The following is a 224,973-nucleotide window of genomic DNA, read 5'->3' as shown; positions in this document are numbered from 1 at the left end:
TGATCATCCTGGAACAAACTGTCCCCTGGGAAGACCATATTGAAGAGGCCCACGAGCGCAAGAGGGCTAAGTATGCAGAGCTCAGGTCGGAGTGCCGTAACAACGGCTGGAAAGCTCGCTGCGAGCCAGTCGAGGTCGGGTGCCGGGGTTTCGCTGGCCGCTCACTGCTGCGAACCCTCAAACTCCTTGGAGTGAAAGGACTACAGTTGAAGAAAGCCACCACAAACATCTTAGAGGCCGCAGAGAGGGCTTCTCGGTGGCTGTGGATCCGTAGGGGGGACACGTGGAGCAACATGCCACTTGGACACAAGCCGGGGACTGATCACCCCCGGCTGGGTCGCCCGGGTGAGGGTGTATGAAGATTAAAGACCCAAAACAACCTATGACCCCGGGTTCTTCACTGATGACGTGTCCAAGTAGCACCAGAAGGTGTATTCAAACTCTAAAAGAAATCAAGTTGACAAAAAGATCAAATCCTATATTTGGTGATAATAGCATAATCTTAAGGCTTGATAGGTGGAGAAAATTTATAACATATTTAACTTAACTTGTCATTTTATTTATACAATTATTTGCAAGTGAAATTAATTTTTAGAAATGTAGCATTTGTTTTCTGTTTCGCTGTTGTCTTTATTTATGACCATAAAAATATTATTTCATGCCATGGATGTCAATAGTTCATTATAGCGACTAAGAATACCAATAATAATAATAATAAGAAGAAAGGGCCCCTTTTTTGAAAAAATATTTATGATACAGTGAGATAATTCTGCCTCTCAGTTTTTAAAACTTTGAAATAGCTTCTTGAAAGAGTCTGGGCAGGAAACCATGCATCACATCAATGACAATGATTAATGATCATCATATTCACTGACCTTGAGTCAGGATCAATCAGCTTCTTCAGAACAATGTTGAAGAATTAAGAATTATGAGTTTTGTTTAATTATGCTTTCAGTTTATTTGAGCAAATGTATATAGACTAAAGAACAAAAGAAAATGTACTTTATTATACTTTATGATTTCCATTACACGAGAGTAGATGTTAAACCTCATGCTGATTTGTTCTTGGCTTTCGCCAAGATAAGCACAAACTAAGACGTAGTTTTACAGTAACCTACGCTTCTCTCTCTCCATCTCTCCATCCATTTACACTTCTTTCCATATGGTGATGTGAATCTCCTTCTGTCCGGCGTTAACAGATGCAGTGTACTTGGCGTGTCAGTACACACAACGGCTGTAACTACAGTGTGGTCTCCCCAGTGGCCCAGCACGACAACCGTCTGGATTGAGCCGAGTAGGGGACATCTCTAGGGTCTTCAAGTGGGCACCTTCCGTCTTCAGTGTTTCGTCGACTAGCCCACGACACCTCAAGAGGGCTCGACAGTGACTCTGGCGTCCCAGAGTCACCCCCCTCCGTCCCCCATTCAACTCAGCCCAGCTTACTGACCTTTACATCCCTCCTGCTGCTGAGATTGCTCCTTCCTCGTAGTTCACATGTAACCTCACAATCTCTCCGCAACCCAACCATACGCGCCAACCCGTTTGACTAAGGCTGTCGAGCCCCACTGTCTTCTTTAAAGTAGTTTCAGTGGCAACGGTTCCGTATGGCATTCTACCTACCGCAAAACACAATATCTGCCAAACAACAACCCTCATTCACACAATATACACAGGAACGTAATAACTGTAATTACTATGCAAACTATACACTCACCGGCCACTTTATTAGGTACACCTGTCCAACTGCTCGTTAACACTTAATTTCTAAGCAGCCAATCACATGGCGGCAACTCAGTGCATTTAGGCATGTAGACATGGTCAAGACAATCTCCTGCAGTTCAAACCAAGCATCAGTATGGGGAAGAAAGTTGATTTGAGTGACTTTGAACGTGGCATGATTGTTGGTGCCAGAAGGGCTGGTCTGAGTATTTCAGAAACTGCTAATCTACTGGGATTTTCACGCACAACCATCTCTAGGGTTTACAGAGAATGGTCCGAAAAAGAAAAAACATCCAGTGAGCGGCAGTTCTGTGGGCGGAAATGCCTTGTTGAAGCCAGAGGTCAGAGGAGAATGGCCAGACTGGTTCGAGCTGATAGAAGGGCAACAGTGACTGAAATAACCACTCGTTACAACCGAGGTATGCAGCAAAGCATTTGTGAAGCCACAACACGCACAACCTTGAGGCGGATGGGCTACAACAGCAGAAGACTCCACCGGGTACCACTCATCTCCACTACAAATAGGAAAAAGAGGCTACAATTTGCAAGAGCTCACCAAAATTGAACAGTTGAAGACTGGAAAAATGTTGCCTGGTCTGATGAGTCTCGATTTCTGTTGAGACATTCAGATGTTAGAGTCAGAATTTGGCGTAAACAGAATGAGAACATGGAACCATCATGCCTTGTTACCACTGTGCAGGCTGGTGGTGGTGGTGTAATGGTGTGGGGGATGTTTTCCTGGCACACTTTAGGCCCCTTAGTGCCAATTGGGCATCGTTTAAATGCCACGGCCTACCTGAGCATTGTTTCTGACCATGTCCATCCCTTTATGGCCACCATGTACCCATCCTCTGATGGCTACTTCCACCATGTCACAAAGCTCTAATCATTTCAAATTGGTTTCTTGAACATGACAATGAGTTCACTGTACTAAAATGGCCTCCACAGTCACCAGATCTCAACCCAATAGAGCATCTTTGGGATGTGGTGGAACGGGAGATTCGCATCATGGATGTGCAGCCGACAAATCTGCGGCAACTGTGTGATGCCATCATGTCAATATGGAACAAACTCCCTGAGGAATGCTTCCAGCACCTTGTTGAATCTATGCCACGAAGAATTGAGGCAGTTCTGAAGGCAAAAGGGGGTCCAACCCGTTACTAGCATGGGGTACCTAATAAAGTGGCCGGTGAGTGTACAAATAAACCAACAAACTCTTCGAGTTTTTCAAGAATTCTTCTAAACCGTAGCGTGGCGGCCTGTCACAGCCAGCCAGAATCTTTCCGTCTCAACCACAGCCAGTTGCTGCTCCTCTCTGCTGCTTCAGATAAGTTCTTTACTGTGCGACGCAACTCTTGGCCACTGAACCCGACGTCTCTGAGGAACCGGGTTGTAGAGTGTGCCACAAATCCTCGACAACCCACTTCCACTGGATAAACCTGGACTCTCCATCCTCGCTGTTCTGCTTCAGTGGCCAGATGAGCATACCGCAGTTTCTTCCTCTCATATGCATTATCTACAGCATCCTCCCATGGCACTGTTAACTCTATCAATGTTCCGATCCAATCTGACTTGTAATGCTGCCCGAATCATGCACTGTTCCTTCGTTGGCCAGAGGAGAACTGGCCCCCCGACTGAGTCTGGTTTCTCCCAAGGTTTTTTTCTCCATTCTGTCACCTGATGGAGTTTTGGTTCCTTGCCACTGTTGCCTTGGCTTTTGGCTTGCTTAGTTGGGGACATTTAACATTTAATATTCAATAATATTATTGATCTGCCTTACTTAAGGTGGACGTTGACGCAATTTCTTTTAGAAACAAACTTTGTTATATTGTTATATTGTTTTTGTTATATTGTTTTCATGTTATCACTGTGAAGCGCTTTGATACAATCTGTATTGTAAAAAGCGCTATATAAATAAAGGTGACTTGACTTGACTTGACTATCAGTTGAACAATGCCTGCTGATCCAGACCACAAAACAATATCTGGTCGGAGGTTAGTGGTGGCAATCTCAGGTGGAAAAATAAGCCGTTGATCAAGATCAGCCAGCATCTTCCAGTCCCTAGCAGCTTCCAGTTGTCCTGGGCGACAATTGGTTTTAACACCTTTTCTTCGTGGTTGCTCGCCTGGGCGGAGGAATATTGTCTTCTGTGTGTAATGTTCTGCTAGAACAGGTCGCAACTTATTGGTCATGTTGCGCTTGCCTTCCAATGCTAAAGCCAAACATCGCAGTACTTGGTCATGGCGCCAAGTAAACCGACCTTGGCTAAGAGCCACCTTACATCCTGTCAAAATGTGCCTTAATGTGGCAGGTGATGAACACAAAGGACAAGAGGGATCCTCTCCTACCCAGAGGTTTAGGTTCTGTGGTGATGGGAGAACTGTCATGATTCTGCCATCATGTTATTGATTATTCCTAGTCTTGTGGCAGGATCATGACAGAACCTATGTTTTGTGTACAAGGGCATGGCCAATTGTTTGGCCATGTGCTTGTGTTGTCTCGTCTTGTAACCCCGCCCCCTTGTTATCCGTGTTTAGTCATGATTGCCTTGTTAGCGTCACCTGTTCCCCTCGTTAGTTTCTTGGTATTTAATCCCCTTGTGTTTGCTGTCTTGTGTCGGTTCATTGCCTAACGTATGCTGAATGTTGTCGAATCTGTCTATGTTGCTATACCTTGCCTTTCCTTACTCGTGAGTACTTAGTGTAGAGTCTTGTCTTTGTGAACGTTTATTTGAAGTATTGTCAGTTTATTGGTCATTGTCTAGTCTAGTCAGCCTTCCATTCCTTGTCCTAGTTGTGTTTTGCCCCCTCGTGGGTTTTGTTTTCCTGTTTTGTTCCAATAAACCCCCTGTTCGTTGCACTCTGTCTGTTTTGGGTTCATCTCCTTTCGTCCACGTAACAGAATGAACCGACCAAAACTGAACCCAGCAGACAGTGTGTCCTCCCTGCTCAAGCGACAGTCGGAGTTCCGAAGACAATGCTGGTTGTCGGCTCCCACCAACAGTGAGAGGGGCGAGCTTCCTTTGCCTCCCCAGGGTGAGTGGATCCTGAGGAACTACGCCCAACTCTGGGATCGTTTTTCTCGGGAAGAGGTGCAGGCTCCTTCCACGAGACCTACTTCTACCGCGCTGCCAGTGATCCCGGAGGGTCGCATATTAGCGGTGGTCACGAAGGAGAACCAGGCTCACCTCGTTTCGACTCCAGAGGCGTCTTCCACACACGCTGACCTCCGTGGTAAACGAGGGAGACGGGTTTCTTGGGATTCCCCCTCGGAGTCATCGTCATCTGAGCTCACCCAACCAGAAGTGGTCTTCCCTGTTCCCGTTTCGTCTTCCGTTGAGCCCGGCCAGCCGGTCGCGAGCCTTGCTGTGACCATTGTCCCGCGGCCAAAGAAGAAGAGGAGAAAGAAGGGAGCTTCCTGTTCCCCATCGCCGTCTTCTCCTGAGTCTGCTGCCGCGAGTGTTTTTAATGAAGCTGCAACAGTAGGTGCTGTTCCTGTATCTGCAGCCGCCACCGCTGTTCCGGAAGCTGCAGCTCTAGGCACTGTTCCGAAGTCTGCAGCTGTGACCACTGTTTCTGAGGCGGCATCTGTGAGCGCTTGTCCTGTGTCTGCTGCTGGAAGCGTGATTCCTGAGCCCGCGGTTGAGAGGGCGAGGTCTGCTCCAGTGAAGCCAGCGTCTGAACAGCCCAAGCCTCCAGTGAAGCCTGCCGGCGAACAGCCTAAGCCTCCAGTGAAGACTGCGTCCGAACCGCCCAAGCCTCCAGTGAAGCCTGCCGTGAGAGCCGCGGCCGATCGAGCGGCTGATGCAGTTTTACAGTCTGTTTCGTCTTAACATGAGATGCCTGTCATCATAGCTGCCAGGACCCTGTCTGAGTATTTGTCGTGTCTAGCCAAGATCCTCGAAGTCCCTGTCCGTCCTGTCTCGCCCTCAGTTCCCGAGCCTGCCGCCGAGAGCGCTGCACCCGAGCCTGCCGCCGAGAGCGCTGCACCCGAGCCTGCCGCCGAGAGCGCTGCACCCGAGCCTGCCGCCGAGAGCGGTGCACCCGAGCCTGCCGCCGAGAGCGCTGCACCCGAGCCTGCCGCCGAGAGCGCTGCACCCGAGCCTGCCGCCGAGAGCGCTGCACCCGAGCCTGCCGCCGAGAGCGCTGCACCCGAGCCTGCCGCCGAGAGCGCTGCACCCGAGCCTGCCGCCGAGAGCGCTGCACCCGAGCCTGCCGCCGAGAGCGCTGCACCCGAGCCTGCCGCCGAGAGCGCTGCACCCGAGCCTGCCGCCGAGAGCGCTGCACCCGAGCCTGCCGCCGAGAGCGCTGCACCCGAGCCTGCCGCCGAGAGCGCTGCACCCGAGCCTGCCGCCGAGAGCGCTGCACCCGAGCCTGCCGCCGAGAGCGCTGCACCCGAGCCTGCCGCCGAGAGCGCTGCACCCGAGCCTGCCGCCGAGAGCGCTGCACCCGAGCCTGCCGCCGAGAGCGCTGCACCCGAGCCTGCCGCTGAGGGTACAGTTTCAGTGCCTATGGCGGTCACCGAATCGGAGTTCTGAAGCGTTGATTCTGGGTCTACCTCTGGGAGCTCTGTTCCTGTTCCCACCCCCCTACCGCCTGATAATCCCCTTGTCTCCGTTCCACTACCTGCTGCAGTCCCCGCTGTCTCCGGTCATCCGTTTGTTTCCCCTGTCTCCTCTGTCACGTCTCTTCCCCGGACTGTTTCCCCGTTCGTCCCTGTCGCCATTTGTCCCCGTACTGTTCCCCCTGTCGCCACTGGTCCCCGGACTGTTCCCCTTGTCACCACAAAACCCCGGACTGTTTCGCCCAAGTCCCATCCTCGTGTGTCTTCCTCCAAGCCTGCCCGGATTCCTCGTTCCTTGCCATTACCCCATGGACCTAAGAACCCCAGCACACCCGTCCTCCCTGGACCACCCCCCATGAACTCTGTTATTCCTCCACCTCCCCTGCCATGCTTGATGTTTTTATTGTTCCATCCCAACCCTGTTATTGTTTATTCATGTATGCCGTTATTAGTGTTTTCCATGTTTTGTTGGTTTTTGTCTATGTCTCGTTCCGTCTTGTCTTGTGCTTAGTGTCTCTTTGAGGAGCGTCTGGAAGCCGCTCCTTAAAGTGGGGGTTCTGTCATGATTCTGCCAACATGTTATTGATTATTCCTAGTCTTGTGGCAGGATCATGACAGAACCAATGTTTTGTGTACAAGCGCATGGCCAATTGTTTGGCCATGTGCTTATGTTGTCTCGTCTTGTAACCCCGCCCCCTTGTTATCCGTGTTTAGTCATGATTGCCTTGTTAGCGTCACCTGTTCCCCTCGTTAGTTTCTTGGTATTTAATCCCCTTGTGTTTGCTGTCTTGTGTCGGTTCATTGTCTAACGTATGCTGAATGTTGTCGAATCTGTCTATGTTGCTATACCTTGCCTTTCCTTACTCGTGAGTACTTAGTGTAGAGTCTTGTCTTTGTGAACGTTTATTTGAAGTATTGTCAGTTTATTGTTCAGTCATTGTCTAGTCTAATCAGCCTTCCATTCCTTGTCCTAGTTGTGTTTTGCCCCCTCGTGGGTTTTGTTTTCCTGTTTTGTTCCAATAAACCCCCTGTTCGTTGCACTCTGTCTGTTTTGGGTTCATCTCCTTTCGTCCACGTAACAAGAACATCATATGTTGACCTGATAAGGAAACTGATCCTACTCTCTTCCATTGACCAAAGGTCTTGCCAGCCCATCTTGCATTGTTCCACACTCTCCCATCTCATCCACTCTCCCTGCTTGGCCTGGGAAATGGCCTTTATACACCTCATCCTCTCCTCCTGCTTTCGCACCTCGTTGACTACCAGCTTCCTCCTTTGAGCTGGACCTGCCTTGTGCCATTTAGGAGGAGCTAAACTGAGCCCAAAACCCCCTCTTCCATGCTGTACCTGTCCCACAATATCACCAATTTGAAGGGCAGCCTTTGCCTCTACCACAGATTTCTTTGCTGACCACTTCCTACCAGTTTTTAACACAGGGGCTGCCTCCCTTACACATTTGTCGCGTGACTCTACAAATTTCATTTCCAGTCTGACCTTGGCGCACTTAAACTCCTCGGTTAAAGCAGAGACTGGTAGCTGCAATATTCCTTTACTATAAAGTCCCACTCTGCTGAGGCAGCATGGAACTCCCAACCATTTCCTAATGTATGAACTTATTAACGCTTCCAGCTTATCCATACAGTCAGTGGCCACAGCAACCTCGGCAGTAGACCAAACTGAAAGCACCAGAGTTTTAGTTTGCCTGGTAGAGTACAGCTGTTTATGCTCTTCAACCCTTCCACTGCTTGTCTAACTTCTCCCACTCGAACTGTGTCCTTTAGATCCCCATCGTACCCTCTCCCAAGACTCTTCACTGGCTTCTCAGAAACTGTTGGTATTGCCTCACCATTAATGAAGAATGTTTTATCTACTACCTTTCCTTTAACTGTCGAGATGCTCCTTGATTTAGAGGGCTTAAATTGCATTCATGCCCATTCAATATTATCGGTTAACTTACCCAATAACCGATTAGTGCAGTAATTCTACCAGAAAGACTCGGGAGAATAAATACTGTAACAATAAATACATTTATTGATAGCCCAGCAAGCAATAAAGTTCTTTGGCGTAGGCCCCGTCCATAGCTCGCAATCCGAGGGTCCAGACTCTGCATTTCCTGCCTGAAGACGAAGGCAGGGGCGCAGCCGACCCCCTGTGAGGTATAGGAAGGGACCATCCTGGTGGTGGTGGGGAGGATGGAGGGGACCATCCTGGTGGTGGTGGGGAGGATGGAGGTGAATGAAAGCGTCAGCATCTGCGAACTCAAACATGTGTAAGTACTGGTCTTTTATACCGCAAGTATTAGACACGATTGGATAGATGAGAAGGTAATAAGTGACGTAGCAATTGAGTCTTCCTGGCAGAACTTAACACTAAAGCTTCCATTCATGGTTGTCATGTCATCCATGTATGCTCTGATTGGTGGTAGTCGCATCCCAGAAGCCAAGTGCTCTCCTCCTACCACCCATCTTGATGCCCTAATGATTACTTCCATTGCCATGGTAAAAGCCAGTGGAGAAATGGTGCGTCCTGCCATTATTCCAACCTCTAAGCATTGCCATTTAGTGCTGAATTCTGGAGTTGAGAAACTAAATTGCAAATCTCCAAAATAGGCTTTCACTAAATTTGTTATTGACATTGGTACTCTGAAAAAATCAAATGCTGCCCAAAGAAGCTCATGCGGCACTGAACCATATGCATTAGCCAAATCCAGTAATGTCACATGGAGCTCCTTCCTCTCCTTATTATTATTAAATTACATTTAAATTAAATTGTTAATATACTTTCTTTTTTTTTAAACAGGGAATTATGTATTTATTCACAGAAACTCACTCAAATTCTTTTAATTTGGTGTATCATTTTCCTTAATACATCTGATTGAATGATGAAAGTTCAACACAGTAGTCAACACCATCCGTGAGACATTGGATCTTTGGTGAATTGTTTTCTCTTCATGCTTCATGTCTGGGTGCTGAATGCACTTCCACTGCTCCTAAAAGATGGGTAGATCACAAAAGGTCAGTTTGAAGTTCCCCTTACATATTTTGGTGGTAAACATAAAAAAATTATACATAAATACTCACAAAGGTAATGTGTACATTAGTAAAAATATTTTAGTGTAATATTTCATCAAAGATTTGCTAGACAATGCAATGATAATATATGCAATCTTTGGCCATCACTAATTTATACATCCAACGCTAAATAGTTGGGGTCTATTCTTTTGAGAGCAATGTGTCACTCACAGCACTGGTAGAGCCTGTTGATTCTGATGATGTCATTCTGGCTCATCTCAGTAGATGTGCCCAGCGCAACATTATTGTTGGGAATGGGAATCATAGTGGGAAGGCCATTCTTGGAGAAAACATATCTGATAGAGCAAGTGGCATAGATGCCGTTAGATTATAATCTAGAACACTGAGAGAAACGTCATCTCCTCTTGAGCTCACTCACCTCACGTACTGCATCACAGAGCTGTAGTCGTAGGGAGTTCCTTGGTTCAGGGTGTTGATTTTGTCGAAGTTGTACTTCATGTCTGATGAGCAAACACAACTTTTACACATGGACTTAGAAATCTATTGTATTAAATAAACTAACCTAACAACACTATATACATGTATTCTTCTTTCAACAAAAACAATACCATCACTGATGTTCTCCCAGACGACTTGGATGTGATTGTCACGGTCACTGCGGGTCTGTTCATGGTTGAAGCCAAGAGCGTGGAGCAGCTCATGTTGCACAGTGCTGTGGTAAAGGCAGCCATTACGGGCCAGAGACACAGTCTGGGCATAACCCTGACGACCAACGTACGAGTAGCATCTGTGAGACAGAGATCCATAAATTGTAAGATTTTTGAGCATCTTAGATATTATCTTCATCTCTTCATCATCTTCATTTACTTTTCATCACAAATTACATGTTGATGGTAATTCATTCAGAGTTTTGTGTAGTCTTCGCCTTGTCTCTGCCTTATCTTGAAACTATTTCTGTGTTGGTTTTTCTGATTGTGGTTTTAGTTGTGTTATGTACCCACTGCGAGACTCAATGCTAATATAGTCTCTCTCATTGCTGCGGGGGAAGAAGCGGATACAAGTGCTGTAGGAGAAAGAGTCCAGACCACGCTGGATGATCTCCAGCTCACGGGAAGCTGAAAGGGCAAAGAGGTCAGAGTTTGCTACTGTGGAGAGTTACATCCTTTCATTAAATCTCAGCAGCATGCAAAGGGTACTTTTATGAATTTGGCCTACAAAAACATAAATCATAATATTAGTGACTTACAGTAGTGGTTGGCGATGACGTAAGGTACATAAATCTTGCCGTCGCTGTATTTGGACCAGAAGCAGCCGTAGGAGGTGCAGGGATCAGCATTTTTCTCATTCACAGCAATGTCATCCATTAGCTTGGGCTCATCAGGTTCAGGAACTAACACATAAACAGTTAATTTGGGACTTTTTAATGAAGGACAACTGCAACATATTAATGTCTATTGGTGAGTAAGTGGTGAGTGCGTATATACCAATGCCTCTGTTGGCTCTGTGCAGCAGTTCAGACACAGACAGCTCAGCAGACTTGTCCTCGACTATTATAAAAACACATCAACACATTCACTAACAAACCATTACTTAAATTAGTTCATCATGTAGAAACTTTCAATATTTGCAGAATTGCCTCTTTACAATCTCATATTTACAGTCAGAGCTTCTGGAGTATTTGACTTACCGGTCTGAATGTGAGTTATGCTAGAACATCACACACATGGAAAAGAACAAAACTCATAATTTTATATTCTTCATTATTACAATAATTAGTATCGGTGAGAGAGATGCAGGCATAATGCCTAATGCAATACGAGTGTGTGTGTGTCTTACCCTCTCCTCAGCTCTAACAGAGAAGACGAGAAGCAGGGCCAACAGGCCAAAAGTCACCTTGGCCACAAACATTGTGTCGAAAGACCTGTGGAAAGAACCAGGGCACAGCTGTTTAGGCAGAATGCACTTGAATGAACTGACCTTCATTTGAAGGTCAGTTCAGTTCTTATAATAATATTTATCAACATATTATAATTTCTATCCATTTTGTATACCCGTTTATCCTATATAGGGTCACTGGGCAAAGGCAGATTAACACCCTGGACAGGTGGCTAGTCCATCACAGGGCTCATACCATTATAGGCCTATGTCAGAGCAAAGGATTTACTTTGGCTTTTAAACAGGACATTATTACAACACTGTTTGTTAAAAAAAAAAGTAACAGCATAACACTGATATTCAACATAACGTACTCGGTTACTAACGTAACCTCTGTTCTCTCTGGAGAGGGAATGAGTACTGCGTAATATCTTACGCTATGGGGAAAACCTCTTTTCCTCGAGAAATTAAAGCCAAAAATTATCCTTAATTTTTAATCAATGTAAAACGCTTTGCGGCAGCATGCAGACATAGGCGAGGCGGCTCGCGCGCCTATTGGCTGCCCTGCGGCAAAAGCAGCAGCCTATCGAGAGCGGCTCTGCGTGACATCTTGACCAATGGGGGCACTTCGCGCCCATTTCGTCACGTCCCGCCAGAAAGGGCGTGGTCTCGCCCTATATAAGCAGGTCGATAGCTGATACAAACTGGTTTTCATCGCCGAAGCGAACCAGATCGTATTGTAAGCACGGCAAGGTACGCAAGACTCGTTCCCTCTCTAGAGAGAACAGAGGTTATGTTAGTAACCAAGTACGTTCTCTTACGAGAGTATCTCTCGTACTGCGTAATATCTTACGCTATGGGGAACACAGTGTAACACGTGTGTAACAGGGATCCAACACCAAAGTCCCAAGGGCAGAGGCCCGGGGCGCATGTAGTGCATAATCCCCATAGACTCACAGAGAGTGAAGGAAGAGGGGCTAGAAGCGTCATTCCTTATAAAATAGCATCCAGAGGAGCTAATCATATAGATAGTATACCACGCAGCCAGGGTGAAAACACTTTCAGCCTAAACTGGGTGGCCATACATGTGTCAACACTCGTGGAGCGGCTGTATCAGTCAGTGAGCGATATGCAGGCCAAACTCAGCATCTGGGCCGACACAGCGGGGCAGATCGCACTGAATTCTAGACCGCCAAAAGCTTAGCTTGTAAGGCGGGGACCTCCAGGTTATAGTATTTTATAAATGTAGACGGCGAGGCCCAGCCCGCGGCCGTACAAATATCTTGCAGGGTAATCCCGCTAGACCATGCCCACGAAGAGGCCACGCCTCTCGTGGAGTGCGCTCTGACACCCAAGGGACACTGCAGGCCCTTAGAGGTGTAAGCCAGCGCTATGGCATCGACTATCCATCTGGATAGGCTCTGTTTTGATGCGGCAAGTCCCTTAGAACGTCCGCCAAACAAAACGAAAAGCTGCTCAGTCTGTCTAAAACCAGACGAGCGGGACACATAAGCTCTTAGTACCCTGACAGGGCAAAGGAGACTCGCGTCCTTCTCCTCATTGAGAACCGGAAGGGCGGACAGGGAAATCACCTGGGCCCTGAACGATGTGTTGAGGGATTTCGGCACGTACACGAAATCCGGTTTGAGTATGACCTTTGAGTCATTAGGCCCAAACTCCATACATGACGCGCTTACCGAAAGCGCTTGTAAGTCCCCTACGCGCTTCACTGAAGCGAGAGCCATGAGAAACACCGTTTTGAAAGACAGATGTTTCATGTCTGACAAATGGATTGGCTCGAATGGGGCACCTTTCATGGCTTTCAACACCGTGGAAAGGTCCCACATCGGGACTGAAGGGGGCCTGGGAGGGTTCAATCTCCGAGCTCCCCTGAGGAAACGCACGACTAAGTCGTTCTTCCCCAGTGGCTGGCCAGACGCCGGTTTTGCAAACGTTGCTATGGCCGCCACGTATACTTTGAGCGTGGATGGGGTTCTGCCCTTATCCAGCAGCTCTTGAAGGAAGGAAAGCACTTTCGTAACCCCGCAGTCTACGGGTGAAAAGCCCTGAGCTTGACACCAAGCAGAGAACACAGACCATTTCGAGGAATAGAGCCGTCGAGTAGACGGAGCTCTAGCCTGCGTGATCGTGTTTAACACTCCCTCCGGGAGGTTAGCGGGTACCCGTTGATGGCCCATGCGTGCAGGGACCACAGATCCGGGCGAGGATGCCAAATCGAGCCCCCTGCCTGAGAGAGGAGGTCTCTCCTCAGTGGTACAGGCCACGGGGCAGTGCTGGCCAGCTGCATCAGGACTGGGAACCAGGTCTGGTTTGTCCAGAGCGGGGCCACGAGCAGCACTGGGCATCCGTTTTCCCTGATTCGTTCCAACACTTGAGGCAGGAGCGAGACAGGGGGAAAAGCACGTGGGCCAGCGCATCCCTGCTCTTCGAGAAGAAGTTCGGACACTGAGCGTTTTCGTGGGACGCGAACAGGTCCACCTGCGCTCTGCCGAACATTTCCCACAGCAGTTGGATCGTCTGCGGGTGCAGCGACCATTCCCCTGCTGGGACATTGTTTCTGGACACTCTGTCTGGTCCCACATTCAGGTGACCAGGCACATGCGCATGCGAGAGCAGGTTGTGCTGAGCCCAGACCAGAAGGCGTTCCGTCAACCTGTAAAGGTTTCGTGACCTGACGCCGCCCTGGCGATTTATGTGTGCCACCACTGACATGTTGTCCGACCGGACCAGGACGTGGTGACCTTTTATATGGGGACAGAAGCACCGTAGCGCTTTGTCGACTGCTATCATTTCCAAGCAGTTTATGTGAAGGAGCTTTTCCCGTTCTGACCACAGGCCAGCGAACGGTCTGCCCTCGAGCAGCGCTCCCCATCCCGAGGTGGAGGCGTCCGTAGACACCACCTTCACACTCGAGGAGGTCCCCAGACTCACACCTGACTGATACCAGTCGGTTACTTTCCAAGGTTCCAGAGCTGAAACGCACTTTAGATCGACCCTGAGGCGAAACAGACCAGTGGTCCATTCCCGGGGCGGAACTCGCGCTTTCAGCCACATCTGCAGTGGGTGTATGCGAAGCAGGCCCAGCTGGAGTACAGAGGCTGCTGAGGTCATTAGGCCCAGCATTTTCTGAAACCTTTTAAACGGGACTATAGAGCCGTAGCGGAAGGATTTCGCGACACGCTGAATGTCTAGTCCGCGCTCCGGTGACAGGCGTGCTGTCATGGATAGCGAGTCCAGCACTGTTCCCAGAAAAGAAATTTTCTGACTGGGAGACAGCGAGCTTTTTGCCCAATTGACTGTGAGGCCCAGATTCTCGAGGTGTTCGAGTAATGTGGCCCTGTGTTCTATGAGCTCTGAGTGTGATCGAGCTAGAATCAGCCAATCGTCCAAGTAGTTCAAAACTCGCATGCCCCGAAGTCTCAGGGGTGCGAGAGCCACGTCTATGCACTTTGTGAATGTACGGGGTGCTGGGGACAGGCCGAACGGCAGGACTGTGTATTGATATGCCTGGTCCTCGAAGGCGAATATCAAGAATCGCCTGTGATGGGACGCTATTTGTATTCGGAAATAGGCGTCTTTCAGATCTATTGACATAAACCAGTCCTCTTGGCGAACTTGCGTGAGGATTTTCCTGGTTGTAAGCATTTTGAACTGGCGCTTCACAAGTGCTCTGTTCAGCTGTCGCAGATCTAAAATCTTTTTTCGGTACCAGAAAATATCTGCTGTATAGGCCCCCTTCGCTCTGAGCCTGAGATAAAGGTTCTATAGCACCTTTGCTCAGTAGTTTCGCTATCTCGGTTCGATGTAAATGTGCTACTTCTGTTTTCACCATGGATTTGACGGGCGCCGTGTAACGGCGTCGAGCGAACTGTAGCAGATAGCCTCTTTTTATAGTGTTCAGCACCCATTCTGATACCCCAGGAAGCTGTGCCCACACTTTCGCGTGAATAGCTAGAAGTAGAATGAGATCTGGGCTCCGGCCCGTGACATAGTGATGGCAAGGGAGCTCCTGCGTGCTGTAACGCAGACACTGTGTTTATAGTGTTCAGCACCCATTCTGATACCCCAGGAAGCTGTGCCCACACTTTCGCGTGAATAGCTAGAAGTAGAATGAGATCTGGGCTCCGGCCCGTGACATAGTGATGGCAAGGGAGCTCCTGCGTGCTGTAACGCAGACACTGTGTTTATAGTGTTCAGCACCCATTCTGATACCCCGGGAAGCTGTGCCCACGCTTTCGCGTGAATAGCTAGGGGTAGAATGAGATCTGGGCTCTGGCCGTGACATAGTGACGGCAAGGGAGCTCCGGCGTGCTGTAACGCAGACACTGTGTTTACAGTTTGTGAGGCGGGGGGCGCGCCGATCGTGGCAGGCAGCCTGGCCGCGCTCAAATCCCTTATAGCAGTTTGCTGAGGGAGAGAGAGCGGGGCGAGCGCCGTGGGGCTTAACATGTCTGTGAGTGAATGTGGGCGCGGGACAGCGGGCACATTTACTGCACTGAAAACACCGTCGGCCTGAGCTGACTGAATGTGTGTTGGTTTCGTTTTTACAGAACCCGTGGGACATGTGGTGTGTAGTGTTTGTGGGCACTGAGACCTGGGCACATTCACTACGTTTAGTGCACAATCGACATGAGGCGATTTTGTCTGTGCGAGCCCTGCATTTTTGCGGGCTGTGTTTGTGTGTAGAAATGAGCACTGGGTTGTGGGCATTTTTATTACACTCATAACACCATCGGCTGTGGCCGGAACACCAGAAAATACACTGCTTATGTGATTTATCTGGGTCGCCGTGGAAACAACATTTGTGTGCAGGCAAGCGGGCCGTGGTACTGGATTGCTTACAGCAAAATACACTGGAACAGTCGCATCTTCTGGAACTGAACGAGCGAAAAATTTCGGTGGAAGTCTGGCCGCGGCAAGACTGAAACACCGTCGATTTCCTAGGAGGCTAGGAAGACCTGTGTTGGTTTCGTTTTACAGAAACCGTGGTAGTGTTTGTGGGCACTGGGTTGTGGGCACATCCACTACATTTAATGCACAATTGACATGCGTCGATTTCATTTGTGCGAGCCCTGTACCGTGGCGGGCTGTGTTTGTGTGTTCAAATGAACACTGGGCTGTGGGCATTTTATTACACTCATAACACCATCGGCTGTGGCCGGAAAACCAGAAAATACAATGCTTATATGATTTTTCTGGGTCGCCGTGGAAACGGCATTTATGTGCAGGCAAGCGGGCCGTGGTACCGGCTTATTTACTGCAAAATACACTGGAACAGTCGCATTTTCTGGAACTGAACGAGCGAAAAGTTTCGGTGGAAGTCTGGCCTCGGCGAGACTAAATTTTTATCTGCTGCGAGAGCCGGGATCAAACACGAGTCTCTCGCACGAAGGCTTTGTGTTCCGCTACTGAGCCACAGGGGAGAACTACATTAGCGCAAGCAGATAAGAGAGTCTCATCACAGTTTTGTGTGTGTCGGCGTTTGTTTGCAGGTGTGCGTGTTATACAACAGGCTCATTGCTGCAATATTGACATTTTCAGCCGCTCAAACTAAGAGGAGCTGAGAAATGATTGAGAAATGGAGATTAGTCCGGCCTCGGCGCACACTCTTTCCTCATTTTGCCGGTGACGCAGGCCCATGGGGGGCGGGGTAGATTTCTTATAACATAAAGAAAGCTAGCCGCGGTTTTAGGGCTCGCGGTCTTGATGCTGGCCCGTTTCCCTGACGACTCACGGACAGAAGGGGGAGGTCCACAGAGCTCGCCCAGTCCTCACTGTCCGACGCCAGGATAGAGCAGCAGGTCTCCTCTACAGACGCAGCTATCTCGTCGTCATTAATGGCGGAAGCGGCGGCCGTTATCCGTCAATGAGCGACTCGAGTGAAGCTGGTGAAGCTGGCGGGCGAACCGGCGAGCTTTCACGGGCTGGAGAAGGCTCGGGGACCCACTGAGTACGGCGCTTTGCGGCGCGGCACTGTAGCGGGTGGAAGTGCAGTCTCGCTGAAGGATGCCAGGCGAGTCCTCAGAGTCACCGTAGGCAATAGCTCGCAGTGAGGGCGAGCACGAGAGCTGCATGATCCTCTCACAGGCAGGAAACGCATCACATGGCGGTCCCCGTCGCTGAGTGTGGCTCGGCACGAGCCACAGGAGGATGGCATCTTTAAAAAGACATGGTTCTTTTAGACGATAGACGTGTGAGTCGCGGGGCGAGCACACACACACACATACACACAGAGCAGAGTAAAGGATATATAGTACGCCGGAAAGCGCAGCAGGTACGGCGGCTGAAGGCGGCGAGGTGAAGGCCAGCGACTTCAGGCTCAAGGGCTCGTCCCGCTGAAGGCTTGCGTCGACGGCACGGCTTCTCACTCTGGATCCAGCGGTGCGTGAGCTTCGCTGAAGAGATGAAAATCAGTTTGTATCAGCTATCGACCTGCTTATATAGGGCGAGACCACGCCCTTTCTGGCGGGACGTGACGAAATGGGCGCGAAGTGACCCCATTGGTCAAGACGTCACGCAGAGCCGCTCTCGATAGGCTGCTGCTTTTGCCGCAGGGCAGCCAATAGGCGCACGAGCCGCCTCGCCTATGTCTGCATGCTGCCGCAAAGCGTTTTACATTGATTAAAAATTAAGGATAATTTTTGGCTTCAATTTCTCGAGGAAAAGAGGTTTTCCCCATAGCGTAAGATATTACGCAGTACGAGAGATACTCTCGTAAGAGAACTTCTGATTACTTATGTAGTACTGTAATACTTTAGACCCACAAGGAAGATGCAACGAGAATATCTGATAAAATGGGTCACCAAACATTTTCATCTTAATTTTAATTATATACTGTATGATCATTATAAACCTGTGCTTTTTGTGCTCAAATAATGTGATAATTTGCTAAAATATAAATGACTTTGAATAGACATGGGAAATGTTCCAGTTCTCTTACCTTAGATTTCCAAAGCCAGTGCAACACTATGGCCATAAGTGGGGTTTAAACCTAGACGGTATCTATAAATCTTTATAGATATGCCAATGGTACAGTGAACATGCTGACACGTTGTTTGAAAGAAAACAGGTGTGAAATTCCCTCATTTGTTGCTTCATAAGAACACACGTCAGACACAAACCTGATGATCTATCAGAGCTGATGGTTTACCTTTCTTATTAAATCTTATATTTATTACAGTAATCAAGAAATAATGGATGTTTTTTAACCCCTATTTTGTGTTTGGGTCATTCTGATCTGGAGAGGATTTTCTTTTTCATGAAAATGTTAGTTAATGTTATCGTATTGGACTAAAACTTACAGACTTCGTTTTTGATTCTTTTTGAATCAAGAATCCCCCCCTAACACACACACACACCCCACTTGTTAGACTTGTGGTGTTCCTGATCAAAAATGACTAGCCTACAAAAAATAGCCTATAAATCTCTCGTTGTGCTTTATTATCACAAAATCTTGAATTCAATCTTTTGACAACTTGTTTTCTTTCAATTAGTACAGGTTTTGTGTTTATTTTTTAAACTGACTGATTGTAGGCATCATTGATCTGAGCCTCAATTAAGCATTTGCACAGAATGCGTTCGGCTCTGGATGGAGCTTAATGCTTTCTTTGTGATGCATTCATTTTCCGATCCAAAATGAAGAACTTCCACTCTCTCATTTGTCATCTTCCCCAAACTGTCATATTGGGTAGTGAAGCATGGCTACTTGAAGGTCAGAGTGGGGGTTTGCAGAATGGTTTGTATCCCGTTTAGCGTCCCATTCTCTCCGGCTCATTTAGTCTGGATATTCTTGCAAGCTGAAGAATTCTTCCTCCCTTTGGTATGCTGCTCCCTTAGGCTTGTGTTCAGGTCTGGTTGGGTTATATTTGGAGTTGCCTTGAAGCTATTGCCATGTTTGGCTGCTAGATGTAGTGCTATGAACTTAGCTGAGGCTATGTCTACTGTATCTCCCCTGCAGGTAGCTCTGCTCTAAGGGGCTCTGGGCAGTCCTGTAGCGGTGGCTCGGACCAGAGTCCCCGTTTCAGAAACGGGTGAGCATGGTAGCTTCTAGGCTTTTTTCCTATCGCCTGAGGTGGACAGTAACAAAGGACATTTACTTGAGTACTGTACTTAAGTACACTTTTTGAGTATCTGCACTTTACTTGAGTATTTTTTTTTTTTACTTTTTCCTTTAACTTCACTACATTTGAAAGACAAATGTCGTACTTTTTTCTCCACTACAGTTCTGTCAAGGTCCTTGAGTAGAAAGTAGTGACGTCAGTCAGGGGATGAATTTGGTTGCAGGGGTTGCATTTTGGTTGAAAATGAAAGTTGGGTTGACGTCAGAACCTGACTGATGTTGGTTTCTGACGTCAACCCGATTTTCATTTTCAACCACAATACAACGTCTGTCCAACGTTGGAGATTACAGTAATGTCAATCTGGCGTTGGATTCTGACATCAACCTTTTCAATTTACATCCCTCATGATAAACTGATAAATGAATAAATACTGTACTGTACAAATACTTTTTAAACATCATAAGACAAAATACCATGACTGTGATAGATTTCTGACTGTAGCCAACAAACATTTTTAGTCAAATCTGTAGTTCTCAACTCAAATCTAATTTGGGGGAAAAAATATAAAAGAAGAAATTCTCAAAATTGTCACCCCCAGTGATATTTATGAGGCCAGAATCCATATCTCTGGTCACAACCACTTTTAATGTTTTTTAAAGTGGTTGTAAAAGTGGGTGGGAATAATTTATTCAATAAATTATTTATTGTTTATTGATGTAAAATTGTATACTGTTGTATAAAAACAAAACACACTCTCAATTATGCTTTTGATATGAATATGACAAGCTAGTTAATAAGTGCAACAGCATTGAAGTTTATTTATTTTGACAATGGGTGATTCCGCAGACAGTAACAAGGGATGGAAAGGTGTTTACAGACATAAGCATGACATTTTCAGCCAAATTTGACCCATCAGCTTCAAAAATCCATGTAATACTTTAAATTTAGGAATATGGTAGGCCTACTGAACTTTTGGAAACTGTAAAATGTTCCCACGTCAATTAAATAAAATATAACTATTAAAATTGTTGTTTTCTTTACATTGTCATTTTTAAAATAGCAAACTATAGAAGACATCAGAAAATGAAATATTAACACTGTTTGATAATTATTAAATCAGTGTGAATTGTCCCTTTTGTCACACAGTCAGTCAGGCCATGCAGAGTCTTAAAAAATCAACTGGCTTTGATGTTCTCTTTGATTGAAAATTTATTGGTGATTCAAGTAATCAACACAATCCATGAAACTTGAGTGAAGTATTGTTGTTGTAGTTTGGGCTGCAGATCTGGGTGCTGAAGGCAAGTTCTGTTGCTCCTATGAATGAGAAAAATCTATTTAATTACAAATTTCATTTAATTAAGCTTTACATTTAAATATGTTAATAAAAAACGGAACATTTTAATGTGAATTAACGACATTTTGGTCATGTTTTAAAACGTCCAAACTTCCACCAAATGTAATGTGTAATTTTTTTGTTCTTTTGCAAGCATGAGTTCCAAAATGAGAAGGAGAGTAAATAATTGTTTGTGTCGTTACACTCACAGCACTGGTAGAGCCTGTTGATTCTGATGATGTCATTCTGGCTCATCTCAGTAGATGTGCCCAGTGCAACATTATTGTTGGGAATGGGAATCATGGTGGGAAGGCCATTCTTGGAGAAAGCATATCTGATAGAGCAAGTGGCATAGATGCCGTTAGATTATAATCTGGAACACTGAAAGAAACGTCATCTCCTCTTGAGCTCACTCACCTCTCGTACTGCATCACAGAGCTGTAGTCGTAGGGAGTTCCTTGGTTCAGGGTGTTGATTTTGTCGAAGTTGTACTTCATGTCTGATGAGCAAACACAACTTTTACACATGGACCTCTATTGTATTAAATAAACTAACCTAACAACACTATATACATGTATTCTTCTTTCAACAAAAACAATACCATCACTGATGTTCTCCCAGACGACTTGGATGTGATTGTCACGGTCACTGCGGGTCTGTTCATGGTTGAAGCCAAGAGCGTGGAGCAGCTCATGTTGCACAGTGCTGTGGTAAAGACAGCCATTACGGGCCAGAGACACAGTCTGGGCATAACCCTGACGACCAACGTACGAGTAGCATCTGTGAGACAGAGATCCATAAATTGTAAGACTTTTGAGCATCTTAGATATTATCTTCATCTCTTCATCATCTTCATTTACTTTTCATCACAAATTACATGTTGATGGTAATTCATTCAGAGTTTTGTGTAGTCTTCGCCTTGTCTCTGCCTTATCTTGAAACTATTTCTGTGTTGGTTTTTCTGATTGTGGTTTTAGTTGTGTTATGTACCCACTGCGAGACTCAATGCTAATATAGTCTCTCTCATTGCTGCGGGGGAAGAAGCGGATACAAGTGCTGTAGGAGAAAGAGTCCAGACCACGCTGGATGATCTCCAGCTCACGGGAAGCTGAAAGGGCAAAGAGGTCAGAGTTTGCTACTGTGGAGAGTTACATCCTTTCATTAAATCTCAGCAGCATGCAAAGGGTACTTTTATGAATTTGGCCTACAAAAACATAAATCATAATATTAGTGACTTACAGTAGTGGTTGGCGATGACGTAAGGTACATAAATCTTGCCGTCGCTGTATTTGGACCAGAGGCAGCCGTAGGAGGTGCAGGGATCAGCATTTTTCTCATTCACAGCAATGTCATCCATTAGCTTGGGCTCATCAGGTTCAGGAACTAACACATAAACAGTTAATTTGGGACTTTTTAATGAAGGACAATTGCAACATATTAATGTCTATTGGTGAGTAAGTGGTGAGTGCGTATATACCAATGCCTCTGTTGGCTCTGTGCAGCAGTTCAGACACAGACAGCTCAGCAGACTTGTCCTCGACTATTATAAAAACACATAAACACATTCACCATTACTTCAGTTATTCATCATGTAGAAACGGTGTCTTTGCTGAATTATTTAATGTTTCAGCTCAAAGTTTTTTTACAATCTCATATTTACAATATTTGACTTACCAGGCTGAATGTGAGTTAAGCCAGAACACCACACACAACACGGACATGGAAAATAAATATTAAACATTAAGGGAAGTCAAAGCATATTACATTCTTCAATATTACATGAATTAGTATATGAAGAAATTGCATGCATCATTTTCAGAGTACTATATACATATGTGCATGTATAATTATGTCTTTTACCTTCCCCTCGGCGGAGAAGACCAGCAGGGCCAAGAGGCCAAAAGTAACCCTAGTCACAAACATGGCAGCCAAAGACCTATAATGAGAGAGATAAAAGACCTGCAGAAAGAACCAGGGCACAGCAGTTTGGTGAGACAGAATTTACATATACACCATTGGTCATGTGAAACCTGAAATCTCAAATAAAAGACAAAGCCATGATATAATTTTTAAATTAAATAAAAAGTTCCGGTGGACACCATAACCTTATCAAATGGTACAAAACCTATTTAAGTTTTCAATAAATATATATTGCCTTCCTCATTTCCTATTCTGCTCAAAAAATCCATCAACTTCATAAATGGGAATATGTTTGAACAGACACCTCAAACATACCACAATTCTCACCTCAGTCCCTCAAGCTTCATAGAGCAACACGTTTTATACCCTGGTTCGAGTCCATATCAAAATGATCTTGACAAATACGGGCAAAAGAGTTCAGGTTTGTTTAACCTTGTTTGAAAAAGAACAGGTGTGAAATTCCCTTCATAGGAGCATGTGTCATAAACAACTCTTATGCATGCATCACAACGTATGGGTTCTCTTCTTAAAACACTTTATTTTCATAAATATTTTTTATATTGTATTTTAAAAGCTAATCACCTTAAATAAATATTTTTATATATCACCTTATATAATGCCTAATATAACCTTGATCTCGAGCATTTAAAGCGGCAGATGACAGAACAGCAGCGTGCACTTATAATAAACAATATTATTGTGCATTGGAGTCTTTAATACCTTTTCTGGGCTGGCAAGTTTCAATCCCTTAGAAGCCTATGGAGGAGTGATCCAGCTCTCAGATTTAATCAAAAATATCTTAATTTGTGTTCCGAAGATGAACGAAAGTCTTACAGGGTTGGAACAACATGAGGGAGAGTAATTACTGACAGAATTTTCATTTTTCGGTGAACTAACCCTTTAACCAATACAGGTAACTACTTTTTATACATTTTGGCTGTTGCCAACTAACATAATATAGTTAAATCTATAGTTATCAGCTCAAATCTGAGTCATATTTTATGCAAATTTAATAATATAAAAGCATTTTAAATTTCTTGAAATTGTGACCGCAGCAATTTATGAGTCCTAAATTCATATCTCCAGTCACATGTTCAGACGTGGGAAATGCTCAAAACAGTACATGCTGGTATGAATAGAAACATTATCTTTGAAATGTTCAAAGAAAACATGATAAACATGCAAGTATTTTTTTTTTTCATTACTCAGTGAGTTCAGTCTTGTGTAACCTTCAATCTTCACTGAAGAACAGGTGTGGATTTCCCTGTCACAGTATGGTGCCATCTCATGCTGACAAACCAGAAACAGTCAGAGTCTTTACTTCATTTAGTATCCAGTCATCCTTGTGTTAAGTTTCCTATTAATTGTCTTTCTTGAATGTAATCATCCATTAGTTTAGAGTTCAGTTATCAAGAGAATCCTATTGTGTACCTTGCTACATTTAAACCCCTGTGTATCTATGTTACTACAGAGCCAAATTATTGATATTTTCGTATTTCGTATTTGAATTCACGGGCAATGAATTCACTTTACTGTTCCTCTTCATTGCTCATTTCTAAAATGTCCTTTAATTACTTGAGTATAATGTTATGTTACATGTTATGTTGAATTATTATAAAATGTTTGAATGCAGCAGAAAGTATATACACATTTTATTTGTATATAATCATTTTAATAATAATTAGTAGTTACCTGCAGTTGGTTAAGGCCTGTTCACACCAAGAACGATAATAATAATGATTTGCATAGTAAAGCGATCATCACCTACAATCATTTTGGGCAGGAATTAATATAAACACAAATATCGGATGGTCATGTCTAAAGTAAATGTAAACAGGCGGGCCAAAAAATCAGATATGGTCAAAAGATCGGATTTGTGCATAAAGATTTATTTTTCTTCGTGAGCTTTATCCCAATACAACATGTGACATAACTAAAACAGTTGCCAAAATCATGGGTTTGATTCCCAGGGAATGTGTGAGCTGATCCAATGTATCCCTTGTAAGTCGCTTTGGATGAATGGTGTCTGCATGCATAAATGTAATGTTGATCATGTTGGAGAGTGTTGCATGTTAATTGGTTTTGTGGGTAATTGAAAAACATGACAATGTATAAATACTGTAATACATATTTATATCGCACATTTTATAATACTGAATGTTTCAAAGCAGCTTTATATGATAAGACTCATCATAGTCAAATGTGACGTTGCCTTTTATCCTGATGTCGATAGCCTGTGTTCCACTCAACTGTGTTCCTTCTCCCCATTTGCATCTGTTACTTGTTACATTCAAAGCATATGTTTTAAAAACATACATTCAAAAACATGTGTTTTAAAGAGGCATGCAGAGGTTTTACTTTACAAATCACAAACTCAAAATTTACTCATATTTGACGACTAGAGTGAGGTGGTCACATCTGTTTCCAAAGGGATATGTCATTTTTAGTCACTCTTGTTAAAACTATTTGTGCTTGTAGCCAATTCACTATCATTTCATTTCTCAACATTGTTCTGTCATTTATACACCTATATCTGTCATCCTCAAAATCCTTTTCCTCTCATTGCATATGTGCTCTGCAATGCTTCCAACCAGTCAAATGTATACAATGTTGAGAGGAAGGGCCATCAATGAGTTATTTTATGTGACGTGACCAGCTGCAGAAGGTTTGGAAATGACTAAACATGACATCTTGTGGTTAATTGTAACTGTAATGTAAGATTGAGAACATTGCCGTTATCATACTGTATTATCAGTAATTTAACTAATACCGGTCAAAAGTTTGGAATAATCACATTTTATTGTTTTTGACAGTCTCTTAAGTCTCTTATGCTCACCAAGGCAGCACATTATTTATTGATAAAAAAAATACAGTAAAAAACGGAATGTGAAATATTATTACTATTTAAAATAATGATCTTTCTCTTTTAAAGTGTTTTAAAATGTAATTTATTTATGTGATGGCAAAGCTAAATTTTCAGCAGCCATTACTCCAGTCTTCTGTCACATGATCCTTCAGAAATCATTCTTTTGATATTAATATCAAGACAACAACACTTGCATTCACCAGCTTTACTACTGAAAACGGAGCACCTCATTCCAGTACACGAGATCCAGAGGGCGGAGTTGGATCCAGATCTAAGGGGTGGAGATGGGTAGGATTAGGGGTGGGGTTAGGGATCAGGGGGTGGAGATGGGTAGGTTTAGGTATATGTAAGGTGGGAGGAGTTGGATCTGGATTCAATTCCTCCCTCTGATTTTTTTTTGTTCTGCAGTGAGGACCATCTCGAAAAAAGACCCAGAAGCCATCAATCATAGGGGTGTTGATTTTGATTTTTTATTTACTTGTTTTAAAGAACATTTTAAGTTCACATTATTTGCTCCTTTTGTTGATTTGTCACAAGCATCTGATACTGGAACATTATTATCTTTTATTATCATTCATTATTCTCATTATCTTATCTTAAGTACTGAGAGATTTCTGATTTTAGGATGTTAATGAAATAAGTTAAATCATTTGACACTATGATGTGCAAAAAGGAAAGCTTAAAAAAGAATGCTAGGAAACAAAAAATGGATGAACTTTTCCTTCAGACACGTTCTTCATACAGCCCGGCAGCAGTTTCTCAACCTGAGAAAAAAAAAGCAATGAATATGGAATGAAAGACACGATTTTGTTGTGATTAAGAGTTAAAAATAAATCCCACTATAAAGACCACCAGCCTGCTAGGCATGCTTAGCATAGTGGTCTAAGGTGGAGTTTTCAGCACGGAATATCAAATTATGTTTTTTATTCAAATGACAGGAAAGCTGAACGTACTGCAGTAGAGTCTGTTAATGCGTAGGATGTCATTGGGGCTCATTTGTTTAGCTTCACCAATCACAACTTTCGCATTCGGAACGGGAATCATGGTTGGCTCATTATTCCTAGAGAAAGCGTACCTAAAACCACACACATAAAGAAACAACAGTGAAAACGGTTTACTACGTTTTTAGCATGTCCAAATAATAATAATAATAATAATTCCCCAAAATTTCACTGAACTACAAGAACGCTTACCTTGAATAGTGCATCACAGAGTTGTAGTCATAGGGGGTAGCCAGATTGTTGGTGTCTACTTTACGGAAATTGTGCTGCTGTTCTGTTACACAGGCACAGGAAAGTATTAACGACTGAAAATGTAAACCTGGTAAAAACACAGTGAAGTTTAATCGAGTCTAGACTATGTAATAATTGTGACTAAATGTAATATGCAATGTTTTGTAATATTGCATTTAGTTTTCTTATTTTTTTGTTCCATTTTATCTTTTTTTTTATCTTTATCTCTAAGTCTTAATCACTTCTTAATATTAATTTACTTACTTTCCATTCTATATACAGTACTATTATATATACAATATATTATTTATATATTATATATTTTAAATACATATTATGTGTGGAATTCTCATTTTTAAAACTCATGCTCTGTAAAGGTTTGCCAGCAGAATGCCGCATAATTTCAAACATTTCTCCAAAGAATTTTTAAACAAAAATACCAGGAATGATGTTCTGATAAAGGATTTGGATGTGTTTGTCACGGTCACTGCGGTTCTGTTCATGATGGAACCCGAGAGCATGAAGGAGTTCGTGCTGCACAATTTGGTGATAGACACACCCAAAACGCTGGAGAGAAACAACCTGCCCTCCCCTTTGGCGCCCCAAATATGAATAGCATCTGTGGACCACATAACACATCAGGTTGTATATTTATCTGAAGGGAAAGCACATTTACTATAAAAACTGAAATTGAATAGAAAGGAGCCCTGAATCCAGAGATTTACCCAGAATTAGACTGTATGTGAAGAAAGTTCCTCTGTCCTTGATGAGGTACGAATCGAATGCAGGAAACCTCTGCAAAGGACTGCATACCTCTTTTAATCACACTTATGTCCTGTGGAGCTGTGGAAGAAATAGACTGTTGAACATAACATGTGGTACCGATGAGATGATATCTAATTTAGTTAACATTGCCACTTACAGTACTGGTTGGAGATGACGTAGGGCACATAGACTAATCCATCTCTGCTTCTGTCCCATTTGCACCCACGAGCGGTACATGGATCTGCATTCTGGAGCCCGCTTGGTACGGCGATGTCTCCAAACATGATCAAAGGCTTATCCAGTCCCAGTCCTGCGTGGTATAGAATAATGCACAATAATTCAGTATGTTGATTCTGGTGATATAATGTTTTAAAGGATGAGGTGAGCCAAGGAATCTGCCACGAACCGCTACACAAAAGATGTGCCTATATAGCCTTCAAACTCATACCTGCATGTTTGTTGGTTTCAATTATAGTTGACACTGGTATATCATCTTTCTCTGTGATGTTACCTGAGATGTGAATCAGTAAATTATTAATAAAACACTACAAAATTACAAGTTAGTTTTTTTTCTTTCTGGGCATCTTACCAGTCTTCCCAGGGATCTTTTCAATTAAATCCTGTTTTAGAATTTCAAACAAATGTGTATTAGAAACCAGTGGTTAGAAATGAAAAGCCGCTCCCATTGGGACGACGCTGATGTTATCATTTTACATTTCAGATATTGATGACATATTGTTGTCGGTTCTCACCTGAATAGTACGACTCTGAGCAGGAGCAGAGCTCAGGAGTAGAGAGATGACCACCACCAAGTACATGATGAGAGCTTTCTGAGAAAATGGTCTGAGTCAAACAGGGCTGACAGTTATATACTCCTCTGAGAGCCTTAACTTCCTTTTCTGTGCAATAACCCAGCCTTCATGAATCAAGTGCTAAAATACCATGGTTTAAAAGCAGAAATGTGCTTATACAAACGCTTAAATGAGTCATTGAGTTTAGAATTAATGATTTTTATTTGTGCTGTAATGTTGTAAATAAATTGTAGGGTTGATGTCTGCCAATCCACAAGAGGAGGTACCCTTTCCTATTATGGCTCCTAAAATTTTTAATATCTTTCATGACATTTTGCATTTCATCAAAGAATTTGGTCCATGTTGATATGAAAGCATCACGAAGTTCCTGCAGATTTGTCAGCTGCAGATCTATGATGCAAATCTACCATTCCACCACATCCCAAATGGGCTCTATTGGATTGAGATTTGGTGACTTTGGAGGCCATTTGAGTATAACGAACTCATTATGTTCAAGATATCAATTTGAGATGATTTGAGTTTTGTGACGTGGCACATTATCCTGCTGGAAGTAATCATCAGAAGATGGGTCATGGTGGTCATAAAGGGATGGACAGCAACACTACTCTTCATCAATACTCATGCTGTCTTGTTGCTGGCTCTGATGTTAAACAATGCTCAATTGGTGCTATGGGCTCAAAGTGTGGCAATAAAATATCCCTCACACCATTTCATCACCACCATCAACTTGAACCATTGATACAAGGCAGGATGGATCCATGCTTTCATGTTGTTTAAGCCAAATTCTGACCCTAGCATATGAATGTCGCAGCAGAAATAGAGACTCGTCAGACCAGGCAATGTTTTTCCAATTGCAACCTCAGTTTCCTGTTCTTAGCTGACAGAAGTGCCCCCCAGTGTGGTCTTCTGCTGCTGTAGTCCATCTGTTTCAAGCTTGAGCGTGTTGTGCATTCAGATATGTTCTTCTGCAGACATTGGTTGTAACGAGTGGTTATTTGAGTTATTGTTGCCTTTCTATCAGCTTGAACCAGTCTGACCATTCTCCTCAGGCATCAACAAGGCATTTTCACCCAGAGAACTGCCGTTCTTTATATATTTTCTCTTTTTTGGACCATTCTCTGTAAACCCTAGAGGTGGTTGTGCATGAAAATCTCAGTAGATCAGCAGTTTCTAAAATACTCTGACCTGCCCGCCTGGCACCAACAATCAGGCCACATTCAAAGTCACTAAAATCACCTTTCTTTCCCATTCTGATGCACAGTTTGAACTTCAGATGATCATCTTAAAGTGTACAGAGTGTATTAATGAACATTATTATATAATTTATTATTAATATAATACATAATTTTGCACATTTTATTTAAAAAATGTATCAACTTAAAATAAAATAAATATACACATTCCTTGTCTGTTAGAAATTATACACAGTGGTGTTTGTAATTGAGTGAAATAATATTTGATTATTTATTTATATATTTTTAAATAAAGATCCACTCTTGGGAAAACACTCAGCTCCATTTACAAACTAATTATTTCTATAGGTAAATGTCTGTAGACTGTTATTGAGACAGAAAAACAATCAACTATTTTTCTTCATATCTTTACGTTGTAAGCTGTTGGAAAACATTTTCAAACTGCAATCCCTCCCCACAGAAGACCACAAACCTGGTTTACAAAGAGGAAGCTTTTTTTTCTCTGGTCTACTGTTAACCAGATGTTGAGTCAAGTGATTGACCTTTTCTTCGTAAAGAGGATGTGGAAATATTTCAAAAGATGCCTTGCACAAACTATATGGTTCTATATTAATCTGAAACATTTGCTCCATCACATTTCACCATTTAACAGACCCTCATTTCAAAAGAAGAGGACCTTGCACAACCTTTCAATGTAGGAGACACTATATATGGCTTACAAACAGAAGGCTCGTCACCAGCTCACACACAAACCATAAGATAGACAAATATTTATTTATTTTATTCAGCTGTCAATCTCATCTACATGCCAAACTACCTAAAAGTTGCAACCCTCAAATGATTTAAAAACTGAATTAAAAACAGCACCAACTCTATGGTTTGTAAAATGACGCTAATCACAAACTCCTAAACTGAATCTGTAAAATATTTTGTCCTCCATGAGGAGTGAAATGTCATTTTTCAAAGTTTTCCAAATAATAACCCAGATAAAGTTTTGTCCTATTCTGAAAAATTAAACATGTATGCATACAAAATATAAATGCATTTCCTAATCAATGTAATTCAAAGAAGACAGCATTTTCACCCTATGCTGACAAAGCTTTCAGAATTGCTTTTAAATGAATTAATAAGAGAAGGAATGTCTTAAGACATACTGCAGTATAGTGTGTTAATACGCAGAATATCATTTGAACTCATTTTCTCAGCTTGGCCAATAGACACGTTATTGTCAGGAATAGGGATGATGGTTGGCTCTCTGTTCTTGGAGAAGGCAAACCTGAAACCACACAAACACTTCAGTATCAAACACAATCCAGACGCACACTTGTTTAGTAGTTACAACCCTAGCAGACGTTTTGGAGAAGATTATATATATATATTAGGGATGCACCGAATCCAGATTTGTGGGGTTCGGCCGAATCCACTGGTTAAGATTCTGCCGAATCCGAAACCGAATACCGAATCCTACTCTCATCCTCAGTCCATTAACAAAGTAAACACATTAATGAAGTAAACAACGTGGATTTTTAATTGTAAAAAAAGAAAGAAAAAAAAAGAATAAGCAACATTATGCATTTTAACAGCAGCGATGATTTGTATTGTTTAGAGTCCTTGCCACCATGAGACAAATTGGCATTGCAATTTGAACATGTAGCTCGACTTGTCTTGAATTGCCTTCTTTTGACTGAAAGTACTGCTAAACAACACTTTTTCTGCTCAAAAGTTCCATTTTCACTTTTTTCACAGCCTACTGCATTCGAACGGTCCACCTACTGTAACGAGTGGAAATAAGATGTGTCCCCTTTAAGCCTTTAAGAGCTGCGCGCTCCCTATTGAACTGTCTGCAGTCTGTATTGTATGTGCCGTGCGCCTCGAACACCCCAAGTATGCGAGTTATTTCTGTTTGATGCTCATTTTTATCTTATTTTGTTAAGTAACGCTGTGGACGGTAGAACGTGTGGCAGACAGTTACACGAGTTTGATTGCCAAAGTGCGAGTTGTGAGATGCCAGTCGCCTCCGTGAGTCCTCTTGACACAACGCGTACTACTACAGGCTTGTTTGACTTGAACTGGCGCTGTACAGACCGATCGGTTTATGACATCAAAGTACCGCGAGAGCATTTCAAAAGCATAAGGAGCCGTCTGCTCTCTATTCGCTCTGATGTCATACTGATGATACTCTGATGTCATTCACCAATCGGTCTGTGCAGCGCCGGTTCAAGTTGAACAAGCCTAAGGTAAACACCTTCCCGTAATCAACGGCAGGGTGACATCGACGTAGCGCGCGTAGTGCAAGCCTAGGGTTCGGTAGAAAAAAATTCTAAGGTTCGGCAGAAACCGAACCCTGTTAAAAAGCCCAATATTCGGCCGAATCCGAAACCGAATCCTGGATTCGGTGCATCCCTAATATATATATATACACTCACCTAAAGGATTATTAGGAACACCAATCTAATACTGTGTTTGCAACGCATTCTCATGCCAAGGCGTCACTAAAATGACAATTTTGACCATGCTTCAATATTCGACGCTTTAGGCACCCTTTAGCGTCAGTTACATGACGCGATCCTAGGGCGTCATCTCACTGACGCTTTACCTTTAGCTTCAGTTAGATGACGCGGGTAGGTTTAGGTCTGGGGTAGGGTTAGGATTAGATAGCGTCATCTAACTGACGTTAAAGGTAAAGCGTCAGTGAGATGACGCCCTAGGATCACGTCATGTAACTGACGCTAAAGGGTGCCTAAAGCGTCGAATATTGAAGCATGGTCAAAATGATTCCCAAGGCGTCAGTTTCATGACGCCTAGGGATGAGAATGGGCTGCCCCTTTCGCCTTCAGAACTGCCTTAATTCTACGTGGCATTGATTCAACAAGGTGCTGAAAGCATTCTTTAGAAATGTTGGCCCATATTGATAGGATAGCAACTTGCAGTTGATGGAGATTTGTGAGATGCACATCAAGGGCACGAAGCTCCCATTCCACCACATCCCAAAGATGCTCTATTGGGTTGAGATCTGGTGACTGTGGGGGCCATTTTAGTACAGTGAACTCATTGTCATGTTCAAGAAACCAATTTGAAATGATTCGAGCTTTGTGACATGATGCATTATCCTGCTGGAAGTATCCATCAGAGGATGGGTACATGGTGGCCATAAAGGGATGGACATGGTCAGAAACAATGCTCAGGTAGGCCGTGGCATTTAAACGATGCCCAATTGGCACTAAGGGAACTAAAGTGTGCCAAGAAAACATCCCCCACACCATTACACCACCACCACCAGCCTGCACAGTGGTAACAAGGCATGATGGATCCATGTTCTCATTCTGTTTACGCCAAAGTCTGACTCTACCATTTTAATGTCTCAACAGAAATCGAGACTCATCAGACCAGGCAACATTTTTCCAGTCTTCAACTGTCCAATTTTGGTGAGCTCTTGCAAATTGTAGCCTCTTTTTCCTATTTGTAGTGGAGACGAGTGGTACCCGGTGGGGTCTTCTGCTGTTGTAGCCCATCCGCCTCAAGGTTGTGCGTGTTGTGGCTTCACAAATGCTTTGCTGCATACCTCGGTTGTAACGAGTGGTTATTTCAGACAAAGTTGCTCTTCTATCAGCTTGAATCAGTCGGCCCATTCTCCTCTGACCTCTAGCATCAACAAGGCATTTTCGTCCACAGGACTGCCGCATACTGGATGTTTTTCCCTTTTCACACCATTCTTTGTAAACCCTAGAAATGGTTGTGCGTGAAAATCCCAGTAACTGAGCAGATTGTGAAATACTCAGACCGGCCCGTCTGGCACCAACAACCATGCCACGCTCAAAATTGCTTAAATCACCTTTCTTTCCCATTCTGACATTCAGTTTGGAGTTCAGGAGATTGTCTTGACCAGGACCACACCCCTAAATGCATTGACGCAACTGCCATGTGATTGGTTGATTAGATAATTGCATTAATGAGAAATTGAGCAGGTGTTCCTAATAATCCTTTAGGTGAGTGTATATATGTATATATATATATATATATATATATAGTGGGGAGAACTAGTATTTGATACACTGGCGATTTTGCAGGTTTTCCCACTTAAAATGCATGTAGAAGTCTGTAATTTTTATCATAGGTACTCTTCAACTGAGTGACGGAATCTAAAACAAAAATCCAGAAAATCACATTGTATGATTTTTAAGTAATTCATTTGCATTTTATTGCATACATCAGAAAAGCAGACCTTAATATTTGGTACAGAAACCTTTGTTTGCAATTACAGAGATCATACGTTTCCTGTAGTTCTTGACCAGGTTTGCACACACTGCAGAAGGGATTTTGGCCCACTCCTCCATTACAGACCTTCTCCAGATCCTTCAGGTTTCGGGGCTGTCGCTGGGCAATATGGACTTTCAGCTCCCTCCAAAGATTTTCTATTGGGTTCAGGTCTGTAGACTGGCTAGGCCACTCCAGGACCTTGAGATGCTTCTTACGGAGCCACTCCTTAGTTGCCCTGGCTGTGTGTTTCGGGTCGTTGTCATGCTGGAAGACCCAGCCACGACCCATCTTCAATGCTCTTACTGAGGGAAGGAGGTTGTTGGCCAAGATCTCGCGATACATGGCCCCATCCATCCTCCCCTCAATACGGTGCAGTCGTCCTGTCCACTTTGCAGAAAAGCATCCCCAAAGAATGATGTTTCCACCTCCATGCTTCACGGTTGGGATGGTGTTCTTGGGGTTGTACTCATCCTTCTTCCTCCAAACACGGCGAGTGGAGTTTAGACCAAAAAGCTCTATTTTTGTCTCATCAGACCACATGACCTTCTCCCATTCCTCCTCTGGATCATCCAGATGGTCATTGGCAAACTTCAGATGGGCCTGGACATGCGCTGGCTTGAGCAGGGGGACCTTGCGTGCGCTGCAAGATTTTAATCCTTGACGGCGTAGTGTGTTACTAATGGTTTTCTTTGAGACTGTGGTCCCAGCTCTCTTCAGGTCATTGACCAGGTCCTGCCGTGTAGTTCTGGGCTGATCCCTCACCTTCCTCATGATCATTGATGCCCCACGAGGTGAGATCTTGCATGGAGCCCCAGACCAAGGGAGATTGACCGTCATCTTGAACTTCTTCCATTTTCTAATGATTGCGCCAACTGTTGTTGCCTTCTCACCAAGCTGCTTGCCTATTGTCCTGTAGCCCATCCCAGCCTTGTGCAGGTCTACAATTTTATCCCTGGTGTCCTTACACAGCTCTCTGGTCTTGGCAATTGTGGAGAGGTTGGAGTCTGTTTGATTGAGTGTGTGGACAGGTGTCTTTTTTACAGGTAACGGGTTCAAACAGGTGCAGTTAATACAGGTAATGGGTCTCATTCATGAAACACGAGCAGAATTCATTTTTGTGTAAATCGTGTGTAAAGTGGTTCTGGCGTAAATTTTCGGATTCATTTAAATGTTCGTATTTTCCAAATGTTAGTTGGTACGAAAGAAATCTACACCTGCTCCCAGCCACGCGTAAATAGTGAGTTTAACATCTGAACGTTTTGCTCATTAATAACTAAGGCTGCATTTTAATTCACCTTAATTGGGTACATATTTACACAGCATTTTGAAAAAAAGATTATATATAGTAATTACATACGGTTTTTCTTTTTACTTCTGTGACTGTTTGATTAACAGATGAAACTCCATTAACTGCATCTGTAATATGCTGCCAAGCTTCCTTTTTCTAGGACCTGATACGCCACTATGTAGCCTACACTTGAAAATAAAATGTGGTGTTTTGAATGAACTTCTGATAATAAAACTTCGATTTCTGCATTTGAAATTTTTTTCCTTTTCATTCGCTTTTGAGAAGACATGTTGAAATCCTTTGTTTGGTGTCATAATATGATGCCCATATATAGTTGTCAGTCGGATTTAATGGGTGGGATTTATGTTAATTGAGAATGAGCGTGCACGCGCGTCCCATTTACGACTGATTGGAATTCATTAACACACACACACATTTCACTATCACATCTGACGTTTACGAGGTATTTGTGAATCAGGAGATGAGTTTTCGGGAAGGTCTCTTTACGTGCAAATCACTCTCATATTTATTTACTCGTATATTTACGAATGTTTCATGAATGAGACCCAATGAGTGGAGAACGGGAGGGCTTCTTAAAGAGAAACTAACAGGTCTGTGACTGTGAGAGCCGGAATTCTTACTGGTTGGTAGGTGATCAAATACTTATGTCATGTAATAAAATGCAAATGAATTACTTAAATATCATACAATGTGATTTTCTGGATTTTTGTTTTAGATTCCGTCACTCACAGTTGAAGAGTACCTATGATAAAAATGACAGACTTCTACATGCTTTGTAAGTGGGAAAACCTGCAAAATCGGCAGTGTATCAAATACTAGTTCTCCCCACTGTATATAAAAATATAGTTTTTGTGTGACTAAACTACAGCAAAACTTGCCTTCCATAGGGCATCACAGAGCTGTAGTCATAGGCAGTCTCTGGGTTCTTAGTCTTGATTTTGTCAAAGTTGTCCTCCTGCCCTATTACAGTGAATAGCAATCAAAGGAGAACAATATTCAGTCATATTAAAAATCAATAAATTCTCTAATCTCCTATTTCTGCTTAAAAACTCAAACTTTAGAGACTTTTCGCTGCATTTAACAGCAAAATCTTCTCTACCCTAATTGAGAAAATTTGCAACTACAATAGAACAAAACCTGCTGAAGAAATGTGTACCAATCAGATATACCAGGAATAATGTTTTTAAAAAAGGATTTGGACGTGATTGTCGTGGTCACTGCGGTTGTGTTCGTGGTGAAAGCCCAGCGTGTGAAGCAGCTCATGCTGCACTATATTCAGGGAGATGCATCCACCACGGTCCAGAGACACAGTCTGACCTCCAATGCGACAGCCCACAAAAGAGAAGCACCTATAGATCAGATCAAGCATAATGGAAGGATTCAAACAACACATGTAGAATTCAGTACACACACACTACAATTACAGTTCTCCTGGACGAACCTGCATTTACAGTATGTGGCTTCCTCATGCCAGTATCAACCAGCAGGAAACAAGCCTAGAGCGTCACCCACTTCCCCATGCAGGCATAACATTTACAGTACTGACATAAAATCATACTATGTAAAGCCTTTATTCGACTAAATGTAGTTGAGTTTAACTAATTTAATACAAAACGAAATGTAAATTTAAACAGATTCAATCTGAAGTGTACTAAGCATGTGGCCATTGTTCCTGTTGATAGACAGTTGTAGGCTAGCATAATAATTTGATTTCATGGAACATTTGCATTTTACTAAACAATATTGGGTTGAGTCTGCAGTAAATAAATCTGTAAATCTTAAAAATCACAATTTATACAGTAAATTTTTAAGCACAAATATAGAGCAACAGCAATTGTTTTATAAATAAAAAACTTATTTTTACCCTGAATTAGACTCTATGTTGATATAGTCCCTCTGATTTGTGCGAGGCATGAAGCGAATGCAGGTCGATTCCTCAAAAGATCTCAAGCCTTGAAAAATTACATCCTTCTCCTGGGAGGCTGTTGGAGAATTCAGATATGAAAAATGGCCTGAACAGTTATGTTGTAGTACAAGGTTGAGTGAGCTAAGAGCTGTCACTCACAGTATTCATCAGAGATGACATAGGACACAAGGACTTTTCCACTTTTGCTTCTCTGCCATTTGCACCCACGAGCTGTGCATGGATCTGCTATTTCTAAGCCTGTTGCTACAGCGATGTCTCCAAACATGACCGAGGGCTGATTCAGTCCCTCTCCTGTATGGTATAAAGCACAGAAATTCACTCACTCTGCTTGTACAGAGAAGGAACAGCCCTGGAGTGCTGACAAAATTACAAAAGTACTAAGATACAAAATAAGATGTTACGTTCCTCATCAAGGATAGTTAATAATATTATTTCCTTTCATCTCTTTATTAATGATCAATGTCCTCTCTTTATTGAGCGGCTGACATAAAAACACATTCAACAAATAGCATGTCCGCTTACCTGCATGTTTGTTGGCCCTTTCGATTATAGCTGACACAGATTTAACATCTTGTTCAGTGCTGTTATCTGAGAACCATTGTTAGTTTATTAAAGCGTTAATAAAACAGTAAAATATAAAGATTTTAATTATACTGCTCATGGCCAAAGTCATATTATTGAAAATAATTTCTTACCAATCTCCTCAGAGCTCTTTCCAAAGATATCCTGTAAAAAAAAAAAATTGAAAGCGTTCACAGTGGGAGGCTGCTACTGATATTGCTTTCCATTTCACCTATTACCTATGTCTGTTCTTACCTCAATAGCACGACTCTGAGCTTGAAAAGAGCCCAGCAGAAGACAGATGACCACCATCAACAGGAACATCATGAAAGCTGTTCTGGATCCTTTACAGATACATGTGGGGCAAGGAAATTTGTTATTTATAATGGAAAAGTAAATGGGTATATCAGACTTAGATTTTGGTGTTTGCTTTCATTCTTTCTTTTTTTTGGTAAGTGGAGATTTGCCCCGGAAAAAAAGCTGGATTCTCCTTTTCACATAGGCCTATATGTGGCCTATATGTGCATTATGATTGTTTAAATTATCTGTCAGTTAGATCTTGATAAATCACATTTGCATTCTGAAATGTAAACTGAAACATCCTCTGATCACCCATATTATAAATATTTCTGTATATATCACACCTGTTGAATAAGAGATCAACAGAAAAGACACTCACCTCACATTGGTGTAAATGTTCAGAATGACTCCAGCTCCCTGCTTAGTCTCTTAAATGCTCTCCATTCAAATTTAATTCCACCTCCTGTCAAATTAGAATGTACAGACAATCTCAGACGATTTATGAAACCACTTAATTATCCAGAGATGTACAGATAAACAGTTCTGTCTGATGAAAGAGTAGCTTGAGCACCAGGCTTATAACACATAAGCATTAACCCATTCAGTCCAATACTGCATCAAAATTATAAACACATTTTAACTTTATAATGAGAAATCAGCTAAGATTTCACTGGTCTTTTATCCTTTTAACAAAACAAGGCATTGTGATACAGTTGTTCAGAGTGCATCAAACAAAGAATAACAACAACAACTAAAATATAGAATGAACATGTATGTAAAAATTTAAAAATAAAACTAATAATAAATACAAATAAATAAAAAATACTGGGATAAAAAAAATGCAATATAATATTAGGGCAGTTACATGAATTTGAAAAGCTTTTAAAAATTATTGTTTTTATAAGCTTTTTGTTATGTGATCTCATGTTTGAAAAAGTTTAGAAGTATAGTGTGAGATTGGTGTTATAAAAGGTAATATATATATATATATATATATATATATATATATAGTTAGTTTTGTCGTATAAAACTTTGCGAAAATAATTAAAAGATTAATAATATAAAAACAATTTTCAGAAAAATATGGGTTTTGAAAACGAAGTAAAATGTCACGAGGTTCCAAACTAAGAGTTCTGTTTAATTTTTTTGTCATGTCTATTTTAAAGTGAGTCAAAAAAAAAATTTAAGAAGGGGAAACACAAAAATAAATGTTCCAGATCTTCAAATGATGTTACAAAAAGTAAATTTATCACAAACAGTATGAATATATATCTACCAATGGCTGCATTTACAGGATAACATCTATGAATAATTGTATACATTATTTTTTACTTTATTAGAAACAACATATTGATAGTAATGTCCAAATGCTGTGCAATCACAAATGCTGTGATTTACATGGAGGATTGGATCCGACATTAAAGGAATTTCTTATAAAATTGTTATTAAAACCTTTACTAAAAAAGGAGAGACCATTTACAAAAAGTTAAGGATTGTAAGGTTGTATTATTAATATATACATCTGAGAATCTAGTTAAGATTATTATGCCATTGGGGATGGCCTTTAATACTTTGTTAAATTCTTTTTCATTTACTTCGCTGGTGTCTTTGTTTTCATAAATTATGTAAAGAATGTTTTAAGCCTAAATACAAAAGTATTATAAAACAGAAACGTGAAATTTAAATATTTAAAATTAAAATATAGACCTACAGCATGTATGTCATGAAAATTGCAAAGTTTAAAGCTACTCTGAGCTGAGTGGCGTAGTAAGTCAGTCACGGGCCAATATGCAAAATAAATTGAACGGGCCCCTCTAACCCCGCTCTCCAAGTAGGCCTACTTCGAAGAGACATTTATAGACGTTCACTGTAGCACATCAAAAATACCACACAAACACACACACTACCCAAGAACATTTCATAACCAGAACGGAACAAAAAAAAAAATCTAAAATAACCTAGGCTCAGCCAATGTCAATAATAGATTAGGCCAAGGCGACTGCATATGCAAACACAACTGATCTTGACACAGCAGCCAAAAATGTAAAAGCACAAAACTTTAGTTGCATTCTCTAAGCCTTTTCGGCAAATTCATCCACGATGTCCTTCCTTCATTGGTGTTTAATTCATGGCTTCGTGCATTCTCAATGAAAAAGATTGTCTGTTCTGCGACATGGTACGCCTCAATTTTGTAGTTTTTTTTTATTAGCTTCAGTTTTGAAAATGAGCTCTCTGCTGAAGCAACAGTAGCCTAACCTCTCACACCGTCTATTTTTAATTTCGCGCGGCGATACAGCGCTATTAAAAAAAAAATGACAAATAGCTACACACAAGAAATTACTGCACATGACACATGCATACAAAAAAAATATTTATTGAGGCCGGCCCACGAATTAAAAATGAATTCCCTCGATGCTCGATCTATTGGGCGGTGGGCCCCCAATCGGTCCGGGCCCATTTGCACGTGCCCTACATGCCCAGGCGCTGCCACTGCACTGGCTGTCTGGGCCATATTTTAGTGCAGCATTGATAAAACATTGCCTGTTTACGCAAACTTTGAAGCAGGCACAGAACTACATAAGGCAGTCCAGCTCTGGGGCAGCCTTTACCTCGACTATGTAAATGAAAAGAACTCTCATTGCGTTGTTCGATCTGTTCATAAAATACTTCCATTTTACTTCAATGAGCATTGCGCAACGCAGCAGGTACCCAGACAACTCACATAGGGCTAATTTCTCTAGCATACAGCTAGCTGTGCCTGTAATGTGATGTAAGAGTGCGCCACCTGCCGGCCCGGATAACGAAGAAAAAGCTTCCAGTCAGGTGATCAATGTAAACGAGGAACGTCATCGCTTGTTGCCATGTCCGCTTTTTTATAAGCGACTTTGTTCTTGTTTTTTAATAAGTCACTTAAAAATATAGGACATTTGATGCGGTTTTTTGCATTATTTTTTATTATTATTATTCTTTCCCGAAAAGGGTATTACTTGGGTACAGCACGAAAGTATGACCGACCACTGTCGTCACCTGCGGTTCTAGGAGATTTCTACATAATATCATGATTAATCCCCTGAATTTGTTTTAGCTTTCTCCGGCCCCTCACTCACTTACCCCCATTATATGTCTACAGGTTTGTTGGCACGGGCGAGAGAAAAACATTAATTTCATTAGATGGTTGTAGGCTGAATGCGAAACATTTGTTATTTTTGGTAAAGTATTAAAGGAAATCTGGCAGTCATCGTCTGTGCAAAAACTGAGACTGTTTAGGCCTATTGTTCGTGAGGAAAATTGCTTATTTTAGGCTTAGATTGTAATACTTTTTTTTTTCTTTTTTTTTTGAGATCTGGCAACATTGTTTTGTGCGTATTACCAACGCTCAAGGCCCAACCTCTGTCAAGGAGGGGGACGTTTCGGATTGTCTTGGTAATGGCGGACACATGTGGCCAAGTCCTCCTTGGGTCTGGACTGACAGTCCTTTCCCACCCTCTTATGTACATCAAGGTTTTAGTTCAGGTAAGATTTACATATTACACGCAAAAATGACAGCAGCAGCAAGTTCTCGACTGCACATGCGCTGCTGTCGAGCAGTTTCGATAGCATGTTGATAAATGTTAGCCAGTTGGTTTGTTAACAGTTAGCTACCTGTTTATATGGTAATATTTCCTTCTCAGACACGAGCATTTTTGTGTGCAGTACTGTGTGCACAGGGATAAAGGTGTTAATGCTCATTATTAACTGTTTTATCAGCGTTACTGACCGCTGTCTATCTAATGTGTGAGTTAATGCTCTGAAAGGTCAACCTTAAGGTCTGTCAGGAATAATTTTTATAGCAATTTTAGCACATATACCAACAACTCATACTTTTGTAATGTATAACTTATGCCCCCTGGAAACAACGCGAACTGCATATTCACATCAGTGTCTGGTGTCATTCAGGGTTGTGGTAAAGCAAGCACGTCTGTCTTTCTGGGCATTGATTAAGGTTGCTGCAGGTTATTGTAATACCAGTAAGGCGGTGTGCTTTACATTTACACTGTATTGCAGTCTGATAACAAATGTATCTATGGTGTAGTAGGCAAACACAGATGTCACCCCATTTGTTTTGTGTAAAAGTGGAAGAAAATTGATTCTGCTAAATAACATAATAAGCCTTTTCTTATTTTTAAAATCTAAATGAGGTTTATATACCCAATTTCACATTGTTTACTTCTGATATATTGTGACATGTTTTCACAGTATTTTAATATTATAAAAGACTGTCTTTCTTCCAAGTCAGATATTGTAACAATACTACTGCCTCGTGTCTACATGTTTACTTTCAGGGACATTGAAATATACTGTGTATCAATTTCACACCTGTCTTTAATGGCACACTAACTTATTTGTATCTTTGCAAATATAGGTTGGACATGAACCTCTTCCTCCTACTCTAGGCAGGAATATGTTTGGTCGACAAGTGTACCAGCTTCCAGGGCTCTTTGCATATGGTAAGATTAAGCGAATGGTTGCTTCTACAGTGTGTATACATTGCCATTCATCTATAAGGTCTCCAATATAATTAAAAAAAAATCTGAAAAATGCATGCATTTCTTATGCTTTCATTTATGTCTTTCAGCCAAACACATCATCAAAATCGATGGGAAATCAGGCCTGTTTAAGGGTCTCGCTCCAAGGCTTTGTGCTGGGACCATTGGCACCATTGTCCACAGTAAAGTCTTGCAGGTATGAAATGCACACCAGGTTCTTCAGAGGTTTATTTCTTGTAGACCTCTTTGATAAGAAAGTGTCTGCTAAGAACAGAAATGGAAAGGAATTTTATCATACAGAATATGCTAAAAATGTATTGATTGTAGGAAAGATACCAGAGAACTTTTAGGATTGTTGCATGTAAATTAAGGCTGGAATACACTACTTTTCCCCAGATTTCCCCCCTCATTTGCCGTCTGAATGTGTAGCGGGTAGTTGATGAAAGTCATAGCCATTCACCAGATTTTGGGAAGTAGGAATTGATTGATTTAGCAGAAAATTATGTAGTGTATGATGAACACAAACTGTATATTATTATCATTATTATTATTATTATTATTATTTAATTGTTTTTGAAGCTTCTGACTATGATTCCATTCATTTGGAGGTCTTCAAACATGTTTGATATTTTTAGCTGATTTTAGAACTCATTGTTTTCATATCCTATAGCAACGAGGCACATGTTTGAGTTTGTTGTGTTTTTCGAATGGCTTGAAAGTCTGGAAGTTCAAGGATTACACATCCTGTCGTTTAGTGTATGATGCCCAGTTTTCTCTGTAACATTAAGTCAGCAAGTGTATGATGCCTTTTGTAAAAGTAATGTTGCGTATTCCAGCCTTTAGTTAGGTTTCTGTAACTTTGATCTGTGCAGTGTTACTGGCTGTGCTGTTCAGACTGTTGCAATGTGACTTTTGTAATTTTCTGGCTGGGCACAGTTGAGCAGAGGTTATTTATACTTTTTATCTGGCTCTAACCTTTTGTTATAACCCACAGAAGTGCCAGGAGGAAAAAATTGAGGTAGGAACACAAACACATGCATGTTTGCAGAAGTATTATTTTAGTGCTTCAGTCCAGCACATGCTCTCTCTTTCTTTCTTTCTTTCTTTCTTTCTTTCTTTCTTTCTTTCTTTCTTTCTTTCTTTCTTTCTTTCTTTCTTTCTTTCTTTCTTTCTTTCTTTCTTTCTTTCTTTCTTTCTTTCTTTCTTTCTTTCTTTCTTTTAAACTTTGGCAGTGATATAATAGCATGCATCTCATTTCTTCGCCCTCTCAGATGGTGAAAAGCAGCCAGAAAGCAGAGGATGGTTCTCTGCAACATGTAGTAAATGAGGTGAGACGCATAAAGCAGAATTTCAGACTGGGTCTTATGCTGCCTTGTATGTAAGCGGAGGCCTGTTCACATGGTCACAAGTCTGATGTGACTGAATGACACGTGTAGAAAATATTTCAAAACAAGCTGTCATGTTTGCACATTGTTGTCTGAAATCTGAAATGTTTTGTGTGTATTTTTGATGTTTTTTTCTACTTTCCTTTCATTTAATTTATTCTCTCAGACCACTAAAGAGATGATTGCACGCTCATGTGCTACAATTGTCACGCACCCTTTACATGGTAAATACAGTTAATACAATAAGTAACATGTTTTGTGATTTGAATCTCACTTTTCTCTCAATCTGTGAATGTCACTGTTGTCTTTTTTCTATGCAGTGATCACTCTCAGATGCATGGTCCAATTTATTGGTAGAGAAGCCAAATACAGGTCAGTCATTTTCTTTCTACTGGGATTTCACGATTTCTTCTCTGCATCACAAATTTCATCTTTTTTTTTTTGTTTGTTTCTTCCAGTGGCGTCTTTGACTCCATAGTTACCATCTACAGGGAAGAGGGAATGCTGGGTTTTTTTGCGTAAGTGCAATCAGTTTCAAAATCAGTCAAACCTCACAAATGTACTAGTCATTTTAAGTGCTAAATAAATAAAATATTGAATGGGTTTGACATGAAACATTTTCCTGAGTGTTGTCAGGCAATTTTACAACTGATCCAAACTATCTTTAACTTCACTGTTTATGTGTTTGTCAACCCACAGTGGCCTCATTCCTCGTTTACTGGGTGATGCTCTTTCCCTGTGGATCTGCAACATGCTTGCTCACTTCATAAACACATACACTATAGATGACTCGGTATGTAAACACACACACAAACTCATGTATGAACAATAAAGCATCTGGAACCTAGATTTGTACAAATATTCAGTTTTATAAGTATGTGAGATACTTTTCATTTTTCTGTATTTGTTTCATCATTGCATAGTGTTCTGCTAGAACAACAGTTGTACATATGTAGCGATCATAGTTGCATTGTGTATGTAAGTCGATTATCCTGTTGTGCCTATCTCAGACGAGTCATACAGGAGAGATCAAGAACTGCTCTCAAGCTGTGACCGGGGTAAGTCATCTGACACGAGCTATTCACATGATCACTGGGAAGCGCAAAGTATCGTTTGATTCTGTTTTGATACCACCCTCTACAAAGCATGTGAATCATTCGCATATTCTACCAAATTTTGAGCTAAGAGACTAAATAATGTCTGTCAATCAATAGCTCACCAGTAATTTTACTCACAGCACTGATATATTTTGTGTACTGTCCAGTAAGCGCTTAGAGCACCTACTCATTAGAAGACTTGGACTGATGGAAAATAATGCCAAGCTCATTTATCAAGGCGTGGAATAAATGGAAGTGTTTTTCCTAAATTAAAATATAGAAGTAGAAAACATAAGACAATTATTGGTTTTTGAAAACCAGATGACAGCTGAAAGAGTTAATTGGAGAAAGATGTTTTGCTTTATATATGTGGGTCTGTGTTTGTCTGGCGAGTAAAAAAAAAAAAAAGTACTAGCCAATGGTGATTCTATTTTTAATGTGTTGGTAGAGGGTTGTTTTGATTGTCTGAATAGGTTTTGCTATTGCTCTCATTCTAACATTTTTTTTTTTTTTTTTTGTGACATTTTCTCAGTTTTTTGCAAGTATGCTGACGTATCCATTTGTATTGGTGTCCAACCTGATGGCAGTAAATAACTGTGGGTAAGGGATTTTGTGTGACTTGTGGAAGCATTTGTGAATGGCATTAAAGGAGATTTGCATGCCTAGTGAGTCAATAGTCAGAGATCTGGTTTCTTAGCTTCATGAGAAGCTTTTAATCTTAAACTTGTTAAACGCTTTCACCTCATGATCAGGTTCTGTAACTATAGTTATCAATTACTTATCACACTACTTCTACTGGCATGTAGGCTACCTGTATTTTCTGAACTAATCCTTACCATATTTAAGATTAATGCAGGTATACAGATAATAATTTGTAAGTAATGTTTCTCCTGATCTGACCCAGGCTGGCTGGAGGTCTGCCACCTTATGCTGCCATTTATCCCAACTGGCTCCACTGCTGGGGTCACCTGAGCCGAGAGGTGAGCAGTTTTTTTTTAAATGGGGATTCGAGTTTTGTTAACTGTTCTTGAATGTCTCCGTTCTTCTGCTAATGACCATCTAATGTTAATTGGAATCTGACTAGGCTAATCGAGTTAAATGTCTAATAGAATTAAAGCACCATACTACTGTAGTAATGAGTTTAACTACGTGACTGCATAAAACAACCAAAAAGAGTTTTATTCTAGTCAGCTGGATCTGTTTCTCCTGTTGCTGAAGTTGTTTCTCTTGTCATCCAAATAAGTTCATCTGTTGACTGGATGAGTGGCAGAACATCTTTAGCAACAGAGAAGAATATTTTGTTGACCACTATGTCTAGAAGTGACCTACTACCTACCTAAAACACTTCACAGATTTATTAGAAATTGTTACCATTTGAAGAAACTGTCAGATAATCTAATTCTGATTCCCCCCTCTCTCCTTGTGTGTCTCAGGGCAACATGAGCAGAGGCAACAGTCTGTTCTTCAGGAAGTTGCCTGCCGGGAAGATGTATGCCATTGAGCAGAAGAGATTTTTTTGAATGAGAAGCTATCAGCATAGTCTATAATTATGATAATATAATTGAGATGACCCACAAAGTTGGACTCCAAATCCTTCGTATGCACTTGTTTAAGACGACAAACTTTTTTTGATAATCAGTCTGCATCAGCCTCCAGGATTATTACTGTTAATTTTATCAGTACCTTTTCACTACATTGTGATTTGCATTGATTTGAAAACATGAAGAGCTTTATTTTAATACCCAGGGATTTGTATACATAACCAAGTAAAATAAATCGCAGTATAATTTCAGCGACGCACTTGAGGGCGCTCTTGATTATCTGTGCCCCTTAGAACTGTTTTATTTTTTTGCTCGACCATAATGCTCGTCAGTAATTATAGATCTGTGTTTGTCTCTACTGGTTCATGCACTGACTGACTGACAGACAAGAAATTATCTGTCCTGTTAATAACAGACTTACTTGTGTTTATGTGAGAGGAAGTTTATGCAACACTTTGAGCCACTGTATTGTCTACCTGATGTGTTTAGCATAACTTTGCTGAGCTTGACCGTCACCTTGGTAATTTTGACACATAAGCCTCTGTGGCTTCATATCAGTGAGTGAGTTTTGGACAGTGTTTGGTGTGGATGTCGACTTCCACCCACATCTCCATCAGAGCTTCATTCCAGTCAGAAACAGTTGAAATTTTTATTTCTAACGACATTCAAATGGACCCAAATAAATGTGAGAATGCTTTTTTTGGTCTTTGTGTCTTAACTGTCCATCATCTGCACAACAGACTAGTGCTAAACATACAACAACTATCTGTAACATTGTATTTCTTTCATCTTTAATTTTATTGTCATTGTGCAGAAAACAAATACAGGGCAAATGAAATGCAGTCTAACAAGAACTGCAAATAGCATATTATTTACCTATGATGCGAGCAAGAATATGCAGGCGGGGGATGATTTATTAAATAGTTATGTATTAGCAATTATGGATTTAACAATGGGTCTTCAACAGGGGGTCTTGCCAATTGGTTGATAATGTAAAATGTTTGCGGGGTGAAAAATGCATTAAATAAAATTATTAGTATCAACCAAAGCTAAGCTGAAGTAGTTAAGCTACATTTTTAATTGTCATGTCTACATTGAGTATTATGTAAAACGTAAATGAAAGGTACATTTATATGGCTTTGTACATCAATATGCTTTTTTTGGCTACATTTACTGCACTCAGATTTTTTTTTTTTTTTTTTTTGGTCAAATTGGATCAGTTGGACATTTGATCTGAACTCTCTTAAAAAGTACGATTCTTTTTTATTTGTAAAACTTACTGAGTGCTGCTTATTCTGTCTCTCTATCCATCAGTACTGGCCTGAAAAGGGTTTTAGGGTGTACTCACACTAGCCAGTTTGAACCGTGCCCGAGTGCGTTTGACCACCAAAGCGCGGTTCGTTTGACTAGTGTGAGTGCTCCGAACCGTGCCCGGGCGCGGCTCGATTAGCCGGCCCTGGCCCGCTTGGAAGAGGTGGGCCAGAGCACGGTTCAGTTGGACTCGGGCGCGGTTCGCATGCAGTGTGAGCGCTAACCGTGCCGGAGCACGGAACAGGACGCGTGGCGGCATGGTTTTGCGACGCTCCAAAACCAACACAGTCCGTAATCAAAGCTGCAAAGTCCTTGCTGCACTTCAGCTGGTACCTTGCAAACCTCCTCATACGAGCAGCACGATTACGTGAAAATGTTCGCGCCACTAAGGCGACGCATCTGTTTAACAACAGGCTGTGGACCACCGTGGACCAAACGACACAAAATTATCCACAAAGAAAACAGAGCGATGGACTTCATTGTGTTCAGAGAGCGCCGCTCTTCTTGTTTGTTTATCCCGAAACCGTCGCACGCACCATAATGACGTAAGCGTGCTCCGGCACGAATGCTGAAACCCTATGTGAGTGCAGGCCAGAGGGGGAGTGGGGAGTGGGGACAATCGTACTCGGGCCCGGTTCATGGCAACCGTGCCTAGTGTGAGTACACCCTTAATATCTCTGATCTACGCAAGGGGGTAATCCACCAGCCGGAAACTGAAGTCTCCCCGGGCGCCGCCATTGGCTAGCAAGCCTTCACCTGCTGTTAGCATTCCATTGACTCCCATTCATTTTGGCGTCACTTTGACAGCGAATAACTTTACATCTGAGGCGTTCAAAGACTCCATTTGTCCATTGTTTATTTCTAAAGAAACACGACAATGTATAAAAGGCTCCATTACCTTGTATCTTACGTTATGGCCCCGTAGAAGCAGTTTTTGTACAAATAGGCTAACGATTGCGTCATAACACGCGACTCTCTGTCGCACAGTAGAGAAATTACCGTACAGACAGGAGTAGAAGTTTGCTGGCAATCGGTGGGACGTGGAGGCATAAAGTCGAGGGAGAAGCCCATAGAGAGTCATAAAGTTGATCCTACTGCTAACTCATGGATAGCTAATACTCACTATCTCCGTCTCTGTGAGATTCGGAAGGGAATGATTCAGATTCCTCTTGGCACAACTACTAGAAGACTTACAACTGTGAGACAGGAGGCTTGTTTGAGATGCGCCTTGCCTCGCCTGAAATGTAGTCGAGAGTAGGCGGCTGCAGAGAGAGGAGGAGTGAAAAAAGCGCAGGCAAGCCGGACAGATCGCTCTTCTCGCAGTGGATCTGACACCTGTGAGATCAAAGGCGGATATCGCGGGATTCACACTCGTGCACGGTGTTGCTAATAAACTGGATGTATTTTAAGTTTTGTTGCTTGAATATGAAAATAAATATAATGAACAAGACACTCAAAGTACTTATTTAATTCCATTTTAAATAGGCCTATATGTTTATGAATCATTTTTTTTCTTTACAGATATGTGTTTTTATTTTTAATAAAAAAAAAAGAATTACATCAAATAGATCGCACTGTCTGAGAGTTTGGGGATATCCACACATAATCTATACACATAAAACATGATATCAGAGTTTTAAAATCAAACATTTTAAAAGAGAACAATACATCACGGTTGTTTAAACCAATGAGCATTAAGCTGTGCCGTCAGCAAGTCGTTTCCCATCATGCTTTTGATCAGCGCAGTCGGTGGAGAGCAACTGCGCGCGACTGCAGAATCCGACACGTGCGCCTTGCGGTCGCGAGACTTTTTTGACTCACGTCAGCATGACATCAGAGCAAGGCGGACCGCACTCGGACACATTTCTAACCGGCATGCATCTCGCGCTGATCACCGGTGATCGGTTCTGCGCAGATTTTGCTCATCTCAAACAAGCCTAGGTTGTGCTCACGTCACATCTACGTCATCAAGCTCAGTGTGAGCCTGCGAGTGAGTGCTTCTAATTGACTTCACTTTTCTCCGTTGAAGTCTATGGGGTCGCTGTGTCCATTTCTTTTACTGTCTATGGATCTACGTACAAATTCGTTCTTCTCCTGTTTCATAAACCAGACCCTAATCAGAGGGAGCGTTCGGTACGGATGACTCCCAAGCAGTTTTCATCCGCGCCAGGTGGGGGCAGTGACGCTCACTGACGTGATCCACAAAACACAAACACGTTCCTGAGAAGAAGAAGCATTTCAAGATGTCGTCGCTGAATGACAGATCAGTTTGGGATGAGGTGGAGGTCTGTTTTATGTTTTTTTAAGGTTCAATTCTATTTTCCCAAACTAGTTAATGTTGTATATATGTAGAGAAACATGCTGTATGTTGAAAGACACGCGTTTAAATGATGTTTGAGCACGGGCATTGTGTCTGATGGAAGAGCATAGCATGACACAGTGAATTTCATTTCGCTTAATTCCTTTTTATAAGCGTGTGCGTTCATCCCTTCGGTCATTCAGCGTGATAAATAATGACAGATCGACTCTGATTATAATTCGTTCCAAAATTACAGGAAGATCACAATACATCTTTAGTAAAAGTGTGGTGATAACTTGCTAGGATAGCAGAGAGAAGCTAACGGTGATCATGGGAATCGATGTTTTCTTCTGCTCGTTAAGTTTGATCAGATATTCTCCGAGTATTCCTATTCACGAATGATTAGATATCTTACGTTTATGAGGTTAGGGTCGGGAAGACTTAAAAACAGGCAGGCAGACGTGCTAATAAATAAATAATATTGTTTTTCACACATGACCTGGTTGTATTTTACAGGATGGCATCGGCGAGGAAGTTCTTAAGATGTCCACTGAAGAGATTGTTCAGAGGACTCGTCTTTTGGACAGTGAGATTAAGGTAGCCTTCATACTGTAAATCATATTAATTGTGCAGATGATTGTTTTCAGTGTCTGCATGCAGTTCTGCATGTCATTATAATGTGTATGATTTCAGATCATGAAGAGTGAGGTTCTGCGTGTCACTCATGAGCTGCAGGCCATGAAAGACAAGATCAAGGAAAACACAGAGAAAATCAAAGTGAACAAGACTCTGCCCTACCTCGTCTCTAACGTCATAGAGGTAAAAATATGTGCCAGAATGGGGCAGTAAGGAGCTTTTTAAATGCCTTTCTGTGTGTGTACGAGATTTAAAGTTTGTATGCGTATGTTTGAATGGAAGCTGCTGGATGTAGATCCTAATGACCAGGAAGAGGATGGGGCTAACATTGATCTGGACTCGCAGAGGAAGGGCAAGTGTGCCGTCATCAAAACCTCCACACGGCAGGTGAGTCAAATAGATTTTATGAACAGCTGCTGCAGTCTTGTTTTTCTGTGGCTGACCATCATGCTTTTTTCTCCTTTACAAACATTTTCCAGTACTTTTGTGTAGGTTTTAGGTTTTAATATCTTTGTCTTAAAGGTCATATTGCAGGTTAGAGGACCCAATGATAAGGCAATGTATAGAAAAATAATGCACTACTAAATTATTGCCCTTGTTGTTTTAAAACATTTAAAAAATGTTTTACCTGCAATATGCCCTTTAAGGGTTTTAAAATGTATGACATAAATAGTACAGTGATTCAATGAAATTTCAAAACCAAAAATATTCATCTGTAATAGAAAATTGTGTCACACTTTAGTTTAGTTTTTTTTCCAATTCTCACTATTAATGAACTATTAACTACTACGTTTGCTCAAGAAACTCGTAATTACTGCTTATTAATAGTTACTTTGTAAGATAGTTGTTAAGTTTAGGTATTGGGTAGGATTAAGGGATGTAGAATATAGTCATGCAGAATAAGGCATTAATATGTGCTTTAAGTACTAATAAACGGCCAATATGCTAATAATATACGTGCTAATGAGCAACTAGGCCTAGTTCATATTGAGAATTGGACCCTAAGCGTGTGGTCTGTTCTCAGAGGTGACATTGTCCAAGTTCTGTATTTCAAATATACATTTACATTTAGTAGGGATGTCCCGATCAGGTTTTTTTGCCCTCGAGTCCGAGTCATTTGATTTTGAGTATCTACCGATACCGAGTCCCGATCCGATACTTATATAGTACATAAAAAAAGAATAAAAAAGAGAGAAAAAACAGATCCAGGATGTTCCTTATTTTTTATTTAATTCACCTTATTTTAACATTCAACAACTGTTAACAAACAGAGCACTTCTGTGAGGTAGCTTGAACAATCAAGTAATAAAAAAACTTTTGGACTTTAGTGCAACAGTAAATATAGAAAAAGTCTAATATAAAAACAAATAGCACCTCAACTTAAAATACCCGGCAGGCATGTAAACAAAAAATAAAAATGTTTTAAAAGTGTATAAAAAAATAATGAGAATATACATTAGGGGTGTAAAAGTTCACAAAATTTGCGGTTCGATACGATACAGCAAAAAGAAAGAAATGCCAGAGAAATTTCCTATTTATTAAAAAAAAAACTATTTTTAAATAAGTTTGAGTTTTCCTACATCTTGAAACGTTCAGGTTTATAAATGGGGGTAATCTTTAAAGGATGAACAAATAATGTTTTGGTAATCACATTAAAAATAACATTTTTAAATATGTATTTATATAATATTTGAGTTTCGAAGTGCAACATTAAATCCATGTTCATTCACGGCACAATATTTCTCCTGGTGTCCACGTCAGCGCTGTTTGATCTAAAAGAGATCTACGGTTAATAACGGAGAAATGTGAATGCTTCTCACTAGATCTCGCAGCGATGTTATTACTTCAGTGGCGAATTCAAATGTTTTCTTCACTGGATCTCTTAGCACAGTGTTGCTTGATCTCGCGCTGCACAGATGTTGCTGGTCCGAACTGATAAACGGTCCGTGAAGCACAATATAATGAGTAGCGCAGTTTTGTTCCGCTTTCATTACGTTTGCCATTTGATGTTGCGCAATGTTGTGGTGATCGCGCCAGCGCGGATTTTGTCGGCAGGAAAAATGGTCCTAGGAATCGTTCGGTTTGTATGCGTACCGAACCGGAAGCCTCGTACCGAAACGGTTCAATAATTACGAATACATGTACCGTTACACCCTATATATCCGAGTCCTGATCGGGAGGTAACGTCCGATTCCGATCGAGTCTGAAACCACGTGATCGGGCCCGATTTCCGATCGCGTCATCCCTATCATTTAGCAGACGCTTTTATCCAAAGCGACTTACAACTGAGGACTAAACCAAGTGAGTCATCGTGAAGAGGCAAAAACAACGCAAGAAGTGCTCAAAATACAAAGTTCAGACATTGCTCGGAGTGGCATATGCCAGACAAGCAAGGATTTAAAGGAAAAGGAAAGAATAAAAAAATAAAAAAAGGTTTGTTAAGTGCTCACTGAAGTGATAATTTTTCAGTTGTCTTTTGAATGCTGTCAGGGATTCTGCATTCCGGATGAGGGTGGGGAGATCATTCCACCAGCATGGTACCGTGAATGAGAATGATCTGGAGAGTGATTTTGAGGCTCTCTGTGATGGTACCACTAGCCGTCGCTCATTGACTGATCGTAGGCTTCTGGTAGGGATGTAGACTTGTAGTAGTGAGTGGAAGTAGGAGGGAGCTGATCCTGTGGTCAATCTGTAAGCAAGTGTCAACACCTTGAACTTGATGCGAGCAGCGAGTGGTAGCCAGTGCAGAGAGATGAACAGAGGAGTGACGTGGGCCCTTTTGGGCTCATTGAAGACAAGACGAGCTGCAGCATTCTGGATCATTTGTAGAGGTTTAGTTGCACATGATGGAAGTCCAGCCAGAAGAGCATTGCAGTAATCAAGCCTAGAAATTACCAGGGCCTGGAAGAGAAGTTGTTGCATGCTCAGTTAGGAAAGGCCTGATCTTTCTGATGTTGTGCATAGCAAACCTGCATGATCGAGCTGTCTTTGTGATGTGGTCTGTGAAGGTCAGCTGATCATCAAAGATTACACCAAGATTTCTGACCGACCTTGAGGAAGAATCTAGCTGGATAGTGAAGTCGTGCTGTAGAGACGGATTGGCAGGGAGGATGAGAAGCTCAGTCTTTGCCAGGTTGAGCGGCAGGTGTTCATCCATTCTGAGATATCCGCCAGACAGCTTGAGATCTGTGCAGCTACTGTGGGATCATCTGGTTGAAATGAGAGGTAGAGCTGGGTGTCATCAGCATAGCAATGGTAAGAGATAATATAATTTAGGGCAGAAACAATAAGCCCATTGAGGTAAAGAATACATGTTGTTAACAAATGTTTTGGATATATAGAATTTTTTTTGTAAAATTTGATCGGCTGAGATATTGAGAGGCAGCTTGTTGCCAAACTTTACAATTATTGGTTTAATATGTCACCCGATTACACAACGCCCTGAACATCATACCAAGTTCTGTTACCCAAATTTAATTACCAAAACGTTATTTTTGGTTTTGTCGTTTCTGTAAAAATTCATTTCTGTTCATCACTAATATTTAGTGCTGTAATTGCAGACCTATTTCCTGCCTGTGATTGGTTTGGTGGATGCTGAGAAACTGAAACCTGGTGATCTTGTGGTAAGTGAAAATGAATTTCACTTGACAGATTTGTTCAGGATACTCATTCTTAAATTGTTGTTTAAAAAGTCTGTTTTGCTTAGAAATGTGTTGAATGTGCTTCTGGACCTGTTTGCAGGGTGTGAATAAGGACTCCTATCTGATTTTGGAGACTCTACCCACTGAGTATGACTCTAGAGTTAAGGCCATGGAAGTGGATGAGAGGCCTACAGAGCAGTACAGTGACATTGGTGGCCTTGACAAACAGATCCAAGAGGTACTGGCTGACAAATTGCCTCATTCCAGTCACCAGAAGTTGCTCACAATGACAGTTTGGCCGTTGCTGAGCTCACTGCTTTTCTCTTTGCAGCTGGTGGAGGCGATTGTTCTGCCCATGAACCACAAAGAGAAGTTTGAGAATCTGGGCATCCAACCGCCAAAGGGAGTGCTGATGTATGGACCACCAGGCACAGGAAAGACCTTGCTGGCCAGAGCCTGTGCAGCCCAAACTAAGGTGCAGTGTCTCTGAGCGAGAGAGAACCATCAGTGCTGTGCTGCTTTTATAATGGATAACAAATATCTATAATGTGGCTTATTAACATTCACTACAGTTTTTGTGTTGGCGTCTCACATTTTACCTCACTTTTGTCCTTTCTCAGGCAACATTTTTGAAGTTGGCTGGCCCTCAGCTGGTGCAGATGTTTATTGGTGATGGTGCCAAACTGGTGCGTGACGCATTTGCTCTCGCCAAGGAGAAAGCTCCCTCCATCATCTTCATCGATGAGTTAGACGCTATTGGCACCAAGCGCTTTGACAGTGAGAAGGCTGGAGACAGAGAGGTGCAGAGGACCATGCTGGAGCTGCTCAATCAGTTAGACGGCTTTCAGCCCAACATGCAAGTGAAGGTACACACTTGTGCCCATATGCTACTCTGTCACAAACATGGGCCTGTCAGCCTTATATTGCAACTTATTTTTTCTTGTTTTCTCCTAGGTGATTGCTGCCACTAACAGGGTGGATATCCTTGACCCGGCTCTGCTGCGTTCAGGTCGTCTGGATCGTAAGATCGAGTTCCCCATGCCCAACGAGGAGGCTCGTGCTCGCATTATGCAGATCCACTCGCGCAAGATGAACGTCTGGTATGGAACATTTATTCTTTTGCATCTCAGTGTGGTCTTAGGTGTTGTGATGAGAAAATATAGATATAATTTATTTATTAATAGTTTGATCTTTTGCTTTTATGCATTTGCTTATAAATGGTCACCCACTGATGAGACACTTGTGTAGTGGTAGAGCACACAGTACAGCTGCACGATTCTGGATACATTTAGAATCATGATTTTTTTTGTTTCAAACAGAGATTACGATTCTGAACAGAGAACTAAATAAAATAACATGTAAATTACTAGAGGTTCTGACAAAATATTACCGGTAATTGCTGCATTCTATTTAATTAAATTAAATGTTCAATTGGAATGAAATGAATATTTAAAAAAAAAACTTAACTTGTTTCATTACTGGATGAATCGGGTATTTTTGAACAAATCTCTTAAGTGAAGTATTAATGAGGGAATCATTATATCATTCATTGGTTTCATTGCTGAATGAATCAGTGTTTTTGAACAAATCTCTTTCAATGACAAATACAATTTTTAACAGTCACTTGTCTGTTGCGTACCTGCACTTCTAAATGTAATCGATACAATAGTTTTTGAAGCAACCATGTTACTTTCAAAAGGTGATTTGCTCTATTTTGCATCGCTACCTTAGACACCAGTTTTTATATCCAAACTATATATATCCTAACTTTTATCCCAGTTCTTCTGTGATAATTTAAATAATTATAATAATATAATAATTATAGAGAAATAATGATACTGTGCGTGTGCGGTTGAAAAGACTGTTTGTGAAGCTGTTTCATACTTCTACATATGGCTCTCTCTGGGTCAGCGGCAGCGCCAACACAGATTTGAATGTTCCTGTGTGATTTTTGTCAAAGGTTTAATAAACACAGGTGAATCGTTATCATTTAGGATAAAGATCGCGTGGGTGTTTGAATCGAGATATTTTAACGATTAATCGTGCGGCTCTAGCACGCAGTTATTTTGGGCAAGACATGAATTTGAACCTGCAAAACAAGCTTGAATGAGCTTCCAGAGCTTATTTAACCCTCTGGGGTCCTTCGGCCCAAATGGACCCGAAGCATTTAATTTTTTTTTTTTTTTTAAATCATTGCTTTATCGGAATGGTCCGAAATTTGGTGACTTTGTTGGTACTTGGCATATGAACACCCCAAAAAATTGGGGACAGGATTTGAATAGTCTAAGTGGTTGTAAAAAAAATAGTCACACTCAGGACCTTCGGGTCCAAATGGACCCGCATAGGAAATGAATGGCAATTGGCAAAAATGTGAAAATACAGAGTTATTTTGTGCGTACAAACTACAAATCAGCCACGATCCAGAAAAAAAGCACACAACAGTGAAGGGGTGAATCTATAAAACATCAAGAGTGCAAAACAGACACATCCACACACACACACACACACACAAACACACTTTTATACACATACACACTAATAAATTCAGATTACATATGGGTTTTGAATTTTTAAAATGCTCAGTTTGTCCACCAGATGGCATCCATCTAATTTCAAAAATTGCTTTCATGAGGCCTAGGCTTGACTCTAAAATGAAATACAGCTTTAAAAAAAAAAAAAAAAAAAAAAAAAATTGTTTTAAATTTCTATTATATTCAATGGGGAAAAAATGGGTCATAATTATTGCATTAATATTAATTATAAATCATTTTTATTTTTGAAATTATCTCAAAACACCAAAAAAGAAAAGAAAAAATATTATAAAAAACAAGTAAAAAAAAAAAGATTTTTTTTTTTAAAAATAAATATTAATCCCACCCTTCCGGCCCATTTGGACCCGAAGGTCCTGAGTGTGACTCTGAAATGAAGGACCCCAGAGGGTTAATGTTTTATTGTTTTTGGGGGTTTGCATGATAGTCAAATTGTCCATCTGTTAAACTAAAGTGCAACTGTTATGGAAATTTAAATTAGAATTCTAAAAAATGCAAAAAAAAATTCTCTCCCACTATTTATCGCATTATCCCTTACTTTTTTTGTGTGCTGTAGTCCTGATGTGAACTATGAAGAATTGGCACGCTGTACTGATGACTTCAATGGAGCTCAATGTAAAGCTGTGTGTGTTGAGGCTGTAAGTATGATCATTGCAACCTTTAATTAATTTACCTTTACTGTTTATATCTTTTTTTGTGTGCTGGTGGTGTAAGCATTGTGGTTAAGGCCCTGAACTCGGATGTCATTTGTGTGATAAGTTGAGATTTCAAAAAGGGCAGACACATGTGTACTAAAAAGTACTCTGGCCTTTCACATGCTTTAATGCAAGATACAACCCATCTGACTATCACTTGTTTTAATGCACAAATAAACCTAAACATTTTTTTGCTTGCAAAACAGAATCTGAATCAAACAATTTAATGCTCTACTTAACTTTTTTTATGTGCATAGTCATTGCTCCTGATTGTTATTACATGATGTTAAATACACATGTATTGTTCAATTTTGTGTGTTAGGGCATGATTGCTTTGCGGCGTGGGGCCACTGAACTTAACCATGAGGACTACATGGAGGGCATTCTGGAGGTGCAGGCGAAGAAGAAGGCCAATCTGCAGTACTATGCTTAATGCAGTGGATGGCTCTGTGTGTGTGTCTGTGTATACCGGCATATGTGTGTGCAAGTGTGTGTGTATGTGAGCGTGTAAGTGGTCCAACAGCAGGATCAGGCACAGCTGTGAACCTGTGCTGCTAAGATCCAGTGATGTTCTGAGTAATTACCTGGTTCTGATAGAGACAGATCAGCCAAATTTAGAGTGTACTGCCTCACAGTGATGACTTGTGGAATCATTTTCAGTTAACCTTATGTTTGTCTCTCAATTCAGTAAAACACAAAACTTTTTTCCATTATTTGTTTGTGCCTTCTTTCTATGAAATGTTATGTTTCTGCATATCTCCACTGTTATTATTAGAGATTAGGAAAATCAGTAGTGATTGATCCTAATTTTGTTATCAAGCTCTCCCATTTTTCACAGCTTAAGTGTAATTTGTCATTTTCAAACACTCCCAATCTGCCTTTTGTCATACAAACAATTAGTCCCATCCAAAACTCATGCCATTGGTTTCACCAATGCTGCTGCATTGTGCCAAGCCTGCTTGAGACCCTCAGACAGAGGAAAGATTACAACCTAGAACCTACATTGCTAGGATTGTAGAAATGGTAAGAGATGAAGAATTTATTTTTTTAACAAACTTACATTTATACATACAAAAATAAATGCCTTCTGATCCTAGAAGTCAATGATATGACTAAATAGACTCTCAATTTTGTTTTTCATGTAAAAATGATTGCATATAAGGGCAAATAACATACTGTAGCTGTTCATAATTCATCAGCATGCCCACACTGCACAAACAGTTTGAGTTGCATCGTTATGATGGGAAGTACAGGTGTATTTTATCTTAAACTTGTTAGCTCCTCGTCACTCTGGCATCATGGGAAATCGTTGACTGGATCCTGCCTTATTATCAGTTCCCACATTCTGTTGGCAATTTGTTTTCTTGAGGGGGTGAAGTTCATGCTAAATCTCACAGATGAATGGGGGAAAAAAATCGATTTTTCCACAGAAATGGCCCAGAGTCTGTTTGCTAAATCAATCTGTTTGCCTCTCTTCATTGCTCATCTCTACTAACTGTCACTTCATGTGTCCCAGATGGTATTGGTGAACTCTTGCGTTGCTCCTTCTCTCCTCCCTTCTGACCTCTGCATTTGACCCATAAGCACACGAGCAGACCGCTGCAGTGCTTCCGGAGTGCTGGGTCACAGCAAGCGTACAGCAGAGGGTTCAAACAGCTGTTTATGTAGCCTAGACAGATGGAGTATGGATGGGCCGCCACCAACCACTGGTCGAAACTGCAGGAAAAGGGAAGGATGCCCAGTTCCACCATAGCGGAGAGTGTCTTGTTTGTGTGGAAGGGTAGCCAGCAAAGGAAGAAGGCCAGCACAAGGGTGATGATGATGCGGAGGAGCCTGCGTTGGCGCGTATGATCGGGGCGCAGGCCTAGGCCGAAGTGTCGAGAAAGGAGACGCCCCAGCCAGCCGTAGCAGAGCAGAAGCACTACCAGGGGTAACAGAAAGCCAAGAAGAGTTGATTTTAACCCCAAAGCTGCTGACCACATCAGCTCCGCTTGCTCTGAAGCTGCAGGGTCTAGTTCCCTTGAGATCAAACTGGAATAGTCCATGTCACACAAGCAGGAGAACGCATGTTCATCCTGCCTGTCGCCATCAGCCCCCACTTCCAAATCCACCTCCCTAACAGTCCGTAGAAGTAGAGCAGGCAGTGCCAGGATTCCAGCCGTCAGCCACACGGTGCCCACAATCCACTTGGCACGTGTGGCTGACCGTCCCTGCTTTGGTCCATTTCCACGCTGTCGTATGATGACGCAGTAACGCTCCACGCTAAGCCCAGTCAGAGAAAACACACTCGCATACATGTTCAGTGCCACGATGTAACTGCTCACCTGACACAGAACTTGGCCAAAGGGCCAGTGGTAGCCCAGCGCTGTGTATGTCGCCCACAAAGGCAAGGTCATGACGAAGGCCAGGTCAGCCAATGCTAGACTGGCTATTAAGGACTCGGTCACTGAACGAGAAGATGTGGAGCGGCAAGGAGGATCAGAGGATTGGGAAGATTTGGAGCAGCTGCCAATCCTCCCGCGGCCTCTCACTCGGCGGTCCAGGTACACCCATAGCACTAATCCGTTACCCAGGGAGCCCACGACAAACACCAAGAGGTACACACTCGGAATCAGCACCCAAGTTGGAGACCATTCACTGTAGTCACATGAGGGAAAGGGAAAGGGAGAGGGAGAGGGTGATGGAAAGGGCAGAGACCCAGACATCTGAGAGCCACACACTTGCACCTACTGCAGAAAGAAAGTAAATGACATGAGCAGGAAAGACAGAACTGAGAGTTTCTTAAGGGATCTAGAGGGGTAGAATGTTTTGCAGTGATAGTTTTCCAGAAACGCTTCTTTCTGAACTGATGATTGGATGACCTTTATCCTCGTTTTTCTCCCCGGATTCTTATTTAATCTATATTTGGAAGTTTCCCACGAATGAGCTGAAAGAGTCAGTGACACTTCCTTCCTCCTCAATCTTCTTCGATTTCGGTGGGCTATCACTTATAGACAAAAGAAGAAGAAAAAAGATAATTGGAAACTGCATTAAAAATAGATGAGAAAGAACTTCTCATATTATTTCTGGTTTTGTCACTTACATTGTCAAATCGTAAATAACCGTATCACAATGGCTTATATACACTGCACAGGCAAAAAAAGTCACAAACTCTAATATGTTGCTGGACTGACTTTAGCTTTGATTGTGCTGTGCATTCGTTGTGGAATTGTTTAGACACTTATGTAACACACAACATTTATTTTCATTAAGAGTTGCATTAATTTCTGGCTGAGATTTTATATTGACAATGGAAGAGTCAAACCACTCTGTAAAGTCTACTCCAACACATCCCAAACACTTTCAATGGGGTTAAAGTCAAGACTCTCTGGTGGCCAATTCATGTGTGAAAATGATTCCTCATGCTCCGCGAATCACTCTTTCCAGTGGTTTGACTCTTCAATTGTCAAACTGAGTCTTTAGCCATTTTCAAGAAACAGCTGAAGACGCATCTTTTTATGTGAACACTTGACCCATTAATATTAACACTTGCTATTCCATAACTAATTAAAAAAACAACCTTGCTACTGTGTACTGTGCTAGACAGCTGGGATTAGTCACAGCACTTGCATATTGTTGCCATATTTTTGGCTTGATTGCTTAATTTGCTCTCTTCGTTTGTAAGTCACTTTGGCTAAAAGCATCAGCTCAATGATTAAAGGTAATTTATTGCTATCCTTAAATATGGCCATGGGATACATCTTCCAATATAGCTGTTAAGTGTTTAAAAAAATTAAAAGCATACTGCATCAGTCAGGGTTAAAATAATTGTTGCCAAACATATAACATGCCAGAAACATATTAATCACTGCAATAATTATTAATAATTAATCGTATAGACTCTTAAGGATTTAAATACAAACAGCGACATTTTTCTGACCATGCAGTGTTACACTTTTTGCATTTAACTTTATCTTGTGTACTAATCTAGTTTATGCTTGAAACGATGTGGCTCATGATAAACTGCTAGTAATGTCACTTTAGATAAAAGTGTCTGCTAAATGAATAAACATAAATAAAACAGAATATTTATTAAACTGATCACTAAATGGCAAACCTTCTCTTTTGTCTAATATAGAACCTGAAGAATAAATTCCAGATGATGTACATTACTATATGGACCATATGGTGCTATGGACCATTTTATATGTATGTCCTGAATAAAGAATGATGATGACTATAGGAAAAGCTGCAATAAAATCTATTTCACAAAAGCAATGCTCAGGTGAAAATCCAACATGAACCAAAGAATTTCATACCTGCTTTTCTCTGATTTATCAGATTTATCTCTGCTTCTCTTATTAAATGTGCCCAGTTCCTTGTTGCGATTAGTCTCTCTCTGTTTTCAGATTGTCTTTTTGAAGGAAGAACAAGTCACTCTGTATCCGTGATTTTCTCTTGATCTCTCTCTCTCAACTTTTTCCTCTCCCAGAATTGAATGCTTCCTTCTGTTTCTCACATACAGGGGAAGTGCTCTTTAAAGACCTTCTCCTCTTTGTGTCCATTCCCGTTTCTGTTATGTCCTCCTCCTCTCTCACAGGACCACCCCGCAGCAGTTTTGTGAGATATCCAAACAGTCCTCCTGCTCTTAAACAGACTAAGCAAACTCAGAACACCTAAGGCTTGAAAGAAGCTTTATACACAAGGTTGTATTGGCAAATATAATATGCATTCTTACAAACAATGGGTTACCTAAAACATTGGGAGATCAATAAATCAAAGACATTATGTGTGGCCCATTGTTGTACAGACTATGTTCATTTAATCAAACTGGAGGGTGATTTTATATCAAGACAAGTGAGAGTTAGACCTTTATTTGCATACATTTGCATTTCAGCACTGTCCTTAAGAGTTTGAAACATGTTAATGGCGTAAAAAAAAACATTTTACGTTTATCAACATATGTACTTTCCTAAAGCTCTAAAGTAACAATTTCTCAACAATTCTATCCTGTTAATTTCAGAAATCACACGAACTTGCTGTATTTTCTAATTGTTTGGCACAGAGAGTGGTCGACAGGTAAATGTAAGAAATTTTCCAAGTTACAAAGGAATTTGATTTGGTGGATTTCAGAAAATAAACAATAAAGATGCCATAATTAATGTGAAATAAACACAGCAAATGAATGTGAAATACAATGTTAAAATGTATGGAAACAAATCTCATTATCAATCAGTCTCACATAACCTGATATACATTCATGTGAACTGTTCACCTGCCTCTGTTTAACCAATACATTTATTGTGTTGGTTCTATGTGAGCTCAGCTGCATGTCTGAGGGCCTGTTTGAACAGTTTGAACAGTCTGAGTGTTGTTTAGACACTTCCGAAACTCAGGGATTCCCTACTGTGGGATTTGTGTGTTTTTGCATGTTGAGAGTCTCAATAAGAATGAAAAAAAGTCTTTTGTCTTGAAGAAAATCTTGTCAGGTCAATAGGACAGCGATTTATGAGGCAACACAATGACACACTGCAAATATTTAAAAATGCAATGGTGTTTTCTCAAACTAACTGTAAATACAAACTAAATGTAGAAATTCCCTGTCTTCTCTCTTGCCCCTGATTGATCTCAGCTGTACAAACAGTAAGGGTCTAAAAAGAAGGCATGAGGTCTATGTATGACATGAGTTAAACACACTCTGATCCAAAAGCAGTGGGTCAAACTATAAATTGGCATACCCCTCCAAAAACAACGATTAATGTTTCGTGGATGGAAGTAGGCTGACCGGCTAATGTTATTGATGTGGGACTGAAAAGATAATGTGCTGTCAAGGATGACACGCAGACTCCTAACCTGGGGAGGGTAAAACGGAGGAGTTATCAATAGTGAGAGAAAAACTGTCGGTTTTGGATAAAGTGGATTTAGTGCCAATGAGGAGAACCTCAGTTTTATCACTGTTTAATTTGAGAAAATTTCGGGTAAACCAGATTTTTATTTCCGAGATACAGTCAATAAGGGAGGTGGGCGGGAGAGAGGACGAGGGTTTAGTTGAGAGGTAGAGCTGGGTGTCAACAGCATACCAGTGGAATTGAATGTTAAATTTGCGGAATATGTTGCCCAGGGGAAGGAGATAAATGATGAGAAGTAGGGGCCCCAGGACAGAGCCCTGGGGCACACCTGAAGTGACAATGGAGGGACTGGATTCGAAAGACTTATATTGGATGAACAGCGCAGCCAGAGAGGTAAGATGTGAACCAGTCTAACGTAGTATGGGTGATGCCGATGGAAGATAACCTGTTGAGGAGGGTGGTTTGACAGGTATCAAAGGCTGCACTCAAGGATGAGGATGGTGAGTCCAGCTGCCATAAGGAGGTCGTTGATGATTTTGATAAGTGCTGTTTCAGTGCTATGAAGTGGACGGAAACCGGACTGAAACTGTTCATACACACTCTAAAAAATGCTGGGTTGTTTTTTAACCCAGAATGCTGGGTTGAGTCTGTTGGGTAATTGTGTTGGGTTATTTTACCATATTTTAAACACCTTTGGGTAGTTTTAATTTTCCAGTGGTTGGGTTAAATCTGCTGGGTCGTAACGCTGGGTTGTTTCACGAGTTTCGCGCCTTGGAGATGTTCAAATTCGCTCCCAGCTGTCATTTTGAGAGGACAAAGGGGCAAAGGCAAAGCAGCTGGGTGAAACTGTTTTGAGGTAAGTTTATATAATGTTTTTTTTCTAATTAATTATTATTTTAAATATACAGTTCATGATTATATTGTGGGATAGATGAAAATGGAGTTGAGAGGCAACTGTTTTTTCAAGGATTTTGGAAATGAATGGTAAATTGGATATAGGACGAAAGTTGTTGAAGTTGGAGGGATCAGCACCAATTTTTTTTTTAAATTGGGGTAATGGCAGCAGTTTTGAATGATGCAGGGACAGTTCCAGTGGTGAGAGAGGAGTGGATGATAGAAATTAGGGGAACCAGGGAGGCAGGCTTTAATAAGTTGTGTGGGAAAGGGGTCAAGTTGACAAGTGGAAGGCTTGGATTTCCAGATGAGTTCTGTGATTTCTGAAATAGCGGGGAGCTGGAAGGAAGAGAATGAATGTGTGGATGGGTGAAAGTCGGCTGAGATGCTGCGGTGAGGGATAGATCCAAGGTGCTGGTGGATGTTTTTGATTTTGTCAGTGAAAAATGACACAATGGAGTTGCAGAAGGAGGTGGTAGCAGCAAAATTAACAGCAAAAACCAATTCATGTCTATTTTGAAACACATTTATGACAAGAATTTTATTATTATTATAATGGCAGTGCAATCTTTTTCAATGTGCAGTGCAATGATCATGTGTGAATCAGGTGTTTAATTTAACCCTCTGCCATTTCATTTAAAATACAAAAATATAATGTTCAGCCAAAAAGTAAAGAAATAATTATATCATATGACATCCCCTTTCACCAATGAAATTCAAATCTATTTTGTGCTTGACATTTTTGGCAACAAGAAAGTGGAGACATTAGCACACGTCACATGCTGTCAAAGCTCCATAGTGAGTTAATTTTAGACTAGAAAATATACAGTAGCCTATATAAATAAATAAAAATGTTGTACATCCAAATGTTTTTCTCTATGGCTTTTGGTCATTTAATGCACATTTTAAAAACAATAACTCAAAGACCAAAAAAATCTGTGCGTCATGCATGGCAAAGTCCTTATAGGGGATGCCTATTTTCTGTGTAGCTCCATTGTTCAGAACTGGTATGTTTTAAGTTGATGTTTGTAAGTTTAATAAAGGACAGAGGGGAAAAGCTGTACCTTTTCCAGAAAGTATTGATGCTAGTAACAGCAGTGCATCAAACAATGAGTTTATAAGATAATAAATCATAGATTGTTGTGGAAGTCAGGCATTTGGGTACATTATCCTATGCCAGTTTGGAACATGGGATCCACATTACAACCAGATGGCAGGAAAGGGTCACTACACTAACAAGCATAGACTCTCAAAAAATGATGACAAAACAGGTCAAAATCGAGTTACATGTGAAAAGTGTGGGCTACACTTGTTGTCTTGTTGATTTTCTCTTGTAGTAGAATCATCGATTTGGAATTTCGAGAAAGAAGATATGCTAAAGATTATATGATGTATATATTTATTGGAAAAAAAAGTTTGCACAATATTAGCAGTCTGGGACTTTCCACGAATCAGGAACACTGTAGATAAAGTGTGTGTGTGTGTGTGTGTGCGTGTGTGTGCGTGTGTGTGTGTGTGCGTGCATGCTTTATAGCACTGCAGACAAATTAGAAATAACGAGATACACGTGGAATCATAAATATTTAACAGAATTCTCAAACTCTAAATTAGCATAAAACCACGTTCCTTTTATTGGTCGCATAAAGGTTCAGTAAGTTTTGCTGGCTACAGTGGTAACAAGAAGCTAATCAGTACACTGAAAAGACTGCATGTCTACATCACACAATGTTTTTCAAGAGATTTTAAGTTTTAAAACATTCATAAAGAGGAAAAGCAGGTAGTATAAAGGGCATTTATGCAAATGACAGTGATATGACACATTAACCCTTTGAAAATCTCAGCATCAGAATCCTCACAACCCACTCAGTTGTACCACTTTTCTGGATAAAAGGATTAGCCATGAAAGAGTACACGCACACAATGAGAGCAATATTTTAACACAATAAATTATAATCAGACAGTTTCCCTTTCACTGTTAAGTGCAAAATGAAAAAAAATTACAAGCTTTAGCTTACAAGCTTTAGCATTGAGCACACACAGTTTTAACATACAGCTGAGATTTAAGCTGTGAATGCTTCTTTGACCACTTAACTCAAGATATAGATCTCTGCATTCTCACTGCATGATACCACTACCAGCTTTTCAAGGAGCAATGCAGAAGCCCTAGTGTTTGTGATGTTTTAGAGGACACCCCACCAGAAGAGAGCTAGTGAGAGCAGTATTCCCACCACAGAGCGGCTGGACACTGACACAGGAGCTGTGTTACACAGGTCAGAGGTACAGCAGGAGTACTTGAAGCTGGAAAGTTTGGGAAATTTCTCACCGATGATGCTGTGATCACAATCAGAGTACTTTATACACTGCCTGTATGTGTCGCCACCTTAAGAAAAACATGAAAAGTTATAGGGTCATGGGAATGGTTGTGCCATTTTGACATTTTGTTAAGATTACAGAAAGACTTTTTTTTTTAAAGTATTAGTAAGCTGACACCTCTTTCGTAGACGGACACGCAGGCATCATCATAGTAGCAGTCTCGTATTTTAGAGCATGAGCCCGAGTAGTCCTTACAATGGTAACATTTAATTGCAGAGCCTAAAGAGACACATGGACAGAGAGAACTTTATTTTTTGCAAGAATAAGACTCCAAAATAGGACAAAAAGACACTGTGAAAAAAGGAGCAATGGCAATACATACCAGACCCCAGCAGAGCCAGAACGAACACCACACACACTCCAACAGAAGCTTTCATAATGCCTTCAGTTTACCAGTCTAATCGTTGAAGAGAGAGAGAGAGAGAGAGAGAGAGAGAGAGAGAGAGAGAGAGAGAGAGAGAGAGAGAGAGAGAGAGAGAGAGAGAGAGAGAGAGAGAGATTGTCTAAATGTTACTGATGCCATTGAATGCTCATCATAAATTTGGATTAAAAAAAAATTCATCCTAAATTTTATTTATAAACTTGCCAACATGTCTCAAGCCCTCACATTCAGAAAGACCTTAAAGGGAATGAAGCTGCTCAAATAGTGTTTAGACTTGTTACAGGTTCATGTGATAAACACCTTGCCTGCAGTTGCTTCAGTAATGTGCTCAAATATGCTTAATGGTATATTTGAACCAAGAATGTCATTTACTCCCCAATTTTGTTCCAAACCATGACTTTCTTTCGTGTAACATAAATTAAGATATTTTGAGAAATGGTGTTGTTTTTGTCCATACAATCGAAGTCAATTTAGTCACTAAAACTGTTTTGATATCAACATTCTTCAAAATAGCATATTTTGTGGTACACAGAAGAAAGTTATACAAGTTTGGAACAACATTATGCTGAGTAGATGATGACAGAGTTTTCATTTTTTCAGACAACTAACATAATCCTGGTAAGAGAAAGAATTGTGGGTCATCTAAGGAATATATGTTTGAGGTAAATCCAGTTTTCGCCAATGATCTGGCCTATATTATAACTACTATTATTACTGCAACTACACCTATTATTGTTGTTGTTATTTTATATTTTAGCTTTATACATTATTATAATATTCTGGTGTATTATTTGTCTTTTGAAATTTATTCAGCCTTGTATGAACATCCTAATATAATAATTAACAATGCATATAACAATGAACATAAATGTAACATATTTATGGCATTATACACTTAGTACGATCAACATTTATGAAAAAATACAAACTTTCAGTTAAAATTGACCTTCACAAATACTTGATCCAGCTCCTAATGTGTTTTATTTTTCAATTGTTTAACTAAAAATTTAATTTAAATTTGGATAGGATTCACACCAAAATCTCAATTTAAAAAATACAAAATTTTCACTGACCCAATGACCGACCGCTTGTCTCACTTTTATTAAATTTCGAATTAATTGATTTTCTTTACAGAGTTTAGTAAATGTATTAACATATCTCTTACACATTTAATATAGTTGTATGAAACATAAACCAATAGGCTATTTTAAATAAATAAAATGTCACACATTTTATCATAACTGTCTACCATACCTTAAAAAAAACTTCTATGGAAAAACTAAATGCGTAATTGCGATCTAAATCAACCTGGGTCACAAGCAAAGAATGTCCTTAAGTAGTATGCTGTTATCTTGACCAGTTACTCTTCTGTAGTCTTACCTCAGTGTGAAGAAGGAATCCAACCACAGAGGCATCCAAACCAGTCTGAAATCTGCAGAGCTTGAGCCCGATCACTCTTCTTTAAACACGCCCACAATGCTCTTCAAAGAGTCTTGTGCCCTTTTTATTACATACTGTCCTCAAATACTTAAACTGAAGATATTATGGTATGGGTTTAAAAAGAAATAACATCGCTATAAGAATTAATAAATAATTGGTTAATCACAAAGTAATGTACTATACATTAGCAGCAGTGACAGTCACCCTGAAACATAATATTGATAGTACAACATTGTGATTTCTTTAACTGTTCAATTCCTGTAGTCAAAAGCTGAATGTTAATCTTTTTCACTCTTGTACAATGAAATTATCCATCCCTTAGTTTAATCGTTTAAGGAGCCAAAATCTTGCCGTTCAACATACTTGCACAATGTTTATATTCTTACTTGCATAAACAAGACACAAAGAATGTCTTTCTCATTGGTTCACTTTTTTTGTTTATTCTTCCTAAACATTACTTTCCTTTCTTATAAAATGCTGAATCAGCATAAAATGTTCTTATGTATAAGCAATCTTTTATAATATAATTATGCAATATATAAACTAATTCTTCCACAACCCCTTGACCACACGTCTAGGTCATGCTTCAGAAGACTGAATGGGTCATTACTGGACATGGGGTCACATAAGGTTTCGTTCTGCTGTGGCACAAGAATCGATGAAAAATGTGAGGCTGTCAAAATAGACATTTTGCATTTTCTTTCAGTTGTAAGGTCTTAAAGGGATACTCCACCAGTTTTTCTTATTAAACTATGTTATTCCCTTAACTAAGACGAGTTGATACATACCTCTCTCGTCTCAGTGCGTGCACTATATCGCTCTGTATTGCCGCAAAACTATGTTAGCACTTAGCTTAGCCCATGCATTAAATATGGGCCAAGCAGAGAAGCGACCAAACACTTCCACGTTTTCCCTATGTAAACACAGTTACTCGAGTAGTGTAACTTGACCTGGGCTGGTGACACAAAATAAACCGTTGCGCTTTTCTAAGCGTTTAAAATTGATGACTATATTGTATGGCGGAATACCATAACAAGTGCTTTTGAGCACTTCGACTTGGCGCAATAATATCTTCACTCGTGAAAAGTCCTCTTACCGGCTCCCGCTTCCTCTCCCCCTCCCTCTGACATTTCCGTCAATACAACCAACGTGACATGCGCCGGTAGTAGTAGTTCGAGCGGAGTTGACGAAGTAACAGGTTGTTGGAAGCTAGTTAGCTTAGTTAGCATTCTAAACAGCACAGGCTCTCAATTTCGGTCGGCATCTGTTCGCAACAGTCACACTTGCACCACCAATTGCTGTTTGCCCGTGGTCTTTCGCCAGCTCCGGTCTGTTCTGGATCATTATCTTTCTTGCCTCTCACGGTCGATAAGAGCTAATTCCTCCTCCGTGTACTCGGGTTCAAACAGATATGGCTCTGGGTCTTCTACAAAGAAGTCATAATCATCTACAAAGTCCGCCATTGCAAATGATCTGCAGTTTGCTAATAGCACAGGTAGTAAAAGTCACGTTGGTTGTATTGACGGAAATGTCAGAGGGAGGGGGAGAGGAAGCGGGAGCCGGTAAGAGGACTTTTCACGAGTGAAGATATTATTGCGCCAAGTCGAAGTGCTCAAAAGCACTTGTTATGGTATTCCGCCATACAATATAGTCATCAATTTTAAACGCTTAGAAAAGCGCAACGGTTTATTTTGTGTCACCAGCCCAGGTCAAGTTACACTACTCGAGTAACTGTGTTTACATAGGGAAAACGTGGAAGTGTTTGGTCGCTTCTCTGCTTGGCCCATATTTAATGCATGGGCTAAGCTAAGTGCTAACATAGTTTTGCGGCAATACAGAGCGATATAGTGCACGCACTGAGACGAGAGAGGTATGTATCAACTCGTCTTAGTTAAGGGAATAACATAGTTTAATAAGAAATACTGGTGGAGTATCCCTTTAAAGGGATAGTTCACAAATGAAAATTCTGTCATCATTTACTCACCCTCAAGTTGTTGCAAACCTGTATGAGTTTCTTTCTTCTGCTGAACACAAAGGAAGATATTTTGAAGAACGATTGGAACTTTGGCACCATTGACTTCCATAGTAGAAAAAAAAAATACTATGGAAGTCAATGGTGCCAAAGTTCCAATCGTACTTCAAAATATCTTCCTTTGTGTTCAGCAGAAGAAAGAAACTCATACAGGTTTGGAACAACTTGAGGGTGAGTAAATGATGACAGAATTTTCATTTTTGGGTGGAGTATCCCTTTAAGCAAAACTATTGTTTGTGAAAGTACTTGAGATAAGTTACAGAAATGTCACAATTTCTTCCTTTCAGAATAGTTCAGAATGAATGAGTGGGAGATATGGGCCAAAAAAAGGCTTAACAAAGAAACATCAGTCTGAATACAACAAGGGCTCTTCAACATGTTGCCATGACAACTGACACTAACAGGGAGGGTTTGGGTTAGGGTCAGAGTGAGAGAAATGACTCTACGTTTTGTGTTGTGAGAACAATAAGTGTTTTCAAACAGAGGTTTTCCAGAGCATGAGACAATAGTACTGTGGCTGGCTTGAGATGAATATTCTGATCAACGGCGTATTTGTATTTAGATAGTAGAAAGTATCCTGATCACAAGGCGAATGTTAACAAATAATGTGATAATGAAACGCGCTATTGATACACCATTACTTTTTTTATTTACACCAAATAAAAAAAACCTCATACAAAATAAAAAAAACAAGTTATTTACCAATCTGAGAGGTTCGATAGGGCTAACCAGAGAACATAATGGCAAACTGTTGAAAAATCCCACTGCACAGCATTATTTTACAAAGATGATAACGTAAAATTGCAGTCATAAAAAATGAAAATCAAAATCATACATATCTTTAGGCAAGATTAACTTACATTGCCATTATCAGGAAGGGAGAAAAAAGCTGAGAAATTCTTTAGTCTGCCAATATTTCAGTCTGAAAAACTGAGCTGTGAATTACAACAAAGACATTTTTCTGATAATTTACCTCTTACACAGGATTTTAAGGGAAAAGGTTCATAATAATGCCATAAACTTATAAAATTCTCTTATCTTAAGAGAAGTCTGTGTAACCTCCAGCCCTTAAGATGATCTAAAACAAGTCTCCTTTACACCAATGTGCTCTAACTGACCTTCTGTTTACATGCAGCCGTACGTTTCTGAGAACAGGACATCAGCACCTCAGAACAGCTAACCAACACAGAGCACTAGAGAAAGTAATGACTGCGCAGGTTAGCTGATGTTTGCGTGAACTGGCTGGTTTGGGTCTATGTGCTTTTTACTCATCTTTGAATAAATCAGTTTCACTTTACAACTCAGTCTGCCCCCAAAACCCTCTGTACAGACGACACAAGCAGAAACATATATACACAAGCACATACACGCTACACAATACCTGAGGCCTTGTGAAGGAAATTAATGGGATTGATTCCATTTTGCCTTTCTGTGAAGAATGCAATATATATTCCCAATTCAGTGTGTGTGTGTACTTTTATGCTAACAGTAGTGTCATACTTTCTACTCATGCTCTTAATGCAATTGTAAGGTCTTAAAAGGGATTGCTCAAAAATAATGAAAATTCTGTCATTATTTACACAACCTCATGTCCTTCCAAACCTGTATACCTAACTTACTTTTGTGGAAAATGAAAGAAAATATTTTGAAGAACTGTTTTTATCCATACAATAAAAGCCAGTGGGGTTCAAAACAACACAGGACCCCATTGACTTTCATTGCATGGACAAAATATATATATATATATTCTTTTGTTTGACAGGAGACAGAAAGACATACAGGTTTGGGACGACATAAGGGTGAGTAAATTTTTTTTTTTACTTAACTATCCCTTAATGTAAGTGGAAGGTCACTGTGAATCCTAGGCAAGAAGAACCAATCTCACAGAATCTCACACAAATTCAATAAACTCCCTCACTCCCACTCAATCACAAAACACACTTGCAGACTCAAACACGCATACAATGATCTCACACGTCCACAGGCGCGCACAGACACAACCACGCCACAACCAGACAGATGCCCTCACAAACTGGAAAAAGAGGTGACAGGCACAAAGGCGATCACAATAAACAATGGATGCCTAAAGGCTCCGTTTGTCCTGCTCTCCTGTTTGTGCGAGAGTGTCTGTGCATCAGTATCTGTGGGCGGGTGTTGGCCGGGGGCTTGAAAAAGTGTATCAGATGTGGCGACGGCAGCGCCCTCCTGGGTCAGCCATGTTCATGCCACGCATTTCTCCCTCCTCATAGTCATCTGTGTCTGATGAGTTGTCATCATCATAAGGAGCAGAAACCTCACTGACTGAGCTCTAAATGAGAGAGAAAAATGGCAAAGATCGAGATCTAAAATGGCAAATGTACAGACATTATGTACAGATATAAATTTTTCTTGGATAAAACAGAAAGACATAAATAGCGTCTTACCGACCGCACCATTGACTCACGGAATGGTGGGCACACCATGTGGAATCGTGGGATTGATACGTCAAACACTTGCTCTTTGTTCTTGAGCCGGTGGAATGTGTAGTGGCCTTCCATGTACTCGGAAGTGGTGGAAAACGTGGTACAGCTGGCGTACTCGTGAACTTTACCGGGTGTCATCACTGGAAACTCGCCTGCACGTAAATCACACGCAAAAAACAAGAGATGCAGGACATTCTTTAAAAAGTAGCGCAAATATCACACTATGAATTATATGGTCAGAAAGATACTGTCAGAATGTCTCACTGTGATAATTCAACATCTGTTACCAGTGCGAACTGTTCTAGTTTACTAGTTACAGGGATGGACTCTCTTACCCACGACGCCAGGGCCTCGGACCTCCTCCACATTTCCGTTTGCATTCGTGATCTTCCAGTACCGACTGTCTAGCTGGCATGCATTCTCTGGCAGGGCCGACTTTGCCATCTCAATCCTGTTGCATGGCACAGCTCAGAGGTCATAGGTTCAGCTCATTGTATCATCCTATGTCAAGTCTTAGTACAGCTGCGTTGCATTACAGCAAGTTACAGCAGAAAGCAGCTTGATAATTTCAGCAACTTGATCTTTATTTACAAATTCCACACTGACATCTCTACTTTTTGGTTAGACAACAGCACTGGGAGAAGAAATAGATGAGGCGTAGCAGTAGGGGTGTGCAATATGAATCGTGTATGATAATATCATAATTAGCGTTTTAACAAAACGAAAGTTGCCATATGTCACATGCTTTGCAAAATCCAAACGAAAACATGCCTTGAAACTGAAAGTGATCTCATTACATGATATTTAAAGCGAGTAGAATGCTGCCTAAATGTAAGATATACAGGGCCATTTCCCTGCAAGGGTTTTTGTCTTAAAAGACCAACTTAATTGTATTTTGTAAAACAATTTTTTTTAAATGGCTGTGAACACTCCAAAAAATTGGGACAGACATGTTTACCACTGTGTCACATAACCTTTCTTTTTAATTGCACTTTTTATTAATTTGGGAATTGAGGGAACCAATGTGTTTTGCAGTTTTGAAAGTGGATTTTTCCCCCAATCTCACCTGCTCAACAGTTCATGGTCATTGTTGTCTGATTCTCCTTTTCATGATGGGCCATACATTTTCAGTAGGAGACAGATCTGGACTGCAGACAGGTCAGTCAAGCACATCCACTCTACGGTGTAGAGTGTTCACAAAACCACTCTGTTGCAGCACATACAGAATGAGGCCTGGCATTGTCTTGCTTCCCAGGAAAGTCATCTTGATGCCATTAAATGTCTCAATTAAATGTACAATCCCAATCTACGCCTCCACGTCACTGGTACCTTCACACAAATGCAAGTCACTCATGCTATTCGCACTGATGCACCCCCATACCATGACATGTTTGCCTTTGCACCTGTCGCTGATGAAAGTCTGGATGGTCCCTTTCGTCGTTGGGACTGAGAACTCAAGGTCCGTTTTTCCAAAAAACAAGCTGAAATGTGGACTCTGATATGAGCTTGGGCCCAAAGAAATTGGTGGCATCTCTGCATAGAACTGATGTATAGCTTTCTCCTTGTGTACCAGAGATTCAAGTGGCATTCCTTGATGCAGCAGCAGACAATGGTTTTCTAAAGTACTCCTGAGCACATGTGGCTGTATTTAACACAGTAGCAAGATGGTTTCTCATGCAGTGCCATCTGAGGGCTCGAAGGTCATGCACATTCAACAGAGGTTTCCTGCCTTGCCCAACATGTACAAAGATTTCTCTGGATTCCCTGAATCTTTTCACAATATTATGTGTGGCTGTTTCAAAAGAGTTTAACTTTTTCTATAATCTTTTCACTTTTATTTTGGCTCTGTCACAACTTTTTGTAGGGTGTTGCAGCCATCAAAATCAGAATGTGTTTTTATTTACAAAAAATACAATTAAGTTGTTCAGTGAACACATTGGAAATCTTTTCTTTGTACTTTGTTCAGTTAAATAAAGTTGAAAGAAAATGAACAAAATCACAGATTCTTGATTTTATTGCATTTTACAAAATGTCCCAACTTTTCTTGATTTGGGGTTGTACACCAAATGTACTTATATTTATCTTATATTTATTCCTGAATATCATCATGATTGCAAATGTCATATTGACTTAAAAAACAGTTAAATAAACCCTAAGTTAATATTGTGAGTTACATTTTAGTAATTTTACTGTCAATGCCGACAATATGGTCCTTTTTTTATTTATATCATCAACAAAAAATTTCAAATGAACTGTTTTGAGTCTCAGAGCAAAAACATCGAATGGCTTCACTGCATTTTGAACTAATTAGTTTAATGAGTTACTTACGCCATTTGAACAAATCTGACACCTGTCTACATCGGACACGAATGTTAAGTCACATCAAAAGCAAATAGAATCCATCATAATCACTGATGCTGTCTACACTGGATACAGTATACAGATGCACTGTTTATTTCCTGGTGCGCTCAAGTCTGCTGACATCAAGACAAATGAACATTCACTTTGAAGCATCCTGTTTAAACAGCTTGTTTGCGTCTCTGTACAGACTTCAGAGGAACGACCACATTTATTTTTAATGGCAGGCAGGATCACGTCAGAGGATTATATGTTTTTTCAGAGCATTTGACCTAAATTGTTTTGTTTGTTTGTTTGTTTGTTTTTAACGCCATGCCAGCTTCTGGGGCTATTTTCATGGTGAGATAAATTGATGGTAAAACTATATCAGGTGTTTACAATTTATTCAAAAGAAGTTCTCTAATAAATTCTAAAAAAGTTCTCTCACAGGGTTAAAACCAGCACAATCTAATAAAACATGCTTCAATGATAACAAGTTTTAACATGTTGGTAGATCTTCTCCTAGTATTAAAAACTCATCCTGGAATTGCCTATTCTGCAACGGGTATAAACAATCTGGTCCCATCGGACTGAGATTTGATAGAAATTTCTTCCAACAGTGGGGCTGAATTCATGAAGTTTGTTCATAGTATATAAATCACATTCTGTTTGCCATTTGTTATTAATATAGAAATGAATTATTGATTTTAGATCCATAGGAGATACTGTGCAAATTTTGACAGAGTCTGCTTCCTAATTTCCTTTGATTCCACAGTGTCCAGGTACCCAACAAAACCAGATATTAAATTGATGACCCTCTAGTTCAAGCAGTTTATAAAAAAACATTACAAGAGCAGGGTGATCATTTTTAAGGGATGAAATTGCTTGGGGACATGACTTCAAATCTGTAATTATGAGAATATTTCTCTGTTTCATTGTCTTTATGTAGTCCAGTGGCAAAATGATAGCATTTGCTTTTGCTGTAAAAATGTAACTATATTTAGAGATAGATTAATTGTTTTGTAAAAGAGTCACAGTTTATTGATGAAATTCTGAAAAGATTCTGAAAATAGTCATTTTTCTGCATTTATTTGTATAGTTTTTGTACGATTTTTTTAATCAACATAAATACAAATAGCCTGATTTAGATTACCAAAGCCAAATTAACATGTGTGTGCATTTATGTAATACCTGATTCTATAGGTGAAGAAAAAGTGTGGCGGATGGACTGAACTGAGCTCTGGCAGGAAGGAGGTAGAGACTGATACGGTGATGTCACCAGTGGTTGCCACACAGCGTTTGTCATGAACATATCTGAACAAACATAAAGGGGGTAAAATTTAAAGAGGTATTATAATAGGCTTTTGTGATTTCTTTACTAAGTGTAAGATAACAAAAGGTGGACCACCTGAAGATCTGGTCTCGAATGATGGGGTATTCTCCTGTTACAACATTGTCAACATAGGAGGTAAACCACTCAGTAAAGTCAGAACCTGATAAAAAGAACAGAGGAGAGAGAAGAGTTAATATAATCTGAATCGGTCCATAAAACGGAAATGCATTATTGCAGCCTTTTGTTCTTGGTTACCTGTAATGAACATGTCAATCGCAGAGGGATCTTGTGCCAATTGATCCTGTGAAGAAAAAGCATAAAACAGAATGAGCAAGAAGGGCTGCATTAGACAAGACGACAAGAGCACCCCTCACTGGTCAAAGTGCAACGATGCAAGAAAAATTCTTCTCTTATCTAGCGGAGACCTCCACATGCACAAGCAGAATCGTATCTGAAGTGGTGAACTGCTTCAGCTCCTATCAGTCACGAGTCACGAAGCAGTTGGGAGGCTCTTAACATTTACCATCTGGTCTTTAGCTACTGTATAACCACTGGCTCCCTTCTTAAAAGATTATCTGCATCACAGTTGCACTTTCAGAATGGTTCACTAGCCTTGCATGAGTGTGTGTTTATGCATGGTAGTTTGTTGTGGTCTGATAGTGATCTAACCGGGCACTGATAGAAGATCTCACTGCGTGTTCGTCCCTCTGTGCTTTCCAGGGCCATGTACTGGCTAAGGCCAGTATGGAAGCAAAACGTGAGTGGAAGACACTGCCGCATCCCCTTCCTCTGCTGAAATCCCCCTGCCGCTGTCTCAATGTCCAACAGGTCTTCTGAGCGGTAGTGATTGGACAAAGCCATGCTGCCCATCAGCCTGTGGAGAGGAGTAGAAGAGGAAGAGAAGTTTGTCTGCTTGCGTGTATAAATGCTATAAATGAGCATTTAAATAAATTCTAATCATCTTTTAAGAGTTGAAAAGTAAATGAAAAACTTTTAAATAGTTTTTTGAAATTATCAAGGATATTTCTCAGAAGTCTTACCCAGGGACCACCAGTTTTTGTCCATTGTGTATCCTATAGGAGCAACGGTAGTCATTAGGGAGTTTGCAGCCAATCTGAGCCTCAATGACCTCCAGCTCTTCCTCCTTTACTCCCTCTTCTCAGAAAAAGGAAAACAAAATTAACACCCATAGTTTTTCAAAATATGTTTGGATTAGTAACAGTGTGGACAGACCTTTAAGTGAAGCTATCATTCGAGGACATTTCTGATTCAGGTAGCTTTTCAGGCAATCCCAAGCTTTCTTAAGAGTGCTGTAATAGTCAATGTAACGGCCCAGATCAGCATAATACTCCCGAAACAGCTCCTTCCAGGACAGGCCTCTGTGGGTTTTGTCTGCCCTGAAAAAGTCAACACCATATTTTAATTACAAAAAATCGGTAAAAAAAAATGCAACAAAAAGATGAAAAAAATGCATGTGTCATAAATTAGTCAAATTATTCTGAGGGCATTTTGAGTCCGCTTACTCAGTAAGGAGCCAGTGCTTCTGACAAAGTCTCTTCCATAGGGGGTTATGACCTGTCAGCTCACTGAGTCGACGACTTACAAAACTGCAGCTGAGAAAAGAACACACCAGATTCGGTACAACAGGAACTTTCAACTACTTGAAATCTTGAAAAAATTGAAACATATTCAGTTCAGACTATGCTTCATCTTTTGACCCTTTTGTTTTGCTGTGTTTGACCGGGAACACCTTTGATGTTCCCAGTCATAAATGGCCGGCCTTTCAAAAATTGCGTGTAAATCGTTATGCTATATTATCACCAAATACTCGATTCAATATTTTCCCTAACTTCTTTCAATTAGGACAGGTTCGATATTTCCTTTGAATTGATCGTAGGCCTCATTGATCTGAACTTATGCACCTCAGTTTTTGAGTGAAAAAAGCATTATTTGTTGATAAATTTGTCAATAGTCAACAAAATATGGAAATAATTTGCACTGTTTATCACACTAGTGTGCTTGAATGTTTAACCAGGAAGTTTGCTTTGAAATGCTTTTATTTTGTACAAAATGGAACAACGCCACACTTGTTCCCCTGTCAAAAATGACCGGGATACAAAAAAATAGCTTATAAATTTCTTGTTATGCTATATTATCACCAAATATTGGATTCAATCTTTTTGTCAACTTGTTTTCTTTCAAATAGGGCAGGTTTTGTATTGATTTTTGAAACTCCTTGATCGTAGGCCTCATTGATCTGAGGATAAATTTCATCTCTGTAAATAAGAAAGCCTGAAATACTCAAAATACTTTGCTTGTGCACATGTGTGCACGTGTATCCAAACATGCAAAGGTCTGAGGCCTTTCTCTCTGCAAGCACACATGTACATATGTGAACATAATGAACAACATGCTCCTGAACACTGAATGTTTCTCTTATTTTCAATCTCCCCTATTCATTTTCAATGGATGATGGTCAGTTTTGACCAATATAAGCTCAGATCAATGAGGCTCAGATCAATGCGGCCTATGATCAATCAGTTTAAAAAAGAAACACAAAACCTGTCCTACTTTTAAAAGAAAACAAGTTGACGAGCTTGATTGAATCCAATATTTGGTGATAATATAGAGTAAAGAGAGATTTAAACAATTTTTTGTGTAAAAACGTGCCAGGTGAAAAATATATATATATATATATATATATATATATATATATATATATATATATATATTGTCAGGAGACCTTGAGTGCAATGTAAGTCACAATTAAAGTATCTACCAAATGAATAAATGTAAATGTTATGATGTATCTTTTCAAACTTGATGACTATTGATGATGATTGAGTAGCCTATTATTATTATTACTACCATTACCACCACCGTAAAGTAACAGAAAAATTTCTGAAACACTGAATAATCACCCCTTAACATTCAGCCTCTTGCGGATGCAAACTTTACATAACATGAAGCTATGGTGGATTACTCAGTTACTCAGAACAGTGTTAAAAGGCGTACGTAAAGTTTCTGTATTTACAGCAGCTTCTATAAACAGTGAGGAAAACTTAGTTGCACCGGCGGTGTTACGCAAACTTCCAGCTGACCAGCGTCACGTGATCCTCCCTGCTCATTTCCCAGACCAAAATATTTATCATCAAAGCACAACTCAACTTACGATCCACAAAACACGACCAGCTACCATCAGCGTGCGATTGCAGCAGAAATAATGCTTTTGTGTTGCCTGTCTCCACTTATTGCACTATACTGTCAACTTACACATGAAGTCATGCACCTCTATCTTCAAACATAAGATGCATGAGATGATCGGGTATAACAGCTCACACAGTTTAGTGTCTTTTTTAAATAATGATTGAAAACGGATATTATCGTGGTAAAATCGTGACTGTCTATCAAAAGAACTTGCTTGAGTAATATCATAAGCTATCCTGTTAGCATTGCCAGCTAACTGTGGAGCGGATATTATTTTTCAAGCTCATTCAAAGAATAAACATGCCTAAAACATCTTTGCAATTGCACGGACTAACGGCATGGTTCAAGAAAAATGTCTACCTGGTCAGATCTCGGAAGTCCAGAAATGACAGCACCAGCAATAAGGGATCAGACGGTAAGTTATCCAGGCTGAGCGCTATGGACGTTGCCATCTTGGTAGCGAATGCAGACTCGATGCCCCGCCCCCTTCACTGCGATGACAAGAAGGCGTGTCCGCACGCTGGTCTGTTATCAAATATTGCGCACATGTCGCCAAGTGAAAATGTATGTTCTAGTAAGGTAGGCTATTTAAAGATTCTGTTTTCGATTTCTCTACAATCCCGGTTCCTTAAGTTTTATTTCCTTTTTATTCTTTTGTGGAAAAAATATTTGAAACAAAAAATGCAATTATATTGAGATCAACACAACAAATAGCCTATCTGTAGGCTATATATAAAAAAAACAGTAATAAATTTAACACAATGTATTTACAGATGTGGCTTTTTAGTCGGCATAAATGCACTTATTTGGCCCTAAAAAATACTAATACAAAACATATAATTTATTCATTAGTCTTATTTATAATATGCCTATATCACAGATTTCAACAAATCTAATCATCTGTAGGTTATATTTAAAGAATACAAAGTCATAAGAAAAAACAGTTAACACTTTAATTTAGAGCTCGACATAATGAAAGCAATAAACTGCTGAGAATTCCTTTACAGCTCTGACTGATTCATAAGTCATTCCCTAAAAAGAATCGGCTCAGGGAACATGACTACACTGCTCGCTGGATGTGCAATAGCTGCGTTGTGCTGAATAGTAGGTTAATGTGAAACATTACCAGAGTAGCATTTAACCCTTAAACAGGCAAGAGTCGAAAATGATCAGCAAAAAAAAAAAAAAAAAAATTCATGTCACTTTTTATATCATCTGAACTAAAACAAGTCTAAAACATATCCAAAGGAATTTTTGAGATATTTGATATACTTTGATTTTATGCCTTGTATCTCACAGAATACATTTCTCTATGGGTATAAACAAGTCAAAGACATCAATATTTGTATCATTTATTTGATGCAAAAAAAAAAAAAAAAAAAAAATACACTGCATGTATGATATGTCTAAGTGTCCTATTGAGGCATACACATTTTCTTGTATTTTTACACTGCTTAACTGACTCGTCTTCAACCTCTCCTGCAGGGTTTAGCTCCATGCCTCCATCCCTAATAAATCATATAATGTAGGCTAATTGATGATACTACAACATGTAATTTTATAAGTAATCCTGAAGACTGGTTAGATTTTTCATGTTTTTCAATTTTTAACATAAAATACATAGATTGAGAAGGGGGACTTTGTACAGGGGGCCCAGAGGCCAGGAGGGCCTATAAGGATCTTCCCTAAGGACCCCGGCCCTGGAACGAGATTTCTGCTGGCAGTTTACCTTGAGACATCACTCAATGTCAGTACTGTGAATAATCATTTTTTTCTTACCCTAATGTCACTACAAAATGCGGGAAATAACAGCATGAGCAAAATATGACAGTGCAAGTATAGGCCTATTTTTTCCCTTTTTTTTTTTTTGCTGAAGAAAAGTAAGATTAATACATGCCTACTACTTTCTACAAAGTCAGAATGTCCAGAACCATGAACGTGTTGGCTTTAAGTCAAACTGACAAAACAAGCACATAAAATGTGAAAAAAGTCATTTGACCCCCATACAGTAACTCCAAACAGACTTAACTTTGATAATGATAACAAAAAAAGAAACATTATTTATCATGCCTCCTGGGAAATCAGAGGAAAGGGGGGAAAAGCATATAATAAGCCTCTCGGCCACTCTTGTGACAGAGCATCCAGGCCTAAACTGCCCTCTTGTACCGTGAGGGAGTACCATCCCAGGCAATGGGTCGTCTCCCAGGAAGCAAAGAGATCTACATGAGCTGTCCCATATCGGGTCCAAATTTGGGCTATTACCTCTGTGTGCAACCGCCACTCCCCTGAGAGAGGCCCTGTTCTGGACAAAATGACGGCTGCTCTGTTTGTCACACCCGGGATGTGGATTGCTCTCAGTGAGGACAGCCGTGGCCATGTCCATGTCAGCAAGTTCGTTGCCACCTGGAGACAACGTAGTGATTTCATCCCTCCTTGGTGATTTATGTGGTAAACTGCTGAGGTACTGTCCATTCTCACTAGCACATGCTTGTGGTGAAAAAATGTTCGAGCAGTTTTTGTGTTCTGATGTCCAAGGGGGATCCCATTTGCCCCTTACTGATCTGCCTTCCCAAACGGCTCCCCACCTGTCAGTAATGCGTCTGTTGTTATCACTGATCTTCTGTGAGGAAGATTGCCCAGTGGAGTTCCCCTGCGGAGAAAGTCCTTGTCCCTCCAATGGAGTAAGGCCCGCATGCAGGCCTTTGTCACCAACAGCCTCGTTCTTCTGTCCTTTTTTGGATGAAGACGAAAAGAATTGAACCATCTCTGTATCGGCCGTGTCCTCAGTAGGCCTAAGGGAATCACCAGTGATGCTGCCGCCATCAGTCCTACCAGCTTCTGAACCCTGTGGGCTGTCACAAGCTTCCCCTTCTGGAAGTGGCCCAATGCCTTCTCCAGGCTGTCTATTCTCTGGGGAGTGAGACATGCTTCCACTGTTATGGAGTTGAAATATAGCACCAGAAATTTCACCTGCTGTTGAGGCTGGAGAGACTGCTCTTCTTCCAGTTCACCGTGAACCCCAGGGACTGAATGTGAGCTAGTACCTCCTCTGTGTTCCTAATCACCTGCTCTTGAAAAGCAAAGCGAGAAAAGGCCTGTGCTCTGGACAAATTGGAACATGGAAATATGCGTCCTTTAAATCCAGGGACCTGAACCATTCTCCTGCACGCATGGATTGCATTACCATTTTTGTATGAATCATTTTGAATGGAAAATTTTTTAAGTACTGGTTGAGGTGCCTGAGATCTAGAATGGGACGATGACCCCCATCTTTTTTTGGAATTATGTAATAGGTTGAATAAAACCCAGTTTCCTGTGCGTTGAAGGGCACCTCGTGAGCTTAGAATTATAAGGTTCTATCTCCGTTTAGTTCTGAGATATTGAGCATCAAAGTTTTTACATCCCTGCTGTTTTGTGAGATGGAACCTTTTTATTTAATTAATAACTACTAACAATTTTTTTTTTTTTACAAAAATAACACCACACAGGCATTAATAAACACCAAATGGATAAGATTATGTAAAAAACTCAATTTCGACCAAAAGTGGAGATAGAACCTTATAATTCTAAGCTCACGACCTTTGTGATTGCTCCTTTTTGTAAAAGAGCTTGCACCTCTTCCATCAATACGGGCGAAACTGTAGCCGATACCTGTGAGTTATTGTGGATAAAACCCACTGGTCTGAGATCACTCTTTCCCAACTGGCCCGTGAAAGTTGAGAGGAACAGTCGACAACCAGCCCCTGACCCCTATGCAGGTCCGCCATCACGTCCTGTACCCTTTCGTGAACCTCTCTGTTGGGCTCCCCCACGGGACTGAAATCTCCTCTGGGGATAAGTGGCAGGATTTTGTCTTTGGGCACGAAAGCTCTGCCCTTGAACACTAACAAGATTGCCACTCATGTGTCTAGACCAGGCAGGTTGTTGCGGCCTTTGTGTTTCTCAAGCCCTTGGTCTGAAGACTGGAGCTGGTTTATGACAAGCCCGCTGAACAGCTTCTCTCGTTGCAATGGAGCGCTCCGCCTTATCCAGCACCTCCTGAGAATTTGAATTAAAAATGTGACCGGGAATTACTGGCAAATTCATTAGTTCGCTTCGTATGGTCTCTGGCAAAGAGGTTTGTGCCAGCCATATCTGTCTACGACATAAAACAGCCAAAGACATCCCCCACATCATGGGTCAATTGTGAGTGGGCTGCCAGAGCAAAATCAACAAGGTTCCTAGAATCCTGGTCATCCGCACTTACTGTTTTCCGTAAGGCTGATAAGAGGATAGCCAAAGCATTGCCTGTACGAGCTGCACGTGCAGTGGCATTAAAGGATCTTGAGATCAGACGGTCAGTTTTTGCACACTCCTTCTTGGGACAGCGAGGGTTAGCAGATGCATAAGCTGGTCCCAGAGTTGTCCATGATGCTATTTCTTGTTCTACTGGTGGCATGTCCCCCAGTCCAGTTTCTTTTGGGTAACGGGCATTGGCCAACCGTCTGCAGCCTGCATTGAATTGAGGCTTCTGAGATGGTTTCTTCCATGTTGTCCTCAACATTGAGGTATAATCATCTGCCACTGGAATGCAAGATGGAGAATTAGTCTGAGGTATGCCTTCCCAGACACCCCCGATAGGAGCTGGGTCAGGCACAGAAGGCTGCAAACAAAGAATTTTTGCTGCACTAAATACAACACGAGTATTTGCTGGAAAATCATCCCTCCCTGTTGATTCGCCATCCACTTCGGCAGAATCTAAATGGGGTTCCTCTCCTTGGCTCCCTCCTTCTGCTTGCTGCGCATTATCAACTAGCGAGTGGGGAGCACGAAGAGATAATACATCAGCATCTTCTGTGTCAGTGTCAGGATTACCCTGCTGTGCAGGTGGAGGAACGCCTTCCTGACCAGGAGGTAGTGATGTTGAAAATGAGTGACGGGCTTCAACTCTGTCTATCCTCTGTGCTAAACTTTGAATAGCAGCCAGGATCTGTAGTTGAGTGTCTGTGTTGCCACCCTCCGCTAGTGGAGCAGGAGTTGGGTGTTTAGCCACTTCCACCACCTTCTCATGGCTTGATCGGTGTGGTTCATGGCCATTGCGTGAGTGCTTGCGAGAACGCTTATGACTATGCCTGTCCGATGAGAGTTCCCTCTCCCTACCACGCTCAAGTACAGAACTGCGTACTCTATTAGCGCGGTGAAGTCATTCCCCTCTGGGCAGGTCACAAGCCGCACTGCAGGGATTATCCACATCCTCTCTTAAATGAGCCATCCCAAGGCATGAAGGGCATTTCCTATGCCCATCACGAGGGTCCATTGGTGATTGGCAATATCGGCAACAATGAGAGGCCATGCCACACACAATCCCACTGACTGCGCACAGTAGTGAAGGATACATCAAGCCCACTCAAAGCAAAAAAGGCCTGCACTAGTACGCGAACGTATTTAGCAGGCCTATGTCAAACCCCAACAGCTGCGAACAGTGATAGGGCTCCAAAGGCAATAATACTCACCAAACTTTTGTAATGAAGTATATTCACTAGGTTATTGATGGATACTCTGAAAAAAAAAAAGAAATAACCCATAATATTGAATGGCTAGTATGTTTAGAAACTAGCCTCAGTCAGAATATCTGAATAGTACAATAAAATAATTCTCAATTCATAAGCACATAGGGTATAGCATGAATTGAGTGCTTGCATTGAAACATTGAATGGCTAGTATGTAGAAACTAGACTAAAATATCAATAATAAACTAATCACAATTCAAGCACATACAGCAAGAAATAAGTGATTGCAGATAATGCAAAAATAAAACACCACAATTCACAGGGGCATGAGGCACCTGCACCACTTGGTTGATGAATTGAATGGTGAATAAAAATATTAATTCGGTTTACCTGTGTAAGTCCGTCTAATTCGATCCAATGGCGGCATCGATTAGAGGTGAAGGTATCACGCAGTGTTCCGTCTTTTCCCATCATGGCAAAGGGATTTTTAATTAAATGCAATACATTCTATCTTATGTATTAACTCGTTTCATCTGACTCCATAAAATGAAAGTGTTTTTCAATGATATCTGTGCATCTTTAAATATACGTTAATGTTTGACTATTCCTTTTAACTCCAATGAAAACAAAGTCAAAGTCTGTTAGAATAATCAAATATAACAATTTATTATGTCAGGTAAATGTATTATAACAATTCCATAATCAATTGAAAGATAATCAATGCAAATCATCAAATGTTTTAGGATTAGAGAAATAGATGCAAACCCAACATTTAAGAACTACATGAGCTACCTCATGGGCTATCTGAAATACAGAAAAAGCCACGACTCCTTGCTGCATTCCATTAAATAGCCAGAACTTCTTTTCAATGGCAATTTGCATTCAGGTTACACCTTATTTTGGGGGTAGGGGAGAAAGGCCATTTGTCCACCTTTCTTTGTGTGCCAGTTTCTCTAAACTTCTAAAAAACCTTATTACCTTTTGTTTTACTTATTTGGAATGAGACATCTGAACCAGCCACCCTGAGACCTTTAAAATGATACTAAACACAATAATCATTCACAATAAACCATACATATGTAACGGAGTAAAAAGAGTTGCTAGTTAAATTATATTAAAAGTGATGCAACTACGCCATCTAGGGGTAGTTTGATTCAGTGTGACGGTGGGAATCGCGTTGCACTTACCCACACTGAGATAGAGAGATAATGGGTAAGTCACGCAATTTGGGAGGTCTGGGACAATCAAGGTTTTCTTATAATTCTAAGTACATATGTCTCGTATTTTGTCACGCGATGTACTTATAATGATTTCAGTTAACTATTTTGAGTTTAGTTGATGATTTATGTGTCTTGTAAAGCCATGTTTTAGAGATTTGCAACCAAGCATATTTTCATGTGAACTAGCGTGCTAATTGTCACTTGCTTTACATGCTATTTAGATTGTTGTCCCGAGATCTATTTGCTGAACCCAAGATTCAACACTGTCATACTGTGTTCCAGGTAATAATCTTATGTTGTGTAAATGGTTTTATCGTCATGTTATTTGTTGTGTGCAAATCGAGTTTAGCGGACCAGCGTGGTAGTCTTGAGATTAGCCAAACATGTGCTTGAGTGCTGCGTTTGCAATGATAATGTTCTTTATTTTGTTATTTCAATATAATGTAAATGGATCAAGCAGTTTCATTATTGTACTGCTGAAATGTACTGTATGTTGTATGTAGAGATTATAATTCAGCCTAAATATTCTAAAACCACTATACGATCACACAGTTTTATTTTATTTCATAGACATACAAGTTATGCATTTTTGTTGTGAATATGTTTGGTATCTAATTTGGTTTATTTTCCATTAGAAGTATCACATACATTTGTAACCAGTACAAATACATGCCTGTATCTGTATAGCATTTACCCACACTGAGATAGAGCGATAATGGATTGTTGTCCCGAGATCTATTTGCTGAACCCAAGATTCAACACTGTCATACTGTGTTCCAGCAATAAAGAAACCTGATCCAAGTGGTTGTCCGTGGTGATGTGTAGCAGCAACAGTAGGATGGAGTGACCCGTCACACATATATTCTTATGTGAGTTTCAGGTGATCTGCATGAAGGGGAAGGAGTGGGGGATGAGGGGAAGAAATGTAGATTAGGATGATTCAGAGGTGAGACCTCTAGTCTCGGATGGGGCCTTCACAAGAGCGAGCCCGAATGCTACTATGCAGTGGGTTCTTTGTCGGGGAAGGAGTGGGGGATGAGGGGAAGAAATGTAGATTAGGATGATTCAGAGGTGAGACCTCTAGTCTCGGATGGGGCCTTCACAAGAGTGAGCCCAAATGCTACTATGCAGTGGGTTCTTTGTCTTCTCAAGAAGTGGTCGTTCCCTATAACCAGTTTTCCAGTCTTACACCTGTACCGGGTCTCTATAGGCTAGAAAGGTAAAGAGAACGAGCCGGAAGTTTAACTCGCCTTTTATAGTGCGTGACGTTCCGCTTCCGGGGTCATGGGCATTACTTTGTTTTAGTGCTGGGCAAGTTAACGCGTTATTATCGCGTTAACGCATTTATTAATTAATGGCGACAATTTTTTTATCGCGCGTTAACGCAGTTTTTTTTATTATCATTATTTTGAAAGTCCGTTGCTCACTGGCTCTGAATACACATAGGCCTACAGTCAAACCATGATCACAGGAGGGGTGGGATGTTGGTCAGCCAGCAAATAACCCACCCAAACAAGCAGTGGAGAGGCTTTGGCAGGTTCTCTCAGGTGAACAGAAAGGGAGACAGCGCTCCGCGAGTGAATGACAGGCGCTCCATGGATAGTAACCATGGCAACGGCTTCTGTGCGCTACGCAGCTGTAGCCTTTTTAACTTAAATTAAAATTATACATAACTTTACCTGACAGGCCTGCGTTTAGTTTAGGTGGGATGCTCTGCCATGTGAATTCCCTCCTGTTGATGTCCTGATAACTATTTAGATTCTGGAAACTCACAAACAGCGAGCCGAGGATCAGCCTCTCTTCCAATGATTTGTGCTGCGCGTCGTGTACAAAAAGTTAGACAATTCAACTTCGGCAACGCGCGGGCGCGTGCGTGAGGCGAGCATGACCGCAACAATTTCACAGGAACGCAACCGCTTGTCGCTGCACCTGTGCTCCACCACTTCACCTCACTCTGTTTAATGTAATCTTACGTGAGAAAACATGGCATGCCATGACCTAAACCTAAGCTGCTATCAGAGAAGTAACGTTGGTCGACTTATAGTAGTGATCATGACCCTTTGACTACATAGACTGTTTCTGCTGCTCCCTGATACAAGATACCTGTTCAGAAAAAAAAAAAAAACTGGACTCGTTTTAACAAGCTAGATAAAAGGTAAAGCCCTGGCAGTGGCAAATAGCTTTGTTTAAATATTTGATTTGATTACATTAATGTTTAAGTTGAGATTTACAAGAAATATTTTATTGATACTGTGTAAAGGGAATACTGCTGGTATAAAAGCACCTTATTTGTTTAAAGTTTTTGCAAACCACATGTTATTGCACTTTTGTAGCAGTACATTTAAATCAAAAGTGCGCAATACACTACTTTAGAATTCATTATTCAATTTTGCGCGTAACAATGCGATTAATCGCGATTAATCGCAAGAAAATCATGCGATTAGTCGCGATTAATTTTTTTACTCGTTGCCCAGCACTACTTTGTTTACATAAGGTCTCGAGAGAAGGCGGAACGAAGGTTATCATCCTATTAGACCGTAGTGATGGTCAGAGTGAGGTCGAAACAGATACCATGTATCCCTGCGGGGTGCCTCGTAGGGTTAATAAGGTGTTCCGTCTGCCTATCGGCGGAATGCACACTTGACAAGCGTTAACGGAACATCTAGAAAATCATTAAGTTCTCGTATTTTTTAACGGAACCGCTTCTTTAAAAGGACTAATACATCAAGCTGTAGAATAATATATGTGTCCTTTAATAGCAAGGGTTGTTTTATGTGAAGAAAATTATTGTCATTTATTCAGGTATGGCATTTGCAGTATTAGGCTGCAGTGAGGCGTTTATCTTTTATATCACCTCAAGATGGCGTCACCGTACCATTTTCTCTCTGGTGAGCTCAAGGTCAAAGCGATCAAACATTGCAGCTTCATGCATTTTTTCGATTACAGACAGCTCCATCTTTAGGCAAGAGTGGAAAAGTCTTACAAATATTCTCAAAAGCAGTAGTAAGAGTGGCCTCATGAAATTATATTAATGTTCAATTAGTATGTCATGCTTTCAATTATTTGTAGGCATAGGCCTACATTACAGACACAGTCCTAGTCTGTATAAGAGAATGTCTTTCTCCTCATCTTTCTTTCTTTTTTCATTGATGTTTCACAATGACAAATACCTTTAGGCATCTGTCCAAAGTATTTGTCCTAAAGCATCAGCTTTAGGCTTTTAGCATCGGCTTTTTCTGTTATTATAAGTCACAAAATATGTAGAAGTGTAGAACAAACCAATGTGTCAATAAGCACACATATTTGCACACAAGAGAGTAAAGTGTATTCCCAAAACTAGTGTGCATGCAGCTCCTGTGGTGGTACCTAGCAGCATCACAAAAATGTATAGCCTACATGCCTAGATATCAAATATGAACATTGAATAAGCAGTCAATGCCAAAGTCATGGGTTCGATTCCCAGGGAATGCATGAACTGATAAAATGCAATAGGTACAGGTTGATTTGGATTAAGGCGCCTGCCAAATGCGTTAATAAAACAGCCTTTCTTATACATAACAACACTCCCACGCTTCATTCCTCATTATTTTAAGAATCTATCTATATTGAGTGTGAATATGAAGCTCTGCTACAGCACACCCAGTGTGTGAAGGTGAGTTCATGCAGCTCTGACGTAAAGGCTGACGTGCAGCCACTTTGGTGATGAAGGGGGTGGGCTGCAGTGACAGACTTCTTATTGAGAAGGGGTTGCCAGACATCTAAGCCCCTCCCCTTTGATTACCTCCCTTCTGTCTATGTCTGCCTCTCTTTCCTCCTCTCTCTCCCTTTTGCTCCTTCTGCCTGGCTGAGTTGGTTTCAGACAGTGCATCACACGTGCCACCCTATGTCTCTTGTATCTCTCTACTCTCCTCCTCTCTCCTCCTCTCTCACCATGGAGGCACATCACTGAAGAGTGGATTGTTCCTCCTGTTTTCTCCTCTTCTCTCCCCTGCACTTCATTCGGTGTGTTTGGGTGTCAGTTTCTGGGTGGGAATGCTCGTGTCTGCGACAGCGCTGTTGGGGGCTACGCTGGGTACCGTGTCTGGAGTGTTGACACTGTGTGGTCTCTCCCTGCTTTGTAAGAGCTGTAAGAAGGGGAAACTTGAGAAAGGGGACGAGACTGATCCAGAGAAAGCCAAACCCAGTATCCTGCATACTCTGACACAGGTAAGACTGACACTCACTCACACACAGCCATGGACCAGCTATCAGATTTGACATTTAAATACATGCAAAAGAAAGAGCTTATTAAAAGAACAAAAAAACAAAACAAAAAACACTAACAGAGATGAGAGATATTCAACGAGTGAAATGTTCTGACTCACCTGGGTGGAAGGATGGAAATGGCGCTTACATAACACAGGTTAGCTCTCTGAGGCAGAAACAGTGATACTAAAAGGATTTATTTGCATGTATCTAAAGAACTCTTTACTGGATGTAATTATGGAATGAACCACAGGTAACATTATGATGCAAATATTCTATATATTAGTAAATCAAATGTAATGGCCATTGAATCGGTGCACATGACACCTTATTTACTGGTGCATGGTAGGATCAGAAAAACTGAGGTGAGATGAGATTTGTGGATGGTGTTTTAATTACAGTTTCAGACATTTTCGTTGACATGAATGATTTTCTTTGTGATATTTATCATATAATTTTTTCATGATATATATTTATTGTAAATAAAGTTAATTCTGAGGAATGTTTGATACTTTCCTAATGAGGAGCATAAGAAGTTTCTTTAAGATACAAAGAGAAAGAGATAAACCAGAAAGAGACATTACAAAAAGAGCCAAGTGTCTCTTTTTACAGCCTATTTTCGTCTGAATCTTCATCTTACTATGTGTTCATAGAACATAGAATATAATTTCTATCTCTTCGAGGCAGAAATATTAACATAAGCAGAGCTGCAAATCAAAAGAGAAGGATGAAAATCAGCCATCAGTATTCTTAAATCAGATCAGCTGTCTCATAGAACTCGGATTGTGTCAAAGAACATTAAATTCATCCAGTAACAGGCAGGTTAAGGACTGGTGAGGGACAAGCATGTTATTATTAGAATCTTCTCCAGAGTGCTTTTATAAGAGATAATTAGTTTAGAAATGATTTGTACTGTCATTCATACACAAAAACACAGACAGAGATGCTCATGTACACATACTCACACGCTGGTGTTGTTCGGCATCTGCTAAGCTTTCCCTGAAACAGTCTAGAGTCACGACTCACATAGCTTCACATACACACATTATTGTTCTTCTGTCATGCCGGGGGCTTTCCATTGACTTGAATTGGATTTATCTTGAGCTAATGATATTTCCTATCTCCCTTACTGAAATATTCTATACTGCATTTTTAGATTTAACAAATGAAGGTGTCTTTCTTGTGGGGATCACTGGTTGGTGCACACAATGCCATTTCAAAGTTTACTATCCTTTTGGGGACATTTGGTCATCACGATGTTGTCAAAACCCCCCTCCCCCCACACACACGTTAGGTTTCATGTTTTATGGGGACTTTCCATAGATTTAATGATTTTTATACTGTACAGACTGTTTATTCAATCCTCTAACCCTAAACCTACCAATCACAGAAAACTGCATTTTTACATTTTACAAATAAAACATCATTAGTGTGATTTATAAGCTGTTTTATTCATGGGGACTAAAAATATCACATTACCTGAAAACTGTATACCTGAACCACACACACACTCACTTCCTCTCATAGTCTGTGTTTATTTACATTCATGAATCATCACGTTCCAAAAACCCCCAAATAAATTCAAAATATTCATATACAAGCCAGAATATGTGTGTGAATTAAATGTCAAATAACAAAATATCAAAAAAGGACCACACTGTCACATTCAAGAAAATGATGAACAGAAGAAGGGATTTTCTGGAGTCTTTAAATCCAAATAAGTAACACAGGATAGCGTAACAGCTCGTACATAAACAATACAAGACAATACCGGTGTAACGGTTGCTCTGTCGATGAAGGCACGAAGATGAGGATGGAAGGTTTCCAAGATAAATTTAATGATCAACAAGGTTATACAATAGACTAGTGCAGACACAACCAAACACATACGAGACTGGACAAAGAACAACAGACAAGCAGGAACTAGATAATGACAGACAGCTGTGATAATGATGGTCACTGGCAGGTGTGGATAATGTGAGTGCAGGTGTGAGCCGGAGTGGATGATGGGACATGTAGTGATACACGGAACGGTGACAGAATGCCCCCTCCCGGAAGGCGTGTCCTCGCGCCGTTGAGGATGAGATGATGATGAAATAGGCAGAGGATACTGGAGGTGGTTCTGGAGGTGGACGGCTGATTGGGAGGAGGCAGGACAGAAAAACCGAGGGTGCTGATGATGGCGATGAGATCCAGGGCGGAGCCTTGAGCCGGAAGCGGCAGATGGTGACCCAGACAACAGCCAGGATAGTGGACCATGGCAGTGGCGCTGGAGGGAGGAGCCATGGTGGTGAGGGCCTCAATGCCACCTTGGGGATGAACGAAGGCGACGAGATGAGGGTGGTGGAGCCCATGGCACAGACAGATTTGAAGAAGAGGAGTGATGCAGAAGACAGTTGACCATGACGGAGCCGCAGTGACGATCCCCCGAGGTGGATGCAGGGGTCCGGAGGGCTGAGGTTGAGTAGGAGCGACCGAGGGCGGAGTCTGAGGCAGGGCGGCGCTAGCCTGAGCCGTAGGGGTGGAGGGCCAGAGGGCATCTGACGGCCCGCAGGTCCGTGGCGAAGGTGACGTCAGACTCCGGTGAAGTCGACAGTTTGAGGGAGCTCGGCAAAACCGATTGCTCGACGGTCACAGCAGACATCGAGGAAGGGAGGAGTGCAGGTGGAGGAGTCAGGGCGACGGTTCGAGGTGGAATGACATGAACTGAAGCAGGAGGTGGAGCCACAGGCTCCCCATACCCTGGGGGAGGTGGCTCACAGTAGGCCCATGGTCTAACCACGTCACCAAGAAGAGTCAACGGAGAAACATCGGGACTAGTGGGAGACAACTCGTACAGGGCAGCCAATATGGCTGAGGTCTGAGAAGAAGGCTCAGATGATGGAATGACAAGGACATTTAGAAGAGGTGAGAGAGGGAGGCTTGGTGGGACCAGTGAGTCCAATATAAAATAACCAGGCAAATGAGGGGTTAACTCTAAATTATAGTCCAGAAACTCACTCTCAGTGACGGGCGGGTGGGCGGACATGACGTGAACAGTCTCTGGCTCGGCAGGCATGATGAGAACATCAGGCTGGTCAGGCGTGACCAGAAGATCAGGCTGGTCAGGCAGGACGTGAAGAACCTCAAGCGTTGACGATCGGGGTGATGAAAGGCTGGGCTCTGGCTTAGTTCCAGACCGGGACGCAACGCTCTCCAGACAGCGAATTAAGGTTTCCTTCCATTCCAGTCCTGTGGTGTCTGGGAGGTCGATCGGGTGGTTGAAAGTTGCTCCGATCCGGAACAAGGTTGACAGAGTTTGGTCGTCGAGGGAGCTGGTTCGTCGAGGGAGCTATATTTGATTCCGTGACATTCCGCATTATACAGTAAATTACATTTTTATGACTGGATTCTGCTAAATCATAGGGCCCTATAATCATTATCTCCATTTAAGAAAGAGATGATGATCATTGTGAGAGTGTAGATTTCCATCTCAAGTCTTTGAACCTCTTTTAAAGATATACCCAATTAAAATGTAAGCTGGGGCAGACAAGAGCATCAGTGGCAAATGCATGAGCATAAACTGATAGCTCATTTGCTGATTTTGTCTAAAAGGCCACCACAATGAAGACAGAATTCAAGTATCTAAAGGATCATATGACTGTGTGTGCATGTATATCAGTATATATTTAGCATTAAGGTCAGTTTCATATCGAATTGTAAAATAGTTGAGCACAGTCTCATTGCACCATTATTTATTATTAATGAAGAGGGGGCGGGGGAAGATGAGAGGAATATAAGAATATCCTCTCTCTCTCCTTTCTCTGTGCACTCTATTTCAGCATGTTTTCAGTAACTGCCCACCTGGGGGAAATGGAGTGTTCTGGTGTTGATTTTTCATTCATGCATGTTTTTTCAGACTCTCAACACATTGAAACCAGCCAGCAGAAAGCCCCTTAGAGACATGCCCCTGTCTCCCCAGGTGAAAAAAAAGTGTACTTGAGTGAACTAAAAAAACACTTAAATACAAAAAAGTATATTTGTAGTACATTCTTACTTTTTGTGCTAAAGAAAACTGTAAAAATTATGCACTATAAATACACTAATTAAAAGTATATTTTTACTTAAGTAGTACTTAAGTGTAATTGCGAAAGTATATTAAATACCATTGATATTTTAAATGTATTTTTAGTGCAATTTTTTTTGCATTTTAATATATTTCTAACAAGTATACTAGAAGTGCATTGGTAATAAATATATGCTTAATTACACTTTTAAGAAATATGCTTAACACAAGCATAATTTTAATATATATTCAAACAAATGCACTATAAGTACATTGGTATTAAATATATGCTTAATTATACTTTTAAGAAATATGCTAAACACAAGCATAATTTTTATATATTTCTAGCAAATGCAATATAAGTACATTGGTATTAAATATATGCTTAATTATACTTTTAAAAAATATGCTAAACACAAGCATAATTTTAATATATTTCTAACAAATGCACTATAAGTACATTGGTAATAAATATATGCTTAATTATACTTTTAAGAAATATGCTAAACACAAGCATAATTTTAATATATTTCTAACAAATGCACTATAAGTACATTGGCAATAAATATATGATTAATTATACTTTTAAGAAATATGCTAAACACAAGCATAATTTTAATATATTTCTAACAAATGCACTAGTAAAAATATGCTTAATTATACTTTTAAGAAATATGCTAAACATAATCATACAATTTTTGTGAAGTTTTATTGTATTTAAAGAAAACATACTTATGTTGCTCTTTGTGTAAGAACATAGCAAAATGGTTAAGCTTTTAGTATGTTTAAAGTACTTTTTAAACACTTAGGCCTACTGCAGTATATTTTAATATTTATATATTTATAATTTTAATATTTTTGGGGGAAAATTACATTTATAATGTACCATCTTATAATGTATTATAAACATTTGTCAACTATTATTAAGCATTGCAATAAGCCTACTTAAAATTAATATTGTTCACTTTTACTTGATTAAAGGCTACTTAAAAGGCTGTTGTCCATTACGATACATTTATAGCCTACTACTGAAATTCCCACAAGGATTTTGACATCATATTATTTGAAATGCATCATAGATACATTTTCCAAAGATGTTTAAATGTTTTCATAAAAGATGTTGTACTTGTTTAAATTTGAACAATATGCATAACACCTGTGACTAGTCCTGATTGGTTCCAGAGCCGTTGAACGGCTGTGATTGGTTCTTATGATTATGAGCTCATTTCACCCGAGCTTCAGTTGCTGTGCGTATGTTCCTTGAATGTGATTAGCTGCTAGATTTAGAAGTCTACATTTAAACTTTTAACGTATAATAGCGATCGTGTTTCTTAAGAGGACTTGGAGGAAACCACGCGTTTCAAATGTAGTAGGTAATGTTTTTTTGCGATTAGCTTTTTCAAACGTGAATAGTTTTGGTGAATCGTTTATCGGAGGGATATAAATCTCTCGGGTTTCATTACAATATCTCAGGTTCTCTTACGAGAGTATCTCTCGTACTGCGTAATAGCTTACGCTAGGGGAAAAACTCTTTTCCGCGAGATATTGAAGCCAAAAATTATCCTTTAATTTTTTATTAATGCAAAACGCTTTGCAGCAGCAAGCAAACATAGGCGAAACAGCTCGCGCGCCTATTGGTTGCTCTGCAGCAAATGCAGCAGCCTATCGAGAGAGACTCTGCGTGACGTAATGACCAATGGGGGCAATTCGCGCCCATATCGTCACGTCCCGCCAGAAGGGGCGTGGTCTCGCCCTATAAATATGCTCGTTAGGCTGATACAAGCTGATTTTTACCTCTTCAGCGAAGCACACGCATCGCTGGATCCGGAGTGAGAAGCCGCGCCGTCGAAGCAAGCCTTTCAGCGGGACGAGCTCTGGAGTCGCTGGCCTCGCCGCCTTCATCTGCCGTACCTGCTGCGCTTTCCGGCGTTATATATCCTTTCAACTGTGTGTATTTCTCTGTTGAGAAGTGTTTGTTCGCTTACTTGACGCGACTTACACTTCTCTCACAAAAAGAGCAGCGTCTTTTTAAAGATGCCTTCCTGTGGCTCGTGCCGCGCCCCGCTCAGCGATGGAGATCGACACGTCATCTGTGTTTCCTGTCTGGGTGAGGATCACGCGGCTCTCGCGCTCGCTGACGGCGGATGCCCTCATTGCGAGCTTTTGCCCATGGTGACTCTGAGGACGCGCCTGGCATCATTCTCCGAGCCTTCACCACAGCCCGCCGTGACGCCGCGCCGTAAAAAGCGCCGCGCCCAGCGCGCTCCCGAGCTATCTCCAGCCCGCCAAAGCTCGCCGGTTCGCCCGCCTGCTTCGCCGGCTTCGCTCGAGTCGCTCACTGACGGACAACGGCCGCCGCCTGCCGCCGCGTCCATCCACGAGCCTGACGAACCCTCCGAGGCGTGTTCTCTTCTGGCGTCCGATAGTGAGGATTGGGCGAGCTCCGTGGATCTCCCCTCCGCTAGCGTTTCCCGCCAGACCACTGGTAAGAGAGCCGGCATTGAGACTGAGCTGATGCGTCTGCTCTCTCAGGCCGTTGAAAGCATCGGCCTCGATTGGGAGGCGCCCGCGCAGCCGCCGCGCAACAGAATGGACGGACGCTTTCTCGGAAGTGACGAGGCTCCGTCGAAATCGCGGCCCGCGCCCTTCCTCCCGGAACTTCACGACGAAGTTACGAAATCGTGGAACGCCCCCTTCTCCGCCAGGCTTCGTACCTCTGCTTCTGCTGCTTTCTCCTCTGTGGATGGCGCGAAGGAAAGAGGATACCTTTCTGTTCCTCCTGTGGAACCAGCTGTAGCGTCTCATCTCTGCCCGCCCTCCGCTGGACGGCGCGCGCACACGACGCTTCCATCTAAAGCCTGCCGGGTGACGTCATCCATGCACGGTCGCGCTTACACCGCTGCCGGGCAAGCAGTTTCAGCGCTGCACACTATGGCCATCCTGCAGATTTTCCAGGCCGACCTTCTCCTTAAACTGGACGAGGAAGGACCCGGAGCGATCTGCGTCGCGGACCTGAGAAGCGCTACAGACCTCGCTCTTCGCGCTACTAAAGCCGCTGCACAGGCCATAGGACGAAACATGGCCTCTCTCACCGTGGCTGAGAGACATTTGTGGTTGACGCTGTCCGAGATGACGGAAGCCGAGCGCTCTGTGTTCCTCGACGCGCCCATTTCTCAAGCGGGCCTTTTCGGATCTGCCGTCACAGACTTTGCGGATAGATTCATGGAGGTGCAAAAGACTTCGCAGGCCATGAAGCACTTCCTCCCGAAGCGCTCGAGCTCCGCTGCAGGTCGCTCTAAACCGCCGCCTGCTCGCAGCTCTCAGCCGCAGCCTGCACCGCCCGCCGCCGCCGCTTCACAGCGCCGCCACGCCCGAGACCAAAGACCGCGCTCTCGCTCTGCTGGACGCCGCCCCCCTCAGCGCGGGCCCCGGCCGAGGATTGAGATCAAGCCCGAGGCCTCAAAATCTTCCTAGCCATTCTAGGAAAACGACGGTGTTCAGATCCCGCTGCGGCCGGTTTTTCACCAAAACTTCTCGCTCGGTCAGTTCCAAACATCGCGACTGTCCCAGTGTATTTCGCAGAGAGTCAGCCGGTGTCACAGCCCGTTTGCCTGCGCACAAAAGCCGTTTTTACGGCTACCCAGATAAATCCAATAAAGAGTGCATTTTCTGGTGTTCCGGCCACGGCCGAAGGTGTTATGAGTGTTGTAAGAATGCCCACCCAGTGCCCATTCCCACACACAAACACAGCCCGCCACGGTGCAGGGCTAGCACAAATAAAATCGACTCCGGTCGATTGTGCAAACAATGTAGTGCAAGTGCCCATGTCATCATGCCCGCTCACACTACATGCTGCGTGTCCCATGGTTTCTGTAAAAACGAAACCAACACACATTCAGTCGGCCATGAACGACAGTGTTTTCAGTGTATTAAATGTGCCCGCAGCCCCGCGCCCACATTTTCTCACAGACACGCCGATTCCCACGGGATCTCCCCCGCTCGCTTTTTCTGCACAATCTGCCATAAAAAAGCTGAGCGCGGCCAGGTCGCCCGCTGTGATCAGCGCGCCCCCCGCCTCGAACGCTGTAAACACGGTGTTGTGTTCCCAGTATGCCCAGGCTCTCGAGCTGCCGTTTTGTCGCGGCCAGAGCCCGGATTTCATTCTGCCTCTAGCTATTCACGCAGATGCGTGGTCAAAGCTTCCCGGGGTTTCAGAATGGGTGCTGAACACTATAAAGAGAGGCTATTCGCTACAATTCGCTCGACGCCCGCGCCGTTATACGGCGCGCGTCGAAACCACGGTGAAAAACGAAGTATCTCATCTACTTCGTGCCGAAATAGCGAAACTACTGAGCAAAGGGGCTATAGAACCTTTATCTCAGGCTCAGAGCGAAGGGGGCCTATACAGCAGATATTTTCTGGTACCGAAAAAGGATGGGGGTCTCAGACCCATTTTAGATCTGCGGCAGCTGAACAGAGTGCTTGTGAAGCGCCAGTTCAGAATGCTTACGACCAGGAAAATCCTCGCGCAGGTGCGCTTCGGGGACTGGTTTATGTCGATAGATCTGAAAGACGCCTATTTCCAAATACAAATAGCGTCCCATCACAGGCGATTTTTGAGATTCGCCTTCGAGGGCCAGGCATATCAATACACAGTCCTGCCGTTCGGCCTGTCCCTAGCGCCTCGTACATTTACGAAGTGCATGGACGCGGCGCTCGCGCCCCTGAGACTTCAGGGCATGCGAGTTCTGAACTACTTGGACGATTGGCTGATTCTAGCTCGATCACGATCGGAGCTCATAGAACACAGGGCCGCATTGCTCGAGCACCTCGAGAAGCTGGGCCTCACAGTCAATTGGGCGAAGAGCTCACTGTCTCCCAGTCAGAAAATTTCCTTTCTGGGAACCGTGTTGGACTCGCTGTCCATGACAGCACGCCTGTCACCAGAGCGCGTGCTAAATATTCAGCGCGGCGTGAAATCCTTCCGCCACGGCGCGATAGTCCCGCTCAAAAGGTTTCAGAAAATGCTGGGGCTGATGGCCTCAGCAGCCTCTGTACTCCAGTTGGGCCTGCTCCGCATGCGCCCACTGCAGATGTGGCTGAAGACGCGGGTTCCACCCAGGGCATGGACAGCGGGTCTGTTTCGCCTCAGGGTCGACCTTCAGTGCGTTTCAGCTCTGAAACCTTGGAGAGAAACCGACTGGTATCAGTCAGGTGTGAGTCTGGGGACCGCTTCGAGCGTGAAGGTGGTGTTTACGGACGCCTCCACCTCGGGGTGGGGAGCGCTGCTCGAGGGCAGACCGCTAGCTGGCCTGTGGTCAGAACGGGAAAAGCTCCTTCACATAAACTGCTTGGAGATGATAGCAGCCGACAAAGCGCTACGGCGTTTTTGTCCCCAGATAACAGGCCACCACGTCTTGGTCCGGTCGGACAACATGTCGGTGGTGGCATACATAAATCGCCAGGGCGGCGTCAGGTCACGAAACCTTTACAGGTTGACGGAACGCCTCCTGGTTTGGGCTCAGCACAACCTGCTCTCACTGAGAGCGGCGCACGTGCCTGGTCACCTGAACGTGGGACCAGACAGACTGTCCAGGAACAACGTTCCAGCAGGGGAATGGTCGCTGCACCCGCAGACGGTCCAGCTGCTGTGGAAAACGTTCGGCAGAGCTCAGGTGGACCTATTCGCGTCCCAAGAAAACGCTCATTGCCCGGAGTTTTTCTCGAAAAGCAAGGACGCGCTGGCTCATGTTTGGCCCCGCTGCCCCCTGTATGCTTTTCCTCCTGTCTCGCTCCTGCCTCAGGTGTTGGAACGAATCAGGGAAAACGGATGCCCAGTGCTGCTTGTAGCCCCGCTCTGGACGAACCAGACGTGGTTCCCTGCCCTGATGCAGCTGACCAGCACTGCCCCATAGCCTGTACCATTGAGGAGAGACCTCCTCTCTCAGGCGGAGGGCTCAATCTGGCACCCTCGCCCGGAGTTATGGTCCCTGCACGCATGGGCCATCAACGGGTACCCGCTAGCCTCCCAGAGGGAGTGTTAAACACGATCGCGCAGGCTAGAGCTCCGTCTACCAGGCGGCTCTACTCCTCAAAATGGTCTGTTTTCTCGACATGGTGTCAGGCCCAAAGCCTTTCACCTGTGGAGTGCGGGGTTGCGGAAGTGCTTTCCTTCCTTCAAGAGCTACTGGATAAGGGCAGGACCCCATCCACGCTCAAAGTATATGTGGCGGCCATAGCAACGTTTGCAAAACCGGTGTCTGGCCAGTCGCTTGGGAAAAACGACTTAGTCGTGCGTTTCCTTAGGGGAGCTCGGAGGCTGAACCCTCCAAGGCCCCCTTCAGTCCCGACGTGGGACCTTTCCACGGTCTTGGAGGCCATGAAAGGCGCCCCGTTCGAGCCAATCCAGCTGGTGGACATGAAACACCTGTCGTTCAAGACAGTGTTTCTCATGGCTCTCGCTTCAGTGAAGCGCATAGGGGACCTACAGGCGCTTTCAGTAAGCGCGTCGTGTATGGAGTTTGGGCCTAATGACTCAAAGGTCATTCTCAAACCGAAACACGGGTATGTCCCGAAATCCCTCAACACGCCGTTCAGGGCCCAGGTCATTTCCCTGTCTGCCCTTCCGGTTCTCAGTGAGGAGGAGGATGCAAGTCTCCTCTGCCCCGTCAGGGCATTGAGAGCTTATGTGGCACGCTCGTCTGTTTTCAGACAGACGGAGCAGCTTTTTGTTTTGTTCGGCGGGCGTTCCAAGGGACTCGCCGCCTCAAAACAGAGCCTATCCAGATGGATAGTGGATGCCATCGCGCTCGCTTACTCTGCGAAGGGCTTACAGTGCCCCTTGGGTGTCAGGGCGCATTCCACGAGAGGCGTGGCCTCTTCGTGGGCATGGTCTAGCGGGGTTTCCCTGCAAGATATCTGTACGGCCGCGGGCTGGGCCTCGCCGTCTACATTTATAAAATACTATAACCTGGAGGTACCCGCCTTACAAGCTAAGCTTTTGGCGGTCTAAATTCAGTGCTATCTGCCCCGCTCTGCGGCCCAGATGCTGAGTTTACTGCAGCCCCATGAGTGTTGACTCACGTATGGCCGCCCAGATCAGGCTGAATGCTTTCACCCTGGCTGCGCGTTTGATGGTCATATAATAGCCCCGCTGGGTGCTTTTTTATAGGGAATGACGCTTCCAGCCTCTCTCCTTTACTCTATGTGAGTTTATGGTGATTATGCACTACATGAGCCCTGGGCTTCGGCCCCTGGGACTTTGGTGTTGGATCCCTTTACGCACGGCGTGTTGCATTGTGTTCCCCTAGCGTAAGCTATTACGCAGTACGAGAGATACTCTCGTAAGAGAACGTACTCGGTTACTAACGTAACCTCGGTTCTCTCTAGAGAGGGAACGAGTACTGCGTATCTTGCCGTGCGTGGAATACGCTCTGGTTCGCTTCAGCGATAAAAACCAGCTTGTATCAGCCTAACGAGCATATTTATAGGGCGAGACCACGCCCCTTCTGGCGGGACGTGACGATATGGGCGCGAATTGCCCCCATTGGTCATTACGTCACGCAGAGTCTCTCTCGATAGGCTGCTGCATTTGCTGCAGAGCAACCAATAGGCGCGCGAGCTGTTTCGCCTATGTTTGCTTGCTGCTGCAAAGCGTTTTGCATTAATAAAAAATTAAAGGATAATTTTTGGCTTCAATATCTCGCGGAAAAGAGTTTTTCCCCTAGCGTAAGCTATTACGCAGTACTCGTTCCCTCTCTAGAGAGAACCGAGGTTACGTTAGTAACCGAGTACGTTTTCTTTCGAAGATTAACGGAATTCTTTAGTAATGTAGCCATCCTTTACATTACAAATCAGATATGATGACACGCGGACTGTGAAAAGGGTCTCTTAGCCAATATTTGCCTTTATTACCCTTGTTAGAAAATGCAATAACGAAAGGTAAGTTAGGTGTCGTGGAAAAAAAAACTGTTAATTTTTTTTCTTTCTTTTTTTTTCTAAGGTTTCTTTGGGAAAGGATTGTAAAATTTAAAAAAGAAAAGAAAATCGTGTTTTGTTCATATTTAAGATACGTAGGCCTACTGTATGCTGTAGTTTAATCATTTTAGTTTAAGCTTGCCACTTGTGTTCGTTTCCCCCCGCCTCTGTTTGGACTTGTTCGTGAATAACGTCTCAAAAAATGAAAGTGTTTTTCAAGAAAGCGATGCTGTTTGTTTGTACATTACATAGCCTACCTGTGCTGTATTGTGTGGTATCCTTTTAAACTAACGTTATGGGTGTTTACATTTACATGAATTACATTTACTGTTACTTTTATCAAATATAATTTTATCAAGTATAATTTTAGCATAAATGAGGCAGAAAATGCTACTGATAACACAGTAATAGTGTACTTGACTACTTTTTAAATAAACCATTATTTAATTGTTTTATAAAGGTACTGTTAACATAGTTAAAATATATTTGAAATAAATTATTTACTATATAAAAAATATGTGAGCAATACATAAATATGATTTGTATATATTATATATTCTTATATTTTAAATAATTTGTGTATTTAAAAATGCATTAAAGATGGGTTCAATTGTACTAAAAGGGATAACAAAATAAAAAAAATTAAAGCTGAAATAGTATGTTAAAAGCATATTTTAGTTCATCTTCAGTGTGTGTCAAAATAGCACAGTTGAGTACACTTAGTTGATCTTAAGTTTATCTTAAGAAGTACTAAAGTTAAGCTTTTAATATATTAAGTACAAAATTAGTGCGCGAAAATAGAGCACTTAAAGTACTACGTTATGGAAGAAAACTAAGTGCACTTAAATGTATTTTAGTGTACTTTTTTTGACAAAGAAATACACCTTAAGTATAATATATATTTATAATATATCATTATTATATTTTAAATAATTTATTAGTACAATTAAAATGCATTAAAAATGGGTTTTAGATATACTAAAAGTGGTAACAAAATACTTTTTTTTTTTTAAAGGTTGAAATAGTATATTAAAAATATATTTAAGTTCATCTTCAGTGTGTGTCAAAATAGCACAGTTGAGTACACTTAGTTGATCTTAAGTTTATCTTAAGAAGTACTAAAGTTAAGCTTTTAGTATATTAAGTACAAAATTAGTGGGCGAAAATAGAGCACTTTAAGTACATTATGGAAGTGTACTAAGTGTACTTAAATAAAATGTATTTTAGTGAACTTTTTTTTCACCTGGGTCATATCTATGACATTGTAAGGTGGTTCAAATCAAAGCAGAGTACTGTATAATGTAAGGTTTAAGAATGATTGGAATTTTTTTTTTTTGTTATCTTCAGTTCCTCTGGGAATTTTATTTTTTGATTGGGTCAGTCTAGTTTTATTGAATATACTTTTTGGTTAAGATCAAGTATTACTGGAATGGTTTTACTTGGCATGATAATTTTTTTCCCGAATATCCCATTATAATTTTAAGAAATTTCTGAGCAGGTTGAATACCTAATGGTTTGAGTGCTGTAATCAACTAGGCTACCTTTCTAACCAATCCATTCTCTAACCAATCATATTATTTCCCTGTAGCTCATCATTTTTATTTTCTCTCTCTTCTTCATGTACATGTTTTAGTTCAGTCTGCAGAAGTGCACCGAACCCATCCAGCCTCAAGCATCTTTGAAGTTCCCTAAAATCTACCGGCCCAAACCTTCTGTCACTTCTCAAGAGGTAATACACTACAAAGAACATGGAGCTGCCAACGACATGTCTGCTGCCGAACTCGACACCTGTAACCAGGCAACAGAACGTGAGGTCTTCTCCCTCCCGTGGCAAGGTAAGCAGATGACAGCTAAAATCTCACTGGTGGAGGCTTTGTGTGTGTGCGTGTGTGTGCGTGTGTGTGTGTGTGTGTGACTGGTTTCTCTGTGCATTCCAGTCTACTTCAGCCAGTGTGAGAAACCAGATCATTTCAGTCAGTCTGAAATCAGTAAATCTGAGGTTGATTTTGTTGACTTTATATGGAGCTGAAAATTTTGAATTGTGAACTATTAGTCATTTCACCCCTTAAAGGAGAACTCCGGCGCAAAATTAACCTTTGGTCTAATAAAACATTGTTACCTAGTCAACCGTTCTCTGAGATTTGTTTTCATAATGATCGAATGTAAAGAGTTTCATCTCTAAAAACTGTTTAGCGTATAACGCTAGTAATGGGGGCATATAATAAGTAAAAAGAAATCGCTAGTTTATACCACTAACAAGACTCAAAATAGCCCCACACTAACACAGTAACATAATGAGGGTCCCTACATGCAAAACGAAGCATTGAGAACTTTGTAAGTGTACAGACCGTTTAATAAGAAGATAAAGATAAAGACAGTCCACTTCGTGTATACAGGCAGGAGCCATCTTTGGAAAACAGTCTCGACTAGTCAAACCACGAACGCCATTCATACAGTTCAGAAGTTCACTGAACTTCATACAGTTCAGCTCACTTAGCACGTCGTTCGTGGTTTGATTAGTCGAGACTGTTTTCCAAAGATGGTGGACTGTCTTTATCTTTAACTTCTTATTAAACGGTCTGTACACTTACAAACTTCTCAATGCTTCGTTTTGCATGTAGGGACCCTCATTATGTTACTGTGTTCTTGTGGGGCTATTTTGAGTCTTGTTAGTGGTATAAACTAGCGATTTCTTTTTACTTATTACATGCCCCCATTACTAGCGTTATACGCTAAACAGTTTTTAGAGATAAAACTCTTTACATTCGATTATCATGAAAACAAATCTCAGAGAACGGTTGACTAGGTACCAATGTTTTATTAGACCAAAGGTTCATTTTGCGCCACAACGAACATTTTTGTCATTTAAAAAGTGACAGTGATGAGCTGTCATCACTTGTCAATCACTTTGATGTTTTACCCAAAGCTGAACATTTTTCAACTCTTGGCGACCAGTAAAAAACGCCGGGCGCTCGGCGCTTCAGCGGGAAAAAAACGTCCAGCGCCTCGTTACGCTCATGGCGTTTAAAAAACGCGGCGCTCCCATTGAAAACAATTAAAAACATACGCCAGGCGCGTGGAAAAACGCTTTGGTGGACACACGGCCTAACTGAAATTTCGGCCATTAACATTTTTGATGCTGTTAAAATCTGTACAGATTTTGCCTATCGTAATACTTTCATACACATACATTGGTCTGACTCATAGCGCACAGCATCATGATAAGTACAGATTACATACAACATTATAATTAAGGCCCTTATGAGAAAGACTTAATTTGCTCCACCCGCTAGCAGATGCAGAGAAAGAAAGAGATAAAGAGAAGTGAGTGCTATCTATCTCGAAGAATTTAACAACATGTTTGCTGTTGTTCTGAATGTTGTGCTGCATGTGCCTTTTATGGATTTTCATTTTTGGTCACACTATTCCCATTTACATTGTCTATTTTTGATCTACCAATGAAAAACAGTTCCAGGCATGTCTTCAAGCTTCTAACAAATGAATCATAAACAACTCGATGATATTAATTGAATCAGATAAGTAAATGATTCCATGACTCTCTTTAGAAAAGCAGTCACTTGCAAATAATTACTAGCTTATCAAGGTGGAATACAAAGGATTTAACTCCTAAAATAGTCTTTATTTACTCAGAACTGAAACTACACTCCCATTTATTTCCTTTACGTTACATCAGCTTCCGTAGATGAAACGCCCTGCACATCTGAGCAAACCGGTGCCATGACGACAAGTAGCTCCATCCTATATCCTAAACTGCACTTCTCCATTAGCCTGCACAAAAAGAGTGGAGAGCTACACATCAGCATTGTAGAAGGTAACAAACATGCATCTACTCTACTGTTTCTAAAAAGATAGTGGGGCACCTGTGGATCGCAGGTGAATCTCAGGATATTGTGTAGCATCCCTTTGGTGATGATAATTTATGATAACTTTGATCGTATGATAACTTTTGTCACCATACGATATCTTTGCGTGAAGAACAAATTAGTGTTGCTATTGACTGCAACTATTAAAAAGGATTGTTAATTGAAATAAAGCTAAAATAAAATAAAATAAACATATTAGATGAAAAACTTCAACTTAAAAAACCTAAAGGAACACATCCGACTTTTTGGGACTTTAGCTTATTCACCATATCCCCCAGAGTTAGATAAGTCCATACATACCTTTTTCATCTCCGTGCGTGCTGTAACTCTGTCTGACGCACCCATCGCTAGCCTAGCTTAGCACAAAGACTGGGTGTAAATGGCTCCAGCTAGCATACTAATCCCAATAAGTGACAAAATAACGCAAACATTTTCCTATTTACATGTTGTGATTTGTATAGTCACAGAGTGTACAAATAACAAGGTCATATGAGACACAGCCATCTTTTAACCGTATAAATATTGAGAACTATATTCTCAGAAGGCGAAGCACTGCTACTTGGGCGGAGTGATTACCGCAGCACCTGAGACGCACCGTGGTGAAGAGCAGAAAGTTCGTTCAGAGTTGGAGTAATAGAGTCAGCAATTACTAGATAGTAAAAGCATAGTTTACAATCATGGGTGTTCGCTGTATTGTAAAGAGCTGCGACAATAAACAGGGGAGACCAGGTAATACCTAGCCTGGATGCCAGCCCAAACCCCGCCCACAACATTTTTTGGTCGGGAAGTTCGGTCTGGACTCGATCCATTGAGGAGTAATTATGATCGGTTCAGAATTAGTCGGGCCAATCAAATTGCCAGGGCGGGCTTTATACGATGATGGACAGATGATCTGCTACGTAATCATCGCGTTATCAAAGAGCGCTTGGGTTGAACTGGTTTCCCTCAAAGATGACTGCAGCTGGAGAATTGAGATGTATAGATTCCACTATCGCGTCTGTTGTAAAAGAAATTGACAGCGCATTCATTTTAAAAGACGAACAGAGAACTGCAATCAAGGTATTTGTCGATCGGAAAGATGTGTTTGCCGTCCTTACTACGGGATTCGGCAAAAGTTTATTTTATCAGCTGGCTCCGATGGTCGCTAAGAAGATGGGACGCAATGAAAACCCTGTGGTCGTTGTGGTTTCTCGTTTGGTCCAGGGTTTCCGCGGGGTTGTAAAAGGTAGTAAATTAAATTATGCCAAATTAAGGCCAGTAAAAAGTAGTAAACGTCATCTGACGAGGTAGTAAATTTTCGAACCCCCATCCAACTAGGCCTATGAGTTTCAATTTGTGTTAAGTGCAGGACTTTGTTCTAAAATTCGCGTGGATTTATTTATATGTTGCGAGTAAGACCTGAGCGATATCATGTGACGTGGTGTTTGTTCGTTCGTGCGCGCTGAAACAAATTGGGTACCCGGCTGGTCTGGCTTGCTGCCCAACCTGTTCGCGAGTTCGCTTCTATTTCAGTCATCAGTCGGCCGCCAAAGCCATATTTGATCGGTGAGTAGCCTAATGTAGACGACTGACTGCTGCGCTTGTGACAGGGTGCATGTTAACTGAAAGAAGGAACAGAGAGAGAGCCCCGGCTGCGCGCGCGCACTCAATTCACTCTTGCTCTCTCTCATTCGCTCATATTAATCAAAATCAATTGACACGATGGTAAAAGGTCGGAAGACCGAAGTTTCTCGTGGCGCAATTGGAAATTTATTTCCCGCTGTGTGTGAATTGTGATAAAAAAAAATGTTGCCTTATCTTCTCTGAAAAGCGTTCCCCACATTCAGCTGACATAACCACACTTTCAATAAACGGAAAAATCTATCCTAAAAAAAACTATTTGTTGACAAATTTTGTGCGATGTCCTAACTGATGGGATAACCTAACCACATAATTCGTACACGTCCGCTAATGACGCGTCACTTTAATGAATGGTTAACAGCTTAACACAACTGATCTGTCCTCACGGGACTTCTGAATCGGTAACACAATATGGTTCTATTTATTAAAATCTAGTTAACTACATTAGTTAACATGAACTATTAATAAACTGCACGTCTACATCATTAATTAATCTTTCTTAATGTCAATTTCACCATATAGCCTACATTATTGAAATCAAAAGTTGTATTTGTTAACATTAGTTAATGCACTGTGAAGTAACATGAACAAACAATTCATGTATGTTGTAAACTACGTAGTTTTTTCAGGTTATTTATATTATAATGTGTAGAAACATTGCCAAAAAAATAATTTAGTTTAGACTGAAGTGAGGTGAAACCAGAAAAAAAAGTGCAAAGCAAGTTATCATCTAGCAGCAATTTTTTTAAATTTAATTACAACAACAAAAAATGTATCTGGCAGCTGATTCTATTAAATTTTACAGTAGGCTATATGGTAGAAAATTAGACTTAAATAAACTTTTTAGTGCTTCGTTTTTATTCTACTTTTTGAAATTGATATGATTATACCAAAACAATTATCAGGTCCAGCAAAGAAGAAAGCTATGAAATCAAGTGGTAAAATCAAAGCTTAAAAAACAAAACAAAAAAAAACAAACAGGGCAAGAAAGGATAAGTGTCTGTCGGCCACCACCGAAGACATGGCTGTTAAGTGTCATTTGTTTTTAAGTGCCATGGTTATTATTCACCTTATTAGGGCTAAGGGTTAACGTAATGGTTAGGATAACTCAAGGGCTAGGTTAAAGGGGTCATATAATGCCATTTTTGTACAAGTTAATATGAATCTTTAGGGTCTAAATGAAAACTTTGTAATATACAAAGGTCACCCCGGGGGTCACCCCGCCCCTCTGTGTATGTACACAGTTTTTAATAACACAATAACCATAACGCGTTGTTCATTATAAACGTGGGATTATGAATTATATTGAGAACATTGTAACGTTACATAGAATACATGTTTTGTTGGTAGTAAAAAATATTGTGGAGGTAGTAAAAAAGGTATTAAAAGGTAGTAAATTCATCTCTATGATTCCTGCATGTACCCTGTGGTCGCACTCATGGAGGACCAAGTAAAAGAAGCAACACTCATTATTTTACTTCTTCTTCCAGCGTGTGTGCAGTTGAGTTCTGTTGACAACTTTGCCTAGCTCATAAAAAACAAACACTTACTGCGTTGCTCTGATTGGTTGTAGGTCTATCCAATTGAGTGCAGAGGTTTTTTTTTCCTGGTTCGGTTAAGACACGCCTCATAATCAAAGCCCTATGGAGCAGTATCAGACTCTCATTCTGACTAGAATATGAGTATGACGAAGTCAGGCTAGATAATACCATGATGTTTCATAGAATTCCAACCAAAAACGCATCCTGATTAATAAATATCACAGAACACGAATAAAGAATTATTATTACAGGAATCGATGTATTTTAAATGCAATTTATTACAGCTGAACCAAATGTATTCAACAGCATACAGTAATGTTAGATAATTGCATTACAATAGGCTAGAATAAGGGGAAAGTAATAGCACAACTTGCACAAGGGCAAGGCAAATGGTTTTTGCACAATGAACCCACAGACAGTAGCCTACCCGCACTGGACAAGGTCACTGTTTCTCCAAAAAAAAAAAAAAAAAATCATTAGCAAGGTGAAGGCTACAGTCCCGAGTTTACCTCTTGCTCCGCTCATTTGTTAGAGCGCGTTCGTGACAAAACAATACAATACTAACATTAGGGCCTGCTCACATATCGCGTCTTTTGTGCGCTCAAGTTCGCGTTATTTCAAATGTAGGCGCGCGGTATGCGCGCTCATAATGGAAGCGACGCGCTCGTTTTTTCCAAGCGCGTCCGCGCCGCATCGAGATAAAAACATCTCAACTTTTCAGGCAGGCCCGGTTCTATGGGGGTGCTTGAGGGAGCTAAGCACCCTCAAACAAAAGTGAAAGCACCCTCAGATTACATTTTTAATAGCACACATGTAAACGAGATTTTGCCGACAATAGAAACACAGACGAATTTCACACTCATACATATAATACACAAAATAAATCCATTAACACGATTTTTCAAATCAGAAATTATTTCATTATGGTTTCATGCTTTAATGCATTTGATTGGTTGTGTCCTTTCACGATCGTGATACTCATAGGTGAAGCTGTCTCTTTAATTGCCCACTTTGCTTGCGTGTGTGCGTCCCGCTCAGGAATTCGTTAGCTAACTTTCTGAGACGGGGCTTAGGTAGCCTAAAAATATTAATTGTACATAGGCTACTCGATAATGCCAGATCGCATATCGTTTAACATAACAGCAATTACAATATCGTCGTAGACAGTATCGCTCGCCCTATTTTGAGGTTCTATTTTCAGACTGATGACGACTGGGAGCCATTTCCTATGTTTATGTAAGCACCCTCACTATTTTCAGAAGCACCCTCAGTGATTTGGTTCTAGAACCGGGCCTGTTTTCAGGGATACATGGAGACCGGGAACAAATTGAGCGTCAGCGTCAGTTCTGGCAGGCCAGGTAGTCAAGACGCTGCTAATGCTTTTTGCTAACAACATTGTCCCATCAGCTGAGCTGCTCCAGCTGAGCTGCATTAACTCCCCTCGCTGCTCAATGGCCAAAGCTCAACAAGGCGCCCCATTTAAAGCTCATTCAGTTTGCTCATACATGCTTGCTGCTCGCTTCTGCTGCCCGCCACCTCCCCAGCTCCTCCTATGCATAACGTGGCATTTGCATGTTGCTGCTCTGTTCACAGGGGGATATTTTAGCTCTCACAGTCCTAAACTGTGTGAGCGTTCCCTAATGCTGCTGCTGCTGTCCTCTGACTCTCTGCTATTTCATGGTGCTCATGAAAGGTCAGAGGACTCCCTGAACAGAGCCATACCGCCAAATTTCAATTTGGATTTATAATTTAAAATTATAAATTTCTAATTTAAAATTCTTAAATTATTTTTGTCTGTGTGTTCTTGACTTAATGGACCTGACAGAACTGCAATAGTAGTGACCACCCTATTCATATAATAGTGTCACTAACGTTACATTAGATCTGGCTAATGGGACTGTTACAGTAGGCTAGTCATCTAAAACATAACGGAACATTTACCGCTGCCGCAGGTTCTCCACTTTGTCCTGTCTGTGCTATAGATGGGATGGCCGTATCCTTCAGCACACGTTTCATGGTCCGTGTGGCAAATTCCATTTTTTCAAAATAGTCATCCTCAGTGAAATGTACTAAGCAAACACGATGGTCCTTGATGATCTCTTCAGGTGTGTTTGGATCTTATCGTTATATCTACAGCAAGTAACCAAGCCATTGATTCATTCATCAGGTCAGCGTTTTTGGTTGTAATTCTATGAAACATCATGGTATTATACCTGGTCCCCCCTGTTTATTGTCGCAGCTCTTTACAATACAGCGAACACCCATGATTGTAAACTATGCTTTTACTATCTAGTAATTGCTGACTCTATTACTCCAACTCTGAACGAACTCTCTGCTCTTCACCACGGTGCGTCTCAGGTGCTGCGGTAATCACTCCGCCCAAGTAGCAGTGCTTCGCCTTCTGAGAATATAGTTCTCAATATTTATACGGTTAAAAGATGGCTGTGTCTCATATGACCTTGTTATTTGTACACTCTGTGACTATACAAATCACAACATGTAAATAGGAAAATGTTTGCGTTATTTTGTCACTTATTGGGATTAGTATGCTAGCTGGAGCCATTTACACCCAGTCTTTGTGCTAAGCTAGGCTAGCGATGGGTGCGTCAGACAGAGTTACAGCACGCACGGAGATGAAAAAGGTATGTATGGACTTATCTAACTCTGGGGGATATGGTGAATAAGCTAAAGTCCCCAAAAGTCGGAGTGTTCCTTTAAGTTAAACTTTAAATTGATCTTAAAAAATAAAGTTTTTGAAGTTGAAGTAGGCCTACTAAAATGACAAAACTAAACATCAAATACACAACATGAGCAGATATCTGTAAAAAGCAGGCTTTGGTGTTGTAATTGTAGTCCTCTGATGGCTCAGACAGGTGTGTTGTGTTTTTAGTGTCACTGTACAGCTTTTTTGGTCTGCTTTTGAGGCTGGACCACAGGGAGGATTTGATATTCAAAACTCTCTGTGATTAAACCAATGTTTGAGAGAAATAAAAGCCTCTTTCAGGCAGCTTAAAGCCTCTTAATCACATAATTACCATTTCAATAGTTGCAGCCATGATTGATATGCATCATTATCTGTAATGAGAGTAAATCTGCTTTAAACTCAAAACCTCTATTCTGAACATCCAAAGAGGAAAGAGAGAGATAATCAGTCATGCTGGTTGAGATGTAGAAAGGAATGAAAAGTGAGGAGTTATATGAAAAAGAGATATGCTTGGTGCCGCTGAGGTTTGGAGCAGCTTCATGTGGCTCAATTTGTCATCCTGTTCCTTGTTATAATATGACTCATATTCTCCTTTTTTTCCGCAGCGGAGAATATATCAGTGAATGCAGGATGTGAGGGATATATATCAGGGTGTGTGAGTGTCTCTGAAGAGCAGAAGCACGCGCAGACAGCAGTCCACAAGCTAGCAGCCCATGTGCAGTGGGAAGAGGAGCTGGTGTTCGCCCTCCCTGTGGAGGGCACAGAAGACACGGATGCCCTAGATGGAGAAGTGGCCCTCTCCCTTCACTGCTGTGATCGATTCTCCCATAATTCTACTCTGGGCACGATGCGCTTTAAGCTGGCTGATGTAAGCATGATGTTGGACGCTGACTGCTGGGTTGACTTACAGCCACCCAAACAGGTGAGGAACATTGCTTACAAATGTCCACAAGTGAAATATTAATGAGGACCTATTATGCTTTTTTTTTTAAACATTTTCAACTATGTGTAATGTTGCTGTTTGAGCATGAAAAAGGTCTGCAAAGTAACAAAGAACAAAGTCCACTCCAAAGGGATTGGTTATTCTCTATATCAGTAAGCACTGTTTCTGAACTCCCTGAAACACCTCGATTGTAGTTTTCTTCCAGGAATTTACGTCACAATATTCCTCATTTAAATATTTCCTGCCCAAGGCATATGCAAAAAAAAGGGGCGAAGCCTGATTTTGCATTAATAGCGTGTTGAAACTCACAGTTATGGTAAGGGCCGTGGTATTTCCAAAACATGCAGGAAGTAGTTGACCAATCAGAGTACATTAAGCTTTTCGGAAGGAGGGGTTTCACAGAGACCGGAGGCTGTAATGAAATTGCATATTTCCTTACTATATAGTAGGTGAAAAACGTTTAGGTTACTAATGTAACCAGTGACTTTGTGAGAGCAGTTTGCCAAAAGGGCACGTGGAAGCTTGCCAGCATCTGCGTCTCCAACACTCGTAACACAGTTCAGTGGCTATGGCGCTTTCCATGTCAGTCCGACGTAACGTCATGGGGTCGCCACAGCGCCATAGCCACGACCCCATGACGTTACGTCGGACTGACATGGAAAGCGCCATAGCCACTGAACTGTGTTACGAGTGTTGGAGACGTAGATGCTGGCAAGCTGCCGCGGGCCCTTTTGGCAAACTGCTCTCACAAGTACTGGGCCTGTGGTCAAACGCCTCTGCCGCGTCTGACTGCCGAAGGATGCTGGAGGAATTTGATTCAGGTTTCGCCGAGTGGGTAAGAGCAAGTATCTGAAGAGCAAGTAGGCGCTCGCCTCCCCCTGCTTGAGGGAATGGTGCCGCAAGCGAGACACCGAGCCAGTCTTCCAGTACATTACCTGTTTGTACCCAATACATGCGAGGAGACTGGCTCCACCCGGATATTGTAGAATCTCGGAAATGTGTTGGGTGTCTCCCAGCTCGCAGCTCTGCAGATGTCTGCCAGAGAGGCACCGTGCGCCAACGCCCAGGAGGAGGCAACACCCTGAGTGGACTAGTACGCCAAGGTGATGGCATCCACTATCCAGTGGGCCAACCTCTTTTTCGAGACAGCCTTTCCCTTCTGCTGACCTCCAAAGCAGACAAAGAGCTGCTCTGAGCTTCTGAAGCTCTGCGTGCGGTCCACGTAAACACGCAGTGCGTGAACAGGATACAGCAGTGTGAGGGCTGCATATGCCTCCTCCAGGGCAAGCGCTCGCAAGTTCACCACCTGGTCCCAAAAAGGAGTGGTGGAACTTTGGGCCCGAACTCCAGGCACGATTCGCTGAACAAAAATGCACAACTAACAAGACCCGCTCCTCGTCCTCCTTGACCTTTCACAGCGTCTGTGCAAGAATGCTCACTGGGGGAAATGCATATTTGCGTAGGCCCCAGGGCCAGCTGTGAGCCAGTGCATCAGTGCAGAGGGTCCCCTCGGTCAGGGAATAGAACAACTGGCAGTGGGACGTGTCCAGGGCGGCAAACAGATCTACCTGTGCTGTCCCGAAGCGCCTCCAAATCAGCTGGACCATCTGGGGATGGAGTCTCGGGAACGTGAGCTGTCGTGAGAGCATGTCGGCCGCACGATTCAGCTTGCCCAGAATAAAAATGGCATGCAGAACCCCGGCTCAGAACTACCCTTGTCCATTGAGCGCTTTGCCCTGCAGGATGGCCATTGCATGTAAGGTGGATACGGTCTATCCAGCGGCACTGTGAGGCTTAGCAGCCAGAGCTGCCATCATCTCACAGGCGCTGGACGGGAGCCACTCAGATTCATTTTGCATTTTTTGTTTTTTGAATATTCAAGCATGAACAACTATTCTAGTAGACCCCAAAAACAAAATCAAGATTTTGTAAAAGAGCATAATATGGCCATTGCACATTTAGCACTTTGAAATTCTGCTTCATGATACAGTCAATACAAACTTTGTCAGCTGGTCATTATCACAAAATAAACCTCATCAGTGTGAGTCATTATTTAATTAGAGTGGCAAATGAGAGGCAGAATTTGTAATATACTGTATATATATATATATATATTAAATAACATTTTATCGGTATGTATTTAAAATGTTTAATGTGTATTCATTGAAATTGAAGCTTAAGGACATTTTGATAAATTAAATTAATTTTAATTAAACACAAGTGGTTAGGCTTATAAGCACTGGAAACTATTTATGTATGTGCCGTGGTGTTACCACTATTTCCACCAAGAGAGGCACAGACAAATTAGTACAAATCCAGCCGTTTGTAAAATGGAGTCTGCCATCATGATAGTTTAAAGTCCCTGTAAAGGCAATTCTAAAAAAAAAAATTCTAAACCCATTATAAATGTTAGAAATGTATTGATTAAACATATTACAAAGACTGTGAACTGTGAAATACTGAATTGTGGAGTTAGACCGTTAAACAGTTTTTCACCATTGCTATTTTCCGGATTTTTTGGGCGGGGCTAAAACAGGGCTCGATGACGCACTGGAGCCCCTGAGCTCCTGGACACGCCCCTACTTGATGAAGCACTGAGGCCACTGAGGCTGGTCCCTCCCCTAACAATAGAGCACATTCGCATCAGTTTGGCGCTCAATCGCGAGTTACTGTCAGTACTATTAGTTAGTACTACAGCCTACAGTTTGCTAGCTAGCTATGCCTTCGACACGGAAATGCGTAGGCTACTACCTGGATGCGATCATGTACAAAATAGATCGGTGTCTTTATTTAAATTTCCTAAAAACGATCACATCAAGAAGAGCTGGATTAATTTTGTGAAGAGCCAACCTTGATGGAGAGCTGAGGATCACCGCCAACACCCGCCTCTGTAGTGATTATTTTACACGGGATAGTTTTATAAACTGTCGTCTGAGACAACTGGGATTCACTGATAATCCGCTGTTACTGGTGAATAGGGCCGAACCGACTATCTCCCGCCTCGGCCTTCATCCTCCCGTCCCGAAAGCAGTATCAGCTATAATATCACCGTCGGCAGCTTTCCCGCTAGTGGGCGTGGTTTCAGCGCAGCCAGCGGACACGCCCCCAGCGTTTGAGAGCAGAGAGAGCTGCTCATATTTTCAAGATTTTGATAGCTTATTTTATGTACTTGCCGGCTTTTTTTATCATTCAAATTTGGCTGGGTGGCTAATAACACATTTTTCTGTGGTGTGACAAACTCAGAACACATACTTAATTTTGACTTTACAGGGACTTTAAAGAACATGGGACATTTTGGAAATAAGACTTTTTTTTTTATCAAAATATAGATTAAAATATGTCAAATCCGGAAGTTACCAAAGCAAACATAATACAAATATTTTTTGATTTATTGGTATTTAAAGTTTATTTCAACTGTTGCAAAGTAGACACCTGTAACGTAGTGCGTTAGTGTAGTACTCCCTTTAGTGATAAATGAGAGTAAGAGAGACAAAACTGTGTTTTATTCCAGTGGTCCTCTCTGTGTTGTTTCTTTATTTAATCATAGTTTTCAATACCATGAACTCTCAATAGATAAGTAAACAAATATACACACTATCAAACAACAACTATAATAATAATTCATAGATGCCACCTACGTCACTACCAATAGAACGCCGCCATATTTACGACCGATCGCCCGGTATGGCCGCCCAAACTGCCTATTTGAATAAGAGAGAGAGACAGAGATACCTTGAGAATTTTAATTTTAGGCTCCGATCCTTATTTGTTACCCCCAGTTTTCTTTTGCCCATTATTATCTGCCCCAGACTTGCCCTCCATGATATATATATATATATTGTGCATAACCCCTCCCCATACAGTGGAGATCGCTTGAAGGCTGTCAAAAGTACCGATGCATATCAATATGCTGTAGCTGGATGGGTAAAAGACGTAAAAGTGCGGCGCTGGCCACCAAGGATTTATATTTAATCATGGGAAATGTAGGTATTATAAAAAAAAATTAAAATGTATGATTTTGGTGGTATTTTGCTCTGAATAGCGAGTTGTTAGCTAGGTAAGTGACTAACAGCTGGTAGCTTGCCCGCTGTTAGCCACGGCTCACGGCTAGCTGTCATTAATCTGGATTAGGCCTCTTGCCATAGTCAATAAATCAATTAATCACACGGAAAAAAAAAATGTGCGCGATAATTTCCATTTGCATGCTTGTTTGTTTTCCTCGTCTCTCTCTACCAAAGAGACTGGATGACAACTCTGTTTAAGACATAACCGACATATTTTACGTGAATACTCTCCAAAACAGACATTTAAACATAATGTTGTGTGTATTTGTCCATTCAGACACGAAACAGAGCTCAATTCATTACTCGCGCGCTGTATAGGGGTCTATGGCCGCACGCGTCGTGTGTGTGCGCACAGAAAGATGAGACATGATGATACAATATGAGACATGCAGCGATGATCTCTTCGAATGACCGCTAACCACTTCTTTCTTCTATCCTTTTCTTTTGTTATATAATAAAATACCAGTTCGGGGTTCCTCTTTCGGCTGTTTTTGCAGCCAACTGCAGAACATATTGCAGGCATTACTGAGACCGTCGGTCGTAAAGATGGCGGCGCAAAGCTGCAGTGACGTCATGTGACCCGAACGAATACAATAATGTTAGTTCAGACTCTCTCACAGTTGTTTCACACAGATGGTACACTAACAGACTTTTCTATTATAACTATACCAAAATCATTCATGAAACAAACACCCAATTGAACTAATATAGTAGACGCATCTGAATAACTGTTGTTTTCTTAAATTTGATCATTTTTACTAACCTTTAGTGATAAATGAGAGTAAGAGAGACAAAACTGTGTTTTATTCCAGAGGACCTCTGTGTTGTTTGAATGAGGATGCCACAGTCGTCATGGCAACACTCAACTCCCAACTGTCACTCAGAATTTAGAAAATGCAACTGGACTGTTCAGTGCAAACTCATATAATTAAAGTAATTTAAATAAAAAATATGTATATACTGTAAATAAATTGAAATAGACATATATAAATACAAAATAAAATATATACAAATACTTAAATATTTCGAGACCCAAATATTCTGGGTGGTCACATTAGAAATAGCAATGAGGCTGGATCCAGACGCAGTGTGGCTTCATTAACAAACTTAGACAGGAACAGGATTCAAAGACTCAGAAACCGGATTCAAGGATACAGAAATCACCAAGGTTAACATCTATCGTACATTCAACAACTCACAAAGACAGGGCAGGAACACAGGGCTTAAATAATGATGGACAAACGAGCTAACAAGATAACAAGGGGGCGTCGGGAATAACGAGAAACACCTGGGAGAACTAAAAGACAGGTCAGGGAACCACTGAACATGAAAAGACAAGACAAGACACAAAACCCATATCATGACAACACCACTTTGTAAGAATGACCCAAATATGTGCCCGCTAAATCCCATTTGACCGACCAGAATAGAGTATTTCAGAGGGCTATGGAATAAATTGGAATTTAAACATAAATAATTAAATCACATTAGTGTGGACAATGACTATGAATGTACATAATTATAACTAATTTATATTTATTGGACTTTAAACATACGTTCATCCTGACTGAGAACCTGTGTGCAAGTGTATGACTGTTAAAAATATATTTGTAGGCAGAGAGTTGAAAAAAGTCAGCCAGGCAATCATGCTGGAGTTCTGTGTTGGAATGTTACTGATGCAAGTGAAAACATATATAAACACTAAAAAATATACAGTACAGCAATAGAGGTAATTCTTTTGACACACTTTTCAATTGCCATGGTCACACACTGGGTGTGAGATGAAGATTTTATTATGGGATGCTTACTGTGTTTGTATTTCTACAAGTGCAAAGTGCACATATTGACAGTTTAGAAATAGCTCAGACATTTCTTTTGGACATCCACATACGTGCAGGTTACTGCACATAAGAGGTGGTAGGAGAATAGATCTGAGTTTATTTTAGGATACTGTACTCCCTCCATACCCTGGTTGCTTAAAATCAGTCTCGTGGGTCATAGATTTAAACACACACATAAACAAACACATCCATGCATTCCACCCCCACTGCTGTGCTATCTGTTGATGATGTCATAGACCTCCAGAGCAGGAGATCTTCATCTGCGTCATCACACCTCCCAGAGGAGATCTGCTTCTAACAGATACACACACACACACACACACAGACATGCCAGGAATTACTAACTACCATTGGACCGCAGAGAGGAAGAAAGGGAGAGAGACAGACAGAGAGAGAGACCGGTAGTATGCCTGAGCGGGCCTAGATGTATTTGTGTGTGTGTGTGTGTGTTTGTTTCCTTATACAGTATGTAATGTGTCAAGGATGAAGAGGATGACGCAGGTTGAACTGGGTAATGAGCACCACTCAGAATGTTTTTGTTCATATACGACAAGATGTTCACACTTTATTATTGTGTGTACTCTTATTTATCACATGATTCATGTTTGATTATTCAGGATATAGGGCTTTGGTTTATGATGCCTAAGATGCTAATATGACTATGAATAATGATTCCAGTACCCTAAAGCTTTCCATGTTGTTCGTTTGAATAATATTTATCAGTATTATTTGTCACTGTGTTCATCGCCACTGCACTGGAGTAATATCAAACCCAACGGTTTGATAAATCCAATCTTGTCAGACCTGAATCAAAAGCACCAGATTATATTTCAGTAAAATGTCATGTTCTGCTCATGCATCTGATTAAGTGGGGCTAACTGAAGGCAGGGGCAGATTTGAAAAAGGTCATGAGGGTTATGACATACCATAATTCAGAGTGTTTAATCGGAGGGCTTTGCTGACAAATTGACAATTTAAAATTACCACCTTTTGCCCTGAGAGAGGAACTGGTCACTTTCGGTCTGCTTCATAAATTACTAAAACATTTGCATGCAATTATTTTTTATGCAATCAAAAGTCAAGTTCATTAACCCTGCAAGAAGAAATTATGATTATGCAAATTCTAAAATCTCTTTTTATGTGAACACAGAGTTAAAAAGTAAAATTGCCTGACACAAAAATGAATTTTAACGTTAATTATTTTATTCAAAAACTTTGACCCAAGAAGCATTTCAAGATTTTCAACCCAAAGTTTTCTTTTTCAGCAGGAAGTGACATCATCAGCTGGAGAGCTACTGCTGTCGCTCAGTTATCTGCCAGCAGCCAATAGACTTGGGGTGGTAGTAATGAAGGCTAGAGGACTTCAGTCAGACAAAATGAAAGACAACATAGGTATTTACCACAAACATAATGTCACTCAAATCAATGTGAACAATAAAATTAATTCCACATCAACTATTAAGATGGAACTGAAAAAGAGATTTACCAGCTCAATAATAATCTACTTGGCAATATTTGGATTAATAATTTTGAATGTTTTTGAAAGAAGTCACCAAGGCTGCATTTATTTAAAGGGTCACTCCACCCATTTCAACATTAATCTTTATTGAAAGTGGGTTATATATGTAGTCGAAATGTAAAAGAAATTTTAAATTTGGTGCCCTCTTGACCGAGAAAAGACAGAAAATAACTTTGGGGCGCATTTGTATGTAAGACAACAACTCCCACAATGCACCATGTTGCACAGCTCCGCAAGCCACTCCCACTAATCCAGAACAGCGCAAACATCAGAGAAATCGCTCTTCCGTCTACAAGAAGGCTAGCTGCCAAATGAGTTTAAAATTCATTTCACAAAAAATGTCTAGTTAGTTGTGGCGAGCAGGACGAGGGCGAGGGACGTGAGAGGACGACGCGAGTGATAATGAATGGCACCTGTGCAGCGGTCTCATATCTCTCACGGAGGAGCGGAAGCACAAAAGGAACAGGCCTGATTTTATGTTTTGTTTCTGTTGTGTGTGGCCAGCTGGCTTATACTTTTGTTTTGTATTTGTTTATTTTACTATTAAAACGTTTAAATGTTCGCCGGTTCCAGCCTCCTTCTTCCCACAACAACGAACCCCGTTACATTGGCAAACTCATTAGTGAATTACTCGTTTGTATTTCTTTCTATATGGTGAATTATTGCATGATACCTGCATGTTCAGTCAGGCGAAACTAGGATGGTTCACATCACAACACAAACGTCCGTGTGGTCGTCTGATTCAGAGATTTCGTCCAGGAGAAACTGCCTTGTTGAAATTCTCTGCAGCAGACGGACTCTATCTGTGTCCGTAGCGCACAGCGAGAGCACAGGCACCAGCAGTCCGCCCAGCTCAAGCCAGCCCGGGCTCCTCGTCCGCGACAGGCAGCCGCCTCCTGTTCCACCATCAGCCTCAGCTGCTCTTCACTATATTGGGGCTCGTAAAGATAGCCACGAACAGCGGATTCGAGCAGCAGAATTTCAAAATCCTCTTCTTCCATATCATGTTTAGTTTCTTCCGTCATTGTCGTAACTTCCTATATCCACAGCGCTTGTTAGCTTAGCTTATAAACAAGATGGCTGATATTGCTTTCAGTATCTGCAAGTGAAGTCCCACCCACTGATCTGTGATAGCTCTGTTAGCGCATTAGGTCCAACCCCCTATGGGCGGGTTTGAAAGGGTGGGAATTTGTGCTTGTAGTCTATACAGAAATCCCCCCTTTTTACACTTCCTCCTACAATGACGTCAAATGACGATTTTTGCGTCATTGTAGGAGGAAGTGAAAAAGGTAAATAGTAGATTTCTCTCGTCTCAGGGGAAAATGAAAGAATGTTGCACGACCATTCAATAGTATGACTGGTTGTCTAACAATGGACCTCTTAATGCAAATGGGTGGAGTGACCCTTTAATCAAAAATACAATAAAATCAGTAATATTGTGAAACATTATTACAAATTAATAGAACAGTTTTATATTTGAATATATTTTAAAATGTAATTTATTCCACTTAAGGCTGCTGAAAACTTTGCCATCACAGGAAATTACATGGATTATAGTATATGGATAAATTGTATGGATAAAATATATCCATATAACAGTTCTTTTAAATAGTAATAATGTTTCACAATATAACTGATTTTACTGAATTTTTAATAAAAAATAAATGCAAAAACATTCAAAAAGCTTTATTATTCCAAACTTTTGACCGGTAGTGTGCATGTACACGCTTTAAATATATCCATCAATTTTCCAAACCACTTGTCCTAAATTAATACATACAGTACATGCACTATTAATGTCAATGTTTTAGGTGTAAAAAAGAGAGTATTGTACCTGTATGTTCTCTGATAGATCTATCAGTAAAGTTGACCTTGAAACATCAAAATGCCAAGCTGAAGAAGAAGCAGACGCGGCGAGTGAAGCACAAGATGAATCCGGTCTGGAATGAGATGATGATGTTGGAGCTGCCCAGTGAGCTACTGGCTAAATCCAGCGTGGATTTGGAAGTACTGAACCTGGCCAGTCCCGGGACCCTGCACCCCCTGGGCCGCTGCATGCTGGGGCTCCACACCTCCGGCACCGGTCTGCAGCACTGGAAACAGATGCTAGATAATCCACGGAAGCAAATTGCAATGTGGCATCCTCTATACACCTAAGAATGTTAATATTCTCCAAACCACCACCTATACGCAATGTCCTTGGGTTTTTACAATAGTACTCTATCCCTGTGCAAAAATATGTAGTTGTCCAATATACTAAATATTTAAGTATATTTAATGAATGAACCCAGCTGTTATCATTTCGTAATATGAAACTAACTTCTCTGCAGGTAAAGGCTAAACTACTTGTTACACAGTAGATTAGAGTATTTTAATGTAAGCAGTGCTGCATTTAACTTTGGTGTTGTTATTAATGTGTGTTTAAAATACTCAATGCTGTTTTAAACTGGTCTTAGTTGGAGCCATCCTGAAATTAGTCTAATGTGGTTGGAACACTTAGACAGCAAAACATTCAAACATATTTCATTTTTAAGATTAATATCAAACATTTTTGTTTTCCTGCTATTATGGATCCTCTTAGTCCCACTGCCACAGCTGGAATGATGGAGCCATGCTCACTAACTTTAGATTGTGGCTATATCTTTACAGTAGTAGTGACACACTAACTAAATAAATAAACAGGGTCTCAATACGGCAGCTTTACTCTTCTCAAGATGCACGCATACAGAAATAAATGTAAATGTATCACAGTCTTCTAATTATAATGTTTTTTTTTTAAATATATATATATATATAGCAGGAAATGTATACTACTATGACAATTACTCAGTTTGGAGACCTATAGGTATTTCACTTATCGGGCTACAGATCCTGGTGTTGTAAAATGTTGACATTTTGTCTCATTAAAGGGTTAGTTCACCCAAAAATGAAAATTCTGTCATCATTTACTCACCCTCATGTTGTTCCAAACCCAACCCGATCATACTAAATGCGTCTCTATAGCACGCAGTGTGTTTATCGTGTAATTTATACGCGAAAATGAGTTTTTACGTGCATAGGATACGCATGAGTTGGTTAGGGTAGGTTTAGTAGTGGTGTGGGGTGCGTGCGTGTGTATTATACGTTTGGGTAGAATTAGTGGTGTGGGGTGCGTGTGTATTACACGCAAATGAACTACGTATCAAATGCACGCGAAAACTGCGTATCATATCTACGTAAAAACTCATTTTCGCGTATAAATTGCACGATAATACACAATGCGTGCATATGGGTAACTAAACAGTTGATAGGCCCCATTGACTTCCATAGTATCGAGAAAAAAAAATATTATGGAAGTTAATGTTTGGTAACCCATATTCTTCAAAATATTTTCTATTGCCCTGTTTTATTCCAGAAATGTAATTGTGTTTTACCAGGAGTGCACATTCTACAGATGACATGCCTAACAACTGACGTTAATAACAGTAATATACTGGTCCACGCCAATTTGGGTCACAACTTTTTTTTTCTTCTCTCGGAATTGTTCCTGATGCATCCCTGGCAAACAAGCTATTTTATTTTAATAGCTTGATCCCTAACTGCCTGACTCACTAAATTCGGGGATCCCCTATCTGAGATGGAAGAGTCATGGAGCAGGTTTGCGGCGCACTGGACCTACAATCCAGGGACGTGCTCTGCTGGGGTTGTGCTACATCAACAATGCCCCGCGGGGCCCCCACAGAGCACGTTTCGCTTGCGCTGTCTGCTGCCGTTAACCGTAACTACGCTAGTGACTTCTTATACTCTCAGCATAATTTTTTAGCACTTACTTATACTTTAGTATAATTAATCCTCATTCTCCTCGTCGGACTGAAGCTCTTCCGCTCTCCTTCTCCAATCTCTTCCATTCAGACAGCCCTAACCAAATAATAAGATCTTACTACCTTGTTTGTTGATTAGCCAGGGATGTCACCAAAGAATAATTGCCCATGCACGCATCCTCCACCAAACTGTTTGGGGTAAAGAGTTAAAGACCCAGAACCAGATATGATGAACGAAGACCCTGAGTCAGAATTATAATAAATTAAAGAAAAGATTTCCTGAAGATAGTTTGCAGTTTCATCAGCAGAAGTCAGCTTCAAGACTCACACAGGAGTTCGTAGGCCGCCCCGCTTACAGTTACAAAGATCACAGCAATTCTACCATTCACCAAGGTCTAAACAACGTCCTTGCTTCAGGTTGCAGTTTCTGATTGGCTAAGAACACAAATAGTCTAAGTAATTTTTCTCCCATATACAAATAGAGTGAAGCATATCTCCATAGATTATGCAGCTGACACTCAGACCTTGACGTTTAGGCACGTCATGACTTTCCAGGTCGCAGATTTGGGTTGCTGGGCGCCAACATGTCGAAGAAAACAAGTCAGTCAATCTCCCATAATGCCAGTGGTTCCTTAACCTGTAACCAAGAAGACTAACACACACACCGACACACAGCTTTTCAAAGGTTGGATTTGGCCAGGCTCTAACTATAAACAGGAGAGTCCTCTCAAAACATCAAGATAATGCGTTCTTTCTCTCAAGGATAATGCTAGACTTTAGTCTAACTGGAAAGTAAGGCTTTAACAAAGAAATTGTCCCTTAAACTTTTGGCTTCAATGACCCCTATATGTTTTAACACTTTGAAGACCTTTCTCAAACACAAAACAAGTCCCTATTTGATTTCTGGAAGCCGGGCTAAATGAGCAAGCACTGTTACTGCATTCAGATATCAAATACAGACATTAGAGAATACATGAAAAGAACATTTCAGTAATCAGTTTCACACTGGTAACTTCTATAACAAAGTAAAATCTCACAAGCCTCTTAAACACAAATACTAACCACAACTGCTTCACTAACCAATGCATCCAAATGCCACTAAAACAAATTATATGCATCACATTTTAAGCTTCTTGGAAGGAATGCATATTTTGTGCTAAAACCAACACAGTAGTCATTCAACCACATGGCAAATCAAATCACTCAGCTGTATATGCAGCTGTAGCCATATGAAAGTTTTCAGCCATCTTTTTTTACGTCATCTTTTCGGTGCAATGGTTATCGGATTTACATAATTTATGTGCTCCATACTTTGGGATCACTGTTAATCATTGAAATCTGATCCATCTGTATGACTTACTGCATAACACTCTTGATTTCATACAGACAGAAATGTATTTCTATTTTTAACCCAAGATATGCTTGAAACAAATAACCTTATGTTGGAGTGAAATAAAAACTCTTTTCTCAAAATGTGCTATTTCTCATGTGTTTGCTTCAGAGATTTGATGGATCTATTAATAGATATGGTCAGGCATGATAGATGACACACAGAGGAGCAAGAGCAAGCAAGGAAGTGACAGATATCCAGGCCAACAGCACCTCCCACAAACCACACCAAATGAACACACACTGATGAATGTATCAGAGAGAGAGAGCGAGAGAGAGAAAGAAAGAATGGAAAACAAAATGGAGAGTGTGAAAACACAGGTGACAGCAGCAGCACTTGATAAGAGCATATTAAAGTCATCTTTCTTTTACCTTGCTTTTCTCCCGCTCATCCTAAAAATATAGTGTCATTAATGTGTTCTGTGTGGTTACTGGTGGACACGGCAGGGCACAGTACCCAGTCTTATTATGTCTGTATAATCAGAATGGACAGGTCCAGTGTCTGTCTGCTCGGCAGCCTTGAAAATGGCACAGGATACCAGCAGTAACTGCAATGCATCACTGATGAGCTTCTTGCATAATCCCACTGATAAAAAAAAGAAAAGAAAAAAAAACTCCCACCTGCTAGATATTGCCCTGCCAGAGCTAAAAATGATTGTGCTGGCTCGCTCTTCCTGGAGGAGCTGTGTGTGTGAGTGAATGAATATGTGAACACACTACACGTCACATAATAAATTACTTTAAGCTTGCTGTCACTAGCAAGCATGTTTAAACACAATATGAATGAGAAACAGAATGAAAAGAAATTGCCTTATTTCAGGCTAGTGAATTCATAAGTATGTTTTGCTACACAAACAACACATGGAATATAAATGGAGGGAAAAGATGCCCTAGAAAATATTCCTTTCAGATGCTGAGCGGAATGAGGCATGAGCATTGCTGTCAGACAAAATAGAGAGAAAAAGCTACTGCATGAAGCTACCTGCTTTATATCATCTCATCTGTCTCTTTCTCTCCTTTGTCTTTGTGTGGCATCAGCCGGAACAAACAGGGACAGAGAGGGAGAGGAGCAGAACATCCTGAACGCACACAAACACTCTTAAAGTCACCATTGCAATACTCATCTTTGTGACTCATGCTACTTGTTTTCTCCCCAATAGGCTAGGGAGAATTGCTTGAGTAGTGTACATTTACTGTAATTAAATAAAATGTGGAGTGTGTATATGAGGATGTATACTAGACAGGATCATTGACAGGCTGATTTACAGTGACAGAATGCATGTAAAGATGTGGCAGAGTGCAATTTTATGACAAAGCTTGCAAACTCTTCTGCTACACTCTCAAAAGTATCTGCCTTTTCTTCACAACAACAGTACATACTTTTTGGGCATGGTATAATCAGGCAAACTGGGATGAAGTAACAATGTAAAAAAAAACCACAAGGTTGTTTCAAGAGTGAAACAAGTGACTCCCTCCTCCAATTCACAGCCCTGTTGATATTCAGAACAAGATCTAGATATCTGTATAACCATCAGTTAAAATAATGTGAACAAACTTCCATAAAACATATTCATAAAGTAAAGAGAGGCTTCGTTAGTAAACAACAGTCATTAGACAAATGGAGAGAAGGATGCAGTTTTTGACCACTTGAAATCTCCCTCCATACACATCTCTCACAAGCATGTATGGACACAATCTTGATTCAAAATATGAGTGTAGCTCCATTCAGACAATTATGAAGTCAGGTCCCTTGAAAGCCCTATTTCTCTGTTTTTAATGTAAAAAAAAAGAAGCGGTGAAGTTATATGAGAAAGTGTTCTCTGTTGAACAAGCAATCTGCCCTCTGAGCCTCTCCTGGGTTAGACTGATCCATGTTGCCACGGTGATGTGAGAAGGCTGAGTGATCAAGATCCTTTCTGCATTCAATACGAGGGCTGGTTGGTAATTTACAGAGTGACTGGTTTTAGACCATCTCCTCATCCTCGACAATCGACTCATTACTAACAGACACAAGATGTGCAAGTCCTTGACTGACTGTAACAATTCGACAAACCCAAGGCTGGTTGATCAATTTTACCAGAGTTGTGAGATCAATAACTGGGACAAGGAGACAGAGATAAGAGGATAAGGGGAAAGTAACAGCTAATGAAGGAAGAAAAAACACAGAAACAAACTGATAGAATATCAATGCAGAGACAAACGCATAAACAAGTAGAGAACAAGCATTAGCTGCTTAAGATATGTACTGCGACTGAATGTGTCCTCTTCTACTCTGATGACTATTGTGGTCAAAATAAATGTAAAAAGCATTCTGAAATTCAAATTTACCATGTGCATTGTGCACACTCTTTACCTCATTGTGCATGATTCACTGGTGTATGTTATACCAAATAAACATCATTTGTCTTAGTATTTTTATTTTTTGAATTCAAATGTAATAGACTTTTTTGGCCTATGAAAACCTGTCATGCCCTTCCAAGTTCCCTCCAAACACCTGGTTCCATTCTGGTATGTAACAGTTCCTGATCAGTGCTGGGTAGTAACTGATTACATGTAATCTGGATTACGTAATCAGATTAAATTAAAAATGTAATTCTTGTAATTAGATTATATTACAATATTCGTAATCAGACTACAGTTACTTTTCTATTGATTACATGTTATTCGTATGCCAGTAATGCCAGTATTATTAACAACTCATTGATTCTACTTCTTTATGTTTTAAATTTTCCTTTCTATAAAAGTCTACTCCTTATATACACTACCGTTCAAAAGTTTGGGGTCGGTACGATTTTAAATACTTTTAAAAGAATTCTCTTCTGCTAACCATGGCTGCGCTTATTTGATTAAAAATACAACAAAAATCAGTTATAGTATTAAATATTATTCCAGTGTAAATCAGCTGTTTTCTGTGTGAATATATAGTAAAGTGTAATTTATTCCTGTGATCAAAGCTGGATTTTCAGCATCACCAGTGTCAGTGTCTTCAGTGTCAAATGATCCTTCACAAATCAGTATAATATGAGGATTTGATGCTCAAGAAACATTTATTATTATTATCAATGTTGAAACAGTTGTTGGTCTGTCAGTTGTACAGTTTTTTTTTTTTTTTTTTTTTTTTTTTTTAGGATTCTTTGATGAATAGGAAGTTCAAAAGAACAGCATTTGTTTGAAATAGAATCTTTTGTAACATTATAAATGTCTTTACTTATATGTCTGCAGAAAACTTAAAAAAAAAAAAAAAAAAAAAAAAAAGTCTTTACTGTCACTTTCGATCAAATTAAAGGAGCTGTATGTAAGAAATTTATTTCAATTAATCATAAAATGGCCCTGAAATGTCAATAGACATTAAGAAATCATGTACATTTCAAATACTTATATCACTGACAACAGTAGTCTGGCCAGGATATTGTCATTTAAAAAGTGCAGTTGCAGCCCTCAACTGATGTCGATGTTGTCATGTTGTGTTTTGGTCTGATGCTCCACCCTCCACCTATCTACCAATCACGAAGTCAGTAGTGTTGCGGCATCCGGGTTGCCAGCTCTGCTCTAGTTACCACAGCTGCAGCTCATCACGTTCCTGCTGGATCCTGCAGCCGATCTGGCAACCTCGAGTCAGGGAGGATGGGGAGGGGATACACCACTCTACAGCAATTTGACAGTGATTGCAGTACTAGTTTTGGCCACAATCTTACATACAGCTCCTTTAAGTATTGATTTCTTTCCTCCAAAAAATAAAAATAAAATTCTCACTGACCCCAAACTTTTGAACGGTAGTGTACGTTCAGAAGTCTTCCAGGTTTGTGGAACTGCACATACAGACCCGCCACTAGTCATGAGCCTATATCACTGAAAACTGAGACCCACAGCTTATGATCACTGGATTCACACAAATCATTTCACTTTTAACAAGTGTTTTTCTCAACATTGCATATCTAATCAGCTCCTGACGAACTCATTACATTTTATTTTAATTATTATCACTCAGTGAGTCCTATAACCATGTATTACTGTCTTTGGATTGCTTTTGTCTTTAAACACATTCAAATGTACAAATTCCCATCATTTCATATTTACATGCAATGCAGGGATTCTTTTTTTTTTTTAGCTAAACCCTCTTAAGCCCTTAAATTTTAAATTAATACATTAGGTCAATAATAAAAGTATGGCAATAATAATAACAAATAATAATAAAATAAAGTTCACAGTTCTCTGATGTCGGTTAATGGTCATATGACATGGTAAACAGTTTGTTAAAATCTTTTTGAGCATTTTTTTTGTTGCATTTTAAAATTATATGCAGCTTTATATACATTATGTATAATGTATATACATGCTTTTTTTATCCCTGTGTGCACCAAACCCATCTTAAGTGTTTGCTGCCAAAAAAGCTAATTTTTTGTTTCATTGGACCATAGAACCTGTCCCGTTTGAAGTTCCAGTGGTGTCAGTTACTTTTCAAACGTTCTATGGTCAGATTTTGATACACAGAGTTTGGTGCACACATGGATAAAAAAGTACCCCATGGGTAAAATGAAATACTCTGCTGTATCTTTAATGCTGTGGGCCTAATTTTCTGCCAGAGGTCCTGGAAATCTTGTTCAGATACATGGCATCATTGATTCGATCAAATACCAACAGATAAAAAATCTTCCAACAGGAGAGTGATCCAAAAACAAACATCAAAACAAAAATGTGTCACTGAGCACAAACCCAATTATCTGCAATGGCCGTCCCAGTCCCTGACCTGAACCCTATAAATGAGTGGGCTGAACTGAAGAGAAGAAGCACCAACATGGATCTGGGAATCTGAAGGATCTCCAAACTCATCAGGCATTATAGAAGAAGACTCAGAGCTATTATCTTGGAAAAAGGAGGTTGCGAAAAGTATTTAATAAAAGGGGGCAAATAATTGTTCCCAATGTGTTTTGGAGAAAAACATTTATTTCATAATGTGATCCCCCTCCCCTCCCTTTCAATTATTTTACTTCAATAAGAGGTTCGATTTTTTCATTTAAAAAAAAATAATATATCAAAAGGATAAACAATGCAGATGTATTTTTTACAGCCATCTTTGATCATATTTACCAAGGGGGCAAATAATTCTGACCAGCACTGTATCAGGAACAGTGCTGGGCAGATTACTTAAATTGTAGTCAGTTACTGATTTCAAATTACATGAAAAAATTGTAGTTAGTAATGTAATTGTCCATTCTAAATTAAACTGCAACATTTGTTTCATGTAGCATAACAAAAGGAAAATGTGGCCCTTAGGCACAAACTTGTTCATATTAGATTACTGTAACATATTTATTTTATTAGCCTACGGTCTCTCCATCCATTACAGATTCACATTCATGGCAAAGAAGGCCGGGTCACTTACATCATCTAAAGGTCTATTCAATGCACTTTCTTCAAAATGCATACATCATAATGCCCAAATACAAAAGTAGCAAATAGCAAAATAATCTGATAGGAATAGTTTAGTTTCTAGGAGGCTCTAATGGAGTGATAAAGCTGGTTTTTTTGGTATATTATTTGCAAGTAAATGAACGTAGACATTTACAACTTGTTGAATTTAAAACATGTAGAATGATCAAGCAGTAGATCTTATAGTTTGATTTGAGTGTCTGTTTTTCAGTGTTTTGCGTTTGTATTGACACTGTAGGCAAACCAGCGTGGAAACATTCAAAACACCATATTAAAATATATCACAATATTGGTAAATCAGAAAACAATAGATGGTCTTTTAGCTTTAAACTATACTTGTCCCTTTCTTTTCATCCCCAAAACGTCCACAAGAACAATTTGTCTGTAGTAGCCTACCTTCACCTTGTAGGCTACTCCTCTCTCCCGCCTGAAGGGAAGGCATGTAAATTAGAGATGTGTCTCTAGCGCCACCGTGTGCTAGAAAGTTTGTCTGCTTAATGATTAAAACATAAAAAAATAAAAAATAAATCTCAGAAAAATATCATACACACAACTACCACATTCACAACCAGGAAATATCTCAAACGAAAACAAAGGTCATGTTTAATGTTTAATAAATAATTGATATTAATACACAGCCAATCATATAGTAACATTTATGCACGTCGACTATCAGGAACAGTATTCATGAAGAATTAAAAATTAATTTGATCTTCTCCTAATTCTATAGTTAAAATCACTGATCTAGAATGGCAGTGGTTAAAATACATAAAGGACACAGACACTTTGCCAACATGTGTTAAATTCCTTTATATTATAGTCATGAATATCTTCTTTAACATACACAGAAATTATCTTATTGACATACATTCAAAACAAAACGAACATTCAGCTTTATTTGGAGAGGGCGAGTGCACTGCAGCGGTAGTTGTTTCTAGAGGGAACCGTTTCTCTGTAACAGCAAGCTACCTGACTTCCGGTCGATGCACCGTTGGCTGGAGAACGATAATTTTCCCGGAGTTTTTGGGTGGATAAACAAGACCCTCGAGTGGGCAGAGGAAATATAGTCCTGAGTTGGTTGAAAACTTGTTCTCAACCTCATTCTTATGTTTGCAGATTCGACCAGTTATCTATTCGATGAACGCTGGGTTTGAGTACAACCTGCATCTATAAAGACGCTTTATACATACACAGCAAAAACAAAACAAACTAAACGTATTTTCTGAAGATCTATAGGAAATTGCTGTTTACTCCATAACGTGTTTGTCATCAGCTAGCTCTGCTCTCCATAATACTTTCTAGATTTCAAACTGCATATTGCTTTATAGACTTACTAACAGGAAAACTAAAGTCTTGAATTTACCATTTTTTTAATGAAAATTGTGCATTTTCAAATTAAGGACTGCATTTATTCGAATCGCAACAAGCATTCATTTGTATTCCGAGCATTAATTCGTATTGCATCTAACCAACCATGCAATTCACAGTACAAAAATCACCAATAGTTGCAACCATTATTGTTATTACTGTAAAACCAGAGTAAATTATAAGGGACTCTCCTTAAAACAGTGTTAGACATATTTATCTTTTATGGGTCTGAAAAACAATAATATAAGGAAAGACAATAGAAAGAAAAATAGAGTTAACATAATGAAAAAGATATGTAAATGCACAACCAAATAACAATTATTGTAATTATTATGTTTTGTAAGTGCTGTCCATTCACCCTTGCATGTCACTACAGCTTTCAAAATGTAAGCATGAGAGTACTATCTTGTCTTATTGTGGTGTTTGTTATTTTTGATCTAGTGGCAACAGACTTTTGGAGGGATAAAGGCTCTGGGAACATGAGAGACTCCATCCACAGTGTGCTGAGATCAATACCGCGAGGGCTCACCCTGGGTCCTTCTCTGGCTGAAGATGGACAGTTGGGTCTGTGGTGTGTTGGGCGAGTGCTAGAGAAAGGCACTCTGCTAGGTCTGGAGGAACCTGACAAAATAATCAGGAAGGAAAAAGAGGAGGTATGCATACCACTGTGTTTTTAAATTTCATTTTGAACCATACAGCTGACAGGTTTGTTTGTTTAGCACCACTACAGCAAATGTGCTTCAAGACATTAGCAGCATTTACTTAATTTTCTTCTCACCTGATATTGCACAAATGTTTTTAGAAGCATTACTATGTTCAAATGGGACTACAGAAGCAGTTTTAAATAAGATGTTGCTGTGATAAGTAATAGCTATAAGTAAGTAAGTATGTGTTCTTATTCTCCAGGGATTGCAAAATACATGCCAAAATGTGTTCAAAAGAGAAATCTCTGAGGAAATGTACTGGATGAGGTAAGTTTATCCAGAATAGACCTGTCACTATCTTGAATTTTGTGCAGATGATTAATTCTGTTTTGTTCATGCATTAATGTGTGTGTGTATATATATATATATATATATATATACACTGTATATATATATTTTTACTTGAAATAGTATATAATATAGTAATGAACATTATAATAAAATAGGCCCACATGATTTACTTTAAAGATGTGAAATTTATATAATATAATATGATATAATAAAGATATTATAAAGTGCAGTCTGAAATTAAACCGACAAACCTTCATTTTGCATGAGGGAAGAGTTTGACTATTTGACTATGGCAAAATGTGGTTGAAATTTAAACTGCTTAATTGCGGTTATATTCAATAAATGCGATTAGATAGAATAACCGCGATTAATCAATTATCGCAATAGGCCTAAGCCAGAATTAATTAATTATTATATTTAGTACAATTACTAACTTGCATATCAATACATTATATAATCAGACTTGTTTAACTGCCTCCACAGGTTTGCCTGCAGCACTCAGAGTGAGGAAGAGAGCAATGTCAGTGTACTTGAGGTGGATGGAAGATTGGGCCTCAGGGTCTGTCGGGACATTCAGCCAGGAACAGAACTGCTCCTCTTGGAAGATCAACAAGAAGCCTCTTTTGAAGAAGAGGTTCTGCAAGTAAAAGCCTGTGAAAACAGTAGTAGACCAAACAGAGATCAAGATGAAGCTCTAGAGGCCATCACTGTAGATCACCGCTCTGTCTGTTCATGTAAGTTTATACCTGATATTTGTGCTGTGTAAGAGGTCCATGATATAATGTTATGCTTTTGAAAATGTGTGAAACTTTTGTCTTCTAACAGATCCTGCCCCACAAGAGAATACAAAACTTCCTATCAAGACGAAAAGTCTTGTGCAGGACTCTAGAGCCTGTAAATCCAGTGTCCTGGAGCAGAATGGGGTGGATGAGGCACACGGGGAGAGTGAAGCTGAGCAGATCGATGAGCGTCCTGCAAGAGAAGAGATTCAGAGTGTCAGTGTGAATACATCACAAGCCCAGAGTTCATCAGAACTTCTGAAGCCAGAGAGAAGCCTAAGAGCCAGCTCTCGCCTTGCCGCTAAACCTCGAAAAGTGCACTCGTCAGCCAACCGTATCTGCAAACGACAAGATCCAATGAACAGGTCAGACCTAAGCAGCAAGAAAAAGCTCTTGAAAAACAAAGACAACACAATGCAGACGTTGTATATTAATGAGGATTCCAGCATGGAGCAAAATGAGCAGGATTTTCCTCACTTTATTATCCGAGAGAGGAAGTACAAATGTTCCGAGTGTGACAAGAGCTTCTTTCAGCTGTGCCATCTCAAGAAACACAAATTCACACATCAAAATCAAAAGCCGTACATGTGCACAGAGTGTGGTAAACCATACAGTTCACAGGAGAGCTTCCAAGCCCACCTGCTAATGCATCGCGGTCAGAGGCCGTTTCAATGCCAGCACTGTGACAAAAGCTATGGCTTAAAACGGGACCTCAAGGAGCACCAGGTTCTCCACTCAGGCGAGAAACCGTTCATCTGTGACATCTGTGGAAAAGCTTTTGCTCGCCGGCCCTCGCTACGCGTTCACAGAGAAGTCCATCGGACAAAAGAGCCAGACTACCAAGCTCCCAAGGTCAAGTGTCCAGAGTGCAGTAAAGAACTGGCCAATTCTGGCTCTTTGAGGAACCACATGCGTCTGCACACCGGAGAACGGCCGTACATCTGCCAGCACTGTGACAAGAGCTTTCGCCAACGTGGCAATCTGCTGGGACACATGCGCATCCACACCGGAGAGAAACCCTACAAGTGCGACCACTGCGACCTGCGTTTTTCTCAAGTTCCTGAGCTGCGCCGGCACCTGATTTCACACACGGGTGAGGTGTATCTGTGTCCTGTCTGTGGTAAGGCTTTACGGGACCCTCACACGTTGCGGGCCCATGAACGACTGCACACAGGAGACAGACCCTATAAATGTGAACAGTGTGGGAAAGGGTACACGATGGCAACCAAACTCCGGCGCCACCTAAAGTCTCACCTGGAAGAGAAGACACATGTTTGCCAGGTGTGCGGAGCCAAATACACAATGATGCAGAGTCTACAGCGGCATCTGCAGTCGCACAAACATCACCCAGACTCTGGTCACGCATTGCCGACACGAGGTCGACCCAAAAGGACAGGCCAGAAAGCAGAGGGTGAGCCAGGTAGGACTGACTGCAGCAGTTTGGAAGAGATGGTTGCGTACGTTCAAGCCTCAGAGGACTTCGCTATGGTGTCTCACCCAGAAGGTGCCATTTTGGGCTCTGGTGCGTACCACCATGGCACAATTGTTTTGGAAAAAGGAGCGGAGAAGGGGGTTGAACGTATTGAGCTCAGTGAGAATATCATTGAGATTATTGTCTCCGATGATAATACCAAGTGTATAGTAGTGCAAGAACAGCCTTCTAAGTGTATAGAGATTCAGGAACAGGAAGCTAATGCTGAATGCATAGTTGCCAATAGTGACTGTATTGTAGTTCCAGCACAGGATGCTAATAGTTGTTTGGTCATATTACAAGGGCAGGATGGTCTAAGTTCTGTGGCAGAGACTGTAGAAATAGAGACAGGGCTGTGACACTAAAGTGTTTCGTTTTCAAACATAAACTTTTCACATTATGTCTCACACCAAAGAAAAAACAACCGTTGTGAAATAAATGTATAAGCTATGTTGAATTTATGTCTTGCTGTTCTTTGATTCTTAGATGGGTTTGCTGCATGTATCAGTAAATATTGACTCCTGTGCGCAGTCGACCTTGTTTCATCACTGTTTATTCAGACATTGTACAAGTTTATCAGCAAAACACAGCTGTGTTGGGAAATGAGCTAATACAAGAGGAAATTCAATTATATACCTGTATCTGTTACGTTGCAAATTATCACATCTTTCACACGTCAACTGTTAAAGTAAAATACCATGTATGTACTTTTTATATAAATACATAATGATTATTATTAGAGGAAACGATAAGTGGTAGATACCCAGTAGATAAGAGCTAATGGAGCTCTTCAGCTACATAAAGAGGGTCATAATTTCAAGATGAAAGCTAATTCTTTCGATTAGTAACAAAGATGTATCTACTCTTAAATAACAAAATATGGAGGAGCACTGTGTAAAATATTTAATCTAGTTTTTTTGTTTTGTTATAATATAAATATTAGAATTTGTATAATATCTCCTCACAGTTGAATTCGCATAGCTTTTGAGATATGAAGTTATCTTGTTTTCATTAAATATGTCTGATTCATGTTCCTGAGAAAGCAAAGAATGTTCCACGTTGATATAAGAGATCTGATACAGAAGAGATAGGCTCTTTTTGTGAAAAGAGTTCAGACACTTTGTTCTCTTTGAACTCTGGTAGTTCAATATTAACTTGGTGACTCCAGTAACTGCAGCTCTGGGCTTGAGTGGGTGAGAGATTTGATGAGATGCTCCAAGTTTTTTCAGGATTACAGACTCAGTCATCCCCAAGAATGGGAGCGAAACCAGCGCCTCTCCTTCTCTTCCTGCTTCTCGGACAAGTTCTCCAGCTCACGTTGTGTAATAACGGTAGGAATTTACTGAGATTTCTCTGCCTTTTGACTAATTAGGCCATAACAAACTAAGAACAAATTTTTTCTAAGATAATACATATTATAGTATGTGAGCCTAGATGTTTTGAGAAATTTTGGCTTTTGTGCTTCAGTGTTCATTGACAGTAAGGAAGCCTCTCAGATCATTCGGGCAAAGAGGGCTAACGGCAGATTTGAGGAGATTAAACCGGGTAATCTGGAGAGAGAGTGTGTGGAAGAGATTTGTGACCATGAGGAAGCTCGAGAAGTGTTTGAGAGAGTTGATAAAACGGTGAGAAATGCACTTTGTGTTTAGACACATAAGCCCCAATTGAAACATATGGAAATATTTAAGTCTATCAGTGGATTTAAAAAAAAAAAATCTATATATAAGTATACAACGTATATCTTTATGAGATTACTGCCATTTGAAGTGTGGTATAAATCCTTTTATCTAGTATTTTATGTTTATTAATTTCTTCCATTTTCCCACAGGAAATTTTTTGGGCGAAATATTTGGGTAAGAATATATATCACTTTACAAAGGTTTCAGTGTAAACAGTGACAACATTTTGTGTAAACAGTTTCTATTGAACCAGGGACAAAGGGCATTTTCACTGGCCTTTCCCTGCTCAATATACAAATTAAAATGAGTGTATTGGTATCAGGGTTGCCCAACAGCCAATTAAACTAGCCCAAATACCAAAACTCAAACTAAGGCACTCCCATAACTAAAATCTGTGGCAGTTTAAAAGTAGCCCAATTCCACAGAAAAAAATGCCAACCTGGGAACTCTGTTAGATGTTATATATTTCACTTTTTTATCTTTTTTTCACAGGCTGTGAGGGAACAAAATTATCCAGAACACCAGCAAATATCAGCAGTTTGAGAGCATGTGTGAAAACAGAAGGTAAGGGTGATACATACTTATTCACCCAACACAAAGACTTGTACCCAACACTCATAACACAAAGACATTTTTTGGTAAAAGCTAGTGACTTATCATAACCCTATTAATTAATGGATGTTTGATTGACAGTGTTATTTTTGTGTCATTGTTCTAGTTTTTACTAATATTTTGAATTAGTATATATATATATATATTCATTTTTAAAGTATGTCTAAATGGTTTTTATGAATTTTAATTTCAGTTTTAGTTATTTTAGTACATCAAGTTAAACAATAAAAATGAGAAGTGTTTCCTTGGCAAGTAGCTGAAATAAAATGTTTACTTTTTTATTTTCAGTTAATGTTAATTTTACTTCAAGTAAGAAAATGTTTGTATGTTTTTAGTTTTAGTGTTAGTTTTAACTATAATTTCCCTGTTGACAGGAGACTGTTTCGTTGATGTTGGTGAAAACTACGCTGGTAGAGTATCTGTCACCAAGTCTGGAAGGTCATGCCAGTACTGGAAAAGCAACTTCCCCCACAGGATTCAGTATGTACTTCTGCACTCTTTGTTGACAGCAGCTGTCATCTCTCAGGATTGGCAAAACCATTTTATGTTGATTGTTTATAAAACACAAATTATTTCAGTATGGAAGAGGCTGTTTTGTTTTCATGTATTGAGCTTTACATGCCTCTAGTGATGTTGCAGCAGCTCTTTTGTCTTATGACCTACTTGTTTCCCATTTTTAGCGAATTTAATGTGACACAGCTGAAGCTACCGGAGAACTTTTGCAGAAACCCAGATAGGAGCAGTGAAGGGCCTTGGTGTTTTACAAGAGACCCGACGGTCAGAAGGGAGTCCTGCAGCTTGCCAAAATGCGGTAGAGAAAATCACTGAAATCTTACTGCAAAATGTCCTGTGGTGTAATAACTAACGCTTTGCACTGTCAACCAGAATGTTGAGCCATCACCGCTGTGTCGTTGAACCAGGTTGCTCAGGAGAAACTATCGCTATAATAATAAGTGTGCTTGACCTGCTAAATGACTACTGATTTACTAAAAAACATATTACCATATCTGATAGCACCTATTTGTGCCCTGTTTATTGCACATTTTATGCTTGAGCATGAATAAAAAAAAGGTTTCATTCATTCCATCATCAAGTTATGCTAGTCCACCAGACTGATCATCTCACTCTCTCCTCCTCAGGCGAGACTGTTGTTCTCCCTCCTCCGCCACCTCCTACTGTGAAACCTGAAGAGCGTTATGTCAAGAGTAAATGCCTGGCTGGAAATGGGGAGACCTACACAGGGGATTTGTCTGTGTCTATGGGGGGACGCACCTGCGTGCAATGGAGTGCACCAGAAGTGCAAGCCTTGATTAAAGGAAAAGAGTTTCTGCCTCAAGTTCAGCTAGTAAAGAACCACTGCAGAAACCCAGATGGAGATATGGAGGGTCCGTGGTGCTACGTAAAGGAAGCGGGCGGAAACATTACCATTGATTACTGTGACTTAGAGATGTGTGGTGAGTGAGCAGAACTACCTTCTACAAACACTTACACGATAACAACTAGAAATATTAATTTCTTCCCTTGAACTTTAGACCTTGATTGAAAGTAACATCTGGACCAGAGTCTTTAAATTAGGATTAAGGGTCATCATTTTAATAAAGCCGCTTTTTCATTGTTAAGGCTAAGTGCATTATACATGAATCATCACGCCTCTAAGCCCACACTTGAACATCACTCTCTCTTTCTCATTCACTCTCAGATGCCCCTCTGGACAAGTTTGTAGAGGAAGCAGGTGGTCGAGAGAGAACAACTCTTGATGGAAAGAAAAAGGCTTTCTTTAGCCCCCGCAGCTTTGGCAATGGAGAACAAGGTTTGATACTTCACCGTCTGTTTTGCGGTGGTTTGATATCTTGTATAATCAACTGATAATTAATATTAAACTGCCTTTTGTCAGAGTGTGGAGTGCGCCCCTTGTTTGAGAAGATCAGCAAAGACGATAAGAATGAGAAGGAGCTACTGATGTCATACACTGGAAGCAGAATAGTGGGAGGAGAGGAGGCTGAAATGGCCAGTGCTCCATGGTGAATACATCACCACATACGCTGTTTTAGACTTTCAGATATATTGCCGTCATCACTCATGTCGACATCTAATGCTGCATGTTGTATACTGTGTTTGATGTAATTTGCAGGCAGGTGATGTTATATAAGCGTAGTCCTCAGGAGCTGCTGTGTGGAGCCAGTCTGATCAGCGATGAATGGATTCTCACTGCGGCCCACTGCATTCTCTACCCACCGTGGAACAAGAACTTCACCATCAATGATATCATCGTCCGCCTTGGAAAACACTCTCGTACCAAGTGAGCCCTCAAAAAAATTCTATAAAACCTGCATACTTTTTTTCCCAATTGACTGCACCAATACATAAATTGTAAATGTCTACTTGTTAATGCCGAAAAGCTGTGAAATATACACCAAGTAATTTATAAACCTCAGTCTACAGGAAATTAAGCTGTTTTAAACTCTGTCCTGTTTCTCTCCGAGTCAGGTATGAGAGGGGCATTGAAAAGATTGTGGCCATTGATGAAATCATTGTCCACCCTAAATATAACTGGAAGGAAAACCTGAACCGAGACATTGCTCTTCTGCACATGAAGAAGCCTGTAGTCTTTACGAGTGAGATCCACCCTGTCTGTCTGCCCACCAAGAGCATCGCAAAGAAGTAAGTAAAAACAATAGTTGTAATGTAATATATACACTCACCGGCCACTTTATTAGGTACACCTGTCCAACTGCTCGTTAACACTTAATTTCTAAGCAGCCAATCACATGGCGGCAACTCAGTGCATTTAGGCATGTAGACATGGTCAAGACAATCTCCTGCAGTTCAAACCGAGCATCAGTATGGGGAAGAAAGTTGATTTGAGTGACTTTGAACGTGGCATGATTGTTGGTGCCAGAAGGGCTGGTCTGAGTATTTCAGAAACTGCTAATCTACTGGGATTTTCACGCACAACCATCTCTAGGGTTTACAGAGAATGGTCCGAAAAAGAAAAAACATCCAGTGAGCGGCAGTTCTGTGGGCGGAAATGCCTTGTTGATGCCAGAGGTCAGAGGAGAATGGCCAGACTGGTTCGAGCTGATAGAAGGGCAACAGTGACTGAAATAACCACTCGTTACAACCGAGGTATGCAGCAAAGTATTTGTGAAGCCACAACACGCACAACCTTGAGGCGGATGGGCTACAACAGCAGAAGACTCCACCGGGTACCACTCATCTCCACTACAAATAGGAAAAAGAGGCTACAATTTGCAAGAGCTCACCAAAATTGAACAGTTGAAGACTGGAAAAATGTTGCCTGGTCTGATGAGTCTCGATTTCTGTTGAGACATTCAGATGTTAGAGTCAGAATTTGGCGTAAACAGAATGAGAACATGGAACCATCATGCCTTGTTACCACTGTCCAGGCTGGTGGTGGTGGTGTAATGGTGTGGGGGATGTTTTCCTGGCACACTTTAGGCCCCTTAGTGCCAATTGGGCATCGTTTAAATGCCACGGCCTACCTGAGCATTGTTTCTGACCATGTCCATCCCTTTATGGCCACCATGTACCCATCCTCTGATGGCTACTTCCACCATGTCACAAAGCTCTAATCATTTCAAATTGGTTTCTTGAACATGACAATGAGTTCACTGTACTAAAATGGCCTCCACAGTCACCAGATCTCAACCCAATAGAGCATCTTTGGGATGTGGTGGAACGGGAGATTCGCATCATGGATGTGCAGCCGACAAATCTGCGGCAACTGTGTGATGCCATCATGTCAATATGGACCAAACTCCCTGAGGAATGCTTCCAGCACCTTGTTGAATCTATGCCACGAAGAATTGAGGCAGTTCTGAAGGCAAAAGGGGGTCCAACCCGTTACTAGCATGGGGTACCTAATAAAGTGGCCGGTGAGTGTATATATATATATATATATATTTAGCTTCTACTCATCGGTTGTTGATTGGATGGAGGCAGATTGGAATGCAAGTTTAAGCAGACTACATGATTAGAGAAGTCTGATGAATCATCCACAATAAGATCAATAATATGCATTTAGAAAATGCAGATTTTAAAACTTCACACTATAAAGATGCTAACCTCTTGAAAGGGGTCCTTGTATGCATTTGTTCACCTTTTTTGATGGTAAAACTCACTAAAAACATATTTTCTTGGGGAACAACAATGTTTAGAAAATGCATTTCAGCATATATTTAAAATTTACTCATAGCTGTAATTGACAGATTTTCTCTCTGAAGTTTAATGTTTGCAGGTTTCAAGGGCCGTGTAACTGGCTGGGGGAACCTCAGGGAATCATGGACATCAAACCCAAAAAATCTTCCTACAGTGCTGCAACAGATTCACTTGCCCATTGTGGATCAGAGCATCTGTCGCAATTCCACCTCGGTCATCATCACTGACAACATGTTCTGTGCTGGTAATACTCATCATCATATTCTTCATGGTCTTCTTTAGACCCTAGACAGTTCAGGTTCTGAGAATTCGTGAGATGCTTTTGCGCTCAGGTGTCACGGCAAGGTCATCTTTTGTTTTATAGGTTACCTGCCAGATGATACAAAAAGAGGTGACGCTTGTGAGGGAGACAGTGGAGGGCCTTTTGTGATGAAGGTATAATAACGTATATATTCTTCTCTCCTCAAACAAGTTTGATTTACCAATACCGATAAAGGTCTGTTTGCTGGACTCGCACAACTAAACTTTACATCTTGTCCTTTTAAAACCTATTCCTGCCCACAGAGTCCTACAGATAAACGGTGGTATCAGATTGGCATTGTGTCGTGGGGTGAGGGCTGTGATCGTGATGGCAAATATGGATTCTACACACACTTATTCCGTATGCGTCGCTGGATGAAAAAAGTCATTGACAAAACAGGCTCTGCAGATGATGAGTGATCTTCCAACTTGCAACGAGACCTTTGCCACACAAGAAATTAACACTTTGGTCAAATGTGATCAAACCTTCAAATTGATAAATAAATCTGAATTCTTTGTATGTTGATACCAGTGTGTGAGCATGGAGTTTCTTTCTGTGTATTGACAGTGAGAATGGGCTAGCCTCTTCTTTATGAAACAGATGCAATTCTGGTTTTGAGATCAGTTCAATTAAATATCAGGTTCTTGTCACATAAATAAAGGAATGGTGACATGTGACTGATCACAATTATGAGGGTGTAATTACAACACATCAAAGATACTCTTTTTTTCATAGTTCAGTTGTCAAAAGTAGACATTTGAGTTGCCACTGTATTTCATTGAGATGCTTTAATAGACCAAAAATGCTAGCAATTAAAAAAACATTAATGTTACTATACTGCCTGGTCAAAAAAGTTCGCTGTTTGGATTTAAATAGGCAAATACTTAAGGGTCTATAACTGGATCATTATTGCTGTGATTATTATGTTTCTAGCATGTTATATGTTTGGCAACAACCAAAATTTGATGCACCTCTTGATGGAAATAACATCAGAACATTTGTTTCCATCAAGAAGTACATCGATTTTTGGTCAAGATCTTGTATTGACAATGCAAGAGTCGAGCTCCGTAAAGTCTACTTCAGCACATCCCAAAGACTTTCAATGAATTCAAGGTCTGGACTTCAAGCTCCCTCCAAACCATTCTTTCACAATTTCAGCCTAATGAATCTTGGCTTTGTCATCCTGGAATATGGCCATGATGTGTCTTTCTACATGCTTGTTTAAGAAATGAAAAGCTACACACTCCATCAATTAGGGTTAGAAGAACTGTTGCCAAACATATAAACAGGTGACATGCTAGAAACATTATAATCACTGCAATAATGATCCATTCATAGACTCCTAAATATTTGCCTATTTAAATCCAAACAGCAACTTTTTTTTTTGACCAGGCAGTGTATTAGTAAATTTGCATTTACGTATAAGGAATGCAGAGACAATTATTATTAAGATTAATTTAATAAAATTGTTTTTCATCTTCCAAGATAATTTGTGAGGCTGTGCATTTTCACTTAAGTGATCACTGAATGTTCTCATTACTAAATTCCTGTATTTCAAACCTAAATGTCAAGCAATACTAAATAAAATGTAAAGCAGTTTCAGGGTAATCGCAAGAAACAGCTTGTATTTTATTATTATTATTAAATTTCTGGTTTGGGGGTCTGTAATACTTTAACAAGCCTGATTCTTATTTATTATTTTAGTTATTGCCCCATTTTATCTAGCTTAATATAATCGTTGCTTTGCTCAAAATGATGGTGTTGCCCAGAGATTCAGTGGTCCCTGAATCAATGAAGGGGTGTTGACATGGAGGAAACTTCTGACATTTCAAATAGCTCTTGGGCTGTTCAGAACACACAAAGACATTATATCATACTTTAATCCAGCTCTAGATCATTTCCTTATAAGTGGCTGTTGTTCAACCGATGGTTATAATAACAACATATTATAGGAGGCGTGGCCATCCGTTCTTCTCCTGCTGCATCCGGGCCGTTTACACTGAATTACAACGATCGCAAACCGGAAGTCCCGAATGAAATTCGCAAGATTGACAGAGTTGTGAAGACTTCAGTAGGGAGCGCTGAAAATTAGGTAAATTCATTTCTTCTTATTTGACTTAATAAAACCTGCAGGGGTTTGCTCATCGTTTCCTCTGATCCGCAGAAGCCTTTAGCCGTACGGTAGGGCAACACTTGTTAGAATTTCCGTCCTGTGTTAAGTCAAGATGAAACAGGTTTGCAGCTAACGTTAGTTAGCTTAGCAGATTGTCGACTGATCACAACGAACGAACCAATATGTGCAGCATTTTTGCTTTGACGCCATCACTTGAGAGGAAATCTGTTGCGTATTATTTAAGTCTCACGTTGACTCTGTTCTTGCTGGGTAAACACGGTTACGTGTCCAGATGTTGCGTTTCCTTAGAAACGCTGGGGAATCCGACCTTATCTGTCCAGAGCAGGAGTCTAGACGTGTTGACTACACCAGACGATGAAAAAGAGAGTAAACGTTTGACACTGAACCCAAACACTTTAAAAGTTCGAAGAACCGCTGGCAATGTTGTCTGGCAGAAGACACTCAGGATAACTGACCTGTTACAAATAAACTACCATGTGTATGGGCATGGGCAGAAATCAAGCTATGAGCTCCGATCCCAATGTCGATAGTTTCCCATAAGTCCCATAGTATTGTTCATGTGATATTTAAATAATAGTGAAATCTCGGCTGTACCTTGTTTGTTTGTTTACAGTTAACGATAAACGCAGCTCAACAAAACGCTCTCATTCAGTGTCTTTTTTTTTACGCCTTTAGTGGATCTGTAAATGGGATGTTTACGTGTCCTACAGTGTAACATGTTCTATTACATCTAAAACTATTTTAAACAGCCATTTGTTCTTTATTATTATTATGCAGCTTTTATGGCCTCATATTAATTAAGAGACTTGCATTTGTTTCACTGCAGGGCCATGTAGAATAAATCCTTCACTACATTCACAGTTTTAACCTAAAATCTACCCATTTGCTTATGTGATCACTTGAGGCATGCAGAATTAATTTGTTGCGTTTTCTACTGTGGATTCATGTGTGGATGACCACACTGCAGAGAGATGAGCAGAATCTCACCACACACTCTGCTTTGCTCTCTTGTGCTTCGCTCTGCAGATTATTCTGTGGTAGATGTGCTGAGCACATCTGAACCATGCTAAACGGCTCCACTAGACTCGACACAAAAAATAACGTTATTGCATTTGTGATTGCTGCAGCAGAATGGAGTTGGGAATATGATGAGCGTCGCCTGACACTCAGGATTGCTGACCTGCCACAGTTAAACTACCATATGTATGGGAAGAAGAAAGCAAGCTATGAGCACAAATCACATTGTTTTTTTTCCTGCAGTATTGATGAGATTATAAACAATAGTGAAATCTTGGTTGTACCTTGTTTGTTTATAAGGTCATTGGTACATGAGAAAAGCACTAAATATTGATTTTTGGCTTTTTTTTATTGTGGTGGTGTTGTAAGGCTACAGTCTTTGAGAAAGCGTATAGTTTATTTTGGAGGTGTTGGGGTTAATTTAGGTCTTTTGTTTTTAAGCTCTCTTTAGGGTCTTTGTTTCTGTCTGAAGTGCTGGTTGACTTCTCTGGCTGCAGCATTCAAGCCTCTCTGGAGCACAACTGTGAATGAGGAGCATTGTTTTTGCTGATGATCTTGGGTAATGAATTAGAGAACCATTGTAGAGTGGAACTGGACTGATTTTGGAAGGGTGCTGTCTGGTTAGAACCAAAGGATAAATGATCAAAAACTGACATCAGAGATAGTTCAGCAACAACTAGTAGCTACTTAAGAATGATGCGAGCTTCTCTATATGATTTCTATGACTATAGCAAGATTGCTGTTAGTATTTACAACAGAATCATACTAGTCATACACATAACTGAGATAAGCTATGTTCTTTGATCAGAGCGACAGATTGACCCGGGTTACGTCACCTAAAGAATGTTATGATATCCCATTATTTAGAGATATGGACGTGGGTGTCAGAGTAGAATGAAGACTGTCACAGATGTTAGTAAACGTGAAGCTGGCTCTGCTAGGGTTAAGGCTATAAATAGGAGCATAGGGTAAAACTGAAATTTCTTGTCAGTTTACGGTTGGCCGGCCACATTGCCGCGCGGCACCAAAGCGAGGGACTGTCACAGCTGATCAATGTCTGAGCCCTACTGACGCTTGCATTAGCCTTACAGCTACACACATACAGATATAAAAAATATAGCACATTCACAATGCCACAATATTTTCATACTAAAATAATAAGAACAAAATATAATTATAATGTAATAAATAGCTAATAGTTTAGTTTCTCAAAGCTTGACCCTGCTGATTGTGACAAATTAAAACACTTGATGGTGTGGATTATTTACATTGCATATAGGGGACGGGGGAGTAATGTTCTTTTATGTGCTTTAATGTTTGAATGCCTGTTGGTTAATGCAAAGATCTGAAAGACTTGCAAAGGCTAGTGAGGCTGTTCACTGCATTTTTCCACTACATGATTTTCTCAATGAAATCTATTGGTAAGATTTCAAATAAATGCACTGTTTATGAAGAGCTCAGAAAATGGTGTTGATGATGGTAGTTTTCTTACCATATGATGGAGTGCACATGGAAGCTAGGGATTATTACGGGTGTAACAATACATCGATACATTGATCAAATGACTAACGATCCGATTCCGATGTATCGTTGCAACGTGTAAAAAATCTATATATACTAGTAGCAGCAGCCTAATTCCTTCTGCTCTCTGTGTTATTCATTAAACACCAAAGAGAAAATCTCTCACTGCTGTTGACTAAATAACTTTTGTAACTTTAATATTATAAATCTATATTTAACAGATGTCCAAATTGGGGTACAGGATGTGCTATATTGTTTTTCAGATATATGTTCATGTTACTTATTTTGGTTGCATTTGTGAATTAATAAAAATAAAACTGGTTGTGTAAAATAGGCACATAATATCATAATATCGATATATCGATCGATATCCCCCTGAATTTAATCGAATCATGTTGCAGAATTTTTTGAGGTATCGTCAAATATTGTATCGCTGGCTATGAGAGTCAGTATCATATCGTATCATGATGAACTGTCCGATTTACAGTACACTCCTAGAGATTATGTGATCCAGAAACCAATCCTTTTTTAATAATGCTTAAGTTAATACCTGATTTGCTAATTTAACAGAATAGAATGCCATGCAACAATTTACCGGTTCTTTTGAATGCAGTGTTATTTATTGCAATAACACTGCATTCAAAAGAACCGGTAAATTGTTGCATTGCATTCTATTCTGTTAAATTAGCAAATCAGGTTAATTAACTAATGCATTATTAAAAAAGGATTTGTTTCTAGATCACAGAAATTAAATAGTTTTGCAACTATTAGTTGTGCAAGACAGCGCAAAAGCTTATTTGTTTTATTTTAATTCCACAGCTGCTTCCTAGTCCATTAGCTGTGTCATTTATGAATAAAAACCTATTCTGAATAATATAAATATTATTTATTTGTGCTGGTTTCCCTTTCACAAAGCTGTTGTATGAAGCTAAACTGACTATGCTTTAAATAATAATAATAATAAGAAGAAATCTGTAATTTTGTGCTTGGAAGCATTATTGTAAATGTCCTTGTTACAGTGTAATTATACATTTAAGTCCTGAGCAATATTAATCAAGTACATGTACTTACCTACTAAAGTGATAGGATTAGGGTTTGGTTTAGGGTTAGTTGCATATAATTTTGCAGAATTTAGTTAGTACATGTAACATAACAATGACACTGTAAAATAAAGTGTTACCTAAATGTATGAATCAGTATCTAAGCCAGAAAACTAAATTAATATTAGCCCGTTTCTAATGTTATGTCATTACCGTGCCTTATTATGAAAGGTGCTTCCGTTAAACAATCCTCACGGGACAGATACATAGATCGCAAGACTGTTATGAAACAAACTCAAAAGACCTGTTCATCATTTGTCATTGTGGTCACCCATGTGAGTCAGCCAGTTACTGTTCAAGCAAGTGTGTGCGTGTGAAACGCTGCATTTGCACAGGCTTATGCTGGAGTCGGACGGACAGGAACCTAATGTGAAGGGAACTGAGCGTTTGCAGATCTGTGTGGTATTGTTTTGTGATGTTCTATGTCTAACTGTTGTGTGTGAATTGTGTTGTCTTAGAGGACCATCATGTCCTCTGACCTGCTGGTGGACCTTCAAGATGATCTGGGAGGAGACGACTCTCCTAGTGCTGCCCTGGACCAGCTCAAACTGGTACAGGACAAACAGTGGCCACCAGATGACCCTTTTAGCCTGAGCAAATCCGGTGAGTGCACAGGAGTGGAAATTGTGCATGTGTGTGTCATACAGGATAATAATAATGTTTAAATGTAGTTTCTTTTTGCAGAATAATCACACTGTTTTGTAAAATAAAGCTGTGTGAGCAAAAGGAAGTAATTGCAAAGAACTACCATTTTTATCATGAATTCCAATCATATGCTTGCTATATTTAGAAGCAAATGAAGCTGATGTCTTCCAGATGACATAATTGTCACTGCCTATTTAAGAGCCAGCAGAGAACTCAAGTAGTCATGTAGCATTAGTCATACAGCACACAAACGCTTACGACACATGCAACAAATTGACCAACGGACATTTCATGGTCTTTTGTAGTCTCGACTTTAAAATTGGTCGTCCCAACCACAAAAGAGACTCCTTCACCTTTTCACTGCCGTACGTCCTACAATCGCAGCAGTATATGATTTTCTTTGCTGTATCATATACCAGCCTTTCTCTACATTATTCCCACTTTTGGTTGAACTGTCTTTTCTTCTTTTTGTTTCCTCTTCCTTTTCATCAGGAATTCTTTTGTGTGTTGTCAACTCTCTGGGTTTTGTTGAGCCTTTTTATGTATGTGCCGCCACATAGCTCAACAGGTTCACTTCTCCACAGGGACTTCTTGGTTACATTGTCTTGTGACATCAGTCACTGGCGCTTGGGCAAAAGGCAATAGGCTTCACGAATTGACCAATGAGCAAACACTGTGAGCAGGTAGTGCTCATGGGAGTTGTAGTGTAGTGTCATACTGCAATTATTTAAAGGGGTGGTTGATTATGATTTCACTTTTCTAACTTTAGTTAGTGTGTAATGTTGCTGTTTGAGCATAAACAACATCTGCAAAGTTACAACGCTCAAAGTTCAAAACAAAGGAAGATATTTTCTTTTACAGAAATCGCTTTTTAAGGACTACAACAAACGGCTGGTAGGGACTACACGACATTTTTACATACAATTTTTACACAAAATCGGTTTGAACATAAAAGGCAGAACAGTTTCTGACATTTTAGTGCATGTCTGCAAGCTGCTAAGAATAAGCTGTTGAAGCTCCGCCCTCTGTGCCGGGAGCAGCAGCTCATTTGCATTTAAAGGGACACACAAAACGACGCGTTTTTGCTCACCCTCAAAAAGTGACAACTTTAACATGCTATCAAAAATGATTTGTGGGGTATTTTGAGCTAAAACTTCACATACACACTCTGGGGACATCTTGTGAAAAGGGGCATTATACCACCCCGCCTTAATTATTTCAGATGCCTTTTGATAAGACAAGAACTACAATTAAAATATTTATATTGGCGGGTGTTAATGTCAAGCCCTGTTTCCATGTATCATCTCTGACTGTAATATTGTAAGCCTTACAAAATAGTGCCATGCCTTACTTTTAATCCAAGAGACATTTACATTCAAGTGATGTTTTAGGATCCCGTCAAGAGTCTGTAAAATAATTTTTTTTAGACTCTTACATTTATTTACTTTAAATTTGTTTGAAATGTGCCATTCATTATATTCTTTCCTGCAGCTTCAGACATTAAAAGTCTTGGTGACAAGTCACATCTGTCCTGGGACGACCCCTTCTATGATATAGCCAGACATCAGATTGTGGAGGTGGCAGGTGAGACGTTATTAAATGCATAAGCATCACCAGCTAGCATTTATTCTAGTTCTAAAGTTCTTGATCTTTCTCTTTCTTTATAGGTGATGATAACTTTGGTCGGAAAGTCATCGTTTTTAACGCTTGTCGCATGCCCCCCCAACATCAGCTGGATCATCATAAACTTCTCATGTAGGCGTCACTGCTCTTACTTGATTTATGTGCTTCATCAAGCTGGGCTTAATATGTGCATCACCTATGCATTACCTTTTTCCTAATTATGGGTGGTTGAAATGACATGGTTATTATTTGTCCAAGCAATCATACGTAGATAAGCACAAGACACTATAAGATTAAGGTCAAGTGCAGAGAACAAAAAAGTTCAGGGAAAACATTATGATTCAAGGAGAGAAGAAAAAAAAGAGAAGATATAAGCAGCACTTTTGAGTTGTCAACTGATGTTTTCTGTTTTCTTGTGTAGTTTATTTGGTTGATCCTAATATATTTAGGTTCTCTTACGAGAGTATCTCTCGTACTGCGTAATAGCTTTACGCTAGGGGAAAAACTCTTTTCCACGAGATATTGAAGCCAAAAATTATCCTTAATTTTTTATTAATGTAAAACGCTTTGCAGCAGCAAGCAGACATAGGCGAAACAGCTCGCGCGCCTATTGGTTGCTCTTGCGGCAAATGCAGCAGCCTATCGAGAGAGACTCTGCGTGACGTAATGACCAATGGGGGCAATTCGCGCCCATATCGTCACGTCCCGCCAGAAAGGGCGTGGTCTCACCCTATAAATATGCTCGTTAGGCTGGTACAAGCTGATTTTTATCTCTTCAGCGACGCACGCATCGCTGGATCCGGAGTGAGAAGCCGCGCCGTCGAAGCAAGCCTTTCAGCGGGACGAGCTCTGGAGTCGCTGGCCTCGCCGCCTTCAACTGCCGTACCTGCTGCGCTTTCCGGCGTTCTATATCCTTTTATACTCTGTGTATCTTTACTCTGCTGAGAGTGTTTGCTCGCTTACTTGACGCGACTCACACTTCTCTTCACAAAAGAGCTGCGTCTTTTTAAAGATGCCATCCTGTGGCTCGTGCCGCGCCCCGCTCAGCGACGGAGACCGTCACGTCATCTGTGTTTCCTGCCTGGGTGAGGATCACGCGGCTCTCGCGCTCGCTGACGGCGGATGCCCTCATTGCGAGTTTTTGCCTATGGTGACTCTGAGGACTCACCTGGCATCATTCTCCGAGCCTTCACCACAGCCCGCCGTGGTGCCGCGCCGCAAGAAGCGCCGCGCCCAGCGCGCTCCCGAGCTCTCTCCAGCCCGCCAAAGCTCGCCGGTTCGCCCGCCAGCTTCGCCGGCTTCGCTCGAGTCGCTCACTGACGGACAACGGCCGCCGCCTGCCGCCGCGTCCGTCCACGAGTTCGACGAACCCACCGAGGCGTGTTCTCTTCTGGCATCCGATAGCGAGGATTGGGCGAGCTCCGTGGACCTCCCCTCCGCTAGCGTTTCCTGCCAAACCACTGGTAAGAGAACCGGCATTGAGACTGAGCTGATGCGTCTGCTCTCTCAGGCCGTGGAAAGCATCGGCCTCGATTGGGAGGCGCCCGCGCAACAGGCGAGCTCTGTGGACCTCCGCCTTCTGTCCGCGAGTCGTCAAGGAAACGGGCCAGCATCAAGGCCGCGAGCCCTAAAACCGCGGCTAGCTTTCTTTACGTTATAAGAAATCTACCCCGCCCCCCATGGGCGTGCGTCACCGGCAAATGAGAAAAGAGTGTGTTTTAGTCCCCGCCGAGGCCGGACTAATCTCCATTTCTTAAACATTTCTCAGCTCCTAGTTTGAGCGGCTGAAAATGTCATTATTGCAGCAATGAGCCTGTTGTATAACACGCACACCTGCATACAAACGCCGACACACACAAAACTGTGATGACGCTCTCTTATCTGCTTGCGCTAGTGTAGTTCTCCCTGTGGCCCAGTGGCGGAACCCGAAGCTTTCACGCGAGAGACCCGTGTTCGATCCCGGCTCTCGCAGCAGATAAAAATTTAGTCTCGCCGCGGCCAGACTTCCACCGAAACTTTTCGCTCGTTCAGTTCCAGAAAATGCGACTGTTCCAGTGTATTTTGCAGTAAACAAGCTGGTACCACGGCCCGCTTGCCTGCACATAAAGGCCGTTTCCACGGCGGCCCAGAAAAATCATGTAATCATTGTATTTCTGGTTTTCCGGCCACAGCCGATGGTGTTATAAGTGTAATAAAATGCTCACAGCCCAGTGTTCATTTCTACACACAAACACAGCCCGCCACGGTACAGGGCTCGCACAAATGAAATCGACGCATGTCAATTGTGCATTAAATGTAGTGAATGTGCCCACAACCCAGTGCCCACAAACACTACCACGGTTTTTGTAAAACGAAACCAACACAAGTCTTCCTAGCCTCCTAGGAAATCGACGGTGTTTCAGTCTCGCCGTGGCCAGACTTCCACTGAAATTTTCGCTCGTTCAGTTCCAGAAAATGTGACTGTTCCAGTGTATTTTGCAGTAAGCAAGCCAGTACCATGCCCGCTTGCCTGCACACAAATGCTGTTCCCACGGCGACCCAGATAAATCACATAAATGGTGTATTTTCTGGTATTCCGGCCACAGCCGATGGTGTTATGAGTGTATTGAAAATGCCTACAACCCAGGGCTCATTTCTACACACAAACACAGCCCGCAAAAATGCAGGGCTCGCACAAACAAAATCGCCTCTAAATGCGCACTATAATGTGCACTAAATGTAGTGAATGTGCCTACGTCTCAGTGCCCACAAACACTACACACCACATGTCCCACGGGTTCTGTGAAAACGAAACCAACACGCATTCAGTCAGCTCAGGCCGACGGTGTTTTTCAGTGCAGTAAATGTGCCCGCTGTCCTGCGCCCACATTCACTCACAGACATGTTAAGCCCCACGGGGCTCGCCCCGCTCTCTCTCCCTCAGCAAACTGCTATAAGGGTTTTGAGCGCGGCCAGGCTGCCCGCCGCGATCGGCGCGCCCCCCGCCTCACACACTGTAAACACAGTGTCTGCGTTACAGCACGCCGGAGCTCTCTTGCCGTCACTATGTCTCGGCCAGAGCCCAGATATCATTCTACCCCTAGCTATTCACGCGAAAGTGTGGGCACAGCTTCCTGGGGTATCAGAATGGGTGCTGAACACTATAAAAAGAGGCTATTCGCTACAGTTCGCTCGACGTCCCCGCCGTTATACGGCGCGCGTCGAGACGACGGTGGAAAACGAAGTATCTCATCTACTTCGAGCCGAAATAGCGAAACTACTGAGCAAAGGTGCTATAGAACCTTTATCTCAAGCTCAGAGCAAAGGGGGCCTACACAGCAGATATTTTCTGGTACCGAAAAAAGATGGAGGTCTCAGACCCATTTTAGATCTGCGACAGCTGAACAGAGCGCTTGTGAAGCGCCAGTTCAGAATGCTTACGACCAGGAAAATCCTCGCGCAAGTGCGCCACGGGGACTGGTTTATGTCAATAGATCTGAAAGACGCCTATTTCTAAATACAAATAGCGTCCCATCACAGGCGATTCTTGAGATTCGCTTTCGAGGGCCAGGCATATCAATACACAGTCCTGCCGTTCGGCCTGTCCCTAGCACCTCGTACATTCACGAAGTGCATGGACGCGGCGCTCGCACCCCTGAGACTTCAGGGCATGCGAGTCCTGAACTACTTGGACGATTGGCTGATTCTAGCTCGATCACGATCGGAGCTCATAGAACACAGGGCCGCATTACTCGAGCACCTCGAGGAGCTGGGCCTCACAGTCAATTGGGCGAAGAGCTCACTGTCTCCCAGTCAGAAAATTTCCTTTCTGGGAACAGTGTTAGACTCGCTATCCATGACGGCACGCCTGTCAACAGAGCGCGGACTAAATATTCAGCGCGTCGCAAAATCCTTCCGCCACGGCTCGATAGTTCCGCTCAAAAGGTTTCAGAAAATGCTGGGGCTGATGGCCTCAGCGGCCTCTGTACTCCAGTGGGGCTTGCTTCGCATGCGCCCACTGCAGATGTGGCTGAAAGCGCGGGTTCCACCCAGGGCATGGACAGCGGGTCTGTTTCGCCTCAGGGTCAACCTACAGTGTGTTTCAGCTCTGGAACCTTGGAAAATATCCGACTGGTATCAGTCAGGTGTGAGTCTGGGGACCGCTTCGAGTGTGAAGGTGGTGTCTACGGACGCCTCCACCTCGGGGTGGGGAGCGCTGCTCGAGGGCAGACCGCTAGCTGGCCTGTGGTCAGAACGGGAAAAGCTCCTTCACATAAACCGCTTGGAGATGATAGCAGTCGACAAAGCGCTACGCCGTTTTTGTCCCCAGGTAACAGGCCACCACGTCTTGGTCCGGTCGGACAACATGTTTGTGGTGGCATACATAAATCGCCAGGGCGGCGTCAGGTCACGAAACCTTCACAGGCTGACGGAACACCTCCTGGTCTGGGCTCAGCACAGCCTGCTCTCCCTGAGAGCAGCGCACGTGCCTGGTCACCTGAATGTGGGACCAGACAGACTGTCCAGGAACAATGTTCCAGCAGGGGAATGGTCGCTGCACCCGCAGACGGTCCAGCTGCTGTGGAAAACGTTCGGCAGAGCACAGGTGGACCTATTCGCGTCCCACGAAAACGCTCATTGCCCGGAGTTTTTCTCGAAAAGCAAGGACGCGCTGGCTCATGTTTGGCCCCGCTGCCCCCTATATGCTTTTCCTCCTGTCTCGCTCCTGCCTCAGGTGTTGGAACGAATCAGGGAGAACGGATGCCCAGTGCTGCTCGTAGCTCCGCTCTCGACAAACCAGACGTGGTTCCCTGCCCTGATGCAGCTGACCAGCACTGCCCCATGGCCTGTACCATTGAGGAGAGACCTCCTCTCTCAGGCGGAGGGCTCGATTTGGCACCCTCGCCCGGAGTTGTGGTCCCTGCACGCTTGGGCCATCAACGGGTACCCGCTAGCCTCCCAGAAGGAGTGTTAAACACGATCGCGCAGGCTAGAGCTCCGTCTACCAGGCGGCTCTACTCCTCGAAATGGTCTGTTTTCTCTGCATGGTGTCAAGCCCAGAGCTTTTCACCTGTGGAATGCGGGGTTTCGGAAGTGCTTTCCTTCCTTCAAGAGCTACTGGATAAGGGCAGGACCCCATCCACGCTCAAAGTATATGTGGCGGCCATAGCAACGTTTGCAAAACCGGTGTCTGGCCAGTCGCTGGGGAAAAACCACTTAGTCGTGTGTTTCCTTAGGGGAGCTCGGAGGCTGAACCCTCCCAGGCCCCCTTCAGTCCCGACGTGGGACCTTTCCACGGTCCTGGAGGCCATGAAAGGCGCCCCGTTCGAGCCAATCCAGCTGGTGGACATGAAACACCTGTCGTTCAAAACAGTGTTTCTCATGGCTCTCGCTTCAGTGAAGCGCATAGGGGACTTGCAGGCGCTTTCAGTAAGCACGTCGTGTATGGAGTTTGGGCCTTATTACTCGAAGGTCATTCTCAAACCTAAGCACGGGTATGTCCCGAAATCCCTCAATACACCGTTTAGGGCCCAGGTAATTTCCCTGTCCGCCCTTCCGGTTCTCAGTGAGGAGGAGGACGCGAGTCTCCTTTGCCCCGTCAGGGCATTGAGAGCTTATGTGTCACGCTCGTCTGTTTTCAGACAGACGGAGCAGCTTTTCGTTTTGTTTGGCGGGCGTTCCAAGGGACTCGCCGCCTCAAAACAGAGCCTATCCAGATGGATAGTGGATGCCATTGCGCTCGCTTACTCTGCAAAGGGCCTGCAGTGCCCCTTGGGTGTCAGAGCGCACTCCACGAGAGGCGTGGCCTCTTCGTGGGCTTGGTCGAGCGGGGTTTCCCTGCAAGATATCTGTACGGCCGCGGGCTGGGCCTCGCCGTCTACATTTATAAAATACTATAACCTGGAGGTACCCGCCTTACAAGCTAAGCTTTTGGCGGTCTAAAATTCAGTGCTATCTGCCCCGCTGTGCGGCCCAGATGCTGAGTTTACTGCAGCCCCATGAGTGTTGACACACGTATGGCCACCCAGATCAGGCTGAAAGCTTTCACCCTGGCTGCGCGTTTTATTGTCATATGATAGCCCCGCTGGGTGCTTTTTTATAGGGAATGACGCTTCCAGCCTCTCTTCCCCCACTCTATGTGAGTTTATGGTGATTATGCATTACATGAGCCCTGGGCTTCGGCCCTTGGGACTTTGGTGTTGGATCCCTGTACGCACGGCGTGTTGCATTGTGTTCCCCTAGCGTAAAGCTATTACGCAGTACGAGAGATACTCTCGTAAGAGAACGTACTCGGTTACTAACGTAACCTCGGTTCTCTCTAGATAGGGAACGAGTACTGCGTATCTTGCCGTGCTTGGAATACGCTCTGGTTCGCTTCAGCGATAAAAACCAGCTTGTACCAGCCTAACGAGCATATTTATAGGGTGAGACCACGCCCTTTCTGGCGGGACGTGACGATATGGGCGCGAATTGCCCCCATTGGTCATTACGTCACGCAGAGTCTCTCTCGATAGGCTGCTGCATTTGCCGCAAGAGCAACCAATAGGCGTGCGAGCTGTTTCGCCTATGTCTGCTTGCTGCTGCAAAGCGTTTTACATTAATAAAAAATTAAGGATAATTTTTGGCTTCAATATCTCGTGAACATTTTTTTTTCCCCTAGCGTAAAGCTATTACGCAGTACTCGTTCCCTCTCTAGAGAGAACCGAGGTTACGTTTTAATTGATATGGTAATTAAATATATTGATTATATTCTTACATCCTGAATTTTTTGTTTTTGTGTTAAAAATATATGTAGATTTTTAAAGCTGCAGTCCGTAGCTTTTTTGGGGTTTAAAAATTATCCAAAATACATATTTGAGAAAATACATAACCAGCCAGTGTTCAAAACTATCTGCTTGCCTTAGCTCGATTCAAAACGGTAAGCTTGTAATAATGTTTTTAACTCCAGTGGTACTGGTGGATTTCCGCGGGAGATTCGAGCATGTCTTTGTGTGATTACGTCACATCTGCACACATAAAGAAGGAGTCTCGGCTAGTAGGCTATATTGCGAGTGAGGATGTTGGAGGTGGAGATTTATAGCCTTTTCTCACAGCACTTGATATAATTAAACTTATCAATTTGATGGCGGATCCAGAAAGGTTCAATCGACAATCACCAGTGACAACAGATTCACCCGTTGTAAAATGTAAAAGACGTTGTTAACATGAACAATTTGAGAACAAAGTATAATTTGCACGGTTTTGCGTGATATGATAAGATTTTTAGATTTAATCAGCGCGATTTACTGCAATGTCTGAACCAGAACAAAAGTGGATGTTACTTACTTGTTCAGAGGACATTGTCCGGTGAAAATTCTTATGTTGGTCATACTTCCAAAAAGAATAATCTGTGATTCTGAATGCCAGTATCCACACCGGCGCGGTGACTGACAGCCTCACAGTCTCCTCAAACATTGTGTTCATCCGCGCTGTGCCGTGTCGAGGGTGTCGTAGTACAACTCACGTAAAGTTGATAATTCTGCAAATAACTGCAATTGCAGATTTCGAACAGAGATGGCGACAAAGAGGAAAAGCTGCGGACTGCAGCTTTAAATAATATATTTTTATAATAAATAATGTTAATTTTTTGTTATCCTGTGGTGTGACAAAGTAATTTGCTGTGACATTTAAAATAATATTCAGATAAAATGCTCAGTTTTGCTAACCACATTCATGTACTTAATTAATATGAAACTAATTTCAGTAGACTAAAATTAGTCATTTTTTATGAATAAAAAAATAAGTGTAAAACACACTGACCTGGTTTCATAGACCGGACTTAGATTAGACCTTAGTTCAATTAGGACATTTAAGTAGGCTTTATAAACATGCCTAATTTTTTTTACTGGTGTGCATCTTGAGAAAAAACAGTGGCACTGACATATTTTAAGATCTGTTTCTTTCAGTTAAAACAGCTCAAACATGCATCTTAGTCTGGGACTAGGCTTTAGCCTTGCCTGTGAAACCAGGGGACTATGTCACATCATTTAGCAGTTTTAGTCAGCAGGGATTAGTCTAGAAAAAAAGACGATTAAAGTTCGTTTAAAATGGAAAATGTATATGAAATTTTAATTATGTTCATTTCGTATTCTCAAGGTATTTCTTCCTTCATTGTTAGCATGAGTGGTTGACATTTATGCAGAGTAATAAATCAATCATGTGTTCAATGGGTCAAAGCACCATAATGCTCTAAGTTTTTAATGAAGTGAAATCGAGACGGGCGTCTCACATCTGTTAAGTTCCTTGTTATGAACTTCAGGAGTTGTCTGAGAGGATAATGGCATGTGCATCTATGAAGAGAACATTTAGAGCAAGTTTCACAGACTCTTAAAGTGTGTAAATGAAACCTGAAATTTCAGTAGTTGACATTTTCTCATAAGTGTAGATTTTCAGTCTAACTTGAAGTTTATATTTGGTGTGAATTGATTGATTGATATTTGTGTGCAGGTATTTGAAGCAGACTCTTGACAAGTATGTGGAGAGTGATTATACCCTCATTTACTTCCATCATGGTCTGACCAGGGAGAACAAGCCCTCTCTCAGCTGGCTTCGAGATGCCTATCGGGAGTTTGACAGGAAGTGAGTGATGCTTCTGTTAGTGAGAGGTTCATGAGTGCTTTAACAACAGTACACAAGAGCAATTGGTTCTAATTGGTTCTCTCAAGCTTCACTATCCCTGTGTCTGTTGCAGGTATAAGAAAAATATCAAGGCGCTGTACATCGTCCATCCCACCATGTTTATCAGAACCATCCTTATTCTCTTCAAACCCATCATCAGGTCAGTGCCACACTATGGTTATTCTGTATTTGATCAGATGTGTACTGTAATCTGAGTCTCACAGCCTGTATTCTGTACTTCATGTTTCAGCTTTAAGTTTGGCCAGAAGATAAATTACGTAAATTATTTGAGTGAGCTGGAGGAGGTTGTGAAGTGTGATCAGCTGGTGATTCCCAACAGAGTCAGAGAGTAAGACATTTAATATGCAGTTATACATGTACTCAGATCATTTTTTAGCCCAGAAGAAATTCATTCAAGAGTTTATTTGTGCAGGTACGATGATAAGATCCGTCTGTCTCTGAAGCCGTCTGTCGTCCCTGGACCGATCTCTCCCCCCCTTAGTCCTCCTCTTCCTTTCCAGCAGTTTGGCGTCCCACTGTCTGCGTGAGTTTTCCTTACACTTTTCCTCTCGCATCTCACACAGCTACTGTTACTGACAAAAAACATGAAGCACCTTCATTCTTGAGTTAGGACTGAATGTACTCTTAACCCTACCATTGCCATTTAGAGTTTTTTCTTGTTGTTTGAAATCAGATTGAGACACATGGCAGCAGATTCGGAGGGAATTCCACTAGTCATGCGTGATACTGTTGGATACCTGCAGGAGAATGGTTGGTCTTTTACTACTTTACATATATATATTTTGCCTTCATGGGTTGAAATTGTTTAGTGAGCTTACAGTCATAGGAAGGGTATGCCAAATTGATTATAGATTATTGTAAATGTATTTATTTATTTGCTTATTTGAGAATGTGAATTTCTTTTCCATCTTTATTTGTAGGTCTCCAGATAGAGGGAATATTTCGGCGTTCTGCAAATGTTTCTTTGGTTAAGGATATTAAGCAGAAATATAACTCTGGTAAAGTCATGTGATGCTCTGTACACATTTCCTGTTCATAAGATCGATCGGCATCAGTCCTCAGAATGTTGCTTGTGTGTGCGTCTATAGGAGAGGAAGTGAGTTTCACTCAGCTGGACAATGTCCACTTGGCAGCTGTGATTCTAAAGATGTTCCTCAGAGAACTGCCAGAGCCGCTGCTCACCTACCAGCTCTACAATGACATTGTCAACTTCCACAGTGAGAACACAAACACACAACCCACTCACGGCACACCACCTCCAAATTCCGGCAGCTTCCAGAAAACACACACACACACGTACATGTCTGTACACCTCCTATACTGACATTTGTTAACTGATTTGCTAAAACATGTTTTTGCATACAAACTTTTTACAGTTCCTTGTGTGTTATCAGATGTTGATACGGAGTCTCAGGCAGAAAGAATTCGGAACATGCTGATGTCACTTCCTGAGGAGAACTATGCATCACTGCGCTTCCTCATACAGTTCCTTGCTCAGGTAATGGTAATACTCATAATCGGCAATGTTCGACAATAAGGATTTTTTACTTAGAAGTTTTTTTATTTTTTTATTTAACTTTTTTTTTTATTTAACTTTTAGAATTTTAAATATAACTTATTTTTAATGTTTTAAATTTATTAAAAAATATATATATATATTTTAGGGATGCACCGATATGAACATTTTGGCCGATACCGATAACCGATAATTCTTTACATTTGAAAGCCGATAACCGAATATATTGGCCGATATATCTAAATTAAATTTTTTATATACTTTGATAGCCTGTATACATAAACAAAAGGCTCACCATTAAAAGCCTTGTCTCAAACACTTTTAACATAAATCAAAGATATACAATACAGTATAGCCTAGTTTGAACCAGTGTAAGATTCCTTATCTTTTAAAATTAATTTTACACTCATATGGACAACTTTCTTTATTAAAAAAATGGTACTTTATAATAAGGTTTAATTTTGTTAGCATGACCCAACAATTTTATAAAACATTTTTAAGAAAGTTGTATCTGTTAACATTAGTCAATGGACTGTGAACTAACATGAACGCACATATTTTATTAACTAACAATAACAAAGGCTATTGCTCTCTGTTAGTTAATGCATTAACAAATGAGACCTTATTGTAAAGTGTTATCAAAAAAGCTATTGCCTAACAAAAATAAAATACATAAATAATGCAAACAAGTCATTGGATAACATTGGGCTGCATATAAAGAAACAAAATGCATGTGCCATGGATCAATAAAATGGAATCGCCTCCGCACGGACAATAAGAAAAAAATATTTTAACCATATCGTTGATGAAAATAATACGAGAACAAAATAATGTTAGTTATTAATTATAACGCAATGTTTTTGAAAAAAATTAAACATTTTTAATATAACATTGATAGTAAACATCTTTAATAGCTTAGTTACTGTTTCAAATGACATTGCTGTGCACGTGCTGAAGCTGAAGAGAAGGTAGATTGCTAGAAGGTTCAACTCAATGGTTGCTGAAGAATGCAAACCCAAAGAATTTACAAATGTATTACAATAGTGAATACAATTATAATTGTATGACAGTCCCAATCATAGCTTTTAATGTTTTGCATTGTTGTTTAATCTGCGCGCGCTGAAGCTGAAGAGAACGAGCACCGGCAAAAACTGAAGAACTTTTCTAGCAGGTTGTTTAAATCCACGAACGAAACGCATCATATGTGAGATTAATCAGATATTTATATTACATCAACTTTATATTACGACTTATCTGCGCAAAATGACGTGAATGCATAATCGAACTTGTGCTGGTCATAATGTAGGCTAATCCCTGTTCTGGACGCGCTATTCTCACAACAACGCGCTGAAACGGCAACTAAACAGAGAATTCACAACGTTTTATTACAATAGTGTTCTCATTATAATGGCATGTATATGACAGTTCTATAATGTAGTTATAAATGTGCATTGCTGTTTGAGCTGCGCAACGCTAAAATGATAAAAAATTATCACAGCAAAGATGATCACCGGTACAATGAAGCGCTACTGCATCGTTCATTAACTCAACCAAACGCATCCTATATTAGATTAATCAGATATATATATACACAAAATAAACATATTACAACTTACAATGGCGCAGAATGCTGCGAATGCTCAAGAGAACTTGACTGTGCTTGTCATGAAGGCTAAACTCCATAGACGCGCTCGTCGCGCTGAAACACTGGCGAACAACAATTCACAACATTCTTTTGCGTGTTTTTATTATAATATTATGAAGCCCATGTGACAGATTTGTGCTGCACATGTTGCACTGAACTGTATCTTCCTTTTCGAAGTGATTCCAATCATTCAGAACCATCATGGCGAACCGCGCGCATCTCTCAACTGAAGTAAATAATCTATCTATCGGCTTTGATATATCGGCCCAATTTTCTTATCGGACCGATAACGATAACATCAAAAAACCGGTATCGATATGTGGTCGATATATCGTGCATCCCTAATATATTTAAAGTGCCCCTATTATGCTTTTTCAGACATTACCTTTCATGTAGTGTGTAATATAGGCGTTTATGAATGTAAGAGGTCTGCAAAGCTACAAAGATCAAAGTGGAGTTATTGTCTCCCAAAATAAATAACTTCATTTGCATAATGCCAGCCTATGGTCACTGCTGCGAACAATGTGTACTTTGACCCGCAATCTGACCATTCAGAGCAGAGTAGGCTCTTGGAAAAGATGGGTTTTTAGAGAGTCTGAATCATTTATTGAACCTTTTCAGTCACTGAGAAATGAGGTGATGCAGTGTATATTATGAGAAAATCACAACTTTAAAAAAAAATTTATTACCTTGCTTACATGTAAACTTATAGTAGGAAACTTTCAAACCTTTAAAACCGTTAAAATAGCATAATAGGGGCACTTTAAAAATAGGTTTTTTATTTATTTTTTATTTAAAAAAATTCCAACACAATTTTTTTATTATACGTTTTCCTTACAAAAATAGCTGATAATTGTACAGGTAACCTCAATGTAGCAATAAATATCCCTGTTAATTGATATTGCTCAGTATTTCTTTCCTACTTTCTCCTTTAAGTGTTAGTTAGTGTTTCTGATCTTTATTGTTATTGATGTGCAGGTATCTGCTGAGAGTGAAGTCAATAAGATGACCAATGCCAACCTGGCTGTGGTGTTTGGGCCCAACTTGCTGTGGGGGCAGGATGCTTCCATGACACTCAGCGCAATCGGACCAATCAACAACTTCACCCGCATCCTGCTTGACCTACATCAGGAGGTCTTCGCTCAGTGAGGAGCAGGAGAACTTTTCACGTTGACTCCACCCTGGTTATTGTCCCTTCCCTGTTCCATAGCTTTGCCCCTCTGCTGTGTCCCGTCCTTCGTGTCTCCCTCAGTATTGTCAAATGCATGAGTGTTTCAACTGGGTGAAGCTACACGAAAAGGATACTAGAAGGCGCAGGGCTGTCAAGCTATCACAAAAGTTTAGGCTGTGATTTTTAAATTCTCAACATCATGACAATCTCCCCTGCAGAAGTCATGTAGCTCTGCTGTCAGACATAATGGTACTGCACAGTTTTATAAGGTCTGTTAGCAGAGGCCTAAATCAATAAACCAACAAGGAGTACAGGCAGCCATGTTTTTTTTTTTGTTCATCAGCTGTACTTTGGATATTGTTTGTTCGACTTGACCGATGCGAGTTAATTTCAGTTCATTTTTCAGAGAAAAAAACATTAGACTAAATGCACACGTCCTCTATTTTGTAAGCCATAGCTGGGATAAGCTATGGACAAGTATAAAGCACTACTACACAAAACTTGAAACACTTATTTTAAACATGCTTCTTTCTTATTACATGAAGTATATATGGTATTATGTATGGTCTCAAAGATCTTTCATTCACACTTCATTTATATTATTATTTCTATTATCCGTTTCATCTTTTTTTAGTGTCTCAGTGGTTACAGGAACAGGGCAGATACTTTTATGGCCAGCACAAATTTCCTGATGCTGAAACAGCTGATTTTTTTATTATATATATATATATCTGCCAACAGTCACCCTTCTCTCTGTATGTGTGGAGTTTTGTGTATTTTGTGTGTGGTCTTTTCAGTAATGCTGTTGTATTATATTATACCCCAGAAATATTTATTTTGGCCAAAGATTATGTGGTTAAAATGGTTGTGGTAAATTTTATTTGTAATTAGAAGATGTACTGCCTGTCAGGGACAGTGCCATTACACATGGGCACATTTGAAACAGAAGCCCAAACAAGATTAGGAATAGCAAACAACAATTTGATGTCATTTTGTCCTCTTAGTGAAATTGTGGTTTTATCCATGAAGAAATATATCATAGTGCGATAAGTTATTGCTGATGTCCGAGTACATAAAGACGTAAGTACATCGACATTCCAGTTGTATCACGGGGCTCTGTATGTTGAGTGGGAGTTTCCCCTTCGCTTTAATTTCATAATTAATGGATATGAACTGTCAGGATTTCGCACAAAGGAGAATTGTTTCATGATCTGAAGTCCAAAATAACCATAAAGCAGGTACTTGGGTACTAACTAATTTAGCACTAACGAGTTGTGTCATATGCCTTGATATTGAATTGTAACTGTTTACTGTGTCATGCAAATGTCTTATTCATGTCAATACCTCTGAGCATTGACATGTGGACCAGTGGCTTAAATAGTTTTAGACAAGCTCCCTCAAACCCACGTGTCTGTGTGCCTTACTGGAGTGAACCGGCGATGATATTAGCTGTTGAATTGAATTCCCCCTCTGGACAGATCTGTGAACTTTGTGCCATTCTCTTGTATCTGTATCCAAACACATACCTGTTTACCTGTGCTGTAGACGTGTATCTCTCTGGTTTCCAGGTGGAACTTTGCATTACTTCTTTTGTGAAGGTTCTTTTCTTCCATTTTGGCTGTTAAAATGTATTCTGTGCTTTTGAAATCTTTACTTTTGTATATCATGTTGTGAATTCAGAGTAATAAATTGTTAGAGATGGTGTCATATTCCCCCCCCCTTTTGTGGTTTTGTTTTTTAAGCTTTAGAACATCTACAGGTTGTGATGAGCAAATAAAAACTGATAAGGACAGATAAAAGCAGGCATTTTATTGGCTTTTAGATATATTTTTCCAGTAATAACGACACTGGGAGTATAATAAACTAATAATAAATACAGTTATATAGTATTTTTGAACTTCGTCATTGCCACTTCACCAAGTGCAGAAATTACTTATAAATTAAGAACACAAACAGGAATACAGATACAGAAAGAGGATAAGTACAATAATTTAAATAATTATGTATATATATACACACACAGTCAAAGGCTTTGAATTGATTTTAATTTTTTTCAATTTAAGCACACAAAAATAAAAACATTTTGAAGAGGGGCTGCATATAAAATGAATCTACTGCACTGGACAGATTTGTGTTGTTATTTGAGGTAGACATGATCTAAACGAATCAGAAACAGATTATGCCCTGCTTATAAATGTGCATGTGTGTGTATTTGACAGAGCAGAGGTGTGGGTAATGGTAATTTGTGTGCGTGTCTACAATGTGAAAGCGACTGTGTGATGATGTATATGCACTGTTCCTGTAGGGAGGGCATTCTCTGGCTTCTCAAACCCAGCTGAAGCTCAGTTTCAGGGGCAGTAGAGCTCACCAGAGGAAACAGAGCCTTGCTGACCTGCAAGGAACAAAAACTTCAAGAAGCATTTATATGTACCCATATATAACCTACATCCAGTACTTCCACATACTCTATGCAGTGATGTTTCCCTCTTTACCTGCTCTAGGCCAGAGAAGGCCACCCCAAGGTTCACTCCATTTCGGAAGAACGTCAGCGTTCCAGCGCTCAAGTCCAACAGAACCCCAATGACTGTATTTCTTTCATAAAAAGGCTCTGAGTATTTTCGACTCCTTCCATTATGCCAGATGAAGCCTTTGTATGATAGACCCCAACTCTCACTGTCAATGCCTTTTTGAAGAAAGAAACAGGACACTCAACAATAAGTGATTCAAAGAAAAGCATTGTGTTCTTTTGTATGGTCTTCTTCTTTCCTCCCTTGTTAATCTACGAGGCATTGATGGGACAAAATTCCTGTTTGATAATTAGATGGTGTAATTCATTTAAATGAATCAGCCTTTGTTGCTGCTCCCTATTTGCTATTTACATCCTACTGGATGATTTTGGCCATGACACATTGATTGTCTCCCTAAAATTTGGGTGAATGATGTGGTGGGCATTTCTAAGAGAAACATGACTGTACCAGAGACTATTTATATGACTGTACTCACCTATGAGGTTAATGAACCTTTGGTCCCCTGTGTGAAGCAGTGCATTTTGGGTACCAACCCCCACCATCACAGAGCTTCCATATGGAGGCTCAAGGAACTCAATCTCCCAGTAATGCTCGCCATGGGTGAAACCTTATGTAGAAATATTTGTTATTCTGAAGTAATAAAGAGCTTACTCTACATTCAGCAAATTCAACATATGACAGTTATCTTCAAAACGACAATACAGTACTCGAGAACTCTACTAGAGCATAATAAAAGCTTTATTAGCATTTCAATCACTAGTTAAAAATTAACTTACGCCAGGCTTAGTGCAAACTAGCACTTTCTGTTCAACTACAAGTTTATATAGCCTGCATGACCTTGATTAAATGTAACATTGAATTTTAATACAATAATACGTAAGAACAACAAAAACAGCGCTATATTCACTCACTAGTCTCACCTTTGCTGCCTCTGACCCCTGCGGTTCCCTGACTGTCCAGCAGAGGACTGACATGAAAATACACAGCCTGTCGGCATAGAGACAGATGAGCATCAGGAGATTTACTGTCCGGATCCCATTCCCAACTGTCCCGAGTGTGATCTCTAAAAGAGCGCAACATTTGCTCTCCACAATACAAAACATACACATCATTCACTATGCAGTAAGGAAAGACAAAACAAAACAGACCCCCAATGCTCCCCATTTAGGGTGGCCATTTCCATAACACCAAAAAGGAGAGGAGGACACATATATTTTGGTGATCGGTGGTTTTGTTGGGGGGGAATATGTTTAAGTTAAATATAAGCTCCGTAACACTTTAAGTTATTATTACATAAAGACGACTGGCTAAGCGAGCCTATTTCTCGACATTTTAAAGCGTGGACACCTATCTGACGGGTACTACTATAAACAAACATACGTGACAGTGTACGTGAATTTACGTAACCCGAAGTAATGAAGAGTAACTTAACTAAAACTTACTTAGGCGCTTGAAGTCCGCTTTTGCAAAGAAGGAAGACGGCACAGTCAGCTTTACATATGGGTGTTGTTCAGATAGATGGACGATAGAAAAACATTTCACAACTGCTGTCAAAAACAACTTATCCTAATATGGAAGTAGGCGTGTGTTTGTGCTATTGCGCTCATGAATTTTCAAATAGCCACTGCATAGGTTCCTTGGTAGCCTTCCAGTCACGCAACCTAATTAATATTAATAAGACAAACCTTCGCCTCTCTATTGGGTGAACGTCGAGCTAACATAATTCATTCGCTAAAGGAACTGGAAGTTTGCCTCAAGGAGACGCAATTTTTTCTTTACCAGTTCAGGATTTATGAGTGAGAGACAGAGAGAGAGAGAAAAAATAGGCTGTGTGAAATAAATCAGTTTATTACACAACATTAACATGCCTTATTAACAAAGTGAGGGGGAGAAAGATGACACTTAAAATAATTAAAGAAGGTCCAGCTCCTAGTGACTTGCCAACATAAGCTTTAAAAAAAAAGACAAGGAAAAAAACATTCTTCACCATTCAAAGATCTGACAAGTAGTAATGATAATCTGTCCCTACTCAAAGAAAGTTTGAAAAGTTATGGTAAAATGCATTTACAGGAAGCAGGTAAGCAGACAGACTCACAATTCACTGTTGTCAATGTTCACTGTAGTGTCATTCATGTGTAAGCCTATGAAACAAAACTGGACATATTCTCAGATTTTCCCTCACACTGATGTTGTAAAGACTTCAGAAATCTGTGTCAGTGTGCTGGATGTGTTGTCAGGATGAGCAAAACAAAAATAAAGGCTGGTACAGGTTTATACATTCATTACAGTGAGCATTACTTACACAGTTCTGCTATCTTAATAAATACAAGGGTGGGAGAATTAATGTTGCTCTTCCTTTAACAGATGCTGTCACTAAGCCAGTGGATTCATCTTATACCTTACCTCAGTTCACTTTTTTTCCTTAATGATGATTCTCTTCATAGACCATTGCACATGGTAAAACTGACACAAAACATTGTTAATGAAAACATCGACGCCTCAGTGAAGGAAGCAGGACGATTAAAGCGGTTGTGAAGGATGCAATCTCTGTTCTGTTCTATTGTAAGGTGTCCACAAATGCATCAAACTCATCAATGTTTTTCTCATAAATGGCCAGTTTCTCTGGAAGAGAGTCCTGTAAAAATACATTCATATACAAATTCAAATACATTCCAAACATTTAAATACCAAACATTTAACTATAAACACATCACAATGTTACAGATGTTAAAACATCATACTACGACATGAATATAATGAATCAGTCACCCTACAGTATATATAGTTTGTATACAGATTCAGTTTCTAAAATAACTACACTTAAATAATACGCGCAATTATTTAATAGTTCTTAATTTTAGTATCCACACAATTCAATTGTTTCAATTATGATTTTAACACCAACCCTGGTTTGGTGCTAAAAAATCTATCCTATGTATAATCACATGTCTTTCTTGCTCCCATTTAGACTGCAAAAATGTCCAGAATGTGCTGTGACGCGAATATGTGTTTGTTTCTCACCAAGTCCTCAGCCATAGACTGAGCGCTGACATCGATGGAAAGGCTTGCGAGTTGAGGAGGGTTTTGAAACTCTCTATAGAAAGTGCCTAGATCCATTGGCAGAAGGTCATCCTTAGAGAACGCTGGTTTCTGTTCGGCACACATGAACACAGAACTGTTCTTTAAACACAATATGAACCATATCTGTCTTTTACCTTATACTTCTAAGAAGGTTTGACTAAATAAATACTTGCTTGTTTACACAATTGGTTTCATAGTCCAATTCTCATGTCCCCGCGCCCACACAAAATAAGATGGTATTTTCTGGTTTTCTCTCTCTAGTAACATTTGGATTGATTTTCTAGCTCAATAATCAATAGCTCTGATAAACACAGTTATGCTCTGTCATGCATAACATACTTAAAAAAATAACATGATCAAGCAGGTCTCTTTGGGCCTCTCTGAGGCAACACTCACTAGCTTCAAAAGAGTCCATTTGGCGTGGGATACTGCATCATTTAACACTGTACTTATGAAATAAAAATGCAGAAGAGTAAAGTCTTCTTTAGATTTATTAAACATCAATCATCTGGAGCTTTCTCTCAGGTCAGAGTCTAAGCTTCTTTTCAGATGAATTATTGACTTGTCTGGATCACTAGATGCTCTGTGAAGGGCTTGATAAACTCCCTTTTGCTGTCAAACCTCTCTAATGATTCTGATCAGTCCCCATTCACTCAATGCTGTGCCTTTCAATGTGCTCACTGCAATATAGCTCTCAATATCTCTAGAAGAAAGTAGATCTTGATAACTCTTTTTTTATATCATGTTGTGGTGCACCTACAAAGTCAACCATGACAAAGTCGTCTTGTGGCTGTCCCCCGCTGTGGCTCGAGCTGTTTGAGTGCAGGCTGCCTTGCAAAGGAGATGAAGGGGCCGGGGATGGAGGAGGGTGCACCTGCAAACAGAGAAAAACATGAAGAGACAGTGGAGGACGCAGCTGCAAGCTAAGGACATGTAGTGGGTTTGCTTAAGTATACCATTGGGTCGTTCTCCTCCAGGTCATAGACTCTTGGAGCGAACGCAGCAAAAGGAAGATCCAGACTGTTTGTCGTCACCTGGAGTAACATGTACACAAAACGTCAGAATGCATTTTGCAGGCTTGCCCCGACCTTTGTTAAATGAATTTATAAGAAAAAAAAATTTGTGGTATTGGCATTAGGTCTATCATTAGAGTGGATTGCGAGGTGCCATTTAGGTGAACAACTTTTGGACAAAAAGTTGTCTGTAATAGGGAGTAATTATTGGAATAGCTTACCGCAGTCAATAAGACAGTGTTCTACATATTACACTTTTAAACATCACCTTAAAAAAGTGGCTTATGTTGAACCAGATGTGTAAAAAGTTTACTTAGACATTTTAAATAATGTGTTTGGGATTTTCGTCTATTAGTGTTTTATGTATATCCTTGTATGTACCTGCCTAGGGAATATGGATGTTACTTAGCAATGTTGCTATAATCCAACTTGTTTACATTTTGTATTTTAGACTAATGTTCATTAACATGCATTGTCCCTATCAAATAAATAAACGAATGCAATTTTTTACCTCCCACTAAACATAAAAGTTACATTGTTGTCTGTGTATAGTAACATTTTATATATCATATACTCACTTATATATGTTATTAGCAAGTCTTGGCTTATGAATATTAAAAAAACGCATGCTTAATATATACACTATCATTCAAAAGTTTGGGGTGAGTACAAATAAGAAATGAATACTTTTATTCAGCAAGGTTGCATTAAATTGATGTTTTCAATTTAAGAAAAGATTTGTATTTGAAATAAATGTTGTTCTTTAGAACTTTCTATTCATCAAAGAATTCTGAAAAATAAGTATCAGTTTCCACAAAAATATTAAGCAGCACAACTGTTTTCAACATTGATAATAATAATACATTTTTCTTGAGCAGCAAATCAGCAGATTAGAATGATTTCTGAAGGATCATGCGACTGAAGACTGGAGTAATGAAAATATTTAAAATAGAAAACAGTTATTTTAAATTGTAACAATGTATTTTTTAATATATATTTTTGATTAAATTCAGCCTTGGTGAGCATAAGAGACAATAAAAACCTCACAGACCTCAAACTTTTAAACAGTAATTCTACGCTACACAAATCAGTAGTTCATGTAAATGCAGAAAAAAGATTTTATACAAAAACCTTATACCCAATACCCTATACCCAATTTCTTCGACTGAAACGAATACGCAGTGTAGAATCAGATTTTGAACAGCAATTGGCGATTATGTATAAACGGCTTATTCTTAGGGGTTATCTGAAAAAATGGCTGGATATCGCTTTGGAGAAAGCACGAAAATCGTCCTATATATCGGACAAACAAAAGAAGTCCCACTCTGTAGTCTGTACCACTACTTATTCTGCGCATAGTCAAGCGATCAAGAATGTGAGTAAAAAACATTGGTATATACTTAAGTGTGATCCAGTGGGCGAGAGTCTTTTTGCGGATACGCCTCTTTTTTCACATTATAGAGCGAGACACATTAGAGACTATTTGGTCAAATCCGACACTTTCATAAAGAATAGTCCTGATGGACGTATTAACAAGGACACTGTTTTTTCCCCCTGCCTTAAGTGTGCGGCGAGTAGACACATCCGTAGAAGATGTTTTTCCTTTCGCAGTAGCATAACGAACCGGACATATAAGATTAAACAATTTGTTACATGTGCTTCTACCAATGTGATTTACCTATTATCTTGTCCATGTGACAAACAATATATAGGTAAGACAAATAGACAAATTAAGACTTGTATCATTGAACATATGAGCGCTATCAGAAGGAAAGACCAAAAATCTCCAGTTGCGCGTCATTTTAATGAGATGTCCCATTTGATCTTGGAATTAGATTTCGTTGTCATAGAACATATAACACAGTTACGTAGGGGTGGTAATTTGGAGCGGAGACTTTTGCAGAGGGAATGTAAATGGATTTTTGACCTAAAATGTCTATATCCTTTGGGTATGAATGAGGAATATACTCTCAATTGTTTTTTATAAATGTTTACTACAAATGTTGTTTATGCATTGCAATGTCTAATCATGTGACGTGTAGGGATGATGATAATAACCTTGTGTGATATTCAATAATGGGAATGAGTATATGTACAGTATGTTCATGTTGATAGTCAGATTTTTTTTTTTTTTTTTTTAAATGTTAACAATATTTTGTTTTGGAATGGAGGACTGTTGTGATATAATAATAATAATTCATTACATTTATATAGTGCTTTTCTCGGCACTCAAAGCACTATACATAGAAGGGGGAATCTCCTCAACCACCACCAATGTGCAGTATCCACCTGGATGATGCGACGGCAGCCATATTGCGCCAGAACGCACACCACACACCAGCTTATTGGTGGAGAGGAGACAGTGATGAAGCCAATTGGTATATATATATATGGGGATGATTAGGAGGCCATGATGGACAGAGGCCACTGGGCAAATTTGGCCAGGAAGACGGGGTTACACCCCTACTCTTTCGAAAGACATCCTGGGATTTTTTGTGACCACAGAGAGTCAGGGCCTCAGTTTAACGTCTCATCCGAAGGACGGTGCTCTTTGACAGTGTAGTGTCCCCATTACTATACTGGGGCGTTAGGACCCACACAGACCACAGGGTGAGCGCCCCCTGCTGGCCTCACTAACACCTCTTCCAGCAGCAACCTGGTTTTCTCAGGAGGCCTCCCATCCAGGTACTAACCAGGCTCAGCCCTGCTTAGCTTCAGTGGGCAACCAGTCTTGGGCTACAGGGTGATATGGCTGCTGGCCATATGGATATGTATATACAATCATGTAGACTATTGATGTGAATATTTGTATATGGGATAAAATCAGATTCCGGTATGTTACATGGATTACGGTAATGAGTATTTAAATGACTGCAGGTGTTGAGCTTAGTAACACATTGCACTGATGAAGGGTTGAACCTGAAAACGTTTTGCACTCTTGCACTTTTTTTGCACTTTATTTGTGGCCTTTGGAAAATAAATCTCATGAGCTTTTTGGCCGATTTCATGTGCGGATCTTTTTTCTTATTATATGAAAACATTTAAACAAATTCAAAGAACATTAACTGATGATGGAATGTTTGTTCTGATAGTTTTTGTAAGTGTATCCTAACCTGTGTGGTGGCTTTGTTGACAAAAGCTCCAACTTTCCTGGTGAAGGTTGTCTCTGGAGCATCAGAAGGGCACACAGTCTTCACCTCGCTACCACACACACACACACACACACAAATATGGATTCAAACTTTGCTGAATTGACAAATTAAAAAATCAGTACTGAACAGAATCTCTTCACACTCTTACCTGCCACAGGATGTAGGCGGTGCCGGCTGATGGGACTGTCCAGTGGGGCAAGATGGGATACGACCGTGCTCAGCTGCAGTGCCATGATTAGGTTGAGCCGGGACCTGTGGGACTCCACCTTCTTTACCCGGCACAACCATCTGATTAGGTAGAGAAACACACATGGCCACCTTGGTCAGGGCAGAATGACACACAAACATACACGCACAATTCTGTAGACAGTAATTCCCAGCAGCTGGTCTACATTAGGGGGGATGAAGGCATGAAGTCAGGACAGTGAGGGTGGGGCCCCTGCATGTGTGTGGGCCGTACCTGGTGAGGATGTACAGCAGCAGGACAAGTCGTAGGATGGCACAAATCCACAGTTCCCAGGGCCGGAGTCTGATATGACAGACGAGAGCTGTACAGCTGAGAGACAGAGAGAGATTCATGTCACAATGGGAGTCAAATGTCAGATTAAGAGCCCTTTTAAAGTCCGGTCCTGTATTAACCTCACTGCAGAGCAGAGAGCAAGAGGGAACAGAGAAGTGGTCAGAGCAAACACAATAATAATTCAAATAAAACAGCAGGCAGGTGAGCTCAAGGAGAAGGCAGCAGCGATTGCAGTGTGCAAACAATCTCTTGGATGGGTTTTACTGTTACTTAATTAAAAGGTTATACGAGGTTATGAAGGGTAAGCAGTGGAATATAGGTTACTGGGCCAGGCCACACACACTCTTTGTAATTATTCTACCAGCTGCATGCGTGTACACACACACACACACACACGACTCACTTGCTGTGAGATGCCAAGCCCCATGAGGGGAACCTTCAGTGTGGCCATCAGAGCCGGCTTAGGTGTCTTAAAATGTGCCTTACTTACAGTACACGCACACTACATGCACACAGAAAGAAAGAAAGAGAGAAAGGAAGAAAAACAAGGGCAACAGAAATGAAAGCACTACCACAGAAAGAGATAATGGGGAGAGAGAGAATCTGATGCTATAGCCACATAAATGGTATTTTATGACCGTATTGACTTTGTTAAAGGAGAACTCCGGCGCAAAATGAACCTTTGGTCTGATTACACATTGTTACCTAATCAACCGTTCTCTGAGATTTGTTTTCATGATAATCGAATGTAAAGAGTTTCATCTCTAAAAACTGTTTAGCTTATAACGCTAGTAATGGGGGCATATAATAAGTAAAAAGAAATCGCTAGTTTATACCACTAACAAGGCTCAAAATAGCCCCACACTAACACAGTAACATAATGAGGGTCCCTACATGCAAAACGAAGCATTGAGAACTTTGTAAGTGTACAGACCGTTTAATAAGAAGATAAAGATAAAGACAGTCCACTTCGTGTATACAGACAGGAGCCATCTTTGGAAAACAGTCTCGACTAGTCAAACCACGAACGCCATTCATACAGTTCAGAAGTTCACTGAACTTCATACAGTTCAGCTCACTTAGCACGTCGTTCGTGGTTTGATTAGTCGAGACTGTTTTCCAAAGATGGTGGACTGTCTTTATCTTTAACTTCTTATTAAACGGTCTGTACACTTACAAAGTTCTCAATGCTTCGTTTTGCATGTAGGGACCCTCATTATGTTACTGTGTTCGTGTGGGGCTATTTTGAGTCTTGTTAGTGGTATAAACTAGCGATTTCTTTTTACTTATTATATGCCCCCATTACTAGCATTATACGCTAAACAGTTTTTAGAGATAAAACTCTTTACATTCGATTATCATGAAAACAAATCTCAGAGAACGGTTGACTAGGTACCAATGTGTTATTAGACCAAAGGTTCATTTTGCGACAGAGTTCTCCTTTAACATTCGTCTTCTGAACCCTGCAATACCACACAATACAGCAAGACCAGTGTTATTTTAGTATTATTCATAAACTATTTTAATATACATTAATATTTTGAAATAGCTTTTATTTTTAAACTTTCATTTTTCATTTTAATTTTAGTTTACATTTTTTTTTTATTTTTATTTTTTTTATTAATTTTCATTTTACTTTCATTTATTTTTATTTCAGTTTGTGTGATTTGTTATTTTGTAACGTTTTTTTCTTTTTATTCATTTAAAAAAAAATTCATTTTCATTTTACTTAGTTTCCAAGGCAAAAATTCTATTTGAAGTTTTTTCAAACACTGAAAACTATTTGTTTTATTTTTAGTTTACAATAACAACACTAATCAGGACACCAGTTTATCCATTATTAGAGGTTAACAGTTAATCTCTTAAATGACAGGCTGCACTGCACCTGTATTGAGGCTTGACCTGCACAAAGATGGTGGTAAAGGGTTACTTTTGATGGGACAGATGAGTATGTGATAGTGACGGCATTACCTGTGAAGGTGGGGAGGTGGAAAAGGATGTGGTGCACACCTCCTGAGAGTCTTCTATTCCTGCATAAGTCCCTCCCTCATCTTCTCCAGGAGCTCTAAGAGAGAAATAAGAAAAGAGGAGGTATGAGGCCAGAGGTTAAGAAAGCAGTTAGCAGTTTGAATCCCTGTACTATCAGTATGTTGAAGTGAGACACTGGAATTAGATCCACAGTTTAAATCCAACTAGGGATGTGACGGTGAGGAAAATTTCCCACCGGTTCCTTGACGTGTGTCAACACCGGTGTTAGAGTTCCCCCCCCTTTTCCACCTCACTTTTAAATTGCTTATGGATGCCAGTGCGGCTGTGCGCATTTTTATTAACAAAATCTATTAAAATTAACTAAATGAATAAACACGGCATACACCATGCTGATAAATGAAATCTGGCTCCTGCTGCTGATCAGTGCTGCGGCTCTCGTTCGACGCACGTTGAATTGAGCAGAAGCGTTCAGTATTTGAACAGATACTTCAAATGTAGTATCTGTTCTCTAACTGAACTAAATTATTTTTATTACTATAAAAAATAGTACAGTAGGGGCGGTGGTCAAGTGATGAATCGGTGTGCGGCTGAAAACCATGTAACACCGTTAACACAGACTATCGCAGAAGCCTAATTCCAACTCATCCCGAGTGCTTGGAAACCGCCCACAAATTTAAACATATTAATATATTAAACATAATATTAAACATTGTTAAAAAGGCTCTATACAGCTGACACTATTACATAGGTCTATTGTACAACTTTCTACTGTAAAAACAATATAAAAAACTTTTCTTTTTTTAACAATACTGGTGAGGTTCTATACTGCTATATCATCAATGAAAAAAGTTGTGCTGCTTAGTATTTTTGCGGAATTTTTTTTCTGAACTTTGATTAAAGCTCCAGTCCGTAACTTTTCCTCTTTGTCGCCATCTCTCTGTTCGAAATCTGTAACTGCAGTGATTCGCGGAATTATCATCTTTACGTGGGTTGTAAATCGGCATGAAACAGCGCGGATGAACACAGTGCTTTGAGGCGAGTGCTGCTGTCAGTCACCGCGCTGTGTGGATACTGTCATACAGAATCACAGATTCACTTTTTGAAAGTTTGACCAACATAAGAATTTTCATAAGAAAATGTCTTCTGAACAAGTAAGTAACATCCATTTTTGTTCTGACCAACTAAGGGGGAAAAAGCATTCGACATGATAAGCTTCGTTAGATTTAATCAACGCGATTTACAGCAACCGTGCAAATTATAGCCTACTTTGTTCTCAAATTCATGTTAACAACATCACATCAGCATAGCGTGACTAATGTTAAATTTAATGTGTTTTATGGTTACCTGTGTAGTTCAGAATTCATATTCTCCATAATAGCAAAACGAGAAAGGCACAACAAAGGAAACTCCATAACTGTGTGAATTAAGAAAACGTACTGTTACACGATTGAACTATTGAAATGTCTTACTTGTTCAGCAGAAAAAAGCCGTCTCTTCTTCCGTTTCGAACCCCTTCAAAACACGGAGTTCACGCACTTTTCAAAAGCCCCGCCGATGTTTAAATCCTTGTGTTCGCATGAGACGGTTTCTTTCTCTTTCTCTAGCCACCTTAAATCCGAAGTACGAAGTCTTTTGTGTTTTATAACTGCTGAATCTCCAGTTGACACTGATGATTGTTGTTTGAATCTTCCTGGATGCCATAAGTTTAATTATGTAAAGTGCTGCGAGAAAAGCCTATACATCTAAACATCTCGTCACGCGCAGTATAGCCGAAGGAGCCGAAACTCCTTCTTTATGTGTACGGGTGTGACGTAATGACGCAAAGACATGCTCGAATTTCCCGCGGAAACCCACCAGTACCACTGGAATTAAAATCATTATTACAAGCTAACCGTTTTGAATCTAGCTATGGCAAGCAGATAGTTTTGACCACTGGCAGAATAAGTTTTTTTTAATATAATTATTTTGGATTATTTTTAACTTAAAAAAGTTACGGACTGGAGCGTTAATAGAAAGTTAAAAAGAACAGCATTTATATGAAATAGACATTTTTTTGTAAAATTGTAAAACAAAAATCTTATTGACTCCAAACGTTTAAACAGTAGACTATCTATTCTGTGACTATGCTTTTTCACACCTGTAACTGCAAGGATGCATGTGTGCCATATTAGTGAAGGGTCGCTCCACAAAATGATCAATGATAATACCCATGATGGGGCCTGTCCTCTCAAACTGCCTGTGAAAAAACACAAAGACATCTAGCACAAAACCACTACAAAACTACAATAACCAGAATGCCCAATCTTTTAAACGTGTTGCATACGGGAAGCTGTAATGTATACCTTGAAGACATGAGGGCCAAATTAGTGCGATATGCACAGGACAAAGTGATGGTGCCTATGGGAGTGCCTACAATACCCACTCGCACTGTCTGGAACCCTGCGGAGAAACGTGAAGAATCTGAACAAATACACGGCTCTCTGGAGAATATCTACACAACATTTATTAGTATTTTGCTCCTCACAGTATTACCTTCCCCAAAACCTGTCAGCTGGACATCTCCAAAATAGATCCTATCAAAGACATATTATTAAGATAATGTCAAGTCAATTCATTTATTTATATAGAGCTTTATACAATACAGATTGTTTCAAAGCAGCTTCACAGTAATAAACAAGAAATAACAGTATTAATGTTGCAAAGTTCTTTAACTATTAAACAAATACAATTTCAGCTGTAAAGCATCTCTAAAAAGAAAAGTGTCATTATTCATTATTTAGTTCAACACTGTGAATGTTGCAGAGTTCAGTAATTATGAAACGAACTCAGTTCAATAAAGCAGCTCTACAGAAGATAATAGTGTCATTATTCAGCTCAGTGTGAATTGAGTTTAGTTCAACAAGTGCAAAGTTAATTAAATGAGAAACAAGCTGAATTCAGCTATAAGCAGCTCTACAGACAATAATGTAATTTAATCATATTCAGCTCAAGTCACTTCAGTGTTGATTCAATTCAGTTATATAACAGTCTCAAGAAATGTAGCAAAATCTGATTGGAAATGGTTTCCCTGCATGAAATCATGTATTATTATGAGGCTTTGTGGACATTGAAGGAAGTGTGTTGAGTACCTGTAGAGTATGACATAGTCATGGCCTTGTTTACGTGAAAGCTTGTAAGCAGGTGTCACCCTTGTGATGGCCAGTAAAGATTTGAGCAGTAGAGACAGCCGATTATAAACTGTATAGGACACTTTAATGTCCTTATCACACCTGGAAAAAAATCAAAACCGTAGTTATGTCCTGGTATATGTTGTTAATGTACCTACCAACCTCTACACAGAGCAGTTGACATCTGAATGTGAAGGGGATCAGAGTGCTTACTTTTCATTCATTTCCAAACACCATGTCTCCAGCTCCATGGAGTCTCCCTGCATTGGTAAACATAACTCATTAATACTCAAGTAAAAATATTAGGCATTTTAAACATTTTGTTTCATGTTTATCATAATACTGTTATTACATAGAGAGTGAACAAAAACGAAGACTAGACCTCTGAGGTTTTGAGGGAGATCTCCACACACATGGATCGGCCGATGCCAGGCAGCTGTCCAGCAAGAGCTTTTTTTGCCTCATGAGTCACCTCCGGGATGTCTTTTATTGCCAGATTAAACTGAGAGAGAGAACATAAAGACACACAGACAAACAGAGTTCATGTTAGTTATGATGTAAAGAAAACAGGGCTCTTCGTAAAAGGAGCATCCTCAATGTGTTTTACCCAGTCTGAACCGGTCGGTGATGAAGATGAGCAAGTGGTGATCTTCTCTCCAAGTCGGGCTTGAACTATAACCTGCACGGTCTGAAAGACACACAGGTAAAACAAAGTACATCATCACTGTGTCGACTGGGAGACCAGATTTCATGGATGCAACAAAACCTTATAATGTATTGTTTAATGCAATCACCTTCAAGGCAAAGAATTTGATGAATTTATCCAAGTCTTTCTTGTCCTGTGGGCTCAGATCACTATCCATTGTCGCATAAGCCTAAGGCATACAAACGAAAGACAGTTTTCTCAGTAAACAGTGGAAGAGCTGATATACTTTACAGATAATATAGTACAGTAATCGAAAAGGTATATAACACGCATAATTAAAAGTCAAGTCAATTAGTAGGGGAAGATGTCCCATTAAGAACAATGTAAAAAATGTTTTTTTTTTTTTACAAATATTATAAAATCATAACATTTTTAGATACAACATCTACAAGATGACAATTTATCAGCCAAAGTGTTATCAGGGGAAATGAATATATATTATTCCAAGAGGCCATCTTACTCCACTCCACAGGTAAACTTTTACAGAATGTATAAATTACTTTAGCTTAATATAGATTAAAGTGAAATAGTGTCATTAATGTAAAATACTAAATCTATTCTATTTGGACAATTTAGTTGAATATTTGAATAGACAGACAAAGCAGAATCCCAGTTTATTCGATTACATATAACAGGCACATGAATGCATTTTTAATTGATTATATTTTAATTGAAGTTGTCAACAACACTGAATTCAAACTGAATGTTTTCACAGCGTTATCCTATAGGTTTTATGAATAGCCAAGATGTCTGACATGAACATCTAACTTGTGGAATTACTGAATAAACACAATATAATAATGTTATTATTACATTATTATTATAATATAATAATAACATGTCTTCTGTTCTGAGGGCAGAATAATCTTTTCACTTTAAAGTAAAAACTAGCCTATATTTTTAAACTCCACAAATCTAAAAACATTAATTTGTCCACAAATCCTTCATTAACAAAGACACGAAAACTTTGATATTCAACATACTACCATGATGACAGATCAATACTTTCCACAGACATAAAATTAGATCAGTTAACCTCACAACTGTTTCGACTGACAAAAAATGTTGATATTCAGATGACATGAAAAAATGAAGAAGAGCATAGCCATTCACCAAATGTGTTGAGTTGGGATTTTGTGCAATGTATAGTCAAAAGAAAAAAATACAATATGGTGGTGGGGTCATCTTTTGCACCATCCCACCTTAATAAGAGTAATAATAAACGAATTCACTGATGTCTTAGTGTCATTAATACTGTCACATCTCTGACAGCTCGCCTCTAAGCATTTAATAATGTACGTTACTCAATAGAAAACAATAACAACAGCACTCTTCTCTTCAAAAACAGATTTATAACAATCAATGTCAACTGACACAGTGCGTTCATCCGAGTAGAGATTTGAAACAGCAGACTCGCCATTTGTTTTCGACAGCCAAACATCTCAAGTTGTTTACAATCATCTGTATGTCTGCAGTCAATGCTAACACCTTAGCAAAACACGCGCACATACTTACAGCTCATCACAGAGTGGAGATTCAACTGTTAACACGCAGAGTATGACGTTAACGGTGCAGCTCACCGTAGCTGATTGTGTGAAACGGTAAAATACAGCCTAAACGATCCTGTATTTTCAATTAATCACATCGTAGCACCACAACATCACACACTGACGGGCGCCCCATTTTTGTTTATGTTGCTTGTTTGGCTAGGTCAGGAATGACGTGTTGCCTGTACCGATTCAACCACACCACTTTCGTTATTTAGTGAAAAATGGTTAAATACATCTGATAACTGTATGCAATTTTCATAATAGCACTTATAATAATGGTATATTTTAATATGCATCTCCCCGATCTTAATTTGTTGTCAAAAGTAACAAATACAACTATCGAAAATGCAAAAAGTGAACAGGAAATTTGTTAAGGCTGTGGCGTCACATTTCAATGTCGGCGTACACAAACAATCACCGGTTCTGGTAACGTTTTTAGTCGTTCGCACTGTTTCCACTGCATTTGTGGTCCTCGAATAGATAGATAATTTATTCACCGGGAGATCATTTATATCAAGAGTTAATTGCGTTCGTTTTTGTGTAAAATACTGTACTTTACTGTGCTGGTTACCAGGCGACAAACGGGTTGATTTAACCAGCTCAGTTTGAGATAAATGCTGTTATAAAAATATGTGATTTGGAATGGATAGGCTAGGCTTGTGTTAGCAGCCACGCACTGAAGAAATCAATACAGCGGTGCATGCAGGAACATTTAGCACGTTTCGTTCCCATACCAATTGCTTTTCTATGAATTGCGAATGTTATTAATTAACATATATCATTCAAAAGTAGCCAAGTGTATGTGGGTGTTGGATGGTTTAGTTATTGGCACAGCATTGCATGACACTCGCTGACATTCACATGTGCCATTTGTCCATAGGTCCTCCTGAGTGTGTGGAATGGCAATCTCTATTGCGATCCTAGACTGTGACCTGCTGCTGCATGGTCGAGGGCACAAAACACTGGATCGATTTGATATCGAGACAGTGTCGGATGAATTTCTGCTGACAACATTCGGCTTCCCACGTGAGTTCATTTATTACCTGGTGGAACTACTAAAGGACAGCTTGTTGAGACGGACACAGAGGTCACGAGCCATTAGTCCAGATGTTCAGATACTCGCAGCGCTGGGATTCTACACAACCGGCTCCTTCCAGAGCAAGATGGGAGATGCGATTGGCATCAGCCAGGCATCCATGAGTCGTTGTGTGTCTAATGTCACTAAAGCTCTGATTGAGAAAGCACCAGAGTTTATTGGCTTCACTAGGGATGAGGCCACCAGGCAGCAGTCTAAAGAGGAGTTTTACAGAATAGCAGGAATTCCCAATGTCATGGGAGTAGTGGACTGTGCACATATAGCCATTAAAGCTCCCAATGCAGATGACTCTTCCTATGTAAATAAAAAAGGATTTCACTCAATCAATTGCCAATTAGTATGTGATGCCAGAGGACTGCTGCTGAGCGCTGAGACACATTGGCCGGGTAGTCTGACAGACAGAGCTGTCTTTAAGCAGTCCAGTGTGGCAAAGCTATTTGAAGAGCAAGACAATGACGAAGGTTGGCTTTTAGGTAAGACCCATAGTGAGACCTATTCTTGACATTCCCAAAGAATTCTATGGTATTGTTTACCTGTGAAAATGTCCATGTGTTTTCTGTCTCTGGCCTCCAGGTGACAACCGGTACCCTCTAAAGAAGTGGTTGATGACTCCAGTGCAGAGTCCGGAGTCCCCTGCTGACTACCGCTATAACGTGGCCCACACAACGACACATGAGATTGTGGACCGCACGTTCAGAGCCATTCAGACACGTTTCCGGTGCCTGGATGGGGCAAAGGGTTACCTGCAGTATTCCCCAGAGAAATGCTCCCATATCATCCAGGCCTGTTGTGTGCTACATAATATTTCCCTGCAGTCCGGCCTTGATGCCTGGACTTTTGAGAGGACTGAGGCCACGGACCAATCAGGGGAGGATATCGATCCCACTGACACTGTCGATCCAGAGGCTCTAAGAGTTCGACAGGAAATCGTCCAAAATCATTTCAGCTAGGACGGAATTTGGGATTCACCATTTAATTATTTTTAATCGTTAATACACATGCCATTGCCTTTTTTTTTTTGTTAAATGGTTAGTTCACCCAAAAATTAAGTTTCTGTCAGTAATTACTCACCCTCATGTCATTCCAAACCTGTAAGACCTTCGTTCATCTTCAGAACACAAATTAAGATATTTTTGATGAAATCTGAAAGGTTTCTGAACCAGCCATAGGCAGCAGCGTCATTGCAACTTTCATGGCCCAGAAAGGTAGTAAAGACATCGTTAAAATAGTCCATGTGACTACGGTGGTTCAACCTTAATGTTATGAAACGACGAGAATACTTTTTGTGTGCAAAAACAAACAAAAACAACGACTTTATTCAACAATTTCTTCTCTTCCCTGTTAATCTCCTACGCTGTTGTGAACACAGTGCATCGCTTCCGAGTTCTATGGCAGAACGGTGGCTCAGTATTGGCCAACGCTGTTCGCGTGAGCACTACGACGCATGCGTGTGATGCTGACGCAGGAGCTGGCCAATGGTGAGCCGCCGTTCTGCCGTAGAACCCGGAAGCGATACACTGTTTACAACGTCAACAGCGTAGGAGATTAACACAGAAGAGAATACATTTTTGAATAAAGTCGTTGTTTTTGTTTGTTTTTGCGCACAAAAAGTATTCTCGTCGCTTCATAACATTAAGGTTGAACCTCCGTAGTCACATGGACTATTTTAATGATGTCTTTACTACCTTTCTGGGCCTTGAAAGTTGCAATGACATTGCTGCCTATGACTGGTTCAGAAACCTCTCGGATTTCATCAAAAATTTGTGTTCCGAAGATGAACAAAAGTTTTACGGGTTTGGAACGAAGGTGAGTAATTAATGACAGAAATTTCATTTTTGGGTGAACTAACCCTTTAAGGGATAGTTCACCCAAAATGAAAATTGTCACTTATCATTTACTCCCCCTCATGTCGTTCCAAACCTATATGACTTTCTTCTGCGGAACACAAAATATGATATTTTTAAGAATGTTGGTAATTAAACAGTTTTAGTGACAATTGATCCCATTGTATGCACAGAGGAAAAACACTGAGACGTTTCGCTTAATGTTCCACAGAAGAAAGAAAGTCATACGGTTTTAGAATGACATGAGGATACGTACTTTTCATTTTTGGGTGAACTATCCCGAATGTGTTGTTTCGTTACTCTGTATTGGTCCTGTGAACACACACACAAAACGCAAAGCTGGAGTCTTTTTTAAACTTCGGCAATTTACTAGTACTTTAGGAATGATATGAAAATAGACAGGGGTTTTTATTACAGATTATTATCATTTTAACATCCTTATTGATATTTTACTAAAAAAAACATTGACCTGTAAAAAGAAGAAATCAATAAATTAAACCTCAACAGTATCGTGTCTGTTTATATATTTGTTTCAAAACTTGCTTTTAACAGCTTACTTTCCAAACAAGGCAAACTTCTTGTTAGTTATTTATGATCTCAGCTCTTTTCAGATTAAACTAGTGAATTTTGTTTTAGATCATGTACCTTACCTATTATGAGTTCCGTCCTCTCACAGATATCCCAATGATGCTGTTTAATCTGAGTAAAAGATATATCGGGGCCAGAATAGAAAGCTTTTAATTTTACCCCGGGTTAATTAATGGTTTTGTTGGCGGCAAGACCAAGTAGACTGCTCTGCTGCTCCGGAGGCTCGACTGTCAAAGGCGATAAATCAGATGGTTGTTTAATGAGTCTCGCAGTCGAGCCCGGTGATGAATGTGTGGAATAAATAGAGAGACCGCGCCGAACAATGACGTAGGCCTTCTGTCCGGTGTGTGTGTGTGTGTGTGTGTGTGTCTAATGTCATTACTAAAAGAAGACATCCGGAGAGCTGAGAAGCAGCAGAATCTGCAGCATATGAACTCCACAAGAGTCTCCACTGGAACACAATGATATAGAGTCAAGCGTTGCTCGTTTGCGCTTCGCACTTTTAACTTTCGGGAGCAAAGTAAGTATTTCTGGAAGGGTTTGTTTCATTCTTTAACACTGTACCTTGTATTTTAACTTTGTATTAGATTCAGAGTTGCATCTATGCCGCAGTTATCTGTCATGTCTAGCGTCCCGCAAGTTCAGCCACGCTTAACCCGTGGGAAAATTCGCATCTGTTACATATATTGGCTGCAGTCATTTATTGCCTGAGTGTTATACTATTCAGATATAATATTATCAGTGATCATGTCTGTACGGAAGATGCTGAGGGCGAAGCTCGTTGTGCTGGGAAGAGATAACTGTGGGAAGACAGGTAACACTGCAGTGTTATTGGGTTCAATGATTATATATTATATCTCGACGACTGTAATAACTCTGTTTTTCTCTTTTGAACTCCAGCTCTGTGTGTCAGATTCATCACCAGGCGTTTTATTGGAGAGTATGAACATAAAAGGGGTAACACAAATTAAATACTTACACACTGATGATCTGTTGACCATGTGAAAACATACCTCCCCTATCATTGTAAAGCAACAGAATATAGCCCTTTTCACTCTGTATACATTTGTGTAACTGTATTGCAGTTGAGTTCAGTGCATCATATGACATGCCATACACTTTTTGTGTCTCAGAGGTCACCTACAGGTGTCAGAAAATCGTGGAGAAGGAGGCGATTGAACTGGAGATTTTAGACACTGTTAATAAGGTACAGTGTACTTGAGATGATATCTTACAGTGTTAGCTCTTACCTATTAAGGGACCATCTCTTTGTGACTGTGCATCTGCTGGCGTGCTGTTCTACACGCATATTTATCCACAGGATGATCTTGCCTTGTCAAACGGCTGATGAGACACAGGACTCTCTGAACCATTCCATTCCTTTCATGTCTGCTGGGCTGAATCTCAGGCTGGTGGAGCGGCTTTAACAGCCTGCCTGCCATTGATCATGTTACACAGTAGAGAGCGGCACATGTTAATTCATAGGATTAGAATGAAGCATTACCATCTGTGTGAGTGCAGTAGAGTAGCGGGTCTGATATTCTGGATGACTCCCTTATGTGACACACCCAGTACTTATGAGCTGATGATATAAATCAGGTGTGTTGAAGGCATATTTTATCCAAAAATGAAAATTCTGCCATCATTTACTCATTCTCTTGTCGTTCCAAACCTGTATGACTTACTTTCTTCTGCGGAACACAAAAACATACAGTATAGACCACATTGAAGCATTGTATGCTTTTTTCCTTATATACAATGAAAGACAGTGGGGTCCAAAATAACTTTGGACTCCATTGACTCATTATATGGACAAAAATATCAAATTTCAAAATATCATCTTCTGTATTCCACAGGTGCCAATAAGATGGAACAACATAGGGGTGAGTAAATAATGACATAGTTTTCATTTTTGGCTTTACTATCCTTTTAGATAATGACAAAATCTGCAGTGCGGGGGGACTCAAAGACCAGGATTGGGAACTCCATTTGAGAAGCAGGAGGTTTTGGTTTGTGGGAATTTAGTTCACATCCTTTGTGCTCCAGAATTGCATTCAGAATCACATCTGTGAAAGTCTAGATGTGCGTCATCTCTATCCTCACTGCATCGCACACATTCACTCACATGCAGGAGATGAAGAACTATTCAAATGTGTGAATCTGTTTGTGTTCAGGAGTGTGTAGGACCTGCTGTGTCCTCTCTGGAGAGTTCCATTAAATGGGGCGATGGGTTCCTCATCATGTACTCCGTGACGGATCGCAGCAGTTTTGAGGCTGTGTCGCGCCTGAAGAGACTGATTGACCATGTTAAACAAACGCTCGGTAAGGCCTATCAGACTGTGAATGATCACTCTGGGAGCATAGTGACTGAGGACAAATAGTAACAATATTCTGTTATTAGCACTTTTTCGAGCAGTCATGTTTATGTGTACGGACCCTCCAACTAGTGAATAGCGCTGTTATCCATCAGTGTGACTCAGCCTGCCTTAATTGGTCTCAGTTCAGAGATTTCACCTCAGGCATGAACTCTTAATATAGTACACTGCAGTCTGTGAGTGTGAGTTTGTTAATGACAGATAGATACGTGGAAAGAGATAAAGAGAGAGAGAAAGTATCACAACACTGCAGTCTTTTATTATACCATCCATCTCCAGGTACTGTCATTTTAATGGTAGTCTGTTCTTCTTCAGAGCTACAGCATCCATTACTTCATTCTGTGTATGTCTTTGCGTGTCTTCCAGGTATTCCAACAGTCATTGTTGCCAATAAATGTGACATGGAGAACGGCCGAGTGGTGAGGACGGATGAGGGACAGGTTTTAGCCTCGGACCTCGGGTCAGTATGCTTTGCTCTCACTGATAACTGCACAGGTTCATGATAGTAAGATAGTTTGATAGTATGAAGTATATACAAATATAGGTTAATATAACTGAATTGTTTAACCCTAGAATGCTTAAAGGAGGTAAAATTAACCCAGTAGGGTGTTGGTTTTTGGAAACATTTTTGGTCACACTTTATTTTAAGGTGTATGTGTTACAGTGTAATTATGCATTGAAGTACTGAGTATTAATAATTAACTACATGTACTTACTATGGGGTTAGGGATTGGTTTAAGGTTAGTTGCATGCAATTATGCATAATTTATACTACAGTAACTACATGTAACGTGTAACAAGGACACTGTAAAATAAAGTGTTACCACATTTTTTTTCTAATAAAATAATTAATTCCTTGATATTCCATGTGTTCTTCATAAATCTTTTATGTGAGAATCAGCCATGCCATTTACATGTGTTTGACGTACACTACCAGTCAAACGTTTTGGATCTGTAAGATATTTAATGTTTTTAAAATCTCTTCTGCTCACCAAGGCTGCATTTATTTTATTAAAAATACAAAAACAACAGTAATATTGTGAAATATTATTACAATTTAAAACAGCTGTTTTCTATGTGAATATATAGTAAAGTGTAATTTATTCCTGTGATGAAAGCTGAATTTTCAGCATCATTACTCCAGTCTTCAGTGTCACATTGTAACACTCTCAATATATTGACAGTGTTACAACATGATCCTTCAGAAATTATTCTAATATGATGATTTGATGCTCAAGAAACATTTATCTTTATTATCAATGTTGAAAACAGTCTGTGATGAATATAAAGTTCAAAAGAACAGCATTTATCTGATATAGAAAGCTTTTGTAATATTAAACACTACCGTTCAAAAGTTTGGGGTCAGTAAGAATTTTTATCTTATTTTTTGGGGGAAATAAATATAAGAAATCAATACTTTTATTAATCAAGAATCAATTAAATTGATCAAAAGTTACAGTAAAGACATTTATAATGTTACAAAAGATTCTATTTCAAATAAATGCTGTTCTTTTGAACTTTCTATTCATCAAAGAATCCTGAAAAAAAAAAAAAATTTGTACACAACTGTTTTCAACATTGATAATAATAATGAATATTTTTTGAGCATCAAATCTGCATATTAGAATGATTACTGAAGGATCATGTGACCTGAGGACTGGAGTAATGATGTTGAAAATTCAGCTTTGATCACAGGAGTAAATTACATTTCAAAATACACTCACCTAAAGGATTATTAGGAACACCTGTTTAATTTCTCATTAATGCAATTATCTAATCAACCAATCACATGGCAGTTGCTTCAATGCATTTAGGGGTGTGGTCCTGGTCAAGACAATCTCCTGAACTCCAAACTGAATGTCAGAATGGGAAAGAAAGGTGATTTAAGCAATTTTGAGCGTGGCATGGTTGTTGGTGCCGGACGGGCCGGTCTGAGTATTTCACAATCTGCTCAGTTACTAGGATTTTCACGCACAACCATTTCTAGGGTTTACAAAGAATGGTGTGAAAAGGGAAAAACATCCAGTATGCGGCAGTCCTGTGGGCGAAAATGCCTTGTTGATGCTAGAGGTCAGAGGAGAATGGGCCGACTGATTCAAGCTGATAGAAAAGCAACTTTGACTGAAATAACCACTCGTTACAACCGAGGTATGCAGCAAAGCATTTGTGAAGCCACAACACGCACAACCTTGAGGCGGATGGGCTACAACAGCAGAAGACCCCACCGGGTACCACTCATCAATATGGGCCAACATTTATCAATATGGTATTTATCAATATTTATCAATATTGATAGCTATCCTATCAATATGGGCCAACATTTCTAAAGAATGCTTTCAGCACCTTGTTGAATCAATGCCACGTAGAATTAAGGCAGTTCTGAAGGCGAAAGGGGGTCAAACACAGTATTAGTATGGTGTTCCTAATAATCCTTTAGGTGAGTGTATATTAAAATGGAAAACAGTTATTTTAAATTGTCATAATATTTAACAATATTATTATTTTTTGTTTGTATTTTTAATCAAATAAATGTAGCCTTGGTGAGCAGAAGAGACTTCTTTTAAAAACATTAAAAATCTTACCGATCCAAAACTTTTGAACGGCAGTGTAGCTTCATAAATAATTATTAACATTTTTGTATTACTACCGCAAATCAAAATTACAGAATGACACCATATGCATTTCCAATTAAATATTCACTCACCTTGTTTTTTGGGCAAAATAATAATATTTATAGTAATATTTTATAATAATATTTAACAATAATATAAATATATTTGATTATAATAATTACAATTAATTCCTATACACTTCATGGATTACTCACAATTTCCTAAATTAAAAGGGGCAATTTATTTACTACAGAATTTTGTCATAATAATAATAAGATAATCACTTCACTACCAGATATTCAATTCACTACCAGTCAAAATTCTAAGCACACTTTTTAGATGATCTTCAATGGCCCTGTTACATCACTTACTATTTGGATGTGAAGGTTTAGCTGTGTGTGTTAAAGTTAAGGTTTCACTGGTGATGTAGGTGCAGTTTCTTTGAGCTGTCTGTAGCAGAGGACACTTCAGCAGTGGAGGCTGTGTTCGGGCAGCTGGTGTGTGAAGTGCGGCAGGAGTTTCAGCGACACTTGCTGGCTATGGACAAGCGCTCACGGATGCTGCAGATGAGGCATGCGCTCAAAAACAAACTCACACGGAGTAAAACCATGCAATGGTGACAAGGACTAAATGCAGTTCAGACCTGACAACTATAGTGCTGTGTCCTGGCATGACTACCTTTCAGAGAAGAACAAGTGCCTTTTGGGTGTCCAAATACCATCATGGACAGTGTTATCTGTATGTTTATGTCAGACAGCAATAAGCAGCAGTGTGTTTTTTAAAGGTGCAGTGTGTAATGAATGTGCCACTGGCAACACCAAACAATGACTGTTAAAACGGACTAACAGGTAGTCCCAACTCAAACTTTTGCCACTGATTGAGCTAGAAGCTGATGTGTCGGACCAAAAAACAAAATGTTGATACCCACTCTCTGTGCATTAAACTGGTTTAAGAGAAAGTAGATCCTTTAATGTCTATAAAGGATCCATTTGACCACTTGAGCTCAGTGTACTGCTTTTGCATCACTATTACTGTAAGTAGCGGCCTTTCAGTGCAACATTCATTCTGTATTTAAATTTCATTTTATGTGTGAGAAGTCATAAATGCATATTTATAGGCACTGGATTCATTCTTGTCTAGTATTATTAAGTCGTGTCTAAAATGACATGATCTATGTCTGGCAGATGATGATCTATGTCTTGTAACTTGGTATTTTGATGCTGTTTTTCATTCTTATGTGCCTCTATGATATTGAAATGTCATGAGGGGACAGAACCAATCATGTGATATTTTCCATTTTAGGCAGCTGTTTTTAGACTTTCTATATTCTGGCAGCATGCACAATTCACTCTGTGGAGAAAAATGTTTCCAAAATGGGTTACAGTATGGCTTTGTGGTTGTATTCTTTACATGTATTAGTATTAGTGTTAAAATATCCATTTGTTGCTTAATGTAAAATGCATCTAGAGAGAAAAACAGACTATTTAATTTACAATTTTATTTAGCAAAAATGGTAAAAATAAATAAATACAAATTGATCAAATGCTCCAGTAATAACCAGCCTCCTCAACAGAAAGAATTCATGAAGTTATATATTCAAATAACTTACACATGGACTTGAATTCTATGAGAAAAGGTAAACAGACATCAGGCAACACACAAGATTAAGAAACAAAACATACAAAAATGTTAGAAAACTAAAAAAAAATTAAACAAAAGAGCAATACACATCCCTTTCAAAAACCATTATGAAATAATCTAGACAATTTTATACAACAAATTGATGTAAATTGTGTTTTTAATTTATAGTAAAGGACATTAGATTAAGCACTGATACTTTCACGGTGCAATAATCTATCCTTAATTTTACTTGAGGGGTTCATCAACCTGAATGAGGTAACAGCATGAGGTGCAAGAATGTGACTCTTAATAAGCATTACTATGCGTGTTGAAAACATGAACAAAAGCCTGAGCTCTCGGTAAACACTATAATATCTGAGGAAATCAGATTTCACACACTTCAGGACACAATACCCAATTCTTATGTGTAAGGAACATGAATGAGGAGACACAGTAGATTCCCATCTATCTCATCAGAGAACATCTGTCACAGAAGCTCTGTCAGTCCTACTAGCCACATCTGGCCTCAGGATTCATGGCCCTAAAGGACGGGAGATGACATTTGCAAATGTCACATCTGATGAGCATTTATGTAAGGGCTCTTTTCCCTTTTATTTATTTTTTAAATGCACCGAGAAGCCTGACAAACCACCAAACAGAACGCAGCTTCTCTGCATGTTACTTGGGAATTTTCGCAATTGTGATGAAATACTTCTTAACTTTCATCAGACAAAATGTGTGAATACTTCTGTGACTGTTGAAACATTTGCTGAATTCGGAACCGCATACTACTCTTCCTATTTCTGCCGTAGAAAGAGATGGTAAGAGTAGTTTTCAGCACTAGTATCCTCTTGAAAACTCAGATGCCTTATAAAATGAAGGACAGATACCCAGATCATCAGACTGGAATGGAATCGTTTTAACTAAAAGTAAAGTCTTTTCATAAAAACGTGAACGAACATACCAGCAATTAATTTTGTGTATTGTTAAAAGACATAAGCACTTCAGATCTTATGTGTAGAGTTCAGATTCACTACAGGCAGCGCAGGCACTGTCCTCACTAACACAACCAGAATGATCACACACTGTATGACAAAGTAGGTTCTGTTACGGAAAAGGGAAAAAAACACTCGTTTTGCTGACAACTGACTAAGACACAGACAAGTCATAACACTACTATGAAACAGCCTAACATAGTCTATAGAACTTAAGGCAACCAATACACAGAGGCTACTGCAGGCCAGAGCTGCATGTTCAGCATTGAAAACACTCACAAACCTGAAATGAAGATATAAACACTGTAGATATTTCTGTATTTTATCAAAAGCGACGCACCCCTTGTGTGTTCGACACCACTGTTTCTGGATTATTTCTTGTGCTTTTTAAAAACACTATGGAAGTGTCATCTTGGCACATGATCCAGTGTTCAAGCTACCGCAGCTGTATCTCAGGTGTTACAAGTGTTTGTCTGTGCTTGTTCATGTGCAGTCACACACTGTGAAATATACAGTGGTGAGAGAGCGTTAGAGAAATGTAAAGAAAGTAAAGCGTTAACAGAACAGCCCCTAGGAGACAATGGTGAAGTAGTTGCGCTAGGCACGTATAACGTACGCCTGCTGTGTTGTGCTTTTGGACAGGTTTACAGAACAGTGTTGTCACCAAGTAAAGTGACACCATGCGTGTTAAAACGATACAGAACAGAAGCCCTTAAATTGGCCCATAAGCATAACGTTACTGGCACACCGGTTTTACGGGATATTTCTGACTGCATGATTCCTCGTAAGTCGTTGGACAAGGCATGAGACCCCTGCTACAGTCTGGGTAAAAAAAAACAACCTAAAAAGTCTTCTGGATGTGGAAATGAGAGTGACGTGAGAGAAGTCTCAAATCATTCCCTTCTGTGATTGCGCTTGAACGGCGCACTCAGTAAATCACATCTGGTCAGTAGATAAGGCATGGTCAGAATTTACCTCACAGACACTTCAGGACTGACACTACAAATACTACTCTACTACTCTTAAATATCTATTTAATGTTCAGAGTAACATAAAAGAATAGTTCCCTGTGGCATCGATTATTTGGCAGAACAGAACTACAGAATATTTTTGTAAGAAAGAAGAAAATTATAAATAAGGTCATGTGTAAAAATAGCAAAACATATTTACAGAAATGTTGTTTTCGGGTTTTAAAAACACCACAAAGTAGACAAATGCAAATGATAATAGTTAAACCTCCAGCAGAACACCTGGAAGACCTGTATTTCTGTCAGTGTGATAAAGAACCTGTTTTTACAACAGAAAACTAGACGAAACAACTGCACCTCGGCTGCGTTTCACAGACAAAACGGATACTAAACTCCTCGACGCGTCATATCTTATGTCTTAGATCAGAGCTACAGGACCTGATAGGAAGCTGCACTACTCATCTAGCAGGACGAGACCTTTCCCCGATCCAGCCTTCAGAAGCTTTCCCACTCAGAGGTGCTATGGCAACTGTATCAGGCACACAATGGTGTGATATCTTTAAATTTTATTACTCTTTTCTATATCATTATTCTTTGTAGAAATCTTTTCGGTGTGCATACGTTAGCATACACATTGCTGGTACTTTAGGAACCTCCTTCCTGCATGTAGTAAATGGCACTATGGATTTTCTTTCCCTCATAGATACAAGAGATGAAACAACAACACAAAACAACAACACTGTTAACTGGCACGCTTTGGGGTGGTCAATGCTATTTTACCCCCTCTGTCACTTCTGTAAGGGGTACGATCGGGCCGAGGAGGCCCTGTGGGATGACGCTGAGGTCACTGTTGTTATTGTTTTTATGTTTTTTTGTACCCTCCTCCCCGGTGGGCATGGTTCCATTGGTACTCAGAACTGCCTGGTTACTGCTGTTATTGCTGAAAGCTGTGGCGTTTGCATTTGTGGGCTCGCTCCTGATTCTGGACGTGCTGATGATTTGTGCGTTCTCCTCACTGCCCTCATCGCTCTTTGCGCTTGCAGCCTCGACGTTATTATTAGTGGCGATCTGGTTTAAGGTATCGCTTGTGTTTGTGAGGGGGCCAATTATAATCATAGCTTCTGAGGAGCTTGTTGCGGTATTTGTGTTGTTGTTTGTGTCTGTGGTGACCGCACTGGAGCTGCTGGCTTTGGAAGCTCCATTGTGGGACATTTCTCCGTTAGCCATGAGCCCAGGGCAGATGAAGGGAGACAACTGGATCCCTCTGATCAGACGCACCAGCCCTTTCATCTTCTCAAGCGAAGCCTCCATCTCTCTCTGCTGGGCCAGTACGCTGTTCTTGCTGTCCATACATCTCTGTGAAGGGAGAGAGGACAGTGCTGCTGACTCATACAACCAAAATCTCATCATTATACAGTTATGGAGGTACGGGATGAATTAACATCACATTTAGATTTCACATGTAATTTCAGTGGTATGACTCATCGCGCAGAGGAAAAGTGGATGATATGAACTTAAGGATTCTCTCACCGTTATAGAGTTGCTGAGATGGCCGACTTGGTCTTCTAGTGTCTCTCTCTCCTGCCGCAGCTCTGTGCTCCATGTCTTCAGACGATCTTTCTCTCCCTCTTTAGCTGCGGGGAAATGAGTGCATGCGTAAATCTCAACAGAAGGCACAAGTCGGGTTCTGGAAGTAAACATCCCATTCATTTCCCCCACAGGATTTTTTTTTAAACAATTCTGTAGAAACTTTGCGAGACAGACCAACCATGATTGTGGTCAGAGATATCTTTTTCACTCATTTGTCCATTTTGGTATAATGTTAATTTATAAATATGCTCTTGGTCGGATCATGTTCATTCTTAATGATTCTGCATTATTTTAAAAGGGCACTTAAATTATGCAAAATTCACTTTCACATGGTGTTTGAAAATACAGTAAATGTGTGTTGACAGTGTGTGTACAAACCACCCTATAATGATAAAAATCCACCCAGTGCTTTTTTTTAATGCACATAAATCATAAGCAGTGTCTCCGAGCAAGCCGTTTTCAGATTCGGGGCAATGTGACGTCCTTTTGCACAAGCCCCTGTAAGACTGAAGAAAACTGGTTGAAGCTGGAAATTAACATTTGGCTTCCCCCCTCTTCCCCGGAGACAAAAGTCTCACCTCATCTACATTTCATTCTCTCTCAGTGACGCATACAAACTCACATAAGAATATGGTTTAATGTGAATGATTATCATTGAGTATTTTGTTTAGTATAATTTAAACTGCAGGGTGAGTGGTACAGATGTCTCATTTCCAAATTGGTAAAACAAAAGCTAATAATTTTTTTTAGAAGTTTAGAGATGACACACAAAGGAAGGTGGACTCTATGCAAATGGCCTTTCTCCCCTACCCCCAAAATAAGGTGTAACCTGAATGCAAATTACCATTGTAAAGAAGTTCTGGCTATTTAATGGAATGCAGCAAGGAGTCGTGGCTCTTTCTGTATCTCAGATCAGCCCGTGAGGTTGGCTCATGTAGTTCTTAAATGTTGGGTTTGCATCTATTTCTCTTATCCTAAAGCATTTGATGTCCTGTATCGATGATCTTTGAACTGATTATGAAATTGGCATAATACTTTTACCTGACATAATAAATTGTTATATTTGATTATTCTAACAGACTTTGACTTCATTTCCATTGGAGTTAAAAGGAATAGTCAAACATTAACGTATATTTAATGATATCATTGAAAAACTTTTTCATTTTTTGGAGTCAGATGAAACGAGTTAATACATAAGATAAAATGTATTGCATTTAATTAAAAGTCCCTTTACCATGGGAAGAGACGGAACACGCATGAGACCTTCACCGCTAATTTGAATGCCGCCATTGGATCGAATTAGATGGACTTACACCCCACCCACAACTGTTGACTGACACCGTCGTATTACCATAGACCCCGCCCTGAGTGAGCTGTACACAGACCGCCATTGTTTCGACGCCAGAGCAGCTGTAGACAAGAATGTCTTCTAAGCGATTGAGGTGTTTTGTTGTTGGATGTAAGAATGAACATAGCAGTCTAAATGCGTTTCTACCTAAATGCGTTTATGTTTGCACAAATCATTTTAAACCAGACTGCTTTGTGAACGAGGGTCCGTACAAAGCAGGCTTTGCCAAAAAGCTGTTACTCGAGGATGGATCAGTACCAACTGTTGTGTTTTTGATCCAGCTTAGTCTCCAGATCAGTCGGCAGTAATGAAAGGTAGAAAACGCACTTTATTACAGTTCATCAGAGTCGTTTTACGGATATAAAGTTTTTCAGTTTATTAAGCACCCACTGAAAAGGTCTGTATATATTTGTTTACTGTTAATTGTAACAAGTGTTTGTGTGTAATTCGCGGTGTACATTGATGATAATGCAAGGGAGAGAGAGAGTTTATGGATAAGACTTTAATGCGCAATTCTTGCACTGTTTTACTCAGCTCTTACAGTGATTTTCTGTGCTTCATCCTTTGTGTGAAGAACAATAAACTTCAGATAAAAGCAAGATGACAAATATGTTATAACCGTAATTAAACTAAACTATACCTGTTCTATCTCCATGCAGAATATATTCTTTGGCTCTGTAAGCATTATTGTCCGACTCTGGTTCAAAATGAACACTGCTAGTACAGTTTCTGTTCTGACATTTTCATTCAGTGAGATGAGATGTCCTGCCACTGAAGAATGAGCTCTTGAAGCTCCGCCCTCTTCTTGAAAGTGGGCAACATGCAGCAGCTCATTTGCATTTAAAGGGACATACACAAAAAGCCGCGTTTTTGCTCACCCCCCAAAAAGTGGCAATTTTAACATGCTGTAAAAATGATCTATGGGGTATTTTCAGCTAAAACTTCACATACACACTCTTATTTTACATCTTGTAAAAAGGGGCATAATAGGTGCACTTTAATATTAAAGGGGTCATAAATTGAGAAATCAAATTTTCCTTGATCTTTTGACATGCAAGAGGTCATTGTACTATATAAACATCCTGTAAGTTTCAGAACTCCTCTGTTACTTTCTCGTTAGTCCAAAAACAGCTTTTATTAAAACCAAGCTCCGAAGAAGTCTCATTTCAGATTTTGTCACATTATGACGTAATAGTGTGACTAAAGAAAGACCTCCTCTGCAAAATCAGATCAACGTCATTCACAGCGCGAGTTTATCGGTGACTGAGTTCTGGACTCTCGCCAAAACTCCAGTTAATCAATGACGCTGTCTACACTGCACAACGAATCCCTAATTTACATTGTGTTTGCACTGTTAGTTATGATGAAAGCGTTCGTGAGAATGCAGAAATAGAGTTGCAATGACAAGATCACTGCATTCATGCACTCATACTGTCGGTCATCGACTACAACGCTTATCACTGCAACATTTCATGAGACGGGAGTAGATCTAAATATAATGAAATAATCAAAACTTTTCACGATTAGTTAATGTCAAAAACAACTGTCATAGTAAAACGTAGTAAAATTTTTGAGAGAGTTCAACATGTGATGCTTATTTTATATGCAAAAATGTTAGCCAATCATAGCAGTGATGATGATTCTGATGTTTCTGACTGACAAATTGCTTTGTACATTGTTTAACAGCATTAAGCAAGTTAGCATTTTCTAGCATTTACATATTTACTTCAACTGCACAGGTAATGTCAATGGTATGACCAATTTCAGCAACATCTAAAAATGAAGATACATTTCTATAGCTCTGACTGATGTTATATTGTAATTTTGGAAGTAGACCTTCATAATACAAGAGGGCTACATTCTACAACGTTTTTTGACGTGCTTCTGGGGCACCCTAAAGGCCTGTTCACACCGAGACAAATATTCTGTGTGAAAAACATTTTATGTTTTGTGAGATAAACATTTTAATTTGAATTAATGGTAGTTAATGTGTCTGACAGAATGTGAATGTTCATGACCGTCTGAACAATGGTGTTCACTGCAAATAAAACTGGTCAAAAATCTAAGTTTGTAATGTAATTCATTTCAGAGCTGTTTGGTTTGGTTCATGACTTGAAGAATAAATAAAATGAATGGAAAAATACTGCCAGTACCAAAGCTGCAGAAAAAATAAGTGGTTGCTGCTATTCTATAGTTCTAGGACAGCTTTTCCAAAGATCAGAGATTTACTGGTACATTTCATAACAGACTCATAAAAAGAAACTTTGTTCCGTTTTAAACTCCTAACTCAAGACATTTTTGAACAATCTTACATCACATTCTGTGTCATGCAGGTTGACTGTTCTAGGTATCATCAGTTGTACGTGAAACTTCTCACCTGCTTTATAAGAGATGTAGGAATGGACAATAGCAAGAGTCCCTGGCCACTCAATGGCATCTTCCTTCTGCAGAATCTAAAGAAAACATGTACTGAATGGTACTGAAATACACAACTGTTAACAGTCTGCATTCAAAGTGATACACACAAAAACATGATCATTTAAAATGAATGTGGAAATGAATGCATAGTAGTGAAAACAAATGAAGTGGCAAGACATGAGGCTACCTAAACTTACAAAGTTGAGCAGCCTTGACGCAAATTTCTGGTTTTCGGTGTACTTAGAGTGAATATTGGTGAATTTTACTAAGTTTTTGTAGCCCTGCATCAAATCAGGGGTCCTGAGCAACAGAACTGTGACGTCTCAGGCAGATATGCATGCCCTTATGAAGCCCAGATGATTTATATGTGAGCAATAGGGATGTAACGATTCACTCGCAACCGGTTGAAAATCGATAAAAATGTGTGACGATTCAAGTCGGTTGAAATGTTAAACGAATCGCGATACACGTTTTAAACAGCAGGGCGCGTTTACTATAGCCTACTGTGAAGTTGTGAACCTCGCTTTACAATAGCACAATAGCAGCGAGCACACACTGGCGTGAAGCTAGCGAGTGTTTTCACTTCATTCATGGAACTTGATCTTGTGTGAGCCAAGCTCAACTTCCATAGGAATGAACTGAAAACGCTCGGTTTGCTCCGCTCGCGCCGCACCAGTGTGTGCCATAGACTGGTGTGCACGTGCCGTCAAACAGTAGACATGGCTTTGGCGACGGCAAGCGTAGATGTTGACGTTGACTCATTCAAATCGGAGGTGTGGCGGCATTTTGACTTTCCGTAGACTAATAATAATCACCACCGTGAGTAACACCAGTCACCTCCGTTTTCATGTAAAAGTCATTAATACTACAATTGCGAGAGCCACGGAGATCACAAGGTGCATCAGTGTTTCCGTGGCAACCAGGTGTTGTATTTATTTTACTATCTCTTTCTCTAAATGTGTTTTTTTTTTACTCTTACTAGTGTAATGATACAAATTATAACAAAATTAGAATCTTGCCTTTATTACAATGTAAAACCCCTGTCAATCTGGTACTACTAATTTTACACAGTCTTTTACATAGTGTGCGAAGGTACCAGTGTCCAGCCTCTTGACCAAACAGACAGAAAGACTGAGTTGAAACAACCTTGAAGGGAATTTTTTTAATGTAGTTTTATTATTTGAGAAATATATTTTAAATTAAAAAGAAATGTGCAGCATTTTGTCTGAGAAATAATAAAAGGGACACTTTTGTCTTAAATCGCATTTGTTAAAAAAATCGTGAGAAAATCGTATCGTGAAACCAGTATCGTGAATCGTATCGCATCGTGAGATGAGTGAATCGTTACATCCCTAGTGAGCAAGTATCACATATGAGACGCTGCCCACTCCACCTCATGACATCAGCTGCCAAATACTGACTCATCAATCAACATCATTATACTTATTAGCCCCTTTCACACATACAGTTTCTACTGGTAAATTACCATCAGGAGATCATGTGTGAACAGGATCTTTTCTGACACTTTTTTCTTTATGAGAAGTTGTAACAATACCAGCAAATTACCAGTATGATGCTGTGTGTGAACAAATAATGAAGATTACCGGTATGAGAACGTACGAAGTTAGAACGCGCTGACGTAAGAAGTTTGCTTTGGGCCAATCATAAAGCTCTGTAGGAGCTGTTTACAGTAAGTTCTGCTGCTTTTAATTGCTTTTCTATATAAAAATGCACTAAACGAACATCTGACCATTGCGCCACATCTCGCACTCGAGACCCTGGCTTCTACTATTCTCTGAATGTCCTAGTACTATAGTGACTGCAGTACCATAACTATTATGTGCCTCGTGTATTTAAGAGCAGAACCACGTTCTGTGTGATCATCTCCTTACGCCGGTCACTCAGAAGTAAAACAAAATGTAACTAAAATGAAACTAAAGCGCTTCTCATCCAGGTGGATGAATCAAATGGGTAATTTCCGATGACTGACATGACAGAGTTTACTGGTACTGATGTGCAAATGGTATCTTACCAGTAAAAAGACACAACGTTGTTGCTTATGTGAATAGCACATGTGTGTATTTACCGGAAAAGTTGTTCTGGTCATTTTACGGCAATTTACCAGGCTTGCTGTGAAAGGGGCTTTTGTCTCTATTCCATTGTAAATTGTGCTTGTTTTTAAAAAAAGAACATTTTTGGTGGGTCCAGGTTAAACAGCTGCCTCTTTGCCTCTATTTTAATAGATTTTGCATAGAAATTACATAGCTATTCATATTAAAAGTTTCTAAATTGAAAGAATATAACCAGCAAGAGTAGCCTATTAAGTTACATCTATAAAGACTGTCTGCTTTGTAAGATCACTGACAAAAGTAAAACATGTCATGGCATGGGACAAAAAAAGAAATGAAATGAATTACGAGAACGAGAGTGAATGGCAATGAATCTCTAATATAAATGTTTCTCAGTTACCGGAGACTCTTAATTCACCTCCGCTACCACTAGATGTCACTGGTGAGCACGGTGAACACAGGGATAGGGAAGTCTGAATTGTGTCTCAGTAACTGTAGTGGACTATCACAGCTACTTACATCCCCTGCTGAGCTGGGGCTGGGTGAGGGTGAATGTGATGGAAGGGTGAGTGAGAGGGCAGGGGAGAATGGGCTGCCCGCGGTGGGCCGCTGTAGGTCTGGGAAGGTAGAATGATGGCTGCTGGTGGTTGGGGGGAGGGGCCCCCGCTCCACAATACTGCAGTTTTTAGAAAGGCGACCTGGGTGAGATGAAATAAAGGACAAACAAAACACAAAAAGAAAAGAAAAGGAAGACAAAACATTGGTGTAGCATACCTCTGACAAGCTGTCCTCATTGGCTAGGGTAGCAGGAAGGAGCAGGTGGGGGTGGTGTGATGGTGGTTGGGAGGGAGAGAGCAACGTTAGATTACAAAAGGAAGCACTGCATGCTGGGTAACAACACATTCTCTAAAAGCTGGCCTCAAATCAGCTGATAAAGGCAGAAGGCATTACATTTAGGCAGATGGGGATAAGAAATGCCAACAACAAAGAAGGATCAGAGGGTAACGATTTAAAAAAGCTTATCCAGGCATCAAGAAGCTTATTTTCATCTACAGCTAACACAGATGCTGTCAAATGTTAAGACGAGCCATATTCAACATCATAAATCAACAGATTATGCACATTTAGGTGTGCACTAGACATTAACAGAGCAAGTATGCATGTCTTTTATCACTAATAGTACCATTACATTACACATGGTCGCAAAGTTTCAACGTCATATATATATATATATATATACACACATATACACACATAACCTATATATATACACAGCTCTATTCAATTTTACACACACAGACCCAAGTCAAGAATTATATTCAACGAAACAATATATGGCTGGAGCCTTGGTTGGTCCCAAATGTGTTCAAGCTCAATTTAAGATCCAAAAACAACACACAAACACACGGCTTTTCCAAATATATAGCCTACAGTTTTTATATGAGACAGGAACAGTCTTTTTTTTATCAAAAAGCTTAATTTTGGCTTTACTGCAAGTTATTTTGATTCTGTCCTCAATCACTTGAATGCTCACCTACTACACTTTCTGACAGATATTTGCCTCAAGGAACATCTAAAATGTCAGTGTTTTTTTTGTCTATACAATAAAAGTCAATGGGGTCCAATGCTGTTCAGGACCCTGAGGACTTTCCATTATAACAATAAGAATTGAAAAAATCTTTAAAATATCTTCTATCGTGTTCCACAGCAGAAGGTCATACAGGTTTGGAACAGGTGAGTAAGGGGTGAGTAATGATAACACTTCATTTCTGAGTGAACTATTCCTTTAATTTGCAACAGTGAAAGTTGTTTTGGGTGAGCTTTGAAGAGCAATCAAAATATTGGTCATTTCAAAGTATCAAAAAAATAATCTTTGGCAAACTGTAATGTTGTGTTTTTGTAGTCCAGTCTTTCCAATACAAGTTCAAATGTAACACAAATGATGCGGTATAGTCACACCTTTAAGATGTGCACAACTTGCCTAATTGTAAACCTATAAGGCTGAGAACATTTTCTGAGTCTTTTACTAATGTATACACTTTTACAGCAGCCTGAAGACAGTCATTATCCCACTTAACACACTGCAGGGTCATTTCTTCCTGCCTCACACATACACTCCAGGGCCACTCCACAGCAGAGTGCCTGTAAGCACATTACATAATCAAACAGTCATTACTGCTGAATGTGTGCTTGTGTGAGACTGAGAGAGACTGACTGATGGGAGTAAAGAAGAGTGGATCAGTTCAGGATGAGAGGTGTAGAAAAAGGGCTTAAAGCGCTGAATAATGACTGGCTACAGATTTTTACCGCAATAAAATTAGACAATTCACAGTGGATGTTAAGTCACACTTCACAGATATGGATAATATCTAACCAGTGTTGTGAAAAGCTTGTTTACATTTAGTTTTCAACCTGAAACACAAGTATAATCTGTTGTTTTCACAAAAGCTCTGGAGATGTCAAAAGTTTTGCTGACAAATAAATGTGAATTTCTCGGACCAGGTAACACAGAAAAGAAGTAAACATTGTTCATTTACATATACTAGTACAGACATTGTAACAATACAAAGTGGGTTATAAAAAAAAAAAATCAACCAAGTTACAAGGTTCTTTCACACTTGGTTCGATTGCCTAGTAGTCAAAAAGCATCACCACAATTTTATATTATGGTTTCTGAACCTTTGGTTTTGTTTTCAAAGTGTCAGCACATAACGGGAATTTTTTTTAAAATTCAGAACGTGAATTATTCCATAGCTGTATACCTTGTCCAGATGGGTTTTTTTTCATATCGCTGCTTTGCAATTGTGACTGTTTTGTTATCAATTTGCAAATACATTTTGGAGAAATTACCAGTACTAAGTAAACTAAAAATTGTATTTATCAGTTTGATCTCTTAAAACAGCAATCACACACTTCTCCTCAATAAGCCACAGAGTATCTAATATAGGCACAGATAGAAAGTGTGATTGGCTGAACTCACCTCTCTTCCTGCTGGACTGGTTTATGGAACTCAGATACGACACTGAGCTTTTTTTCCGCTGAAACACACACAAGCACGGTTCATTCCATCAGATATCTCCAATCTGTTTGCATTGAACTGCTCGTTTAATGCATGTGTATGTTTGTTACCTCTGGTTCAAACATGGCTCCGCTATATATTGGATTTGCTGTTGTACGTCTCTTACGCTCCTGACGCCTGCTCTGAATCTCTACACAAACAAAGTGGGAAAGGTCAATACACATTCATTCACGCACACAAACAAACACACACACACACACACATTTCATTCCCCTGACCTTCTAAATAGTCGCGCGTGACCAGTCCCAGAGACAACATGAAGGCCAGTTTCTGTGGAAATAATGCGTGTCATTATCTCAGTAATGATCCTAATTTACATCATCATACTCATCATTATCTTCATTATAAACATAAAAGTACTTTACCAGAGGGCTCTCCTGATGTTTGGAGGAAGAAGTGTGTGTGTTGGTTGGAGCAGGTGAAGATGGTGTATGTAAGGACAGTGGAGGAGAAGTGTGTGTAGGCGTGTCTGGAGAGATGAGCAATGAAGTCTTTGGCTCTGTCGCATATTCTACTGCGGGTATCTGATGAAGAAACAAAGATGTATTAATACATGCACTACCATTCAGTTTTTATCCCATTTTAGTTTTTGAAAGAAGTCTCTTATGCTCACCAAGGCTGCATTTATTTGATCAAAAACACAGTAAAAACATTAATATTGTGAAATATTATTACAGCACACAATAATTGTTTTCTATTGTAATATATTTTAAAACGTAATTTAATTCTGTGATGCAAAGCTGAATTTTCCACAGCCATTACTCCAGTCTTCAGTCACATGATCATTCAGAAATCATTCTAATATGTTGATTTGGTGCTTTCAAGAAACATTTCAGTCATGGGCTAATGGTTAGCGAGTCTGACTGGTAACCCAAAGGTTGCTGGTTTAATTCCAGTACCGGCAGTAAATGACTGAGGTGCCTTTGAGCAAGGCACATAACCCCCAATCGCTCCCTGGACGCCACAGCATAAAGGCTGCCTACTGCTTCGGGTGTGTATCACGGTGTGCAGAGTGTGTGTGTTCACTACTCCTAATGTGTGTGCACTAACTTGGACGGGTTAAATGCAAAGGACAAATTCCGAGTATGGGTTACCATACTTGGACTTCACATGTCACTTTCACTTTTTCACTTATTATCAATGTTGAAAACAGTTGTGTTGCTTATATGTTTGTGGAAACCATGACACATTTGTTTCAAGATTATTTGATGAATATAAATTTTAAAAGAACTGCCTTTCTTTGAAATATAAATCGTCATTTGTCTTTCCTATTGACTTTTGAAATAAACTTTTGAACGATAGTGCACCTACACAGTATTAGAAGACTTTCCTTAAAGAAACTTTCCATGTAATTAATGTTTTAGAGTAAACTTAAATACATAAAATGTGAATTTCCCTCACCGTATTGTCAGAGCTTGGTCTGTTGTGAGGTAACTGCTGTGTGCGTGTCTGCACTGACGGCTGCATGTGTGTAGATGGGGAGATCAGGATGCTTGTGTTGTTAGAGCTGTTGGGGCAGGGCAGGCCATTGAGGATACGCATCTGCTGGACGTGACCAGAGGAAGGGAGGGCAGTGCTCAGTAACACCGGTGACTGCAAGGTTTGCACAGAGATCTGACCAGCAGCTGGAGACAAAGACGCTGGGGGTTTTGGCCTGACCTGCTCACACAGGGAAAAAAAGACAATTATTTGTGGAATAAATGGAGAAATAAAAGGTGGACCCAAGTAGTGAAAAAAAATGACTATCAGAAAAGTGATGCCCAACTCAGCGGTTTAACATCAGCAGACTTTCACTTTTAGACTCTAGTATACAACTAACAACAAATATGTTCCCTACTATTCCACAACACCACTAACACCAGCTCCACTCCAATGCAAATAAAAGTTGTCTACTTATTGACTATTAATTTATAATATAATTAGTTATGATAAAATAATGTTTAATTATTTATTATGCATAACCTTATCTCCTGATTTTCATCCATCAAGTTCTGAATAAAAAGAGAAAATAATACAAATAAAATAAAGAGAAAGTAAATTAAATGCAGTACCTTTAATTTGTAAAGGATGTAATTCGCTGAATTGATATATCTTTTTCAGCTAAACAAATATATTATGATATACACTACCAAACGTTTGGGGTCAGTAAGATGTTTTTGAATGCTTTTATTCAGCAAGAACACATTAAATTGATCAAAAGCGACAGTAAAGACATTAATAATGTTACACAATATTTATATTTCAAATAAATGCTTTTCTTTTCCACAAAAATATTAAGCAGCACAACTATTTTCAACACATAATTTAAAAAAAATAATTGAGCGCCAAATCAGTACATTAGAAATATTTCATGGATCATGTGACACTGAAGACTGGAATTACTGATGAAAATTCAGCTTTGCCATCACAGGAATAAACTCTATTTTAAAATACACTTAAATAGAAACCAGTTATTTGAAACTAATAATATTTGACGATAATTACTGTTTTTACTGTATTTAGATCAAATATATATATAGTCTCGGTGAGCATTAAAGACTTTATCTTACCAACCCAAAACATTTGAATGGTAGTGTATACCGCTATGTGATTTTGGTTATACCAACCAACCCTAGCATATATGCGCACACACACAACATATACCACAGAGAATAGCACAGAATACTGCCGGAGAGAAATCAGGGATATCACTTTACTGTAGGGTCAAAAGCAACAGCCAAAGCAGGAATTGCAAATGTCACGACTATGCAAGCACACAGAAATTAAATCCAGAGCAAGAAAACAAGATGGGGCAAGAAGAAAATATCACACAGAAAAGTAACACCTGCATTTAAAAAAAAAAAAAAAAAAGACACATAGATGCACAGTAACACTTAGCAGTTAGGGTTTTTCACTAGCCCAGCCAGGCATTAGGGTGTGAAGGGTTTCTATGGAAACAAACCTGCGGTAGAGTGGCTGGTCGAGTTGTCTGTCTGGTTGGTGGGACAAATTGAGGAACTTTGATTGTTTGGGAAGCAGCTTGCACCTGTGACAAGACCGCCCATTTAGACACCCTTACTTAACTAACCTGTCCAATATACATCCTACAACAAATAACTTTAACCATTTAAGCCACAGATGTAATAGAATAATTGTGTCTAAAATCTAAAGAACCAACCCTGAGCTCTTGGGTTCTAATTAAATTAAAATCAGACAGCCTGAAATGTCTTCCCACTTCATATGCAGTTTGCAAAACAAGAGGGAATAAGAAAACAAAACTCTTCTTGTTCAGTAACAAGAGACTCAAAACAGCTTTGAGAAATACTTACAACAATGGTGCTATTGGATATGACTCGTACTGGCTCTGCTCCCTGATTGGTCGGTTGGATGACCGGCTGGAAGTTTACTGGGGATTTTTGAGGATCTGAGTTAGGAGGGCCTGCAAGGAGTGCGTTGCCAAGGGTTGTCACCACGGTGATAGTAGGTGCTGGTGTCATGATGATAGGTGAGGAGGGGGTGGCAGCTCTCAGAACCAGAGGTAGAGTCTTTGAAGCAATGACAGGGGACACCGAGCTCTACAGGGTCACAAACACATACACCGTTGGAAACATGATCTTTTTTTTTTCTTTTATAGGCAAGTTCTTCTTACTGAACCTAATGATCTGCCACTCATCTCCTTATAATGAAAAATGCCACTGTGATAATGTCACTGGAGCTACTGAGAGTATAAATGTCACTTTTGCCTTGATGCCATATCTAAAAAGAAAGTGACATGTCAGAGCTTATTTTAGCAAATACCAAATAAATATTTAGTCTCCTCCAAAGACCAGTTGGCAATCCCCCAATTCCCTGCCCTCAATCCAAACTGTACTGAAACCATGACCCCAAAACCACAATACGAACCTAACCATAAAAAAACTTAAATCATTACACCCCTAGTAGCTATTGTGTCTCTCAAGATCAGTTCAATTCATGAATAAATCATTCAGACCACTGACACAAAAAGAACTGATTCATAGAATCTACTTCTCATGAACTCTCATGAATATGCCAAAGAGAGCTAGGGCAGATGTCAAGTGGATAACAAAATTAAACTTTCAGCCTGTTCCACACACAAAGCAATAATATGGCCTCAGGAGTAACTTTACATGGACCACTTTTATGGTGCTTTTGTGACCTGAAAGCCTCAATGATTAGCCTAATCGCACGTAAAAGTCAACAGAATACTAAAAATTTCAGAATTAGATTTCTATATGGACAATTTTTACGACACTTTTAGGGTGTTTTTTTGTTGCAATATTGGCACTTGACAGCCCAGGCCTTCATCCCTTTTGTGTTCTCCAATAGAAAGAAAGTCATATGGATTTGGAAAAGCATGTTTTTAGTTTTTGGTGATCTAATCCTTTAAATGTTCAGCAAAGACAAGGCTTTGTCTTTAAAGAAGTCCCTTGACGCAGCCTGTGGAGTACCTGTGGAGTAGTGAGGCTGGCAGCAGGCAGAGGCGTCTGTGTGATGAGCAAGGTAGACGTTTGCCCATCGGCTTGCAGCGTCTGCAGCTTCATATCTTCCTGTTTCACCAGTAGATCTCTCCTTAACTGCTCCACAACCTTTTTCTGAGGGAGAAAAAGAGAACAAGTGCCTGTTCATTTTTTGTGTGTTCTGTCACTCGTACCTGCAATGAAGTCTCTCTCACTCATGCTCTCTTTCTGCCAGCTGTTGTCGTGTTGGATTTTGGCCCGTTTGCACTGACAGCAAGTGAGAACATGGAATCCCTACAACTGAACTTCACTCTCTCTTTGTCTATTTCTCTCTCAGGCAGGGGGCCAACAGTAATCTACCTTCATAAACATCTTAAAAGTGTTTTAAGAAACCGGATTATGGCATAACAGCATGAAACATTTAGCAGTTATAAATTAGCGAGCCATGTCCAGTTTACAGCTGAAAGGACTGTCACCACATTTGCTTTTTCAAATAATTAAGGACAGATATATTAAAGCACGAAATTTAAGTATTATAGATTAATATATGATTATACCCGCCATCATACCCATGTATCCTTATACAAAGTGTTTCTGTTTTTGTATAAGGATAATATTTTTTTGAGTTTCTGACTGTGTTTTTGTTCTTAAGTAATGTGTTTTTTCTGTTGCAATACTCCCTTCTATATACTTCTAATACTTCCAGTTTCATGCGCAGAGACCTTATTGACTTAGGTTGACCTTATTGACAACAAAAACAGTTGAAACATTCTTTAAAATAAATTGTATTCTGCAATTGAAAGTAAGCCATACAGGTTAAGGATTGTTTTAAATTGTTTTTGGCTGACCTATCCTTTTACGAGTCTAAACTATGACAGATAGCAGACTCGTTAGGAGACACCATTAATTATACCCTTGGTGCTGCCAGTGACAAAGAAATTCACCTTTAAAGGGTGAAATGTTCATGTTTAAACTTATGATACATCCAATCTTTTTCTCCTCTTTTAGAAGAGTTCCCACATAAGAAAAACTAGATCATTAGCATTTCTAAGAACACACCTACATTTGCATAATAACTCACAATTTTAAAATAGAAATGCTTTAGTGATGTGTGGCAGGTTCTTTAGTAACTTACATGATGATGAACAGCAAAGAAATGGAAGTCTTAAGTAAATGTAGAGCAATGTAAAATAAAAGTTCTAGCTGATAATAAACAAACATACTTGCACACTTATTGACCTCTGTTATAACTGTGCAAATGAGAAATTACAGTGAGAAAACAGAATGTGATTCTAAATGACATGATCATTCCTCGAGTACTCTCAATGCAATTCATTTGAAGCCATTCACTGTTTGTGTTACAGTTCAGCTTCAAAAAATTTGCACACACATACACATACACATGACCACGTGTACACAAAGCAACATTAAAAGAGTATGGATCCATTACAATCATAAAGAGAAGACAGAAGGAGGAAGATATCAAAAGTTTACTGCATTAAGACTTTACTTAATGCAGGCTACAAATGTTCAGCCAAGTATGTGTTGATTCTGTAACCAGTGAAGACAGAGTGACAGTTACATTAATGAATATGAACACAACCCCCCAGCACAGTCCTCTCACTGATTATAGCTTTAACAGGCTTCCTCCACCATCTGTTAGACTCACATACTCCTAGATCTGGGAGAATTCCACCGGACACCGAATGTGTTTGAGCGAGGAAGGCTGCACACTTTATTAAATAGTGCTGCAGGCTGATACATTTCTGAAGCTCTGAGAGGGTTGACTTATTCCCTTTTCTCTGCAGGAGGAGAGATGATCTCAGGTGTGTTTTCCCCCCTGTTGGTGGCAGCTGCTTTATTCTGTTACTTTAAAGGCTTTAAGATGCTAATTAAAATTCATCTCTGCTGCCACTGCCAGCAATCTACAACACATCTTTCTCCATCTCCTCCACAGAACTTCGCGTTCTGTACAGTTAGCTCAATCGAACAACAGTACGCCACGTAATCATCCCCAGACATTAATCATCAGTTACAGAAATGCCAAAGAAAAGGGGGAGAATAGATTTGCGCATGTTTGTGTGTTGGCAAATAGTTCATTTGGCAACACAAAACCACAACGCACAAATCACACCACAAATGTTCAGCACAATACAACACAAAACAATGCCATGATGTAACAGGTTTCATAACCAAACAAGACCGCCTCATTTTCTCGGGACACACAAGGAGGTAAAGACTTTCAGACCCCAAGTAATTGAACTGATCAAGACATGTGTACGTTCGTAGAGAACACTGATATGGCAGCAGGTGTTCTCTCAGAGAGCAGCTCTCACCTGCCGCTCACTCAGCGCTGTGATCTTGGCCTGCAGGTCACGGAGCTGCAGCTTCAGATCTGCATTCTGTACAAAGAACACACACACTCCTCCCTAATACACTAGTCCAGTGGCCGGTATATGAGAGCGTATCGATCAAACAGTAACGTAAGTGAGGGACATGTTCAGTGAGGGAGACGCACCTGTGGATCTTGCTTCATCTGGCTCACGAGTTTCTGCAAGAAAGAGAAGAAAGTTTTAGCACTCTCAGGAGTGGGTGACAAATGCCGATGCAGTGACCTCTAGAGGACGTCGAGGGTACTGCATCCGCAACAATTACACACTCAATCCATATGGTGTGCAGGAGGGCGGTGGGGATACCTGATGGATCTGGATTTCCACTTTGAGTGCTTCCTGTAAATTTTGTAGTTCCATAATCGATCTCTTCTTCCCAAAACCCAACACAGCTGCCTGGCAAATAAAAGGAAGAGAGCAGATATTCCTTCATTAATTGAGATGTTGTTGAATGACTAAGTATATTAAAAAAAAGAGGTAAAAGAGCTTTTTGCGGTCTCACAGTGTGCATGACCATGCCATGACAGATCTGTTAGTGTGCTTGTGCGAGTGTGTGTAAATCTGCTCAGTGTTCGTAGGATATATCTCTGTGTACTGATTCAATCAGAACTACTCTCATCAAAATCCTGCCTGAACACCACGGATCAAACTGAACAGCACTCTTTTGCACATACACAATACTGTTTTCTCCTGCTGTCATTCTTCTTTGGGAGGAAATGATGCTGACGCATGCATTAACTGTTTCCTTCTCTCCTCTTCAGAACTGTGTAGCTATGCTGCTGTTTTTTTGAGTAATGGTACTACTAAGTGTAGTTCTGGAAAACATTTAAATCAATTAGCTAGCCAATGAAACGCCATAAAGCAGACCATCACAGTTGTGTCAGAATGTGTGCACCCCCTAATGACAATGGTTTATTCTATACCTTCCCAACGTCTGCCGTCTTGAACACCATCCAACTGGCAGAGTGGGGGGTGGAGCTGGAATAGACAAGAGAGGATGGTAAGGACTAAGGACTGGAGCACACACACATTTACACACAGTAGCGCTCCGGAGAGTGACAAATCTACATCATAGCAATATTGAAAAAAAGATGTCAGCAGGAATATTTTAAGTGCAAGCTTTGTGGATAAAGATTTGGGCTGCATGCAAAGATTGCAGATTCAATCCCAAATTGAGAGTGTACAGAAATTGGAAGCTTACTAGAAAAGAAAGCAATCCTTCTTTATACACCCAAGTTAAACACTCAAAGGGATAATTCACCCCAAAAATGAAACTTCTGTCATCATTTACACACCCTCATGTGACTCCAAACCTGTGTGACTTATTTTTCCTCTGTGGAACAAATACGTTTTTTTAAGCATTATTGAACCCCGAACATTATTGAACCCCATAGACTTTCATTGTACAGGCAAACACCTCTTCAAAATGTGTGTTCCACAAAAGAAAGAAAGTTATTCAAGTTTGGAACCACATGAGGGTGGGTAAATGATTTTTGGATTTTTTCAATCAAGGTTCCTGAAATGGACAACTACAAATTGCTTCTGTGAAAAAGTTTCCCCTATACAGCGAGAACCTAAGTTCCTAGCACAATGTCCTGAAACAACATTTACAGAGACACACAGAGACATGAGGCGTTTCTTAACACCAAGTACGCAAAGTTCGGACTTGCCTCCTTGGTAGTAGTCCGGTAATTCTACAAATGGAACAGCAGCGTTCATGATAGCGTCACTCAGCTCACTCTGGCTACTCCGGTTATCTCAGTATGTATATTTTAAGCAACAATAAAATGAAATATGTTATAAAACACCACTCTGCCTCGTATCGTTAAACATTAATAGCTATACACAAAATGTTGTTCAGGCAATGCGTACATTGATTATCTTCACTGCATGTATATTTATAACAAATCAAAATATAAACCACAATCCTGCCTCTTTTTGTTTACATTTTAAAAATATGAAACATATTAATATAAGCTATGCTTTAGGCAATATGTGTATATGTACTCTGATTATTTTCACTGTAATAAAATGAAATGTGACAAACCACAACCCTGTCTCTTTTTGTTAAATGTCAGTTTTAATGATCAATAATAGCAATTATAAAAATATAAGTAAAAAGGTATAAGAAAGAAACTATAAAAATAAGAAATAAAGACCACCAAACAATTCAGTACAAACGTACAAAGTCAGCGCTCTAGTAGGCTACAACGGTAAAGTTAAACAGCCTATATATATATATGCCCGTTAGACATACACAAGACGAATTATCTCATGTTTAACCACTAGACTAGAGACATCAGAGCCAGCGGCAAACGTCAGAAGGACTAGCTGAGGAGGTACGGCTGTTCCAGGCGGGGTTAATGAGCGCTTGAGCACCCAGTGAACGCCTGGACCTCGACACTACAAAAAGTTTAAACGCTAGATCAAATTTTCAAATAGCCTAGGTGCTGCTATCCTTATCAATAAACCACAGACTCGAGCTTTACTACATTTACATTCTACAACCACATTCTCGCCAGAAAAACTCTTAAAACTACATTGTGACACAATAACAGTAGTATTTTTCAATTACACTGGTATTTATCCTCTGGGTAGTTGACATGACGTGGCTTTTTCACCGTCACAGAAGATAAAAAATAATTTATTTCACATTTTCATCATTTAGAATACTGTAAATGGTTAAACATTTTCCTGTTTTACATGAATTTGTTATTTTAATACCAGAGTTATTTTTTTATCTTTTTACAACTTTGAGCCAAATCTCAAAATTGTCCTATGGTGTGACGGGAGACAACATTATTTCATAAATATTAACTTTTATAAATAAAGAAAATAATGTTTAAAAATCTTAATGGACACTCCTGGCATATTTGTGCAAGTGTCTATTTCACTAAGTGGCCGATCATTTTCCTATACATACATTTCTAAAAGTATGGGAATTTCATAAAGTTTGTCACAGAAAAAAATGTCCTTTGGTGTTATGCAATAACCTGATATTATGTTGGGCAATATCATGGCCAACTAAATTTAGTTGAAAGACACCATTCAAGGTCATGTGACTGAAGACCCCTATGAAGCCCATGAGCAGTGCACATAGTAAGTTTTTCCTTTTTTTTTTGTCCTTTGGTGTGACACCCCTAAATTTAATTTTTTAATTCAAATTTGTATTTTTAACAGCAGGACTAAGTAATATTATGCAAATATATCATGCCAATTGCTAATGACAGTCAAGCTAGCATTAGCATGGTTATTAACATGCCACAAAAGCTCAAATGTCATTTGGTGTGACACTTTGGCCTGTCACACCATAGGACACAGATGTCACACAATAGGACAAGACCTCCTTAAGAAGCTATTAAAACAAATAGATAACGTTTGTTAACATACTTGTCATTATTTTTTTACCAGTTTTGATGATTTTAAATTCAATAATGACTTACATTTGAATGTTTATTGCCATTTTTTTGGACATTACATAAAATGTTCTGAAGTGTTATTAAAACAACTTTAATGTATAATGTAACAACTATAAACAAATATAAAGTACATAAATACAGTGCTACTACTTTATAATGCTACTTAACTTATTTAAGAATAGAAAGAACTGAGGGAGAGATGAGTGCAAAAGAAAGGACCAGACAGTATAGGGAGCGAATTAAAAAGGATCCACAGAGAAAGGAGGCGATCCTAAGAGAAAAACGGAGAATGTTGCCATATACATCATATACATGATGACTGAACGACGCTTATTGTTCAGTATCAGAATAGACCTGTGTGAGGTTCAGGTTCAACAATAGCTTGTTATTACAGAATAATAATCTATATTGTGTTTTATAAGAAATTGACAAGTAAGTGGTTACATTTGTAGGGAAAACACAGTAGGTCATGAGTTCATAATTGAGTATACATTACATTAATTTCTCTGTTGATCCATTCATCTATATTCTATCATTATTTCAAACAGATATCACGAAAAGAAGGCTCTCTGGGAATTGGATACATTCAACATTAAAGCACTAGGAAGGAAGAGACAAACTAAACTTATGCAATGTTTTTAGGGATTTTATTTTCATGTCAGAAGCCAAGTTTCCATCCACTTGTCAATCGAATTCTCTGAAGTTCTGTAAAAAACCTCATGCGAATAAAGCTGGTGAAAGTGTGTTTCCATCCAACGGCTTTAAAGCGAATAAAAACCTGTGCGTAATGACGACACATGCTGTTTTACGATCAAATTGGTATATCGAATTGATTTGAGACATTTTCCATTTATTTTCTCACCGAAGTGCACAACATTCAAGCAAACATTTGCGAACAAAATTTTGCTAGACAAAATGGATCGCGCCATAATAATATTTCCATCAGCGTTTATCGCATAAGCCGTATATCCATCAAGATAAAATCCGATGAGACCGAAAGCATTTCATTTGAGTCGATATTCATGAAATTCAATCGAATTTTACTGTTTCCATAAGGCATTTTTAATTCGATATCACTTAATTCGGATAAAAACGTGTGGATGGAAACATAGCTAGTGTTTCCTTATTGATGGATCTATAAGTATCAAAGTTACTTTTGGTGTAATCTGTTTTGCACAGTTTATATTGCTGAAAAATAAAAACAAATGTCCTCCTTTATAATTGTTACAATAAACACTATATATTCTGACTCTTTTTATGCAATGACTATCTTTGTCCTTTGGTGTGACGTTTTGTCCTATGGTGTGACAAACATAAAACAACAGAAAAATATACTTATTTTAAAATATCTTTTAAAAAAAAGAGTCAAGTTTGGCATTAGGGGAGTTTCAATAATATCTCCTCTTAGATGGGTACAATTTCAAACAGTTTTGTAAGGTTGGCGAAAAAGTTATTGACATTCGTAGGGAAAAGTTTATCAAGTTCATCTATTCATGGTGAAAATTATTTTAATTTGTACTTTCATGTAAAATAAATATCACTTTCATAAAAAAATGTTTTAATAATGTGAACAATTCTCTCAAGTTTTTTTTATGTTATTTAATATAATTTCTTAATACTTTTTAAATGTCACACCATAGGACACATTTACAGTAGTGTTGAGTGAAAACGTGAAAAAAAAAAAGTGAATTCATTGACAAAATGAGTGACCACTACTATTTTCTGAAACTGCAGTTTTCATACTCCATAAATATATGTATTTTTTCTTAAAAAGTTATGTTTTCCAAAAAAAAAGTACTTTTTCTTGGCCATTTGTCAACTACCCCTCTGCTATTGACGCTTTCTGGTTGGTGCTAGATGCATTCTGGGATACCTGGCTGACTCAAGTCCACACAAGTCACCTCTCGATGCATCCTCGAGAAAAGGAGCTGATCAAGAACACATCCGGGGATTTGCACTGTACTTGGCTAACGTGAACTTTTAATTGAAACAGTACTTGAGCAGCGAGTGATGTTGTTTCACAAGTCCACAAGAACAGATAAGAACGCATATTGAGGAAAGGCTAAAGTCCCTTGAAGGCAAGTCATTTCTCTTGGCGGCCATATTCGTAATGCCCCTTGCAGCTATTTCCAGCCATGCAAATACAGCTCTAATAACTTGTACTTTTCAAATTAACACAAAATTATTATTTTTTTACTGGTCCAGCTAAGGAACAAGCACGTTCTATAGTAAACTAAGCTGTGATTGGCTCATTTAACAGCTACATGTTGAGTTGCGAAGCCTCCATCAAAAATTGTAAAGCGGGACTATAGCCACCACATGCTTTCCTCCATTCATATATGTACAAGTGGACTGTCTCAGTCTTATAACGTCTTTTGGAGTTGAATTAGTTGATGCCAGTGCAAATTTACTCACTTCCTGCTTTCTCTGGTTTGTTTGAGCAGTTATTTTTTGTTCTCAGTACTTGTGTCTCACAGAATCAGTCTCTGTCTCTACCACAGATCATCACTCCCTTCTCATCGGAATGAAAGAAGAGACTACCAGATGGGCACTCCACACACAGAGAGCTTCTCACTCATCTACAGACTGGCATCCTCTATCTGTAGCTGCACCAGTCACTGATCTGATATTTAAGCAACATAATATTAAAAAATTAATACAATGAATCTTACAAACCAGCAGAAAGTAGATGTAATGTGTCCTATTAATCCTGCATTATAAGTGTCCATATGTGCACAGCAGAGCAAAAGAGGGCTATTTTCTGGGACTTCTGTATTCAGTAAGGGCAAACAGCCAAAGTGATCATAACACACACTACACCTGCCTGATCAGACTGGCACACCATACCCTAACCTGTTGGCTCAGTAAATGTGCTGAAGCACGAGTAATTCAGAACTACTCTTCAGAGAAAGGGAAGATTTGATACACCCTTCCTCGTTCTCTGTCCAATGCTTGCACTCAAACCTAATCAAATTTAACCAAACTTTTACAATGCCTCTACTCAACCAAAGCAGTTTTTACAATACCGCCCTCTACTCAAAGTAGCTGCATTACCACATAATACACTCATGCAACACAGTCTATATGTTAGTGTTTTCATAAGCTCACGTGTGGATATAATCCTTTATGATAATGAAGGTGAACAGATTGCTGTCTGCAATGACTCTTCCCCAGCTCTAAAATTTCTTTAGAATTCTTAAATGATATACATTACTAAAGTGCATCAGAGATGACATATTTTTGTAGGCCAAACCCCAGAAACAAGCTAGCATTTTAGCACTTCCGATTTCATCACCCTTGGTTAAATGCCTGAAATAAAGTGTGATTAACAAGCTCAAGATACTTTCATGTCTTACACACAACATAAAATACATCAGTAATACCCCAAGCTTTTTCTTGTCTTACAAAAGGCAAACAAGCGGTTAAGGTTGTTGGATAAATCACACTGACCAGGTAAACTCATCTACTCACTGCTTTTACAGCCTCATTGTGTTTATAATCATGCTCTTGCAAACTACTCTAACATAAACGTTCAGGGAAAATGTGTTTTGTGTTGTGTTTATTTGTGAAGATTATCACGATGAATAAAATGTGTAAGAATCCTGAACTTTTGCTGGTCTCAGAGCTTATTTTCTGCAATAATCCAAAAGCCAATGGAAAATTAGCCAACAGTTTGAACATAATTGTGTGTCGGCAGTGTGTGTACACAACCACCCTATAATGATAAAAATACACTCACTGCTTTTTTTAATCCCAGAAGTCATAAGCAGTGTCTCAGAATTAGCCGTTCCGTTTCTATACGTCACATTGAACAGGCCCCACTAGGGGTGCACGATTCAGAAAATGTCACGATTCGATTCGATACCGATTTTTTGTCTCAAGATTCGATTCAAAATCGATTTTCGATTCTCGATTCAAAAAACGATTCGCAGTATATAAATGTAGTTTACTTTTTCATATGTGATAGATTGCAGTAGACACAATTTCAAAGAAAAAAAGCACAACAAATTAAATGTAGTTTGATATTACTTTATATGTTTTCATACAAAAATAAAAACTTTTGCAACTAAAAAGTGCAAAGTGCCAAGCTTTGGCCAGCTTTCAAATACATTTAATTCAAGTTTAAAATAAAACTTAAATAAAAAGCTTTTACATTTAGCTTTAAAGTGCTGTAGTCAGATCAAACAATTATGCTAAATGTGGTTTAAGGACTACTTCAGCTACCAGGTTGACTGTTGAAATGTGAACTCGACTGGGCACATTGAACTTCCTAAAAATATATACTAATGTCATAGAAGCCTTGCGAAATTATTTTAAATAGATTTAAAAAAGCCACCGCTACTGGTAACATCTATCGTTAGATTGATTTGTTTAGATCCAGGGAAGTCGTTCATAGGCATAATTTGCGGGTATCTCCAGTTAACTAGCAGACCATTCATTTAGTTCGCTATTAAATAAGAGATCTGTTGTTTTTGAAATCAAGCTGCGCGCTCGTGTCCGCTGCTATCAGTGTCATGGATACAGTGTTCTCTGTGGCTCGCGCAGTCTTCACTCGGACACGCGCTTCAATCTATCGCCGTTGCAGTTTGACCAGCGGGCGGCAAGAACTTGCAATGTAACTATTTATCAGACCGGCCCTCGCGGCCTCGAAACACTACCGGACCACCGGTAAAATCCCGACTCACCCGATTGCCACTCCGCCCGTGCACGCCATTAAAAAAAAATATATGAATCGATTTTTGGAATTCTATGAATCGATTCTGAATCGGTAAAGATTGAATCGCGATTCAAATGTGAATCGATTTTTTTGCACACCCCTAGGCCCCACCCACGACTGCCAATGGACTCGGCTCTAATGGCCTTTATCACAGTCCGCGTGTTGTTACATCCTGCTCTGATTAGTAGCGTAAAGGAATTTCCACCTGCATTATTGTCAATAGACGGATGCCAGTTTTAAGAAGAAAAGTAAACTAATTGAGTTGAACTTAACAATAAACGTCAATATTTAAAACTGTTTATTTAGACTTGCATGACACCCTACTATTTATTTCATCTTTTATTTTATTGTGTAACCACACTATCAGAGAGACGCGATCTTCAGCGCTGCCAGTGCTGTCATGGGATTAACAAATAGCACACAGCTCAAGTTACAGCCAGAGGAATCATATGACTGATTTAATTTGATTTTTAATGTTATTTTTGCATTATATTACCACCCATTAATGTCACAGTACAATGCTATCCGATCATTGCACTCAAACACGGAGAATATGACTCGTTTACTATGATCAAACCATATATTTTTGAATAAATGTATCTGGGGTGGAAATATTCCTTTATTTAAGCAACAATCATTTCATCTAATTACTGATGATTGCATCTTAAAGTAAGTGCATGAAAAACTTTGAACATTATCGTTTAATAAGTTTCCCCCAAACCTTTAATTTAATCCCCCCAAAATAGACTTTAGTCATAATTAATATTTTAAGATTTGTCTAATTCTAATGCTCTTTAATGTGATGTTGTTTGTATTGTATTCTTGCAGTTCTGCAATAAAATAAGGTGATCAGACTCTGAAGTAGTGCGCTCCCCTTTAAATCACAAAATATGCGTCAGAATATTGAGACCCCTTTTTTCTTTGTTTCACAATACCCAATTACGGTAATCATTGTAAACTGAGGTTGGTGTCTTTAGAAGAAGTTTTACATAACATAGGCCTAAGTTTTTGGAATTTTACACAAATCAAAACAATCCCATACTGCACGGCCATTGATACAGGCTGCAGTAGAAGTTGTTTTACGCTCCTATTTGAAGCTTCCGCTTTTCAAACACGGAAGTGTGATATAAAGGTCTATTAGCATAGACCCCTCCCTGCTGAGTGAGCTATAAACAGTCCACCATGTTTATCTCATTGCCAGCCAGAGTAATTAACAGCAGCATTCAAGTAAGAAATGTATATAATAATGTAAGCTACTAAAGTTATTCAATCAAGGGCAGTGAGTGATTTTCTGTTTTTCCTTTTGTTGTTTGATTAATATTAACAGCATATCAGAAGGTACTAAATATATCGCTGCTTTCACCAATACACAGATCTAATATTCACATGTGATTTCTTTACTCTCTGTTTACATTCACAGACATAACCGACTGTTTATGTGAACTTTGTGAGTTTTTGAAATAACCTTGTGTATATGTGACAGTTGAAGCGCAATAAGACGTGAAAGAGAACTTAGTTTCATACTCTCGGGACGCACTGTCTGACAGCCAGCTTTCTGTGCGCGTGCTTCGGATGTGTGCGCTCGGAAAACCATATATCAGAAGTTTAAACATATGGCTTTAAAACGCATGCAGATAATAAACTTTCATGGTGATGAAGAACTGGAATATCACGTTAGCTTGACCACAATTGAGCTGAAACTTCACAGAGACATTCTGGGGACACCTGAGACTTATATTACATTTTGTAAAAAGGGGCATAAATAATAGACTAGGTCCCTTTCATATAGGGGAGAAGTATTAGAAACAAATTGGAGATGGGGTGGAGGAGGAATGTCAGATTTGCCAAATTGTCATGGTGGTGAGGTAAACTGCTGCTTAGATTGCGTCTTGTTGAAACATAATATTCTATAGTCTATAATTATATTCTAAACTATAAATTTCCACTTATTGTAGTCTTTATAACCTTTGCATCACTCCATCAATCTGTTCATAATCTTCTGTCCAAGTCTTCAGAACATCCATCCATCCCTTCTCCAAAGCCCTGCACGTATGGCCAATCTCTTCAGAACAGAGTAGCATAATTCAAATGTTTAAGAACTAAAATCTGATTATTAATTACAATTTTAGGGCATAATTTTAGCTTAAGCAGATACTCTGCAAGTAAATTCATGTCTGTGCTTTATTGGCCAAAGTCCCCTTATTGCTGAGAGCATATAGCCTTCATCATGTATGTATCTGGATACACTTTGTGAGTATCTATGACATGTTGTTTAATCCTTAAATGGTTTATGTATCCTGGGGGAAACAGACATTTAGAAAACTGGGGGGAAGGCAGGGAGTGTGTGGGCCTGATGTCTGAAAAAATACTGAAAAAAGGAGGCCCCGAAACCACTTAGGTCAGGTGACTTGTCTAAAAACTCTGGTATCTCCACTCACCATCTTTATGTGAAAGTAACATGGCGATAGCATGCAGTGAGAAAACCACTAAACAGGAGGTAAACACTTATCTTTTACACAATATACAACTGTGTGTGTAGAACTAAAAATAAAAGCAATATTTAGAAAATAATGAAACTACATTATTGAAGTTAAATTAATTCATTGCACATTAAATGATGAAATGTCTAACTGGATGAATTTGGTTACCCATTGCAGGGAAAAGGCAGGTGTTAGGAAGAAACAAACATAAAAATGGCTGTACAGTAAACATAACGTTAGTTGATAATGGAAGACCACAGCCGCACATGAATAAAACATGACAAAGCTGAAGAGAAGAAAAACCTGTAGGCCTTTTATTTTATAACTTCGTAGGCCTACTAGCAATTTTAAGCTAAAATAATATATAAAAAAACAGGGTGTGATTTTTTTGATGAGGAACAACCATACTGTTTGACGGCTATACAGTACTAAACCTAATAACCAAAACAGCACTAATTAAAAAAGACACACTGAGAGACTGCGAAAGGAGCTCATGACGGTCCAGTCGTTAAAGCGGACCGAGCGCCATCTGAAAGCTTGAGATAGGTCATCATCATTAGCGTTCCAACGCATCCACACCGGAAACAGCAACATCACTTTATATAGTCACACAATCACACATCAAACTCACTACACAGGGCCTACAACTTTCCTCCACCTTACCACAGAACAGATTTTATGAGACTTCATGAAAGCGAGCTCGCGTTTGTGCAGATATGTCAAGGCGTGGTGCCGAGAACACGAACTGGAAAAAAATCTTTCATGATCACACGTCTTGTCGCCCTAGCGGCTCTTAACAATAACAGTAGCTCAACACCGCGCGAGCTGGTCGAGCTCAACACATCAAGAGTACCGATACACACTTTATCCTGTTTATGGCTCGAGATTTCGTCCCTGGCTCTAATCTGTAAATGTAAGCGCAAAGTGCATTTATAATGGCATCCCATGATTGTTTCACGGCATGCTGTGAAAACTACGGCACGCGCTGGAATCACATTTTCAACCATATTATTCCAGTTCTGTTAAGCAACTGTCGTTTAAAGGGTGTTTGGGTGCCATTCGGTGCGTTATTGTGTAACGGTTGTAAGTTATAACGTTTCGTTGACTGCAGCTGTACTCTCTCTCTCTCTCTCTCTCTCTCTCTCTCCATCCTGCAACTCCTACAATAAAGAGAAATGAACAAAACCCCCCTGCGCTGCCTCTGCGCTTTCACATCCACTCAAATCACTACCAGCACAATCAAATAAAGAACGCCAAAAGAGTTGCAAGACACCCTTCCCAAAAGTTCACAAGATGAAGATGAAAAAACCGAGGTGCACTTACCCTTGTACTCACTCCTCCAGCAGTCAAACACCGATCTTCATACACTTACACACACTCACCAATTATTTAAATATATATCTACAAACAGCCGGGCATTTCACCACTAAAATCTTATCCCACGGATGAATTCGCTCCCTTTTGCGCCCTAAAGTTTTGTATAGTGTAACAGAAGGAATCTTCGCTTTGTTCGCTTGATTTTAAACCAAAAATACATAAAAAAAAAACAGAAACTGATATACAAAACAAGAACTCTTCTTCCATCCCATTCACCCCCAGCTTGTACGCTCGGCGTATCAATGCGCGCAGAAGAGAGATAATGGGACAGCAAAACCATGCCGTGTAACGCCCAAAATAACTCGCCCAACATAACACATTATGGATATTATTGGATATTAATTTAATATTGTCGCAAACCGGGGCGAAAGAAGTATTACCGAGCACGAAAGAACACTTAGAAGAAGAGAACTAGTTTATTTAACGGTGCGGCGAATTTATTTCACTTTGCCTAAGGAACGGTTGTAGTGCGCCCCCCATTGCCTAGGGAAAAGCCCCGGATGTAAACTCAGTGAAACTCATGTTGAGTGAAGTTACGATAATGTGTATCCAGCGTGGGCCAGATATATTGTTAGCATAACAGAGAAGAGATTTGCTGTCCACGTATTCACAGAAATAACTGTATTTTTAGGAAGTTTGTATGTTTTATCCATGATAATTCCAGTAAACCTATTGTATCCCCTCGTAAAGCCGCCAGAGCTTCTTAGACACATTTAAAACACAACGTTTCAGTTCAAAATGCTATACACAGAAATGTTTTAACAATTCATTTTTAAAAGCATTTTATTTTAATCTAGTAGTATTTCATGTGATATGACCTATACTTTGGTTATTTTTTGTGATGTAGCTGGAGTCTTGTTCAAGTGCTCTTGATGCAGTAGCCTACTATGCATTACATAATATGTTCAATAAACCATTTTCACAGCACACTTCCTTTCAATCACTGTGCAATATAATATATGTGCAATAGGTTATTCTTTGATTTTGTTGTGTATAGTGCATTTTGTATAAAGAGATATTTTTTATAAAGACACACTATTTTTACTTACTACAATTATTTTTCTTTCTTTATTTGATGTCAGTAACTACCAGAAATGTGACCAGTTTTCTAGGGGCATGAGTTATGAGAGGTGAACGGCAGGGGGAGACAGAGGGCTGTGTTTGTGAGCGATCAATCCTGCTCTCTCAGCACCGTTTTCTTTTCTAGGCCTTTACCTCCTAAACTGGTCCACTCTCTTCGTCATCAGCACCACTGAGTCATCGCAGTTCGCTTTGAATTATCACTATGCACAAAAAGAACAGGAAGTACGAACCTCAACATTTTTACATCCATTTAATAATGAAATACAGAGTAGAAGAGTGACATCACTGTCGAGACAGAGCGAACATTCATGCTGAAGCAGTTGAAAGTAATATGAGAGATGAGAAAAGAGCATTTTACCAAAGAAAAATATATTCTGTTGTGGTTGAAAATGTAAACAAAAAGCTGAAAATAATGGCAAACCAGCTACTGATGTTCTAATGAATGTAATTGTATCAGTGCTTTCCAAGTGTGTGTTTAATTGCAGAGCTCTTCTCTGATGTTCCTGTTTCTTTTCCTAGCACTCTTTATTTGGAGGCAGGATGAGTTGAGGCTGGCTTTGTATATAATCCACACATTTCCAGGAGTGAGGTCAGTGAAAGTAGTTTTTTACTATTCTGGGATATGCTATGCATACTGATTCATTGTCTTTACATTACATAGAAATGCATAAACGACGCTTTCTTACCAAAGCGCTCATGTGGGAATACACAATTTTTCTTCCCTAATGTTACGTATATCTGGCTTCTCGAACCAGAAAAAAATGTTGGGTGGGACTTGATTTTGTCCATTGGGAATTGATTGGATGCTTGTGGTTTGCTGCTGTGATCTCATGTGAGTGACAGGTTTTCCCGCCCTCACACCATTAAACACATAATCAGAGAAGAGATGGCTGCATCCGAAATC

General features: G+C 40.3%; 18 protein-coding genes across 35 annotated transcripts; 8 read left to right on the top strand and 10 right to left on the bottom strand.

Annotated features, from left to right (window-relative positions):
- Positions 1 to 9,516: 9,516 nt before the first annotated feature.
- LOC130069739 (high choriolytic enzyme 1-like) lies at positions 9,517 to 10,885 on the bottom strand. Its single transcript, XM_056233816.1, has 6 exons — positions 10,799 to 10,885; positions 10,561 to 10,704; positions 10,312 to 10,429; positions 9,923 to 10,101; positions 9,733 to 9,814; positions 9,517 to 9,649 (listed from the first exon to the last, which is right to left on the bottom strand). The coding sequence occupies exons 2-6, from the start codon at positions 10,676 to 10,678 to the stop codon at positions 9,517 to 9,519; spliced, it is 630 nt and encodes a 209-aa protein (XP_056089791.1). The 5' UTR covers positions 10,679 to 10,704; positions 10,799 to 10,885.
- A 9,644-nt stretch (positions 10,886 to 20,529) lies between these two features.
- Positions 20,530 to 22,200, bottom strand: LOC130069747 (low choriolytic enzyme-like). The gene is made up of 7 exons (XM_056233830.1): positions 22,081 to 22,200; positions 21,843 to 21,986; positions 21,594 to 21,711; positions 21,205 to 21,383; positions 21,021 to 21,102; positions 20,813 to 20,937; positions 20,530 to 20,584 (listed from the first exon to the last, which is right to left on the bottom strand). Coding segments are annotated over exons 1-7 (738 nt in total). The 5' UTR covers positions 22,169 to 22,200; the 3' UTR covers positions 20,530 to 20,582.
- A 3,634-nt stretch (positions 22,201 to 25,834) lies between these two features.
- On the bottom strand, positions 25,835 to 28,242 carry npsn (nephrosin). 2 transcript variants are annotated; one of them, XM_056233829.1, is made up of 9 exons: positions 28,139 to 28,242; positions 27,976 to 28,006; positions 27,835 to 27,897; positions 27,544 to 27,696; positions 27,347 to 27,464; positions 27,062 to 27,240; positions 26,583 to 26,664; positions 26,343 to 26,464; positions 25,835 to 26,153 (listed from the first exon to the last, which is right to left on the bottom strand). In XM_056233829.1, the coding sequence occupies exons 1-9, from the start codon at positions 28,202 to 28,204 to the stop codon at positions 26,149 to 26,151; spliced, it is 819 nt and encodes a 272-aa protein (XP_056089804.1). In that variant the 5' UTR covers positions 28,205 to 28,242; the 3' UTR covers positions 25,835 to 26,148. The 2 variants fall into 2 exon arrangements, with proteins under 2 accessions (XP_056089804.1, XP_056089803.1); XM_056233828.1 differs by having other exon boundaries at positions 25,835 to 26,147.
- A 1,995-nt stretch (positions 28,243 to 30,237) lies between these two features.
- c6ast1 (six-cysteine containing astacin protease 1) lies at positions 30,238 to 38,225 on the bottom strand. The gene is given in 10 exon segments (XM_056233832.1): positions 30,238 to 30,667; positions 35,836 to 35,917; positions 36,127 to 36,145; positions 36,147 to 36,306; positions 36,822 to 36,939; positions 37,023 to 37,175; positions 37,407 to 37,472; positions 37,580 to 37,610; positions 37,701 to 37,789; positions 38,125 to 38,225. Coding segments are annotated over 9 exon segments (834 nt in total). The 5' UTR covers positions 37,773 to 37,789; positions 38,125 to 38,225; the 3' UTR covers positions 30,238 to 30,534.
- A 2,889-nt stretch (positions 38,226 to 41,114) lies between these two features.
- On the top strand, positions 41,115 to 46,991 carry mtch2 (mitochondrial carrier homolog 2). The gene is made up of 13 exons (XM_056233827.1): positions 41,115 to 41,258; positions 42,148 to 42,232; positions 42,361 to 42,467; positions 43,266 to 43,289; positions 43,543 to 43,599; positions 43,823 to 43,880; positions 43,977 to 44,028; positions 44,115 to 44,174; positions 44,356 to 44,449; positions 44,667 to 44,714; positions 45,286 to 45,353; positions 45,658 to 45,733; positions 46,187 to 46,991. Exons 1-13 carry the CDS (start codon positions 41,172 to 41,174, stop codon positions 46,271 to 46,273), a joined length of 903 nt encoding a protein of 300 aa, XP_056089802.1. The 5' UTR covers positions 41,115 to 41,171; the 3' UTR covers positions 46,274 to 46,991.
- A 2,766-nt stretch (positions 46,992 to 49,757) lies between these two features.
- Positions 49,758 to 58,138, top strand: psmc3 (proteasome 26S subunit, ATPase 3). The gene is made up of 11 exons (XM_056233822.1): positions 49,758 to 49,890; positions 50,421 to 50,501; positions 50,598 to 50,723; positions 50,823 to 50,927; positions 54,101 to 54,163; positions 54,282 to 54,419; positions 54,513 to 54,656; positions 54,802 to 55,047; positions 55,136 to 55,281; positions 57,287 to 57,368; positions 57,748 to 58,138. The coding sequence occupies exons 1-11, from the start codon at positions 49,849 to 49,851 to the stop codon at positions 57,856 to 57,858; spliced, it is 1,284 nt and encodes a 427-aa protein (XP_056089797.1). The 5' UTR covers positions 49,758 to 49,848; the 3' UTR covers positions 57,859 to 58,138.
- Positions 58,139 to 58,514: 376 nt separating this feature from the next.
- On the bottom strand, positions 58,515 to 62,287 carry aplnr2 (apelin receptor 2). The gene is made up of 2 exons (XM_056233826.1): positions 61,724 to 62,287; positions 58,515 to 60,411 (listed from the first exon to the last, which is right to left on the bottom strand). The coding sequence occupies exon 2, from the start codon at positions 60,128 to 60,130 to the stop codon at positions 58,901 to 58,903; it is 1,230 nt and encodes a 409-aa protein (XP_056089801.1). The 5' UTR covers positions 60,131 to 60,411; positions 61,724 to 62,287; the 3' UTR covers positions 58,515 to 58,900.
- Positions 62,288 to 65,764: 3,477 nt separating this feature from the next.
- On the bottom strand, positions 65,765 to 68,390 carry LOC130069748 (CD59 molecule (CD59 blood group)). Its single transcript, XM_056233831.1, has 4 exons — positions 68,283 to 68,390; positions 66,843 to 66,917; positions 66,638 to 66,739; positions 65,765 to 66,527 (listed from the first exon to the last, which is right to left on the bottom strand). Exons 2-4 carry the CDS (start codon positions 66,895 to 66,897, stop codon positions 66,328 to 66,330), a joined length of 357 nt encoding a protein of 118 aa, XP_056089806.1. The 5' UTR covers positions 66,898 to 66,917; positions 68,283 to 68,390; the 3' UTR covers positions 65,765 to 66,327.
- Positions 68,391 to 71,000: 2,610 nt separating this feature from the next.
- Positions 71,001 to 80,201, bottom strand: fbxo3 (F-box protein 3). 3 transcript variants are annotated; one of them, XM_056233819.1, is made up of 11 exons: positions 80,074 to 80,201; positions 78,030 to 78,119; positions 77,740 to 77,903; positions 77,547 to 77,661; positions 77,176 to 77,380; positions 76,762 to 76,807; positions 76,582 to 76,666; positions 76,365 to 76,487; positions 73,172 to 73,287; positions 72,798 to 72,988; positions 71,001 to 72,682 (listed from the first exon to the last, which is right to left on the bottom strand). In XM_056233819.1, exons 1-11 carry the CDS (start codon positions 80,163 to 80,165, stop codon positions 72,554 to 72,556), a joined length of 1,356 nt encoding a protein of 451 aa, XP_056089794.1. In that variant the 5' UTR covers positions 80,166 to 80,201; the 3' UTR covers positions 71,001 to 72,553. The 3 variants fall into 3 exon arrangements, with proteins under 3 accessions (XP_056089794.1, XP_056089795.1, XP_056089796.1); XM_056233820.1 differs by having other exon boundaries at positions 72,807 to 72,988; XM_056233821.1 differs by having other exon boundaries at positions 72,554 to 72,682; positions 72,818 to 72,988.
- Positions 80,202 to 89,864: 9,663 nt separating this feature from the next.
- On the top strand, positions 89,865 to 123,453 carry syt13 (synaptotagmin XIII). Of its 3 annotated transcripts, none has more exons than XM_056233824.1 (6): positions 89,865 to 90,628; positions 104,323 to 104,524; positions 106,384 to 106,521; positions 113,044 to 113,360; positions 120,555 to 120,678; positions 122,658 to 123,453. In XM_056233824.1, exons 1-6 carry the CDS (start codon positions 90,455 to 90,457, stop codon positions 122,960 to 122,962), a joined length of 1,260 nt encoding a protein of 419 aa, XP_056089799.1. In that variant the 5' UTR covers positions 89,865 to 90,454; the 3' UTR covers positions 122,963 to 123,453. The 3 variants fall into 3 exon arrangements, with proteins under 3 accessions (XP_056089799.1, XP_056089800.1, XP_056089798.1); XM_056233823.1 differs by having other exon boundaries at positions 89,956 to 90,628; positions 120,552 to 120,678; XM_056233825.1 differs by lacking the exon at positions 106,384 to 106,521 and having other exon boundaries at positions 89,871 to 90,628; positions 120,552 to 120,678.
- An 8,914-nt stretch (positions 123,454 to 132,367) lies between these two features.
- On the top strand, positions 132,368 to 136,396 carry znf408 (zinc finger protein 408). Its single transcript, XM_056233871.1, has 5 exons — positions 132,368 to 132,497; positions 133,234 to 133,445; positions 133,699 to 133,763; positions 134,271 to 134,521; positions 134,613 to 136,396. Coding segments are annotated over exons 1-5 (2,313 nt in total). The 5' UTR covers positions 132,368 to 132,496.
- An 815-nt stretch (positions 136,397 to 137,211) lies between these two features.
- Positions 137,212 to 143,335, top strand: f2 (coagulation factor II (thrombin)). Its single transcript, XM_056233805.1, has 14 exons — positions 137,212 to 137,368; positions 137,505 to 137,662; positions 137,866 to 137,890; positions 138,209 to 138,280; positions 138,703 to 138,808; positions 139,009 to 139,139; positions 139,468 to 139,782; positions 140,028 to 140,138; positions 140,223 to 140,349; positions 140,460 to 140,627; positions 140,816 to 140,989; positions 142,573 to 142,751; positions 142,872 to 142,942; positions 143,072 to 143,335. The coding sequence occupies exons 1-14, from the start codon at positions 137,248 to 137,250 to the stop codon at positions 143,225 to 143,227; spliced, it is 1,914 nt and encodes a 637-aa protein (XP_056089780.1). The 5' UTR covers positions 137,212 to 137,247; the 3' UTR covers positions 143,228 to 143,335.
- A 1,452-nt stretch (positions 143,336 to 144,787) lies between these two features.
- arhgap1 (Rho GTPase activating protein 1) lies at positions 144,788 to 165,547 on the top strand. The gene is made up of 13 exons (XM_056233815.1): positions 144,788 to 144,900; positions 149,039 to 149,183; positions 150,717 to 150,809; positions 150,893 to 150,980; positions 159,315 to 159,446; positions 159,559 to 159,645; positions 159,736 to 159,834; positions 159,919 to 160,029; positions 160,180 to 160,256; positions 160,427 to 160,504; positions 160,595 to 160,723; positions 160,901 to 161,004; positions 163,646 to 165,547. Exons 2-13 carry the CDS (start codon positions 149,048 to 149,050, stop codon positions 163,814 to 163,816), a joined length of 1,305 nt encoding a protein of 434 aa, XP_056089790.1. The 5' UTR covers positions 144,788 to 144,900; positions 149,039 to 149,047; the 3' UTR covers positions 163,817 to 165,547.
- Positions 165,548 to 165,866: 319 nt separating this feature from the next.
- Positions 165,867 to 167,907, bottom strand: si:dkey-23n7.10 (SPRY domain-containing SOCS box protein 3). Of its 3 annotated transcripts, none has more exons than XM_056233813.1 (5): positions 167,805 to 167,906; positions 167,287 to 167,451; positions 166,842 to 166,973; positions 166,331 to 166,521; positions 165,867 to 166,246 (listed from the first exon to the last, which is right to left on the bottom strand). In XM_056233813.1, the coding sequence occupies exons 2-5, from the start codon at positions 167,444 to 167,446 to the stop codon at positions 166,187 to 166,189; spliced, it is 543 nt and encodes a 180-aa protein (XP_056089788.1). In that variant the 5' UTR covers positions 167,447 to 167,451; positions 167,805 to 167,906; the 3' UTR covers positions 165,867 to 166,186. The 3 variants fall into 3 exon arrangements, with proteins under 3 accessions (XP_056089788.1, XP_056089786.1, XP_056089789.1); XM_056233811.1 differs by having other exon boundaries at positions 165,867 to 166,230; positions 167,805 to 167,904; XM_056233814.1 differs by lacking the exon at positions 166,331 to 166,521 and having other exon boundaries at positions 165,867 to 166,230; positions 167,805 to 167,907.
- A 287-nt stretch (positions 167,908 to 168,194) lies between these two features.
- atg13 (ATG13 autophagy related 13 homolog (S. cerevisiae)) lies at positions 168,195 to 181,718 on the bottom strand. 3 transcript variants are annotated; one of them, XM_056233853.1, is made up of 18 exons: positions 181,510 to 181,718; positions 180,083 to 180,163; positions 179,896 to 179,976; positions 179,671 to 179,790; positions 179,502 to 179,548; positions 179,250 to 179,390; positions 178,654 to 178,694; positions 178,464 to 178,560; positions 178,259 to 178,357; positions 176,104 to 176,197; positions 174,536 to 174,634; positions 174,073 to 174,168; positions 173,761 to 173,900; positions 173,574 to 173,661; positions 170,404 to 170,481; positions 170,208 to 170,321; positions 169,388 to 169,516; positions 168,195 to 169,001 (listed from the first exon to the last, which is right to left on the bottom strand). In XM_056233853.1, the coding sequence occupies exons 2-18, from the start codon at positions 180,149 to 180,151 to the stop codon at positions 168,924 to 168,926; spliced, it is 1,611 nt and encodes a 536-aa protein (XP_056089828.1). In that variant the 5' UTR covers positions 180,152 to 180,163; positions 181,510 to 181,718; the 3' UTR covers positions 168,195 to 168,923. The 3 variants fall into 3 exon arrangements, with proteins under 3 accessions (XP_056089828.1, XP_056089829.1, XP_056089830.1); XM_056233854.1 differs by lacking the exon at positions 174,536 to 174,634 and having other exon boundaries at positions 181,510 to 181,717; XM_056233855.1 differs by lacking the exons at positions 179,502 to 179,548; positions 181,510 to 181,718 and having other exon boundaries at positions 180,083 to 180,134.
- Positions 181,719 to 181,921: 203 nt separating this feature from the next.
- Positions 181,922 to 183,865, top strand: harbi1 (harbinger transposase derived 1). Of its 2 annotated transcripts, XM_056233857.1 has the most exons (3): positions 181,922 to 181,970; positions 182,425 to 183,113; positions 183,214 to 183,865. In XM_056233857.1, exons 2-3 carry the CDS (start codon positions 182,444 to 182,446, stop codon positions 183,588 to 183,590), a joined length of 1,047 nt encoding a protein of 348 aa, XP_056089832.1. In that variant the 5' UTR covers positions 181,922 to 181,970; positions 182,425 to 182,443; the 3' UTR covers positions 183,591 to 183,865. The 2 variants fall into 2 exon arrangements, with proteins under 2 accessions (XP_056089832.1, XP_056089831.1); XM_056233856.1 differs by lacking the exon at positions 181,922 to 181,970 and having other exon boundaries at positions 182,146 to 183,113.
- Positions 183,866 to 185,750: 1,885 nt separating this feature from the next.
- zgc:110699 (uncharacterized protein LOC325371 homolog) lies at positions 185,751 to 191,238 on the top strand. The gene is made up of 6 exons (XM_056233858.1): positions 185,751 to 185,886; positions 185,973 to 186,029; positions 186,206 to 186,279; positions 187,247 to 187,394; positions 187,814 to 187,907; positions 190,490 to 191,238. The coding sequence occupies exons 1-6, from the start codon at positions 185,820 to 185,822 to the stop codon at positions 190,677 to 190,679; spliced, it is 630 nt and encodes a 209-aa protein (XP_056089833.1). The 5' UTR covers positions 185,751 to 185,819; the 3' UTR covers positions 190,680 to 191,238.
- A 3,162-nt stretch (positions 191,239 to 194,400) lies between these two features.
- On the bottom strand, positions 194,401 to 223,237 carry phf21aa (PHD finger protein 21Aa). 8 transcript variants are annotated; one of them, XM_056233845.1, is made up of 17 exons: positions 222,933 to 223,237; positions 211,917 to 211,971; positions 211,300 to 211,389; positions 211,122 to 211,154; positions 210,940 to 211,005; positions 208,595 to 208,738; positions 207,455 to 207,700; positions 207,088 to 207,171; positions 205,548 to 205,805; positions 204,512 to 204,670; positions 204,365 to 204,416; positions 204,197 to 204,276; positions 204,048 to 204,105; positions 201,587 to 201,864; positions 198,958 to 199,033; positions 195,173 to 195,276; positions 194,401 to 194,998 (listed from the first exon to the last, which is right to left on the bottom strand). In XM_056233845.1, the coding sequence occupies exons 2-17, from the start codon at positions 211,944 to 211,946 to the stop codon at positions 194,414 to 194,416; spliced, it is 2,343 nt and encodes a 780-aa protein (XP_056089820.1). In that variant the 5' UTR covers positions 211,947 to 211,971; positions 222,933 to 223,237; the 3' UTR covers positions 194,401 to 194,413. The 8 variants fall into 8 exon arrangements, with proteins under 8 accessions (XP_056089820.1, XP_056089826.1, XP_056089824.1 ...); XM_056233851.1 differs by having other exon boundaries at positions 201,842 to 201,864; XM_056233849.1 differs by having other exon boundaries at positions 201,587 to 201,765.
- Positions 223,238 to 224,973: the final 1,736 nt, after the last annotated feature.

This window comes from Rhinichthys klamathensis, unplaced genomic scaffold (genome assembly GCF_029890125.1).
Source record: "Rhinichthys klamathensis goyatoka isolate OS25496 unplaced genomic scaffold, OSU_Roscu_1.1 h1tg000378l_1, whole genome shotgun sequence".
NCBI lineage: Eukaryota > Metazoa > Chordata > Actinopteri > Cypriniformes > Leuciscidae > Rhinichthys > Rhinichthys klamathensis.
This window is presented reverse-complemented; position numbering and strand designations above follow the sequence as displayed.

Bases quoted from the DNA above. Each gene is read 5' to 3' on its own strand.
- LOC130069739 (XM_056233816.1), bottom strand. From the start codon at position 10,678: ATGGATGACATTGCTGTGAATGAGAAAAATGCTGATCCCTGCACCTCC. The intron at 10,102-10,311 runs GTACATAACACA...TCTGTCTCACAG, and splicing joins AGCATTGAGTCTCGCAGTGG to ATGCTACTCGTACGTTGGTC. The intron at 9,650-9,732 runs GTGAGTGAGCTC...TTGCTCTATCAG, and splicing joins TCTGTGATGCAGTACGTGAG to ATATGTTTTCTCCAAGAATG.
- LOC130069747 (XM_056233830.1), bottom strand. From the start codon at position 22,168: ATGTGTTTATGTGTTTTTATAATAGTCGAGGACAAGTCTGCTGAGCTG. The intron at 21,987-22,080 runs GTATATACGCAC...TTTATGTGTTAG, and splicing joins CAGAGCCAACAGAGGCATTG to TTCCTGAACCTGATGAGCCC. The intron at 21,384-21,593 runs GTACATAACACA...TCTGTCTCACAG, and splicing joins AGCATTGAGTCTCGCAGTGG to ATGCTACTCGTACGTTGGTC.
- npsn (XM_056233828.1), bottom strand. From the start codon at position 28,204: ATGTACTTGGTGGTGGTCATCTCTCTACTCCTGAGCTCTGCTCCTGCT. The intron at 27,697-27,834 runs GTATGAGTTTGA...TATACCACGCAG, and splicing joins TGAAACCAACAAACATGCAG to GACTGGGACTGGATAAGCCT. The intron at 26,148-26,342 runs GTACGTTCAGCT...TCTCAGGTTGAG, and splicing joins CATTAACAGACTCTACTGCA to AAACTGCTGCCGGGCTGTAT.
- mtch2 (XM_056233827.1), top strand. From the start codon at position 41,172: ATGGCGGACACATGTGGCCAAGTCCTCCTTGGGTCTGGACTGACAGTC. The intron at 43,290-43,542 runs GTAGGAACACAA...TCGCCCTCTCAG, and splicing joins GCCAGGAGGAAAAAATTGAG to ATGGTGAAAAGCAGCCAGAA. The intron at 43,600-43,822 runs GTGAGACGCATA...TTATTCTCTCAG, and splicing joins TGCAACATGTAGTAAATGAG to ACCACTAAAGAGATGATTGC.
- psmc3 (XM_056233822.1), top strand. From the start codon at position 49,849: ATGTCGTCGCTGAATGACAGATCAGTTTGGGATGAGGTGGAG. The intron at 49,891-50,420 runs GTCTGTTTTATG...TGTATTTTACAG, and splicing joins CAGTTTGGGATGAGGTGGAG to GATGGCATCGGCGAGGAAGT. The intron at 50,502-50,597 runs GTAGCCTTCATA...GTATGATTTCAG, and splicing joins TTTTGGACAGTGAGATTAAG to ATCATGAAGAGTGAGGTTCT.
- aplnr2 (XM_056233826.1), bottom strand. From the start codon at position 60,130: ATGTCTGGGTCTCTGCCCTTTCCATCACCCTCTCCCTCTCCCTTTCCC.
- LOC130069748 (XM_056233831.1), bottom strand. From the start codon at position 66,897: ATGAAAGCTTCTGTTGGAGTGTGTGTGGTGTTCGTTCTGGCTCTGCTG. The intron at 66,740-66,842 runs GTATGTATTGCC...GTGTCTCTTTAG, and splicing joins TCTGGCTCTGCTGGGGTCTG to GCTCTGCAATTAAATGTTAC. The intron at 66,528-66,637 runs GTGTCAGCTTAC...GTTTTTCTTAAG, and splicing joins CGTGTCCGTCTACGAAAGAG to GTGGCGACACATACAGGCAG.
- fbxo3 (XM_056233819.1), bottom strand. From the start codon at position 80,165: ATGGCAACGTCCATAGCGCTCAGCCTGGATAACTTACCGTCTGATCCC. The intron at 77,381-77,546 runs GTAAGACTTCTG...TCCTCTCCACAG, and splicing joins CAAAAACTGGTGGTCCCTGG to GCTGATGGGCAGCATGGCTT. The intron at 72,683-72,797 runs GTAAGACGCTAT...TCTCTCATTTAG, and splicing joins GTGAGTCAATGGTGCGGTCG to AGCTCAGTCAGTGAGGTTTC.
- syt13 (XM_056233823.1), top strand. From the start codon at position 90,455: ATGCTCGTGTCTGCGACAGCGCTGTTGGGGGCTACGCTGGGTACCGTG. The intron at 90,629-104,322 runs GTAAGACTGACA...TACATGTTTTAG, and splicing joins TCCTGCATACTCTGACACAG to TTCAGTCTGCAGAAGTGCAC. The intron at 113,361-120,551 runs GTGAGGAACATT...TTTCTTTTTCAG, and splicing joins ACTTACAGCCACCCAAACAG to CAGGAAGTGACATCATCAGC.
- znf408 (XM_056233871.1), top strand. The intron at 133,764-134,270 runs GTAAGTTTATCC...CTGCCTCCACAG, and splicing joins GAGGAAATGTACTGGATGAG to GTTTGCCTGCAGCACTCAGA. The intron at 134,522-134,612 runs GTAAGTTTATAC...GTCTTCTAACAG, and splicing joins TCACCGCTCTGTCTGTTCAT to ATCCTGCCCCACAAGAGAAT.
- f2 (XM_056233805.1), top strand. From the start codon at position 137,248: ATGCTCCAAGTTTTTTCAGGATTACAGACTCAGTCATCCCCAAGAATG. The intron at 139,783-140,027 runs GTGAGTGAGCAG...ATTCACTCTCAG, and splicing joins CTGTGACTTAGAGATGTGTG to ATGCCCCTCTGGACAAGTTT. The intron at 140,139-140,222 runs GTTTGATACTTC...GCCTTTTGTCAG, and splicing joins CTTTGGCAATGGAGAACAAG to AGTGTGGAGTGCGCCCCTTG.
- arhgap1 (XM_056233815.1), top strand. From the start codon at position 149,048: ATGTCCTCTGACCTGCTGGTGGACCTTCAAGATGATCTGGGAGGAGAC. The intron at 150,810-150,892 runs GTGAGACGTTAT...CTTTCTTTATAG, and splicing joins TCAGATTGTGGAGGTGGCAG to GTGATGATAACTTTGGTCGG. The intron at 150,981-159,314 runs GTAGGCGTCACT...ATTTGTGTGCAG, and splicing joins GATCATCATAAACTTCTCAT to GTATTTGAAGCAGACTCTTG.
- si:dkey-23n7.10 (XM_056233811.1), bottom strand. From the start codon at position 167,446: ATGTTGCGCTCTTTTAGAGATCACACTCGGGACAGTTGGGAATGGGAT. The intron at 166,522-166,841 runs GTGAGTACAGTC...TTCTTCAAAAAG, and splicing joins AAGGTTCATTAACCTCATAG to GCATTGACAGTGAGAGTTGG. The intron at 166,231-166,330 runs GTAAAGAGGGAA...TGTTCCTTGCAG, and splicing joins CCTTCTCTGGCCTAGAGCAG to GTCAGCAAGGCTCTGTTTCC.
- atg13 (XM_056233853.1), bottom strand. From the start codon at position 180,151: ATGGATAGTGATCTGAGCCCACAGGACAAGAAAGACTTGGATAAATTC. The intron at 179,977-180,082 runs GTGATTGCATTA...TGTGTCTTTCAG, and splicing joins TCAAATTCTTTGCCTTGAAG to ACCGTGCAGGTTATAGTTCA. The intron at 169,002-169,387 runs GTGAGAAACAAA...GTATTTTTACAG, and splicing joins AGTCTATGGCTGAGGACTTG to GACTCTCTTCCAGAGAAACT.
- harbi1 (XM_056233857.1), top strand. From the start codon at position 182,444: ATGGCAATCTCTATTGCGATCCTAGACTGTGACCTGCTGCTGCATGGT. The intron at 183,114-183,213 runs GTAAGACCCATA...TCTGGCCTCCAG, and splicing joins TGACGAAGGTTGGCTTTTAG to GTGACAACCGGTACCCTCTA.
- zgc:110699 (XM_056233858.1), top strand. From the start codon at position 185,820: ATGTCTGTACGGAAGATGCTGAGGGCGAAGCTCGTTGTGCTGGGAAGA. The intron at 185,887-185,972 runs GTAACACTGCAG...TTTGAACTCCAG, and splicing joins AGATAACTGTGGGAAGACAG to CTCTGTGTGTCAGATTCATC. The intron at 186,280-187,246 runs GTACAGTGTACT...GTTTGTGTTCAG, and splicing joins TTTTAGACACTGTTAATAAG to GAGTGTGTAGGACCTGCTGT.
- phf21aa (XM_056233845.1), bottom strand. From the start codon at position 211,946: ATGGTGTTCAAGACGGCAGACGTTGGGAAG. The intron at 204,106-204,196 runs GTAACAAACATA...TGTGTGTTTCAG, and splicing joins GAGCCATGTTTGAACCAGAG to CGGAAAAAAAGCTCAGTGTC. The intron at 194,999-195,172 runs GTGAGAGAATCC...CTCCCTTCACAG, and splicing joins ATCTCAGCAACTCTATAACG to AGATGTATGGACAGCAAGAA.